Source organism: Polistes fuscatus, unplaced genomic scaffold (genome assembly GCF_010416935.1).
Source record: "Polistes fuscatus isolate 324 unplaced genomic scaffold, CU_Pfus_HIC Scaffold4, whole genome shotgun sequence".
Lineage (NCBI taxonomy): Eukaryota > Metazoa > Arthropoda > Insecta > Hymenoptera > Vespidae > Polistes > Polistes fuscatus.
In genome coordinates, this window is record NW_025113118.1 from 5,448,286 (window position 1) to 5,682,257 (window position 233,972).

Consider the following 233,972-nt stretch of genomic DNA (forward strand, 5'->3'; position numbering starts at 1 on the left):
CGCAAGATCGACTCGAGGGAGATTGTTCTTCGTCGACTCCGACCCGTGTAGGCAAACAATAATAACATCGTCGATGAAGGTAGGGCGGGGTCGCCGGAAGAACGGATGAAAATACACCCCCAGAGGGAACAATTTATTAATATTACTGCCAGTGATTAGATGAGAGTACACAGTGAACGTCGTCGACTTTGCGATAAGCCAGAGGACCGCGGCTTAACCATATAGAGACAAGAGAAATTTCACCGGAAATGAAGTTTCATTCCTCTTCTAAGTGATTGATAGTAATATAAATCAAAAATATTGAATCTGCCATCGAACAAGTAGGACACGATAATACGTTCGATAAAATACAAAACTCGAGTTATTACTTCGACTTTTTTCTTTTTTTTTTCTGCTTGGTATTCTTTGTCGATCAATTTTATTTCACATCGAACGTGTAAATGATTAATTTACGACAAATTTTTCAATGAATTTTTAAATGAAATATTATTTTTGTCTTTCTCAGTTCTTAGTTTATTTATAAATAATACTTAAAATCTTAATAAAACCTCTTTTTTAATTCGTTTCTATTCAATTTAATTTATTCTCCAAACGTGTGTGACGTACACATCTCGTATTAAAACCTTTACCATAATCTCTATTTTTGATAACCAATGTAAACGTTCATTGTTAATTGTTTATAATTTTTTTTTATTTAGAAAAATTGATATCCATTTATTTCACATCCCATAAATTTTGGTTTCTATAGTCAGTAAAAATATTCAAATTTCAGAGAGTTAACGTAGTTACTTATGTACAAGAGTAATAACTTTTAATAGCAAGTTCCCAAACTAATAATGGATACTCGATGACAAGAGAAACATATAATAAAAAAAAAGGAGACATACCGGAAGTATACGATCTCAGAAGGAACCATAATAACGGCAGGGTGAACCACATTTGCGACTAATTGTTTCTTCTTTCCCTATCCCACGAGAAACGTTCCAAGCATCCTCAAACATTAGATATCGTAAAAACTAAGCGAGGAACGTAATGCATGGTTTGCGGTAGACAGTAAAAATTCGTCGTATCGTGTTAAAGATAAAAAGAAAGAGGATGAGGAGGGGCAGAGGAGAAGAAGGAGGAGAAGGAGGAGGAGAAGAAAGATGGGAATCGTATTACGGAAGCTAAGATAATGGCTAATAAACATCAGCTGACTGCTCGTAAGACGTTATGCGCTAATTGCTATAATAAATCTGCACGCCTCGATGTAACGTGTAAAACGCCATTAACGTTGTTCCAAAAAAAAAAAGAAAAAATGCTAGCAAATTTTCTTTTGCATTAATTCAACGAGTAATATCATTATTTTGTTACGTTATGTTTTTTGTCGGTAAAATTAATAAGAATGAAATCAAATTCTTAACGCATAATAAATTTGTAATAATTGATCAAAATATTAACAGATTATAATGTCCCTACAATAATAAAATTATTAAATTAATTATTCTAGAAATATGTGAGGATAAAATTTTATTAAAATATATAATTAATGATAATTGTATTATAATTTAATTGTTTTTTTTGGAAAAAAAATTGATAAGACTACTTTAAACTTATGATTAATCGTAAAAGTTTTCTAAATATAATTGAAAAAGTTTTATAAGATATAAAATATCTGATCACTAAACAAAAAAATTCAGATTTCATATTTCTAGTCGATATTTTTCCTCTTTGCGATGTAGAAGTTTAATATCTACGTGACATCGATACGGAAATGATTTATCGATTGATAATCCATCGATATTACCGCGTATATCATTCGTGTAATAAAATTGTGTGATATCGACATGCGGTCAGTATATTCTTGTCGGTACGCATTACAGTCGGTACAGTACTTTTCCATTTAATATTATCATATGTTTAATATCACAAAATTATTTAAAAGTTCCATTTTATCACTAATAACAATTAATAAAAATATATAATAAATTAATCAAAATGAGAGAGAGAGAGAGAGACAGAGAGACAGACAATTAATCAATTAAATTTATAATGAGAACAGTAAAGTTGGTCTGTTAAAAACAAATGAAATATTTAAAATTAATTTTTTTCCAGACAAATTTAAAATTATTTAATGAGTATACGATATTAAAATTTGTAATATTTAAGAAAAAAAGAATAAGTTAATTTATCATTAGTGAATAAATATATATTATAATACATTATAAGTTTACTGTTTTTGGTTCAGAACTTTTAACCAAAGATGTACAAGAATATCCACGTATACATTTATTAATAATTTTTACTCCAAGTACTCCAGTGAGACTTCATTTTCATATATTAAATAATTAATATTATGAAAAGTAATATTTAATAAATTTAGTATGTTCTTATAACGTCATGCAATAAAATTGTATACTGCTTGAAAGTAACATGCATAATGTTTTTAATAATTCAGATATTTTGCGATGCAAATATGTGCACATTCGTATAAACTAACATTCATATAATAAAATGCAAACTTTGGTCGAATTCGTATGCCGTAGGCTATTGTATTCTATTTTCATACAAAAATTGGTGCATAATTATCATCACGCCCCCCCCCTCTATTGTGAAGCTTTGTATGCATCGATAACGATACCTTGGCGCAACCCTGTAGAATGAAAATAGTGAAGTAAATCACGAACCGCATAATGTTTTTCCTAAAACGAACGTAATCGCGTCAAGGGCTTAAAACCATCGACCCTAGAACCACCTTTCCAACTCCGAAGCGAACTGACGGGCTTCGCCGTTTCGTTCGCTAACGTGATTTCGTGTCGTCGACCTGACATCGTAGACGTCTGTTGGTCTTCCGTCCAACGTCACCGGTTAAACCCTCAAATGACGATCATAATTGAAGGATTTTAATTAATCGGCAAAAGTTTATCTACGAATAGAATTCTTCTACGATAAATTTATGAATATCTTCAAACATATATAATTAATAATAATAATATTGAAATGGAGATAATAATAAACGCATTCGAGATAAGCAACATAATCGTTATCAAATCTTTAATCAAACGTTAAACTTTTTTTAACCATCTTATGTCACGTTTAAAATAATATATTCCCGTTTCAACGTATTACTCAGTAGATTATTTGTATTTTTTATTATTATTTTATTTTAGTATTATACAGGAGAAAATGTTTTCTTGTATAATATTCACAATTCAATCGTAATTTTACTTAAAAATAAATTACAAGTAAATGGTTAACGATAATTAGGTAAAAATAATATTTAACAAATGGCTGTTTGACTGATTTTACGCGATCGGTATTTGAAGTAGGAAAACCGTCGGTAAGTTACTTGTACCAAGTGGCACCTATTGGTAAACGAAGAAACGTCGTCTCGACTTTAATATCGAATCGATGTTGTACAACGATGGTAAACCGGTAACACTGACGCTTTCACTTCAGTTCTATACTCTTATCCGTGCTTAAATTCAATTTTATTTCTTTTCCCCCACGCGATTTATAGAACCGACTTAAAATACAACTTTATTGAAAAATATAACCATCCTACGTACAATGTGAAAAGACTTATCGATCAGCTCCTATTGTATCTCATTTTTTTCTACTCATGGTACGATATATGAGCAAATTTGTATTCCTTCATCATTTATTCTTCATTCCATTTTCATTTCTTCGATCCACGTATTCAAAAATGTTCCCAATTCTATCTCCAATGAATTTTCAATCTAAAATATTCTCGACGAACACATTTCCTCTCATTTATATAATCCGCGTCTACATTTTTAATATTTTCATTTGAAAAAGAAATGATTTTACTTAAACGAATTTTATTTACGAAAAATGCAGACCCACGCACGACGTGCACTCATGGCGAGGTGCACGCGTTGTCACAAATTACAGAATACATTCTGTTTCTTGTAGATCTTTCTTATCCTATTTATCGAGTTCATTCGACATCAACCAACATCCGTGAGCTAAAGATATGGGTGAACGGGAACAAAGTTTTGCACCTTGGCGGTGACTTTCGTTGCGCTCGAAAGTACTCCGTGCGAATTGTTCGGAAGCTGGCAATCTGCCCGGCACCTGTCAGAACCGAGGTAAGAACTATCAACGTTTCGTGATAGACTTTCGTGGTGGTAGCTGTCGACTATGCCAGGCGGTCACGGAATAGGTTCGCCAACTTATTTCGACACCTCGCTTTCGATACATTTTTTGTTGTTGTCTCCCTCGCTCTCTCTTTATCTCTCTCTTTTTTCTGTTTTTTCTTTCTTCTTTTTTTATTTCTTTTTATTCAAACCGCGATCGACAACGATATATCGAAGTAAGCATTTGATTTGTGCAAAAGCAACGTGTAAATTTTTGTCTTCCGTTTCAATTCGCTTTGTTTTTTCTTCCCATCGATGAATAATATACGAGAAAAGCATATTCGATGTAAATTCTTATGAAATGATTATTTTCTGAATCGTTCGTACTGTTTTCTTCATCATCCGTAATAAGTTCCGACCAATATAACGATCAACGAGCTACTGCTCCTTATAATACAATAGCAATTACGAACAGAAAGGTGGAATGGTGATTTCGTAAGTTAACTATAGCCAGTAATTTTCTGTTACGATCGGTTAGGTAACTAACTTTTCTGTCCTTTATTCTTCATCTTTGGAAAATAATTATTCAAGATGTCAAATCGATATCATGCATGCATGCATGCGTTTAGAATATTTTTCAATGTAACTCGATAATTGTATATTATTTGTCAAATATATTCAGAGAAATATTTCGTTAGTTGTAATTTCGCAACGAACAAGCTCATCAAATTAATTTCACAAATGACATTCCATTCAGAGTTTCAATGCGGGTCTCGCTAACAACAATTCTGTGACTTCTTTACTCGTTACTGATATTCCGATAGATATATTTCCACGTTCAACTAGTTATGTGGGTTCGTTATTTGCGATTAGGCCGTTATATGTAATAATAGAATAACGCAAACGTTGAAATTTATCCTAATGAATGCGCCTTCCGTCTAACATTCGTACGAGACGTTGGAGAAAACCTGACCCGACGTTTGTTAAATTATTCTTTTATATTTCTGGTGTTATATTTTTTTTCTTTCTATTGCATTTATACTGCATATTATTACTTATGTAATTTCCTATCGCAATTTTGACTGATTTACATTGGAATTTTTATTGGTAATTTCAATAAAATTTTGACCACGATCTAAATAAGTACGCCAAATATGTGGCAAGTATGCTGCAATATTTCTTTGAATAACACATTAATACATTTTCTTATGAAGTTGCTTTTATCGCAATTACTATTAGATATTAAAATTATATTAATTAGATCAAATAATTTTATTTAACAAAATCAAACTTATCTTATATATAATTGTCAATCTTACACATTTAATTATAATATAATTTTTGATATTTTCTTTTTTTAACACACATTAATAAATCCCTTTTTCTTAAATATTAACAATTAATTAAAGAATATTTAAATATTAAAAAGAAAAATATTTCTACGTTAGCCTCTAAACATTTTACATCACCCATTCACGTACGTGTTACGAATTCAATTATATTTAATTAATTTGAAAATAATATAATAAAATGTTATAAACAAATTGTTTATATAGATAATAAATAAAACAAACAAAATGCGACGCGTAACATAATACTGGAAAGATTTATCTGAAAGAGATATGAGATTAAAAAGGAAGCAGTGGAAGGATAATCAGAGCAGCAAAGTGTAAACTCATTTCTCATTAAAACTCACTTTCCGCGGTATCGCGGAGAGCATTCCGATCCATCGAAGAATGTGCTCGATCGAGCGTGAAGAAAACGTGCCGACGTTGATCGTAAACTCTCGCGACCTCGGCCAATTCCGTGGGTTGCGTGAAAATAGGATTAAAAAGAAAAAAAACAGGAGATAGAAAATAGAAAGAAAAAAATCTAGATATATGCTAATAATATTTTCATATATATATGAAGCTACTAGAAATGTGTATGAAGTATATGACATACACATATATATATATAAAACGTTTATAAAACTAGTGTATAAATTCAGAATAAACTTGTTAACGTTGCTCTCTAATACGAGTTATTCGAACTTGTCTAGTCAACATTTATCGAGATGTTCTCGTGGACAACGTTCCTTGCAGTCATATAACAGAAAGTATTCATAAATATTATTCCAGTCGTCAACTTGGCTCGTAAAACGGTGACCTTAAATGCTTACCAGTAGGTACATTGCAATTTTCTTGAATTACCAATCAGAATGAATTACCAGTTGCGGTACGCCCGTACAATCAAAATTATTAATGTTATTATAATATTTACTCTCGCGTATAAACAGTATGCGATATAATACACCTTGGTTCTCAATTTACGTGTTATCCTTAAATACCTCCCTTTTCAATTTACGTTATTGGAAAATTTATTTCACGCATTAAATCTTACATTAGAAGGTTCGATATGAATATATCATTCTGGAACTACAAACAAACGCGTATTAAATATTAAAAATAGACACGGTAAAAAAACAACATTGATTTGTTCGAATAACAGTATATAAACTGCGACAATGAATACAATTTATTTTTTTGCTTTCGTTTCATTTATATTCTCTCTATTACATTTTTTTCTTTTTCTTTTTTGCGAAAATATGTAAAATAAATATCTTTATATAACTTTTATCGTCCCCTTTTTTCTGCACAATTTTTTTGTGCTCCGTATTATTCGTTCCATCGGATCGCGTTTACGCTGATTGCTTCCGCGTTAAAAAAATAGAAAGAAAAAACAAAATCTTGCGTGAACGATTAATCTGCGTAAATCGAAGGACGTAGTAGTATATTACATGTATTCCAATATTGTTTTTTTCCATCGTTAAAAACCACGAGTGTAAATGTTATATACGTAACATATCGTGATTAGATGGATATAATAGAATATCATTATCCATTATATGTCTGACGGATTATCATCCGTATTAACAATTTACATCCATCGAATGCACTTTTTGCATTTTTTTATTATTAATAAAATTGCGTCTTCGCAAATGTCCTTTACCGAGTAGTCCTTCTTCCATCGCTGCACCTTATTTCAATTGGAATGTTACTATTGACACTAACGTATTCGAAGGTTGCGAATACGTAATCGAACTAAGATCGGAGGGTTTTCAGAGAGAAGGAACGCGGCTTTCGTGCATAAATTTATTCAACTTTACCATCATTTCGATGTTTTTCTTTCTCTCTCTCTCTTTCTCTCATATTTTTGTCTCTTTCTTTCTCCCTTGACCATTTGATTTCTTTTTAAAAGACGAGATCGTGCAAAAGGCTCGACATTTCCCGTGCAAGAACTTCTTAATGAGCTTACGTGTCTCGCATAAATTGCATAGGGTTTTCTATACGCCATAGATCTTATATTCTTCTCTCCCCCGTTGCGTTCTTCTCGGAAAAGGGATATCGAAAAGTAAATGAAAAGATTTCGATCTGAATTATTTGAGAGAGGAAAGGTGTAAAAAGCGAAAACGAAAGCGAGGGTGATTCGATAGGAAAAACTGGCCTGGGGAACCTTCTATTGTGCTTTCTTTCAAAGCCTTTCTTTCTCTTTTTTTCTCTCTCTCTCTCTGTCTATCTTTCTCTCTTTCTTTGTCTATTTCTCGCATGGGATCTTCAATTCGATGTTATCCAGTTACGCTTCGTTTTTTGTTCAAAGAAGCGAGAAAAGTACGATCTATAAACGAAAAAAAGGGAAAATAGTCCAGTCAACGGGAGCCGTTTTTCCGGAAATCTCAGGAAAGAAGGTGAAAACTTGATATAAGGGTAAATAGACGACGCTGAATCGAATGGTGCTAATTTTTTTGATCTGAGTGGTGCCGTTTTTGAGAAAAAGGGTAAAAAAGGATAAAAATTGGTAAAAAATGGCTTTATCTTAGAATCTAGGCATTTAATTGAAAAACGTTTCAAACAAAAGTTGTAGAGAATTAAAATATACATAAAAAATGTTCTATGAGTTATCTTCGTATTTTCAAAAATAAGCGAATAAAATTGGATTGAAGATGGGAAAATAATTGTAAGAGTGGGGAAGCAAGTCCCGCCTCTCAGTCGGCTTTTACACGCGAGCGGGCTAGTGTGCGTGCGAGCGTCCGTGTGCACTAATACACAAACGAAGGATCTTCGGCAATCTTCGGGACTCTCGGTCTTGAATGAAAGTGCGAGTGAGAGAACAAACCAATATTTCTCTCTTTTTATTTATCATGCGATAACGAGTATTATTGTCCTTGGCCATCGATTGTTGAGCGTTCTGATATTTTTCTTTTTATATTTTTTCTTTCGGTAGTAAGAATTTTACGTCTTGGCCATCGAGCGTCGAGCGTTTTCTATACGAGTGCGAGTGAGAAAGAAAACCGATATTTCTCTCTTTCTATTTTTTCATTTGGTAGCCAGAATTTTACGTCTTGGCCATCGAGCGTCGAGCGTTTTGTATATCTATATATATCGGCGTATAAGCGCGGCATTTTTAAATCGAATCTTGATGCTTATGGCACGCCGTTTCTTTATTTATTGTCAAAAATAATGAACCTTGAGTAAAAAAAAAATAATTCATTTTAACAGAAACTATTATTATTTAGTTGAGAGTAAAAATAATGAATTAATTTTGTGTCTCGCCATAAAATTAATTAGAATAATTAATTGATATAAATTCTTTGCCTCACAAAAATTTATTTGTATATCAAATTGAATACGTATTCTCTTTAAGACGAAATTTAAAATTTAAATATTTTTCCTATTAAATTATGTATTTTATAAAATTTTAAATTACTGACTTTTTGTCTCGTAAAAATTTATTAGTTTATCAAATTAAATACATATTTGAAAAAGAAGAATTTTATAACCACACATAAAATTAATTCAAGATATATATGAAAGGATATTCTAAAAACGTGGAATTTATTTTTTGTCTATACATAATTTTAATTCATTTTTATTATGTTATAAGAAAACAGTAATCCATTCTGATTCATCTTCGAAGTCTTAAGAATTCTACGAAAAAAATTGAACAATTACCAAGTGGTGCGTTAGCGTAAGTAGTAACGTCTTCGCTTCTCGCGCTGGGTATTAACGTTCGATTCTTCGTGGGGGAATTATTTTTTTTACAAGTTTTTCTATCCTATATCCTATATCCTTTCATAAGTTTTCTATCTATAAGATAAGGTTTTGTTGTCTTCTGGGATATTATTACTGGAGAGCATGTCTGCTGTATAAAAGGCTCCTAATACTATAATAAAAACCCATTATTATTTAAAATTTGTTAAAATACATTTGAAATTTGTTTTTTTTTTTTGGCACTTTCAAAAGTATCTGTTTTACCTTCAAAACCGTCACAATTGTCTGCAATTATTTTTTTTAATAATAATAATAGTAAAAAATAAAATATCCAGATGACAGTCTTGGTGAAATGCTCTTGAAGTTGGTTTAAATTTTGCAACAACGCTACCTACGTGACGTCATGTAGACCACCGCCGAGCTTAGTTAGTTTCTGCCTAATGTATAGTAGGTATGAGAGATTGACTGAACAAATTTTGGATTTTGGAGAATTACATGCAGTTTTCTGGCCACTGAATCTCGGACTATTACGTTTTTATGTAACAATAATTTTCTAACGAATTTCTATTGAGTCATTATCAGACAAGATAGTGTAATAAAACACGTAACAGAAGTAAATAACAAATCGTGCGAGAAAAAGACGTGCTATCAAAGGAAACTTTGCTTACATATTAATTTAACATTTCAATAAAATAAGGAAAATTATGTATTTTTTTCTCGAATAATTAAAACTAATCGATACTTTTATATAATAAAAATGAAAAATAAAATCATTTCAATCTGATCTATAATCCAAACACTTTTTGCTTCTCATTTAATATATCTTGTTTATCCACTTTATTAGCATAATACAAAATCAAACAGAGGGAAGGGAAAAAAAAGATTTCTTTAAGAAAAAACTATGCTTAGAACATCAATTAACTTTTTCTACTTTTGAAAACTACACAGATGATACATTGCGATTATGTAAAATAGTATTATTACGCACGGAATAAATGAATTGATAATTAAGATTTTTTTGTCTAATTTTCCCCATACGTGTTGACGGTATCCTTGAAACCTTGATAAAGTACTATATTGGTTTTGCTTAAATAGGCTCCTGTTGATGATTCTCTCCTTGTTTCTGTTAAGACACAAAAGATACAAGAAGTCGCTGTGGAGTATCAACTTAATATCTGATCTTAACATACAAGAAAAAATCTAGTAGTATTTTAAAACTATTTTAACTTGTTTTATAGTTTATAATTTAATTAACTAAACATGCTGTATGTTACTAATTTTATTGCTTCAACAATAATAATAATACTATTATTTTATTTAATCAAATATATATCAGATAAATTTCGTCAATATAAAATGGTAAAAAAATTTTCTGGGCCAAAAGCATATCCATTGATTGGAAATCTGAATGAATTACTTGGTGATCAGAATGGTATACTTGTATTTATTATTTATAATATCTATATTTGTGCGACTTCTATTCAATAAATTTGTCTTACAATTAGATGTAACTCAAAAATTATTAAACATTTCTATAAACTATTCTTCGCCGTGGCGACTGTGGATAGGCCCAAGATTATGTATTGGCTTTGATGATCCTGAAAATATTAAGGTAAGATTTATCAAATTTACTGCACTTCTACAGAAACGATTTCCCCGAATGAGAATATCTTTTATTTCGGCTTTTTTTATATGAATTTTTTGTTTCCTTTTTAGATTCTATCAAAAAGTTCTATCGGTTATGAAAAAAGTTCTCAATATATCTTTGTAAAAAATTATTTCGGTAATGGAATATTTACTGCACCAGGTAAAATATATAATTACTTGCTTTCTTCTTAATTAATAAAAAAAAAACTACGTATACCCTATTGTAATACGGTATTTTTAAATAATATGTATTCTAGAGGATTGCTAGTAAAAATAGTATTTTTTTTTTATGATTGCATATAACATCTACACACCCACACATGTATATATAAGTATCTCTCTTTTCCTATTTTTTTATTAATAAATATATAAAAAAACACTATAAATATTTAAATTAAGACATATTCTCTTATTTAAAGCATCAATATGGGACATTCATCGAACAATCTTAAGTCCAGCATTCAAAGAAGTTTCGACTTATATGGATTATATAGTAAAAAATTCAAACAGACTAGTTAATATGTTAGAAACTACAAATGGAAAAAACGTAGATATTATGCATTACGTAACTTTGTGTGCGATGGATATAATATATGGTAAGATTTGGAAATTCTAAAAAATATGTATATACACATTAATATTTTCTAAAAATTGTTTTTTTTTGTGCTGACAGATAGCTTTTTGGAAAGTGATTTAAATTTGCAGAGCAATCCGGATTGCAAACTTGATGAATATATGTCGGAGTAATAATCAGAAGAATATTTTTAAATTTATAATATAATCCAATATTATTGAATATTCGTCTTCTTATTGTAAATTTTATTTTTATTTAGAGTGATGGACATAAATGTAATAAGAGCAATTAAATTCTGGTTACATCCAAATATTATATTTAACAATTCATCTATGGGGAAACGGCTACAAGAAATTCTTTCCCCTTTACATAAAATAACAAACGAGGTAAAAATATCAAGAAACCATTTTTGTTTTAAATTATCAAATATCAAAAAAATATATTAGTTTGAAATAAAATAATAATTTATTCATGTATATAACTTTTATATTCGTTAAGATTATAAGGAAAAAGAAGGATTCAATGAATAAAGATAACTTTACCTGGGAAGGAAAAGATCCATATGCAAGTAAGAATAATCATTTTAAAAAATATGCTTTTAGTAATGAATTTATGGATGAATACCTTTTATAATAACAATAAATAAAATATTATTATTCTCCTTTAAATAAAGAAAAAGATACCAGACCATTTTTAGATGCAATATTTAAATCCTTTTACGAGACTGGAGAATATTCGGAGGCAGCTATTTATGATGAAATAAATACAATTGTTTTTGGAGTAAGATGAAATTATTTAAGATTATATAAAATTTTTTTTCATTCTGTAAAAGTAAAAAACAATTTGTATTAATTTTTAGGGAAGTGATACTGTTGCTACTGCATTAACATTTTTATTTTTAATGTTGGCCACGTTTCCGGACATTCAAGTACGCTCAGATAGCACTTATGCATTATTAGTTACTATCTTTTAAAAATCGATTATATTTTCATACAAAACTTGTATCATGTATTTGGCTTTTTCGATTCCAGAATCAAGTGTACGAAGAGTTGTACGCTATATACGGCTCTAGCGATCCAAAAGATATTCCTATTGCAATGGTCGATACAAAGAAAATGATATATTTGGAACGAGTCATCAAGGAGACCTTACGTCTCTTCCCTCCTGCACCAGTGTTTGGGCGAACTCTATATCACGATACAAAAGGTATTTTTACAGATAATAAAATATATTTTGTTTATTTCTTTTTCCACCGACATTACTGTCCTATGTAGTAATAATATTTATTCCTTTATTTTATTCAGTGAACGACAATGTGACTATACCAAAAAACTGTGACTTATTTTTTATAATATATACACTTCACCGGAAAGATAAATATTGGGCTGATCCTTTACGATTTAACCCGGATCGGTTTTTACCTGGAAATTATAACCATAAATGTTTTCTTCCGTTCAGCTTTGGGAAAAGAGGTTGCTCAGGTAAAAGCACATGTTTATGCATTCTTGAAATAGTATTCTAAACAGCTAAGTACATTTTTATTGAATATTGCTTTTTCAGGTCAAATGTTTGCTATGACCGAAATGAAGACAATAACTGCTACTGTATTGAGACAATTTATTGTTCAAATAGACAAACCTGTACCAGTTGAAAATATTAACTTAAAATTCAATATTACTACGAAACCTGCTGAAACTATATTCTTGAGATTTAAAAAGAGATAATATTTATCATTGTTGTCGTCATTATGTTCCTAATCAAACAATTGTAATATATAAATAACCGTACAAATTAAAAATAAATTCCTAATACTATACGTTTCTAGTTTTTTATTAGGATATCGGTATTCGTATTCCTAACTATAAAAGATGCAATTTCACAAATAAACTAGAAAATAAACACATTGAAATAAAAATTCAGTATATTGCAAAATAACTCGAGTAATACTTAAATTACTTTTATCGGTAAATTGGTTATAATGAGGATATTTGATTTCATTCGTAGAAGTTAAAGTATCCACACACATATGTTTATTTTTAAATGTCATATAAAGTTATTACTTTTGAGTGAGAAGAATGATTCTTTCCTCTGCATCTTAGCGGTACGATTCTCACGGTCCGAACGGTGTTAAGAAAAGTGCTTCTCGATTCATTCCTTTCGTTACGTTTTTACATAACACCTTTCTTATTTCAAATAAACACGTTAACTGCCGTGATGTTACCAATGATCTAACCACGACCGTTAGTAAAAATTCATAATTAGAGTAAATATTGATTCTGATAAATATTTAAACAAGTTTTTCTATACAACTTATAAAAAAAAATAATTCCCCCACAAAGAATCGAACGTTAATACCCAGCGCGAGAAGCGAAGACGTTACTACTTACGCTAACGCACCACTTGGTAATTGTTCAATTTTTTTCGTAGAATTCTTAAGACTTCGAAGATGAATCAGAATGGATTACTGTTTTCTTATAACATAATAAAAATGAATTAAAATTATGTATAGACAAAAAATAAATTCCACGTTTTTAGAATATCCTTTCATATATATCTTGAATTAATTTTATGTGTGGTTATAAAATTCTTCTTTTTCAAATATGTATTTAATTTGATAAACTAATAAATTTTTACGAGACAAAAAGTCAGTAATTTAAAATTTTATAAAATACATAATTTAATAGGAAAAATATTTAAATTTTAAATTTCGTCTTAAAGAGAATACGTATTCAATTTGATATACAAATAAATTTTTGTGAGGCAAAGAATTTATATCAATTAATTATTCTAATTAATTTTATGGCGAGACACAAAATTAATTCATTATTTTTACTCTCAACTAAATAATAATAGTTTCTGTTAAAATGAATTATTTTTTTTTTACTCAAGGTTCATTATTTTTGACAATAAATAAAGAAACGGCGTGCCATAAGCATCAAGATTCGATTTAAAAATGCCGCGCTTATACGCCGATATATATAGATATACAAAACGCTCGACGCTCGATGGCCAAGACGTAAAATTCTGGCTACCAAATGAAAAAATAGAAAGAGAGAAATATCGGTTTTCTTTCTCACTCGCACTCGTATAGAAAACGCTCGACGCTCGATGGCCAAGACGTAAAATTCTTGCTACCGAAAGAAAAAATATAAAAAGAAAAATATCAGAACGCTCAACAATCGATGGCCAAGGACAATAATACTCGTTATCGCATGATAAATAAAAAGAGAGAAATATTGGTTTGTTCTCTCACTCGCACTTTCATTCAAGACCGAGAGTCCCGAAGATTGCCGAAGATCCTTCGTTTGTGTTTAGTGCACACGGACGCTCGCACGCACACTAGCCCGCTCGCGTGTAAAAGCCGACTGAGAGGCGGGACTTGCTTCCCCACTCTTACAATTATTTTCCCATCTTCAATCCAATTTTATTCGCTTATTTTTGAAAATACGAAGATAACTCATAGAACATTTTTTATGTATATTTTAATTCTCTACAACTTTTGTTTGAAACGTTTTTCAATTAAATGCCTAGATTCTAAGATAAAGCCATTTTTTACCAATTTTTATCCTTTTTTACCCTTTTTCTCAAAAACGGCACCACTCAGATCAAAAAAATTAGCACCATTCGATTCAGCGTCGTCTATTTACCCTTATATCAAGTTTTCACCTTCTTTCCTGAGATTTCCGGAAAAACGGCTCCCGTTGACTGGACTAATCAGTCCATACTAAATATAACAGAGATATATCGAATTACTTCACGCGTCAACAGTCATGGCGCGGTTACAGCATTAGTTCTCGTTCGATCATTTAAGTAAAGTGGCGCTGAGTACGATTAGTATTTGGATGGGTGACCCGCTTGAGAAAAAAAGGGGGGAAGAAGAAGAGAAGACAACTTCATGTCGTATACTTGAAATCGCTTTGCCGCGCGTCGTAAATACCGACAAACTTCATGGTGTCGTTTTTCCAGACGCTCGGAACAAAATCACTCCCCATTACATTTTCCCCAACGCGCCAAAAAAAAGTATAACTTCAAAAATGCAAAACGTCGAATAACCTTTGACGAATTCGGTGCAGGTTATAGGAAATAATAGTAGACAGTGGATGAAGGTAAAAGTCCCGATGTAATCAATCGAAGGGTTGTTCGGTAGACTGGAAGCAGCGATATTCTAGAAGAGCGAAGGTCGCGCGAGCAGAAAACATTGATAGGACGCATTTCGTCCTGTCAAATACACGAATCCTGTCCCGGTGTTCTCGAATCGATTCGAAAATTATGTGAATTTACGCTTGAGATAAGCCGCTTTATACTCTCTCGATCGAATATTTCCACTTTCCCTTTGTAAAACTGCGTACACACAGTGTATCTTCGCGTTTCGTTTGCGTAACTTCGTATTATATATTTTCTATTATCCTCGGTCCTTTTTTTTTCTTTCGTTCTATTTTATTTCGACACGGTTTGAAGGAAAGCAAGAAGGAAGGAAAGCAAGAAAGAAAGAAAGAAAGAAAGAAAGAATGAAAAAAATAAAAAACTAAGATAGAAATAATTTATCCTGAGAGAAGAAATTCTCGGATAAAGGTATAGGATGTCGCAAAACCTGTGCGAAAAATTATACCAGGTGTTACGATTTTCCATAGAGATTGTACGTGATAGACGTAAAGAGCGAGATAAGAGGATTACATAGTCTAATAATAAGTTAGAATTATTTCGTTCTCTAATTATTAACTTCTTAGAAAATGGATATTCTGTAACTATCTATCAAAAAGATGTAATATAAATTAACGAGATCAAAATCAATGATGAAAATACTTTTACTTCTTGTTAGAATACATACCTATGTCAAAAATTAATATTAGAAAATGAGAGAAATATTGAATGTATCTAATGTAAAATATGCATTTTTTTTTTTTTTTTTGATATTCAGTTAGAAACTTTCGCTAAAACGGATCAGAGCAAACTCACACGTTCATTGATTTGCGACGTAAAAATTGATCTATACGGAACACAGTCAACGGACCGAGCTATCAGGAGCGCAGCATTCATTTCTTAAATTATACACTTTACGGTTGACTAAGATCAATCATGGTCGTTAACACGTTCTCTCTTCTTTTCACCATTCCTCTTGTGATTTGCATCGTTCTTATATAGTTACGTTCTTTCGTTCTTTAGTTCGTTCGTTCGTTCGTTCGTTCGTCTTTGTAATCGTTTAAACGAATCTCGCGAAGAGGAAATCAAGTCGCTGACTCAGCCAGAGACTTTTTCCGGGCTACATCGGCAAACGGTTTCGTAGCATGCGGACGAATAAAACGCCAGCTGGCTGGCTGACTGGCTGTTCATTTCTGCACGCTTTCGAATCTTGCCGATGGTCGACCGTCAGCGTAATAGTCATGCGACTACTGCAGGTAGTCGCATTGTAACCAACGACGCTTTCCTTACAACGCAATAAACGTCCCTGGAGTACTTTGCAGATCGATATCGATATAAAAATATACAGCGTACTCTTATACTTTATGGAACTTGCAGACGAATTATTTCGTTCTTTTCTTTGTTTTTTGTTTCTTTTTTTTCCTTTTTTTCCTTTTTTCTTTTTTTTTTCAAAAAAAGTGAATTACATCGAAGCAATAAGTTTCTCGATCGAATCTCGCAAAACAATTCTATTGAACCGACTTCCTTACGTCTGGTTCTCAACGATTCGAAAAATACTGTAAATACACGAAACGTCAATCATTCGAACATTGTCGTAAATTTAACAGAAGTTAGTTACGAATGATATCTTTTCTTTTTTCTTTCTTTTTTTTTTTCTTCCAAAATTTTTATTCGTGGTTTTATTCCAAATACGAAGTTTCGAAATATTTTCTCCTCAAATAGTTACCGCCTAAGCAAGTTATCCGAAATGGTGATTATTGAAACGGCCTTGAAAACTTTCTATTAAATAAAAACGAATAAATGCAATTTTAATTATCTCCCTTTTGAAATCAAACGATTACACGTGGAACAATTTTTTCTACAAAAAGAATTATCATATTTTCGAAAGAATAATTTGTAAGAGACTTTGTTTGGAATATCTGGTATAAATATAACTTCGATACGTAACTATTACGATAACATATTTTAGATCCATAACTCGAACCGGTTTATTCCTTCTAAAAAAAATAGATCATTGAACACCGAATGAGCATTCGTTTTTAGTGGCTTACCTTGTTACTCGATACTCCTATTTGCATGGTGGTTTCCGGTACACGCATTATTACTCTCTAAGAAGTTAACCATACATTCTTCCGTGTTGTAGCTGCTTGACAATTTCTGCATCGACTCGATTACGAAAGTTTGATCAAGAATAATGTTACGGATTTGTATTCATTAATCAAGCATAACTCATTAATACTTTTTAAACTGCGGTTTCTTTTTTGTTGACGAATTATGTAATTTGAAACTTATAGAATAAACAGTTGCAAGGTTCCATCAAAATCATACACTATGCAAACAATATTCAACCGTTTGAAAAAATAAATTTTTTTTCATTTTCAGGCCCAAACCTTTTCAATCCGTCATAGTTTTAGTTTACCCATATATAATTTTTTCTATAATATCTTGTTTTTTAATTAAATTGTTAAAATGAATATATTATATAATATGAAACGAACTGGTATATATGAATGCATATGAAACTGTTCCTATGGTTTTTTTGGAAATAATTGATTATTGAGTTTTACCGTTTGCACAATTTATGATTCTGATGGACCACTACAACTGTGTAGAATTTAAACAAAAAATTTCTGTCTTGTCAACTTGGTTCTCTCCTTGTTAGTATAATACAATTGTGATACAATAATTTTAAATATAACTAATTTGTTTTAAAAACATATACATCTTTAAACATGAATTAATAATTAATCTTGTATTAAGAAAATAATTAGATGTTAAATAACATTGAACGAATGAAATGTTAATAACAATCATTTATTTCTAAATTATTATCAATTATTTCGACGTGACTACAAATAAATAGATAAATATTACAGAATAAATCAATGTTTGTATGTATTATTTACAGAATCAAAGTAATCCGTAGTATTAAAAAATACTGCAATATTTGCAATTAGTTAGTCGTGTTTGCGATGCGACGAAAAACAAACTAACAAGTTTCAATTTCAAACATTGCGATCGACAACTACAACATTTTCCCATCGTACACGTCGTCAATTTGGACTCGTCCATAGAAATACGTTTCGTTTGTTTATTGTCGCGTTGATTGATCATTTGAACAAAAAAGAATTTTTTTTTTTTACGAAAAAGAAAAAAAACAAGTAAGAACATGGAGTACAAATCGAGTTTTTATGATCGGAATCAAAGGAATACAAATTAAGGACGTAGAGATTAATATTTTTCAACAATTATTTTCTTTCGCTTTTATTTTTTTTTGTTTTATTATTATTAATAATTTTTATTTTTTTCATTACAATTTATGGTTATTTACAATTTATTATTACACTGCTATCGATCCGATTTCATTGAAAAATGTATCCCATTCACTTTCAAGCCGTTCCCTAAGACTCCTAACGTCAGTTTAAACGATAAATGATCATGACTTGGGTCTTTCTAAGACAAGATTTTCTCAGCAAATGTTAAATGATACATATTTCAACTCTACGTTTCGTCAATAATGAATAATTTAGCCCCGGAAAATCGATCTGAAGAATAAACACCGCGAGAGCACTCTAATATAACTCAAGTCATTCGTTAATGGCTAGTGGACTACAATACAAAAGTTTTTTTCCAAAAATACGATTAATTAACCCTGGAAAGTTTAATTCGGTTTTTTAACAATAACCTATGAACAATAACACTCGTACAATATATTAATTAATATTTATTCTATATACAATAATGGTAACATTTTGAACACGATCAGTTAGGACGGTTAAAATCGTTTGCTTCTGTGCTATTAATTCGCACGATCGAAGCACGATTATTTTTTTTATTAATAATAATAATAATAATAATAATAAATAAATAAAAGTACCCTAGCATGTACTTCATAGATATTAAAAAATTAATTAACAATTACGAGCGAATACAAACTCGTGAATCAACAGCTGTTAAAATCGAAATGCTAAAAGAAGTGTGACTCGTTATCATCGTATTTTTTGTGTTATTTTATACATTAACAGTTACAATATTATTGATCTATTTGACTTTTCGATTGAGACCACTTCGATACCCAGCTATTAATGCATAAAACTTTGGTATGCATTGCTATTAAGACTTCAAATAAAATTGCACTTTAATTAATTACTCCTCGATCTCGTTTAACGTTCTACCTTCGTTTTTCTTTTTCTTCCCGTAATTAGATCGCAACAATTTGAATTTTACATCATTTTCAAATACATATATATATATTAGGTTGTTACACGAGCGTATCGTGACACTCGGAAAGTTCCATATTGCCTCTTCGTCTTCTGTTAGGTAAACGCCAATATTCGATATCCAGTCTCGTTCACCTCGATTTAATAATAGTAATACCTTAGGAAGCCTAAGAAACAAAAGATAAAAAAGCACCGTGTGAATGAGTATAGACAACCAATTCATAAAACGGTATCCGTATACAATTACACACTGTTACGCATACTCAACACACACACACACATGACTATATACATTACATATATACGTATACGTAGAACGACAATAGATATTTATCTCTTTCTAACCTTTAAGCGATATCGTATCATGAGTCACGTGCGAAATAGCATTCTCATTTTCCCTATTATTATACCGTAACAGATAGAGTTGTCAAAGTCGTTTTTATTATCTTCTAGTGTCTTTCAATTATTTCATTGTTATATAATTTAAAAAAGTGAGGAAAAAAAACGAATGATTCCATTCTAGAAAAATCATGATGAAGTTATTAAGAACAGTCCATTCTCATCTATGGAACAAAATAGCAAGGTTGCTTGATCACGTTAGAAAGAACTTTGAGTATTTGATCAAAGACAGACTTAACGGTTCGAATAGTAGTCCATTTTAAACGAGTTAGTGGAAACTGACAGTTAGAGGAACACCAGAAAGAGAAAGACAGACAGACAGACAGAGAGAGAGAGACACAGAGGAATATATATGACCATTGATAATGAGAAGGTAGCCTAAGAGAGCACAGAGAATGGGTTAGAGAGAGCGAGAGAGAGAAAGTAAGGGGTGGGGGTGTGTTTCAGAGCTACTAATTACGAGCACCCTCGTCACCTTCCTTCCCTTGGCATGATTGACCTCATCCCTTTTCGCATGTTCTCCCTTTGATTGATAAGTGCTCGCTTTTCTGCTCCTATGCCTCGCCAATGCACGATCACCCTTCACCGAGTTAGCTACCTCGACCACCACGACGTTCTGACAATATAAAGTCAAATAGGTTTCGAACATTGAAAGGGAAACTAAAGAGAGAGAGAGAGAGAGATAGAAAGTAACTGGAGTTGATTATATTACGTATTTTCGAGATCAATAAGCTTCCCTATCAAACGTGAATGAATATTGTTCGATATTTTTAACTTTGTTTATAAGAGAAATAATTAACGAAGTTAGTAACGTATGATTTCGTACAATAATTGTTAGTTCAACGTAAATGAATTTGTTCCTTTTCTTTTTTTTTCATTTATCGGTGTACCCCTCAGTCACGTAGATCATTTTATCCATATATTTGATAGAATATAAAATGAAAAAAAAAAAAAAAAGAAGGGGGGAAAAAGATATTCTTATTCCATTTTCGCGAAGTTCCAACTTCCGCTTTTGGAATTAACGTCTCGTGAAAAAGTACTTAACAGAGATATCGCTAAATTACGAGTTTTGCTTTGCCGAAAGCGAAGTTCGCTTTTCTCTCAGCCCTCCTTTCAACCCTCGGATAAATTTCCTTCAAGGACGTCCGGAGGGGGCCGAGACCCGTAGCCTTTACGCGTGTCGCGTAATTAAATGCGAGTCAGGGAAGGGTGGGGGAGGGGATTTTTTAAGCGTCTCTCGAAAAAGAGAAGAAGAGATTTTGCTACGCCGTTTTGGCTTGGACGTAGTCATTCGTATTTTTATTTATACATTTTTTTCCACACCGTTTCCCGTTAAAAATCACATCGACGGAAAAAATAATGATCGAGCTATGTGGATTTAAAAAAAAAAAAAGAAATGAATTAATTCCCGATTAAAGTAGAAATTCAACTCGACTCGACTCGACTTGACTTGACTTGACCGGATAAAAATGAGGAAAGGAACGTTGATCTTGTCCGAGAAAAAAAAAAAAGAAAAATACGTAATAAGCGTGGATCGACAAAAAAAGTCGACCTTGTCGTTAACCTAACCGACCTCATAACACCTGTTACGTGCCACGTAATGGCATCGAGAAAGGAAGCGTTACGGGTAAACGAGTTTGACTGACGTTACTTTCACTGATCCACACCAAGCGGGTGTTTGCTAGCGTCGTCTTCCAAGGCTTCCCTTTCAGGATTCTTATTCTCACCTTCGCAGAAACCGGTATTTCGAATTAATCCCATCCCGTGATGAGAGAATTCAGGAAGTAAGCTATATTCATTCTTTCGTACTTATTTACTCTTTTACAGGTATCATTATATCTTTTAATGTCGTTATTATATTATGACATTAACATTAATCATTTCTTCGTTCAATAATTTACCTACCTGCGCGATGTTTATTATTATATAATAATACGAGAGATATTCTTACCGATTTCGATTAATATCATATTTTTCTTTCTTTTTTATTTTTTTATTTTTTTAGTTTTTTAGTTTTTTCTATCGGTTCTCTTTTCTTGTTTTTCTTTATTTTCTTCTATTTCTTTTCTTTCGTTCAATTCGCCAATCGAGTTTATAGATGAAATCGTTAAATCAAACACTCGGACTCGGAGGGAAAGTAAATTGTTAAAGTATCGAAGTAAAGTGGTGCACTAGAAGAAACTTGCTTGCTTGAAGAGTCGCTCGAAGGTTATAGTCTCTTCGAACATCGAAACGATTTTCTTCCGCGTTGTGTCGGCGCGATTATGGTGTCTCGAAGGTAGTAGATGGAATAAAACAAGGAAACGAGCTCACGTCCTCGACAAGAAGAGATGGGTTCACGATCACGAACACGAGATATCCTTGTCTACGAACATGCAACGCTTTTGCGTATCTACACACACACACACACATACAAACGCATACATATATGTACAGATATGCATATATTGACACATATACATAGCATAAAGCAGACTTCTCTCTCGAGTATGAGAGAATACGTGCGCGCGCACACGACACATCAAGGATCGATCCTTTCAGACACGCGTTTTGCATCTGTCGACCTTCGTTTAAAATCCTGGATGAAAGTAAAGTACGAATCTATCAATTTCATTCCGTCCTTAACCGTCGATCGAATAACAATAACAACAACGAAATCCAATTTGAAAATACTCGTTTAGGATGAAAGGTCAATTGTTGGATACGTTTTCAAACACATTTGTTTAATATATTTTTTGATAAGGATTTGTTCGAGGAAATGAATTATCTATTAAATTTGTAATTCAAATTCAGTATTAACATTCCAAACATATAATAACAGTGTCATTAGACAATGCGAGTGATTAGTACTACAAACATATAATTTACAAGTACGACATACAGGGTTTCTTTGTTTTAATCAAAGTAGGATACCCTATACAAGTACATTTGTATGGTATTGTTTTTTTTCTTTCTTTTTACATAGTTATTGATGGGCGGGGGTAAGGAGGAGGGGAAGAAAAAAAGGTTCAAAGTTACTCAACGATTAGGGTTATTTCATGTTATTTTTAGGAAATAATAACTATACAATTGTTTGTTTGTTTTATTTAATAAGTTAAAGTGTGCACAAGGATAGAAACGGAGTGGTGCGAGTGCGTCAAAGAGACGGAGCGGGGAGGGTGGTCGGTGGATGTTTTCTCTCTCCCTGATCATTCCCTCTCTGTGGCCTCTCTCGCTCTCTCAACGTATCATCTTTGGATTTCTTACATATTTACAAGCGAAGAATCGTTTCCTTCCGCGTCGTTAATTTTTTTTGTATTTTTTACATCACAAAAGAAACACCGAAGGATTTTCGAGTGAACTTTTGGCATAATCATTTCCCCGACGATTTACCTGAATTCGGTGGTACAAATCCATAGCCACTCGCACCGACTATCACACCGCTGCTATCGGCGCGGTTCGGTTCCGGGCCAGGTGGGAAAAGTATTGGACCTGAAAAAAAAAAAAGAAGAAGAAATGTTGATGATCAACCTAGTAGTTTGTCGATTAAACGATAATAATGATAATATATAACGATAGATCATAGCTACCGTTGTTAAATCATTTATAATCGTTAAAACGAGACGATTTAATTAGAATATTATCAGATTCATAAATTAGCATGCGAAATGAATTTTCATAGCGAGCTGATTCATTAAACTAGGAAGTTGAATAGATCCGTCTTAACACGTGTCAATGCTATTGTATGTCGAGAATTTCCCTACGAAATCGTATTAACGCGTATACGCGTAACAACGTGTTTTACAATCGTCGTTTATACCGGTTGTCAATGACCTTGATGACCGCGACAAGATATGTAGCACTGAATGTGAGTGAACGCAACGATCGGATATTGTAAACGTGGACAGTAGTCGATGTTACGATTTACGATAAATATCGATTCTTGTCCACTCACGAAATCAAACGAACGCAAAAAAAAAAAGAAAAACTGGTGTGTGTACTTATGTACGCACGTAAGAAGTTATACTTCTTTGCCGTACCAAAACGAACATAACCTCAATAACCTCAAAAATAACTTAACAAAAAAAAATTTATTATTATTATTATTAATTTAAATTTATTATCAATATATTATATATATATTAGAAAGAATAATAAAATATCATAATATAGATATCAGTCCACACTAAATATAATAGAGATATATCGAATTACTTGACGCGTCAACAGACATGGCGCGGTTACAGCATTAGTTCTCGCTTCGATCATTTAAGTAAAGCAGCGCTGCGTACGATTAATATTTGAATGGGTGACCCGCTTGAGAAAAAATGGGGAAGAAGAAGAGAAGACAACTTCATGCCGTATACTTGAAATCGCTTTGCCGCGCGTCGTAAATACTTGACAAACTTCATGGTGTCGTTTTTCCAGAAGCTCGGAACAAAATCACTCCCCATTACATTTTCCCCAACGCGCCAAAAGAAGTATAACTTCAAAAGTATAACTTCAAAAGAAAAAACGAACGAATTGACGAAAGAATCGATCCGGATAAAATATTATTTCAAATAAATAAAATAATCATTTTTTTCGTCCTTTCTTTTTTCTTGTAAATACATTCTCCATATTTCGTTCATCGAGGGAAGAAAAATCCTCTTAGAGAAAAAAAAAGAAGTATTGGACGTACTCAAAGAAAGATACTCGTCCTTCACGGTCGTTGATCGTACCAATAAATCAAACTCCAACATCTTCGTTCGTCCGCTGATCCGTAACTTCTTTCATTCTTTTTTTTACAATCTTTTTTTCTTTTTCTAAGAACGATTGATCGATCCTTTACCAATTTCGTGCTATTGTATCTTTTTTTTATTTTTTTTGTACTCGACACGCGTTAGCCAGTAGATAAATTTGAAATGAACATTTTTCAACTCTTTCGTATGTTTTGCATTATTTCGTTTAGTTCTTTTTTTTTTCTTCCAACGTTTCCTTAATATATATAATAAGTAAAACTTATTCAATGAAAGTTAATATGCCGATCCTTTCTAAAAAGTCTTGGTAACAGGAAATTATTATAGGATACGTGTTATTAATCACGCACGTATTAATTGTACATCATTTATATTTTATAGATTAATATCGGAAGGTATGAATATTGTTCAGATAATCGAATTAATTCAACTATCGCTTTGAATAATTTTTTTCTTTTTTTTTTTCAAGGAAATAAAACGTTATTACAATTAAAAAATTATCATTAATTGATGAAACAAGGAACACTTATTTTTCTTTTCTACGATTCGTGTACCGAATTCTTTGCATAATTTAGTAATAAAATAAAATAGTATTAGAAATAAAAAATGTTCTCATAAATTGAAGCATTAAAACAATGAACACTTTTTTCTTTTTTTTTTTTACAAATTCGTATTCCTATTTCTTTCGTTTCGATCCTTGTTCACTGAAGCATTCGCTAACTTTACATCGAGTTGGATGGACTGGTGAGTGTCAGTAGTAAACGTTAGTCATTTCTTACGTTACCAGATATTATCAACTGTGTCTACAAAAGTAAACGCGTTTGAACTTGGCACGCGAACTGACTCCAACTTGTATTTTATACTTTCAATACCGATCTAAAGAAATCGTAATTCTCTCTTTCTTTTTCTATCTTTTATTTCTATAGTCAATTACGTGTAACATATTGAGTCAATAACGTTGCAATAAAAGTAAAGTCAGATATTCGATTACAAAATACGAATAATAAAGTAGCATTGATTTTGATACAGCGAAGTATCAATAGTTGCAAATGTACGTGAACGAATAACAAAATAAAAAAAAAAGAATAAATAATTATTTTTCATTTTTTTTTTTTTGTAAAATAACTCGCTCAAATGTTGCCGATCAAAACTTGTCAATTTTGCATTTAATCTATTAGTAATTTCGTAATATATTTGTTCGTAACATATTTTTGAAGCGATTTCAACACGTGATGTAAATTAACTTCGTATAATTAACAAAGTATTTCCTTGTAACGATGGAAAAGAATAGATATAGTATAATAACTATAGATAGATAAATCTTTTATGTATTTACAGAGAGAAAGAGAGAGAGAGAGAGAGAGACTTCACGATGAAAAATTAATTGCTTATCTCGATCAAATACTTTCTTGTATTGAGCAACATTAACGATAGATTCGCTGATATAACTTACATAATTTCGATCAGATTGACTTGTAAACTATTGGTTTTCAGATATCAGAAGACAGCAAGATTGAACGATAATTTAATAGGATAATTACACAGATAAAGATATATATTTATCATATCGTGCAATATGATACACTTAATAATGTATGCGTAATATATATATCGTTAACAATATTTGTTAATAAATGAAAAATCAGTCACATGGATAATTATTTGCACTTATTTATATCTATCCTTTCACCGATGGTCACTAACTCCTACAACACGTGCTTCAATCTTGAATTATTATCCCAACTTCGAGAGCGTTAAATCTGTTCCGGTAAAAGTTAGTTCCATGTTCGAAATTGGAAGTAATTTACTTTCAAAGATTAAAATCTTTTATATTAAAAATAATTGAAGAAAAAAAACATTAATATAAAATTATATGTAGGACATCGTAACCGTTAGAATCCGTCGAATGAGATACGATCGTCGTATCGATTCAATACCGTTAGATATAATCATTAACCTTCATAGAAATTCACGGTCGAATGAAAATGATTGAATCGAAATCGCGAAGGATAGATAATTGAAACCAACCTCTGTTAGATCTTGGATCCCTCAATCCTGCGCTCTGTTGAAAGTACGGACCGAAACCAGCGTAGAGTTGTCTGTAATTCTGTGCCGTGGTTGTGGCCACCATAATGGCGATTAGAATTGCTACTAGACCGATCTGAAAAAAACAAACAAAAAAAATAATAATAATTTATTAAAAGCAATATATTTCCAATTAAAAACGTGTCTTTCGTGTAATTGAAACGCTGTAATTAAAAATCAAAATTATATCAATTATGCGAATGACGAATGCTATTGAAAATTTTGTGTTCATTAAATATACGTGAGAACGAGTTCAGATGGTAGTAATAAAAAAAAACCAACCAATGAAGAAAAAAAAAATCAACGATCGCAATACTCAAAACGAAGAATTTTCGTTGGTTCGTTCGTTAAAAAACGTTTATTTCGTAAAGGAATTTAAATAAGAAGAAACTAAACTGTAGAAGATGGAACTGACCGAGAGTGTCGATAATAAATCGGCGAAAGGAAATCGAGTTATCCATGAGAGAAGAAGTCGAGGAATCGTTTTTAATAGGCTATCGAGATTACAGATAAGTCTAACAAAATCTCACGAACTCGCCTTTCTAGTCAATTTATTGGCACCCAGATTATCACCAACAATCGAGTAAATGGCATCATTAAAGGCTCTTATGAGACTACACTAAATAATAAACATTCTCTTTTAAGGTAGACACGAATCTTTATTTCATCAAGAAAATGGAATCTTAGTTAGTTTTAAAAAGAAAAAACAAAAAGAAAAAAGAAAAAATATTTCTCTCACAACGTAACCTCGAACATTTAGGATTCAATATTTAATCATACGTGTGTGTTGTTCGAAATAACTCAATCGAATAATCGGAAGTTAATGCCAAATAAGTTAATAATCATTTACGTTAATTAACAACTTCTCTCGTAGTTGTGAGTATTTATTTTGTTTCTCCCTTTGCCACGTACCTATAACTTGTACATAAAAATCGTCGAGAAAGATCTGACAAGTTATAACTCGCAAATAATCTATACTCTCTTATTTGGATCATAACTCGACGGGATTGAGAGAATATTTTGTTGAAAACGAAGGGTGCGTGACAATTTTTTATGATTCCAAATTCCTGGTAGGAAAGAACGTTAATTTGCGGTTTGTATAATGCTAGAAAAGAAATTTACGAGGCAATATAACGGCTACGACCGAACGAAATTAATCACACAGGTCCAACTTTTTGCACGTGTGACCCCTATAAAAATTTACTTTCCTTTCCTACAATCGTTGTTGACACGTATTACTCCCTTTAATTAAAATCTCTTCTTTTCATTTGTTTTTCTTTTTTTTCAACTAACATAACCTATATATATATACTTATGTTCCAAATAATTGTCATTGTTATATAATTATTAACACAACACCATTCATTGATATATTTTAGAGAAATCGCTTGTGAAATGTTGAAAAATGACCATAATTCTCGCACGCTGGCCGCTTAAATTTGTTACAGGCGAATCCAATAGGAAATCGAATTTCTAATCGCAAATCTCTTGTTGTTGATGGAGTTATATCAACGTTACTTGCCAATAAGAACTACGAAAGATCATCGGAATGAAGATACGCGTTAACTTACGTAAAACTGCTGATGAAATCAATGAAATTCAACGATCTGCTCGGAGGAGGATTGGACGGAAAATCACATCGGTAATTCCGTGAACTGTAATGGCTCGCTCGTCCAATGTTACATGCGAGAAACTGGCTGGGAAAATCGTTCAAAAGGAATCCATCGTATGGATAATCTACCTCTGTTAATGCATATTCCTTTCTTCTCACGGATTCATTTCAACGATCGCAATCAATTTTGTCATGACAAAAATCATTTCGATTGCGAGAATTGAATTTGAAACAATCCGGAGATCGATAAACAAATTGAAAACAAAAATAAGAAGAAAATTCATCGAACGAATTTTGCATCCTACGAAGAATCAAGAAAAAAAATAGAAAACTATTCCTTAAAAATTCGTTTCAATTATCGCAATTTTAAGGCTGAATATGCGAATTAAGTTTTAAGAAAATATTCACGAATAAATAAATCGTAAGAAAATAGTTAAAGTTTCGATTTTAATAAACCATTAATAGTAAGGAAGGAAAGTGACCAATTTGAATTTATTTGTAAAGAAACTAGTTGTTGGAGTCTTCGTGTCTTATTTTCTACGAAGGCACGAGGTCGCCTTCGAAGCGTTGGCACACATGTGCTAGCACCGTGACGCGAGATCATGCCAAAGCGATATCCCAAACACACATGCGAGGAAAAACGCATGCTTGCGTTTATGTGGCAACGATTTCGAGAGAAAAGATCGTCGTATCATTCTTTAATCCGATTGATGTTTCGTTGAATTGAATAATTCATGTAATCATTCATTAATAATTTATTTCTTATTTACAAATGTAATTGTTAATTCATATTTAAATGATCCTCAATCAGTTTTAGAATCATTTTCTCATTCTAGGATTATCGAAAAGGTATAAAACGCAATGGAATTTGACACGTTCAAGCGATTAATGTAACACGGTAACACGGTAGATTGTAATGTGATAAAAAGAAAAAGAAAAATTAGATCAATCGCAAAAAAAAAATTATTTAAAATTATTTTGAGTTCGATTTAATTGTATATTATGGATAAATATCGATGCGTGTTAAACATATCATTAAAATTTGAAAATAAAGATACCGGTTTTTGGAAACCTGATGATTATTAGAAAGAAATCAGTCACACCGGTTACATGGATACAAAAAAGTATAGATAATTATAAAGGAGAAGTCTCTTACAGAAGTGTCTTTCTTCTTCCACACCGTTGAAAAAAAAAAAAAAAAAACAAAAATCGTGTCGGTAAAAGTAAGTCGGTTAAATGAGTTAGTTGTTTGTTTCGGTGATGTCGAGCAGAAACGTGTCTTTTAATTTAGCTTTTGAAACCGTTCGAAAGTCGTTCGTGAAATATTGATGAGAAAAGAGAAAAAAACGAAATGAGGAACAAAAATCCAAACGTTTCAGAACGTTGAAGGAAATTGCTTAGAAACTTGCATGTAATTAATTTCTAATTTCTTTTCTTTTCTTTTTCATTCCTTTCTTTTTTATACTTAACAAAGACTGTATCTTTGAAAAACGAATTGACTGACACTGATAAAACAATCTTGGAAAGTTTATTAAATATGAGTTATTAGATATCAAGCTAACACACAAGTACTTAGTAAAAGTAAAAAAGTAATGCATTAATCGTAGTTGTGTACTTCCGCATTTAATGCCAGATAAAACGAAGCGTGTTTATAAGCTCATTCCTTTATAGGTATGTGTAAGTAAATCTTTCCCATAGGAACCCATAGACCATTAATATTGTAGATCGTGGTAACCGTATTGCATCCGTCTCGAAACCACGTGTCGTCAGCTGTTACGTAATAAGAAGAAACTAGTATAAAATACACACACACACACACACACACAGAAGTCTTACTATTCTATCAAAGACAGTGGCTCGTCATACCTTTTCTATCACGCACGTTACTCGACCACTTTCCATAGGTGTACATGAATATAAATAGAATCTGACATAAGTGCAACATAGTGACATTGTAACGAGTCGATGTACTCGGACCGAGAAAATTGATAATCTTACAGGCGTGATATTTCGATCGGATTCTCTTTTTCCGGATGCTTGAATCGTTTTATTCAAGCTAAAGGTTAAAATATAAACTAAAGAAGAAATGCTAGTAGTTTTAATTTAAAGCTAATGATGCTACCAAAGAAATGGAAAATTTGTATAAGTAATTAATTTTAAATTTTCATTAATTATGATAATAAATTAATACAATAGGTTTAACTTTAATGTATTATAGAAATCGATCAAAAATTATAATCGAACAACGAAACGGCATTTAATTATATTAAAATGTAGGATTTGATAAAAACATACGAGTATCGAATTAGAAGAAATGAAAAGTTAAACCAAAGAATGGTGAAATGTATCAAAAATAAAATCGAAATAGCTGCGTATGCAATCAATTGTAATAATAATAATAATTGACGAAGTATTTAAAAAAAACAACATAGACAAATTCGTATGCCGGAAATAAGTAATGCAGGGGGATCATTTTCGCGACCTCGACGCTCCTCGTTGCGGCAACTTTCATTCACCTTCGTTTAATACATCGTCAAGGAATTTAACGAAGGTCCTAGCCTCTCGACAACCTTGTACATCCGATCGTGTTTTCTTTTTTTTCTTCTCTTCTTTTCTTTCCATTTTTCACTTCTCCCCTCTTGCTCTTTTGATCTCGTCACGATCGTTTAGGTTTCCTTTAATTACACCATTTTATGATGTTTCATAATTGCTTTAGTACATTATCCAATCAATCAATGATAGAACAAGAATAGACACTTAACTTCGTGCTGCTTTTTTTCCCTCCTTTTAAACAACTTCGACGGAGTCATTTAGTTGTAAAAAAAAAACGTTCCAGTTGGTGGCAATAAGCCAAATGTTACGAAAGGACCGAGGACGAATATACGAAGACAAAGAAGATGAGAAAGGAGGGTTGAAGATGTTAAGAAATGGTGGTGGCGTCATTCATTATTAGAAAGTAGGATCAATCTAACAGGTGTAATACGCAATTTGTAAAGATAAATACTAACATATGTAAATACAACACAGACACGTACGTATTTGTCATTAGTTATTACATAATCCGTATCATTGCTAAGTAAAAAACACCATAGGTAAATTATATTGCAAAGCTCGAATGGAAAACGTAGTAAAACGTTGCAACCATTTCTTGATTACACTTTTATCACTTTCCGATGCATGTAACCGAAGTAATTAAAATACGAGATAGACACGAGTATTATATTCATACAATTTTTATGACACGTTAGGTAATAATATTGTACATAGAAGAGAGTTTCTATATTTTCTAAGCCTTATAAAATACTTCTCTTCCGTTGGATGCTTTTGATTAGAAAGAAGCTTCGTAAGAACTTTCTTCGCTTGGGCGCACGTTTTACGAAAACCCTATAGTATATATAAGTGTTTATGTGCGTGTATGTATATATATAACGCATTTTAATTGATTTTTTTTTTCTTTCCCATCAACAACTCCCTTCTACTCTTCCAGTTTGTTACGGTATCCAACTTCACGTGGAAAGTTTACATAAGAATTTATGTACCCACGTACATAACTTGAGTACTTAACAATTCGTTATTTCTTTATGAATCATCTCGCGTATTTATTTTGATTTATTATATTTACGTTAGGATAAATCCCTTTGGAAAAATTTTGTCGCGTTTACGAATATCTGTTTCGTAAAATGTGCTTAACCTTTATTTCGGATGGAGAATTCTTTGCGACACTTAACGCGTACTCTTGCGAACATAACCACGCGCGTTCAAGAAAGAGAAGGTTATTTTCGATGCTGTGCAAATCGTCACGCTCGGTTGGCACAAAAAAACCGGGCAAAAGGTGCCACGCCACATTTCTCTTATAACGGAACCGATAAAAGGGATAGCTTTAAGCGTTCAGATATCGTTGACTTGTTGCACAGATTTTCTCCTTTGTCTTTATGAAAGCGAACTGTACCATAACTATTATCAGGAAGAAATCGTGATATAAACTATTTAATTAAAAATAATAATTCAATGAACATGAAACGTTATGAAGAAAATTCAATGAGATATTTATCGAAACCTTTCTTTTTTTCTTTCTCTGTCTAAATGTCAAAATGCAAAGAAAAATCTCGTTTATATTACAGATATTAAAGTAAGAAAATTAGTATACGTTAATATACCACGAATCTGGAGTATTGTGTTAAAGTATAATTGAGTCTCAAATTGTATCAGAAAATACATCGAACAAATCCTTCGTAATATCCTTGACGAATCCTCTTTCTTTAGATATCATTGATTTCATAAAAAACGTAATCCTTAATTTCCATAATATCTTAGGAAGTATTGTACTTCGAGTTATATCTGTTAGCTTCGAACGAATCTAACCTAAAAATTCTTTTAATAAAATTCTCAATGGATGAAATAATAATAGATCATCAACGACGAAATCATAGAAATCATAAAAAAGCAACGGTAATCGTGATTCAATTAGAATTATTTATAATGACTGGGTACGAAAGTCGATATTAATTAACCGATTTGTTTTAGATCTTTGTTCGTTAATGCAGATACGAGAAAGAGACTTTTAAAGGAACCCTAAAGCGTCGATGAAATCGTGCTTTCAAACAGATGATTAATTATATCCCTCTGGCTATTATAATTTAACTATTGTTCATCTAGAATAATTTACAGTTATCGATGAATTGAATCAACGTAGTATAATATAACACGTGCAATTCTTGTTCACGTAAACGAACGTAAGAAAAAGAAAGAGGAAACAAAAAGGAATAATTTTCTGCATCGATATAGAAATCGTACGTGTGATTTGTTGCTCATTCTAGCGCATAATTTCGACACGTACGTACATCGTCTTTATTACCCTTTTACATAGACGTATTTTATCTTTTTTTTCTTTTTTTTTTGCTAGAGTACAGATAAATTTTGTCATTATTATATTCTTGCGTATAATAATAATCACATCAAAAACACATTATTTTCGATAAGTTTTCTTTTAGGCGAATTAAACGATTAAAATGCGTTACATTGAAAAGATTCCATAGAAATATGAAGAGAAAGATAGAACACGCGTAAAATTCAAAACTAGTTATTGCAGATCATTACTAAGTTTTTGCGATAGTTGCATACTGATACGAGAAAACGTTTCATTAGTACCCGTTATGGCGTTTTTTGTGTTTTTTGTTTTTTTTGTATGCATCATTAGAGAAATCGGAATAACAAAATTCTGTGTATCAAAGTAAAGGAATGTAGGTTAAAGAAAAGTTTATTTTAGGATAAAATAAACGTTCACTCGTTACCGAAGCTGCGTAAAAACATGCCTAATAATGCATTTTTTTTTTTTTATAAAAATTGAACGTTTACATTTATAATATAATTCTATCGATACTTTGCCCCTAATAATTAGCAACATTAGTTAGTTAATTATAATAATAACATATTAACAAGGACAAATATTTTTGTCGTGAAAGTAAAAGTTGCGAAAAAAAAAAAAAAAGAAATATGCATTATAAGATTTATTATAAATAAATAGAAAATTTTCTCGGTCGACTTTGGACTCGTCGTTAAATAGACCATGTGATTTAGTCGAATACTTGGAAAATCGCATTAACGATCGACGCGTATTATACATTTCACGCGTGTAAGAATAAAATACTTTTTATTTCTCTTGGAATGTTTCGTAGGAGTTGTTTTTAAGTAAAAGAAAAAAAAAATCAACGAGAGCTTGTACAGTTTATCAGTCCCTTCGACGCGTTCACGCCTATTTACGTACAATAATAATTTTCCACGTTTAATAATATCATAAGTTGTTATTCATTTTCACTTCGGTAACTGTAAAATTAACTGAAGCATATTATTCGAATGAATACAAAGAAAAGAAAAAGAAGCCGTTTAAATTAAAGTAAATCATTTTCGTAGGAAAAATCGTATTAACGCGTAGAAAAAAAGAAATGAATCGCGTTATTGAGGAAATCGAAGATGAATTATTAATTAACGATAAATTGGATAGACAGATTAACAAAAAATAAGATAAATTCGGATCAACAAAAGTACGATAGGTCAACGAGAATAAATCTCGTCGAAGTTTTTCGTCCCCTGCGGCAAGGACGCTAAACTTGTCTCGCCAACGGCTAAGAATTCCAGTGAATGAACAAGATTTTACGGATTTCCGTATCTCCTATTCTCCTCCTATTTCTCTTCCTTTAATCGTCTAGCCAGTTCTATCAAACTGACACGTCACCGTCATTACCGACGAGGAAACCCAACCACCTGTTTTTCTTGTCACCTTCCAATTGTATCAAACAATTATCTGTGATGTAAGATAATAAATTTTTAACTACAAAGGTATCTAGACTACTCGACAAATCTACTTAAAATGTGTTCGAGGTAATTTAACTAGATCAACTCGACCTTACAAATAAAACCTTCGAATATATTTTATCAAGGAATTCATTTCTTCCAAACGTTTTACTTTATTTCTTTTTCATTTCTTTTTGTGCTCGATTGTATTATTTTTTAAACGATTTTTTTTTTCTTCATCGAGCGATCCGTTATACAAACAATTTTTTTGCTTCACGTATCGAAACGAAATGGGGGGGGATCCATTTATGAAATTAGTAGGTATATATGTTTGTCGAGAAAAACATCCATAGATTCTACGAATGATTTAATTTATCAAGCTATTCATTATTCTGAAACGTTTCTTTTTTGCGTGTGTGTATATGTGTGTGTGTGTGTCTGTGTGTTTATGTAAATCAAAGAAAAAAACGCGACTCGTCGATTTATGCAATAACTTTGTTTCATCCAATCCATTCGTTATCTTAAAAATTTTCTTTTCTTTTTTTTTTATTTTCATCTCTTATTCCAAACGATTAATTTCGGTTTGCGATTTTACTCTGTAAAAGAAAAAAAAATCAAAAATTATAGCAAGTAAAAAATGAAACTCAATCAAAAACGTCGATTTACGTGAAAGTTTCGTTTAATTTCCAATCGATAAATAATCGTCTCGCAAAATTCTTTTACGTGTAATTAAAATATTTTATTATAAAAAAAGAAAAAAAAAGAACGATTAATCCACCGTTCGCGATTTTATTCCAAAAAAAAGAAAAGGGATAACAGAAAATAATAAAGGAAATACAACAACCACGTTTAGTATATCGGACGAGCGAAAGTAAAAGAATTTTTTAACAAAAATAATACTTGAGCTTTCACTAAGAACGTTGAATTAACCAATCATTGTATATACTTAACCGTTACACTCTCGTTATCGTCTACAATCAAGAGAAGGTGAAAGAATGAAAAATAATGACGACTATCATTAGAGTGAAAAAAAAAAAGAAAAAAAATACGATGTGTCAATCTAACGGTGCGATTCTTACTAATGATTAGAATTAATTGAGAGACGATAGATTACATCATTCGAATGATAATTTCAAACGATCGAACGAACTATACTAACACAGTCGACATATTATTCGATGTGAAGAGATAATAATATAAGATAAATGAAAATAATCAAAGGGTTCGAAATGATCGTAGACACGTGGCAGTTCTGTTTTATGATAGGTGCCTTCCGAAATAATCTACGTAGAAAGTCGAAATAGAATATAAACGAAACACGATACACTTTGCTGTATGCTTTTATACACGACCATCAAGATGAATCGGGCTGCTGCACTCGCTTTTCTACACCAATACCGTAATACTTTAGTGCAAGCAAGCAAACTAACAGTGCATTTCGCGAACGTATCTTTCGCTTTTCCGAATAATACTTTCAGCGACGTTAGAACGTGTAACACATCGAACACAGTATTATATTATTGACGATAATTTCAATTAAATTATATAAAGAATCATTTTCCCCGTCAATAAAACAAAATATTTTAATAAATAATAACAATTACCATAATTCGAGATGAAACTCTAAAAAAAAAACAAAAAAAAAAAAACAACAACACTAATCTAGTCTTAATATTCTAAATATGAATAATTTTACAACACTAGTTAGATTCACTTTTGAAAGGAGTAATAACTTATTCGCTTTCAGGAAACATATAAATACTTCCTGAAGTAAGTGTAAGTGGTATGTATATAGACGGTAAGCGGTATAACGTGGAACTGATTTACTTACGATTCTCATGGTGCCTCTCAGTCGACTTCTAACACCGCTTCAAGTAGAGAAGATAGAGAAGGTGATAGAAAGAAAGAGATAGTAAGTGACTGACTGACTAACTGAGTGAGTGAGTGAGTGAGTGAGTGAGTGAGAGAAAGAGACGTTCTCTTCTTAACTTTTCCGTTGTCGATCGAAAGCAACGGTAGGAGAACTACTAAGATCCGAGTCTCGTTAACTATACTCGATATTAACTAACCGGCACACCAGCTGGCTCACCAGGTTAGGCTCACTCGATTGGTGATACTCGTTCGAGAGTTCCAAATGTTTTCGCGTTTATGGTTCACGTTTATTCTCGCGTACTCGGAACAACCAAAAAGGGGTTACGTTTTCTTCGGGGTGTCGATTAAATCGCTACTGTTGTCGGCGGTCGGATATAACCGGCACGGAGAGGAAACAGAAGAAGAAGAAGTAGAAGAAGATGGAAAAGTTTGGCAATGGGGAGGATTGAAATACTCGAACCGATTATAATAAAAAGAAAAAAAGCAAATGTGAAACGCGAAGAGCACGCTTTGCAGGAGAAGAGAACGACGAATGGTAGTTAGCTCTGATCAACGTCAAAGAGTTGCTGCTTGCTAGCTTGTGCTCGCCTCCGTACCGTGTCCGACCGTTTGACGCAAAGTGGGGGCGATCCTGGGACTTATATGTCCGCTCTGGAGGCCAACCGGACCCACCTCCTCCATCCTTCTTCCCTACTAGCGTTGCCTACTGGACACCCGCTAAAGTCCTCTCCCTGATGCAAACTTCTGATGGTCAAGGTGACCTCACTCCTTCGATACGAAGAGGTACGCTGCTCGTCAACTTTTTTTTTGATCGATTTCACAAAAATTCTAAGAGATTGGCAAGGTTGTTCCTTAAGGTCAGACAAGTTTCTTAGTTCTCGTTCGATCTGACAGGTCGATGAACAATTTCCTTATTTTTCTTTTTCTTTCTTTATTTTGATTAAACTTTTCATTTCCTTTAAATTGTTTATGATTATTTCGTTAATCCTTTGGATGATGAATACTTTTAGCTGAAGTGTTTTGTAGGGATGGAATAGTTTATTATTAGTGCGATTGTTTCCGTTGATTGATATTAATAATCAGATCTAATAATAAATTATATTTAATTATATTAAAGTTTTTAACATTACATTTTATTTTACATTCATATTAAAAAACACGTATATGCGTCGATAGTCCACATTGGCAACGTTTACCAAACGCATATATGACGCATAACAGTCAAAGATTTAATATTTATGATCGGATACCGGTATTATCGTTCTATTTCACGAAATTTATCGTCATCCTTTAATTGCGTCAGCACGATCGAAAGATTTTTCCATATAAAACGACATCGAATGACGATTATTATCAGATTTTTTTCTCGTCGTTGTTTTTTCTTTGACAAATTTTTAATGCACATTTTAAATGTCGATTTTATTATTTTTCTTTTTCAGTGGTGGTCGTCTTTAATAATTGCCGATTAGATGATCCTTCCGCGATGGAATCCGGATCTATCGATGAACGCAATGACGTCAGGTTTGTTTAAATTACGATGAACGATCTCTGACAGGATCAGAAACGGAAGCAAACGAAGAAAATATCAATTGTCTTCCCTCATTTTCTGAAAATTGTCGTCTCTGAAACGATAAGACGATTTTCAAGAATAATAATAATAAAACGGGGTAATAAAAATACTTACATAATCATAGGGTAGACAATGATGCGCGTGATAGTTAGACTCGTCATGCTAAGATCAGCAAAAACTTGATAATACGCGTCTGGTGTCCCACGAGACTTGTCTCGCACCGTTCGCATAGTCACGTTCAATACAACTAGGAACACGAGGCGGCAATTATTGTAATAGAGAGTAATCGATCGAATAAATCTGATCGGAGTCTAAGCAAAAAGAGAAACAAGTGTAATAAAATCTCTCTCGGATTTAACGGTGGAATAGAAATTCCACGAGCTAAGGAGGAATTCAATTCCCGTAGATCGGTGTCATCTGTTGTTACGACTATGATTAAGGTAATAGAGTGATTAATTGTCTGGACGCATCGCATAACGTTGCTCCATTAAAGAAAAATCCATTCTTTTTTTCTTTTTCCTTTTTTTTTTTCCTTTCTTTTCTTTGCATAAGTACTTTGCAGTAGTATCCCGAGACATAAGTCACGTACGCACACGTAACTCTGTCTACACGATTACTGTAACGTAAGTAACGGAAAAAAACTTACGTTGTGTTTTTATTGGAGGATTAATTTTATGATTTTATCGTTTCTTTGTATTTCCCCCTTAGTACTTTACCTCCCCCCTTCACTTCCATCCCCAAATCCAACACACCCCTCCGTTTTTCCCGTAAAATAGAAGAACAATATGAACGAAATATGTTATGCGTTTATTTATTGGAAAAATAATATCGTTAGTCAAATTAACGTGGATTCGTGTAACTTAACATCGGTGGTTTCTTGACCTTCGTTAGGAATGGAATTTATAACCTTAACACGTTAATTAGTGTTCTTTCAGCCGCGACATCGTGCAAGGAAAAATAGAACCCATGCTGTTTCCAATATCACTGTCGCCATACCGATTTGGTGGAAGGTTGAATGACGTATACAACTGACGTTCGACATTTATCGCTTCAAAATTATTTCTAATTATCTTCGACGCCAAATCTGAGATATCTAACACCTTTCGATACTTGTCGAGAACAAATTTTCGAAAAAAAAACGCGTAAAATAATTCGCGTATTTGAACATTGCAATATTAGTATACAATAAAAAAATAAATAATAAAAGAGGGGATAATTTCAAGGAGAGAGGAAACAAATGGAATTATTTACTTTTTACGCATCAAGAGACAATAAAAGAAGAAGAAAAAACCGTTGAAGTTTTGTATAGAAAAAGGCAGGATTAAAACGTTAGACGACGAAGAAAAGTCTCTCGTAACTTTAAATTGCAAGATCAAGATTCAAGGTTACGTAAAGAGATTCTAACCAGTGTAGAAAAACTCAATAACACCGGTGTCGCGATCGTTAAAACGTTTTTCTTCGAGCAGTCTCGGGCCATCGATCTCTCGATGAGGCGTTCAAAGAATGGCGAAATTCGATAATAATATTATGAGAAATCGAAAGAGAGATCGACAAGAATATCGAGCGTACGATCGTCGAAATCGATTACGAGGTGTAAAAATAAACAAAAAAAATAATTAAAAAAATCACAACACACGACGATTGTGAATATCGTCGAAGAAAAAATTATTCTTTAAAATAAATTAAATTTAAATTAATTAATTTATTGTTAATAAATTGCAAAAATCGTTAATTAAGTACGAGAGTTTATCGGATAGGAAGACAAGTAAGATCACGTGTTTCGATAATTTTATTAATAATTTAATGGTACATTAATAAAAATATGGATCATTTTTCTCGTCCACGAGCACAATTTTTGACCTTCGATCCATTATCGATATCAATCTAGCATAAGTGATCATTGTCGATCGTTTCCTGCTTATTACTCGAGCCTCGGATTAGTTCGATTCAAAGAAAAAGGGTTAGTTAGTGGTAAAATGAGAATAAGATAGAAAAAAAAAGAAAAAGGATAAACGGAAGGAACGTCGTATAATTCAAGGACATGCCAATTAAAAACGGAGGCGCGTCGTCGTAAAATTGGAGAACAATTAATCGAGCTATGTTGAGTGTTTCTCTCTTATGAAAGTCTAAAGAGAGACCTTTATCGATGTTGTTAAGGATGATGACGAGATCAAAGTTGGTTGCTACTTATGTATGTCGTTAAATTATTATACTGGAATAAGTCAATAAACATGACAACCTATATTTACAATTTTATTTATTATTATAAATATTATATTTTTACTATAATTATATATATATTAATAAATTTTTTATTAATATACATATAAATTAATAAATTAGTAAAAATTTATTGGCCCAATCCACTGCCATAATTACCGACGCATATTGCATATATATATTACATATAAAATAAATTTATAACAATTTTTTGATGCAGTCCATTACCATAATTATCGACGCATGTTGCATATATATATAACATATAAAATAAATTTGTACAAATTTGTTGGTAAAGTACACCGCTGTAATTACCGACGCATATTGCATATATAATATACATTTATACATAATTACCTACCTACGTATATTGCATAAAACGTACGGTAGTATTAATCAACCCTCTTTCTCTCTCTCTCTCTCTCTCTCTCTCTCGTTTATTATTTATCTATCTCTTTCTTAGTATTTAACTTAATCAACCATTTGTTTCCCTAATCCCTATTCTAATTAATTCTGATCATTTTCCATTCCAAATAGGTATTGAGTACGGATAAATGTTGTCTTCTCTCTCTCTCTCTCTCTCTCGTACTATCTCTGTCTTATTCTCTTTACGAGATCGGACTGAATTATTCGAATTGGTCGATCGTTGGACGTACAGAAAATCGATGTAAATTAATTGCTTCGCGTACGAGAGGTTATCGGATAGGAAGACAAGTAAGATCACGTGTTCCGATTCGTTTATTCGCGATTTAGGATTGCGTTCCGCATAATTAGCCATTCGTGACTTAGCTTGTTAGAACGTCACGTGAACGATAGCCCGTGGTGAATTCGCTTGGCGAAACTTTAGTTCGCAAGTTATTGGCGACGAAAAGGCCGAACTTTTTGCTAATGATCAGATGAGAAACGAGGAAAGAGAGAGAGAAATAAGAATAGATAGAGAGAGAGAGAGAGAGGAAACTTAAGTAAAAAAAATAAGAAATATCATTGATAAAGTGCTAATGAAGGCTAACTGGTGCGGTAACGTAATGAAATCGATATTATTCCAGAAGTAATTGATCTTGAATCATTTCCAAGATTAAATGGAAATATATAACGACGATCATACTTCTCGGAAGGATACGAAAACCTTTCGAGACCGGATACGTAAGCCGAACAAACTCCAGGAATCAATATCTTTAGCGTTATGCATACGAATAAATGAATATTTTTATCTGATTTTTTTTCCTTCTTTTCTTTTTTCTTTTCTTTTTCTCAAATAGAAAACTCTAAGGTCGTATTAGTTCATCCGGAAATATCTTTTTATATTATATACAATGATTATTATGTATATATAATTATTATTACAATTATATTATATACAATTATTATTAGAAATATAGAAAAAAAAATGAATCTCTAAATGAGGAGGGGTAAGTTTAACGAATCGTTTTTGAGAAAAGTGAAATTATAAATGTCCCTAGATTCACACATGTTACCAAAGGGAATAGAGAAAAAGATGATATTGAAAAAACGGCTAACGAGCGGACCGAGTTTGAAGGTGACGTCTTAACCTCATAAAAGGTGCATTCATATTGCTAATTACGCCTTCGGAGGATAACTCCGCCTTCCATAATAAAACAGCAATTTACTCTTGATGCGTCACGCGCATCGAACGTCCATGAGCTGAATCTTTCTTTTAACGGAAACATCGAAGTGTCCACTTCCGGTAGATAAGGGAGTAATGTCACTTTTTCGTGGGAGTTTTATTCAGAATACAAAATCCTCTGATCTTAATTGCCATTGCCAATTAATGTCATTTCTCAAGATGTTTCTTTTTTTTCTTTTTTGTTTCATTGTCAGTATAATTCTCTTCTCTGTGATCGATGATAAATTTTCAAAAAAAAAAAAAAGAATCAAAACGAAAAACAATTTTAATTGAGAGAATAAATTTGTGTTACACTTTAGACGAGAAATCATGTACCTTTATCCCAATATAGAAAATATCGATTCCGGTTCGTAGGTGAACGCTCTTATAAATCACGTTACGACGATTCCGGCGTATCAAGGATCATTCGAGTGTACACGTGGTTCAAGGTCGGACGTTCTACAAATTGCTTTGGGCATACTTCATCCGGCTTGTAATGCACGTTTACTTTTCGTTCAAGATTAATTCAGATCGGTCCAGTGTACGTGTAATATCCTTTACCAACGATCAATACATTTTCGTTTCCCTCGTTAGTTCGTTGCAAACGTAATAGATCATAAATAAGACATATTATCATTAATTAGTTCAAGATCGATCATGCGAAAAATTCGAGGATATTAATCCTATATAATAGATTTATTTTTCATTGATTATTCATACGGAACAATTGTTCACAACTCATGTCAACATTTCGTTTCACTGATTACGTGCCACATTACCTTGACAATTCGTAATCGTTTATAATAATTGATCATGTAATTCAGAACTGTATCATAGATAGATGTTTTATTAAATCCAGGTGACGATATGAAATCATTTGCTACTCGAGAGGAAAACATGGCTCCTGGCTGCGGTAAACCTAAACCGATCTGAATTTGCGTAATATTAAATCCCATTAGACGCGTAATCCAACTACGAATATAGATTACGTCATGGTCATCGTAATCGTTGTTATGATCGATTTAAAATATACAAAAATCGATATGTAATATACTATCTCTGTAATTGTAAGTTATAATGAGAGTAAATTAGGCTACTCCAATAAATGAAATGCAAATCTATATATTAATTTTGTTACGTGTTATAAAAAATGAATTACGTTAAATATTATCTATGTTATTTAAGAACTTAAATAATCATATTTTTTTCTTTATAAATTAAACAATTATAAATGTTACAATAAATTGATTGCTAAAAAAAATATTTATAACATCTGATATACTGTTATCATATGTTATATTCTATTACCGACGGTAAATAATGTTTATTTTCTATTTCAAAAATGTTCATGTAACATCAAACGGTAAGGCAGGAAACATACAAAACTCCGTACTTACCATCTAATCATTTTACGATATTTGTCGATAATATAGAAAATATTACCTAGTAATGATAAAATCGTAACTTCTTTGGTATTTCTAATTATTTCTACTAGTAAATATCGTATTACAGTTCTTATGGGATAAATGCAAACCTGACTGTGAAAATTTCTCCAGCACAGAGATAACAGGTAATTTTTATTATATTAATTATAATTACTTAATTACTTAATTACAAAATATTTCAATATTAATTATGAGCAAATAAAATTGTACATTAAATTAAATCGATTTTCATAAACGACAAATAAAATTGAAAACATTATAGAAAAATATAATAATAACCGTACTATAATACGCAACGTATGACTAATAAATATCATGAATCACAAATAACTTTACATATATACGAGTGGATAATAATTGACGAGGCGATTTCCGGTGTTTCGTTTTAAATGACTTGCACGAAAATTAGTTTTTACAATAATTACGGTGTATCTAGTACACAACTTACACTCTTACATTTTAAATTATTAAGTACATACAATTATAAACTCGTTAACATCACAACGATCCCAACTTGTCAGTTCTTTTGTCTCGACAAGTAGAGTTTTTAACAAGTACATTCATAACATCGTCGTTAATTACTTCTACCAAAGAGTAAGTTATTCTCTACCCTGTTACAATTAAGGACAATTCGAGGAAAAAAAAAGAAGTTCTCTTTTATAATAAACTTGTTTTTCAAGACTAGCCTTGACATCTACGACACGTAATTGCCAGACGAAAACAGATTCGATCTTTTTAAAAGTTATTCAACGTGCAAGTACGTGGAACTGATGAAATAAAAAAAAAAAAAAAACAGTTTAGATAGAAAAAGAAAGCAATTCGTTACTTAATAGGTCTGGTGTTTCAAAGTTGGCAGACAACGTAATCTCATTGCTCGTTACATAATCAGAAAGAAAAGTATTACGTTAGATTTAAATTGAAAAACCATGTATCCTAGTAAAGAATTCGATGTATTATTTAAATTTTTTTAATTATATTTATAAGTTTCGCTTACATAACCTAAAAGTTCGATATATTTTCTTATTATTCAAACAATTACGTTCTGTTACATGAATATATGTATCGATGCGTATATTCGTTTACGTTGCTTTTTACTTACCCGTGTATTATGTATATAGAAAGTTTTTAAAATAACAAATGAATTTGTATTTATATACCGTACAAAATATCCATACATAATAAACATACGTCGGCTCGTTTAAAAATCAAGTTTCACTTCTCGTAGCAAACGACAAGAGAGAACAAAAATAAAAGGAAAACGATAATAGGTTACAAATCTCTTTTGCAACTTTCGAAATCATTCTATATGACACTTTACACTATGCTAACGTAATTTGTCATGAATATTTTGTTTGACCCAACTTTATATCTACTAATACATAAATCTGTATACTCAAAAAAAAAAACCTGACAGAACCCTGACGTAATCCTATGCGTATACGTATTGTATCAAAACATTTTCTAGAAAAAAATATGGGAGGATGTAAGCAACAAAAAGATTAGGAGAAAAATGAGAAAGTGACACAAGGGTGGTGGTGGGGGGGGGGGTAAGAGGTAAAAAGAGTCTGGTAAAGAATCTATAAAAACTAAAAGTGCACAATGAAGGTAAGCTTCATCGAATGCAACCCCAGGGGTGAGAGTCTGGACCAACGTCTGCTTCCCCCCCCCCCAACCCGTTTTCCTCTTTTTCCAAATTTTCTGTCTCATTATTTATTTTCCTATTTGAATAAAAATATAGGTACTATAGAAAAAAAATATATAAACTAAAAATTCTCTACAATTCCGAACATTTAACACAATACTTATCTAACTATTAATAATTATTAATCTGAATCAAAATTAATCTAATTGATTAATTATAACACAAATTGATCAAATAATTTGTATAAAGTATTCACGCGTGTATTATAAAATCTAATTGTTTTTTCAACAATTTCTACTTGACCCAATAAATAAGGTAAATCCTTGAAAAAAGGAGAACAATATAATATATTTTTTTTTTTCTAGAATTTTGTTGAAGAATATTATCTCGAAGGACATCTAACAAACAAGCGACGTACTTTATTTCCTGCCGTTGTGATTTTGCCTAAGAGATCGTTGTAATCATTACATATTCATATACATATACATATATGTATATGTTAAGATTCACAACATTGTCAACAACTACCAAATATTTCGATAAAAAACCGAATATTTGGGTTAATTCTTATTAATTAATATTTCGTACATACATCTAACGACCATGCATTAATCTTGACATTATCCAATTTCGGTCTTTCGCGGTAACATAATTAATAAACATACTCCTCCCAGATAGAATTAAAATCAATGCTCGAATTTTCTGCTTTCTTTTCTTAATTAATATTTCTTTTATTAAACGATGATCTTCGGATTAGAATACATGTATTCGCAACCTCGAGAATCGAGAATCGATCTCGTCGATCAATCGATCGTCCTTGTAAATATTCTCGCTCTCACTTCGTATTATTCTTCTTGTTAGATCGCGTAATAATGGTAATATGCGTATATTAAATATTTTCTCACGTTTTCATCGGAATACAAACACGCGACTTACTTAATTGTAAACGCTGTGAATACTTGTGTGCATACAAGTATAAAAAAAAAATGAAGAGGAGAGAGAGAGAGAGAGAAAGAAAACTAACAATATAAACGTTAGATTGAATTCTATCGAACCGAAGTATCGATATATAAAAATGAAAAAATCATTAATTTAAAATTAATAAAATCGGAACGAGGGAACAAAAAATTGTACAATTTTGTCTCGTGTAAAAAAAGGTAACGATAAAAATACAATTTATAATAAAAAAAAAAGTAAAATAAAATATAAGAGAATACAATTAAGTTAAAGTTAAGTTAAAGTTACAAAAGGAAAACAAAATGATTCTCTCTTTTGTTTCTTTGAAATTTTGTCAAATAAATAATTCGTTATTTGATAATATAACAATCCGATAATAAAGTATAATAATAATAATAAAGTGAGAACAATAATTCTGCTTACGCGTTTATCGTAAAAGAAATATTACGAAGACGATTGAAGGAAAAGGATGAAAAAAGAGACGTGGTATTCGTTGGAAATAAAAAAAAATATGTCGGTAATAAACACACCTTGTTGCACGGTGTGTAATCTGTTGTGGTGGTGGTAGTGGTGAAGATTCTAGCGTACTTGAACTCAGAATCGCGGCCGGTACGTGAGACCGGTACCGGTGGGAGCGCGTTATCTTCCAATGAGATTAACTATTGTCGAAGCCTAACCGGCACGAGAACGAGGACTATGCTTTTCAACTGGTAGAAACATTTCGCGTATCCATTACTTTCTTAATCGTTGCCCGTTTTTCACGATTATTTAACATTTACAAATAAAAAGATACGTAAAGATACAAAAAAAAACAAAACATTTATCCTCGAAACGAATAAAACACACGAAAATTACTCGATCTTTTTTTCTCTCTCTGTGTTTCCGTTTCTTGACTGTTTCTTTCAGTAATCTGCTAATTTAATTTCACGGTCATCCTATTTAAAAAGATTACGCGTTACCGAAATAACCAACGTTCCTACGACGTTTAAATTCAATTATTATTCTCAAAAACGTGTACGTATAACAAAATCATTCTCATTGTTTTAAATGAAAATATCAAACGAGATCAAGTATCTTTCGTATTAAATCTTTTTTAACTTTAAAGTGACACAAATGTATACACACACACGCATACGCATGTTAGTTTACATAAAAATATAAATGAAGAAATTGAAATAAATTGAGAGTTTCAAGGTCCTTTTAAACGAGCCTAGACGATTCTTTGAATGAAGTATACAGATAGATAGGCATTCCAAATGATCGTGAGACAATCTTCGCAATGGTTTGCCGATGGGCGCGGTTGTTAATACTTTGCATTTTACGATGAGACGTAGATCAGTCACATAATTTGATTGTTCTCGTTGAGTCGTATTCTCATTCGTCCTGATTTATTATACGAGATATTTGTAAAAGGGAAGAAAAAAAATGTCGAAATAATATAATACGTCGAGATAAACCTTGTCAAATATAATATCGATTATAAAATAACGAATAAAAATTGGACACGAAACACGTTAAACTTAGTAGCACTATTCGTGCTAGATGAATGCGAAAAGATAAAATCACATATAATTAAATGTTGCGATCATGTGAACGGATGAATCATCCGTTAATGCATAAAATTACAGTGAAAGACATTAACGGCGAGATAATTCGCAAGGATTTAACTTTATTGATGTTTCATTCATTTCCCTTTTTTTCTTTATGTTTTTTTCTACTTCTACTTCGGTTTTCTATGATGAGAGTTCGTCAACGAATGAAATAATAGGATGAATCAACGGATAATTAAAAGTGGACATAATATTATTTGAAAAAACTAAACTGAACGTTTCGAGCATGATCGTTTTGAAATAAATAGGAAAACAAGGGAAGTTCGATCATCGATTATTACATACGAGAAGATTTAACCTCGTCGATACTTTCTCGTATAAACTCACCTTGATATCGTATTAGATTGACCGTGCGGAACGATGATTGTCCTGAAAACGTGATCCATACACACCATGCACCTATTTTATAATAAATCATGAATAAAATATCTTATGATATATAGCAAGCTTTCATATTCCAGAGATTTATAAAAGATTTGTTAACAACGCGTATACGAAAATGACTCGATCCAACGAGTTAACCTACAATAATCTCTATCCTCGTCGTAAAAAGTAAAAACATGAAAGAAAAGAAAAAAAGCAAAAAGAGGTCAACCACGACACGTATTATTTATCAATACTTATTTACCAAGAGATCTTCGAATTTCTTATTAACATGATGATGGCTTGGAAAAAAAAGTTGTTCGACAGTAAGGCGCGTGCTATCGTAAACAATGGTAGTCATTCAAAGTGGTGTCAGTCGAGCGGCCGTTGTCAACGTGAGAACTTGAAGCTGTCGCAATAAACTAGCTAGTTCTAGCTAGCTAGCTAGCCCTCTTCTTCTTTTCTTTTCGTCTCATCCTCGATTCTTAGTCATTTCCTTCTTAAAAAAACCCTACTTTTAAAAACCTCCCTCCCTCAATCATTTTCTTCATTCAATGTTCGTAAAACACGCAAACAAGGACGGAGCAGAAGAAAAAACTATGTGGATCTTGTAAGGTATGCGTAATACGCCTTCTCCCCACCTTCCTTACCACGGATGACCTCCTGGTGGTCGTGTTCGAACCTGCCTCTCAGGAATAAATGTACATTTGCCGACAGACACGAAGCTTTTAGTGACGACTTGACGAAACGCGCCTAACGTTCGTTCGTCTTGCACCGTCTTCCGATACGAGAACCCGTCGAGAAGGTGTCAAGAAAATTTCAAGATTCGAGATTCGAATATCGAATGAATCAATATTCACATCTGTGAACGTTCAATTTGGGATATCTTGTATCGATAATGGAACTTTTATCATGGCCAAGGATCAATATTTTTGTAAGTTTTAGTTCGTTATTTATTCACTTGAATTGTATTATTATTTTCTCGATTTTTCTTTCTGATAATTAGTTTCTTATTTGTTTTCTTATTCGAATAATTGTTAATCAATATTAATTTTATTAAATATTTAGTATTTTTGTAATTATGCTGCGATCTGATGATTGAACAATGCATCGATTCAATTTAGTCGATTTTTCTAAAAATAATTTTTTTGTTTATTGTCCGAATTGAATTTCTATTATTTTCTAATGTATATAATGTATTTTTTTAGATTTGATTACGTATATATAATAACACGTTCGTATCATGAATAATTATATTTAATTATTATCCTATACAAGGCCAATAAATTTTGAACCTAATCTCATATGACCTAGTGTACCTATGAACATAAAAAGTTGTCGTGTTTCATGGTGAAAAGGAAATACGTAACGCGAAGACGTAACACGTGACCGTGAAGTCAACAGATGAATTGCACGTAAACGCCTTGTTCGCGACGTAACAAAGTGATTTAAAATAATGCAGCAATTGTAATAATTTAAATTGTCGCGGTCTCCGAGTATATTCTTTCTTAGATTCTTCAAAGATAGAAAACGAGAATACCGGAAGAACATTTCCACTTGTAATCAACCCTTTGTAATCCAAGGCCGAACCGATAAAGATCAATCTAACAATTGTTTTCAATACCCGTAGGTTTGTCACCTTCTACGAAAATATAGAATCGATTCCTCATCATTATTTTTATTATTATTATTATTATTATTATTATTATTATTATTATTATTATCCTTGATTCTATTATCGTTCTATCAGTCAATTTTATGATAGGATTTTTCGTTTAATCGGCAAATAAACAAACAAACAATCAGAACCGAGCTTTTGAACATTGGTTGGTTTCATTTTTTCAGATGCCGTCGAAAGCGTTGCTTCTATTTTTGTTGACTTTCGTAAATGCACAATTGGATCTACCAGGTCTGCGCGAATCAAATGGCAACGGATTTGCAGGACAACTTCCTTCGAACGAATTGGACTACCAAAACATTTTAGCGAGATTGGATTTTCTAGGTGCTGAACGATGCAGTGCAAATGTAGCTGCCCAATGGGGTTACGAGACCAATATCAACGAATATTCGCAATTACAAGCGGTGAGATTCGAATGACACTTGTATTTTTTGACACTTTTTTTTTTCTTTTTTATCTTGTTCGCTTGCATTTCTCACTTGATTGAATTATTATCAACGTAGACATTTTCTACCCCCCAAACACTCTTTGGATTTCATCCAAAACATTCGTGTCTCCATTGTCCTACATACTAGCAGTCACCCGCATGCGTTATAAACTATTCCGAAATAATACGATAACAAATTTCGGGACTGGCACGTGCCACTCATATGTACATTGCAATCACTTTTAACACCTAAGTACTTTTAGTAGAGAATACAAGCGAGAGAAAGAGAGAGAGAGAGAGAGAAATAACATACTGTCATAAATCATAAGCAAGCACAGTGTTTCCCAAATTATACATAACCTAACAAATATTAATTCACAAACAAGAGTACAGTTATATATTTTATATTTAAATAATACAAATTAAAACATAAACATATATATTTGTTTGATCGTCTTAAATCATATCTACTAGCTTAATTCGATTATTATTTATTAACCTTTATTAGAAAATAACCAAAGTATTTGATTATAGAAAAATTGTGAGAACACAACCTTGTGTTAGAATAGTAATTCGTGTTATTTAATTAACCATCTTGAAACAATTAATTGTAAGTGAGGAAGATAGAGAAAAAAAAAGGAAAGAAAAAATTAAATTTCGACGTGTTTCTAAAGCATCGTGGAAAATAAACCATCTGGTCGTATCTTCGTCGAAAAGACCTCGACCTCTTCTTTCTCTCTCTCCCAATCTCTGTCTCTCTTGTTCCTAATCCTTCGAAAAGCTCGGCCGCGTGTCACGTCTTATATACGTACTCCTTAATACTCCATAGTAAATCGTAATTTCGTGTACGATGGATTTTCATGACACGACAACCGGACTAGCATTGTACAAGAAAGGCCGAACGCCTCCGCGGGAAATGTTCTCATGTGTTGCCATTGTAACCGGGTCCCAACGATTGTGCATTGTGCAATCAAGTAATCTTTTTTTCTATTTTTCCTGTCTCTTTCTCTCATACATCAAGAATCGTCCGGTCCTTTTCGACGTGAAATCCGCACCGCGCGAGACTCTGACTTAACTAAAGTGAAGGTTTTCAAAATTGCGATAATTGTTTACCTCTTTTTATATGTTAGGACTTATAATTAGGAAAAGAAAAAAAAAAGAAAAGAAAAGGGAAACAATATTAACGTTTGCCGAAAGAGTGTACATCTCTTAATTTATTTATTTTTATTATATTCTTTTATATTTGTTACCGAATAAAGCTCGAAAACCGTTAACGTGCATATTACCTAGATAATCTGTAGAATAATTGATTTTTATAATTTAACGATAACATATTCACCTCATAATAATCGAATAAGTATTTGGAAGAAGGATCTATGTTGCATATTGCAAATTTTACAAAAGAGACAGATAAAGTTACAAGTGAAATATTACTAATGCAATATACAGTCTCTTCTTCTATCCAATATAAATTTAAAATTAAATTTAAAAATCGTATGAAATTTTCAACTCCCATTGAATTAATATCGAGATAGAAATCAAACAAATACATACGATTATTGAAATCATCTATTAATAATTTGTAATAAAAAAAACAAACAAACGTTTTTGGTATCCCCACCGTATTAGTTGAATTATTTTGTTTGTTTTATACTACCTTAATTTTTTTTTTTTAACAAAAATGATCATGGTCATCCAATTAAATAAACCTAAATAGCTCATTATTGTTTCGTATAAAGTTATATACGATTATTGTTCTTCTTTTTTTCTTTTTTTTTTGTAAAATATATCGAAGTATATACGACATTGATAAAATTTTGTATCGTACAAATTTGACGATACTTTTTTCGTACGAGAAAAATACGAAAAAAAATTTTCTTCGCGTATTCTTGAAAACTTAATTTATCTCAAAAGTGTCTCCTTTTACTTTCGTATTGCTTACAATCTTAGGTTTCCCCTTAACGTTCTGAATTTCCAAAGAGGTGCAACGATAAGACTATTATCTTTCTAACGGTAAACTAGAATTTCTCGACAAGCGACTCGGTTATGCGTGAGTAACGATCTTCGAACGAATTAAAAATACGGAACAGTTTTCTCACGTTAGTTATAATATGACGTATGATAGTACTAGGAAGAAAAAGCAAGATCATTGAATACATTATAAAATTGCAGGACGATTATGTTCAACGGGTGAAATCGAAGTAACAATAATAAATCTCGATTTTTAGCGAATAAATCGTCGAATAATATTTGATATTAACTTCAGGATATTTTATAAACTTAATATTATTCAAGATATTTTATAAAATAAAATAATAGAAAATAAATAGAAATAAATATAAATGAATATAAGAAGATCGATTGCGTAAGAATAGTTTAAATTCAATAAATAAATTAATATAAATAAATTTATATATAAATTATATAAATTTTATTAATAATATTATAAATAAAATTATATAAATAAATTAAACATTTCATTGTTTATTATCGATTGATTTTTCTTTTCTCAGCTCGAAGCCCAACAACTGTACGCTGATTTTCAAAATCAGGCATGGCAATTGATATCGAGAATTGACATTAACAATATAAGAGATCCAGTAATAAGACGTCGTTTAAGGTACCTTTCCGTGGTTGGTCCATCAGCTCTCCCTTTGGATCAATTAGACAGAGTAAGTTTAATGTACTTTCATCTATCTGATAGAAAATATAAATCGTACTTTATTATATTTTCGTTTTCTTTTTTTATTTGTTTTTTTTTTACAGTATAATCGAATAATCAATGATATGCTTGCAATTTACAATGGAGCAAGCATATGCGCTTACAACGATCCCTTTAACTGCGGACTTCGTTTATATCCAGGTAATATTTAAAAATTGTCATTTTAATTTGACCTAATTTATTCCACGTGTCATTTATATTTAACATTATTAATAATAATTGTTACAAAATTAGCGGATATCACAAGGAAGACATTATTTCTCGATGAATTATACTTTCCGTTTGTTTGTTTGTTTATTTTCTTTTCTTTTTATAGCTTCTACAGGTGTGTTAATTAATGGATATACCTTCGGTGTTATCTTCCTATTTTCATCATTTACCTTTACATAATCCATCCAAAAGAACGATATTTTTTCCCAAGATTTTGTACACGCGATTAAAATTATAAACGATTAGACGTGATTAGGATTAAATCAGATTATATAGAAAATGATAAAAATATATCGATAAATAATGATTTTTCGTGGAGCTTGGGTTCGTGATCGTGAAAATAATAAAACAAATGGACTGATCTGTGGTCGTGAAAGCGAAAGATCCGAACGTAATCGCGATTATAAAGTGAAAACACACGACAACGAGAAATTTGCAACAGGAACTGTGTTGCACGTGTACAAAACAATTTTAATTGTTTTATTATATTTGTAATCATTTGTTTCGTAGATATTGCTGGGATAATGGGAAAAAGTAGAAATTGGGACGAATTGCAATACGTTTGGACGGAATGGAGACGACGTAGCGGTGCACCGATGAAAGATCTTTATCAACAACTTGTGACGTTAAACAACGAAGCAGCCAAATTGAATAGTAAACTTTTCTACAAACAAAAATATAATTAAAAAGAAAATATTTTAAAATGATTAACGATAACACGATCGTCTCGTTTAGATTTCTCGGATGCTGCACAGTATTGGATGTTCCCTTACGAATCGTCAAACTTTCAACAAGATATCGAAAACGTATGGGAATCGATTAGGCCACTTTACGAGGAACTTCACGCATACGTTAGGAAAAAGTTGAGAGATTTATACGGACCCGAAAAAATTAGTGGACACGCGCCACTTCCCTCTCACATATTAGGTAATCACACAACAAGAAATATTTGTAAACATTATTTAACACATTTACTGACGATAACGCAATTTTCTTTATTTTTTTCTTTTAATTCAAATCAATTTATATACCATTTTAAAATAATATCTCGATTTAATTGAATTAATAATAAATTTGAAGAAAAAAAATTACGTTGTTCTCTATTAAAAAGAAGCTTTTGTCATCCATGGCAAAATATGTGGAATATTTCCGACCATGGATTACGAATTAAACTAAAAACATTTTCAAATTGATAATTATTGACAATGTTTGTTTAGGAAATATTTGGGCTCAGTCGTGGACTAATATTCAAGATATAACAATTCCATATCCCGGTAAAAATTATTTAGACGTAACGCAAGAAATGCAAGCTCAGGTAAATGGAAAATACACAAATCTATATTTATCTTATAAACAATGAAATTTTGTATTCAACGAACATACGATACAATGTATTATTATAAACACAGGGTTACACGCCGATAGACATGTTCAGAATCGGCGAAGAATTTTACTTATCATTAAACCTGAGCGCTATGCCACCGGAATTTTGGGCTGGCAGCGTAATCGTCGATCCCGGTGATCGTTCTTTAATCTGCCAAGCCTCGGCATGGGATTTTTGCAATCGTCTAGATTATAGGATCAAAATGTGTACCAAAGTCACCATGAAGGATCTCATCACCGTGCATCACGAGATGGCACACATTCAATACTTTTTACGATACAGTGGACTACCTCGTGAATTTCGAGACGGTGCTAATCCAGGTATCGAAATTATTCAATTTTCTTCACCTAGCTCGCAAATAATATTAAAAAGTATATAAAAACCAAAGATAGATCGAATTCGAACGTATCGTAAACCTTTTGAATGCTAAGGTCACTTAACGTTTGCAATCACAGGGAACGAAATGAAGTTTCTCTTAATGTTTAATTATTTTGATTAAATTCGAGCAAAGGAAGATCAAAAAAATTGATAAGCGCATATATGCGGCCACAGCATTCAAAGGATTAAATCTATTGGTCAGATTGTTAAAAAAAAAAAAGAAAGAAAAGCAAATCTAACTCATATAAAATATAAATCTATGTTCAATTACGAAACGAATTTGTATAAAAATATTTGGGTTTTATTTATTATATATCGTAATTGAAATCTAATTTAAATGGAAATAATAAAATAATAACGAAGTTGTATACTGAAATGAATTAAAACGGTCAAATGGTAACTGAACAAGGTACGACGGACGACACGCGATTACGTAACCATCCCGTCCGTTCTATCTTCACTTCCGGAAAGCCCCAGGGCTCTCTCGCTACAAAACTTCTTTTACGAGTAATAACGCGAAAGCGAGAGCCGAACGGATACGCTCGAAGTAGATTCGCGAGTTCTTCGCGAGTAGACTCGTTCTCGTAGTAGTAGAGCCAGTCTACTACCGTCCAAGAGACGTTGGATGTTAAAATATTTTTATTACGGTATAATCACGCTTTCACCCGTCGCTAACGCTCGGTCATTCGCCCTTACCGGAGAATATACTACCTTCCGATAAACGGGAAATCGATTGGAAGAGTATCAACCGAAACTTTGATGATAAACTAATAAATCACATTTATAGAAGAAAAATATTACACAATGATATATAAATCATTTGTGTTTGAAAATTTATTGAATGGAATATCTAAAACCTATTTGAATGGAATATCTGATTAAAAAGATCCCACGTAAACATATGTTTCGTTTTTGTTTTGATCTTTTCTAAAGTTTTGCAAAATATTAAACCGTTCTTTCGTTTATTTTTATTACTACTTGAAATATATAATTACAATAAAAGATTGTAAATAGGGAACACCCAGTATATTTTATATCGGATCTGTTTACTAGGAAATAACGTGCATAGAATTTCATTGAAAGTTAATTTTATTACCCGGAAGAAAGAAAGTAAGGTTAAGGCTAATAATGTTTTACTACTCATCTATATCAGCCAATCTAAACATGAAACTATTGTATCCTTACAAAAAAAAAAAATAGGTTTTCACGAAGCTATAGGCGAAGCTGTGGCCCTGAATGTAGCAACTCCTCGTCATCTTCAAACTTTGGGATTAGCCAATAAATACATAGACGAGTACCCAGCTGATATTAATTATCTGTTTTCTTTGGCTATGGAAAAATTGGTACTCCTTCCGTTCAGTCTCGCAGTTGACAGATGGCGATGGGACGTTTTTCGTGGTTACATTAATCGAGAAGAGTATAATTGTCATTGGCACAGACTGAAGGAACAATACAGCGGCGTTAAACCACCTGTTCTTAGATCAGAAGATGATTTCGATCCTGGTGCGAAGTATCACATTCCAGCTAACATTCCGTATATTCGGTAAGTTTCAAAATAATTTTAATGATTCATATCGTATTTTATACTTATTAGTTTTGTTAATACTTTTATTTGTAATCATTGTTATGTGATTGAAACGGTATGACATTTAAGATAAACCTGTATGCTTCCTAACTAAAGACTATTAACATTTGAAAGCAAATGATTTCACTTTCGATAGATGTATGTTCTCCTTTGTGCTTAGTTTTCACCCATAGCACCGATCAAAAGCGTTACGATAAATACGTACCTTTCTCCTTTAAGTTAATAATTTACATCTGCTGTACATGCAGTTGTAAATTTTGATTGGCTATCATTAGCATCAATTTATGCCAATGAATTTTGTATTAGATCTTTTAACTATATTAAATCGTCTACGTATGTTTTTCTTTTTTTTTTTCTCTCCGTCGTGTTAATTGTCGAACGTTAATTAAGATTATGAATTAATTAAGCAAATGGTAGCTTAAAATTTCGCGTTTAAATTTCTCGTACCTTACGGCAAATAAAATTGTATACTTTTACTCGCGATCGAGCGTGAAGGATATAACGGGGATGGTAATTATGTTTACGTAACGGGTGGTTCATCAAAAGACAAAGTCTCATTTTCTCTTTGGTTTTATTAAAAAGTAGAAAAAAAAAGATAGGTGAAAAAGATAATACAAAAGGCGTCCTTATGAGTAATATAAAAACGTTTCCGCGTAGTGCGTTCATCAAATGTGACTGTGTCAAATAACGTGTTACATTGTACCTTAGTAATTATAGTGACATTTCTTTCGGTTACGTCTACCAATAGGATTAGAGCCGTTCTGTTGAAAATAATACATAAACTTATCAATAGCGTTCTTTTCTCGATACAAAAGAGAAAGAAAAAAGGCGGCACGACGAATAAATATCATCGGGCATCGTTGTTTCTCGAATTGGAAAAGAATTTGGACGTGTTCTCGAGATAAACCTTTTGAAAGATTTATCGCGAGAAGACGATCGTACCTTGGCGATCCGCCATCGTCAGAATAAAAAAAAAAAAAACATACAAAAAAATGCAATTCTATAAAATTGTATACAAATTGTATAAAAATATTATCTATGTGTAAAAATTGGTGCTCTTAAAAGTGATGTCCACCGTAACTGGAGCCGTAATCACCCTCGTAAGAACCATGGGATGATTCATGATGATGTACCGGTACCGGAACTGGTACTTTTACGGGGACCGGTACTGGTTTTTCAACTGGCACGGGGACAGGCTTAGATACGTGAACTGGTACTGGTCGTTCTACGGGTACTTTAACGGGATAAGGCACAGGTTTGTCTACTGGCACCGGTACAGGTTTTTCAACTGGATAGGGCGCAGGTACTGGTACTTTAACGTGTACAGGTACTGGTTTCTCGACCGGATAGGGCACGGGTTTTTCTACGTGAACCTTGACAGGATAAGGCACTGGTTTTTCTACTGGTACCGGTACATGTTTTTCCACGGGCACCGGATACGGTTTTGGTATGTGTACGGGATAGGGCCTATCGACTGGTATCTCAACCGGATACGGAACGGGTTTTTCCACTGGGAAGGGCGCTGCTACGTGGACCGGTACCTTTACCGTATATGGTACAGGCTTTTCAACTGGGTACGGTTGTGGCACTGGTACCTTTACTGGGTACGGTACCTTCTTCTCGACCGGATACGGTTGTGGTACATAAACTTTGTAAGGTACTGGTCTTTCGACTGGTACGTGCACGGGATAGGGCACCTTCTTCTCCACTGGATACGGTTGCGGTATGTGAACGGGCACCTTCACAAGTACCTTTACAGGTACGTGAATCTTCTTTTCGACCGGATACGGCTGCGGTACTGGTACTTTCACTGGATACGGTACTTCTTTTTCGACTGGATAGTGTACCTTCTTCTCTACCGGATAAGGAACCTTAACGTTCTTCACGATAGTTATTTGTTTGACCTTGCCACCATCATCACCTCCTCCATATCCACCTCCATATCCACCCCCGTAACCACCCTCGTATCCACCCTCGTATCCACCTCCGTCTCCACCCGACGAATGGACTTCGCCACCTCCGTAATCACCGCCCCCATAATCGCCACCACCGTAACCTCCATCATGACCATCGTAACTACCCTCTAAATGTCCGAGTCCACGTTTGTCTTGGCGTTTTTCTTTAAGAGCACTGTCAGCCTTATTCTCATTCTCGGCGTCTTTATTATCGATGACGTTCTTCTTATTTTCCTCGCATACTACCAGGGTCAAAAGACCAAGTAAAAATGTGATGTGCTGCGATAAATGAATTGAAAATGAATTTTCTTAATTTGTATAAATAATTATTGAAATATATAGGAAACAATGATAAGATAGTAAATTTCGATCGATTAGAAATAAAACTCTAGAATATCCAAAACTCACCCAAATTCTCATGATTCTCGGTTCTGGCGCGAGCCGGCCAATGTCCAGAGTTTACTGAATACTTCCCCCGAAAGTAGCACCGTCTTTATAGACCGCTTTCCCCCGGCATACAAACGGAGAGCCCCTCTGCACGCTTGCGGAAAAGTGAAACACACCGCGTCTGTTGTATCGCGAACGTTCTGTTGCACTACGTAGACGTTCACGTAGACGCATAAGCAAGCATTTTTCTAAAATCTTAAATCCACGCGACGATGATTCCGTAACGCGCCTTGATGCGTTTCCATTCTCATTTTACTTCCCTTTTCGAGCGATCTATCAAACGTAGCGTAAATGATATCTAGGAAGCCACCGACGAATTATTTTTATAAATAAAACGCAACAACCACCTATCCTAATTGATTATCTAGATTTTTTCTCGCCAGTACATAACCGATTTAACCACCTAATTTAACCATTACCCATACCATAATGTTCAAAATAATAATGTCGTGTTAGGCAACCATGGATGATTTATTCTATTCTAACCGTAACTCAGCTATCACTTAACTTATTTTCTAAATTATAGATTAGCTATAATTGATATAATGATACTGACTCTATTTCTAGAATATTATATTAGAAAACTACGTCCAAATGTTATTACGCATTCTTCCGAGCAGCCTGTAGGACATAAACAAGACATCTCTCTTTTCTACTTTGAATCTTTGATCCATTCCAAGTTTCTCATACATACATGCATACTCTTGGCCAGAAGTTTACCTCTTTTCCTTCCCCCCTCTATCCCCCTTCTCTTTCCCCTTCCCCCTACCTAATTCCTTCTTTCTCGTCTCCCTACTCCAATCATTTATATGTATCTCCCATCTGCCTCGTGACGCGGCACACTCGCAACGGCACGGCTCTTCTCAGCCGAAACGAGGAACTAAACTTTGGTACGAAAGAGAGAGTCCTAGGAAGTAAACGAAAGGATATATCTAAAGAGAAGCGAGTGGCACGGGAATTCGCGGGGATTTGCGGGGGGAAAATGGTGGGCGATGCCAAGCGAGATCGAATACTTACTTTTATGCTGCGATCCAACTCGTGATATGCATGCCTTATTTGTTTCGTATTTGTTCATATATATATATATAATATATATAATATATATATATATAATATATATATATATGGTATATATTTTAAATTAAAGTTTTATTTTCATTTGAACCATTTGATCAGCAATGATGGTAAAATAATTATTACGGATCAATTCTCTTGAATGATTGAAATTTTATTCAAATTATTTCCTTATTTTTTGTAACACGAATTTGTTTTGTTTTGTTTTGTTTTGTTTATTCTTTTTTTTCTCCCATCAAAAAATGAAAACTCGAACAAGAATTCTTTTTATTACTTCCTACAGTCCGGGCTAAATCAAACGTTCATTTTTGCATCATCGAAATCACAAGGCGTAGTCGTTCATTAAGTCGTTAGGAAGAAATTCTAAGCGAGTATATTGCTTACCGGGGAAGGAATATATTGCGCAGGAAAACAAAAACTTATTTGCACTTTTAACGAAACGTTGAACTTTATTAAATGAAAGTATTTTTAAAAAATAGGTGTCGATAAAAATTGTATTAGTGTTGTTTCCAACAAAGTACTTTAGTCTTTTTCTTTTTCAATTTAACTTAAATCTAACCTAAAAGCATGTGTAGCAGAATACAAAAAAAATATATATATATACCTTAAAGCTAAGAAATACAAAATTATTCAATAAATTCTCGCCGGACTACTTAATTATTAAATTAAAAATCACAAACTTCGCGAGGATATATTGGAATTTTTAGAAGCATCATTTGTCCTTCGGCTCATCGTAGAATCGTTTTTGCTCTCGAAAGATTCTACCGAATGGTGCCCAGATTTTTTCCAACCGAGTTTAACAGGCACCGGAACTTGGACCCAATAAGGGAAGGGTTTTCGAATTGGTACAGGTACACGTGCTTCGTCGTAAACTTTGTAAGGTTTGTCCACAGGAACTTTAATTGGTATCGGATATGGTTTAGGTACTTCTACGGGTACAGGCTTCTCCACTGTGTAGGGTTTGGGTTGTGGTACTTTGACTGGGACTGGTACAGGTCTCTCTACTGGTACAGGGTAGGGTGCATCTACTGGGACTTTGATTTTAACGGGATAAGGTTTAGGTACTTCAACGGGGTAAGGTCTCTCGACTTCGATGGGATAGGGTTTCGGTACTGAAACAGGGTAAGGTCGATTTACAGTGACCTTGACTGGCACGGCAACCTTTTTCTCGACCTCGTAAGGTGTCGGTACTTTTACTGGTACCTTTACTTCATACGGCACGGTCTTGTCGACGGTGTACGGCTGAGGCACCGATACCTTCACCTCCACCGGTATTTTCCTCTCAACGGTATATGGCTGTGGTACCCGTACCTCGACCTTGTACGGCACGGGCCTGTCGACCTTCACCTCGTAAGGCACTTTCTTCTCGACTTGATACGGCTCCGGTACCTCTACGGGCGTATTCACGAACACTTTCACGGGGTAGGGTACCTTTTTCTCAACGGTGTAAGGCTGAAGTACTGGAACCTTCACTTCGTAGGGCACGTGTTTGTAAACCGTAAATGGAATTTTCTTTTCTACCGTCACTGGTACCGGAATCTTCTTCTCTACAGTGATCGTCTTAACTTTTCCATGTTGATGATCGCTTATCCAATCGTTTCTCAAACTTCTCCTCGAAGGTTCGCGTCTCCCGATCCATCTGTTTCTGAAAAACCTACTCCAGTCATCGGTGTCACCCTCTGCATCGGATTCCGTGTCCTCGTCGTCTCTTAAATCAGAGTATCGAGTGCCGTACTCGTTATTTGCCCTCTCTCGACTTCCACCTTTCCTAATACTCGAATAGGATTCCCGAATTGTTTTTGATTCCGTAGTCGTGTTCCCACTTTCTAAAGCTTTCTCTACTGCCCTTTCCGCTGCCCTTTCGGCAGCTTTCTCTACCGCTAGTTCGGCTGCCCTCTCGAGATCTTCTTTACGACTGGCCGAGGATGTTAACGCAATTCCAAGGCACAAAAAGCAGATCAAAATTTGTTCCTGTATTTTAGAAATGTTATTTCATTAATTTTCAACAAGTTACAAAATTTGTAGTAGTGAATTCATATGAAAATTGATGTACCAGATGATGTACCATGATGAAATGTATCTAATCGATACTAGAGATCAATGTAAACTGAAACCAAACGGTTTGCTATCCGACTATTATTTATACACCGCGAACCACTTTCCCCGGTTGAACTAGCTGGACCTTTATAGTCCGTACAGGCTTGTGTTCATGACAATTATCTACGCTTAAATGGTCATCATTGTTTTTTCGTGAAGTTCTAATACTCTTAGAAGCTAACTCCCAAGCGACGAAGGATAACGGGTCTTCGAAAGTAATCAAAATTCTCGTCTATCTATTTCCTCGTGCCATTAACTAAAAACTTGAACACTGTAAATAATTAGGGTATGTGCGATAAATTGCTCTTACCGAGCTATTAAATCCTAGCCCGTAATTTCACAGTAAGAATAATAAATTCGAACAAATTCTTATTACGCGTATAATGCGTAAAGAAGAGATAAATTTGTATATACGCCGTTGAAGATTATTTTTGTTTTGTTTTGTTTTAAGCTCGTAGATTTTACGACGTATCTCAAATAGAAATAATAATTCTGGAGATAACGAGGAAAGCGTACGGATTATTATTACTTTCTATAATTTGTCGTAAAATCGATCGTGCATGATAGGAAAGAATATATTCGATTTTAAATATGAATGTTATTTAATTTTCTTTAAAAATTATCTCTCTTTCTCAAAATTTGGTTTATTTCTTTTCGTGTAATTTTTAACTTTTAATCAAAATCATATATTCGCATACAATTTCATCGATATCTTCGTTTAATAACTGTCGTACTGTTTTTGTACGTTTAAATTACAAAATTCGTACTTTTGTGCCTTTTGTATAATATTCACTAAGATATTCTGCAGATTCTCATATATCAAGTGCAGTGAAACCGAAACCGGTGTAAAAGTTTTACACATTGTGCTTTTACAAACTCGTGTTATAACTTTCTCGCTCGACTAATCCGGCAATATCTCTTAATCGTCTCGATCTGTCGCATGACTTCTTAAAGATCTTCTTTTTGCTTTATTAAAAAAAAGAAGGATTAACAAATACGCGTGAAAATGTTGTTCTTTTCTTCATTTGTTTTTATTTTCTTTCCTTTTCTTTTCTTTTCTTTTTTTTATATAATAAACTAACACCAACAATAAGTGCAATATATTTTGTAGTAAACTTCTATAAAACGTTCTTTTATACCACTTCCTAGTTCGTCTACTTTCTTTTCGTTTAAATCTGGTATATCTTGTCAAAGCTAACGAGGTGTATCATAATTAATAGGATAAATGTACTCTTTGTTTCTAATGCTTTTTATTGTAAGAAATGATATTGCAAGTAATCGTAAGTTCTCGAAAATAATAGAAGACGAAATTTCTCGTAATTAACACCGTAAAATACGAAATTAAGGTTACCGTGATTCAAACTAATCAATGAATTATCTTTTGAAGGTAACTAGTTTTTTTTTTTTGATTTATTAAAAAATATAGTGAAAATTGAAGAATTATATAACAAATAATAAATATTATTCGCATATGGGATAGGATTTGTAAAAAAGAGATTATCGAAATTATTTGTAAACATTATTTTATTGAAATAACACAGACAAACTAGCACAGGTTATCTCTTTTCCAACAATCGGTCTTGATTACTGTCTGAGGAAACATTCAAGTTTCACGGGATCCCATAAGGTGGCGCCATTTGCGTCTTTCCATCGCCTAATCCATTTTAATCAAAAATAATTTACATAATAATATTATAAATTTATAATACATCTACAATTAACTAAAATCTATCCTTTTTATTATTTTCTTATATTCTCTAAATAATAACTTTCTAAAATTATTAACGACTAAAATAATTTTATATTTACAATATAGAAGTGATCACAAAGTCATCTTAAAATAAACAAAAAAATATGAACGAGACAAAAATGATATTCAGGTGTCTTTTTGAAACTAATTTTATGAATATTCTTCTTCGTTAGAATTATAATATTCAGACTTGATTATTTGTTGTTCGTTGTCATCGTCGTGAACTGGTACAGGTACAGCAACTTTAACTGGGTATGGGACAAGTTTTTGAACAGGATAAGGCAAGTGTTTAGTTACATGAACAGGGATCGGTCGGTCGACTGGTACTTTGACTGGCACAGCTATTGGCTTTTCTACCGGATAAGGTACCTCTTTCTCAACCGGATAGGGTGCAGGCACCGGTACCTTGACCTTTACTGGCACTGGTTTATCAACCGGTACTGGAATCGGTCTATGCACTTCGACCCTTACTGGAACGGGTACTGGTTTCTCTACCGGATAAGGAACTGGCTTACTAACATGAACAGGGTACGGTTTTGATACTGGTACCGGTATTGGCTTTTCAACTTCAATTTTCACAGGATAACGTACGATTTTTTCAACTGGATAGGGTTGGGGAACATGTATAGGTACCTTTACCGGGACCGGTATTTTCCGTTCGATTGGAAAGGGATCCGGAACTGGGACTTTAACCTCGTAGTGAACCTTCCTTTCTACGGGATAGGGCTCTGGTATATAAACTTTAACAGGAACCGGTCGATCAACCGGTACTTTCACCGGATACGGTACTTCCTTTATCACGGGCACTGGTTTAGGAATTTTCACAGGTACCTTTACGTAAACCTTCACAGGATAAGGAACCTTTTTCTCAACCGCGTATGGTTGTGATACTGGTATTTTGACTGGATATGGTATATTTTTTACCACGGGATATCGTATAATCTTCTCCACGGGATACGGTACAGCGACTTTTTTAATAATTGTGATCGTCTTGTGAACGTTTTCGTGTAAGTCGTGTTCCAGAAAGTGATTCTCGTGTGAGCTATCTTCGGGAACGTGTGACTCAAACGAGTATCCACTCTCTTCGGGCTCCTCGTGATGATCCTCGTATTGTTCGGCTAAACAAAATCAATCATTTTATTTATCGATGGTACAATTATAATTCTAAACTATGGAATATATATGATGGAAATTTACTTACACGGAACGGCGACAGGATCCTCGTAAGCATAATTTTGTTCCGTAGATTCATCGTTCTTGTATTTCGACGATTTGTCTTCCTCCTCATCCAAATAATTTCGTCTATTCTTGCTAACGAATCTCTGTGGTCTTATGTAAAATATTCTTCTCTCGTATGTTTCAATAGGTAAATCTTCGTAAACGTAAATCCTCTTCTGATAATTGGATTGATCAGCCGGAGTGCTCGTAACAGCGGCTACGAAAAACGCCAAGGCCATAGCTGCGTGACACTGTCGAAGAACCAAATTTGATAAACCAATTTCATTTTGATTTCTGTCAAGTTCATAAACACCGAAATTTCACTAATCGTAATTAATAATAAACGTTTTGGTCCCTTAAATCTGCGATAAACAACGCACCGTACAACCCATCGTAACAATTTCTTCAAGGTCTTCTTTGGTCCTTAGGGGTCCTTCTTGTTCTCTTGAATCTTTTCTTTCTTCTTTCTAGATTTTTTCTGTGCTAGCTTTCTTAAGCCACGAGAAACAATAATGTAGATCATTTCTACGATCTTAGTTTATATACTCAAATGGGTTGAACCGTTGCCACTGATCCAGAGGCTGAACATACACCTTCTTCTTGCTCTTGGTCATCTCACAAGAGGGGAGTTAAACAACTTTCGCGTTTTCAAGCCGTTGTACTCTTGATGGAGGCTGTCAAAAGTGAAACTTAGTCTTGAAGATAACAAGCATGATCGTTCTGAAGAAAAGTAACGGATCGTGATACATGAGAAATACCTACACAATACATATCCTGTTTTTATCGACTACTCTGGTTTTGGTAAATTCTCATTTTCTCTAACCACTATTTTCTCGAATCTAAGTTGTCTAGTCTCGATTTTCATTGAATCAAGTTCAAAGAACTTGTCTTTCCCCGTGAATCATTATAATTAAGAATAAGTATTATTCTTAACACTAATTTCAATCCCGTGCCAAGTATTAATTAATTTACCTTGTATATAAATCAGTAAAATAATGCGAGACGAGTTAACAAATAATTATGCATATAAAAATTGATGATAAGAAAAAGCAAGAAACTCTTTTAGAACGAATTAATATATGCAGATGTAGATATTTGTGTTTGACACTTTGAAACGTTTCTGAAACGTAGGTGATAGAATATAAAAAAAAAAAAAAAGGTCATTTACATTTCTCAGATTCATTTCGCACAGTTTCTCGAACGGACAGATTGAAGATCGTATCGGCATCGTACCGCACGTTTCAAATTTCCTTTACATTAGATACGCTGCTCGAATTCTCCTTTCGTGCCGAGCATTTAACGCTCTATGGCGGTGGTGTTATAGACGTAATTAACTGCACGATACATATACACGATCACGATCGTTCAGAGCAATTCGATGGCTTCGAAACGATAGTAGAACACGCCATGGTAAGAACACGAAGTATTATTGACGATTGGATTGACTTAAGTAAGGGAGCTTGTTTTCTCGCCATAAGATTTCATTTTATGAATGGTAAGATTATGCTTAGCCTTGCTTGCACAAATGCCGTTTAACTTTATCTGTACTTTCTTCAAATAGATGATACGTTTCAATCTTATCGTGATCTCTTTTTTTTTCTTCAAACGTATTATTTGATAGAAAACAATTAAAATTAGAACACACATTAAATGTACAATTGTAATTGCTCCTTTTAATAATATCTTCTCCAATATACTTAAATAGTTAACTCTGCAATACTTAGTTATCAGTAATTATTATTATTTATTTAAATGGCGTGTTTCTTTCGTCAGTTAATTAAAAAAATAGAAGAAGAAAAATATAGAAAAGAAAAACTAAGAAAAAGAAAGTTTCATCAAATTAGAATATTATTTTCGCATTAAAAAAGAAGTTTCCTTAAAAAAAAAAAAAAAGAAAAAAGAAATCGTACGTTTATATTTCTCACGAAGAAACTCGGTTCTTCGACCTCGATAAGTAAGCATGACTTCTCTAACGCGTAATTTTCTTTTTAGCGTTTAATATTATCTCTTACAATGTGAGCCAGGATATCAAGATCTATCGTATTATCTTAAACTTCACGCATCGTATTTATCTTGCAGACGATTCTCGAAACTCACTTGCCGGATATTTTGCAACTAACATAAGCTAAAAGATCAAGTAGTATCCTTTTTTTTGTTTTTATTGTCATACAACGCATCAAACATAACTCGTGACACCATTAACACAAATTTTAATTATTTACATTTCTATCACTAATTTAATCGAATTTAAATAATGTCTTCTCTGTTAAGATTTCGTTTTCTCAAATATAAAATTTAGAAATATTTCATTTAAATTAGCTTACAAAAAAGAAAATGGTGGACATTAACAAGCCGAGATTATTATCGTTCGTCGATAAATCAGAATTACTACTTTATCGACGTTAGTCGTACGAAATAATTCTTTTCATCACCGTAACGTATCAATCGATAAAATAGAACTCGCAATAGATATTTAAAATACACTGAAGTAAATAATAACAAAATATTTAATATCTCCATTCTCCGATACATCACATTTTAATAAATTTTCAATATATCGTTAAACGTAAATCAAATATCTTACTTTTATATGAAAAACAAAAAAAAGGAAATAAATTAACTTAGCGCGTAAATGGAAAGTAAAAGTGAATAAAAGATCAGGGAAAGAGAAACGAGATAGGTAAAAAAAAAAAAGAAAAAAAGAAGAAGAAAAAAAAGAAAAGAAAGGAAAAAAAAGGAAAATAAAAAGTAAAATCGTGTAACGTAAATGAGTAAAAGGGCAAGAGGAAGGAATTAGCTTCTAACGGAAGGATCGTTCGTTTCATAGCGAAGGGAAGACTCTTACTTTCAGTCTCGGTGTCGCGTGCGCTAATAGTTAGATTGCATAAGGCCTCTTCTACGAATAGAAGTCATTCGTGAATCGAGTGGCAAAGGCAAACAAATCGTCTCGATTCCTCTCGTACAAAGGAAGTGGAGCGAGGACTGATCCTTCAATCTTCCTACGTTCTATTAAACGCTCAAGATCGGAATAATAATAACGTTTATTTTCTTGCTTAATCTCACATTCAATCGGTGTTTACATATTTATAAAAAAAAGACTTTTTATAATAATATTTGTATTAATATTACAAGACCATGTAATATTTCTCGTTTCTTAAAAACAAATATCTATTAATCGACACATTTGCACAAATAGAGTAATGTTACCATTAGAAGTTAAATGAAATGATTACGCATTTATCGTTTCCATTATACTTATATTCATTTTTGGTATGAAAAAGAAAGAGATTTATTATGCCAGCTCGTAAATTATATAACTCTTTCCCACGTATCATCTCTATTATTATACCGAGCTAAAAGTGGGTCAGAAAGACGCACCGTCTGCAGTCGATAGTCTTGTACATTTCTCCGAGGCTGAATAAGGGAAGAGAAGAAAATTATGAGATGCATGAAAGTGATGGTCTTAGAAAGAAGAGTAAAGAGGTGAGAGGGTAATCGTTTATCGATTTAAAGGGAAACAACTTGGCATAGGTCGTAGAGTGGGTCGCCGATGTGTTATTCAATTTCGTGACACCGATAGGGACCACTTCTCTCTCTCTCTCTCTCTCTCTTAACATACATTTATACATGTATATACTTTAGGAACATATTGATGTGTTAGTCTACTCGAAAGACGAAAGTTTTCATTGGAAAGCTGCACGTACCGTGAAAGAAGGCAACGTCATCGTGGCTCGCTCGCTTCCTTTTCTCTCTACACGCTTTTCAAGTGGCTCTCCTTCATCGTGTGGCAACGTAACAATTTCAAGCATTGATTTTACGTAACGTTACGTTCCAGAAGTAAAAGAAATAGAAAATTTTATCCTTTCCTTCGATATTTTCATTTGCATAAGTTTTTGTAAGATTTCAACAGTCGTTTAAATAAAAATGGATCATTTTATTTGAAATGAAACTAAAGGAGAGAAAAGGAGAGAGAGAAAGAGATAGATAGATACGGAAACGTATTATAATAAGGAAATAAACGAGGAAAATAAACGAACAGTTTTCTCTATCACATTTATATTATTTTATACAAAAAAAAAATATAACATACTTTACTATTTCGGTATAAAAGTAAGATAAGGAATAGAACGCGTTTCACTACAAAGCTCGGGCACCTTAGCTAATTTTTGTTGTTGTCTCCCTCTCTGGCTTGGTGGCTTGGCCCAGGCCGCTGTGCCGGGGGCTCCGGATTGTTCTTTATTCTTTATTATTGCGACCGATTTCGAAGATACGATCGAAATCCGGTACGAGCTCGTACCGGATCTCTCTCAACGAGATATCGGATCCAGGTACAAGTGCATATCGATCGAAGCTTAGCACAACGACGATGACGACGATGACGACGGCAACGACATACCTATAATACGTAATATACTAGGAGGAATGCTGAATACCAGGCCGATTCCTCATCGTTGTCGTCGTCGATCGTCCTCGGCCTAGAAGCCGCTAACGATGAGGGAGCTGCGCGTGTTGATCGATTAATGATGACCATAGTGATATCCGTTGCTGCTTCCGCCGTCGTAACCACCATAACCACCATAACCACCTTCGTAACTACCATGACCACCTTCGTAACCACCATGATGGACTGGTACGGCTACCGGAACCTTTACTGGAACAGGTACTGGTTTTTCAACTGGGTATGGTACTGGTTTCTCGACGTGTACGGGGTACGGTCTGTCGACTGGCACCTTGACCGCATATGGTACAGGCTTCTCCACTGGATACGGTACTGGCTTCTCCACCGGGTAGGGTTGAGGTACAGGTACTTTCACTGGATAGGGTACGTGCTTCTCTACGGGCACTGGGTATGGCCTGTCAACATGTACTTTGACGGGATAGGGCACTGGTTTCTCGACTGGGTAAGGTACAGGCTTTTCGACTTGAACTGGGTAAGGTTTGGGAACTGGGACATGGATTGGACGGTCAACTGGTACCTTTACTGGATAGGGTACGAGTTTTTCGACTGGGTACGGTTGTGGTACATGGACGGGAACCTTGACTGGATAGGGAACTGGTTTTTCAACGGGATAGGGTTGTGGTACTGGGATCTTTACTGGAACGTGCACCTCTTTCTCAACTGGGTAGGGTTGTGGGACAAAGACCTTGACGGGGTAGGGTCTATCTACGGGAACATGTACTGGGTATGGGACCTTCTTCTCGACAGGGTAAGGTTGCGGCACGTGAACCGGAACCTTGACGAGAACCTTCACTGGATAAGGCACGTGTTTTTCTACGGGATAAGGTTGTGGTACTGGAACCTTTACTGGAACCGGTACTTGCTTCTCTACCGGATAAGGGATGTGCTTCTCCACTGGATATGGCACGGCTACGTTCTTGACTACGGTAACGGTCTTAACGTGTTCGTGCCCGTATCCGCCGCCGTATCCGCCCTCGTAACCTCCGCCATACCCTCCGCCATGCCCTCCACCGTATCCACCGCTATATCCGCCGCTATATCCGCCGCTATATCCGCCGCCGTATCCATGTCCTAATTCCACACTCCCGTGTCCTGCGGACCCAATATCGTATCCTCCATCATAGCCATAGCCGTATCCAAGACCCAAAATGCCGCGCTTCTCTTGCTTCTTCGATGTTGCGCTCTTGTCTTCCGCCGCTTTTGCGGTTTCCCCGGCCAATGCGACCGAGGATACGAAAGCGATTACCGCCAGGTATATCTGCAAAATATGGACAATTTCGATTACCCTCGTATCTTCTTGATCGATCTATCGATACTTTCGAAAATATCGAGATTTACGATTATCGTCTGAAGAACTAACTTATTAGGGCCAAATGAATCGTAACAATTAACCGATTAATAATCAACTATAAATATAAACGTTATCTTCGCGAATAATTTTAAATCCACCATGCCTCGAAGCGTCACTTTTCCCGTAATACATTTTCAAAATATTTCTCAATAAACTTTCCGCGAATGTTATTATCACTGGACGCGTTATATATTCGATCTACATGTTTCCCGCGCTTATCGATAAAACCGGGAGCAGAGGGGGGGGGGCCTTTCGGTGGGACTCTCGAATAATTTCGACGTACCAGAATTCTCATTTTGGCTCTCGCGATGTTCCGGGTGCGTCCAGAAGTGAACTGGATGCTGATTGCCGTTGGTTCGGGGCCTTATATACACGGCACACTTTCGCCTTCGCAATACGGACCCCGGGTCCAAGAGCACGCCATATACCCCCCACGTTACACCTCTTTGTTCGCTTCGAACGACGACGGTCCCACCGTTCGGCCAACCACCACTCCCCTTTGGGACAGACTCGAGCGAGGAAACAAGCGAGGAAGTGAGAGCGAAAGAGATAGGGATTGGTCCCCCACACACACACACCCGCTCTCTCTTTCTTTTTTGAATTTCGTTCTCTTCGTCATTATTGTCGTCGTCGTCGTTGTCGTAGTTGTCGATCGTTGTGATCATCGGTAAACTCTCTCTCTGTCTCAAATATTCTTTTTTTTTTTATTTCTATATATTTCGATCTATTTAAAAAAAAAAGAAGAAAAATAAAAGTGATTAAGAAATAAAAGAAAAATAAGAAGAAGAAGAAGAAGAAGAAGAAGGGAGCATTCTTTCGCTTCGATCGCCATTACACCCGTTTTCTCGTCCAACGAGAAACGTTCATCTTGCGCATACGTGTATCTCGCGCCTCTCTCTTTCTATCTCCCGATCTCGATTGAAAAGAATTTTCTTCCCTCTTATGTTAGTATAAATCCTAGAAGCAGTAGTCATCGCACACAAATAGAATCGATACATCTCGTTACTTGAATATGTTAACTATTGAGAAATAACGCAAGCTCTAGTAAAAGACACTTTACAAAAACATAATATACGCGCTTGATACTTATATAATAATAATAATAATAATAATAATAATCAAAATATTACACGCTTTTTGCATAAATCTCTTTAAATATAACCGATTCGGTAATGATACATGTTAGATTCGAAAAAGGATTTACGAGAAAAAGCGAAAGTCCGTGCTCTGGTTGTTGACTTGACCGTTTTCCCCGCTCCCGCCCCTTCTATCCTTCTTTTTCTTCCTTCCTTTATGGCTACGGAAGCATTCGGTTATTCATACCAACTATCATATCTTTAAAACAGACACGATCTTTTCGGGGTACTCGATAAACTTCAATGAAAAAATTTCCTAACAAAATCCTTGAAATTGTTTAAAAACAATAATATTAATGATTCTAATATTATAAACGTTTTCTTTGCTTTCTTTTTTCTAAACGATTATTAAACTCGATTAATATTCTTTTTAAATTAATATTAAATTATTGGTCTTGAAAAAAATTAAAAAAGTATTATTCAAATAAAATATCGATTATCGTTCGTACGAATCGAGTGCAACGATCGACAGAAATCGGCTCCCACGTTATCTCAAACATCCTCTCTCCCTTTCGATTTTATGTTACGGTTCCGTTTTCGTTTCTTCCTTCGTTTAAACCAAGACCGCAAAGTCATGCATAGATATGTTTATCCTATGTATCTATAACTCGTCGGACAGAAGTACGAATCATTTTTACTATCACCACTCTGCTGTGTTTTAACTATAGTTAGAATACGTTACGTATCCCGAGACAAACTCAACTACGATTTATCTCTGTGCGATCTCACCACTGCTGCAAACCATTACTTCCTTTTGCGGGAGACGTGGGATAAACAAGGTTCACTCTCTCTCTCTCTCTCTCTCTCTCTCTCTCTCTGTCGTTGGAAATATACTTTTATTTTCCAACTTATACAAGAAAGGAGAAAACAATTATGAATATAAATCGTTTATCGTTAAAAAAATATCGAAACCTTTTTTTCTTAGTTTACCTTCGTCGGAATTTACCGATACACACTGTAATCGTTTCTTTTGAGAGATTACATTATACAATCACGTAGGAACGATTACTCCGTTTGTAATTACGTGTAAGTACAATAATACCTATTAAATGATCCAAACCTTTCGCCATGGAAAGTTTAACACGATTAACGAAAAAGAAAATATTCGAACGATCATCTTAATTCTTACTATCATATTAAACGTTTCATTTCAATACGTTATAATTTACCTTTCATCAAAGTTCTTCCTTTATCTATTATATATTCAATTTAAAAAAAAAAAAAAGAAGTAAAAAACAACAAACAAAACTTCCGCATTTAGAAAATCTTACAATTGGCAAAATTCTTGATTTTTACGTAACCGACTTTCGCAATGTTTACAAGGCGTAAAAAGCCACAGTGCGTTAAATACATATGAAACACGTGGAAAAAAAAAATCAATAGAACTCGATTATAATTTTTATCGTCTATCCCTTTTATTTTTTTTTATTTTTCTTCTCGAATTTTTACAATCGTCGAACACACGCACGTCGTTTGAAATCGTCGAAATTATTCGAGCGTGCAAAGTAAAAAGAAAATAATAACGCAAAGGTAAGAACGATCACGGACTATCCAAGAATTTTTCTAGTCCATTTCCGATCATGAACCGAGAATGGATCATCGATGTAAATGGATGAATCATGGTTATGCTATTCACGGCTAAGGTCTTGAACTCATTGATGCGTATAAATCCGATCTAACAGCAGCCGCTTCCCCCCCCCCCCCATTGCTTAGACAAACTAGATAACTATATTTTATTTCCCTCGAGGGAATCAAGATCAAATCGGATTCTTCATTTTTACAATAGAACACTCGAGTAGTGCACTCAGTTAGATTCTCTTATTGTTAGATGAAACATAAGCACGTTCGCGAAAGGTCAACCGATAATACTTCGAACGATCCTTGATTCCATAAAACGACATATCTTCGAATCCTCTCGGCTTCTTCTTCTTCTTCTTCTTGCTTTTTTTTTTGGAGTTTTTTAATATCACGTTATCGTGCATAATAATTAAAACATAAACATCACTGTGTGTGTTAGTTTAAATGTTTGCGAAAGAGCATAAATATTATACATCATTTTACCCAAAATAGTGAGAATGAGGTGCATGCATAATATAAAAATAAAATGAAAAATGAAAGAATTTTGTATAAATTAAACATATATATATATTATATAAAAAAAAAAAAATTAAAAAGAAACAAGAAAACTAGACGTTATTTTAATTAGGTATAAATCGCGTAACACACTGTCTCGATGAACTACCACGTTTTCTCTATATATCCTTGTTTCTCAAAACCATCGAGAAAAATTCGGATGCACTCGGGGAGGAAAGAAGATAAAAAAGAATTAACGAAAAGAAAAATTAATAAAATATCTGTTGCAAGTTATTCTAGCAATAAATTGATTACTTTAGCTTAAGTAAAATCATATCGTTGGTTTTTTTTTTTTTTTTTAACTGTGGAAAGTAGAGAAACGATGTTCGCGATTTCGATCCACCGCCATTACGTAAAGGTCGCTGCCGATGAGGAATTTGAGGTGAAACGCTGATGTCTTCGCGTGCTCGTATCCAGGATGACCTGGTCTCCCACACACACACACACACGTTTATACAGACACACACAAAAAGCTCTCTTTCTCTCCTTGTTATCCTACAGTCGATCTATTAAACGAAGATAAGTATCGACGATGGCATCGAATTACACGTCGAATAGACTGAGAATATAACAACCACTTTGATGACCCTGACCTTGGTAATCATTCTTCAAGGTCCTCCCAAATTTGTCTACCAGGATCATCGAATCTTAAAATTCGTGATTTCACTTTGACAGATATTATTTATTTCTAATAAAAATGTCATTTACATGTGTATATATGTGTGTGTGTGTGTGTGTGTGATAGTTTCTTTTTTATTTATTTATTTGTTTATATTTTAAATATGTAAAGCACAATGATGAGTTATATATTTATAGTTATCATAATAATTTTATGAAGTTTGTGTTGAAAATAATACAAATTTTATAAACATTTGTAAATATTTATACTCGAATTATTTAATTTCAATTGCTCATCAATAAATCGTATATGTTTTTCTAGAAACTTCGTTGCCGGAGTCCTTCAGTTCCAAATCTATCGTGCCTTGTGTCGGGCCGCAGGTCAGAGATCTTCAGAGGATTCTCGAAGACCCTTGCATAAATGTGACTTTTATAGGAGTCCCGAAGCTGGAAGAATTCTCGGGTAAGTAATCTTAATATTAATATTATACGAATGATATAAGAATTCTGACGAAATTTGAGATATAGGAATTAATTAGCTAATATTCGCAACAAAAAGTACGTAATAAGAGAAAGATATGCTGACTCGTTTTGTAAAATTTTAAAGTCACGCTTCTACTTTCTATTTTTTCGTTTTTTCGCAATATGTTTAAAAAAAAAAAAAAAAATCCCAAAAAATACAATTTCAAATTTATTCGAGTAAGGAAAAATTTCTATACAACGGATATCATTCTCATTTATTCGACGTTGGAATACGTCGCATCGATTGTTCGTGACATATTCGCGAAACTTTTTACACGTTCGTGATTCTCAGAGACCAGGCATAGCGGTATTATATTTGTGTCTACAAAACCCGACGAATTTACATCGAATATTTTCTTTCGCGATGAGGCAATGCTCCTTGTGTATTATGTGTCTCGATCCCGCGTCGATAAAATTATCTAACGCATTCGTGTAACTTTGAACAAGAGACCAGGGTAAGACTCGTGGGAGTGGGGGTGGGGCGGAGGGGTCGGGGGGAAAAAGAAAGAATATGAATCGTGACGAACGAGACAATGGGCAAACTGAGAGAAGGGAAACCGGAGAAAGAAACGGTTCAATGATACCGTCTCTTCCATCCCCGGCATCCATTGCATGGAAACTTCGAACCTTCACTGGTTCCTTCCAAGATGGTGGAAAATGATAAATCGACGGGACTCCGCCAGTCGGATTGAGCACATTTCAATACGTGGAAAACGAACGTTCTCACATTTACACGCTTCACTGATATACGCGATCGTGCGACTATGAGTAAATAAAAATAATATAAAAAATATTAAACAAGCAGAGAGAGAAAATGAAAAACAGTTGTAGTTAGACTCCATATACCGTTATTTATCATAGAATCGAAAAATTAATAAAATCTTCGAATACACATCAACCCGATACACTTTCTAATTCTAATAAGTTGATTGTATAATCATTATGTTGACGTGTATCATTTATCCTAATTATTTGTATAAATTGGACCGTGAGTTTTGGTGTGTGTGTGTGTGTTAAGAGAGTATTTTATTTGTATTTATTTTTATATAATTTACAGGCATCCTTTCTTCTGACGTTACATTTATCCTAGACCTGAGTAACACGATTATTCCACTTTCAAACAATATTTATCGTTCTCGTTGATTTATTGTCCGACCATAGTCCGATTTTGAAAATATCAACGATCTGTGTACCTCGTTTGTCTTAATTGGTTAAAACCACAAAACTGTTGATCAAATTTAATAGAACCAATCATTTTACGAAGAATCTTGACATTTCGATCTCATTAAAATTCAAGGTTTAAATTCATCGAATAGATCGATTCGGTGTTCTGTTTATGAAGAATTTTCTACTTGGCCTATAAACAAACCCTCCATCCCATTCCCCTCCCTTGATGACATTGCTTTGTCCTTTATTATAAATTACAACCAAATCGAACGACATTCCTTCGGTGTTATATAAATGTGAAAATTTTCGAGACTCATTTTTCGAGACTCTTTTATATATATATAAATATTAATTTGATAATTTAAAAGAAACTAATAAAAACCCCGGCGGCGACTTGTTCCTATAAATAAAAGCAAATTTTTGAGAGCGAATAATTAACGTAGAGCATAAATCGTACGAAATTACGAAATATTTGTGAGAACGATATTTATTTTGGATATTTCTTCTTCTTCTTTTTTTTTTTTTGCTGAATCATTATATTACACGTGTATACATATAAATATATAGGGTACTATAGGGGTAAATGTAGTTCTAGAAACACAATTTGAACAAATAACGGGACATGAATCAGCCAAGGTTAGAGATTGAAAAATACGTAATATAAGTATAATCCAATCTATCGACGAGGCTGACAATAATCACCGTCAGATCGATCATCGATCGGATCGCCTACTTCAGCAGCAATCTCCGGTGTTCGATGTCTATCTGGGTCATCGAGAGGAAAACCTTTATTTCGTGTTGCAATTTCGCTGCGGATAGCCAGCAAAACCCTCGTCCTTCGATTTTTGTCGCTACGACAAACTTATCGAGATTACTATGATCCATTGTGCCTTTTTTTTTTTTTTTCGTAAGATGATCTTGTTACATAATAAATATCTTGTTCACAACAATGGATGGATGGATGGATGGATGAATCAAAGAGAATGATGGGAAGGGAATCGTAATTGTTAATAAAATATGTATATGAAGAAATACGTGAAAGTTTGATCGGCTATTTTCAAATTACAGGTAATCCTCGTAAAATACGGTTTCGCTTTAACACGATAAGAAAATTGCGACAAACCTTTTGTACAACGCTGTACAACTTCTGCAGCACCGGATAACATGATTTTTCCTTAACATATTGAAAAACTAAATTACTTTAAAATAATGACACGAAGGAATAATGAACTCTCGATCTCATATAACACGATTTCACACACACAACATGGCATTTTCTAAGAACCTATCTACCGTGTTATAAGAGGATTACCTGTATACTTTAATCAATCGTATTTCACTAATTGTACGTATCTAAGGAAATATAATTACGGTCGTCGACTTATGTGATCAATTTGCTACGATAAATGAAAATTATATACTCCTAAAAGAATTTGTTCTAATTAGAAATTAAAAAAAAAAGAAAAAGGAAAAAATAGGAAAAACAAAACACATACGTGGCGTGGCGAGTCAAATAAGGATAAATACAAAAATGATATAAATCAATCGGTCGTTGGACTTTGATAAAGAATTTCATTTACGAAGAAAGAAAGCGAAATCCGAAGAAGCAGCAAGAGGGTTAAATATAAAAAAAAAACGAATCGGTTGCGTGCCTTGAGATACACGTTTCAAGGCATCACATCAACTTCCTGTAATCGAAGGACGATTTACAACTCTCGTCTTACGCGGAATTACGAAAGTAACTCTCTACAACTAAACAGAGATACAGTGTGTGTGCGTGAGAGAGAGAGAGAGAGAGAGAGAGAGAAATGTAGAAATAAAAAAGAAAAAAAAAGGAACACAGAAAACACTCTATGTGTCGTCTAACGTGTAAAACGTTGTTGCTCGTTCACGCAAAACTCATGGAAGAAACTCGAGACATTAGAAAAGAGTGATAAAGAGAGTGAGAGAGAGAGAGAGAGAGTAGAATGTAAGTGGTTTGCTATAAGTTATACTTCCGTTTTCACTGCGTAAGTAACAGCACAAAGAACTAACCAATACAATTTTATTTTCAGCTACCTCGGACAGGTAAAATAAACTTCGATGATCGATTGTGCGTAATTGATAAATTTTGTAATTAAACGATTCTATCTTTTAACTTACTAAAAACTTATTAACAGTTGATACTTTGTACAGATTTACCGTATACGGTAATTGGTATTTTTAATTGATATTTTTTACATTTTTTACTTTGTTTTTTAAATGACTCAATAATCACCATACCCCAAACGAAGGGAATCTCTATGTTAAACCATTTCTTTTGTGCTTTCGTTCAAATTTTTTCGTCCACCATATAACGGGATATTGAACGTTTTAATTGGTATTCCGAAGAGATAAAAAAAACAACATCGCGTGAATTGTTGAAAAAAAGTTGAAAAGTTGTCGTCGTTGTTTCGAATCGCACTCAAGTGAAGTTTTTTTTCGAATCGATAAGAGCTATCAAGATGGTAAAGGAAGAAGAAAAAGAAGAAATAATCGGTTCGTATGATCCGTGCTCTATTAAAAAAAGAAAAGAAAAAGAAAAAAGCCGTTGTAACCCAAAGACGCATAACGAGCCTTGTTCTCAGCATCCCGCATTACGAAATCCTTGCGACGCCGACAGGAAAGTGTCTGGATTTCGCTACAACATGCGCGCCCGCGTGCACGAGCGCGAAGCACGAGCGTAATCCTCGATCGAGTACCGGAAATTATGAGATCGACATAAATTAGTTTCACAAAACGGGAGGTATAAACCTTCGAGACACACCGAATTCCTTTTTGCCAATCGAACAGTTTCCCACGAAGAAAGTTTGTCCGTTTGATATTTTTTCATCGTTCGACACAGGAACCGAAAGTTTTACTAAATAATCGAATAACACATAAACCAATAATCGTTTTTGCTAAGAACCTTTTTGTTTTCTTTATATCCAGTCTCGCGATACGTTGTTAAAAAAAAAAAAGAAATAAATGTAAATTGGTAACGAAACCGTACAATAAACTGATTTTGAGCGAGTTAATTAACAGTTGCTCGTAATCATAGATCAATGCGTAGAAAATTTCTAATGAAAATATTTCAAAAATTGACTTCAAACTGAATAGGAAGTATTTATCGCGTTAGTGAAAAAAAACATACACACACATACACGCATAAAAATAGTAAGCATTTTTTCGACATACATGGAAAAGATAAATCTCTGGAACTCGAAGGGTTAATGTCTTCTCTCTCAGACGGTTCCTTATATAATATCGATTTTTTTGATCTTTGAGTTATGTATTACAGTTAGTACCTATATCACGCATTTTCACTTGAAAGAAAAAGAAAAGTAAAGATAGGTTAGAATCGAGGAAATATCGATATCGACACTTTTAATGTTTCTCGTTAAATTCTATCGTTCTTCAGAATAGCAACATCAAAAAACATTGAAATTAGAAATGTTTGTTATTTCGTTGCTCGTTAACTAACGAAATAATACTTTTCGCGGCTTCTTAAAAAGCACGTTTATCGAGCAAAATTGCACCATTATTATTCTCTTGGCAATGCTTACCGTACAACGATTTCAAACGTTTCAAATTACGTTAGAATAACTCTATTCTAACTTATTTCGAACGTAACGAGAAACACTACGGTTAATAGATCAAGAAGGTGTGGAACAAATGACAAAATATCTCTAATCGTTTTGATTTAAACAAAGAAACATTCGTTATTCTTTTTTTTTTCTTTTTCAAATCAAATGTTTAAAGTTCAAAAATGAATGAGGATATCGAATAAAAAGAAAAAAGATTTCGAGGTCGGTGCAGAAATAGAATTTATTAACGAGACGTTTAGGAGAGGGAAATTCCTCGGAAATTCCAAGGAAAGCAAGTTTATATTACACGAGGGCGTGTGCGCGTGGTGATGACGGCAATAGAAATCAGACGTCACTTCGTAACAAAATACAGCACCCTTGTTAGGTCGCTTCTGGTAATATCGTAATTTCCAACTTTTACTTCTCCGAGTAGCCGAACATTATTAAGTAAGTAAACATGTCATGCATTGAACTGAGAAGGATGCATTGTTGACGAACGAACCATAATCGAGTACGAAATTTCTCTTCGTTGCATCCCTTTGCACGGATACGATCAAACTAAGAACAAAATTGTTAATAATATTTTATGAATAAAATTAAATTAAAAAGCAAAGAAGAGACTGGATAAGAAAAATATATAAAAAATATGTATAAATATAGACATAGTATGAAAAATACTCGCATAATTAGTGTCTCATTCGTTTGATATTTTATAAATAATGGTATGATGATTAAAATGAAAATTCATCTGAAGAAATAAATTTAACAACGAACTCGCACGTGTCTAATTAGGTATGCACGATTTGTAACTACTGCAGCACGGTTAGGAACGAGTTATTCGAAACGAAAGGCGTAATGGAAGAAGTTGAAACAACAACAACAACAACGTTGCTCGTTGTTCACTCGTTCTATACGTATATACATATAACACCTGATGATTTTCCTTATAAAAATTACGCATTGTTGCGTCGCACAGTTCTAAGTAAGTAGGTGTAACTCGATTCAATTACTCAAGGGTGAGCCTAATTATGCCGTGCGTGCGTGCGTGCGTGCGAACAACACCTTTCTTACGCGCTTTCGATAAAAACCTAAGCACATGTACATACACATAAGCATATGGGCACTTCTTTATCTTGAGAAACAATATAAATTTTGATTACGATAGATACACGCCATAGAAAATATCTGTGGTGTGTCGTAAGTTTCGATTAATTATAATAGAAATGGAAACCTTAGAAACGTTATTTTATTTATAAGATTTCTATTTTCCAATATCGAGACTAATATAATATGATTGGTAGATCTACGTGGGTGTGTTGAAAAGTTTTCAATATAGCAAAGAAACAATGTTGCTTTTCTGTTCAAATTTGCTTTTATTTAAGAAAACGATGAAAGCTCAAAACTTTTTTAACCCATCTCTGTTGTACTAAAATTCTTTCACGCGAATACTTTTGTTTTCCAATGAATTCATATAACGATAGTTCTACTGTACACTCGCGTATATATTGGGTTTATAGATCAACGTAATTGATCGAAAGTTTCTAACGAAATAAATCCGTTTGTTACAGAAACTTGATGGAAAAGGGTTCGTCGATACCATGGCAAGATACTCTCGAACAAGCGATCGGGGAAGACAGATTGGACGGATCAGCTTTAAGAGAATATTTCAGACCACTTGAAGACTGGCTGAGAACGGAAAATCTCAGGACCGGTGAAGTAGTTGGTTGGTCCTATGGTAAGAAAATTTCAACAAACATCATTCGTATAAACTAAAAACAAATCTTATGTTTATCCTCAATATATTATTTTTTTCTTTTTCTTATCAAGTAAACTTTATTTTGTTAAACTCGTTCGCGAGTTAAAAATCTTATTCTCGTGACGTATCTTGCCGAACCGGTGCCACTACCCGTGACTTGTTACAAATTATGCAATATCCTACCGTAACAGATTGAAGGTTGCGATTCCCACGTACTACTTACCGGCTAGCACTACAAATACTCCTTCATGTGACGACACATACGACTAAATTACGATACGCGACGGTACCGTTGAAATTATTAGGATTAACGGTTATAGTTGTATATACCTTTTTTCATCTTACGCGATCACTCGTACGTCAAATTCAAACTCTTGAGTAACCAAACATCAATCTGATTTTTATTTACAATAAATTTCGAGATTAATCTAATATTTCGTTAATTTCGTAAAAAGATTTGCAACATTTTCTATCCTGTTAAAATGTCCACAGAGAAAAAAAAAAAAAAGAAAATAAGAAAAGAACAAACAAAACGGATAGATTTTATTTCCGCATAAAAATAAATACGCAAGTTCGGTGATAGATCCAGATAACAGATCGTAAAATTCTTGGACCCGTGGGATTGGAAAATTGCGAAATCGAAGTATAGTAGTCACTGGTAGTAAAAGAGTGTGAGAAGGAGGTAGGTAGGAGTGGTAGCGATGGAAATGGAGAAAGAAAACATCAAGAAATAGAATAAGAAGAAAGAAAAGGAAACTAGAAGTCGTGAGACACACGTTCGACGATTCCACTATCGTTTCCACCATCGCAGGTTGCACCTTAAAAGCCTATAACCATCCATGCAATTCAGTTGGTGACGTACCTTGAATGTTCTTGCATACAGTGTATCTCTTTGCGACTGAACAAACGGGCAAGTGAATGGCAAGAAAGAAAGAGAACTCTCGTGTATGCATGCGTTCAAAGGAGCGCACGCGTGTACCTCTTCCGTATTTTCTTACGTGAGCCAACGTCAAAATTGCGTTCACTCTCAATACCAGCAGAGAACTTCCGAGAACTGCTCCTCCTCGACTCGGAATGCCAAGCGTCGATTTTCCTTTCTACTTTTCCCTTTTACGTAGATCTCCGATAATTCATACACGGAACTAGAACCTATTTTATGAATATTATTTTTTAATAATCGAATTGTCAAAAGTATCCTATCGACTATCAAATTCTTTATAAAGACAAAATATTTGTTAAATTGTTTTCGTAGTTAGCAATAAATTCACCCGTGTATACCGTAAATTGAATGATAGCTATTACACGTAATATCTAACGTAGAACATTCTATTTATCGTATCATAAATATTACTTCTACTGTAAGTTAAGTATTTTCTAATGGTAATTCCAATAAGAACTACCACAATTTATATAAATATATATGGGATACGATAAAACTGGACCAAAGATGGAACTTAAGATTTGACTAATAATTAACGCGTTATAGGGTGTTCTCATTCGGTAGTTGCCTGCCCCTTTTGCTAGCTATTGGAATAAATGTATAGCGAGTATTTGCGGTATGTAATATACGAAGTGAATATAAACTCGCTGAAATCGAATGTCGAAAGAAAAATGAAAAGAGCCGTCTCCTCATAAGCGATTCCGATGGAAAGTAGAGATGCGTACGTGACTGGTATCGATCGACTTTACGGAGAACCCTTTTGATTCTTTTACATTATGATTTTAACTTGGAAAGTTTCTTCGAACGAATACGTTGTGTAAATCGGTAACATCGAAGTAGGCCGAGAGAAGCGAGTACCACTCGACTCTATTCAATCGACTCCTATCGTTTCCCTCCCAACCCCACCATGGATTTTTTCTCTTTATCTAGATCGCACGAATTCCAAAGTTTCGTGAAGTTTCCCTTTCGGCCCTCGAGCCCAGAACCTTATCTCATTCGGTTAATCCAACAAAACTTCTATACAGTAATATAATAATATTTTACATTATAAATATTTATTTAATCTTCCAGATTTAAGAAATATCAACGTACATTGCCGATCAAAAGTTTTCAATTTCTACGTAAAAAAACAAGATATTTGAACGATCGAAAAGAAATGACGAATTAGACATTGTTTTGGTTTATCTAGAAATTGTAATCATGCATTTATTTCGAATATCTTCGAAATTTTACTCGTATCTCTTTTCATTTTCAGCCACTCATTTGTGAGAATTGAAATGAATTCCTTTATAGTAACCGAGATATAGATTTGATTGTCAAGAATCTTATGAGTAGTATGTTTTATAGTTTGTATTATTTTTTGTATCAAGGAATGAGTATTTTTCGGCAAACTGTTTGTTTTTTTTTTTTAATGACAACTTAATATATTCTAAGCATCCTGGTAATTTGTAAAGAAATCAGCAATTTATTTCATACTTTTGATCCAAAGTGTATACATCTACTACTGTTACTATAATACTAGAAAAATACCTATGATCTAACAAACAATCGGTGTAATGGACAGTGATAGATCATTTTGATCTTTACTACTGATCAATTTACTCAACTATAAAACTATGGGGAGTTCAGAGACCGGATATTTTTTTGAAACGATCCTGACCCCATAGATTAACGACCGTTTAAATCGATCAAGCGAACAAAAACTTTACAGATTTATGATTTTCATTTATTCTTTCAGATGGCGATTACTGCAAACGTAGTATAGAAACTGCCGGACTACAAGTTTACGGAAGTGGATATTACAACCATGCATTTTCAATGTTCCAAACATCTCGTGTAATGGAAACAACGATTGTTCTTTTTATCGCGATATTTTTCTACTAATGTAAGAGAAATCGGTTGACGAGTTCTACAAACGTGTGAACTAAAAACGTTGCCAAAAATGGTTAAGTATAATATATGCGACAGAACTATAAAGTGAGAGAGAGAGAGAGAGAGAGAGAGAGAAAAGAAGTTAAAACCAAAGGGTTAAATCAAAGAATTCAGTATAAAAGAAATGACTATATTTTGTTGATGGTCAAGATTGTTCTTTCGTTACTGAATCCTCAATACGAGAATAATAAAACAAATAAATAATTTTAACATATCAAATGTGCGTCGAACTTATGTATGTTTGTGTGAGTCACGCGAGCGTATAAATCTCATAGATTACGTACACCACACTCATCTGTGTAATCAGTGTACTTAGCACCATTCATTGTATTAATTTTAAGCGTTGATAAAATATAAATAAAATGATCGATCTTCTCTTAAATATAATATAAATTATTTCATTTTGTTGTTGTTGGATTATAAATATTTGAATGAACATTTATTTTTATCTATTCTTCCAGCTTTCTTTTATTTATACGAATAATTAATACGAAAATGCTAATTTATTTAAATTGTTAATTATACGTAATCAAATGGTAAATTGCATCGATACTCCTGTATCGAGAAAGCAATTACTCGTAACCGGTAGAATTGATAGCAAGAAAATTATACAGAAACCTTTACATTCTCGATCACGTCATTATAAAATTCGTCCGTGTAATTTTTTGTCATTCGCGTACAAATGACTTTTCTTCTTGCAATTATATTCGTTTAAAGATTCCGTACTTTCTCGAAGAGGGATGGAAGAGAATTAAAAAAGAGATAAAAAAAGAAAGAAAAAAGAATGAAAGACATGCACCGTGTATCTACTTTCATGCGGTGAAATGCAATTGCAGCAAGGAAGAGATGACCAGAAAGTTGTTCGCCCAGTTTCGTAATTTAAAAACGTAGAAACGACGGGTATCTCTGGAAAGCCGAAAAAGCAACCGAGGAAAGTTGAACATTTACGTATATTTCCGTAAAGTCGAATTAATACAATGATTTAAAATGACCTCTTGCATATCGTCCATGATCAAGTCAATGTGCTTTCTACGATTACCTGATTTCAAATGAACGAATACGTATCATGATCGATTATATTGGCGAGAAAGTTAGTTTCGTTTAAAAGTATGTCAAATCGATGCGTTAAAATAATACAATTAACTTAGCGTTGTTTCGTCATCTTATTTATAATGACTGAATCAATTCCAAGTACGATCTTGGTCATATACTTACGTAATGCATTAGTGTTCTAAGATCGAACGTGTTGAATGACTGTCCGACTGATTGGACGTTCATGATAAACGAGAATACTGTTCTATTATACTAGTGACTGGCGTCAAACCAGAACATGGCAATTTTCTTTTAATAATCATAGCGGTCTAATGGATTTTCTCTTGTTTGCAGCTTCAATTTCATGGGTATACGTGAGACCCATGTGTTATCGTGTTAAATCACCCACTCGTTTCTCATTAATCTAAGACTCGGAATGAAAAATAAATCTTTAAAAGAGTAGAATGGAATAATCAGAGTATCATTCATTTCAAATTGCTTTACATGATATCTTTGAAATTGTATGCATACCTTAACGTCACAAATTTTTCCTATTACAACAAAATATTTATCTATTATAATAGTTTGAAATATCTTTACGAACAAATAAGAATACATTTGAAAATATTTCATTCGAATTTAATATGGAAAATATTTGTATCGTAGAAGGTTAATATCGAATTATATAAAATTCGATTTTCAAAATAAATAACAGGATATATAAGAGAAGAAATACATGCAAGATGAAAATTATAAAAGGTAAAGTATATTTTAAACGCGATGGGACATCGAAGGGTGACCATCGAATAGAAAGGAAGAGTTTTTCGACCTGGCCCAAAACTGGTTCGTCCACTTGCGTAATCGGAAGACCGGGAAGTCAATCCTTTCCGCGAAACGTCTACAACGCGCACAATGAACCGGCTGGTCAGCCAGCAGCCAACCAGCCAACCACTTTCACCATTCACGAATACACGCGAGGGGAACGTCGATGTTGGTGTGCGTTTTTTTTTTTCTCCTTTTTTCTTAAATCGATCCTCTAACTCTTTTTTGTTCTTCCATATTACTTTTTTCTTTTTTCTTTTTTTTTTTTTTCTATTATCCCATAGAAAATCCATTTTGTACAAAAAAGAGTATTGAGAGCAAAGCAATTTAGTTTATTTCGAAAATGTATAATAATCATTCTCAGATCTTTCAACAGATATCCAGATAGATAAATATACTTTTATACTGATACATACATTCTTACCCATCGACCGCGAAAGTTATTTTCGAGAGAAAAGAAAGTAACGGGAAACCAAGGCGTCTTCGTCAATTGCGCAACAACGAAACGAGATTAAAAAAAAGCGAGAACGTTCTTTCGATTTTAAACTCGATATTGCTGCTAACTTTTAATCATCTTAACCGATACGCTCGATTTTGCAACGAATAATTAAATAATCAATTAAGAAAATTATTCAAATGGCTGTTCGATCTCGCAAATCTATTATATTTTTTTTTCCATTTTTATTTAAACAATTAAATAAGAACTTTAAAGAATTATTTGCGAAATGCGGATCTTAATTGATCATCGGAGCGTGTTCTTTTTAAATTACGCTCTCGTTTTACGAAATGAATTAATCGTTGGTTTAAAGATATCAAAGATATATTCGCTAAATAATATTAGTTATTAGAAACGTAATGAGGCTAATTACGATTTGCTCATTACGATGAAACAATACTGGTCTTGCATAATATCAAACAGCTCACGATGTTGTTCGACCAATGTCACTGTCTTTGATCGAGTCCATGCACGAGAAACTTTCTCGACTTCTGTCTCCGTTTCTTTCTCCTGTGTCTCCTTTAAAAAAAAAAAAAAATATATATATATACATGATTTTTTTAACTAACAATATAATCAAAATGGTTATCCACTTACATTGAAAACATGTCTCTTCCGGTATATCATTAACGTGATAAACCGATATTATTCCACGTCACAGTTTCGAACCAACTATTATTTTCTATCCGAGTTATTTTTTATTTGTTAATTAGTCCGAATAAAAAATCAAATAATATAATTGTTCGAAAATATCTTAGCTATTTCTGTTAACGTTGTATCATTAAACCGGTATATCGTTAACGCGATAATAAATGGCATTATTCAAATTATCGTTTAGAACGAACTATAATATTATTTTAAATACTAACATATTTATGAATTTCTTCGAAAAGAGACGTCGAGCGATATAATTTTTTCCAAAATATTCCGAGTCCTCCTTCTTTTTTTAAACGTCGTTCGAACGATCACTTAAATTCATCTTTTATGGTTTCGCTTAGGACGCTTAAACGTCAAATTGGAATTTCCGTTTAAAAGTCAAGGCCGATGGAAGAATAAAATCTTCGCGTTCCATTCGAAATTGTTTTATACATATATATATCTCTATTTTTTTTTCTTCGTTTTATTTCGAAATCGAATTAATTTCCCGCGGCGATAAAAAAAAAAGAAAAAAAAAAAAACAAAAAATAAAATTTAACTAATAAATTTCTAATTCGTGTAACAGATATGTAAATTTATTCTCGTAAACAAGTTAAATCAATGCCTATTGGCGTTTTTAACAATACGTCTTAACGATCTGACAGTTGTCGTTGTTTGTCTGTTTTGAATCGTCGAATGGCAGGGACGGGGATTAAAAGAGGGCCTGAAAATATTTATTTGCTTACATTTTGTAAACGTTAATACGGTTCTCAAAGCCCGTTCGCTTTCTATATTTATATATTTATTTTCAAATCGCTTATGGATCACGCAATACGTCGAGGCGTTAATTAAACGATCTCGGAATGACTACTATACTTCGAACGATCTCTAATCGACGCAATCGTTATGCAATAGCCAACTATCTTTCGACCATGTAATTTCTATTTTATGTGTTGATTTTTGTCAACAAAAAGTAGTATCATAATATCGATATAAAACATTACGACGACGACAAATTCGAGGTAAAATCTGCGACACACATTCACGCACACGAGAAAATCTCTACGTTAGATCGAATTTCATTTTTCGTACGGCAATTAAGGGAAACTAACAACTTTCTTGTACGTTTTATCTTTTAAATGCCGATTCTATTTGAATATATCTTACAACCCGGAGAAACTCTTTCTCGCAAATGATTTCAGCAAACATAGACAAATCGATAGAATAACTAATTAAAATAAGACGGAACAGTGCGCTAACATGCGAATAAGATTAGAAATAAAATACTTTCACTTTGAGAATTTTGTGTATTTCTAAATGGAAAATAAAATTTCGTCTTTTCTTTTTCTTTACATTTTTTTCTTCTTTCTTTTTTTTCTTTTTTTAACACTACGAATATAACATCAGCGTAGAGATTTATAAAAATCGCATTCTTTATCCGTATTTTAAAATCGCTATTACTTATAATTTATTATTAGATCCAAAATACAATTCAAAGTGGACACTCATTAGTCCGTCGTCATAAATTAGTATGTTTTTTCCATGAAAATGTTACGAAATATATGAACTAATCGAGGAATTAACAAAAACACCGGTCGATGGTAACGAGCTTTTAAATTTTATAATCAAGTCGTTTAAATAATCAAAGGATTCCGTTCTGCATCATTTTTTAAACATAAAGAAACTGGACGAAGGTCGTCGAATGATTATAATAAATAACTAGTTCCTCTTCTCTCCAAAAATATTTCCATGAAATGATATCGATCGAATATCTCTTCTACGAAAAGGAAATTAGAATACACCATAATATAAAATATAAAAAAAAACCTTGTAGAAAATAGAATCGAGATTGTACAAATTTGCATGAATATATTTTTCGAAAGGAATACGTTTTTTTTTTCTTGCGTTTTGATCGAACAATCGATTTAATATTCTCATTTATTAGAAAATTGTTTGTCAATTGAAAATTCGTAGACGAAAAAAATGATTGTAAGAGAAAATTAAGAGGAACTGCAACAACCGAACGAGAGACTAGTATTCAAATCGTAAGGAGAAAAAAAAGAAAGAAAAAGCCGATCGTGTTCTTCCGTGACTACTAATTAGTCTACGTCGTAGGACGAAGGCATTATTCGTGGCTTATAAGATTAAACGACCGATGGGCTCGTTGAACGTTGGTTGCAACGAGAGTCCGGTTCATTGCGTGCCGCGAGAACAAGAGGGAATTGCCCTAACCAATCATCCCATTATACCAGTCTACTTGCTCGTAGTCACAGTGTCCGACAACCGACGAGAAGGCCCGGACTTCACTTTCGCTCGTCTATTCAGATTTTATCTTTGTTCTTTTTTTTTTTCTTCTTTTTCTATCTTTTCTTTCTTTCCTTTTTTTCTGTTTTTTTTTTTTTTTTTTTTTTTCAAACGTAACCACCATGTACTTTCCTAGCAACAAAAACGAGTTAGAAGAGGAGGATTCTAACCGTTCTCCCGTCGAATTATTCGAAAAGTATTATCATTGAGTTTTTACATCGATCATTAAGATCTGACGATATTATAGTCTGTAGAAACTTGTATCATGAACGAGCAAAATATTCGTAGCTACCTCATAGAAATAATTGTCGATACTTCTATAATATTAACGTTTAAAATACTTCAATAAAATTTGTTGCCAACGAAAACGTATCTTGAGTTATTGCGTATTGTATTGAGGAATGGGGATTATTATTTATTTTTTAAATTAAAATATATCAATTTATTTAATTGTCGTAATTTCTACGTTCTAATAACATTGAAGATGGAAAAGTACTAGCAGCAGTACCCAATATTTACAGGAATCTTAATTCGGTATGTAAATGAAAGGAAGATTAAAAGGATAAGATATAAAAGCAAAGGTAGTAAGTAAAGAAATAAACTAAAGGATAATATTTCTCGTATTAAAGTAGTCTCTCTCCACAGGATATCCTTGACTCAAGCTAACGTTTGTTTCGAGTATCGTTTCCCTTTTCATCCCTTTCTGTTAATTGTGTGTCTCCCCCCTCCGAACTAAGCAAATCCCTCTTTTCCCTCTTCGTATCCCGTCTTTATTGTCGTTCTCCTGAACGTTGTTGCGAGAGGGTCGAAGTTCATTGAGCCACAAGTGCATTCCGAGTGTCGACAACGGCAATTGCTCGTTACGTTGTAACTCCTCCTGTCAGTTCTGAATCAACCCGCGAATCTGATGTACGAATTTTGTCTAACAAGATTTCACGATTTGTTCATTCAATTACGAACGGATTATTTGATAATTTTATTCGATAATATAAATAATATCGATTGCAATCAATTTCGAATTTATTATTCGTAATAATTGAAAATCAAACGAAACTAATAAATTCCCATAAAGGATAGTGATTTTATTTATTTGTGGATAATATCATTCGTGTATTTTTTATATCATCGATATAACGTAAGTATGATTAATAAAAAATAAAAAAGGAAGAACGAAAGTAACAGAAATTGTACGAAGTTACCGTTAATGAAAATATTAAATATAATACAATTAAATTAACTAACACGAATTCGTGGGAACTTATAATCCGTAACACGGAAACTACTCGATATACGCGTTAATTAACTTTCCCAAACTCTGTCAAAAAAAAAAAAAAAAAAAAAAAGAAATAGAAGTAAAAGAAAAATAAGAGAACGAGAAAAGAGTTGAATTATGTTCTTGTAGGCGTGAAATATGTGAGGATGTGCTTTAGAATTTCGTTTTTTCTTTTTTTAATACGAACGATATATACGCACGGAATAATAATATAAAATAATAATAATAATAATAATAATACTAACAAAGAAATAATTCTCAAGGAAGCGCACAGATGGTTCGTTCGTTCATCCGTTCGTTCGGTGACTCGAAACACGTTTTTTGTCTTACTTATTAGCTAACACTCGTCGCTCGAGTACGATGATCTCTAAAGTCAAACAAAAACATTTAAATTACAATCTCACGCGGTGGAACATGCACTAAAGAGTGTGTTGTTCAGTTAGATCATAACAAATCCATTCGTAAAAGCTAAGAAGAAGGACGTAGGAACGACACGGCCTTTTTCGAACGAGATCGTGACATTAAAAAGGTTAAGGTTGGGTCGTCGTGTAACAAACACACACACACACACACAATAAAATCGATTTCGAAAGATTCTCGAGACGATAATGCACCTGACTAACCGCGGGAGAAAATGTCGATGTACGTGTGTATTTAATTAAATGCGTTAGTAACGTATGAGAAATATACTCCGATGATATTAATTAACAGTGTTTAATATCCTAACAGGAAAAAGGTGCGGTGAAACGTGCAGACCAATTTTTCTTTTTTTTTTTTTCATTTTTTTTAACCGTTTAATAAGAAAACGATTGAGAATGTTACCCCCTCCCCTGTACATCGTAAGTGTCGTGCTTAACTCTCGAATTATATTTGTCAAGTTCTTACTTCCTGTCAGAGAAGACACCCTTTGAAAAAGATCCCTCAAAGGACGCGACTCCTATTTGCGTTCGTGCTTCAATGTTTCCGGTGCCACGACGATGAACGCTTAGAAAAATTAAATAGCGTCCACTGTTTCAATTCTCACGATAATCTCCATCTGTCCGTTTGTCTGTCTATCTGTCTCTCTCTGCTTCGTGTATGTATGTATGTATGCGTGTATCGAAGCAGATACTGTCTACTTGTCTGATATAGCACGTGTGATAAATCACACGTTGTCCTCGTTGGATCCATGCGAAGGAACAGATATTATATGTTAACTTTAAATGAGTTTATTGCACGTGCGTTCTGCCAGTCGAAATTCTATACCGTACTTTAAATAAGCAAGTTTAATTTACTCCATGTTCTAGTAGTTGAATCTAAAATAGCTTATCGCTACGTTCAATCTTCCTGTACGCAGTACGATTTCGTTTGTCGTCACTTCGTTTAGAATTTTTCACCGGTGTGGGACGAAGCGTGAGAAACGTATTTAGTAATTCGTTATAATTCGTAATTTCGTTAGTTTTTACTAATAGAGATCTAACGTTATTTAACGTAAAATAAATTTGTCATTCTCAATGTATGTGAATGGCATAATAAAAGAAAAAATGGAGTAGAAGTATAGATTTTTAAATAAGTGCGTAACTAAACGTGGTCAATTTTTATTAAGTGATACAACTGAATTCCCATAATGTGTTGCCTACGTGGTAACAGTATATTTTCCACTTGCTTACACAAGTTCTTTTTCTCTTCAGAAGTAAAAAAGGGTACACACACACACACACGAGCGATTGTAAGAATTAAAACAAAAGATTTATTTAAAGTAAAAAATAAACATAGAAAAACATCGTTTACAAAACAAAATTTCAATATATTTATTTGAATGACTGCGTAGTTAAAAATTGTATGAAAAACTCATTAATTATTTAGAATAATCAAGGAACCTTAAAGTTTCTCTTTCTTTATCTCTCAAAATAACAAGCAATAACCGTAACATTGCACCTTCACCACGTTTCGCATTACGGATGGTAACGAGATACTCCATAAGTATTTAGAGACCACTAACAAGACCAATACCATTCCACCCTTTCTCAACTCATTCGAGAAATGAGATATCTCGTATTTTCCTTGCTCACACTAATTTTATGTTTCAGGAAATAACGTCATCGGGAAACAATTTGTTGATCAATTTTTTGTCGGTTTGCCAAAAACAATCATTTTATTCAAAGAAAATTATGAATTTTAAGTAGTATCGTTATCTAATTGGAAATGAACGTCTTCGGAGCATCGTTGTTTCTTTTTTACACCATCGCTACGTCACACGCATTGTCGGCTGAAACAATTTGTACCAGGATCGAAAAGTGAGTAAATTATTTCAAATTTATAATTTCAATAAATATGGTGTGAAATATCGAAAATGACTCAAATAAATAGATTAAAATCAATAATAATAAATCAAAATAATCATTTTCACTGCTAACAAATCTGAAATTAAAATTCATTTAATTTTATATACAAAAATTAAATCAAATCTCACAGCTGCACCTCGCGAATCCATTAGTGCATCTACACCAAAACTATGATCATAGGAAGTTAAAACATATTTATTACGTGATGCTTTTATCTATCATTTATTTCTATTTTTATTTAGAAGAAAAAAAAAACAGTAACCCATCCTAATTCCCAAAATCACTTGTACAATAAATATAAATATATTAAAGAGAATATATTAGTATTTTTCATGAAATTTGTTAGATATATTTAATATTTCTATTATTTAATTAATGTAATTATTCGCTTAATAGCTTTGATAGGATGGAACCTTGATACTGATCTTGGCTGGCTTCGCTAGATATCCTATCCCATGCTAACGTCGTCCCATTCGCATAACATTATACTCATCCCGATAAGGGTATAACCAGGGAGGTTAATCGCTAATTGATTGAATGTTACAGTTACACGGTCACTTCGATGGAAAGATACGAACAGCCAGTAGTCGTGAACACGTTCACATGGTGCTTCCAAGTTCCACCGAGATGTCCTCGAACCCGAACTGTAATGAGACAACGGTATCGGATAAAGGTAAACAATATATATATATATAGCACTACATAAAAATTTTATATATATTTTTAATGAACGAATTGCTTGATTAACGATACAGGGAAAGGAATATTTTATATATATTTTATATAATATTATATAATGAATCATAGGAATATTTTCACGACTACTATCAATTTATGTTCTTAAAAAATAATATTTATAAATTATATATTAATATAATTATATATATATTTATTATTTATTTTATATATATTATTTATTTTATATATTTATTTTATATATTTATTTTATATATATATATATATAAAATTTAAATATTATTTGTTAAGAACATATGTTGGTTTTTAATGCCCTAATGAAATATACTAAAATTCCTCCCCTCTAATTATTTTTTTTTTATTGCTAATGAGTATTTTTATTATAAAAGAAGTAAAATATTCCACAAAATATTCCCAATCTTGTTAAAAGCATTATAAGAAGCAAAAGGGAGTCAATCGAGTACTACTTATAAAAATAATTATCGTATTTTTTATTAAATGTCTTTTAGATGCAAATACTCTTGTAAGATCAATTTTGTTATAATTTAAATAAAATTATATTTCTCTATAAAAATAAAATGCATCTCTGCAATAAAATATATATATATATCAATTTAAAAGTATAATATTCCTAAAAGTAGTTTACACGAATAACAATTTGGAAAGTTTGCATTACAAATAAATATCAATTATTTATGAATAAACAATTTGAAACAAATACGAAGTATTCCGCTATTCGTTATAAACTATATCATTAAATTATAACTTTAATTTGTCCGAAAAATTCTCGTTGATTAATAAATACGCGAGTGGAATGAAAAATATTGAAGTTAACATAGGAAAAATTATTTTACATTGAAACTTATTTAATTACTTAATACCAAAAGATTCCCAAACAAGAACTTCCTCTGATCCAATTTCGAGGTCTTAAGCGTACCAGTATTGTGTGTATGTACTTCTAAGTATTTAATGTCCAACTGAAATAGTTTTCTCTCTCTCTCTTTCTCATTTTCTCCCTTTCCCTGTATCGTTAATCAAGCAATCCGTTCATTATAGAGGCAACGTAATGCAATTCCAACAGTTACTTTCGTATAAAGCGTTGAGCCCGATGTTACTGGAGCAAACATTCCATTTCCTAGAAAGCTTCAATGCTCGGCTCGTTTCGTTATACATGCATATGCACGGTAAACGTATCCTCGAAACGTTATATAACGACAAAATCGATCGGATATTTAAGGAGCCGTCCTCGATGCTCTATCAGATCACAGTCGTTCGATTAAACAAACAATTAACTATGCGAATAAGTTATACTAACAAAATGAATGACGCATGAAAGTGAAGCAAAAAAAAATTTCTACGTAAAGTGAAATCAAGAAATATCAATCTCTAATTGATATCAATTAACCTTTTACAGTCACCTTTACAGTCGCTACGTGATTTATGAAAATCGTTCAAAGATACTTCGACATTTATTTCCGTTTAATTTCATTTTATTTCCCGAAACGTGCCAATCATCTTGTTCTGTAATCAATAATATTCTTTTTAATTTTCATTATAAGTTCAAACGATCCCTTTGAAAATGTTCTATTCGTCGTTAATTTTGTATTTAATGGTTACTTGTGAGTTTTCTATTACGTATATCTTTTTTTTTTATTTTCTTCTTTCCTTTTATGTAACTACACAAAATTAAGGTCACAAAGGGTTAAGGTGAAATTCATTCGCATTCGGCATTATAACAATTTTTTGTTGATTTTTTTTCTCTTTCTTTCTTTCACTCATCAGCGTCATCCCTCTCGTTCGCTCGAGCGTAGTCGAATGCGTTAATTATGGCTTACAGGGAAAGTGGCCGTTTTAAGAGTCTAATTAAACAAATAAAAAGAAGTAAAGGAAGGAAGGAAAGGAACCGTGCAGTTGTAGACATGGAACGAACACTCGTAGGCCGAAGGATGAAAGAGAAATTATGAAATAAACTAATCAAGAATAAATTTAATACAAATTACATGTTTTTTTTTCTACAATAATCACAATTTTTCTACCAAAATTAATCTTATACTTAAATGAGTACCAACAATTAAATTTTTCAAATGACTTTAACGATAAAATGACGATGAACTTTACAAGGAAGTTTACGAATCGAACGAGAATTAATACAGGAAACATACGGTCACTGTATAAAACAGTTTGTCTAAAAGGTACACAACACGGACAACACGATCTATTCGTTTTAATGTTAGAATTAGTAAAAACGAAAAAATATTGAAAAAATATCTTAGTCGTGTCGGATTATGGTACTCACGATTTTATCTAAAGCATTATATCTCGAGGATTAATGGGATAACGATCTAATGCCGTATAAAGCGATCTCTTGTAACGTCGAATAAAACGTAGAGAAAAATATTCTACGTATATAAGTGTAACGACAAAAGAAAGGGGGTTGGGGTGGGGGAGGGGGTAAAGACATAAAAGAAAAAAGGATCTTACATACTCGAAGGTATTTAATTCGTTCGGAAAATGCATATGACGAAATAACGTAGTCATATCGAAGAACCCGATCGATCACGCTCGCGTAATTTTACCGAGCTCTTACAAACCCAATGTACGAACGATACGTCTGTCTTATTTACATAAAAGTATCCGACGGAATCTTGAACAGGTGTTACATGTTAAATATTCGCGAGGAACTAACGTTCGACGACGCGACACGAAAATAAACGAAACGAATCGAATCGAATCGTTAAACGTAAGAAATAGTTGTAATTCTAAATTGTATTACTTACACCGAGTAATACACCGAGCAAGAGATTCTCTGAGAATTCTTGTCTTCGTTATCTGAACCATTCACCGATCGATAATTATCCAGCCATGTAGTTCGTAGAATGGAGGGGTCCTTGTAACACAAAGCACGATCGTAAACGTTTTCCACGCGTAAAAGATCATTGGAGAAAATAACGTGAATAATAATAAAACTGTGTATAAGAAAAAAAAAAAAAAGAAAAAAAATAGATAAAGAGTGGAATCTTTCGAAAAAACGTGACAGAGTGATAATAATCAATAGTCGTAAATAAAATCAGAAAACTGGTAATCTGATTTTCGAAGGTAAGGAAAAATAACGTAATCGAGGTGATATCATTCTCGTCTCGTGTTTTTTTTTTTCTTTTTTTTTTCCCCACGATACAACTAGAATGAGACTGGAATTTTTGTTCTTTCTTTTCTTTTTTCTTTGAAGATTTCTAAATTCGACCATTCGCATCACCTTTTCCATTAATTAAGTTTATTCTCGGCGATACAATCATCGGTCGTTTGACCGTTCTCTTTTACCGTATCAATTAAATATTTTACGAAGAACTGGAATATATATTCTTGTTATATAAATAATATACATCCTGGATCAATTATCGGTAAGATTTAATCATCCGAATCGATAATACTCGAATTAATTACGAACCAATCTAGGCTTTATATCGTAATACAATTATAAATTTATAAATTCTATTATTTTCAAAATAATGCTTAACATTTAAATACATAATTTAAGAAAAATTCAAGCAGGAACAAATCTGATATAATATAATTCGTTAAATTGAAAATATATATGTATGTATGTATTCCGTAATAAAACAGAATCATTATTCCACTTTCACTTTAAAGTCAATAAGAGAGTAAACACAGGTCGCAATTTAATAGACACGATTAAATCATCGAAAAATGATTCTGATCATTCTCTTCAAAAAAATACTTATTTCGTATAAAGATTTTTCAAAAATTAGAACACACAATCTGCCATCCGTTACTTCTGATCTTAAAATCATAAAAAAACGTGCGAGACTAATTTTTCTTTTTTTCCTTTTTTTTATCGTCTTATTTGTTTGTTTCTTTCGTGTCGAATACCAAAAACGTGAAATCAAAAGTCTATAAAATTGTGTAAAAAAAAAACCGAAGATCGTAGTATTAAATTCTTCAATGATTATGCAACGAATGTCAAATATTTTTTTTCTCATTCGAATAATTAAATTTTATCTTAACGTATTACATAATATGCGAGGGCGTAGTTAACAGCAATAAAATGAAATAACTATCAGCCGAAGAAAGAAGACGGACATGGAGTAAAATTAACCTAGTAGCCATCTTTGACGTGTAATTTATGAACATCTACTTTATAAACTTCTCCACTGATATCCACTTAAGACGGATTACGAGAACGAAACCGTTACGTGAATAAACTCTCTCTCTCTCTTTCTCTTCCTTTTTTCCTCTCTCAATTTTTTTCTCATTGTTTTTCTCCTTCTCTCTCTCTCTCTTTCTCTCTCTATTTTACTTTTACTTTTATTCGTATGAAAATATTACACATTATTTATCTCGAAGCATAAAGTATATACTCACGAATCGAAAGAAATAAATCGTTGAAATATTCGAGATGCCGATAAGTATAGTATAGCATTAAGGTAGGAATCGATTTAGAGGATAGAAATGTTAAGACAAGCGCGTTTGAATGAATGAATGGAATTCTTTTCCAGTCGGAAGTCAAGACCAGGAAGGTGAAGGAATGCTGCGAGGGTTACAAACCAATGGAAATTCTCAAAGAGAACGATGGCGATACTAACTGTCTGCCTTTTTGCGATAAATGCCTAGCGGGTGTTTGCGTTTCACCGAACAAATGTCAATGCGATCCAGGCTATCATGGAACGGATTGTTCGAAAGGTGAGTTGACAGATTCAATTTTTTTTTATCATTTATAATCTACAGAATATTCGAAAAGGGTTGGGACCAAATTTATATTAGATATTACTGAGATTAAATAAATGAAGGAAAAAAAGGTTCATATAAAGTTGAGAATATAAATGTGTCGAAAAAATCAAAGATAATGAAACGAATGTCTTTGCAATGTTTTGATAATCTGCAAAATTGCAATGTTTTGATCTAATATATTTTATTTTATATAATATTCGAGGAAAAATCGAGCCAAGTTAATACAGAAAAATTTTCTTATTCCACGTTCCGTCGATTAAATTGAAATAAAAATATTATTATTTATTCAAATATGTATAAAACTAGATTATATTTTTACTTACACGATTGAAATCATATATTTTGATGAATCAAAATTTTGATTTCATCAAATGTATAATTTCTAATTTAATTCATATGTATTTTCGCATAAGTTTCACTTATACGATACGCAATTAGAAAGGGACGGTTAATATTTTAACGTATTTTCTATAAGTTAAATACCGAATAACTTGCTATTCCTGTTAATAAACAAATAAAAAATCCAGTAAAAATATAGTAGAATATAATTTTAATTTTGTACAAAAATTAATAACGTATTGACATTTTTCATAATATAATTATTCGCAAAATAATTGAATATGTCTTAAAAATAATAAGCATCATGTCTCTGTTATATTTTTGTCTTCTCCATCAATTAAAATAGAAATCGCGGTTACGTTTTGTTTCGTTTCGTTTCGTTTCGTTTCATCTCTTTAAAGGCGCCATTCATTCATTTCCCAACAGCAGCCATCATTTCAAACGTGGCTCAAACATTGATCTTCTCTGTCAGCTTTCGTTATTTCTCCTCTTCCGCGCCTTCTAATTACGCAGCTCAGTATTAATAAAAAAAAAACAAGAAAAGTAAAAGAGAGAACAAATGTAAATGACTCCACAATTTTAACGTCGCTTAGCCGAGCAGAAGAGACAAAAAAAGGTGACACAAAAAGATGCGAATACTTTTAGAAAAAAAAAAAAAAGAAAAAGAAAGAAACTTATCAAATAATTATTTCAGTAATCATTACCTGCGGATTTTTCTTACACAACAGTAATAAAATACTTTAATGTTTAAATGAACTATTATTAATCGTAAATTGATATGGATTAAGAATTATGATCACGAATCGGCCAATTGAAAGATTTTATTATTTTTTTTTAATCGATTTATTATTTTATTTAATAAGTTATTTAATAAGTTATTTATTATAATAATATATAATATATATAATAATTAATAATATTAATTAATATTAATAATATAATTAATTAATATTATAATAATATATATATATTATAATAATATTTATTTATAAGTATTTATTTAATAAGTTATTTAAATAATTGCATATGAATGAATTCTCACGTATTTATAATAGCTACGTTACAATATTTAAACGATACATTTCATAAATATCGTAACATAATCGAATAGTTTAATCGGTCCAGCGTGGTAAACGACAAGATTGCAAGAAGCAAATTCATCGACGTTGGGTAATATTAGTAAACACGATATCTCAAGGCAGAACTCGTGAATGTCTACGCGTTTAAATTGAATTCAATACTCTCGAGTTAACCTACTACCAAGCTTCGAATTAACATCGGATAATCGAGGAAATCTGCATAATCCTTCGTGGATATTATAGTCAGATGAAAAATAACGAAGTGGAAAAAAACGCGTTAGTCCGATTGACGATGTGTGCTCGACAATAACGTGGAAAAATTCAACGAACTTGTTAGAGAAAAAATAAATATATGATTTCGCAAATATCGTTAGTTTTAATATTATCATCGATTACTCTAACGTGAACAATTCGACGTTGCACACATATCCGATAAGCAACCGTAAAACTTACAAAGCAACGTCGTCGCGATAGAACGAATATATTTCACGCTCGGTGAAACGAACCGACCTTCCCAAATTACAAAGTATTGCTGAAACAAATTAAAATAGAGAAAATAATGATAGAAGAAGAAAAAAAAATGAATTCGACGTAAATGAGAGTTCTAACGAAAATCAGATTAAATCAAAAGAGTTTTTCCGTTCGGTGAGTCGTCATCGTTGTTAGCATGATTTTCTGATGAGAAAAGCCAATGGCTTTAACGTTCGTGACTATTCGCAATATGTTATATTTCTTGGCCTAACCCTCGTGATATTTGCACGAAGGTATAATATATATATATATATGGCTATGGTTATTATTAAAATTAATAAGAATTCTAATATTAAAATATTCCCAAGTCTAGCGTGAAATTTCTGCTATTCAAAGGAATCGTTGTCGCTCGGGGCATCTTACTTGTGACACATTATTCATAATATTTCATTATTTAATTTGTACGTAAGAATCCTTGCAAAAATAGTCCAAGGATGGACCAGATTTATTTTTGCAAATCCGTTATAATCCACGATAATGCGAAATATTTATGCAAAACCATCCGATCCATTTAACGTACAATTTAGAACGTGTTATAAGTACCCGTAGTAATTTGTTTTCTATATCCAAAAAAAAAAAAAAAAGAAAAAGAGAAAAGCATAGAACCAACGCGGATAACTTTAAACATTAACGTCGCGTTAAATCATGGAATGTGAATAATTAACTCTCGTAAATACGGCACCATAGGTGAGCTATGAATAATGAGAAACTTACTCTCTCTCTCTCTCTCTTTCACGATTGCGTTCCTATTTTCATCTTTATTAGCAGAAAGAAAAAAAAAGCCTTGAACGGCAGGTGAAAGATAATGAGCAAACGATGATATTTTCGAAAGTCAATCGTATTAAAATTGATAGGTTGCACATTTGTCCGTCTACATTTTAATGCTTACTTTTTTCTTGTCTTTTTTATTAATCGTGGTTCTTTCAAATAAGTCGGTTAACGCAACGATCCTTTAAAGTCGATCATTTTTCTAATGTAAGTCGTGAGAGAGGAGTTTCCCACGATGACGGTGCGTAATGAGAGAGGAAAGAAAAACCTGTAGAAAACAGTAATAAGCCAAGAATGGTACGTACACGTCTTTCTTTTCGCATATTACGCATACGACGTTTTGTAATAACATTTGCCTTTGGAAGAAGCAAAAGAATATTCCCCTGTTCAATGTCCGTCATGAATATATATATATATATATATCTGTCGTTATTGCTAAAGAATATTTCAATAGTGCCACGCGTATTGTTAATAAAAGCCGTTCTAGGCACTCGCCATCCGTCTGGATAAATATTACATCAACGATCGGGGAGGACTCTTCGAAAGTTACGGATGCGCGGAAGTTACGAAGTATTATACTCGCTTTCCCGACTGCACAGTCTCAAGAAGCTCCAACGCATCGTAATTCTCAAGACACTAAATTATTCTAACTAAATTGATATTATACAAGCAATCGAAATAACCAATCATTTGATTAACATAAATAAAACGAATTTGAAAGAGGATTTAAATCAGAAATGAACAAAAAAATTCACGGTGAAAGATCGAATATTATATTATGTATAAATATTAATATTTAGCACACACACACCATAATCATAAGAATCTTAACATTATCTAATTTCGATTTATTACACACGGTAATATATATATATATAATAATATTTTATATTATATTATATTATATTTATTTATATTATATTATTATTTTATATTATATTTATATTATATTATATATATTATATTATATTTTATTAATATAAATATAATAAAACGTCATATATAATTCTTTTGAAATTTATTTATTTTATTTGCGTTTATTCAAAATAATATTACATATCGAAACGTCGTGTATTCGAATGAATTATTTGGAAGAAGGGTCTATGTTATCATACTTTTTATCGAAACTCCTTTTTTACTAGAAAGAAAGTCCTATGTGATGTATTCTAGTATTGACCTTGGTGTACCATGAACTTGCATTGTTTTATATTTTAATGTGATAGAAGAAATGACCTATGTTGCATTAATAATGATTTCATTATCATAACTTTCTTTTGTAGTGTTAGCAATACTTCAACTTTTTCCAAACAACCATACAATTATTATGAATGTGCGAAGAGTTAACTGTTCGGCCTATTTTTTAGAATGCCCTCCAGGATCTTGGGGCGTGCAATGCATGCAGAAATGCGAATGCGCCGAAGACGCTATTTGCGATTCTAAAAACGGCGATTGTCGTTGCCCGGCAGGTTCCTGGGGACTAAGGTAATACTCAATCGTAATTATTCAACACAGTTTCGTATAGAATGAGATAAATGATTTGTATTATTACAATTAGATGTGAAAACTCGTGCAATTGTAATGAACCTAATAGCAATTGCCATCCTGAAACTGGACAATGCACTTCCTTCACAGTAACCGACATACGTTCTTCATCCGAAAGCATAAATGAAGTTAGATCATTTAATACACAAATCATGGACTACGAAAAAGAAACGACTGATCTTTCTTGGACTACTGAACATATTATGAAGGAAGGTACATATATATATACGCGTTTAATATTACAGTAATAAAAGCTTTTAACGGATTATCATAACTTGTTGTAAGTTAATGAATAATGTAAAATAAAATTCTTGTGAACTGTCGACACTTTTGACATTGCACAAGAATTTCTTGATATCTTTTTTTTTTTTCTTTCTTCCTTCCCTCATTAAATATCTACAAGAAATATTGACTTTACGGTACCAAATTACATTACTTATCTTGTAAAACTTTTAATTATCATGATTAGATATTGTAAGAGCTTTTATTAGTTCCCAATTAGTTTCCAACAATCGCGTTCATAGGATGGGATAATTATGTCACGCAATCGAGCATGGATAGTAGTTTCGAAAGCACAAACAACGAACAAACTTCTCGTACAACCGGATTTGATGTTAAAACTAAAACGCATAATCAAGAAGACGATATTACTAGCACAAGCACGGTTAGGCCAGTGATCGTCCTTGTCTCTGTTCCGGAACGACAAAAGACTATATTGGCAAAAGATCGAAATAAATTTGCGTTAAAGGATGCCTTCTTGGGGCATTTAAAGGAAAAAGGTGAACTTCGTGATGGACTATCACTGAAAACTGATTACGTCAAAACTATCCATAAAGGTTCGTATATTCGTGAAATATTATATTAATAAAATAAAATTGAAATTATATAATTGAACCCGTAAACAGTTGGAACAATTCTATACGATTTAATCTAATGTATGTTTATTTTTAAAGATAACAAATATAAACTATCTTTAAATTAATATATTAAATAGGTATTTCGATAGATAATCTACTACGAAATATTGTTGAATTAACAACGAATCGGTTTATTCGATTTGTCTTTTATTCGATAGAAAATAATACACCAGCTGCATCGATTCCATTGGATGTCGCATTGATTATCATAGGATCGATTGTATTTCTCAGTTTAATGTCCGTCGCAATCGTTACGATTATCCATACAAGGACGAAACTTTTCGAGACGGTGAGACTTTCGATTTACAACGACGAGAAAGACAAAAATAACGAACGTGAAAGTGAAAAGCAACAACGACCATCCGGAAAGATTTCAACGATCATCGATAGTGCACTACCTCGTAAGTAATATTTCAACGACGTTTTCTCTCTCTTTCACACACACACACACACACTTGGTTGAAACGTAATTCACGCTTCTATTCTCGATGGTACTTGCCAGTGAAATCTGTGGCGTCCTTGACCTCGCTCATCTCTTTCTCCCTCGCACGATTCCTTCACGTAATCCTCGCTCGATGACTAAATTTGCTCGCTTTTGCTAACTAATCCGATTACGATGAGTCCTAACGAAAAAAAAAAAAAAAAAAAAAAATAAACGTAATCCTTCGAAGTTCAACGTTTTATTGACCCACATACTTATGCCAGTCATATTTATAATTGGACCCCGTTATACATATTAACGGATCAGCTGTCTGTCAATTTGTAGTTGTACGAACTAGTTTACGTCTCACTTATTATTATTATTATTATTATTATTATTATTATTGCGATAACGACCAAACGTTAGATATTTTAAATAAATTTTCAACTTATATTAAATAATATCGATATAACGAATTATTTTAAAAAGATACAACCTATTAAATTAATTTAACAAAAATTATTCTGTTTACCAATAAAATTAAGGTCCAATTTTCATTTACATATATATCAATATACTTTTTTATATTATGAAAATATTTAAGAAATAATAAGAATAATAATAATGTTTTTTCTTTATTTTTTCTCGTTTGTTTTTAAGAGACACCGATACGTACGAATCCAGCAGCGTTCTTTTCAAATTTTGAACAAACCGGTACGATCTTACCAACTGGTATAAACATCGAACCAGTAAGTAGTTACGCTAATGGCACCGCAACCATCGGCCTTCGAATTTCCGGCCATCTTCGTGGTGAGTTAAAGAAAACTATTCTTCATTACTATATACGTTACTACTCTCTCGGATAATCAAAATTACTTTCTAAGTCGACTTTCACCGTTTCCACACATTTCAGAGTTGTTACAAGAAGATCATTATGACAGGCCTCCTACGACCTTGCTACGCCTTCACACGGATTTTGAATCGAACGGTGAACACCTCTATGATGAGATTCCTTTGCAATCAACGGGTCTTTGCGAGCGTAAATGCACGTGATTAACTCGAACGTGATTAACTCGCTCTACTTGACTATATTTCTCTCTCTCTCTCTCTCTCTCTCTTTCTTTCTTTTTCTTTCTTTTTTTACTCCTACTTCGTAGAAAGACACACGGATCAAAAAGAATAGTTCATTGATGAAGTAACAAGTGTTGATAAATATACAAATACACATATGTGTGTCAGCAATGCGTTTAAAATAAGAATTTCAAAAAAAATCCAACTTAACTGGTTTTCTAACTTACGCATAGCGATTGAACGTACAAGGCTACGCGCGAATTGTTGATCATTCATTCGAGAAAATAAACAACACCAATGACTATTCCTTAACGGTCCGATTTGTACACATCTCCTTGCGAGTTGTAAATTTATTCAATGAAACGTGCAGGGTTTCGAGAAACCTTATACAATTATTTATCTTATTTGTATTTTTTTATTTTATTTTATTTTTTTTTTTTTTTCATAGACTTACGTCAAAGCGTTCTATCGAATTATCATACGTGCATGAAAATTGAATGTTTTCTTTTTCTTTTTTCTTTTTTTGGAAGGAGAAATAAAAAGTAATATTGTATTTAAAGATTATTAATATTTTTAAGTACTGTTCGATTATATTAATTTATTTGGACAGTCTTAGACAGTGTTAGAATTTTGTGATTAATTCATCCACGTATTTTCTAATGTCTTCATATTTAAAATGAAAAATCGAACTTTGTATTTGTACGATAGAATAGATTACTTAGTTTACTACATATAAATGTTGTATATTTATAATTTGTATTTTATTTTAGCGAGAGAAAAAATTCAGATAATTTTTAAATAACATGTGTATGTATCTAATTTATGTACCTCAGTGGATTTTTTCTTTATCGACTTATGAAAATTAGGGCAATGAAACTATCACTATGCGTTCGAATGTAATCTTCTTATAACCCCATAACCCGTTCTTCTTAAGTAAGTCATCGATAAAAAGAAAAAGAAAAGAAAAACACAAAAAATCGAATAGATACGAATAAATGCAAAAAATTGTGTCGACGCATAATCGAAAAGAAAACGATAATATTTTCAAACGAAATTACTTACACATCTAGATTTATTTCATCTATTTTTTGTTTTTTCATTTTCGATAAAAAAAAATCTTTATAGATCAAATAATTTCAACATATTTCCGAGACGAGGTCGACAAAACAATTCCTCGAATAGCAGAATCGTTCGTATAATATATAAGTTATTTCTAATATGACATATTACAAAATATTTCCTACAATTGTTAATATTTCAAAGCTAAAAAATGTCTCAGGTATTTTAACGTCATTTATAAATAAAATAATTCGTTGTTTATGTTAAATATAACGAATAATAATAACCTAACGCAATGTTTTAAATTAATATAACAGACCGATAAATGGAACGATATTATTTTAGAAACATCTTGTATATAATTTCTCGTAATAAGATGAGAAAAATGTTGACCTTTGTATGTTGTTCTTATCGAATGTGCGTTAAAAGCTCAATCAAAAAGACGAGAAGCGTATGTAAATTTCAGTCTTATTTAGATCGCAGTTCATTCAACATGAAACGATCTCTGATCGTAGCGATTTTAATCGCGTCTCTTGCAATAGTTGGTACTTGGGCATACGAAGGAGTCAAGGGTGGCCATCGTCCTCGTTATCCAACAAGCGCTAATCAGTACGGTGGGCACAACAATAGTAGGCTTTGCTACAAGACCGTACCGTAAGTACAAAATTATTAATTTTTATTCTTTTTTTTTTTTTAATAACAATAATATATTATATCAATGTTAAGCTTTCGACACTTTAAAGGTTTCGTAATCGCAAGAGTTTACAAAATTTCTGTCAAAATAAAAATTGAAATAACGCTTAACAAAACAAATTCATTTAGAATAACTATAGGAGATTACAAATAATGAAAAATAAAAAAGTAAATTATTCGTATGTTCCTGTAGGGTTGACGTATATCAAATGTTTGATAACTTATATTTTTTTTTTTTTATCATATTCTCACAAAAATATGAAATATTTCAATTATCTATGAAATACAACTCGCAAAATAAATATTATGATAATACGTATCTATGTGTGTCTTACAAAGTGATTAAAAAATGTAAGAATATCGTAAACAATATTGAAATACGAAACTTTATAAGATAACGTGTAAATCAAATCTAATTGTAAAATGAAATATAACGAAATACAATTTTTGCCAATGAATTACGTCTGATATGAGATAGATATGAATCGAGATCAAGGTTTCACGATGCGTAATCTTTCGCGTATGTTACATTTACTTATCGAGAGAACGTCAAATGACCTCTGACTATTAAAGTATCTATGTATATTATACGTGCTCAAAAAACACTGTTTATGTTTAGATACGATCATGCATTAGCTCATAACACGAGCAGCGGAGTACCTTACAATACGATTCCCTTGCCTCAAGATAATTATGTGAGTACCTTCGCTTTCACTTATTCTAATACATTCTAATACTAGGCAAAACTTAAACTGAAGGAAGAATTTCTTTGTTCTTTTTTATAAAATCAGGATGGTAATCACGGATTCATAACGATCTTAGATTGTTGCGAGGGTTATAAGCGTAACATTACCACTGGTATCTGTGATTTTCACTGCGAGCAAGGCTGTTATGGTGGCGAATGTACTGGACCAAATCAGTGTTCCTGCAAGCCCGGTTGGTATCCGGAAAACGGACTCTGTATGCCCATGTGCCAGCAACAATGTCAAAAGGATGCTTACTGTTTCTCCCCGAACGTTTGCGCATGTAAATTGGGCTACGACGAGGTGAATGGCGAATGCAAGCCAATCTGTCCCGATGGCTGCAAAAATGGCGACTGTGTCGCACCACGCGTTTGCAGATGCCGGTCTGGTTACGCATTGAATTATCGTCAAGAATGTGGCCCTGTTTGCGAGGGTGGCTGCCCTCATGGGGAATGTACCTCGCCCGGTATTTGTACTTGCTACGAAGGGTGAGCTTTCCCTTGTGGTTTTTTTCTTTTCTTATTAATTTTTATCTGGATTCTCAATATTATCCCGTTAAATTAATTTCGGTCTTTTCAGATATACCAATCCACCGAATGAACGAGAATCTTGCGTCCCTCAGTGCCAAAATAACTGCAACGGTGGTCAATGTATCTCACCTGGTGTCTGCAACTGTATACAAGGTTACGAACGTAATCCGAACGGTGGATGTTCACCGGATCCCGCTTCGAATCAATGTAGATACGGTTGCGGTGAGCACGGCGTTTGCATTGGTGTCAATCGTTGTCGGTGCGAAGCAGGATACAAATCAGAACCAGACACGGGTCGATGTATACTAGATAAACGATCAGATCAACCACCCTATGGACAACCTACAAGCCAACCACCTTATGGACGACCAGTCGATCAACCACCTTATGGACAACATACAAGTCCACCACCTTATGGACAACAAGTCAATCAACCATCCTACGGACAACCAGCTAACCAACCACCTTATGGACGACCAGTAGACCAACCACCTTATGGACGACCAGTAGACCAACCACCTTATGGACGACCAGTAGACCAACCACCTTATGGACGACCAGTAGACCAACCACCTTATGGGCGACCAGTAGACCAACCACCTTATGGACAACAAGTCAATCAACCATCCTACGGACAACCAGGAAACCAACCACCCTATGGACAACCAGGAAACCAACCACCCTATGGACAACCAGGAAACCAACCACCCTATGGACAACCAGGAAACCAACCACCTTATGGACAACCAGGAAACCAACCACCCTATGGACAACCGGTCGATCAACCAACTTACCGTCGACCAGGCGATCTACAGACTGGTAACAAATACGAATCTGTCTGCGAATTACCCTGCCTGAATGGCGATTGCACCGGTCTCAATCAGTGCACCTGCAAACACGGCTACACATTCGACCAGAATGATCAAACAAGAACAAGATGTGTGCCCATTTGCGCTGGTGGTTGTTCCAACGGAGTCTGCACGGCCCCAAATCGTTGCATCTGCAACCCAGGCTACAAAAAAGATCTCGGTGTCAAAGGCAGACAAAGATGCATACCGAGTTATTAGACTATTCTATCTAAAGAAAAGAGAAATAAACAAACGGAGAACTATGTATAATACAGAGTTAAATTAATTAAATAAATTAACAATATCTCTCTTTTCCTTTATTATTTCTTAAAGTCAAAAATATTACTCACAAATTGATCTCCAAACAAATCTATCGAGTTTTTCTCACACACACGCGAACGTACCTTGCACCGTTCCAAGATCCTCGGGAAACCTTGACCTAGCAGCCGGTAGATAACCGAAACGCTATTAATTCGAGATTAAGCTTGGCTTACGAAACTACGGCTTTGCTATTACCCAGACAATTTACCAGACAGTATCGCGTCAGCTCAGAGAAATTAATGACAAAGAATTAAAATCCTATCTTAAAAATCTTTCACTTTTTTGTCAAGATACGAAATATTTTACCGATCGCTATTCAATTTCCGTTCTTATAATTTTAATATACTGAGTGTCCTGTAATTAATAATACATACGAACTGGAGATAATTCTACGCGAAAAATTAAGTCGAAAATATGATATCAAATTTGAGAAAATAATATTTGATAATATGTTGAGTGCGCGTGAACTTGATTTACAATGAACTTGCAACAATAAAATCTAAAAGTCTTGTTCGATAAGATAAAAGTAGAACTGTAGACGTATTAAAAAGTACAAAAATCCTCTCCGAAATATAGTAAGATAATGAAATCCATCTAAAATTGAATCAAGTGCACTCGTACTCGACAAATTTTCAAAATTATTTTTAAACAAATTTTACTCAACGTTACCGACTTATTTTTTTCATGTAGAATCACTCTCTGTTCGTTTGTATTACCAAACAGAAAACACCCAGTATATATAATATATGATACATGTAATATTCCAACGTATATAACCGATCGTAATCTATTATATTATATAATTTCAGATAGCCATTATATATTCAGAGAAAAAAGATTAAAAATCATGTACTAATAGTTTTTTCCAACAATTTAAAATCACTATGATAACAAGAAACTTGCTCAATGCATCCTGCCTGTTACCGATAATAGAAGATCCTCAGCATTACAAATATAGCAGAAGTCATGGGGTATTAAATCATCCTGTCAGTCTCTGACAATCTTTTGTACGATACACACTAAAGTCGCGAAAATACATATACTAATAAATCTACATTATATTAAATAAGAACTAAATCGACGGAAGAGCCATGAAATCGTTATTTTTCTTTTTTCTTTATATATTCATCGTGGAAATAAAATATTCTTTAGCAGAATCTGACCTGGAACCAGGATATTGCAGTAAATTAGTCAGGTAAAAAATAACTCTTGTTATCTATTTCCGTCGAAGATAATGATATCGCATCGATCACATTTCCATCACAGTTACAGAAAACCACGACGAATTTCATACCTTGAAAGTTATAGAGAAAAAACATGGGGACTTTTTTATAAAACAAAGTATCGATATAACTATAGAACCGAGGTAAGAGAACGCTTTGTATTCCGTTTTCTAGATTTAAACGATAGAATATGATCATTAAACAAAAGACACCTTCTCTCATTGTCAGTATTACACGGATTTTAATACAGTGGTAACATGCTGTTATCACTACGAAAAGGTGTACGGGGAATGTGTACCCACATGCGTTATTCCTTGTGGCAAAGGTGAATGTATAAAACCTAATATATGCGATTGTGATGATGGATACCTACCATTATTTTTAAACGATAGAGTTTGCTCACCTGTTTGCAAACATTCCTGCGTGCATGGTTATTGTTCGGAACCCAACACTTGCACTTGCGATTCCGGTTATCAAATGACGTCAGACGGATTTACCTGTGAACCAGTTTGCAATCCAAAATGTGATTCGACAACTACTTTCTGTTCGAAACCAAATACCTGCACTTGCAAAGAAGGATACAAACAAATCAACTACTGTTTGCCTAGATGCAAAGCCAAGACCTGTGTGCCTATATGCAATGTACCATGTAAAAATGGTAAATGCACGGCACCTGACACTTGCACCTGCAATAAGGGATACTCTTTCGACCTTACGAATAAGTTCACATGCAAACCGGTATGCGACAAATGTGTAGATGGAATTTGCACTGCACCGGGTATTTGTACCTGCCGTAAAGGCTATTCTTTAACTAAGGAAGGTTATTGCAAGCCAGTTTGTAACAAACCTTGTCATATGGGTACTTGTATCGCACCTGAAACTTGTATGTGCCACGATGGTTATGGCTTTCTTCAAAATTCGACGAACATATGCGAACCGATTTGTCCAAAAGCGTGTATTAATGGCTTCTGCACACATCCTAACGTTTGCAAGTGTCACGAAGGTTTTTATGTAACAGGCGACGAGACAAGTTTGCACGTTTGTGTGCCTCGTTGCGAACACCCGTGCGAACCAAACGGAAAGTGCACCGCCCCTAATGTTTGTACCTGTAATGCGGGATACTCGCTCGGCAATGAAGTAAGACAAAGTACTATATCAATAAACGTTTCTAATGTACAAACATTTTTATCTAATATCTTTTTCTCTTTTTTTCAGGAAGCTGTTCACTTTGAGGGTGAATCGGTTTGCAAACCTATCTGCGAAAAGACATGCATTAACGGATTTTGTGCTGAGCCAAATTTCTGCAGCTGTTCGTTAGGATACGAACATTCCGATGTAAATAACGTTTGTATACCATTTTGCGAACCTTCTTGTCGGCCTCATAGCAGTTGCACAGCACCAAATAAATGCACCTGCGATGAAGGATACGAATTAACGACGAAAGAAGTTAATAAAACTCACACCCAAAGTTGTGAACCGATTTGTGAAGAAGAATGCATTAACGGATTTTGCAGCGCACCTGATGAATGTAGCTGTCATAAAGGCTACGGAAAACTGAACAAAATGGTACCCGACGTATGCAGTCCAATCTGCGAACCTTCTTGTTGGTCGCATAGCAGTTGCACAGCACCAAATGAATGCACCTGCGATGAAGGATACGAATTAACGACGAAAGAAGTTAATGAAACTCACACCCAAAGTTGTGAACCGATTTGTGAAGAAGAATGCATTAACGGATTTTGCAGCGCACCTGATGAATGTAGCTGTCATAAAGGCTACGGAAAACTGAACAAAATGGTACCCGACGTATGCAGTCCAATCTGCGAACCTTCTTGTTGGTCGCATAGCAGTTGTACAGCACCAAATGAATGCACCTGCGATGAAGGATACGAATTAACGACGAAAGAAGTTAATAAAACTCACACCCAAAGTTGTGAACCGATTTGTGAAGAAGAATGCATTAACGGATTTTGCAGCGCACCTGATGAATGTAGCTGTCATAAAGGCTACGGAAAACTGAACAAAATGGTACCAAACGTATGCAGTCCAATCTGTGAGCCTTCTTGTTGGTCGCATAGCAGTTGCACAGCACCAAATGAATGCACCTGCGATGAAGGATACGAATTAACGACGAAAGAAGTTAATGAAACTCACACCCAAAGTTGTGAACCAATTTGTGAAGAAGAATGCATTAACGGATTTTGCAGCGCACCTGATGAATGTAGCTGTCATAAAGGCTACGGAAAACTGAACAAAATGGTACCCAACGAATGCAGTCCAATCTGCGAACCTTCTTGTTGGTCGCATAGCAGCTGCACGGCACCAAACGAATGCACTTGCGATGAAGGTTTTACGTCGTACAGCGACAATGATTTTATAAATTGTGAACCGATCTGCACATTCGATTGTCAAAATGGTAACTGCTCTGCGCCGGATACCTGTAGCTGCGAGCCGGGTTACATTAACAACGAAAACGGCACATGCGTTGCTTATTGCTCGGTCAGCTGCGGTAATGGAACTTGCACAGATCCAGAAGTTTGCACTTGCGATGAAGGCTACGTATCTACGTACAAAAATCAAACTTGCGAACCATATTGTACAAACGGTTGCAATAATGGTGAATGCGTAGCACCAGACGACTGTCAATGTAACGAAGGTTTTATAAAGAACGGCAACGGTACCGACTCGATTTGCGTTAACGCTTGCAAGGATGCTTGCAACGACAAAGGTGTTTGTCTCGACGACCAAGGTAATTGCAATTGCTTTTTCGGATGGGAGGGAATCGCCTGCGAAAAAGCAACCTTTTGTGTCGTTACCGTATCAGAGGAATTTCATATATACGAAACGTGAGTATCGTGTCTTTGTTTCTTACTTTTATTTTAAAAAGAGGATTACTCATAACTCGAATAAAATAAAATGTCTAACATAATCATCGAACATTTATCTTCAATCCTTTTATAACGAGCGACTCATATACGAATCGTCCATGCTAAGACCCCGTATAAACATATAGGATCGTATACCATGAGAGATACCATACCTCAATGAAAGGGTTAAACGTTTTTTCCAATGATAACGACAAGATTTGTTAAATCATATCGTTTGTTTTTCATTTACAGATTATCAATCATTAAAAAACCAAATGATTCGATCATATTTTTGAATAAAACTAATCCAACGTGCCAGCAATGTTTGAACGAATTAAATAATGAAACAATTTGTTTCGAATTTCCTAACAATTTCTACGGGGAACAAAATTATTCATCAATATGTCTCGTCGACTCAGGTATATATAATAAAATTAAATTAAATCTATTTAAAGGGGGACCGAAATGAATCTTTTAATTTCATACATTCATTTTTATTTTTAAGGCTCCATGTGTTACACAAGTTACAGTACCAGGAAAGAAGTTACAACAGTTATCACCACCAGTGGAGGAATAATTGTTTTAATTATAATCATTGCGTTCGCCATTGCTTGTTATAAGTTTAAAAAGCAAAATAATTCAAAGTATTACCCTGGAAATACCCAAGATACATGAGAAATAATTTATACACAATAATTTGTACAATGTACTTACGTTAAATAATACTTATTTGAAATAATTTCTTACCACAATTATTTTAATCGTCCTAGATTAAAAGTATCTTAAAAGAAATTCATAAAAATAAAATTAAAAAAAAAAGAATATAAATTAATATATATAAATATTATAGATTAATATTATAAAATATTAAAATAAATTTAAAGATAAATATTATAGATTAAACACACATAATTGCGCCATTTTTGTTAATAAAAATAATGAAATTATTATAATAAATAAATAAATCATATTAAATGATGAGACAGATCGTTAATTATGTAATAGATGCACTTTTGTTACGCATATATACGAAATTAGAGTAAACATCTGACGAGATAAGAAAAATTCGAATATTTTGTTTAAATACAGAAAAAGAAAAATAATGTGTAAAAAGAAATCCAAAGATAGTATGTTTCCGGTGAACTATTTTAAATCATTTCGCGTAATGAATTCCTCAGTAACGATAATGATTAACATCCTGTCAAAGTCAGATAACACTAAATAACCTTACCATGAAAGGAAACAAGATTAAACGCGTGATACTCAAAACATACAATTAAAAAATATTACTTTGTCAGACAAAGATTACTTCCGTAGAGCAAGCATCTCTTTCGTTAAAATGAGATTTAAAAAGGTCTCATTATATGTCGTCGTGGTCTTAATTCTCAACTTGCCCAAAACATTAAGCCTCATTCCTTGGAAAAATATGGAATACCAGTCAATTTGCAAGAAGGTTGTACAGTAAGTAAAACGTGCGATAGATCTGCTTTTCTTTGTCAGCATTAAATAGTTGCACCGATAAATGACCAGTGCTCGATGAGTGTTCGTTTCGAAAAAAAATATAATTGATCTATTTGATCATCTTTAGCTCGATCAAACAAATATATATAAGTATATATATTTAAATCAAATTCGATCGTTGTCAATGACAGGAAAAAGGAACATCAAAACCAGAAGTATAACGAGACATACTGGCAGCCTTTAGAGGAAGTCTACAAAATGCAAAAACGTCGTATTAATTACAAAATTAAAGTGAGTATCTCGTTTTGTGTTAGTATAAATCAATACTATAAAATAATACACCGATCAATCGATCAAACTGGTGGTTGATTTGTCATTTTTAGGATTACCCAACGTACCATATAGAAGAAGAATGCTGCGAAGGATTTAAAGAGGTAGACAACAAATGCGTCCCGGATTGTTCTCCACGCTGCGAGAATGGATCATGCGTAGCTCCGAACATATGCGAGTGCTTTCCAGGATATGCCATAACGATGGAAAAAAGACACGTTTGCAAACCGATTTGTACGAATGGGTGTTTGAACGGTGAATGCGTTCAACCCGAAGTTTGTATCTGTTCTCCGCATTACTTTTTAGATCCTGACGGCTACACTTGCCATCCCACTTGCTACGATAAGTGCGACCTTGATAACGGTTATTGCTCTGGACCGAATACTTGTTCTTGTCATATTGGATATAAGAAATCTAATAAATCGAATATCTGCGAACCGATTTGCGAGCGCGAATGTATCAACGGCAAATGTGTCGAACCAGATCTCTGCAGTTGCAATGATGATTACGAACTCGATATCAACGATTCGTTCAATTGCATTCCAAAATGCGAACAAACTTGCCTATTCGGTAGGTGTACAGCTCCTAACGTGTGCACGTGCAACGAAGGATACGAAGCAATCAACGGAACTCACTGTAAGCCAATTTGCACTAAACCCTGTAAAATCGGCATTTGTGTAGCACCTGATATATGCATTGATCACAAAGGATATAGTTTAATTGAGGAAAATGATACGTCGAATAACATCAATGTGATAGAAAATCTTCCATTAGTGAATTGCAACACAACTGAGAATAACAAAAGGAATGCACAAGGTGGCTACATTTGTCAACTTATTTGCGACATAAACTGTTTGCATGGTTCGTGCAAGGCTCCAAATGTTTGCACCTGCAACGAGGGTTACCGAAAGAACGAAAAGGGTCGATGCGTACTCAAGGATATTTGCACAAGTATGGTATAGTTAAAACTTAACAATTTTTATTACTCTGTAATGTAAAAATACAAAAATAACCAGACTTTCCAATGTTTCAAGATATTCAGTGCCAATTACATGGATTAGATGACATTTTGAATAAAGAGCGTTATAAACAATCTAAGAAGATCGATGGAAAATTAATTGGTAAAGTGCTTGCAATAATCATAGGAAAAATCCTATTAATAAAAGGATTTTGTATCGTTCGCAAATGTCGAAAGAAGACTACGGTTTCAAGTAATTTGATTTATTTTAATATTTATAAAATTATTCAATACCCAACATTTTTTAACGTAAATTTGATCTTTTTTTAGCGACAAGCGAGCAAGCTATTTTGGTGTCCAACGTTTGATAGAAAAGGATTATCTTATCGAACAATAAATATTTTTAATTATCCAATATCAACGAGAGTGAAAGCATTATGATAATTTTATCGATTGTTTATTGTATATATAATACGTTCATATATACGCATACATATCTACATTTATGCATTATATTAACTTATAAATATAATATACACGTGTTACTTTTTATTTCGCAGAGGTTAATGTAACATAATGATAAAAAATATTTTTTTGAAGTGAAACTTCTTTTCGGAGAAAATTACAAAATTTTTGTTTCAATGTAACGAATTTGTTCTACTTCAATAATGTGACATACACATACACCAAAAACAGTGAGTGTGCAGTGTCTATTGAACAGATAACTTTTGCTCATAAAAATCGTAACTCGTTCAATAGAATTTACATTTCGTATGATCTTATAATAAGTAATAATAGTTGGTAGAAATCTTGACTCATTAAAATCCGCTATCACCTAGTGAAAAAGAGAAGGACGTCATTTAGGTTAATGGAGAAAACTTTCAGTTAACGACGTTTTCATCCGATTAGAGCTATAAAAAGGTATTCGAAGAGCACGCTAAGTGGGTGAAGGTAGAAAAAACGATTCAGTAACATGTCCTACATGAATTTTTATCAGATCTTAGAACACTACGAATTTAAGTATACCCGGTGTGTTTAATATTTTCAGATATGACCAAATAATTATCTCCAATAATATTTTGTATAAACAAAAGTTCAAATAATTATTTGTTGTTACCTTTTGAGAAACATATGTAATATTATATTAATTCACGCATACGATTTTAAAATTTACAAATATTTTTCTATAATATTTTTATAGTAATCTCTTATTACCGACTGTTCGATATTTTAAACGTAGGATTAGAATGTGCATTCGCGATAAGTGTAATGTTTTCGAACATTTGTTAAATTAATATTCAACTATACGAAAAAAGAAATGATTACAAAATTAGAAATTTATGAAACAAAAAAGTAAGAGAAAAGAGAAATCATTCGTTCATTCATTACAGGAAAATAAATCGAATTATTTCGATTACATAGTTACATTTAAAAGCACCATAACTCGATAAATACATGACAGACTTTCTGTAATATAATATTAGCGTTCTTAACAAGTTTTGTTGAGCTTGAAATATCGATTCCAATAGAAAAAAATGTTTTTATAATTTTAATATCGTGGTAACATCGGCTCGCTTTTACGAAACAACCTGATAAAACTATTAACTGTTTATCAAACAAATAAGATCACCTGTAATATGCAAATTGAAAAATAAAAAAATAGAAAAAAATGATAAAATAAAGAAAAAATGCGATAATAAATCTAATAAATATAAATGTGTAATAGTGTGACATAAATAAGGTAAAATCAACACAGGTATATTTCTTTGACGAGGTTTTCTGATCGATCATTTATCGTCTACCGTCTCCGCCCTTCGACGAAGAAGCGTACCGAGTAGCAGGAGCAAAGGAACGAATGAACAAGCATCCCTGATCGCGATACGAAGCAACAGAGAGCATTGAGCAGATCGCGCAGCTGCAGGCAACGGTCGGTCGGTGGACGGGAAAGCGCGTTTAGGTAAGGGAGGTAAGGGCCGTGTCGGTGGGGTTGCGATGTGGGAGGAGACGAGACTACCAGTTTCGAGCAGTTTCTCTTCGGTCAGAGTATACTCGCTGCTCCAGCAGCGTGGTAACGCCTGCTGCGTCCAAGAACCGCGTTTCATTTCAAAACTGCATCTACATCTAACGTAAGATAATTATTTTTCGAAAACGTAACCGCGAAACGTAACAAAACTTAACGGATAATAGTGGAAAAAAACATTGGAAGAAGAAGAAGAAGAAGAAGAAGAGGAGGGGTAGGGGTGGAGGAGGAGGAGGAGGAAGAGGAGGAGGTAGGAAAAAAGGATAACAGTGGAAAAATATTAAAGATAAAGGTCGAGTTAATAAAGAAGAAAAAATAAAAAAAAGGGAAGGAAGGAAGGAAGAAAGGAAGGAAGGAAAGAAGGAAGAGCAGGGAAAAAGTGAGCGAGCGCGCCCGCGCGCTCCCTCAGCCGACGACATAAGGTGCCGGTCTCGGGGTAGAGGGCGAGGGTGGCTCGTAGCAGAAGCAAGAAGCAGAGGAAGAGGAAGAGGAAGAAGTGGGGGAGGGGACGGGCGAAGGGAAAGGATGTCGATGCGCCAGCGGTGCTCGGTTTCGGGGGTTGACTCGCGCCGCGGGGGCGATGAGCGCACTTCCCTCCGCCCTGAGACTTCCAATCCGCTTCTCCTGCCGTTCCTGGCTCCTGCTGCTCGGCTGCAGCATCGTCTTCCTGATATCAAACCTGATTACCGTTACCACCGCCGATCATTTCCAATCGAGGAATTTCCATCCTCGAATCTATCGACGGCAGGTGCAAGGTGATGACGTGCACCGATCATCGAGCTACCTCGAAAACAACGTCGCCGTCTACGAGGACGGCGAGATACTCGACGACCTGGACGACGATTATTTTGAGACGAACATTACAGCAGGTGAGCGACCATCCATCCAATCCGCATCCCTAAATGACTATTTGAATTCTATTCGTTCTCCGATTTATTACCAACTTTTTTTTACATTTACTTTGTACCAAAGTGAGAGCCATTTTTCCTGTTCGTTCGTTTCTTTTTTTCATTCGCTTATTTCCTACTTTCTCGCCCCAAGCTAGAATCGATTATGTGCCAGGTAAGCTCGTCTTATCAGCAAAGGTCATTCCTTTGCTCTACCTCCAATCTTCTTCGGTCTTTTTTCCTTCTATCATTACTTTCAATACGCCCATCAGTAGGTGTAGCAAAGTAGCACACTCGACCGCCATCGGCAATGACCTCGACAAGTTCGTCTAGAAAAAGAATAACTTTCCGTGGGCGTTTTTTTTGGAGGGGGCCGGAGGTGGGGGCCAAGTCTAGGAAAAATTCAACGCAAACGGAAATAGACTGTGATTTCTCTTTCGCTTTGTTGACTCTTTTTATGTTTAATCATATTCGATAATAACATGTTGGAAGATTGAAAAATTGAAGAAAAGAAAATCCTCTTTTCTTCGACGACGATTTCTTTTCCTTCCTCCCCTATTTGAACAATTACAAATTTCTAACTTATAAATGAGGTCTTACCATGATTCCTTTTCATAATTACAAAATAAACGAGTAAAACGTAGAACGCATCGGATAATCGATAGGATCTTTGATATTAGATTTTTGATTTTATTTTACAGACGATTAATTCTCAAGCTAACGACCAAAGCCACGTTATGTCATATTTTCCTTCTTCGATGAAACCTAACATCGATCGTTTTTTTACCTTGAAATTTTAATTAAAAATACGACAGACCGAAACGATAGAAGGCTATCGGTATCCTTGCGATCGATAAAAGCCCATCCTATCTCTCGGACTTTATTCTATTTCCACGAGAACAAGAAAGATAGAACAAATGGTATATCTTAAGGTTCTCCCATACCCCCTTTGCGCCTGCTCTAGAAAAAGCGTGCTACTTCTTCGGGAAAAAAGTAATCCGGTCTGCTTTAACCAATTTGCAAGAGGTTTTGCGAAATTCAAAGTAATTATAAGCTACTTCAAATAAGCCTCTCGATTCGCAACACAAAAACTGCGCTTCCCTTTTCATAAACATTGAATCCATTTCTTTAGATAAATTTGATCAATCAAAATCACGCGATCGAGCAACCTTTCACCCTATCAAAATAAAAAAACAAAACTTAGTTTTAACGGTTCGATAAAGCTATTAACATTTGTTTACTAAAAATGTATCGTAAGTGTGTCGCAAATTGCGTTCAATAAATTTTCTACTCGAAATCGTAATATAAACGAATGCAATATTAAATATATTTTAATACCCCGGTAGGAAAATTGAAGTAGTGTCAAAGAAAAAAAAAAAAAAAAAAGAAACGACGTTGCAGTGCGCAGTTTGCACGTGTATTTGCGCTTGCGCTAGTTTCAGCACCAAGAAAGGAACGCGTCCTTCTTGATTTTCGCGCCAAGCACACCACTGGTATTGATTTTAATGGATGCTGCAAGCGCTCGAGTTCCGCGTGTGGAAGCGTGTAGAAGGATAGCAATTGCCTTTGATTCGACGCGTTCACCCTTCTAGATATTTCCTCTTTTTTTTTTCTAAACAATAGACTAACAACGATATGAAAAACAACTGCGTCACGTACTATTTTATTTCGACAGTTCTTTTTAAATTGATCACATTGAAAATGAAATAACGTCAAGATTAAAAAAAGAAGAGCAGGCAAACTACATTAACGTATATATCGAATGATCTATTAAATAGACAAAAATATGAATTTACAATTTAAATTATTATAATTCTCGTTAATTTACCGAGCGTCCTCGTTAAAGCACTTACCGAATTAGTGACAATAAATTAATTAAAGCTAATTTGTGAAATATTAATGATCTGCTGGGTCACGTAAATGCGGGTTTGATCGAGAACCTTTAATTAGAAAGGGGTGCGTCCTATTAGCATAATATTACTCAATGGAAACTTGCCAACAGAGTTACCCGTTGTTGCACGAACAACAACGACTAATGTACGTAATAACGACGTATAGTTGTTAGAGATATGGCAAAACGATTGTAAGCGAGTTGGCTTGGTGCCCGCTTGAAAATATCCCTGAGAAGATCATGCGGTCTGCCTTAATAACTCTCCGATTTATGTCCAATTACGATCGGGGAAAGTACCACGAAATTCCTCGACAAATTCCTTAGACAGTCTCGAATTAGGGTATATTGTTATTGAGAAGCCAGATGAGTCCAAGAACGGAAACTTACTTGGATCGAAAACTTTGAATAGCCACTGGACAAGTTCCACATTGGTCGGTTTATACACGGACATATTCTACTAGCCGTTTAATCGTTTTAGAATGTGTGCAGACCAGCTCACGGTCCTTGGCAAATGGCAAAGTTCAGCGAAGGCTCTGCAAGATACACGTACATATGCGCATACGTACATAGACGAGCTGACACCAAAACCGAAATGCAGGAATATCTCGGTTCACCACCGAAGGAAATTGTTCCGCCGTAGAATTTATTATCAAAAGCTCCAATTACTGTTCTATTAATTTACAATTTTTAAATAATTCGGTACTTCTTTTTCTTGCGATTATTTTTCCTAATAATTTTCTAATTAAATTCCAAATCGACTAGTTCTCCTAGAGTGCTATGATCAATATCTATCATCTTTGTTTCTTTTACAGAGAAAGGTCAGTACCTGGGCTCGCCGTGCGAACTTACGTGCAATCCGGACCTCCAGCATGTGTTCTGCGATTCCATCACTGGCCTGTGCGAGTGTGAAAAATTTTACCCCGTTCGTCTTGGGCCTAGCAAAGGATGTGCCAAACGTAAGTAATTATTTTCGAAATTTTATCTTCTCGATATACCTTACTTCTTCAAATATATAACTTTGTATTAATTAAATATAATTTACTCGTATACAAAATGTTAATAATATAAATTAACCATTCTTTAGCTAAAAGAATTGGAGAACAGTGCTTCTACCGTGCGACTTGCACTTTTGCCGATCAACACGCGACTTGCACACAGGTGCAGCACAATGCGGTGTGCGACTGTGAAGAAGGCTATCACAGGGTCACCTTGTCCAGACCAACAAAGAAGATCTTCTGCGCCGAAGGTAAGCAGTGCCAGCTTGCTGTCTAATTCTTCAAACGAAAAACGCAAAGTTTCCTCGTGTCAATTGGAAAATAATCATGTCTACGATCGAATCTCTCCAATTTTATTTATTTTCGATAGACACGACGTTTATTATTAAAAAAAAAAAAATAAAAGAAAAGAAAAAGAAACCACCTATGATTCGTCATAAATATTTATTCACTCGACAGATCTCATGCTGATAACTACAGACATACCAACACTACTCTGCATAGCATCTGGCATAGCTGTATTCACGGGTATGATATGCTTCGTCCTGAAACTGTTCAGCCGTGCAAGATACTCAAGGCCACGACACTATGCTAACGCGAATCATCCACCACCCATGCTATTCTCTAGCGATACAGGTAAGTTAATTCAAATAAATTGCGAATTATAAGATCTCAATATGCCATCGCTTGCCTGAAAATAGCATGCCATTTCATACCGCTATATATCGTACATGCACCATTGTCACTATTATCATTATCATCATCATCATTATCATCGTCATCGTCATCATCGTAATCATCATTGTCGTTGTCATTGTTGTCCAATAAGAAATGTCTTCAAGACCGATCCAAAATTCCGAATAATGGGTTTCATTTATAATGAATCATTAACCGAACATCATTTACGTAGCACAACTAGGTTCTTATGACGAGTATACTTACATATTCCATTAAAGCATCCCCCTTAGCGAATAAGAAATCAATAAAAGCAAAACCTATTCGTATCACCGGACAGATAATCGTTGTTTTTTTTCAACGAACAGAGAGCTATCTTCATTTGCTATCAGCAATTATTTCCTAATAATGCACACTCATGATTTCGATTTTTTGATCCATATATATAGTCAGAATTTTTTGGTTAACAAATAAAAAACTCGGACACATCGTGCCTTCCTTGCGGCAATCACCGACAATACAATCACGCCATCGTCTGCACGCAGAGAGAGCAATTCGTATCTGAACGTTCCGCAGCAAAAGGGTTACAAAAAAAAATAAAAACCAAAAGAAAAAAAAAAAGGAAAGGAAGAAGATTGCAGGGGAACGAAAAAAAAAGTAAAGGAAAATCCTATCAGAGAGTTTCTCTTTCTATTTCTCGACGGTCCTCAGGTATACCTCTGACGCTGCACGGTGGCCGGCCATCTTCGCGTTCGAGCCAAAGAAGCGGAGGCGGCGGATCTCTGAGCTGCGCGTTCACCAGGAGGCCTAGCAGCGGTGGTAGCCGCGGTCCTCTGGTACCGGCATCAAGAGCAGGTGCGGCACGAGCCGCCGCCATCTTGCTTATATCGTGTCACCTGCAGGCAACCAAGGGCGGGAACAAGCACCGACGTACCCTTAGTGACGTAGCTGAGGGATCGTCCGACGGCCTCGGTAGACGATCACGCTCTCTCTCTCTCTCTCTCTCTCTCTCTCATTCTCTCTCTCACCCTTTCTGTCTAACTCTATCTCTGTTTCCAAACGTTTCCAACCCGTTTATCCATCCTCTCACGTACTTCAACGAAAATATATTCCGAAACACCTGACGAAACTCGTTCAAAACCTTTATAAACTAAATCGATCAATTCATTTGAAACAAAATGAAACGCCTTGTTTTTTGTGATCTTTTTTTTTCTTTTTGTTTATTGTTATTAATTTATCAAATTTTATAATTCTGAGCCAAAGTTAATTTATAGAAAGAAAAAAAAAATGACAATTTTGCTCTAAGGTAATCGAAATGTATAAGCATACGCGAATCGTTCATTTCATCAGATGTTTCCATAGGAAAAAAAATATTCTTCCATTTTTAATATTCTAATTGCATTTACATTTCTTCCGTTGTCTATTCGTGAAATCGATTGTTATCATTTTATTTTTCTTGACCCTCCCTTATCCTACCGTTTATCTCTCTCTCTCTCTCTCCCTCTCTCTCTCTCTCTCTCTGTCTATCTATCTATCTATCTCTATCTCTCTTTCTCTATTTCTCTTTGTCTTTAAACATGACTTGCTTCTCGAAACCGACGACGAAGATCCGACGCCGTTTTCGTAATGGCGTTGACAAAAATCTTCGCATCTCAACGAGTTTTTTCGCTCTGTATTGTCTCTTTATGTGTGCGTGTGTGTCGTAGAAAAATCGCTGTCGTTTATCTACACCGTTGCATTTCCAACTCTTTCCTCAAGTTCAGGTCAGCCAAAAGTCAATCTCACGATTCTTAGATTTCTCAATTTTGTGAATTAGCAGCAATTGTTCACGTATATACGTTTCTTGATTGTTCTTTGTTATCTTTTTTATTTATCTTCCAAGTAAGCTTTAGGAAAATCACGACGAACGATACTTATACTTTTTTTTCAATTCAAAACATAAGAAAACAATTTTGACTCATTTAATTTTGTTATAAGTCTAAAAAGCGACCGATTTAATGGTGTGTTTGTAATAATAGCCCGTTAATGAACAAAACAAATTTCCACTTTTCTATTCGTTATTTCTACGATGGACCATCGGTCGCAACGTTCTTCTAACTTTAACAAAAAAAAGAAAAAAACAAAAAAAAATAAGAACAATAAGAAAAAAGATTACAAAAAAAGAATATACATATATATATGAAATAGAAACAGGAAACGAACATAATTGATATTTTTTTCCACACAAATAACACATAATGATTGTTTATTACGAAAACTATGATAGGGCTGGAAGTTTAGTGGATTATTGTTACGAGAAGACGAAAATGGATCACTCTAAAGCGTGTTTTACACGACAGCAATATACAAACATAAACCCACAACCACGATAGATAAATATAAATAAATATAAATAATAATAATAATTTTAAATGAGATATAAATATATAACACTAAAACCTAACTTATACACACACGATAAGAAAAGTGTGCGTCACAATGTGTGCTTCGCGAGTGTGTTACGAGATAGCAAGATGGCAGCGGCCGATTTCGTTGCTCGTTAACGAACAAAAGTTTTCTGGTAAGACTTGTAGAAAGACGCGAAATCTTTACGCACTAGCTAGCTCGCTGCACACACACAACGCATTTGAATATTATATGTAATTACAAATCGCATGGAAAATCGTTTCGTGGCCGGTTTCTCGGTATGATTTAGAAAAAAAAAGAAAAAAGAAAAAATCCAAACTATCTGCCTGCCACAAATTCTGCAAACGACCATAAGTTTTATAATTTCTTCAATTTAAACTCAAAGTTATTTAAGATGAACACGATCGTTTTATCCATTCGTTTTTACGAGTCAATAAAAATATTCCAAAATATAAACAAATCTAAATACAAACGATTGAAAAAAATTAAAACCAAAAGAGCAACGATATTGCAACGGCTTGCACTGAGAAACCGGTTATCGAAGAAGAAACAGTCGTATGCGACTTTATCTTTTTAGTGTAGTCGGCTTTTACTTAGCTTTTAACGCATCTTTTGCGTCTCGAACTAGCGAGATTATTATACGAATACAACCTCTTCGTAGTCGAAACACGAATCTCTCACTAAACTTTGCTTAAAAGTGTACAACATTTTTCTCATGCTTGTATTTCATTTCTTTTGCATTGCATCGCGCAATGAAGGTTAGACGAATTTTTCCTTTCTACCTCTTTTATACCTTTTTACTTTTTTATACATTTTCCTATCCTTAATCTCTCACATTTTTAAACGATCTAACAACAAATATTTAATTTTAACATTACATCAAAATTATAAGTTACCTTACAATAGTCAAAATACTTTTCTACTTTCTCAATTCATATTATAGTTTAATTTTAGTCGTCTCTTAATAAATAACCCCAACACAACAAATTTACATTATTTTCTTTTTTTTTTATATTATTTAAAAAAAACATTTATCAAGTAACATCACGTAGAACAATATTTCGAGGGGAAAAAGAAAGATACCTTATTCAATAATATTTCTAATTATCGATTATTATTTATTCAAACAATTCTCGATGATCCCCGTTAGAAATCTGCTTTTTCCTATATTTCGATGGACGAAGTTTGACGTTCGAAAATCGGAAACGTCGATGAAACTTTGTCGATCGAACATTGCTACCGCTTCGTTTTCGTTTCCTATACATAATGTGGAACGAAGTGTTTGACTCTAAAGAGCTCTGTTTCTCTGTCTATTTGTTTTTCTGTCTCTCTGTTCCTCTCTCTCTCTCTCTCTTTCTCTCTCCCTCCCATTCTTTCCTTCGTTCTCTCGTTCTTTCTCTTTCTCTTTCTCTCTCTGTCTGTCTGTCTTTCTCTCTCTCTCTCTCTCTCTTTCTGTCTGTCTCTCTCTCTCTATCTCTTGTATTATTTTCTGCTATGTCTATCAGTTAATAATTTCTATATGCGCTTTACAAGGACAACGATGATCGAACGACGTATGTGCGTTTCCAACTTTCGTTTCTCACAGACGTTGTTGCGTTCTGCTTTTCAAACAAAGTTTCCGCGCTGAGTATGAAACTCAAGATGCTGTCAAGATGCTTTTCTTCATACGCGAATGACGAAAGAAAAATATTTGTCTATTTGTTCTCTCTCGTATTTTTTAAACGAGAATGATGATGTGCGTTGTGTAAAGAAAAATATCGTATTGGATTTGAAACATTGGCGAATTAATTAATTACTCTCGAAAGTATTATTTTTCTATAATCTTATACAAACGTTGAGAGATTCTCATTTTTTATTTAAAATTATTTAAGCAAATCATTAATTTAAAAATAAGGTATAATAATAATAATAATAATAATAGAAAACGAGTTAGAAATAATTGAGATCGTTAAGATTACTTGGATAAAATTTCGTGAAACTTAAAACTTGAACGTTTAATGGTTATATATGAAATCAATATTCTCCGCATAGCACTCGAATATGAAATATAAACGATGTGTGCTTCCGCTTTGGCCTTTTGCCTGTTTGCTCGGCAAATGAAAAAAAAACATTTCATATTCCCCACCACTTGTGTTCAACTTTTCATTTACACGATATCTACACCAACATATTTCTAAGAACCTATTCCGTCTATCCGAGTTACCACGCGAAACGATGGTCCGACCGGGTCCATACACATACCGAAAGAAATAAATATGCAATAATAATTCTCAGCACTCCTTGCAATCGTATAATAAGCTTGACTGTACGACAATGATGGCTTACGGGCGACATTTACTTTCGCTTTATCTCTTACAGAAATATCTTAGAATCACGCATCATCTATAGAAATATATATATACGGAATATTCTGTAACTGATGATAGAAACGAGCAAGGAATGATTTTACGTGAAAAACTAAGTCGAAAACAACTAAACGGAATATAATTTGTTCGTATAAGGCTTTGTTATGAAGATAAATAAGTTTGAAAATTTGTCGAGTACGAGTACACTTGGTTCAATTTCAGTTCGACTCATTTTTTACCATTTTACTTTCGAATATTTCGGAGATCATTTTTGTGCTTCCTAATACGTTTGCAAACATTGTCAGTATAATGTTATCTCTTGTATCGGTTCTACTCTGTTTTAGTTTACAGGGTTGTTAGTTTCAGTCAAGTGCACGCGTACTCGACATATTTTCAAGCATATTTATCACCCCCTCTCCCTCCCCCAAAAACAAAATCTTGTATGAACAAATTTGATTCAATATATTTTTGACTTGTTGTTAGTTTCATTCGCGTAAAATTACTCCCTGCTCGTTTGTATTACTAATTACGGGATATTCTGTATATAAATACATATCAAAATCGTACCATTAGATAAAAAATCGGATACGCTAGAATCCACATGTTTTTCTTCCTTTTTCGGCTGCTAGGAGTCATAGAAGAAATTTCTTAGATAAAACTCTGACACGGCTTAAATGTTTACGATTCCCGAACTGACGCTATGTCCTCTTTTTGGCAGGTTCTCGTCGACCTAGTTTAGCATCAGTTCACAGTTCAACATCCTCGGCCCGTAGTTACAGCGCACGTAGATTGGAGAAAGAACGTAATGAAAAGGAACAAAGACAGGCTCTCCAAGAGCTAAGGTTACAAAAACAACGGGAACAGCAGCAACAACAACAACAACAACAACAGCAACAGCAACATCAACAACAACAACAACAGCAACAAGTAGCCCCAACACCCAGTCCTAGGACTCCGCATTCTACTGACGAACTTTTGCCATCTGTCGAAGAGGGTAAAGAAGTATTTTACAACGAGGTACGTAAATATCTCAGAAAATAACTTTCATTAATCGTAACACACATTTGTTACCGACTTTATTACCAACGAGTGCATAAAATAACTTGAAGTATAAAATATAATTTAAGAATGAGAGAAAATATTTAATATACTTAAAATTGAATAATAAAATAATAATAATAATAATGGAAATAAATATATATTTAACAATCAAATGAAATTAATCAAACAAATGAACCAATGAAAAATTTAATATTTAGTTCTATGAAATGTGTTGATATTTCATAGTATCAAAAAAAAACGAAAATAAATATATAAAAAATGAACAAAATTATTAATAAATTAAATCGCAGCAGGTACCGACAACGTCGGAGTCACCGGAAACGATGAACACGGCGTTATCGACGACTACCGCAGTGGTCAACAGCAGAAAAATCGACGTCCCATCTGCCACAACCCCGACAACATCTATCTTTGACGCGAATGTGGCACCACGCGCCTCCGTAGACATTTTTCAAGTTTAGATCGTGATTTTGTGAGTCCTCGTCATCGTGATTCTCTTCGTATGATCAAACGATACCCATTTCTCCGATCTAATTAGAAAATTTCATTATGAAACAAAAATTGCGATTTAATTTCAAGGAAAAAGAAACAAACAAAAAGAAAAAAAGAAAAAAAAAGAAATAATAATAATAATAATAATAATAATAATAATAATAATATAAATAATAATAAAAAGAACAATGTTCGTCGAGCTATGTCTACGAGCGCGCTCGGCTTATTAAAAAATAATGCTTAAACAATAACGTGAAACGGCCGTCTCCATAAAATGGGATTTTGTGGTAAAAGAAGCATACCGATAAGGCAAGTTCAAGTAGCTAGCGTTCTATTCCGAATTAATAAAAAAAAAAAGGAAAAGAAAATGATGATGATAATGATGATGATGATGATGACGATGATGATGATGATGATGATGATGTTGATGATGTTTTTATCAAAATTAAGGTCTTTTAAAAGGAACGCGATTGATACGATTTGTCGTTTTTGCATCGGTATTAAAATCTGTCTTTTCTTTCCATATTGTTTTTATTCGATATTAACGATATATGATAATTATCATTATCCAAGGGAAACAGTGTTTCGAAGAAAACATTTAACTGATCAGATTACATATCCATAAAGTCTATGAACGACGTACTACGCTTTCTTTGTGAAAAAGGAAAAAAAGAAAAGTCATGATTTTTATGGAATCTTTGCATGATTGATTATCGAACGACCTCACGAGTTCTTTGGTAACATACACGAAACAAGAGATATACATATAGATATACATATATATCTTTTATATGCTACATATACATGTTTCGTATATTACATGTATATATTGCATATATCACATATATATATATATATATACATTTATTTATATTGTATTGGTAACATATTTACAAATATTCGCAAATAGTATATCTATATACGATATATCAACTTGTTCCGTATGGATAAATCGTGATAACATTTGCCATTTTAAAGAACTTTAAATCGTATCAGTTTAACGCTTGAGCTTCTCGTCGATAATTTAAACGACATATCAAATGAAAAATAACATTTGATGAACGAATGGTAAGCGATGGTGAATATCTACAAGTTTAATATCATTTTACGTAATCTTATAAAATCTTTCATCGACGAAAAAAATAAGAATATTGACAAGGTATTTGTTTATTCTTTTTGTCAAGAAAAAAAAAAGGATCGATATCAAACTCGTAACCAAAAACCGCACTCCCATAGATATTTCCATTATTTGAAAATGATTAGATAATGATTCGTCATCCACATTAGGATAATCAGTGCAATATGATTAATTAATTAATAAGAATAATTATATAATGAGAAAATGGAAAGTTTGATCCATTGGTTAAATCTTCCGATATTATTCACCTTGCATTGAAACGATTATAAGTACTATAATAGTCGATAACGAAAATATTTGATAACTTTTGTTTCACTTTCGTAAATTTATTTTGACATATTTATTATTCGTCGAGAATAATTCGAGAGAAAGAAAGAGAGAGAGAGAGAAACGTTAACGCACATTTAGGAAATCGATTCGATAAAAAAGAAAATTGAAATAAAGGTCTCGTTTTTCATTAGTTTATATGTCAGCCGATGATACACAAGGAAAATCTTGTAATTATCAAAAGTCACGCAAATTATACTCGCAATCGTGTACGATCGTTCTACCAATTTGTCATATTTCTCTATCTCTCTTTCTATCTATCTATCTATCTATCTATCTCTTCCTTTCTACGTTTTTTTTCTTTCTTCCTTTTCTTATTTTATCGACCGCATTGCTAATTATTTATTTAAACAAAATATATCCTTCCACACCGCGTCATTTTTCCAATCGTGATTGTCTTTCGTCTCCTCCTCACCAACCAACAACAACAACTACCGTCGTCGTTTCGAATAAATCAGTCTGAACACCGTCGGCAATGTAAAACGCGATTCTATTCATTCTTTGAGATCGTTTTATTTAAAATAACCAAAAAAAAAGGAAGAGAAGTAATACTAATACTACTACTATTACTACTACTATTACTACTACTACTACTACTACTACTACTACGCGTAGAACCGAATAAAATTATATTTCGCGAAAAAATCAACCAACTCGGGGTCGTCGCAAAGTGTTAATCGACGCGTTCCGTGTTCGAATAATTTCACGCTGCCTTTTCCCTATAAGAGTAAACAAACTAACAAAAAAAAAATTTACGACAAAAAAAAACAGAGAAGAGCGATATATATTATACATAAAAAAAAAAAATATATATATATATACACACACAATCGGAGAGGAAAACCTTCGCGAAAAATTCTTAGATCGCGATTCGAAAACTTCGATCGTTAAGCCAGTCGAATCTTCATCTATAATCCATCTTTAAAAAAAAAGAAAAAGCAGGCCAAAAAAAAAATAAGAAAAATAAACAAGCAAGAAAAAAAAGAAGCAACAGGCACGCAAAAGTTTACGCATTATATCTACGCGTGTTTTGGCAACGATCGCATTTAAAAAAGCAAAGAATAATTAATAGGGGGGGGAGAGAAAAAAGGGCCGGGGGGGTGGGGGGTGGGGTAAAGAAAAAGAAAGGGAGAAAAGAAATAATACCAAAATATTATCCGACAGATCTACGCCGATTTATCGTGAGCGCTACTAATTATTTATTAATGGGAAAAAAAAAAGAAAAAAAAAACATACTTAAGCGAGAAAAAAAGAAATAAGAAAATATACTTCAGCCCGCATATCTCCAGAAGTACTTTAACTCGACTTGCCGCATGATTTGTAAAGGTCGATGTACAACCAACACGTTATCGTTTTATCTCATTTTAAATGTTTACTATATAATAAAAATTGTAATATAGTCGTTGGGCAAATAAAGCTCGTTTTTTCCAATATACATATATATATATATATATATATTATGTAGATATGTATAAAAAATGAACGATGCGTGTGTCTTCTTTCGTGCGTGGAAACACCACCACGCAGGAATCAGATTTTTAATTTCCTTAAAAGGACACCATGAAATTTTAACTACTAACTTTATCGCTGTCTTGTAAATTTGACACGAAATTATTAACTCGTGACTTTTATGTTCTCGATTTTGAGAAAACGTTCCTACAATTTCAGTCTCAAAAGTGTTCCAACATTCTTGAAATAATGAACGTACCATTCGACTGATCTCGTTCTGTCTCGAATATTCGACACAAAATGGAAGACGAAACGAGGGTTCAAATAGAACAAAGATCAACATTGACGACCGAAAAAACTTTACGCGTTATAACTTACGTCTCTTGGTTTTTGGGAGTTGGTGTAGCCCATCCGAAAAAATTACCAAAGTTCGTAACAATAATCGTTCGCGTTCTCAACTTTGGAGTTTGCACAGTGATCGTCGCTTACGGAGCCATTGACTTTTTTACATTTGGTACTATTTTCAAAAGCGATATTTTTAAGATTATGTATTACATGAACAAGGTCGTGTGTTACATTTCATCATATTATTACGTTTTTCACGGTATCAAACATTACGAAAAGTGGCCTCTACTGATGGACAAGATAGAACAATTAAATAAAAAGATCACACGAGAGGTGTCGATAAATGAACGATCGATTAAAACCGTTCAAATTCTGGCCGTCATGTTGACATTTATTTTAGGACCAGTGTCACTATTGATGCATGTTCTTTATTATTATTTTACTTCACCAGAAGACATATTCGCCTCGGATCTTCTTTTATATTATACAATAGCTCAATCCATAATCAACAGTTTCGTTTTCGACACGGTAGTCTACGTGATTTGTAATAGATTCAGAAAGATCAATAAAATGATCGAGCGACTAGACAACAAATTGGTTGCCTCTTTGATCGCGTTCAAGATTCGACGTATAAGAGAATTGCACAGTGGTAAATAAAATTGTAGAAAAATTAGAGCACCCATTGTTAATATTTTAATTTTAGAATTTCAATTTCATAGATGTTTGCAAATTGGTGGTTCTCGTTAATGATACACATGGTGTCCAACTTCTTCTTTGCTCAGCCAATTCGTTCATTATGGTCCTTGCTACGCTCTTCCGAATTTACATGGGTGTTGTCGAGCATAATTATGCGTTCATGCTGATCAACAACATCATTTGGATAATTTACGCGGGACAATTCGGGTTAATGTGCTGGGTCTGCACACTGACCAATCGAGAATTCAAGAAGACTGGTATATTGATACATTCTGTTATTCCTAATCATGAAAAGACGGATCGTGATAAACCGTTGTCCATTCTGGCTATTTGCAACGAGCACGATTATTCCTTACAATTGCACCAACAAAATCAACAACACCACGACGATCGCCGACGAATTTCGCTCGACATTAGTAGATTCGGTTTGAACTACTTCAGCATGGAAAATTTATTACGGGCAAATATCGAGCGTGATTGTATCAGAAACGAGATAAATGATTTCTCGAATCAACTTCAACAACAACCGATTGCCTTTACTGCCTGTGATTTTTTCGAAATGAACAACGCTCTCTTGACTGGTGTAAGTCCACTAGATTTGATCGTTCTAAATAAATTATTCAAATATTTCATTACTACATTCTTCGACCAAGAAGTAGAATTTAATCCACATTTTCAGTTCGTAGGTGTTATTACGACATACTTGATAATCGTCGTTCAATTCTACCGACCTGAAAACGTCTAAATAAGTTCAAGTGAGATGCAACGGTAAGAACTAATGCGACGATAAGTAACGTTTGAACAACACCGATCCTAATGCATTAGAAATAAGTACAAGTAAGGTAAATCTTAATTATAAATCTAATTATTCAAAATAAATATTTATTAATGATCCAAATATATTCCCAAGCATTATCCGAATAAGAACATATATTCAACAAATAAGAAGGTACATCTATAAGACAGAACAACATATTGTATATTCACACAAATAATGTATGCACGATCTATTATCAAATTTAGTTCATCTCAAAAACAATCAAGGAGGAATAAATAAGTTATAAAAGACATAGTAAAAAGAATTCTCGATGAAGATGATTTTTAATCAACTTCTTCAATGGTGGGCCCACCAGCACCGCCAGCGCCAGCCCCACCACCAGGTTTGTTAGGATAACCACCAGCAGCGCCACCACCAGCACCCTGATACAATTTAGTAACTATGGGATTGCAAACGGACTCCAACTCCTTTTGCTTGTCCGAAAATTCCTCTTTCTCTGCTAACTGGTTGCTGTCCAACCAAGAAATAACTTCATTGCATTTGTTGAGAACCTTCTGCTTATCTGAATCATCTATCTTATCCTTAATATTCTCATCCTCCATCGTACTCTTCATATTGAAGCAATAAGATTCCAGAGCATTCTTAGCGCTAATTCTATCTCGTTGTTGTTCATCTTCGTTTCGATATCTTTCAGCCTCGTTCACCATCCTCTCGATATCTTCCTTTGATAAACGACCCTTATCGTTCGTTATCGTGATCTTATTTTCCTTTCCGGTTGACTTTTCGATCGCAGAGACGTTCAAAATACCTAACAAATTAAATTTAAATCATATATTAACATATGTAATAGAGAACGTGTAAGATATGATAAAGATTTTTATTAACTGTCTACTTGATTTTTATAACCATTTAAAAAAATTTACCATTGGCATCAATGTCGAAGGTAACTTCGATTTGCGGGACACCTCTCGGTGCAGGGGGAATTCCCGTGAGTTCGAATTTTCCTAAAATATTATTGTCTTTCGTCATAGCTCTCTCTCCTTCGTAAACTTGGATAAGTACACCCGGTTGATTGTCCGAATAAGTGGTGAACGTTTGAGTTTGTTTGGTAGGAATCGTAGTGTTTCTCTTAATCAAAGTCGTCATAACACCACCAGCAGTTTCGATACCAAGGGACAACGGTGTAACATCAAGTAGCAACAAATCTTGAACCTCCTCTGACTTATCACCATGCAAAATAGCAGCTTGTACAGCGGCGCCATATGCCACAGCCTCGTCAGGATTAATAGACTTGTTCAATTCCTTGCCATTAAAGAAATCTTGCAAAAGTTTTTGAATCTTTGGTATTCTGGTAGATCCGCCAACCAAAACGATACTATGCACCTGCGACTTATCCATTTTCGCGTCCCTTAAAGCCTTTTCCACCGGTTCGAGGGTGCTCCTGAAGAGATCGGCGCATAATTCCTCGAACCTAGCTCGAGTAATAGACGTGTAGAAATCAATACCCTCAAACAATGAATCGATTTCAATGCTAGCCTGTGTAGATGAGCTAAGCGTTCTCTTTGCTCTCTCACAAGCCGTTCTCAAACGTCTAACAGCTCTCTTATTGGTACTCAAATCCTTCTTGTATTTTCGTTTAAATTCTTGAACAAAGTGATTGACCATACGATTGTCAAAGTCCTCCCCACCGAGATGAGTATCACCAGCCGTCGATTTCACCTCAAAGATACCGTCCTCGATCGTCAAAATGGAAACATCGAAAGTACCACCGCCAAGATCGAAGATCAATACGTTCTTCTCTCCTGATGTCTTCTTGTCAAGACCATAAGCTATTGCTGCGGCAGTTGGCTCATTAATTATACGTAAAACGTTTAAGCCAGCTATTGCACCAGCATCCTTCGTTGCCTGCCGCTGAGAATCGTTGAAGTATGCAGGAACTGTGATGACTGCATTAGTAACAGTCTGTCCAAGATAGGCCTCTGCAGTTTCCTTCATCTTCGTCAAAACCATCGAGGACACTTCTTCTGGGAAGAAAGTTTTCACTTCGCCCTTGTATGAAACCTGGATCTTTGGTTTTCCTCCGTCACTCACCACAGTGAATGGCCAATGTTTCATGTCACTCTGTACCGTTGCATCGTCGAAACGGCGACCGATTAACCGTTTCGCATCTTAACAAATAATAATTAAAAATAATTCAATGTTATTCCAAATAAATATATAATGTTCCGAATAAGGTAAATTTATTGTTTTCGATGACACATATTTCTCGATCGTGCATGCAAGAAATTTTACTTAAAATTTACGCTTTATGTAAATATGTTGATAAATATACACGTTAATCACCGAGCTGATAATTGCGAGTTTCTCTACGAGTCATAATATATGTTACTATATCGTGTGTCGTGAAAAGAATGAATGTCATGTTAACCTTGGGTCAACACACACGCGTAACAAAAAACATAGTATATTGCATTTACGCTATTGCACGAGGTCATTAACGCAAGTGTAGGATAAATAAAGAAAATCTATACGGTTACGTGATCATCGTAATTAAGTTGATTCAATTTACATTTACATTGTAGTAAACACGATGAAAACTTTTAATCAATATATAAAATCACATGGAATTTTTTAAACGTGAGAAAAGTAATGTTTGTTCATCGTAGTCGAAAAATTTATAACAAATTCAAGATTATAAAAATACAATTATTAAAAATTATACAAATACGTACCGAAAATGGTGTTACTTGGATTCATGGCAACCTGATTTTTCGCCGCATCTCCAATCAATCGTTCGGTATCGGTGAAGGCCACATAGCTTGGTGTTGTTCGATTTCCTTGATCATTGGCAATAATTTCAACTTTTCCATGTTGAAAAACGCCTACGCAGGAATACGTAGTGCCCAAGTCGATTCCAATTGCCGGAACTTTTGTCATGATTCACACCTTGTCTCTGTTGAAAAACATGAAAATATATTACATCGTATCGTTCTCATATATTCTCGCAAACAGTTTAAGAATAACCTACTCTTCCTCAGCTAAACTCTTTTACTGATTTACTTAGACTATGTTGCAAGCACAACTTGACTCGAAGTTTCTCGAATCTTGTTCCACTTTACGAGAACCGAAAATAACATGCACTTTCGATTTAGATATGATTGTATAATGTTTCATCTTTTTTTTTAGTTGTTATCTGGTGTTTTTTCTTTCTTTTCTTTTTTTTTTTCAATAAGACCAACGATCGAATCAAATTTTATCTTATATCTTGTCTTTTTTTCTTTCCAAGATATGTCCTGCGATATCGCATAGAATAAAATTTGAAAAGTAATTTAAAAAAATTCAAATAGATTTTACCGATCTCCGTAAAGGCTATTTTTCGTTATAAGACTCGTATTGAATGTTAGTGGAAGAACATATTAGATTTCATTTTATTTATAACGCGAAGGTTTATGATAAAAAATCGATCCAATAAAAATGTCAAGACTTTTTTGGAACTTAAAACAATTGAAAAAGAAAAGAAATGAAAAAACAGGACATAAATAAAACGTAAACTTACATTTCGTACTCCTTATTTGGTAACAGAAATAATAATTCGCAATCGGTCGCGAATGTACGCAGAGGACGTTTGTCACTTGTGACTACAACACACTTCTGCAACTTTCCCGTAGGAAGGAGTTTTAATAGACCGAATCGCCCGCTTCGAGAAGTTTCTTCGTCCGACCAATCACAATGCCTATTTCAAGCGTCGCAACTCGTCATTGGTAGGCAAGGTTTCTTACAGTCATAGAGGGGACAACCTAGAGACATTTATATATACAAGTGTGTATAGGTCATAATTGCATTTGCATTTGAAGACGAGAGAAGAGACGAAAGAATATACTGGAACGTATTAGATCTTAAATCGTTCGTAGCTATAATTAGCACTACGAAAAATGTTTCTCTTTGCTGCGCCAAATATTTCTTCTGATCTAAATATCGACTTTCTTCTAATAATCTGACGTCATCTCTTACTCAGTTAATATTAAAATTAACTACGAGAGTGGATTAAAAAGTTTGGAACTTCGACAAAAAAAAAAGCTTTTATTTTCTAAAATAAAAATGAATTTTATAAAAAAAAAACTATTTCTATATTAGACTCAAAACTTTTCAACCTAATTTATAAGTTTTAATTTATTTGACTAATAAATTCTTCTTTTATAATTTGTTTACTATTAAATTTATTTTAATTGTTTATATACGTTATAAGGAAACTAGAGATTCTCAAGTAGAAATCATATCCACGTTACAAGGTTGTTGCAGTATATGTTGTTTCTAGTATATACGATACAAAAATAAACTTCTACGTATAGTCTGAGATTATATTAGAAAATTTTAATCTGATAAAATGGATATTTATAATATATATAATTTTTCACGATAAAAATAGAGATATATATATATATATATATGTATATAATATGTATATTATTATATATTATATTCAATATAATATATAATTTTATACAATATTAAATTTCATAAGCACAAATTATCATATATGCATCCAATAATCAAATTATTTAAAATACTGAAAAATATAATTAATCGTATATATTAAATATTTCATATTTTGTACATTTATAAATGTACAAACACAAAAAATGTATACACGAAACAACGTCACAAATAAGCATTGAGCTCACTACCGTTAGATAAATAGAGTGTGCATCAGTGCTGTGCTCTATGTTAGTTAAATTCAAATCTAGCGGGAAGTTCAGATCTGGTTAAGTCTATCCACCGTATAACCTTCATAAATTTCTTTATATAGTTTTATTTATTCTTACAAATGAAACATGAATTTACCCGCGAAAATAAAGAAATTAGATGAAGTTGTAGTAAATAGAATTGCAGCTGGTGAGATCATTCAGAGACCAGCAAATGCATTAAAAGAATTAATAGAAAATAGGTATTATTTGAATACAATAAAATCTTTAAATTTCTATTATTATTATTATATGTATTTTTATATTTTAGCCTGGATGCTAAAGCTACAAATATTCAGATAATAGTGAAAGAAGGAGGACTGAAATTATTACAGGTATTTATTATTAATTTGTATTAAACATGTTATTAAAATGATATCAACAAAATATTTGCATTGTAGATTCAAGATAATGGCACAGGTATTAAGAAAGATGATATGGATATTGTATGCGAAAGATTTACTACAAGCAAGTTACAAAATTTTGAAGATCTCAAAACGATATCAACATTTGGATTCCGTGGAGAAGCTTTAGCAAGTATTAGTCACGTTGCACTTTTAACTATAACGACTAAAACGTCTGATGAGAAATGTGCATATAGGTATTATATTTAACTTATAACAATAAACCGATAGAAATGATAGTTATCGTTGCATTTGAATAATTATATTTTAGAGCGATGTATATCAATAGCAAATTGAAAGAACAACCAAAACCATGCGCTGGTAATCAAGGTACAACGATCACCATTGAAAATTTATTTTACAATGTAGCAACTCGACGGAAAGCATTGTCCAACTTGTCAGAAGAATTTGGTAAAATTACGGACGTAGTTATGAAATATGCTATACATAATTCTACAGTTGGATTTACATTAAAAAAACATGGAGAGACAACGCCACAAGTAAAATAATCATTTAAAGTTATTTCATAACTTAAAAGTATTTAAAATAGTGTGTATATATTTATATATTTTAATTATTTATATTTATATTTAAATTGAATTATATATTATTGTAAGGTTCGAACGACACATAATTCTACTAAAATGAATAATATAAGAATATTGTATGGAAATCCAGTGGCAAGAGAGTTGTTAGAAATTGAATTTCAAGATGATAGTTATCAATTTAAAATGCATGCGCTAATAACAAATCCAAACTACACCAGTAAACGAATGATATTTTTATTATTTATTAATAATCGTCTTGTAGAATCTACTCGTAAGTATATTATAAATATAATTTTTTATAATTATAAAAAGTTGCTACCTTATTAATATAAATGTTTTTTGGTATAGCAATTAAAAAAATGTTAGAGGAGATGTATGCGATACATCTGCCGAAAAAGACTCATCCATTTGTTTATTTATCCTTGGAAATTAATCCTAATAATGTTGATGTTAATGTACATCCAACAAAACATGAAGTTAGATTTCTCCATGAAGACATTATAATAGAAAAAGTTAAATTGGCTTTGGATGAAAAATTAACCGGTGACAGTGCATCAAGAACATTTTATATGCAAGCACGTTTGCCAAAAGTTGATGTCACTGAAAAAACTTTGAAAGAAGTCTTACCTGAATTCGACAAAAATTCAGGAAAACAGAAAAAAATATACGATAAAGAATTAATTAGAACTGATTCTGCTGATCAAAAACTTGATAAATTCAATTTTACCATTCATACTGCTATGAAAATAGGTAGAGATAATAATTTAGAACAAACAGAAGAATCTAATCTTCAAACTGAAAACATATTGAAATTAAATATATCAAATGATACTACAAATAATGCTGTTGCAAATGATATTTCTGTAAATGAAAAAGAAGTAGATATATCAAATAAAAATGCATTACACGAAAAACATTTACAAAATAATGAATCTGTACATTTAAGTGCCATCATGGACCAATCAACGCCATCAATCTTATCTGAGCCAATTGCATCTACATCTAATAATAGTGGTGTATCTAATAATAATATTAATCCGAATTCTTCTAAGAAAGAACAAATTTTACTAATGTCAGAATCTGAATCAGATGATTCAGGTAATGAAGAACAATATGGAGTAAATAAATTTAATGAATCGATTGCAAAAAATGCACGTAAAAGAGTATGTCAATATTTCGGTAATAAAAATATTGAAGATTTGGAAAGAGAACAGCCACCGAAAAATCCAATTACTAATATAAAAAAAGAAAATAATGATAACAAAATAGAACAATGTACAAAAGATAAAGTTGATTGCGTATCTCAATTAAACGTTGCTACCAAAGAAGATGATAAATCGGTACGAGAATTCAAATCTTATTCTGTAAACAATTTTAGAAGAGAAGTAAAATTAACTAGTGTGTTAAAATTAAGGAAAGAAGTAGAAGATAATTGTCACCAAGGATTGAGAGAAATTTTATCTAATTTAATATTCGTTGGATGTATCGATGAAATATCCTCGTTGGTACAAAGTGGAGTAAATTTATATATATGCAATACAAAAAAATTAGCGTGAGTTTTATCTTCCGATATATTTTTGATATGTAATTAAAACTGAAAAAAAAAGAAACTTAATTTTGTTTTCTATACATTTAGCGAGGAACTTTTCTACGAAATTATGCTGTATGACTTTGCTAATTATGGCGTTATGAAGTTCTCAGTAAGTTGCACGTAAAAAAAGAATATTTTAAATAATATCTTAGTAATTTGTGTTAAAAGAATCCATGTATTATTTTATTTACTTTTAGGATCCAATATCTTTATATGACTTAGCTATGTTAGGATTAGAAACCGAAGAAGCAGGATGGACAGAAGAAGATGGTCCAAAAGAAGAGCTAGCTATAAGTGTAAAAGAATTATTATTAGAAAAGGCAGATATGATGAAAGAATATTTTTCTATAGTCATAGATAAAAAAGGAAATTTAAAATCATTACCAATATTATTAGGTAACAATGAGACGTTGTTAATTATTGTTCTATGATATTATATAAAAATGATATATTTATTTTCTAGATAAGTATTTTCCATTTGAAGGAGATTTACCAATATATATTTTACGCTTATCGACAGAGGTTGACTGGACTACTGAACAAGCATGTTTCCAAAATATTTGCAGAGAAACAGCAAGATACTACAGTGAAATGAATCCTATTCATAATATGCATGACTGGAAATATGTTACAGAACATATTTTATATCCAGCAATTAGAGAAAGTTTGTTACCTCCAAAACCTTTTGCCCATGACTCAACTATACTGCAAATAGCCAGTTTACCTAATTTATATAAAGTATTTGAAAGATGTTAAGAAATAAATTCTTTCATACCATATTTTTTGTTACCTGTGATATTAGCCGTTACATATATATTGTAATATCTGGAGGCCGTATTTTCGTTACTTACACATAATTTATAATATTTTTATAATCATTGATACTTTTTTTATAATTAAATTGAATAAAGTTTACATAAAAAATGCTACAAGATATGGAAATGCATTTTGTGTGCAATCTTCAATCAAGTATATAAAATATTTAAATATTTTTTGTTTGTATGAATTAATATGTAAAAATTCATTTCGGATTAAAAAAATATCAGCAGATTTGTAAAGATACTAAAAATTATTTTGCAATGAATTGAAACAAACAAGATTGAAATTAATCTATAGAGAAATTTTACATATGTAATATTATAACAATCTATTAACACATTTACTACCACACGTTGCATATATGCGACATATAGTCAATAAAACAAATAAATATATACTATATAATAATATATAGTAATATACTTTATATGTACATAAATAAATATTTGTAACATATTATCTTAAATAACTGTAAGAGGCCATGGTCTATGGTATTGGCTTTTTTTTAAGTAGACTGTGGTAGTGAATATGTTAACAAATAAGAAATATAGTTTATCAATTGTCATAAACTCGACGTATTTTTAATAACATTCTTAAGTTGTGTAAATCTATTAAATATCTTCTATCTTAAATTACTGAAGTATTATGTCATTTCATTTTACATCACTTAACAAATTGTTAGTTTTATATAATCTATCAATATGGAATTTAAGTATAGAAAATTTATCCTTTTGCTACGCCAACCAATGCAGGTCTGACTATCCGTTCATGTAATTTGTACCCAACCTTCGATACAACTACGATTGTCCCTGGCTCCTTCCCTTCCACTTCCTGAAAAAAGTCAACAGATTGTTTTTTTTCTTTATCAGAAATTTATTACAAGTTTCTGCTTTAAATATCTTACTTGTTGAAATAATGCTTCGTGTTGGTTTGGATCAAATTTTTCATTTATAGGATTCAAAGATACCAAACCATGCTTCTTGAAAACCTGTTATCAAAATATATTACTGTCGCTACTAATATTTACACTATTTAATTTAATATTACAATAGATTAACTAATTATGTTACCTTGTGTAGTTGCGCTTCAGTCATTATTAAACCTTCATAGAGTGTTTTCAAATGTGGATTTTTATCCGTTAGTTCACTCTTAGGCACACTTTCAGTAGCTTTTCCCAACACATCCGCTACATCTAAAAGATCTTTACAGAAACCTTGAATACCAAAAAGTTTGGCATCCTCAATTTGCTTGGTCAACCGAACTCTAAGATTCTCTCCATCAGCTAATGCTCTTTTATATTTATCGTCCAATGTACTTTTGATTTCCTTAAGTTCTACTATCTCTTTATTAAGAAGTTCAATTTCTTCTTTCCACTTTTTTTCAGCTACTGTTGGTTCCTGCAACGGTGCATCTCCATCGTTCTTTTTTTCTTCTGTTACCGTACTATATCTTGGCTTTTGCCAGGGAAAAGTATATGATGTTCGAGATAACCTAGAATTAAGATTAAACTCTTTTATAAAATAAAATGATCCAAATATAAAAAAACACTTGCTAAATGTTCCCACATTTTACTAAAATTTTTATAAATTACAAATAATACTTTTTACATAATGATCAAAATTTAAAGATAATACATTTATACAGATTTATACATTAATTAAACTATTCAATTCTCTAGTATAAAAAATAAATAAAATATAATTATTAAAATAGGATGATAAACAATAATCAACTAATAAATATATGTTATCTAATACTTAACCTTACTCGCACACAAGTATCATTAAAAAACAAAATAGATCGAACTTAATTAATTATATCCATAATATATTATTTTTAATACTCACCTAAGTAATGAATTTTTATTAATTTGATACATGGTATCCGTTGTGAAACGAACTAATTTCATTGCTACCGGTATTGTAATCGAAGCCATGATTTAAAGAAGATTTCAACGAAAGTGTATACCGAATGATGAAATACTACAAATCTCGTGCTTACACAGTGGTTCTCATCTTTTAAATATACCATTCATTTAAAAATAATATATATGTATACATATTCTCTTATTATGTACTTAAAAATATTACACAATTAATTTTATTAATTAATTTCCATATTTGTTTCGATATTGATATACTAATGTTAATATTTTCTTTTTTTACAGTAAGCATTTAAAAAACGATTAACAAAAATTTATTTAAACAAAAGCCAAATGTATAATTGTGTTATTTTATTGGAATGAAGTGGTACAATATAATGAAATAGCATCTGTGATAATAAAGGCGGTTGCTGTAATATCTCATTAAAACTTGCAATATTATTATTGTTTAATTTTTTAAATTAAGTCATTATATTCCAGTGTAGAAGGACAAATATTACTAACAGTGAGACCTTCATTTTATAATCTAAATCAATATTCACAATACAAATTTAAACACTTTATATGTATATACATATATATTTATACACAGTACCGTATTTTTGTTTATATCCGCATAATATAAATCTGATGAATAAATCTCGTATTTTTCATCATTTAACTATGCCAGAGTAAACAAGTAAATGCATGTAAAATTCTTTAATTTCACTGATAAAACTAGACGAACTAATAAAATATAATATTGAAATTTTTTGAATCTAAATTATATTATAAAAGCATTTATCAATTCTTTTTTTTCTAATAATCTATGATATGAAATAAAGTATTTTTATTCACTCGATCAAATTATCATAGTAACGATAATTAGAAAAAAACTTGAATTATAAATTTCCATAACGTGTATCATACAATTTCTATTTATACTTAGTCTGTTGAGATTAATCCAAAGTATTGATAATATTTAGATATATTTTTTATTGATTATAATAATCATTAAAATATTTATCATGTATGTGGAAAAAAGCTAAATTATATAATTTATGAGTCTTTATATTGAAAATTATCTTTTTACAAAATAACAGCAACTTGTAATTTTCATTATCTTAATATTTATAAATTAGAACAATTTGATTTTTTTTTGTTTCTTTAATTAGACCTAACTTTTATATTAAGTTACGAAGTTATTTCCTCTTGTTTATTTTTTTTTATTTTTTTTGGTAATTTGTAATTATAAGTTGGGTCCCCCTTTTAATAGTGTATCTATCACATTTATTTGTAGTTCCTCTATATATGTCTCACTGCTTTTAGAGTAACGTTGTCCGTCACCCTGTAACATATTTCATAACTACTAAACCAGAGCAGCGTAGCCGTGCACGAAGAGACTGACAAGCACTTGTGTATGATACCAGCAACCGTACATTTTAACATAGAAAAAATTAAATAAATACGTCGTATATGAGAAAACGGGAAAAGGGACTGATACGTTTACAATGAATGAATTAATTAATATCCAAATCCCTACATATATTGTAGGATAAAAAGTGAGACAAAGACAAGACAGAAACCCTGACGCAACCCTGGCTACACAGGCTACAAAAATGGTAGTTTCTTTTTTTTTTAATTTCTCTTTAATTACGTAATACGTTTACGTATCATGTGTTTGGTGTATTCCTTTAACATTTAATACAAAAATTAATCTATTTTTTTTCCTAGCGTGACATTCGAAATGTGTAAATGTCTTCCAACAAATTCTACTGGTAAAATCACTTAACCACTAGATTTTATTAAATGTACATAAATAATTATTTATCATTCAATTGTGTCTTAATTGCGATCCATTTTTCAATAGATTTTAAATTATTTTCCTTTCTCTTTCCTATTTTATTTCAAGCTGCGGATATTTTGTTTTATGTTATAGCGTCCTCCAAACTTCTCTTCATATTTTGATAAGTCGCAATTTCCTTGAATTCTATTTTAGCATCACATTTTATAAAGATGAAATTGAAGAGCAAGAAACGTTACTCTCAAGTCACATTTTCTAATCTGTTATGTGACATATTTAGATTTTGATATTCCAATCAATTATATGTCTTTCTCAGTGTCATTAATTATTTGATCGACAATTTTCAGCCATGTTATATGATATTTCAATATATCTAACATGTATAGAGGTTAGAATCCTTCTTGATACTGTTTCGAATCTAGTTTTGCTTGAATAACTTCTAATTGCCTCTTAGCTTCACATTGAGGAAAGTTTTGTAAATCATAATATTGCGGTGCTATCTTCAGTAACCAGTCGGCTAAAAATAAAAATTTTATTTGTTGTAAATATTTGTCAAAAAATAAATTATACTTTGTATATTTCATATGGCTGTATATATCTGTTCTTACGTTTAATATCAGTTACTGTTCTAATATAATTTTTGGTTGTGAGTACAAATTCATTATAAATCACCCATTCTGGTTTATGATCCAAACAAGTGCTTGGATGTAGCTGGACAATTTGATTATCTTTAATTGTTAAATAATGACCTGTTCTTTCTAAATGAGCCACCTAGTTTGAAAATATTGATAAAGATTATTATGATAACTATGATAAGTATTTACAATTATGTAATGGTAGTACTTTAATTAATACCTGCATGAAGAAACCATTAACAAGGGCTTTCCTGATATTTATATAATAATCTTTCGATGTAAAATCAGTAGAAGTGCGTTGCAAAGCAAACCTATCCATTATTCTACTTAATTGCTGTCTGACATTATCTCCACTTTTCAATGATCGGTAATTAACAAAATTATCATAACACCATTGTGGATCTTCCAAATCTAATATTTTAAGGAATAAAATATTTCATTAAAAAAAATATAACAATCTATTGCTTAAGAAATAAAAGACGAAAGCTCACTTACTTTGTTTAAATGCATGGTAGACGTTGAGTAATGTTAAATGATCACCATCGATGTGCGCAAATCTCATTTTGGCATCATCAGCTGCCTTCTTTGATTCATTCGGCCTCACAAAACACTGTGGGACTAATACAACGTCATTCATCAATACACTACCATGCTAACTTACCACGACTTTGACTCTAATTCTTTTTATAACTACTTAACTACGTCTAAAATAATTTCTTAATACTTACTTGCAATAAACAATCATATAAATAGCAAATAGTATACATATTTAGTTTACTTTTTAACCATTAACTAATGACATTGATATGTTAATAATTGTTAAAAAACTTTACCTGAAAGCATAGCAGTAATGCTAAGTATTTCATTGCTACAATTGTGATTGCAAGAAGCAATTAACATTTTGGCTAGTTGAGGATCCAATGGAAATTCTGCCATTACTGCTCCAAGATCTGTTAAATTTCCATCATCATCGAGAGCTGCCAAATAGTTAAGAAGCTCTAATGCTCTCATTAAAGTTTCAGGTGCTGGTGGATCCATAAAATCAAAATGTACCTATGATGATAAATATACAAGAATATATTAAACAATTATTATTCTATACTTTTGTAAAAATATTTTTATATCATAATAAGAAGTACCAAATCATCTATGCCCAACTTTTTCAGTTGCAGTACAACGCTACCAAGATTAGATCGCAAAATTTCTGGATAAGTGTTATCCTGCATTTCATTTTTATATGCCTTTTCTGTGTATAGCCTAAAGCATTTCCCTGGACGTGTGCGGCCGGCACGACCAGCACGCTGCTGCGCAGAAGCTTTACTAATTGGAGATACAAGAAGTGACTCTACACGAATCCTGGGGTTATAGACCTACCAAGAGATATATTCACTAATTAATCCATGTACCTTGGTAAATATTGAAAGAAAATTACTGGTAACTAAAATTTACCTTCTGTTTGGCAAAACCAGGATCAATTACAAAGACAACACCGTCTATTGTTAACGATGTTTCTGCTATATTAGTTGATACTACAACTTTTCGACCTATAGCACCATTAGGTTTGTTTGGAGGAGCAGGTTCAAAAATCCTTTGTTGAAGATTTGGAGGTAATGTTGAATATAGTGGAATACATTTAAGTTCACCAACTTCTGGACCTAAATTGTCCATTTCTCTTTTGATTCTTTTGCAGGCTTCTTCGATCTCCTCTTGGCCAGTTAAAAATAAAAGTAAGTCCCCACTCACTTCTTCGCACACATGTATTTGGATAACTGTTCTAATAGCAGCTTCTAAATAATCTCTTTCTGGTTCTGGCGTATAAAAAATTTCAACTGGATGCGTCCTACCAGGTACATTCATAAGTGGCGCATTATCAAAATACTGTTGGAACTTTCCAGCATCTAAAGTTGCACTCATAATAACAAGCTTTAAATCTGGTCTTTGCTTAATCACTTCTTTTAAAACACCCATAAGTAAATCAGTAGCTAAAGTTCTTTCATGAGCTTCATCAAGTAAAATTACTTGATATGCTTCGAGCATAGGATCAGACATGCCTTCACGTAGAAGCATACCATCTGTCATATATTTCAACATGGTCTTCGGAGAACTACAATCTTCAAAACGGATACTATATCCAACTTCCTGACCTGTTTAAGATAAATATCATTAAATATCAGATATAAAAATTTACATTACGTATAAATGAAGAATAATTGAATAAAAATTTACCTAAGCATACATCCATTTCTTCTGAAACTCTTTGAGCAACAGACATTGCTGCTACTCTTCTTGGTGAAGTACATGCTACGCCCTTGGCTCCTATACATCTTGAATACTCTACACACCACTGTGGTATCTGTGTTGTTTTTCCTGAGCCTGTTTCTCCTACAAGCACTATACATTGATGATTTGCTAAAAGCCTCATGAAATCAACACGATATTCGAACACAGGTAGTGTTATCCTCTTTTTATAAAATTCATGATACCGTGGAGTATAAGGTAGTCCATTGTATGGATTAATTTGAACTTGATTTTTTGGGTCAGTTGGAGTTGCAGGCACATTATTGGATGTTGATCCAGCTCTAAAAAGCAATAATAACTTTTTTATAATTCCATAAGCATAAATAATTGAAAATTATTATACACGTAGATTGAATGCATAATATTAGTGCAATAAGACACATTACTAACAATCTATTATAATTGTTTTATTTTCTTCTTGCATTTTATAACTAGCATTTATTGACACCGTTGCACGCGGTAATCGTACAAAATAAACTTGATTGAGAACCACTACGAATGAGTAGAGCAAACAATCGACGACATAGAAAAGTTTTTCTTTTACATTAGAAAATATTAGCAGTTAAATTAATTCTCCTCTCTCACTTTTCATTACAAATGATAATTTTTAACACAGGCGAATAATACAATCTAAAAGTCTTAAAACACATATGTAACAACAGCACTATGATATCCAAAAAATGAGTAACAATGCACATGGCAGATCCACCATTGAACGTTTTTTTTCTACATAAATTCAAATCAACATTTCTGTATTACTTACGTTCTTCTTTTGACATAAGGGTCAACAACATCAATCCTACGTTTCGACATAATTCTTGTGTCCTCGCAGGCAAGCAACAGCAAAGACTGTTTACCTGAAATCCTTTCCGAGGCGTCACAAAATGGCAAGCCACAGGCCTAAAGCCAAACCTGCAACCGTGACTATAGACCTACGCCGTGAATCAGACAGAAGGAAATATGACGCATGCGCAGTTAGATTTAAATTTTAATTTATAGAATTTTTCACGCAGACACATATTTCAATATCATATATTAATATATTTAAATGTGCTAATATTTTATTAATTATTCTTATCAAATTAATTAATAAATTTGATCTTCTTTAAGATAAAAATGAAAAAATAAGCATACAAAAAGGATATATCTTGTAAAATATATACTTACGTATATACGTATAGAAGTATATATATATATATATATACTTATTATTATTGTATTATATATATATATGTATAGAGAAAGTGGGAAATGCAAGTATTGTGGATAATGCCTATATATGCATAACTTCAAACAGAATTTTCGAGGTACAAGAGTTGATTAAAATGGCAAAAGTCCAACATTTCCTCTTTAGCAATAATAATTATATGCAATATAATAATATATAATATGCAATAATAATTAATTCACTAGGGAAGAATATTATTAGAATATTTTTATATTTTTAACGTATCAAAAGGATTTTACAAAATATATATTTCAAACTTAACAAAATGTAATAAAGAGAAAACGGAAGTAAGTCTAGGGTTCAGTCTTTGAACGCTGCTAGTTAAAACATGTGTGTCTCGCTCGGTGGTTGTAACGGAAGAGAGCGAATAGTAGCGGCTGTTCATATACTTGGTGCTTTTTTAATTCTTTGGTTTCGTCACTAGCGGCGTGACGGTAAGAGTGCCGGTGGCGCCAAGCTTTGGCGTGACGGCCACAGAAATGAAAACTATGCAGTATACAGTAACTCTATGTCCATCTTCTCTCTTTAACCTAAGTGCCTGAGTCGGTTTAGATGATATTGGGATAATTATAAAATTTGTTAGTTGTCAAGTTTGCTCACATTGTATAAATTATAAATATATATTTTATACAAATAATTCCAAGTTGTATTAAATAATGATAACTTAAGTGGTCATATAACATAAGATTTCTGTAATAAATGGATTTATCGTTCTTTTGAATCTCTTTATTTTTGAATTTTGCCTATTAATTCGTTGTAACAGTTCGTTAAATCAATTTAACCATTTTGAATTTAATAAGAATTTAGCAGTTCTTGGTTATGAATTTAAAATTCGAGCAATTGCATAATCAACTTCAATTTTTCTATTTACCGGCTCATAAATATCAGAACTGCTGGTTATTGAGAAAAAGAAGTAATACGATATTTAAACATTATATAGATAGTATTACATATGAATAACAATCAAAATGGCAACACCAACCAATGGTAATGGTAACCTTGTTGATGAATTTGAAGAAGCATTTCAGGTAAATTATTTAACTTTATACTAAAAGTAATTTATTTTCTAATACATTTGGTTTTTTTATTTATATTAGTGAAAGTATAAATAATTCTTTATTAAAATATTTTTTTTCCAATTATTTAAAGTAAGATTTGTAATAAAATTTTTAACTTATAGCAATGTTTAAGTATATTAACAAAGGACGAAGGTTCAAGCAACAGTGGAATGGGTGTAAGCAGTGGCTTAACGATAGATAAAGAAGAAGCTCGTTGCGAAGTAGATCAAGTCACTTTAAGATTTACAGATTTGGCTAGACAAATGGAAGCTTTTTTTCTACAAAAAAGATTTTTACTATCAGCGTTAAAACCAGAATTGGTAGTAAAAGAGGACATATCTGATTTAAGGCTGGAATTAGCACGCAAAGAAGATTTGATTAAAAGACATTATGATAAGATTGCAGTATGGCAAAATTTATTATCAGATTTACAAGGATGGGCTAAATCTCCTGCACAAGGACCTGCACCTAATGGTAAATAATATGCTTTTATATTATATTTAAATTTATATAACTTTTAATTTATATTCGTAGGACTACCAAATGGATCTCAAGGTGGTCAAACACAACAAGCCGGTAATGGCAGTGGTGGATCCACTATGCAGCAACAACAGCAGTTATTACAACATCAACAACAATTACAACAGCAACAACAACAACAGCAATTACATCTACAGCAACATCAAATGCAACAACAGCAACTTCACCAACAACAGGTACTTAAGTAATACCGTTAAACCTAAAGTTATAAATCCTGTCTTATAGCAGGTAGTCAAAATCATATAGGCATTGATAAATTATTCCATGACATTATTTAGCAGAAAATTTACATTTTATGATCATCCCAAAAATTATACTATTCTGCTAATTATTTGGATTAATAATGGGAAGGGGATTACTGAAATATAATATATTCATACAACTGAGAATTCATTTATCTAGAAAGTTCTTAAGGTTGCATCTTAAAATCTTATTTCCATTATAAGAGATTGTACTCAATGTAGTATTTTTATTTTTATTCTAACCAAATATTTATTATCTCTTCAATCAAGTTTTTATATTATTTAGTATATGTTCAAATCATGCATGTATACGTATGTATAAAGAGTATATATGTTTAAAAACAAAAAGGAAAGAAAAAGAGAAAAAAAAATAGTTGTTAAGTAAATTATTTTGATTGGAATACTCATGAAGATATTAGAATCTATTTTGTTTATTTTAATGTACAGGATGCATAAGACAATGTATAGGAATGGTCCTGATGTAGAAAGAAAAAATTTATATTATTATTGTTGTATGTAATCAGTGCCTTATACAATTCCTATTTATAGAAATGTAATATATAATGCAAAGATTTAAAGTGCTTTTATAATTAACTGCGATATAGGAATACAAAAATATGAACTCTATATAAAGAAAGTATCACTGTTGTAAAATGGTGCCAAACAACTAATATAAAAATATGTACAAATGTTTAGCCAAAACTAACATAATAAAACTGATAAAGGCAATAATACAATATAAGATTATGCATATAGGGTATGGCTGCTTACATTAACAGACTTAATAAGCTCTCAATTATATGCCCTTTAAAAATGATTGTATATATAAATATCATTTGTAGATTCGAAAAAGAAAACTCGTGCCACTCCACATATTTTGGTATAGATGAAAATATATAAAAACAAACTCATATTTTTTTACACTTTTTATCTCATAAATAATACATTTTCTTTGTCATTGTCGTTGTATTTATACATATACACAATCACAGGAACACCTGCGTACGTATACACATGTGTTCGTGCGCGCGTGTATATGATTTGAAATATTTTGTATATATATAAGATTTTTCTATTTGTAAAACAAATGATTTCTTGCATGTAAACATGTATGCATTATGCATTTGCAAAATCTAGGATTATTAAAGAAAATTTCAATAGTTATTAAAGATAAGTTAAAAGTCTATTAAATGGGGTAGCATAAAGTTACATGTAAAGTTCCTGCTGCAAATGCTTTAAAATACATTATGTATGAATATACACAATTTTATACTTAGATAGTAGATGTAGTATGAAGTTGAAAAGAAAAGTTTGAATCTACTTATTAAATCATTATAATTGCAAACTGATATATATGTATATATATGTATGTATATCAGTGTGTATATATATATATATATATCTTATTTATGTTGTCTTTACATGCAAGTAGAAGTTTGCAGAATAAATCTCTGTTCATGCAAAACATTGTGCTTTCTTTCATTTTCCTTGCCTAAATATTGTCATTCCTGTATAATCCTATCAGTTTGGAACTACGATAAAAACCTATTTCGATGTTTATCTACATACTTATTTGTCTGTGCATATGCATGCATGTAGAGCAATCCAAAGTAGAACATTTAAATTAGGAATACATTGAGTATGAGAAAAATCATTTCTTGAATGATAAGAATATTGACGTGGGAAGAAAATAATATATTGTATCAAACTTGTATTATTTGCGATTAAAACCTTCAAATAAGTTTAATACAAGTTATTCGGTCATAGTTTATAAATATAAAATCAATGAAACTTGTTTTCATGTATCATTTGATGTGGATTTTCAGGTGCAACAAGGTACAGGTCCTCCACCAACATCGGGTCTTCAAGGAGTCAGTGTCTCAGTTGGACAACAAGGCATGTTCATGGCTCAGGGTGGAGTAGGAGTAACCGGTGGTAGACCTACTGGTTTTCCAGTTGGTGGTGTTGGAAGTAGTGCGCTTCAAGGCCCATTGGCTTTCCTAGAAAAGACAACGAGCAACATAGGGATGCCTGAAAGGCGGAGTTGACGCGGAAGGGGGAGGGGCCGGGGTCGGAGTCGAGGAAGAGGTCGAGGAAGAGGACGAGGTGGAGGAGGAAGCTTACCACCACCGCCGTCTCTTCTCGATCCATCGGACCCCTCATCTTATGCTGCTGCTGCCGTAGTCGCAGCTGTTACGGCAGCGCCCCTTCCCTCACAACAGCAGCAACCTCCGCCGTCATGTACATGAGGATATTTCTAGCAATTAATTTTCATCTAAAAGTTGCATTACATCTTCCTCTTCATATCTTGTATTATTTAGAATTTCATAATGATTAAAGCGATTTTTATATTAATATAAAAATCCTTTAACAATTGCAGCTTGTGGTACGGGTCTAGAGTATTGTGTGTTGAAGTTACTTATGTACAGATTTATAGAATTAATAATTTATAAATATCAGGGTATCAGCGAAGAAACAACATATTTTAACAGTGCTAGTTTTATTGCTTTATTATGAATTAAAATTATCAACATACAAAGATTATTACATAGAATTCTATGTATTTGTTTTGTATTAATTATAAAGTTTACAATGATTTATTAATCATATCAGTTTATATTGATCTTTTTAAAGGATAACAAATTAAAGAAAATTCAACATGATGTTATTGTAAAACAGAATAAATCGCGAAGAGTTTCTAATTGCGTATAAAATTGACAAGTATTGTACATAACAAAAGTTATACCATAGAAATGCGATGATATATATGAGTTAATATCAGTTCATTTTCTTTAATTTATAATTACTATTAGCTAATAAAAGAATCTTTAGATATTGAGAATGTGAGAAGTTGTATGTATGTATGTATGTATGTAAGTATGTATGTATGTATGTACGTATGTATGTACGTAACAGAAATAGTAAGCACATTTATTTGTAATCACTATATATTGTACGTATAATTCTACTGGTTATGTTATTATGAACAAATAGCTATTGTTTTATTATGCACACGACTATATTACATTGCCTTATTGATTTCTTACAAATTCCATTATTTGGTTAAAGGATGTACTAAAAATAATATATGATATTTATTATAGAATTTGTTTGTTATGATTTTTACAAAATAATGCTATTTCAAATAAAAGACAGATTAAACACGCAATTATGTCGACAATTTATAATTGTACTGTAAATGCATTCATCTTGTAAAATGATATAAATACAACTTTCATAGGTATTTAATCATTAACAATAAGATATAAAATTGTGATTGTCAATTTTATACATGTTAATAGACCTTACTTCTTGGTTTCATTTAATGTACATATATTATATTGGATTATTTTTATATTATATCTTTTATGTATGTATATGCACGCGTATACAATATATAGAAAAGATAATCTTGCAATTCCAATTTAAATTAGGAAGTGGAAGAAATCAATTGTAAAAATTGAATAAGGGTACGAGTTGGACGCCCTGTCATTCCTGCCGGTATATATGGTAACTCATCATTTCCAGGACCCATTACTCCTGCAATATCTAAATGCATCCACGGAACATCATTTCCTGCAAATTCACGTAAGAAAGCTGCGGCAGTACAGGATCCGCCACCTTTACATTTTGCTACATTGTTAACGTCTGCTGCTTTAACTTTTTCTGGAAATTATTATAATTATATAAAGTATTCAGTTTTTCTGATAGATGCCAACGGAATTTGTTGATATTAGATTTCTTACTTGTTACTTCATCTGTATAACATTGCCATAGCGGAAATCTCCAGACTCTGTCGCCAGAAACCATACCAGCTTGTCTTAAAGTTTCAAAAAGTTCAATATTATTACTAAATACACCTGTAGCTGCACCAGCTAACGTAATTCTCATAGCTCCTGTTAATGTTGCAATATCCAGAATGAATCTATAATAAATTTGATTATTAATAATTAACAAATGCAATAATACAAATGAAAGTTAAGCTAAGTACTAGAATTACTTCGGCTTGAATTCATGAGCATAACAAAGAGCATCCGCAAGTATAAGTCTCCCTTCTGCGTCCGTATTGTCTACTATAATACTTTTTCCGTTCATTGCAACAACTAGATCGCCAGGCTTTGTTGCAGACCCAGATGGTAAATTTTCCGTAAGAGGAACTAAACCAATAATATTTACTTTCAATTTAAGCTCTGCAGCTGCTTTAATAGATGCTGCTACGCATGCTGCTCCGCTCATATCCGCGCGCATTTCATCCATATCAGAAGAAGGCTGAAGAATACCATGTTTTAATATTGGTTATAAATTTGGTAACACGTTTCAATAATCTTACCTTTATGCTAATTCCACCAGCATCAAATGTAACACCTTTGCCAACAAACGCAATCGGAGCTTCATTATTATCAGCACCTTTGTAACTAATTTCAAGAAATTTAGGTTGCTCTAAACTGCCACGTGATACACTCAAGAAAGAACCCATCTTCTTTTGTTCTGCCCATTCTTTGTCATGAATTTTCACACTGATCTTTAATGTACTCAGAGTCGATGAAACTTCATTTGCAAATATTGTAGGTGTCATTAAATTAGCTGGTGTATCAGCAAGTTTGCGTGCCCAGTTTTGTGCTGAAGCCTTAACAATTCCTTTCTGCCACTCATTTCTAAATATGTATAAATGTTATCAATTTATATTATTATTATTATTATTATTATTATTATTATTATTATTATTATTATTATTATTATAAATATTATCATTATTATAACTATATAACTTTTAAATTCATTTGATTAAGATGATTCACTCACTGGCCTTCTTCACCATAAAGAGAAACTTGCGGTAAGGTTTCTCGTTTCTGTTTATTTTTTAATCCTTGGTAATACCACGTAGAAAGACCAGCACCTTCTGCTGCTGCTTCTGCATCTCCTAATGGTTCTAGTTTTATATCTTTTATTTCAAAAGCATTCAATGCACGACAGCCAGCTAGAGAAAATAATAACTTTTATATATATGATATAATCTCTTTAGAAGAATTTTTATAATATTTAATAACACAATAATTATTACTTAATTTAGAGAGAAAATAGGTGGGTTTTATTTATTTATTAAAATCATACCTGCTGCAGCCGCACGTACGCTTTCTTTTCCTTCATGAATTTCTTCTAATACATTGATACCAAGATTTGATTTTCCCAAGCCAACTACTGCAACTCCGGTATAATCAGTTTCGTCCAAACCCCAAAATACTCTAGCATGACCTTTTGGAATCTTTGGACCTGCTCTATAGTAGTATAAGCAATTATTTACTATGAATATTTATACATATTCTAATAATGGAATAGTAGATAAGGAATGATATATATACATACTAAATAAATTATATTAAAGATAAATTGAGACACAAATTTATATCTTTATTAATTACAATAAAATCTAGGCATCTGTGACACGAGTCATATGCTATATTATTTGCAATTTTAAAATACAATCTAAAAATATACTATTTTTTACATTATGTATCTTATAATATAAGTTTTTTTTAATAATTATTCTACACGTAACCACATTTATAATTATGCTTTCAAGATTCAACTATATCTATTTGTATTGATTTACAACAATGTAGTTCCGTCTACAAAGAATTATTAGAATTTGCATTATAATAAAAACATTGAAACTAGACATCACAATTGGTTGCATATTCTTTTTGTATACCACCTTCATTTTAGACCTATTTAAGAATCTGCTTTTAATGATACACAATATGATTTAATGAAGGATTACATTTCTCAGTAAATAGTTCATATTGTTTATATACACTTAGTAATGCATATAATGACTTTGTCAAGAGACTTCATTCGTAATATTTTAAAAGTGAATCCATGGAAAGATGCTAACAATTGTCCTAATACATGATATTTTACAAAATAAATGATTTACTTAAAACAAAATATTTAGTAATCTAGATTTAAGTATTAACTAAATATAGCTTAATTATTTTTATTAAAGTATACTCAAAATTTTCTTTGTTAAATATAAAATGTACTTGAAGGAATTTGTGCAAATCATTTTCTCTTTTGTGTTATGATAAAATTTGGCACAAATTATACTTGTATCTTTTCATATCTGTTTGCTCATAAAAATTCATATATACTAGTTATTTAGTTTAATAATTAAATTAGGCTACTTCAGTATATAAGATAATGAATATTAATAGTATATATATTTATGCACTATGCATATTGTATATTGACATCAAATGCATCAATTATTTTTTTTTTATGAACTGCACATTAAGATTTTAAATAGAATTATTTGATAAACTTAATTTTCTAGGTACTCACTCTGTATACATGGCAACATGGTTTTCACATGGGCATTATAAGTAATATTTGTAATTACGTAAGTTATATTTGTAATCATCATTCTCGGTCACAGAAAATTTATAATACTTTAGTTAGAGGTACAAAAATACTTAAATCAATGTTGATTGTATATAACTATTGCCAAGAAAGAAAGTTTCTTTTAAATTCAATGTGTAAGAAATATGTGTTAATTGCATTACCAATTTAACGTGACATTATAAGAAAGATATTTAAAAGTTATAACTTAATATATATACTAAAAAAATTATTACCACATTCCTAGCAACCGTTTATGATTAACATTCAGTCTATATTTTCAATTATATCTAAGGATATTATATTCAGATGTAAATATTGTAAGTAACGTTACCTATATATATATATATATTTAAATTTTCAATCCGATCATAAAATAGAAAAAAATATTTGTGCTGTCAATATTCAAGACATACCTATCTGAACTAGGTAGCCTTCATTAATGAAAATCTTTATAATAGGAAGCTTTTTTATTTCAGCCTGAAGTATATTTAGAATATTTAGAATAATTTTTCTGCCTCGTTGTTTAAATGTGAGCATAAATTAGGTCATATCGAAAAATACATCAGCACAAATCCTAAATATTTTTATTTAATCTTACTGCATAACTTCTGCATTGCTCTACTAATTAAAATCAAACAAATTCTAATATTTTGATAATTCCTTGAGAATTTGCAGCTACTATAACATTGGACATTTGTCTCCAACACACTGCTGAGACAAATTCGTTTAAATCTTCCTCTTTTCGATCTTGAATTTCTAATATACTTCGCACAGCATCAAACTTATATGAGAATAATTGTTTTGTTAGTCCTTTGTAATACACATAAAGTGCATTGTTTTCTGAACCACAGGCTACATAATCACCATCTGTGGCCAGCCCTACAAAATTTTTTTCATTAACATGTCCAATAAAAGATCTTAGGCAATGAGGATTATTAATATTCCACATCTTCAGTTGTGAATCAGTACTTGCCGATACAATCTCTTCCTTATTAATAAATTTAACATAAGATACAGCTTTACGATGTCCTTTGAAAATACGCAAGGCTTCTTTCATATTACGTAAATCATAATAATGAACACAGTGATCAGCAGATCCAAATGCCAAGTGACACGAACTACATGGATTAAATTTTACACAACAAACATTAGCTTTTGCTTCTAAAGATGCAACAGAATGATCTGTATTCAAGGACCATAATTTAACTCTTGCATCATCCGATCCAGATGCTATAAGTCTAGTGTCAACATCATTAAAATCTACAGACCAACATCTCTTTTCATGCTCTTGGAAGGTTTTAGTTCTATTACCTGTTGCAGCATCCCACACTGTTACAGTTCCTTCATAATCTGACGAGGCTAACATTCCTTTGTGGAAAGAATTCCATGAAACACACGATATTTTAGAACTGGAGACCATTTCTATAGAAGGATAATGAATATCAACTGTATCATGTATTACAGCACCATAATCGAATACTTTAATACGTTTGGTGACACCAGCTATTGCAAAGAATTCATTATCCTTATCAAATTCTATGCTCGAAACAATTGTAGAATTATTAAAGATATCAGAAGAATAATTTAATGTAGCTAATGGTCGTAACGTATTATATCTGGAAAATTTAACCAGATTTTCTCGAAAGATATCAAGGCCAGAACTTGTACTATGACTTGCATCTGTTTGACTTTGAGGTTTATATCCAAGTAATAGTTCCTTAGCACGTAAATGAAAGTAACATTGCACAAAATCATCAAAATGACCATGCATTCTTTTTCTACGAATAGCCAAAGTTGAACTACTTCCATATTCAATTTGTTTTTGACTACCAGACGGGTTTGTAAATGATTCATTTCCTATCGCTCTATCGTTAGGTTTTACCATATTAGAATCAATTATATCTATAAGACCGATCATTTCTCGTCTGATAGCAGATACTTGTGCTGTATCATTTTCACTTGATTTTTTCAAATCTTCTACACGTGGACATTTATTTTGAACGTCTTTTAGAATATTTTCAACTTCTTCCATATCACGTTTAATTAAAGCCATCTCCTTTTGTAACTGATTTTTTTGCTCTTCTTTTTGTTGTAACAAATGTTTTAAAAATTCGTGTAAAAGTTTATTTTGTATAGCGCATGTTTCAGCTTCAAGTAAGTGCTTTCTTTGTGTCAACACTTCTAACATTACATTAACATCAGGCAGAGTTAGATGAGCGCTTTCTACGGCAACTATATCTCTTAAACCATCACGAGAAAGTACAGATAATTCTGTTCCTACTCTATTTTTACTATCTCCTACGTTTGAAGAGCCTAATTTAGAAAGGCCCTTGATTCTCGTTTTATATTTTGTTACTAATTCATTTAACAAAAAATTAGGAAATATATCCTGCTGGCTTAAAGCAAGACTACATTTTGGACATCTACTATTAGCTTCTAAAGACTTCACGATGCAATGATAACAAAAAGTGTGACCACAACGAGTGATATGTGCTTCATCGATTAATTCAAAACAGATCGGGCATTGATAATCATTATTTCTGTCTTCAAGCGAACTGCCAATTCCAAGTAAAATATTGCTGGAATGAAGGTGACGCTTCACATTTCTACTAGATTCCCCTATACCTCTACTGCTTCCTGCCCCACTATCACTTCCTAAATTACCATCCCCATTAGACGACATTACTCTTGCATCATCGCTCAGTCTAGTCTTTCCTGAAACAATCAAAATAATGCTATTGAGCTCTAAAAATAAAAAATAATCTACTCTATACTGAAAGTTGTATTATAAAAAAATAAAAAATATAAGAAGAAGAACTTTTGATAACAATTTTTCATACAAAAGAAGAAAAGAATTTGAATATCTTAAGAACATAGCTCGAGCAGCATTATAACAATTGTTTCAGGCTGGAAATGTGAAGAATATATGTAAATGTATTGATACTAACTATACCAAACATATGTAAGTGAAAGATTAGATGCAATATTATATAATCTATAGAAAATGCTTTATCTTTATTGTGTTCTCATAGCAGAATACTCGATATACCTCATTAAACGACAAAATGTTTGCATTTATAAACATAAAAAGGAAAAAAAAAGCTGTGAGAAACAAATTAATAAAGCATTATGATGTTAAAAGTATGCATATATGGCTGAATCAAATAACCATATGTAAGCAAAAAAGGTAGATAAATTAAGAGATCTAATAAAAGGAAAACAATCAGAACCGATAAAGTGAATAAATAAAAGCAATGATAACATTATAAATAATTAACATATAATATGCTATTTAAGGTTACAAGACATGATAGGAATATTTGAAACTTACAAGCAAATATGTTTTAGTAGTTTCCCTTGAACTCGTTCATTGTACTTAGCTGCTGCAGGAGTTAATGTAAAGCTTTCATCATCTGCCTCATATACCCCAAGCACCAAACCTTTCTGTTGAAGAATTAAAAACAATAAAATTATATAAATTCATTAAATCCTTTATGCAATTTGGTTTTACATCTGAATCAACATATTTATTTGGATATTGATAAAGATCAGAATTTTAGATACTACTTAAATATATCTTATCTAAGAGACTAATATTATGCTATTAGTTTTTAAAAATTAATTTTACAATTGCGTTAACAAATAAAAACGTGCAGATAAAATAAGCATGTTCTGCTTTAACAATCTATGTTTCAATCAATCAACATGCTAAAAAAAAGTACTAACTAGACGATTTTATTTAGATATATATATTCTCGGGATTAAACAGAAATTATAAATTACCTTCATTGTTGAATAAGTTTTAAAAAACAGTAACTGCGTCTTTATGTATCGTAGACCCTTACTCCTGATAAGAGACAACGCCATAATTTGTTCGAGAGAACATTATGAATACGCATTATATATATATATATATGTCTATATATATCTATACGTTATATATATATAAATGTATGTATGTATGTTTGTATGTATATATCTATAGAATGATTCTTCAAAAATAAGTTTATCTTGATTACATTCGGTGCTCGGTTAATTTAAATTAGAGTGAGATAGCACTTCTATTTATGATGCTTTATAGTTCTTTTTCAATATTTGATTAACTTTTTACAAAGAAATTTTATTTAGTAATTTTATTCTGAACCTATAGAAAGTAACGAAAGATGGAAGAACTCCTTCTACTCGGTCGATAATTTCGATAGATAAAATAGATTCGTTGAACAATTAACTATTCATATTTCAGTCTTTTCTTAATCATCACATTTTTATAATTATTTTAATTATTTATAGACGGCTTAATTAATGTTAGTTTGATAGATTTGTAATTAATTATATGATATTACATTTTTTTATATGAACAAATTTCATTTTAGAAAAAATATATATTTTTATATATTTTTATGGATACAATTTATTTGAAAGATCACACATTTATACTTAAAAATATTTACAATATTTTCAATATTTACATTTAAATATTGTATAATACAGAAAGAGAGAGAGAAAGAAGTAATTACGTAATAATTCGCATTAATTTAATATACATTGTGAAATATATGTTTACGTCATATTTACTTTATACTAAACAAGATAGCATATCAAATAAAAGATTTAATTTAATGTAGTTATTATTTTTAAAATTAAGCTAATTATATTAAATTTTTAAATTTTCGTTATTAATTCATTGCATCTTTCCATATCTGGAATATTCTTGATAATGTTCTGTCTGAGCTAATAATAAGGAAGGTGGCGGTGCTTGAAGATGTTCTTCGCCACCATACCGTTTAATAATACTTTCTCGTGCCTTATCTTTTAGTTCATCCCTCTTTTTATCATATTCTTGTTTCAATAATTCTAATTTTGTTGGTTCCGCGAGTAAATGTACATCGACTCCTTTCTCGTGTGCTTCCCAAGCAAATAATTGAGCATTTGCGTGTTGCTGTGTATCTCCTGAGAAACGTACGAAATTTCCTCCTTTGTAATCCACTCTGTAAGAAGAAATAATAATATTTATTATGGATAAATAAATATATTATAATATATATGAAAAGGAAGAAAATTAAAAAAAAAATAATTTATATATATAAAATAGAATATAGAATAAAAATATAAAACATACTCTCTATCCGTTCCTACGTAAGGATTATCACGCATAGATCTAGTTTTAGGATCATAATACGCGGATTGAAGATCCAAATTACGAAGATATTTAGCCGTATCTTCTCGAATTCTTAGATTTCTAACAGTAATACGTTGTTTAGAATCGACTTTAGTTCCAGGCATATCAACTTCATCAACGTATTTGTCCTCATCTTTGTCTGAATCTTGTTCATCATTTTCTTCAGCATTAAGTTTCTCTGCGCGCATTTGCCTTTTAGCTTCTTCAATTTTTTGATATTCTTCTACAATGGCTTTGTGTTCGGACAAATCATAACCAGCCCATCTATATAAAAAATTAGATTGTTTAAATTATGTAAATTCTAAATTTGTAAAAAAATAAATCCACACAAGTGGACGGGAATATTTACCAGTCAACGGGTAACAACGGGAAATGTTTAACCCGTTTGTTATGATAGAATTGGTTATTAATTTATTACTAATATTTGAGAAGTTGAATCATAAGTGTATATTTTACAATAGAATGTAACATTTGATATTTTATTATATTATGTGAATTTATTCAATTAACATAAAACAAAAACAAGCGTTCAACGTTAACACGTTGAGCGCCACGCGTTTTTCTAAAGCAATCCCGTTCAGGCCACGCGCGCCGCCATCGATGGTTGACGCGGCATGAACGGAAAGTCCAACGGAAAATCCGTGGCGCTCAACGTGTTAAATGATGATTCATCATTAACGAAAAAAAAGAGTTAACCATAAGATATAATAGTACATACCTATCTCTTTTACCATCATAATCAACGCACAGATCAGGCTGTGCGAATTCATCTGGTGCAATATCTCTGTTTGTAAACTTAGCTCCTATCTTACGAGGCCTTTCCATACATTCCTTCTTTTTATGTGTCATAGCACCACAATTCTCACATGCACCTTTACGGTATTTTGTTGCAACTTTAGATGTATCTACACCACGTTTATACCATTCATCTATTCCACTAAAGTACTTTCGTTTCTCAGGTTGAGGTCTTTGATGTTTTAATGTAGGACCCTAAAAAGTATTATTGTATAAATTATATATATATGATATGAAACAATGAGCAATGATTTAACAACACAATATAATTATCAAATATTTTATACCTGTGCACCAAAATACCATGGTGTTGCACTAATATATTGTGGAATATGTGGATTTATATCTTTGCCTTCTTCATCAACAGCAGCAGGCGCTGTACCTGCTTTTCTTGCCTCTTCTAATTCTTTTGCTTTCCTCCAATCTTCTCGACTCTTTTTTCTTGGCTCATCTTCACAAGCAGTCTTATCTTTTAAGATTTTCGACACGGGTACATTAGCAACTGCATTGGCCATTTTTTAATAATAATTATTATAGTCACTTATGATTAATATGTTTATCCACGAGTAAAGTCTGATAGATTCTACCCACGTTAATCAAAACTATATAAGTCATGACTCGAAGGAAAAATTTAAGAAAATGTTGCTGACAAGTGACATCTATCGCTAAAAATTCGAAAACAATCTGTCAAAACATTTCTAATTGGTTTATATTTATCTTTAACTATGCAATTAATTTTAATAATACTATTTGTTACGTTAAAAAATATGATAGTTTAATATTAAATTAGAAATAAATATTTTGAAAGATTTTATACATGTATGTAGAATTACATACAATTACTGACCGTTGTTACTTTCTTTGTGACATATTTTTGTCCTCATGTAATGTAAAATATTGGACAACTATAAAATCCTATGATAATTATCTTTTAAACATATACCGACGAAAGATATTGTAGAAAAATGGAAGTCATTGTTCTAAAATAATTCAAAATATAAAGGTAAAGCAAAGTCGTCATAACAACTTATCTTTATTCTTTCAATACATTTATCAGAAAATTGTTCAATTTTTATTGGTTATGATTTCATCAAATTTCAACATATAAAAACAAACGTCATTGCTGTTGCACAAAAATGGCGACTGTACACTGATATGTGATTCGAGGCTATGTCTCACATTGTACATCTGTTAAATATAGTGTGGTATATATATATATGCATACATACATATTATATATACATATGCAACATATATATATACACAATATTACGTATTTTACGATAATGTGATTAAACTTAAAACGTATATTTTTAAATTTTTATTTAAAAAAGTATTTAAATAATTAACATAAAATAATACATTGAAAATTTCTTAATTTATTCGTACAAAATATGTAATATATTTTATTACAAAAATAAAATTAAACGGGAAAGTCTCATAAATCATTTGAATATGGTTGCAACCAACCAATTATACAGCAATAAAAAAATTATCCATTCGAGTTTATTTATCTATATGAAATATTCTTAAGCAAACCAAATATTTCTTATTTTTGACTAGATTAAATAGTTTTTAAAAAATATTAATAAAATATTATCCAATGTTTAATAATTCAACTAAGAAATGTGAAATCAATGTAGACACTCGCCATTGTGATATGGTTACTGTTCGGCAAAATCGTTAACCTTACACCATATTTGTTTATTCGCGATCGTATTTGATATGAAATATATTTATCAGGATGTTTAGATTTACAATAAATAAAAAATTAATTAATTAATTTATAGAAGAAAATAAAAAATAAATTTAAAGAAAACGCAGGTGAAAAGTTGATTTTGCAATGGATTGCAATTTTTTGGCGGGAATCTGTTAACACGACATGTTAGAGGGGGAAAGCTTCATATACGTATAGCGAATCGGAGCGCGATGCATCGCGTCGGTAAGATCAGTCGCATCTCGCTATTCGTGCAGGCACTTGTGTTGTACGAGTCGATTTCTGTAATACGTATACAAAGCATAACCCGAAGTATAAAACGATGCGCTATTATCAAAAAATGAAAAACTGAAAAAGAAGAGTGAAAGAAAAAAGGGTAGGAAGGGTGAAAGAAAGGGAAGAGCAACGAGGGAATAAGAGGAAGGGAGAAAAAAGAGAGGAGCATAAAGAGTCAATGCTTCTCGCCGACTTAATGTGAAAGACCGTATATCTTCAGTGCATAGCGTAGAAACGCACGGTGTCTCTCGTAACCGGCACATCACGACGCGCGCACCGGCAATCGCCTTTGTCTCTCTGCCACACTACGCAAATTCCGAGGTGAGTCTGTTTCTCATTCTTATGAGGTGATCGTTAACGGATTATTAGCGTCGCCAGAGATACTTATTTTTGTATTATATATCTCGATTGAATTGTTCATTTATTTCTTTTCTTTTTCCTCTAGTTTTTTTTTAGTTCCTTCACAATTTTTCCCTTCGTAATTGTTCGAGGATGTTAAATTAATTAATTTTTTTTTGTTGCGATGCGGTGCGAAAAAGGACGGGGGTGGGAGTGAGAGAATAAACGAGGGAGACGAAGAGAGACAGTAGATGGATGCGAGCTTCTCGACTCTTGCGTGATGCCATGATTTGTCAGCCATGGCGTCTCCGGTAGTAAGGCGAGGCTTTAGTAGAATCTACTTTGATAGCTTCTCTATCAAAAATCCGTAATCATTAATATTTTCTCTACATTTTTTTATCGCCCAATGTTAGACATTTTTTCTATTTATCATTTATTTCAGACCAAATATTATTTCATATAAATAGCATACATTTATTCAAAGATTTTGAAAATGGCGGGCGCGGAACTTTCAGAGAAGATTTTCGTACAAAAGGGATCTATAAAAATTTCGAAAAATAATATTATCTTATGATGTTATTTCTATTTAAAATATATTTTTTTAAATTAAATATCATATTTTTTTCATTTGTTTGTCATATCAATTCACTTTATAATCAAATTGAAATGTTTACTATAAAATGCTTTAATAAATGGTTCATTAATATTCTGTCTTCTATAGCCGAACTCACCAATTTCGTTTGGAAGTTTGCAAGAATAATATTTCGTTCACGAAGAAAAATTATTATTTATTTATTTATTTTAAGAATCTATATTTATAACGTTATACGATACTGCTAATTTACTAATATTGTCAGAGTTTTGAAAATCAATAAGTTTGCTTTCTAAATTTTTATATAATTTCTAATTTTTCATTAAATAAGAAAAAAATAATTGCTGAATTACAACAGGTTTTTTATCAATACTGCGTTAAAAAAAATATATAGAATCAAACATATAGACAGTAATATTTTATTATAATTAATTTGTATTTTTACAGAAAAAAATAACACTCAATATGTCAGACGACAATTCACCTGTTGTTGAGGAACAGAAAAAAAAACGAGGACGACCAGCGAAAACAGATAAGAATGCTGTTAAAGAACCCAAAAAGAGAGGAAGACCAACTTCAGATAAATACAATGCAGTACGTGCATCAAAATCTGATAATGAAGATGATGCCCCACCAGGACCTGTCAAAAAAGGTAGAGGTAGACCTAAAGGATCACATAAGAAAAAAGTATGTAAATATGTAATCTTTTATTTTTGATAAACTTTATATCGAGCAATTATTTGTTAAAATAAAGATTTTTAATTTACAGCAAGGTACACCAAAAGGTATAGCTCCTTCAGGTCGAGGACGTGGTAGACCAAAAAAAGTAGAAGAAAAACCTGAAAGTACTGGAGAAGAAGAGGACGAACAAGAAGAGGAAGAAGAAGAAGAAGAGAATTGAATAATATGGAATCATCTGTTTTATCTAAAGCATTTTGCTAATTATTCAATCTTTGTGTTATAATTATTTTGTATATTACACAATTATCAAATTTGAATTTAGTGAAAATGACGACTAATTTCGTAAAAGAAATTATAAATATTAACATTTATTTGGGATATAATAATATATTTGCATATTTCACATTTGGAGAAGTGATCATAACAAATGTTTATAAAGTAATATAATTTTTAAAATAATAAATTTTGTATCATGTATTTGTAACATTATGAGAAAAATGAAAATTATAAACTTCAAACTTTCATGAAGATATTTATGTTTCATAAATGAATTAACTAAATTCCTAGATGCATTTAAACATTTTGTATTTTATAAAATACATTGTATGGTCTTTCTGGCATCACTTTTCCACTACCTCCTGTACTTCTATATCGTATGCTATAATTCTATAACACAAGATGATGTATCATTATAAGAGATAGAACACAAACAAGGGAATATTAGCATTTTTGAAACAAACATATGTGTGAATGTCAAATTTGTATTAAAGTAAATAAATTCATGAAATACTCTTATTATTTTTATCTTTAAGTCATTTTTACTTAAGAGATTTATTAATGATATTACTAATTTTTATTTTTAATTCAATATTGATAAAATAATTCGAATAAAATATATTTTGTATGCAAAATAATATTCACAAATACTTATTATCATATTTTATTTTATAACATTCTTCTTGTTTTTTAAATTTGTAGATCAAACTTTTATTTTATACTATCTAATAAAATATGCGTTTTTTATTTCACAAAAGGTCCTATTACTTACATTAAAAATATTTCATATAGTTCTATGAATTGTTCTGCATATATACTATTAAATTTTGAAAATTATAAATTGAACGATGCAAAGAATAAATATTTTAATTGTAAGCTTGTGACAGAAAATTTTAGTAATGATTTGCATGCTATTGTTAAAATTCTTGATTTATGGAAATTCGTTATATGCATATGTATAATCTGTTATCAAACAAACAGATACAAATGTAATTTGATTAATATAAATTAGTTATGTTACAGAAACTATATTTATGTAATTGTTACATCATAGAAAAAATAGAAGAGCGAATTATATATATATATATATATAAGATTACAACGTTACAATGTTAATTGCAATGATTATTCATGATCACGCTACTTTGTTGATGAGAGTAATCGATAATAACTTAAAAATAATATAAAGCTTTTTTCAGACAACAAAAGGCACTAAAGTCAGACATTTTAACGTTTGATTTAGACTATGATTATTAAATAGGTAAAAGTTTAAAATACTATCTTTGTACTTTAATACATTGTTTTCTATAAAAGCTGCAGTTAGAAGATATGAGAAAAAATGTAGTTAGTTAAAAAACCTATTAATTCTATCGGATATTATACAATATTTTTGTATATATCTGGAATTCATTTTTTTTTACATTATAATTTAATACTGTTATATTAAGCATATTTTAATGATCATCTATATTAATAATGCAGAGAAGGTAAAAGATAATCGATAAAAAAATAATTGATATTCTGTCAATGATCACCAAAAAGTTCAGCATTATCTTCTGCATCCATGGATTGGTATCCTTGCTGTAAAATTAATCTTTTTAATATTTAATGTACTTTCATATTCGCTCATTGTTATATATATACACACTCGTCTTTGATGATTACTATTATAAGATTCATCCAATAGTTCAGTTTCCCAGTCATCTTCCTCTTCTTCACCAGGATCGAAATTGTACATTGGCATTAGTCTATGCCTTAATCGTTCCAATTTTCGTTTTCTCGATATAAAAAATACCTTCAAAAAGATTTTATTTTCCAAATATATATTTAATACTGTTTATGATATATTAATATATCATCATTGCTACGTGAAAAGATTTTATAATGATATATAATTAATGATAAAAATATGGTACATTTTGCAATATGATTTTTTTCTCTCTATTCCATCTATTCATTCTAAAATCATACATGCTATGTAAATATATATACACATATCATTTTATACATAAAAAGAATTATCTATTAAATATACAATAATAATATGCTACTATTATATTAATATTCAGATATATATAACAAAAGTGTTAATAATCTCTCTATTTTGTACTATATTAAATTTAGAAGATTAATCTTTAGCTATATAATATACATTTTTTTTACAATAGAAATATAATGAATGGGGATAAGTTCCAAAAAATAAATACCATGATAAGTATGAAACATCATTTAATTCTAACATTACAAAGAGGCAAAAAAATAGGTATGAATGAAATACATATTATTTACACCTATTATTTAAAGTATATGTATGTTCAAAAGATAAGAGAAAGAAATATATTTAAAAGTAAATTAATTTATAAATGTATCAGTAATTATGGTAATTGCTTAATTGTAAGTAAAAAAATTAGACAAATTTATTTTACGATTTATTTTATAATATAAATAATTTTAATATAAAATAAAAATAATCAAATTCATTTTTCCAATTTTTGGACTTACAATTAGTCCACTGTTATAATTACTGGCACATATATCTATAGATAGACAGATAGATAAATAGACAGATAGAATGTATGATATTTAAATATAAAATACATGCTTATTTATATAACAAAATTAATATCTTATAAGATATTTATCTCTACTTTTAAATATGTTTACAAAATGCAGTAAAGATCAAACTATGTTCAAATGCAAATAAAATAAAGAGATAGCATATGTGATAATAAAAAGAATATGTTAATAATTTAATGACATTATGGTCCATACCACAGCAGATAATACAATGACGAAGACCATAACACCAAGTGGTACAAAAATATATTCTATCCCTTCTGGTGGTCCAAATTCATCAACAGACTCTAAAGTTGTTGTGGCAACATGTACAGTACTCCTTGATGTGTTAAATAGTAAGGATGTATCTTCCAATGAAGTCACGGTTGTTTTAGGTAAATTCCATAATTGTTGCACACTATTACTTTGCTCTGGAATTTCTGTTTCTGTTTCAGACGTACTGTTTAATGTAAAGTTCGTTGCAATACTTGGCAAATCAGTTAATGATATTAATTTAAAAACCGAACTTGTATTTTCTATATTCTCCATAATTACTATGAATTCATTTACGATACACATTACTATTTAATTATAATTCAAATCATAATTTACAATAAATTGATATCTTTCTTTTTGTTTATATTATTTTTTTTATATCTATCCAATTAAATTTTTTTTTTTTAAATTAACTACTATCTTTATTTATAATTCGTAAATACTTCTAGTTTGAGAATAATACTTCGTCGACATTATTAGATATCAATAAATAGATATTAAGAATATAATGTTAAAATTACTTTAATTCATTGTTATGATATTTCTATATTATCACTGAAATATCGTTAAAAATACAACGATACTTATGTGTAAATAACACGAATTTTAATAAGAAATTATTTCTCATGGCACGCACGTTGAATTTTAAAAACTTCATAACACTTAATAAGATCTACATTTTAAAATTAATTAATACTCGATGAAAAAGCATAATAGCACCGTTCATCTAATTTAATTAAATTTTTAAAAGAAAGACTAATATAAATAAAAATGAACAAAACACACTAATGTTGCATCATTATAATCAATGCATGGTGACCTTCAACGTTTTAAAAGTTAACACTCACAAAAGACGGTTTTATTTAATTTAATAGTAGATTTTAGTGATATTTTAATGTGTGTTTATTAAATATATAATTTTTAATTTATATTCAAATATTATCGTTATATATATACACGTTTGTCTAAATATCAAATAAATGAATAATTGTTCCAAACTGCTTTGCATTTATATATACGAGACAAACTCTACTGGCAATTTTATAAATTTCCCTAAATAGTCTATGAAATGTAATTATATTGGTTGCATAGATCGGGTACCACTAATGTAAGAAATATGATTGGTTAATCTTAAAAAAAAACTATAAATAATAGTTACTAATTTCAGAAATAGATTCGCACTAAATTTTAGTTATATTTTATTAGTGATATTTTTGTTTTAACTTTTACGTCTTGTAATATTTTACTATTGGACACCCTGTCTTCATCTCATATACACATTGTGTGTAATGCAATTGCTAGCGGTTTAGTACTGCTGTTCTTCATTATGTGTACCTATTAGTTGGTATTCAGTGCTTATCTTATTGTCATTTTAAATATTTCTTTTTAAATTACTGACATATTTATACAAAGGCAATATGTATGCTCTCGAAGATGGTAAATAAACAAATTAAATATAATTTCAATTTTTTCTTATTTATTTCTCGTTATTGTTGAAAATCAAGAATTCTAACCTTATACAATAAATTTAACAATTTTTTAACAGATCAGTACGACGATGAAGATGCCGAAGAAATTTCTTCGAAATTATGGCAAGAAGCTTGTTGGATTGTTATCAACGCTTATTTCGATGAAAAAGGTCTTGTTCGTCAACAACTTGATAGTTTTGATGAATTCATTGAAATGTCCGTTCAACGGATCGTTGAAGATTCTCCACAAATAGATTTACAAGCAGAAGCTCAGCATACTTCTGGTGAAATAGAGAATCCTGTTAGACATTTATTGAAATTTGAACAAATTTATTTATCTAAACCGACGCATTGGGAAAAAGATGGTGCGCCATCGCCTATGATGCCGAATGAAGCTAGACTTAGAAATTTAACTTATTCAGCACCTTTATATGTTGATATAACTAAAACTATTGAAAAGGATGGTGAAGATCCTATCGGTTCGTTATTATATCTATTATCAACAATAACTCGACTCAGCAATAATATCTTTATATTAAATTTATAGCAGATAGTTTAGTGTAAATAGTTGAAAATTATATTTGCAGAAACACAACATCAGAAAACATTCATAGGAAAAATTCCAATAATGTTACGTTCCAAGTATTGTCTCCTGGCTGGATTGTCTGATCGTGATTTAACTGAATTAAATGAATGTCCTCTTGATCCTGGTGGTTATTTCATCATTAATGGATCTGAAAAAGTATTTATGAATATATTTTTGAACATCTTTTTTATACTCTAGTTTATTTATTGTATTAACATGTTTATTTATTTGTTATTAAGGTACTCATAGCACAAGAGAAAATGGCGACAAATACAGTTTATGTTTTTAGCATGAAGGATGGTAAATATGCATACAAAGCTGAAATTAGATCTTGTTTGGAACATAGTTCACGTCCCACTTCTACATTATGGATTAACATGATGGCAAAAAGTGGTGCTGTATGTATTGCAATAATATAAAATGATATTTCAGATGTTATTAGTCTACTTTGAAATAATAACTGTTATTAATTATTTTAGAGTATTAAAAAATCAGCAATTGGACAACGCATCATAGCTATTATACCTTATATCAAGCAAGAAATACCTATTATGATAGTTTTTCGTGCACTTGGTTTTGTAGCTGACCGTGATATTCTTGAACATATTATTTATGACTTCGATGATCCCGAAATGATGGAAATGGTAAAACCATCGTTAGATGAAGCCTTTGTTATACAAGAACAAAACGTAGCATTAAATTTTATTGGTACTCGAGGTGCTAGACCTGGTGTAACAAAAGAAAAACGTATCAAGTATGCTAGAGAAATCTTACAAAAGGAAATGTTACCTCATGTTGGTATAAGTGATTTTTGTGAAACAAAAAAGGCCTATTTCCTTGGTTATATGGTACATAGATTATTATCAGCATCCTTAGGACGAAGAGAATTGGATGACCGTGATCATTACGGTAATAAAAGATTAGATTTGGCTGGACCTTTGTTAGCATTTTTATTCAGAGGTTTATTCAAAAATCTTATGAAAGAAGTACGCTTGTATGCACAGAAATTTATAGATCGAGGTAAAGATTTTAATCTTGAACTTGCTATTAAAACTAAAATAATTACTGATGGTCTGAGGTATTCCCTGGCTACTGGAAATTGGGGAGATCAAAAGAAAGCTCATCAAGCAAGAGCTGGAGTTTCACAAGTGTTGAATAGATTAACTTTTGCATCTACTTTATCACATTTAAGAAGAGTTAACTCTCCAATTGGAAGAGATGGAAAACTTGCCAAACCACGTCAGTTACATAACACTTTATGGGGTATGCTGTGTCCTGCAGAAACTCCAGAAGGTGCAGCTGTTGGCTTAGTTAAAAATTTGGCATTGATGGCATACATTAGCGTTGGATCTCAGCCATCCCCGATATTAGAGTTTTTAGAAGAATGGTCTATGGAAAATTTGGAAGAAATAGCACCTAGTGCAATTGCTGATGCTACCAAAATATTTGTCAATGGTTGCTGGGTTGGAATTCACAGAGATCCAGATCAATTAATGGCTACTTTGCGTAAATTAAGAAGACAAATGGACATTATTGTGTCTGAAGTATCAATGATCCGAGATATTAGAGATCGTGAAATAAGAATATATACAGATGCTGGAAGAATCAGTAGGCCTCTGTTAATTGTAGAAGGACAAAATTTATTGTTAAAAAAGAGACACATTGACATGTTAAAGGAAAGAGATTACAATAATGATGGGTATGTTTAAAAATATATCTTTCTCTTTCTTTCTTTTATATTTTTTGATAAATTTTATGCGTTGTAATCATTTATTGTAGATGGCAAGAATTAGTAGGTAGTGGAGTAGTAGAATATATAGATACACTTGAAGAAGAGACTGTCATGATTGCTATGTCACCTGAAGATCTTAGGCAAGAAAAGGAATATGCCTATTGTACAACTTATACACATTGTGAAATCCATCCGGCAATGATACTAGGAGTTTGCGCTTCTATTATTCCATTCCCGGATCATAATCAAAGTCCTAGGAATACTTATCAGGTAAATTTGATTATCTTATACAATATTCAGATTATATTTTAGATGTAAAATATTTTTATCTTTTTTTTTCTATGTTAAAGAGTGCTATGGGTAAACAAGCTATGGGAGTTTATATAACAAACTATCATGTTCGAATGGACACCTTAGCTCACGTACTTTATTATCCTCATAAGCCATTAGTTACGACTAGATCTATGGAATATCTTAGATTTAGAGAGCTTCCAGCAGGAATTAACAGTATTGTTGCTATTTTATGCTACACTGGATACAATCAAGAAGATAGTGTTATTCTTAATGCCAGCGCAGTTGAAAGAGGTTTCTTCAGATCTGTCTTTTACCGATCTTATAAGGATTCTGAATCTAAAAGAATTGGTGATCAAGAAGAACAATTTGAAAAACCTACAAGACAAACTTGCCAAGGAATGCGCAATGCTATATACGATAAATTAGACGATGATGGAATTATCGCTCCTGGCATTCGTGTATCAGGTGATGATGTTGTAATAGGCAAAACTATTACTCTTCCAGAAACAGATGATGAGGTAAATATTAAGAATTATATAATATAATATAATATATATTATATTATATTTGCATTTCATAACATATTATAAATATTTACAGTTGGACAGTACAACCAAACGTTTTATAAAAAGGGATGCATCTACTTTCTTACGTAATAGTGAAACTGGAATTGTAGATCAAGTTATGTTAACACTGAATAGCGAAGGATACAAATTTTGTAAGATCAGAGTTCGTAGTGTACGCATACCGCAAATTGGTGATAAATTTGCTTCACGTCACGGACAAAAAGGTACTTGTGGTATTCAATATAGACAAGAAGATATGCCATTTTCATGCGAAGGACTTACACCTGATATAATTATTAATCCTCATGCTATCCCATCTCGTATGACCATTGGTCACTTGATCGAGTGTATTCAAGGAAAAGTTTCAGCAAATAAAGGTATGCATTATAATATGCATTATATAAAAATAAAATATTTTTTTTTTTATAGAAACACACTATTTTATATAATTTATACTTTTTATTGAAATTATATAGGTGAAATTGGTGATGCTACTCCGTTTAACGATGCCGTAAACGTACAAAAAATTTCGACGCTTTTACAAGAATATGGATATCAGTTAAGAGGCAACGAAGTTATGTATAATGGACATACAGGTCGTAAAATTAATGCTCAAGTTTTCTTAGGACCAACTTATTATCAACGTTTAAAGCATATGGTAGATGATAAAATTCATAGTAGAGCAAGAGGACCTGTACAGATTTTAGTTCGACAACCAATGGAAGGTAGAGCAAGGTTAGTAAATTTAATTACAAATTTATTTTGTGATATTATTATATAAGAAAAAATGTTTATTACTTTTTAGTAGAAAAGTATATAAGTTGTTTTTTTAACATTGTTTTTTTATTTATTTAACAGAGATGGTGGGTTACGTTTTGGTGAAATGGAACGCGATTGCCAAATTTCACATGGTGCCGCTCAATTTTTAAGAGAACGTTTATTCGAAGTTTCTGATCCATATAGAATTCATATATGCAATTTCTGTGGATTAATTGCTATAGCTGTCTTGCGTAATAATACGTTCGAATGTAGAGGTTGCAAAAACAAAACGCAGATCTCACAAGTTAGATTACCGTATGCGGCTAAATTACTTTTCCAAGAATTAATGTCTATGAACATTGCGCCAAGATTAATGGTAACATAAATATATTTAATGTAATTACTCTCTTAAGTATTTAAGTATTATTTGTTAACATTTAGTTAGATCTATTTTGTAATTGAATTTAAATAAAATAATTGTATTATTATTATTATTATATATTATATAAAAACAAAACAAACACATCACATAATAATTGATTTTCATTCGAAACATTAGTTTTTACAGGACATTTAAATATAATTAATTCTATTGATCCTTTTATCTACAATATCGCGTTAGAGTAGTGATACAAGGATTCTGGTTATATATAAAAACTATGGTTGAGAACCATGGTACATTTATTGAGCTAAATGTAAAAAACACGAGTCAGGTTCCTGTATCAATCGTCGTCGATACCTTTCCATTTTAATTGCACATTAGTGTTATGTTTGTAAAATTCGTATCTTTAAATATATTTTCTAAAAGTATTAGAAATAAATCCTTATATAATCATATAAAGTCACGTTACATGGACCATGTTTTGAAAAATTTTGTATGATTGAAGATTATTCATTTCTGTCAGCTTTTTCAAAACTTTTTAATAATTTAAAATAGGCACTTATTCAAACATTTAAGATAAAATGCTACTGATTCGTTTATTTATTTCCTGATAAATTAGTTTTGTTCATTGATTAATCGTTCAAAATTGTTTCCCAGAGATTTTGTAGTATCAAATAAATTGTGCACCATACATGTATGTAGATGTTATAAGATTTATGAGATTAACTCAACTTGGAGCATGCAACTAAACAATTAAATGTTTTTCGTTGTTTATTATGGCACGTGCTGTCAGGACTTAAATTGTAGCATAAGAGTTTTATTCCGATTTTTCTTAGTCCAAACTCCAAAATCGCATGTATACCCACATATCTCAATTATTTACTTTTTTAATTAAGAAATGTATCTTTATCACATATATTATTATAAAATTATAAATTTTAAAATATATCTGTTCATGAAAGAATATAGAATTGTTCTAATATATTTATACGATTATAATTTATGTGTCAATACTTCGTACAGGACATACATCCAAGATACAAAATTTTGCCCTGCACACAGGACAAGTACATTTGGAAGACAACCATATTTCTGGTGTATTCTCATTTTGCTTGGACGCAAACCTATGTTCAACAAAAATGTTTAGAAGTTAAAACTTAATTTGGTTATAATAAAAAAAAGTCATTACTTTAAAAAATAACTCGAAAAAACAAACCATTTTGCCATACATTCAATACACCACATTGGCCGACAATGACAAGTTGTACATTCATCATTACTTGGTCCATCAGTAATATTTCCGCAATATTTATTTAGCTTAACATTAGATTTTACTTGCATACAACCCATACAATGCTCTAATTCCTATTTAATAAAATATAGTAATAAATAGGATGCATCATTAAATATTGAAATATTTATTACCATTGTAGTTTCATAAATAGGGTTTTCTGATGCTTGTTCTTTAAAGACATCAATAAATCTATCCAATAACGTTCTATGAAAAGGAACATCTTGTAAAATGACAATTTGCTGTTGTACTTTGTCTTGAAAATCTTTAAAGGCAAATGTACTTATTCTTATATCAAAATATTCTGCTCTCTCCCTGGTAGGTTTTACCTAGATTATCATTTTTCATTTTATTCGATAAACAATAATATATATATATATATATATATATATATAAATGAATAAACAATAATATATATATATATATATATATATATTATTGTTTATCGAATATATATATAAATGAATAAATAAATGATACCTCGATATTAATAAACTGGATTTCGCCCCTAAATGAAGGAGACAGGGCATGAGAATCACTTCTGCTTACTATTAAAGCAGTATCGTTGTGTTGTGCAATATACAGTTTATAAGAAGTTATTTTAATTATCCAATTATCAGTTACAACAACTCTAGTGATGCTATTTGTATCAATTATGATTTTATCTATTCTAAAATAAGTTCATTTATTATTGTCAACGTAATCAATTAAATTTATATGAATTTATACGAATTATTGTATCAAATTATGAACCTTCTGTATTCTATATCAATTTCAGATGCCACAGTCTTCCAGTTAGCATTATTATCAGCATAAATTAAAAGATTTTGTACTATCGGATGCATTTTCCAATCATTCTTAGACCATTTAAAAATTCTATACAAAACATATGCCGGTGCTGCTATAGTAACAATGACAAAAGTTAACCATAGAGGACTTTGATAGAACAATTGTATTTTGTTTGCATCAATATGATCGAATAATATCAAACCTAAAATATATCCTAAAAACAAAATTAATATGGTACTATAGATTTTAATCTGAGATTTATTTAATATATTTGTATTATCTAAAAATTAATTAATTTTACCAAATGGCAATAAGGAATGTATGAATAACGTAAAAACACTTCTCTTAATATGATAATTTATAAAAGATTCAGTTTCGCTACCCAACCAACTTGCAAATAATGATTTTATTGTTAGACCAGCAGAAACAAATTCCACTGGTGGATAAATAATGCAACCGGATATTAAACAATAAATTAACGTATAAAATAAGTAAGCGGACATTTTTTACTAAAAAGTTTATAATATTAGTTTAGACAACACTTAAGTCACAAAATGTAAAATGTTAATATAACTTCACTTAATTTAGATTCTTTTATTTTTTCGAACAAAATAATCATAACAATAATAATAATTATTCTAATAATAATGAATATCACCTTGTCACAAACATTCAAAATTATAGTTCCCTGCAAAATAGTAAAAAAGTTCATTTTAAATTTAACCAATCAGCTATGAGGATGTTATAAGATCAAGAAACAATAGTGTTATTTGGAAAGCATCCAATGACTTTAGAGTTTAAGAATTTGAGGTTCAGTTGAGTAGAGTAGTTTGGTGTATGACATTTGTGTACGAAAGATTAATTACAATTATTGAAATACTGTTTACTCATTTTAATTGTATGTATTTTTAATAATAATTACAAAGATTGTTTTTCAAAATGAAGGAAGAAAGAAATGTGGACACAATGTAAAAAGCACGATTGAATTGTTGGCCTAAGTGCCGTAAGTGCTCTTAATGCCGTAAGTGATACCGTTTTTTTCTATTATCTTATTTATTTATTTCATTATTATTTTATTACTTTTTAATGTTTCGTCGAACCATAGCGTTCTGTAAATGTATACAAATAAATTATAAATACAATAAACATATTTCTTTTTATTTTATATCGTATGTATACATTTGTATATTGTTTTATTTTCTTCTTTATTGTTATTAAATACTAATAAATATTATAAATGAAGATAATGAGAGGAGTATATATTTTTATGTATATTTTCTTTGTATAATTCTTATTTTTAAGTGTTAATTAATCTGAAATTTTGTTATACAGAAAAAGGCTAACTTTTGACAAACATGAAAGGCGTCTTTTCTCTTTTAATTTTGGTCCAAATAAGTGGGATTATAAGTCATCCCTGTCCAGAACAATGCATGTGCAAACTTATTGGTGCACAAGCAGAAGGGTTACGTGTTAAGTGTGAAGGACATATACAAGAGATTAAAGAAATCAATATCGATGAAGTCAGTGTAGAATTAGTACAATTGTAAATATCACTTCAAATATTAAATAGCTAAATAAAATGTTTAAATGTATTTAAACACAATTTATTTATAAAACACTTTCTTACAGGGATCTATGTAAAAATGAAATTCTTAGTATAGAGGCTAATATTTTTAAGAATTTAACAAATCTGAAACGTTTGGATTTATCTGAGAATAAAATTTCTTCCATAAATGAGGATTGTTTTAACGGCTTGGAAAATTTAGAAAAATTGTAAGAGAATGTTATTAGATTATCATATGTATGTAGTATCAACTTGAAGAAAAATTTTATATTTATTTATCTTTTTTTAGGGATTTGAGTAAAAATCAAATTTCTACGATAGATACCTATGCCTTTAAACAATTGTCTAATCTAAGAAGACTGTAAGTTAAGTATACGTGAAAAGATATCCTCATGAGCGCTTCCTTTGTCTTATATTTTATTTACTTATTTTTTTCTTTTCTTTTTTACCAGCGATTTATCGGGAAATCAAATAAATACGGTGATGCCATCTTTATTTAATAATTTGCTGAATTTAGATCGCTTGTAAGTGGAATTTTGCATTGTTTTTCTCATATATCATCACTTTGCTTATGCTGCTTCTGCTAAGCACTCTATTATATAAATTATATTTTATAATTCTATTTAGTATGCAATCATATCTATGAATACATAAGTGCATGCGTGTACTACTGTAAGTACGTTGCTAGACAATATAATGTTTCAGAAAATTAAGTGGAAATAGTCTAACGACTTTGAAAGAAGGCACATTTCATAGATTAAAGTTACTGAAACAATTGTAAGTAAAAGAAAATTTTTGTGTATTAATCATTTAAAAGTTTAGTTTCCTAATTTCATAGAATTGTTTTTCAATTACAGAGACCTATCCAATAATCCATGGAAATGTGATTGTGAACTTTATTGGTTTCGTTATTGGCTTCACAATACCTCTATCAGATTAAGGTAAAGTTTCATATAAAATTAAATATATTACAATATGTGTCTCATATTATTTTTGCCATCTTTATTAATATAAATTTGAATTTACTGTTTCAGTCCACCTGCTAAATGTGCATCACCGGTAAATATCAAAGGGCAGCTTATTAAAAAATTTAGATTATTAGAAAATTTTCATTGCCAATGGGCGTCACCGTCTGTTGAATTACGACCAATTCAAAACCAAGTAGTATTTGCTGGAGATTCGATAACTTTAAAGTGTAGAGCACCCAGCATTATAGATGATAAAAATGCAAGATTAAATTGGTTATGGTATCCTAATACAACTACTGATATTTTTGATCTTGATGTATACAAAGACCCACAAAGTAGTTTGCCTAATATTAAGATTGAAAATAGATATCTTTCTGACAGTGGTATTGTTGACAGGTAATGTCATTTATCAAATTTTATTCTTATGCACACACACAATTTGTATTGTTTCCGAATTATTATATAATTCTTACTTTTTTTTTATTTAGTACTCTTAGTATTATTCCAATAAAGGATGAACACAATGGACAATGGAATTGTTTTTTAACTTCTATGAATGGAAATAGATCTAAAGAAATTAGCGTAATAGTTATATCTGAACATACTCGTTATTGTCCTTTAGCAGGTATTAAATATATATTTTGTTTTCTTCATTTATATCACATGTAAAATATTAATAGTAAATCTTTATTTCAGTTACTAGAAATAATAAAGGAATGTATACATGGCCTAGAACAGTAGTAGGGTGGAAAGCAGAATTGCCTTGCGAAGGTAATCTCTTATCAAATTTAATGCAAGTATCTTTGAGAGCAACATATCATTGCAATACAACTGGATTTTGGGAAAACTTAAACACAGACATGTGTCCATTTGTATCACACACTACCAAAGTTTTGGAACAATTTTCTAAAGTAAACCTATCTCTTACATTAGGCAACTTATTAGAGACAGCTAAACGTTTTAAAAATTACACCAGCGAAGGTGTTAAATTGACTGATCCTATAGAAATTAATTTTATTACATTAACAATAGAAAATTATTTAAGTTTTTTGAATGATGAGAAAGAACTGGGTAATATGCTTATTAATGTTGTTGAAGCATTATTAAATTTACCGAAAGAGATGTTAAAAACTGCCGAAATTAATTATAAATCATGCTCAAGATTAATTAAAGCTACAGAGACGATCACGGAATTTACTCCAACAATACAAATGCATAAAAAGAATATGGCGTTAGAAGAATTTAGAGTTAAACGGGATAGTTTCACTGGATTAATGTGTACTTGGTATACTAATCTTAATCCAACTAATGATTTAGATAAACGATCATTACATTGTACAACAAATAACAGAACAATTCCTGTCAATACAAAAGACAAAATAATTGAAGCTTCAATTCAATTACCAGCAACATTATTACAAAATGTGCAAGATGCCATAGTATCTCATAAACTTATGATTTCAATGTACAATGATAATAGATTGTTTCCTAAAATTGTAAATATTGACAATATGGACATTTCGACGTCTGTAATCGGCAGTAAATTGAGTAAGCAAATAGAACATTTACTTGAAATACAATTATTCTTAATATTTCAATTATATATTTTTTTGATCAATAATTGATATCTCTATTATTATTTTCAGTCGGATTATCATTAAAGAATTTATCTGATCCAATTTATATTATGTTAAGAGCTCCTTTACATCATTATGTTGGTAAAAAACCAAAACCTGTAATTTGGGACGAGACATTGAATGAATCTGGTGGATGGATTAGTGATGGATGTCAATTATCAAATTTATTCAATAATTTAATAGTATTCCAATGTAATAGATTAGGTTATTATGGACTTTTACAAGATGTTTCGTATCTTAGTCAGGATGGTTTTAGGTATTTATTAACTTTATTATATTTTTTACTGATATATATATATAGAATTTTAACAACAGATTTTTTCAGTATAAATGGACCCAAATTTAAATACTCGAATCCTGCTATATATATTGGGACTTTTATTACAATAATATGTTTGCTAGTTACTTCAGTGACATATATTGTATGCTACTCTTCTATTAATATGCCAAAGAAAGTAAAACATTGCGTTATTAACACTTGGTTTGCTATGGCATTATTATCATCTCTATATAGTATTGGTATTCAACAAACTGAAAATATTCAAATTTGTCAAAGCATTGGTCTTATTTTACACTATCTATCACTGAGTTGTCTGTTATGGATGGCAACATCTGCTAGGTGAGTATATTTGATTCAAACATTTTTTAATTGGCTATTTACATTTTAAAGAATAAAAATTAATTATGGTTCATCCACAGTAATATGTATAAAAAATTGTCAAAATCTGACATTGACATTATATCGGATGATGAACCACCAGATCAACCTATACCTAAACCACTATTAGGTCTTTATTTGGTTGGCTGGGGTATAGCTTTAATAATCTGTGGTATATCTGGTGCAATTAATCTACGGGAATATGCTGGATATTCGTATTGCTTTCTTACAAATGGAGCTGCGCTTGCTGCATTATTTATACCAGCTGGAATTTTAATTGTCTATATAATCATTTTACACTTGTTAATTAGATGTGCTATTCGAAATGTAGATACAAATGCTCAATTATCTGAGAGTACTCAGGCTACAGAAAATATGGATTTAGAGTTACTTGAGCCAAATATAAGTCCAGTCGATAGAAATAGCGCACATAGTACGCAAACAGTTTCCTCGGATATCGAAGATTCGGAACATTCACAAATTGCACAACTAAATGGCCTGACATTAACTTTAATACTATATTTAATATCTTGGTTTAGTGCTGCTGCAGTAACTAGAAAACCTTTCAACTCTTATATTCCTTTTGTAGAAATTATATTTGCTATTGTTTATGCAATTTCCACTAGTTCACTTGGTATATTTATATTTTTATTTTACGGAATTGCACGTAACGATGTACGATCACAATGGTTGAAAATGAGTTGTTGGCTTCAAAGGAAAAAAAATCGTTGTTGTAGAACACGAAGTGTATCGGATGCAAATCCTGTTATTCCAACTCAGCAACCATTAGTACAGAATATCGTAGCGCCTCTTTCTAATTCCCAAGCTACACAAGTGACTTCTGATACAAACTCTGTGAGTTCTTCAAGACAGACTGCAAACAGATCTCATACATGTAATACTTCAAAAATTACAGACCTTGTAAGTAATCAAGATCCTGCAACTATTGCAGCAAAGAAGGTACCCAATATGAATTTATTGGTATTACATCGTCAACAATATCGATCAAACAACTCTGTAACTACCTATACAGAACAGGGAGCAACATGTGTTGAAATGTTTTACAATCCACATCAAAGTGGAGTGGCAAGGAAATTTTTTAAAAAACAACGGCGACATACAAAACACAATAATCTTGGTCCTAGAAAGCAAGGCGATGGCGGTGGCACAAGCGATGGTGGTAGTTGCATTTCTATACCACGACCTGCTGTGAAAGTGGAAAGTAATATTGATCGAAGTATTTTAAGTAGTAGTGCTAAAGTAAATAATACAAATATACATGTAGAATTGAAAACAATTAGTGATACAAAAAACGTGAATATTCTCTCTGATAGTGGTGGTAGTATCTCTGAAGAAAGAAATGTTCCAATGCGTTTTGTCATTGGACAAGATAATCTTGTACGAAATGTAAAAAAGATAAACAATGATTGTACAATGCAAGAAGAATTTACAAGAAATAATGCATTACCGGATTCTCCAAGAAGAAATTCGTGTCAAAGATTATATTCTAAATCTGTAACTGTTCATGAATCTGATCCAGAGATGAAAACTGACGAAGAGAGATACTTAAAGAGTGTTTCACAACAATGTAGTTTAGAGTATAGTTCTGAAATAGATTCTACCACACAAATGACAAGCGAAAGAAGCGATCAGAATTTACCAGATATCTGTGAAACAGCAGAAATGCTAGACACAGGAAGATGTTCTAAAATGAATGATAGTGCTTTAGAAGTAAAAAATAAGCCAAGTACGAGGTGGTTATTTCAGTCTATGAGTATGCATAATCTTCCATTAAATCATACCAAACTATTTAAAAAGAATCATCGCAGTTCATTAAATGATATTACAACTAAAAATTGTGAATATTCTAAATCATCTTTCACAAATTTAACAAATACAAGTAGTTGTAATCTCTTCGATATAGTTCCTGAATCAAAAAAATTAAATAGTAAATCAGAACAATCTTTGACTGAAGTAAATAGTTTTATCGGTGATAATGCATTTGCGTTAGTAAATGTAGAACCATCAGTTTCTAATGATGTAGTTAATATGGTTGATACTTCCAATTGTAGTGATGAATGTGACTTCCATTTATTTCAAGAATTGCATCTATCAAATTTAGAACAAAATAATAGTACATACGATTTAACAAAAAATATTGAATCCAATTTTTATTGTCTAACAGATATTGCTTCTTCTGAAAATTTATGTACGATGACTCCTAATTTTAAATCTGTAAGTGAAACAGAAAATATACCATCTAACACGATTTTTGAAAATGTACAAGAACATATAGCAACTGATTTATATGTAGATGCTTCAGTAAATCATTTATCTATAGTAAAAAAAGAAACAAGTGTATAATGTTATAAGAATTTTTATGTGTATATTGTGAACAGCATATTTATTATTATCTTTTCATTTTTAATTATATAAAAAGAAATTGCCGAATATTTTGGTTTTTATATTTTTTACATAATTTAAGATAAAAGATAACAGCTTATCATATTAACACTTCATTCTTGATTACCATTACTATATAAATGTGCCAAAGCTGTTGCATTATTTGTATACACATTATTTTATGTAAAATGTATTTATTTCATGAACGTGTGTACATAATTAAGAAGACTGTCTTCACAATTATAATATTATTACTATTATATAACTCTTTTTTGTATATGTTTTAATATATAATTTTTTGTTTTTAACGAAGACAGAGTTTTTATTTTTTATTTCATGTGTTTATTGAGTAATAATCTTAATAAAGAAAATAGAATTATATGTATTACAAAACTATCTTTTATATTAATTTTTTATTTATAACATTTGTTATATTTTATATATTTACAAATATAAAATACTTTAGAAATATTACCAGCTATATTTTACAAGATAGAAATTATTAACAAAATAATTATTACATAATATTATACACATATAGATGTATGTATATGATATTAAAAATATATATATTATTTATATTATTAAAATTTTCTATCAAATTAATTTATATAATTAACTTTTGACAATAAACAATTTTATGTTGAATTTAACCAATCTCTTGGATTTTTAAGTACTTCCGTAAGTTTCGCTTCTTTTGAATTTGGATTAGGTTCATGCATGTATTCCCATTTAGCACTCAAAGGTAAAGACATTAAAATGCTTTCATATCGAGCACCAGGAGTATACAATCCAAATTTGGTACCACGATCATATACCAAATTAAATTCTACATATCTTCCTCTACGTAACAATTGCCATTGTCTTTCGGCATATCCATAGCCATCATTTTTATGCTTTTTAATCAGTGGGATATAAGATGGTATAACTGCTTCCGCACATGATTTTACAAAAAGAAATACTTCATTCTGACTCGGTGTGTCCAAATCATCAAAAAATATTCCTCCTATACCACGACGTTCTCCTCTGTGAGTAATATAAAAATAATCATCGCACCATTTTTTGAAGTATGCATAATATGATGGATTATGCTTGTCACAAGCATTTTTTAAAGTTCCATGAAAATGTTTAGCATCGTTCTCATTCAAATAATAAGGTGTAAGATCTGTTCCACCTCCAAACCACCACTGAATAGAACCATCTTTATTTTTAACTTCAAAATATCGATAATTAAAATGTATAGTAGGAACCATGGGATTACGTGGGTGAATAACAGCGCTTACGCCAGCTGCATAAAAAGGTAAAACTCCTTCATCTATTTGTTTTCCTCTTGCTCTCATTTGTTGTACTGCTTCTGACGGTAATAAACCAGACACTACTGAAATATTAACGCCAGCCTTCTCAAATACAGTTCCATCTTGCAAAACGCAAGTGATACCACCACCTCCTTCTGCTCTAATCCAACGATCTACTTTGAAATGGGAATCGTTTTCTTCTAAAGATTCTAATTGTTTGCAAAAATCAGCTTGTATTTTTAAAATTAAAAGTTCCATCTTTGTTTTCATGTCATCTGGATTTTTTTCTAGTTCATCAATGGAAGTAATAGGTTGTGCCATAAAATTTTGTATATTTAATGTTGTTTGTGCTGCGATAACTTTACTATTAGATACATTGTATAATACAATTCCAGTCGTAACACCTGCTCCAAGAAATGTTAAAGTAATTCCATTACGGTGTGATCCAATTAAACGATGAGAGAAAATTTCACAAAATTTGTTCCAATTTTTCAATATTGTTCTAGCAGCCATGATTTTATTTTAATGAAACAAAACTGTAAAAAAAAAAGTTATACAAAAGTGTTTATTATATATAATACAAAACATGTAATGTTTATACATATAAAAATGAAATGTTTTTAATAAATTAACAATTTATGTTATAAAGTGTAGATTTATAAATAATAAAATATTAATATTTTTATAAAATGTTACAATTGGAAAACCAAAATTATTAAAAAAGTATTGTTCTCGTTTATATTTTCGAAATATTGACAATAATTTTGATAAAATAAACCATTCGATATTTACTAATATTGGTTAGATCGTTAATTTTATAAAAAAAAGTTAAAATTATAAAAAGAAACTCTTACATTTTATAATATACTCAGTTTTGAAATATAACAATATTTCATTAGATATTTTTTATAAGATTATATTGTATAATTCTAACAGAAATTATTTAAAATGTATTTTCGCACATGATGTATTTTTTTTACCCATAGATAAGTACAATGTCATACTGAGTGTAATCTGGACGTTATCTTAACTGAAAGTTTAAAATTTGAATTATAAAGATTAAAATTTGAATATTATTTATATTAATTTTATGGTATTATATTTGAGAATGAAATTTAATAATTATAAATAAATATTTTAAATGAATTATATTGTTTATTAATTATTAATTAATATATTATTAGAAATTTTTAGATATGATATAAATTGATGCAAGAGAAATTATTTAATACTTTTATTCATATTACGAGAATTCTATTAATATATAATTAATATAAATATTCGATTGATAATATAATTATAAGTACAAGATCCATCTAAAATATAAAATTATTATATAGGTTATCTATCCACCGTGTTTATGAATGCATAGTATTTTAATATTATTTTGAATTATTTAAAGAACAAGATGAATTTTAAAAAAAGTTTACGTCAATTTATTGAAATTAGAAGATTTTGTACGCAGGTGTGTATTTTATAATTCTTTTAATTTTACATAATTTAAAACAAATTGTAAGTAATTTTGTATCATTTGTTGTATTGTAGTATTTAATATCGTTAAATACAATTGTTATATAGGTATTTGTATTATTATATAGGGTAATATATACATTTCATTTTGAAATTATTTTTTTGTATTTTAAAAAATTCATATCTTTTAAAAGACGAATGATTTTCTTACAGTATCAAAAGTTAACAAAAAAGAATTTTGAACTTACCAAATTAGATATGCCAGAACCAGAATATAATATAAAATTCTTATGCGATCCTTTAAATCGTGATTATATTGCTAATAATGTAAACAAACGAAAGGGAGTTGGTGACATAGACAAGGTCCTTGAACTATTTAAGCAAATAGATAAACGTGACATGTTTTTAAATGAATTAAGTAAAATACCAAATGATACATATTCATCTGTATTTGAATATGGAGATAAACCACATGTATTGAAAGTATGCGGATCTAAGCATGAATTTAATGTCGAGCCTAAAGAATTTTCTTACTTAGCTAAAAAGTTAAAACTTATGAGATCACAAGGATTAGGACCTATAATGGGAAGTCGATGTTATATATTTCAAGGTGAATTGGCTGAATTGGAAAATGCTCTTATACGGTATACACTAAGAAAATTAATTAAACATGGATTTCAACTTGTATCTGTACCGGACATCATACCAACTGAAATTATAAAAAGATGTGGCTTATTAGCGGATGGTCCAAGAACGCTTGTATATAATTTGAGTAAGAATTATGGAGATAATTATAGCTTGTCAGGAACAGCTGAAATGTCATTAGCTGCCAAGTTGATCAATTCGAAATTTTCTTATAAAGATTTACCATTAAAAATGACAGCTATTAGTAGATGTTACAGAGCTGAAATATCAAGCACGTCGAATGAAAAAGGAATATACAGGTAAAACACAACATATACTTTTGCAATCAATTAAGGACCAATTATGAATTTCTACTTTCTTCGTTTATTCAGGGTTCATCAATTTACTAAAGTTGAAATGTTTGTTTGCTCCGAACAAAACAAATCTTCAGAAGTATTTCAATATTTACTAGATATACAGGAAGATTTATTCTCTTCTCTAGGATTACATTTTAAAATACTTGATATGCCGGCTCATGAATTAGGAGCTCCCGCTTATAGGTAGTTTAAATTCTTATTTAGAAATGAACAAAATTCAGTTTTCTTTTATAATTGTATAAAATTGATAAATTCAATAAAACTTTGTATGTTTTTTAAATAGAAAAGTAGATATGGATGCTTGGATGCCTGGAAGGAAATTATTTGGTGAATTATCAAGCTGCAGTAATTGTACAGATTATCAGTCGCGTAGATTGAATATAAAATATCAATCACATAATGGTGAAATTCTTCATGTTCATACATTAAATGGTACAGCTTGTGCAATACCTCGTATGATGATTGCATTATGTGAAACTCATCAAACCGAACATGGACGTATTAAAATTCCGGAACCATTGGTACCGTTTATGGATGGTAAAACATTAATACGAAAGCAACCAATTGCATTGACGAGCATTTACAATTAAAATTTGTAAAAAGATATAATGTTATAATTTAAATTATAATTATGAAATATAAGAATCTATGAAAATTATAAAGTCGAAAAATACAACAAAATTGATATTTTATAATTATTTGTTTATTTGTATATAAAATAATAAAATTAAATGTTATAAATAATTTTATCATGTCACTAATCTGTCAACTCTACATTTTGTAGGAAAATAGGATTCACTAAAACTTCAAGTCTTAAACACATCACCTGATAGTATATTTTCTATAAACTAATACAATATTATCATACAAAGAGAGAAAGATAGGATTCCGAAAATTGTACGTACACAGGGATAAAGATTTTTTTTTTCATAATTTCTTTGTTATTCCGTATATATTTTGTGGTGGAGTTATAAAAATGTAACACAAAATATTTTTTCTTAAAGTAATACAATTCAGAGACAATGTAAATTTACAATTGCCATCTTCCACGCTAATTGGTAGTCAATATTATTATTATTATTGTTATTTTCTTTTTTTCCTTATTTTTTTTAACAATTTAAACATCTTTTTGCATCTGCCTAATCTGTAGTGAGTCTGATTTCCCTTATTGTTGTTCGTCCTTTCAATACTTTATGCAGTATTAATAATTTCATCATTTATTTAAAATGTCTCAAGTATTTTGGACAGAATGCAATTTACTTATTGGCAATGATGTTTATATTTTTTTTCTGAAATCAAATAGATCAATTAAATATGAGAAATCTTCGATTATTCCTGAAATCATTAGAAATAATTGATTATATTTACATCTGTAATTTAATCCTCTTCTCCTGATTCTGATTCTTCTTCGGCATTTTGTAACCACTCTACAAATTTTTTCATTTGGTCCAAAAAGAGCATTTTTCCTTTAACAGAGTGTCCCTCCTTGTACCACTTCAGAATAACTTCTTCTGATATTACGTCAGCTAAAATATAAATAAAAAAAATTTTTTAATAGAGATAGATTGTAAATATGTTTAAGATATCATCAAAAGAAATAATATTATTCTCGTATATAAATATACTTTTGTAAAAGAGTAAAACGATCTTCTGGAAGACTTTCATAAAGCACATGTTCTCGTAACAGAACTCTTGAACTTTAAGAAGAAGAGCAAGCTCAGATTTGGCAGTGCACGTAAAAGCATCAAACAATGGAGTATAAATTTTCAAATGTTTCACTGCTTGTTCAGCTACCAGTTCTTCCTTTTTATTCCATTCTGCCTGAGTCATTACAACGCTCCAAATCTGAAAAAATTTAAATATAATAAAAAATATCTATATATACAAGATAAAGAAGACATAAAACAAAATTAAAATATCAAATGTCACAATTACCAATCCAATAACTTCATGCTCAGGAATACCACTTTTTTGTGCCATTTCTTTGACATCTAATATTATATCCTTCATAGGTCTTTTGTTACCTAAATCATCTATAAGTGATTGTTGCAAATCCCTTTTTGCTTCTTGACTTGCCTGAGCTTTATGGAGTTTTACTATGTCAGCTAAACCAACAGCTTCAAAAACAGATCTAAAGTATTCTTCTGTTCGCTTATTTGGTGGCACGAATTCCATTAACCTATTTATTGAAATATAATATTTAATATTTTAATCATGTTAAAGAGTCAAGTTAGAGAGATCAAGTATATCGTTTAGTTTATAATTATTACATTTTCTTTTCATTTAAAAGTACATTAAAGTAAGCATAATGAATATTTTTGATAGAAATGATAGTTAATCAAGTTTTATTATACCTTCCTTCAATTCCACCTTTCTTGAGCGCAGTCATTAAACTAGATAGACCCTTTTCTTGTTTCCAAGTCACAAAGACTTCTAGTAAAAAGTCTAATGCTAAATTGTCCTTAACCAAGTGTTCATTAATAAGAACGGAAAGAACAATGGGTGGTACAGATCCATTAGAGATCCATAATGCTGTCATTCTTGCTAACTTGATTCTGTTTTTAGGTGAAAATCCTTTCATAAAAACTAGTACTTTTTTCATTTCTTCCTCAAACATTTTTTCCAAGTACTTGTAACGCCGCATGAGCTTGATAAAGACCTATTAACATGACAACGAAAATGTACGATATTTTTTCTCTATATTATACACAGAAAATAGTGTAACACACTATATGTTATTACCTGTTCAAAATTTCGCATAGATTCCATATCCTCTGCTTGTTCGAAAACACAGGCAGTTGTTTTAACCGGCTTGTCGCCATCTAGAGCAATAGAACCCCCTGGTACGAGGAGGCCACCAGCTATTAGGATGTCAAATAAGGCCTCTCCGTATCGACGATAGTCTAACTTGGAGCCAGCTGAATCTAAATACTTGGAAATAGCTTCTAAATCGTTACCAGTTTTCTCCAGGCCAAGTAAAATTGCATCCCGAAAACCCGTTGGATCATACTTTTCTCTTTCATCTGTTCAATGTAAACAAATGTTTTAAATGATACAACAATGATATAGTGTTATTTTACTTTGATAAGTATCCAGCAATCAAATAAAAATTTTATCAAATAATATTTGCTTTCAATTATATTATTTAATAATATTTTCTTTCTTTTTTTTTTTTTATAGAAAAATTATTCAATGACAAATATTGTTTGTTTCAAATGAAAAATATATTATTTTATTTTACCTCTTTTTCTGGTCTTTATGCGCTGACCAGATAGTATCGGTTTTTCTATTTTTTGACTCATACAATACCCTTCTGAAATAATAAACAACAATAACAATAATATTAATCGAAGATATAGATTTCTTTTAGAAGAAAATATTTAAATTATATCAAAACTTAAATTTAATTTACGAAATATTTTTTTAATCGATGCATCTTATTTTAATTCTATTTACTTTAATAAAGAGAAAAAGAATTATAGAAAAATTGTTCTTCTATATATATATGTATATATACGGATAATATATATATATACATATATATATAATATATATGGATATTTCATATATATATAAATACAATTTAACGTGTTTATCTTACTATAATTGAGTATTATTTTTTTTTTTTACAAGAAATTAAATGATACTAGAAACAAGTAAAGACATTGTTACACGAGTTGTTAGAAGTCAGAAACGACGCTCTAATGATTGGTATAACTGTAATATGTAACTTTCAAGTTATTATTATTAGTAGGTTTCAAGAAACTTGCATATATTAACGATTTTAATTCTTCCTTACTTAATTTATGAAAAAATTGAGTATGACGATAACATTTACTAATAATGGAAATATAACATAGCACGTATTATAATAAGTTTTAGATTATTGCAAGTCTGAGGTTAAGGTTGCGCAGCAGATCACGATGGCCGAAATCTCTGAAAATCTTTTAACCTTTTTTCTTACATACGTGTCGTACCACGAAGAATACGTGATAAACCTTAAATAAAAATAATTTATACATTTTACTTACGTTAATGCACGTACAACTGTAGAACCACTCTTTTACAGGCGTTAAAGTGATACGAGATGCTTCAAGGAGGACTCTGGACACTCGAGGTCAGCGAAACCAAAGAGAATTAGTCAGAGAAGAAGCTATAGATGGCAAATTACAGATGAGCAAACAATATTTACAAATTTACCATCACCCATCTTCTACGCCATCTATAGTCTTTAAAAGAAGAAATACGATCAGAAATGGGGTGTAAGTCTTTCCAAGAAAACGATACTGATTGGTGAGATTTAAAAGTTCATAGAAAATCGATATTCAAACGATATTCAATACTTCTATGCGACGATTAATCGATTATTATTCATATTGCCTAGTATTGTAAAAATGTGTCATTGACGTATGATATGAATTTGTGATCAGTTTAACCTCGATAAATCTATTATAAGTTTTATTTAAAATCTAATGAAAGTAGAAGAAATTTGCAATTAATTCATTTATTTCAAACTTTTAGAAAAAAAAAAAACATTTATTTCAAGGTTTAACATCATTTAAATCATTAAAAAAAGAAAAAAACGGATTGTTTTAGAAAACATTTGTAGAAATTTTATGTACGTTGGTTGGATTTTGAAAAGTTTTGAGCTTAATGTTGAAACAATTATTTTGTCAGCCAAACTGACAAAAAAAAATTAAAAGTTTATTTTTTGTATGTACTAGGGCTAAAAACTTTTCAATCCACTCTACGTATTAAGCAATGAAACATAACAAATAAAAAATACAAGTATTACTTCCATTTAAAAGAATAGCATTGATCTGAAATGTTAAGTATTTATGTAGATATGTTACCGTGAAAGACCGAAATTAGAGAATCTCAAGATTCACATGGTCGCTTGTCAACACATATCAAATACATCGGTGAAAGACCAAATATTTGGGTTTATTCTTATACATTAACATTTTGGACATACACCAAGCGACCATGTAAATTTTGACATTTTCCAATTTCGGTCTTTCACAGTAACATATATATATATATAATTAGAATTAAACTATGTGTTACACAACATTTTTATAATTTAGAAGAGCAATTACCCTTGTTAGGTAAATCAATACAAGGTTTAAATCGTGGGTATAAATGTTGGGTATTTTTAAATGTTACAATATCATCAATTTTTGTTACTTGGGTAGTAGGCAAATCATTTAAAGATTCAATTTCATTCTCTTCGCTATTTTGTGTTTCTAATCCAGCACCTCCATTTGCCATAGAAATTACATGAACGCTAAACTTGCTTCGTTTTTCATTGAAAACAAGATCCTGCGAGCATAGATTATGGAATCGTTAATATATATATAATAGATGATTTTTTTTTTTTTAAATAATTATAAATACCTTGAAAAAAGTTAATAATTGTTCTTTCGTTATAGTCCTTAAATATGGAATTTCAATATCTAAGCGAGCAAAATTATACTGTTGCGATGATATTTCCATCCAAAACTGTTGACTCAAAGAATTCAACCTTTTAGGCTTTTCTAAACGATGATCTGCTAACGATTCCTTATGTGCATTGAATTCTTCATCTGACATGTTTGTTATAGCATTCTATATTCCAGTAAAAATAAACAAGTTTAAAAATATTATTGAAGAATTAGATGAAATAATTGAGAGAAATAATAGATGGAAAATAGTATCATCATCTTAGCTTACCAACATGGTTTTCATGAATTCGTCGATTCTTGTTTCTACAAATTTGGGATGTTTTGTACTTTGAACGATAACTCTCATTCCCTGTACACCATTTGATCTTCTTACACCAGCAAATACAATATATCCTAGCTGTTCTTTAGTTCTTAAAATATTGAAACATGGTTCTTGAATGATTTGTCCCAAAAGTTCAATCAACATGTTCGACTCTGTTGTTTGCATACCACTCTGGTAATATATTTCAGTACAAGAACTTTTGTGGTATTTATTTTCTACTTCAAATAAGAAGTGACACCCTACAAATAAAATATAAAGCATGATGAAATTAATATTGTCATTTAATTAGAAATGATGTATTGCATATTACCATCTTCTAATTTAACTTCACGTTTGACTAACAATTGCCTAGGTGAAAGTATTACCATATATGGCAAATTATTTCCAAAGTTTGATTCAACTATGCGAACCAAATCAATGGCTTCTGACCTCGTAAGATTACCATTTACAAGACACTCTACGTGTATATTATTTAAAAAATATTGTAAGAACGTGCTTAATTGTTTAATTGTTATATCTGAGGAAAAAAAAAATATATATATAATAGACAATAAATTAAGATACATCAAAAAATAGAATTAATGGCAAATTTATAATAAAATAATTGATAAATATACACTTACGAGAACTTGCTTCTAATAATTCATCTTTCATCCATGTTTGCTCAATTAATAAAGCAGCAAGATAATACACTGCATGTTGATACGGCTGCTCAGTATTAAAATTTTTTAATTCTCGAATATACTAAAATTAAAATATTATATTAAACATATTGCGATTAATGTTGTTAGAATATTTACTATTATACATACATTTTCTTTCAAAATTTCAAATCGTTCTGGTGCAAATTTGAAGTTGACCATACTATGTATGATCTTGGTTAACAGGACACTTAGTTTGTGGTCATAGCCTTCAATTGAGAGCTGAGGACATAGTAATGACTCTGATTAAGAATATATTATTAGTTTATTAGTTTTATTATACTGTCGTAAGAAAACAAATTCCTATGTGATGATATGTAACTAATAATATACTAATAAGAAATTAGACTGTTATATGTGAGTATAAGTATTTTTAAATAATATATTTTTAATAAAATTGAAATAATAAATAAATTAGCTTACTTCAACTCCGTATTTACTGTTGTTTATTTCCCATGTTAGACCAGTTAATTGTGCGTCGTATGCATACTCAGCCAAAGAATCACGAAGTAAACGAACGTACATTAAACACGAGTTGTAATTAACTGGATCTAAGTATACGATTGGACTGTGATCAAACATAAAAAGTTATATAAAAACGTCAGTATGAATTTGTATAAGATAATATTATTTTGAGAAAATGTATATTATACCTTACAAAATTAAGTATAATATTAGCTTTTGGTACTAAATATTCGTCATCCTGTTTAAACCACACTCTTAATAATGGTGTATCTTCTATAATTACAGGATATTTGTTTGACTAAAAGTAAACACGAATTATTATATATAATAGAGTATATATAATTATATTTACTTATGTGAAAAAAAAGAAAAAATCAACATTATTTACATACATCGGCTGGTAATTCTTTTAGATCAAATATGCTTGGTATAAACTCATTTTCAGCTGGTAATGCTAGATCTGAGTTGGGCAGACATTTTTGCCATCGTTCAATTAATCCTAATGATATTTTTTCTTTTTTGAATTTGGTTCCATACCATTTTTCTGATTGATTAGCCAACTTTAAAAAGTGTTTTCCAACTACATGTACTCGAATATTTGTTGGTTTTAGATATTCCATTACATCAGTAATTAACTGAGGATCCCATTCTAAGAAAAGATGTTCTGCGGTTAAAACATCTTCCATATTATATAGATGTAATCCCTGTGCTATCGAACTCACATATGATTGTGGTGAAGATTGCTCTTTAAATCGAAAATTCATATTACCAATACTTTTATATTCCTACAAATAAAGATATATCATATAGTCAAGTTAGAAATGATATATATAAAATATAATATAAATAAACACTATACCTCATAAATCCATTGAATTGGTTGTTTTTCCTTAAGCATATTAATATATTGAAATGTTAGCATGATAATATCATCAATGTGATCAATACCTTCTACAGTTAAATCAGCAGAAATTTGAAAAAAGCTAAAACCTTTAGGAGATGGTGATCTACCTGCTATTAAAGAATTGCACCAATTATATGCTTTAAGAGATGAAAGTAATGAACCTGCTCCTTCATGTCCCAATAAATGTGATATATAATGTGTTGGCTGAAAAATAAAAATAGATTAGAAAAATATGATCATAGGAATACGAACGTATTCAAGTAAGTATTTTGATTACCGAAGCATTATAACGACTTCGCAAATCAGGAATAGGAAATATCATATTTAAACTTCGTGTATCTTTTATCGGTACAATGTACCATATATTTGCAAGATCTTCTTCGGCAAAAGGTTGTTCAGGCCACACTGGTATTTCTATTTCTTTGTTTTTTACTTCAGAAAACAGATTCACAACTATCCTTTCAAGTTCTTCTAAGCTCTCTAATTAATAAATTTAAAATTATATTCATATTAAAAAATATGTAACTTAACATTTTTATTATGGCAGAGCTAGGTTTGTAGTTGTATCACTGTATAGATAACTTGTTTTATAATTAAATGTATATTAAGTATAGCAGTACTGCGGAGTGTATATGAAGTGTATTAGTGTAGCAATCGATATTTTGATGCTTTAACTATATATTTAGTCATATTTATGTATTTATGAAATAACAAATAAGTTATATTATTTTTATATAGCCGCTATAATGGTTTTCCACACTTAGTGGGAAACCATTATAATGGCATGTATTATCTATAGTATTAATAATTAAATAGTCTAATTCTAAGAAAAATAATATTATATCATATTCACATACCTTTTCCAAGAATACATAAAGACATAATATTGGCAGAATAATACTTGTTATGAAATTCAAGTAATTTTTCTCTAACATTTATACCTTTCATTTTTGGTATAGTATCTAATGTTTCTTTATTACCAGTACCAAATTTAGAGTACGGATGATTAGGTTTAGCCGATGATTTTTCTACTTGACGAATGCGCCATATATCATTATTTATATTTTTTTCGTGTTCAGAATTGATTGCATTAATTTCTAATTCTGTCATCGATTCAGTAAATAATGGTTTCGAAAAGAATTGAGCGAAACGATCTAATGCATCTTTTAATTTATCTGGAGTAACACTAAAATAATAAATAGTATGATCCATACAAGTAACAGCGTTACTTGTACCACCATTTTGAGATAGGAACATATTATATTCATTTTCTTGAGGATATTTTTCCGTTCCCAAAAATAACATATGCTCACAAAAATGAGCTAGGCCTGGTAAATCGTCAGGATCGCTCATGTAACCTTCAAATAAAAACAAAAATATATTATACATACAAATAATGAATTCATACAAATAATGAATTCATACAAATTATGATCATTACCAATATGAACATCCATAGCTGCAGCACTTCTATCAGTCGTTGGATCACTTACTAATACTACTTTCATATGATTAGACAATAATAAACCTCTATATGATTTTTTATCGTTTGGTGATTTGGTAATTTCATATCGTTTTTCAATATAATCATCAATTAACATATTTGACATACTTGATAATGATGGAGCTTTATTTTCTGGTAAATTAGCTCTAAAAATATTATAAAATATAGTTTAAAATTTTAAATAAATACAGCAAAAAAGAATATAATATTATACCACTATACTTATGCATATTATATTGATATAATAGAATTAATAAATAATTTCATTATATATGAAATTTTTTTCTTACTCAGAAACACTAATTTCCATTGGCAAAGCCTCTTCATTCTCAGTTAAATCCTCGTGGGATAACATTATTACAATTATTATTTAGAAGTAGAATATTAAAAGCAAACAGTTGTTTAAGAATTATATTAATTATTTAAAATGATCAAAAATAAGGAATGTATAAATAAACGACCGTGCAAAGTAATCGTTTTTTTTATTTAAATAGTTTTATTTGAATAACAACAAATATTTGAATAATTGACAATATGAATTAAAACGGTTGATAATTTTTATTTAATACTATTTATATAATCAATTAATTAAAAAATTCTTCTTAAACATGCTTTTAAGATTCACTCAAAAATATTAACATGAATAATAATAATAAAGAGAACACGAAAGCATTTATGAAATATTAAATAACTTAATGATCACTCATATGGGTTATATGTGAATGACGTAGTGATATAGAGAGAAAATTCATGTGATCCATGTATGTGTATGTATATATGTATGTGTGCATGTACGTGTGGTATCGTACCTGAAGAATAAAGATTGAGAAGGTACATGAAGTGCACGACATTTAATTAAACGTGTCAAAAACATTATATAAATTTTATTTCAAATTTTATAAAGAAAAATCTAAATGTGTTTTGATATATATGTGATATATATATCTCATGATAGTAAATACGTGAAGTAAGTCGCGATAATCACTCTTGATTTCTAATCTATTGAATATTTGTTTTCAGGTTTAATTCATTTTATATAAATTTTTAAATTTATTGTTCTTCTCTCTTTTATAGAATTTAAATAATTATTATCATTTCATCTTTTTTGATGATTATTTATTTATAAGGATTTATTATAATATAAAATATTATATTAGTTTATCTAATAAGTCTATGTAGTTCAGCTGTTTATTTATTTGGAACAAACAGCATGAATTTTTGGATAGTCTAATATTGTACTATTATATAGAAATTTGATTTTCATGGTATTTTTATCGTACATTAAAAATGACAACTTTATATAGTACGTTTAGTATAATACGGTGCATTTTCATTGGTTTATTAGGAATAGTATAATCCAATCAGAATAGACCTTTGAACGGTAATCTGGTTTATCTAATCTTACCCTACTTCACCGTCTGGTTATATTGACTACATTTGTAATTGAATGTCCATTGTGTTTTATTGACATAACATAACCAAAAATAATCTGTTTTAATGTTAATTATTTTTCAAATATACAATGTCTATTGAAATAGAATCTGCCGAGTAAGTAATATATTGATAATGTCGATATTATTTATTATCACATGAATAAATATATTATATTATGTTTGTTTTCAGTGTTATTCGTTTGATACAACAATATTTGAAGGAATCAAATCTAGTAAAAACATTACAAACCCTACAGGTACGGTATTTGACTTAATATATTTATTTATTTGAATTTTAATTATTTTATTTATATATTTATATACAAATGTGTGTGTATAATAAAACAGGAGGAAACAGGAGTATCGCTCAATACAGTGGACAGTGTAGATGGATTTGTAGCTGACATAAATAATGGTCACTGGGACACAGTGCTTAAAGCTATACAATCTTTGAAGCTACCCGATAAAAAGCTCATAGATTTGTATGAGCAGGTAAGTCATTTCTGTTAATATATCTAATAAATAAGTAATCTCACTTTTGTTTGTATGAAAGGTTGTTTTAGAATTAATTGAATTGAGAGAATTGGGAGCAGCACGTTCATTGTTAAGACAAACGGATCCTATGATTATGATGAAACAGCAAGAACCTGAAAGATACATACATCTAGGTAAAGCTATAATATATGAATTTATGCATATATTTTTTTCTTCTCTAACGCATAAGTTCTTTGAGTAACATTTTTTGTTCATTATATAGAGAATCTGCTTGCTCGTTCATATTTTGATCCACGTGAGGCTTATCCAGATGGGAGCACAAAAGAGAAAAGAAGAGCATATATAGCAACTGCCCTTGCAGGAGAAGTTTCTGTAGTACCTTCCAGCAGATTGCTCGCTCTCTTGGGTCAAGCGTTAAAATGGCAACAGCATCAAGGTTTATTACCACCAGGTACAACGATAGATTTGTTTAGAGGAAAAGCAGCAGTGAGAGATCAAGAGGATGAAAAATATCCTACACAGTTGTCAAAGCAAATCAAATTTGGACAAAAATCACATGTAGAATGTGCACGTTTTTCACCGGATGGTCAATATTTGGTCACTGGTTCCGTAGATGGTTTTATAGAAGTTTGGAACTTCACGACGGGGAAAATAAGAAAAGATTTGAAATATCAAGCTCAAGATAATTTTATGATGATGGAGCAAGCTGTTTTATCAATGTCTTTTAGTCGTGACAGTGAAATGCTAGCAGGAGGTGGACAAGATGGAAAGATTAAAGTATGGAGAGTACAAAGCGGTCAATGTTTAAGGAGATTTGAAAAAGCACATTCAAAAGGGGTTACTTGTTTACAATTTAGCAGAGATAATAGTCAGATTTTGTCAGCTTCATTCGACACTACCATAAGGTAAATGAAAGCTAGTTTGTATTAAACATTTATATTAGAATTTATTATATATTAAATGTACTATTACTTTATTTTCTTTATTTTTAGAATACATGGATTGAAATCTGGTAAAACTCTTAAAGAATTTCGAGGACATACTTCATTTGTCAATGAGGTTGTGTTTGCGCCTGATGGTCATAATATTATTAGGTATTAATAATTGCTAATATAATTCTTTTGATATTTATTACATGTATATATTAATTAATACTTTTGATTTCCTAGTGCTTCCTCAGATGGTACAGTAAAGGTTTGGAGTTTAAAGACAACGGAGTGCATAGGAACTTACAAGTCTTTAGGTGCTGCCGATTTAACAGTTAACAGCGTACATCCTCTTCCAAGAAATCCAGAACATTTTGTTGTTTGCAATCGATCAAATACTGTGGTTATTATGAATATGCAAGGACAAATTGTAAGATCATTTTCCAGCGGTAAACGAGAAGGTGGAGATTTCGTATGCACGGTTGTAAGTCCACGTGGTGAATTTATTTACTGCGTTGGTGAAGATCTCGTACTTTATTGTTTTTCCACATCATCTGGCAAGTTGGAGAGAACTCTTAATGTGAGTAATTTATAATAAAATAAAAATACTCGTAAACAAACGCGTTTTTTTCTAACGTTCTTATTGATTTTTTACGATTGTAGGTACACGATAAAGACGTGATCGGTTTAGCGCATCATCCTCATCAGAACTTGCTATGTTCATATAGCGAAGATGGCTTATTAAAGCTATGGAAGCCATGAATGGACTAAATGTAAGGACGTTTGATTTTCTCTGAATTAAATCAATTTTTATGAAGTGAGATCGTAATGCGTTACAAAGTTTAAGAAATTCAAGTTCATTTATTTTAAAGGATCATCTTACAATGCATTACTGTGAATTGCTTTACTAACTTTTATATTATGAATACAATTGATGACCAGTGAATAATAAGTGACGTATATGATTCTATGAGCTGTGAAAGAGAAGATACGAACCGTTTTATGAAACATCTACATTATGGTTCGTTTAATAAAAAAAAGAATTTTTAAAAGAAGTAAAAAAAAGTAATTCTGCTTGTACGATTGGATTTCTTTCCTCTGGTTAAACTAGTAATTCGCAAAAGAAAGAAAGCAAGCGTGAGCACGTTCCGCCGTCAAGGAAACGTCGAATATCGCTGAAACATTCAAACTAACGCGTCGTTATTTTGACGTCGAACGCAATAATAGACATTACGTGCCGATCCGGCTGTATCTGATTGTTCGAACCTAATCGTTACGGCAAGTCGTCGGTGAGGGCGGGAGTAAACGGACAGGTAGGTAGGTGGATGAAAAATAAGAGAAGAAAAGAAGGAAGGAACCGAGAAAGGAAAGGAAAGAAGAAAGGATGGAAAGAAGGAATATATAGATGGAAGTTGTAAAAGTGGGTGGTGGTTAAATCGAGCGAGTATCGGATAGGTATATAGGGTGATTTCGATGACTGCATAGAAATTAATGAAAAATAATATAAATCTGCAATAAATTTTGAATATTTCATCGAATATTCATTTTTTGACAATTTTACTTTATACAATATATTAATATATGAATTAATGAAAAGAATCAATTGATGTTAGAAAAAAAAATATAATAGTATTTAAAAAGCAGAGTATTTAAATCTCACAGGTATATTGATTCATATGAGAAACAAATGGTTGTACACTGAAAATTAAATTTCATAAAATTGTGCAATATTTATTTTAGTCTTCGTTTAAGATAAAACATTAAAGCTAGTTTGTCCCAGTTCAATTAGAATCACCCTGTATAGTTGAAAGAAACACGTAAAGGTACTAGGTACCGCGTAGAGAATCCATGGGCGTGCGCGGGCCACGCGGTAATTGGGCTCGAACAAATAAGCAATTACTATATTTCGGCTCGGCAAATATTATAATAACGGGCTGGTAGGGTTAACCGGGTTATCAGGCGCACGATCGCTGAATTCAGGCGTTTTAGAGAGCGCCAAAACCGGCACCGATTCGTTACTCCTTTTTTTTGCACATTTTATGGCGAGACCGAACAAGGTTTCGTTAATATCTTCATATATGAAGCGATCCTACCCGATTTTTTTATATTTTTTTTTTATATCTTTAGTTGTATACATCGACGGCGCGATTGATCCTTCAAACGAGAACGCATTATCCTTTTTTTTTTCTCTATCAAAATAGATATCATTGAAATCATTTTAATTGAAATCTTCAATCCTCGCGTCTAATGCATCCCAACCATAAAGTTGAATCCATAGTGAAAGTCACTGTCAAATTAGTATGAATACTTTTTCCTTGACTTATTTGTAATCATATTTTAGTGTATAATTTACCGCATTTGTAAATTACTACGAATCTTCGAAAGTGATTGTCTATAATTGAAAAGCGCAAAATTGGGAGAAAAGTCTAGCTTTCCCGTGTGATCTCCGTGTCGTATAGTGTAACTGTACGTAACTAATGGACCGGAAGACCGTTCTTTTTCCTCTTTGACATTAGTTAATGCGACTTTAATGCACGACGAGGAATCCTCGAGTTAGCTTTCCTTTCCTGTCGGCATTCTTGTGTTTATACTTAGAAAGACAAATTAATATTGATCTCCTTTTGTTCACTGATCTATTGTAAAATGAAAAAGGAACGCGTTGCAAAATGATTATGACACTAGCGAAGCCCATCATATGAGAGGAACTGCGTTCAATCGAGTTTGAAAACCTAAATTGAAAGGACATTCGCTCGACTGATTTTCTTCTAACTTCCTCTTTTTAAATATATCGTACGAGTTCTTTTAAATACTACGCATTATAAATTCCCGAATAAAACGATAAATGTTAGAACGATGCGTTTTAATACTTTGAGTACCACGTTTACCAGCAAATGAAGACTAGCAACTTTTCCAAAAATAAGAGACTGTCTCGTTTATTCAAATGGGAATGAATTTTTATTCTTTTCTGATGTGTACATTATAACGATATTAAAAATTATTTTGTTACTTGTGAAATACACTTGGCGCTGGAAGTGTTAAAATCGTGCGCGCGCGCGCGCGCGGGGGCAAGATGAAAGTGTAAATTTCGTTAGTTTCGAAAAATCACGTAATTTGATTGTTTTCTCGAAATATCGGTCGCGTGTTATCGTTTCACTCGAGGTTACAGCTCACGCTAACAAATATCCCGCTCGTGCTTTTCTTTTATTCTTTTATTCGTTCCTTGCACCGACAGTGCAAGTTTTCGACACGATCGGGATACTTTGAGCTCGTTCCCGTATTTCCGGAAGATGTCCAATTTCGCGATCATAATTTGTTAATAATTGGACATTGGTTGTGCCTAGAGTGGAAAGGGAGTCTCGTCTCTCCTCTCGCTAGCCAACTGGCCCCAGGTGTGTGCACGGGGAGCGTGGCCGACGCGTGCTTCTCCCCTCTTTTTAGCCTTCGTCTGGGCGACCAACCGAATCAACTCTACTCGATTTTCTCTCTCTCTTTCTCTTTCTTTCTCTTTCCCTCTTTCTCATTTTCTCTCATTCTTTCTTTTTTCAAATTATTTTCATCAAATATTTTTGATGAACTTACAATTATGAGTATCAACGAATGTAACAACTATCCATGATCGTCTATAACGTTAAACGTTGTTCATAGAAATCATAGTCATATTTAGGCTCGACCAAAGTTACCTCGGAAGTTTGGTAAAAAATATTTCAGGATCAGTGTCTTCGTTCCGGAAGAACGATTCGTGACTCGACACCAAAACCTTACAGCCACGTGTCCGTTAAAAAAGAGAATTTAGTGGGCTTCAAGTACACAATGAAGAAGCGTTATATTTGACTTTTCGTTAGTTCGTATAACATTTATACTTTTAATATTATTAATATATTGTTATTATTATTATTATTATTATTATTATTATTATTCACACATATATATTTAAAAGCTAAATTATTTATTAGATCATTAGATCATTTGAACAATCCAATTTTACTATGAATTCATTTAACTTCGATGAAATTTTTCAAATTGGAAAGTAAAACAGAAGTAAAAAAAAGTCTTCTTTTCATAGTTCTTAGTTGCGAAGTGGAAGCTCGTCGGTACCTTTCTCGTGGGAGGATGATATGGAAAGTTTCGATCGTACCTAAATTCGGTATTGCGGCGAGATCTCAAGGGATTTGCATTCGTGGATAGGTGGTAATTACTCGCAACGGAATATCGCAATTATCGAATTAACCCTCGCACCCCCACATAATTGCTCGCGACTTCACGATTTAAGTGGATAATCACTGGGGATCACAGAGGTATGTTCTTGGCTCGCTGAAATTTGGCAAGCGTCAGAATGTGGGGCGCCTCTTCGAGGATGCACCGTGTAATTTTACCTTAACGCTAAAAGTACGCGCTTTTTTAACGCGAAATTTACCGGTTCTTTCAATCGACGACTGCGTTTCGATTTCATGAATTTCCTTTATCTCGATAGTTCGAAAAATTCTTGGGAAATAAATAATTATATATATATATATATACCAGTTTTCTCACAGATTCTTCGTTTCAATTATGTTTCATTATGAAAGAATCAAGCGGCACGGAATTGGTTCAACGTTAAGAAAATGGGATCTTATTGCTGATCGAAAGGATCCTGTTGGTCACACAGGAGGGTGCCGTATTGTTACTTTGTAACCACCACTATCTCTCTCTCTCTCTCTTTCTTTTTCTTTCTCTCTTGGTTCGTTGTTTCATAGGGTACTCCTCCCCAGTGCTCACCACTAAAAACTCCATTGTATCCCCAATTTCAATACACGAATTGTTTTTGAAAAGAGCTCACGATTGTTTCCCTTCCATTCTTTTTGGTGTCGGACGAATTGCCGGCGGCCTCTGAGCGTTGCCACAATCGCAACAGATCCTTTTTTATTTTCTTTTTTTTTTTTTTACGCCTACGAGGTAAAATTAATATAAAAATCTGACCGCGAGAGAATTTGCTTCGGTCGAAAGCATTTGTTTGGCAGCGAATTAATCCTTAAAAATGGAAAATGTGCTACGTTATTTTTCTTTTTAAGCGAGCCAAAGATAAATATAAAATTTATTAAAAATGTAACAATTAAATATTACATCGACTACGCGTGTATAAATATAAATAATTAGATGCATTTTATAAAATCATACGAACCCATTCGATATCCTTTGATCAAGCGTGTGAAAGTTACAATATCTCAAGAAAGAACTTCGGACGTGGAAAATTTGTTACAACCCCGAATCATGGGTACCACCCCCTCGTTTGAAAGGGCGCTTCGTAGGTCCTAATAACTAGGCTACCGTCGTTCCACAGTCTAATATTAATTTTCGAAAGCAAGATGCCCCCCCTCATCTTCCTAAGGAAAATCATCCCTGCCTTCTGCCGCGTAACTACGATGAGCGGAGTTTGATTTTTAACGAATGTATGTCATGACCCCGACATTTCCGGTCGGTTTTTTAGTCTTGAAGATTCACCTATCCGTAATTACCCCTAAGCGTCAATTATCTACATCGTTATATATAAAAGAATATTTGTATTGTTAAATAAATTAAATTTGTCTATTGAATTTTTTGTATAGAAATTAATTAATTGATTTTGTAGCATAGTTCACAAATAATACGACAATTTATCTATCCGAAAGTCATTTTCCATTCCTTTGTTAAAATTTTTCACGAGATCCTCTCGCCGTGGGAGTTCTCAATCATCAAAAGACAAAATCAAATTGAAGATACTTAAAACTAAGGAGGAAAAATCTGGACCATCGAAAACAATTCCCGGTAGCCATTCTACGAACCGTAGAGCGTCCTGGAAATCAATTTTTTTTTGGTTCACTTTGGCATCAATTAACTCGAGCTCCTACTTTTTTTTCTTCGACGTAGGTCGAACTCGAATGCTGTGTAGATTTGAGCCATTTTCAGCCGTTAATCGCTCCTTCCACTTACTTTCTTCTTTCTCTTTCGACCCAACTAATACAAATTTCAAATTCAGGTCGTGGTCCTTTTTAGGATGTTCAAGTCCCATGACTCCTTTTCGTTAATCCCTTCGAAAGGGAGGTGACTCGACTTATTTCCCTTCGATCAACTGGACTTTGCGGTATCATTCAAATTGGAATGTGATGACGAACGATATACGTCACAATGGCAAAGTATTTTTATTTCATTTTATTCGTAGATGATAGAAAAACAATTTGCCTTGAAATTAATAACATTTGTAAAATTATATATTATATAAGTAATTTGTTTGTTTTTTTTTCTTTCTTTTTTGGGTAATACGATTCACAACGATCGCACATTTATTCTAACGGCAACAACAGGATCCAAAAGCGTCAGAAGAATCGAACGAGATCCATCGAACGGGTGCACGTTTACGAGCTCGTCGAAGCGACATTTTGTCGAAGGAGGTTTCCATTTCCATCTCCCCTCTCCTCCCGTTTCTTCTTTCTCTACGCTTCTCAACGATAATCGGCTTATGCGTATTTGGTTGACCCGATCCAGGACATCCACCAAGTAGTCAATTCTGGTTGGCCCGTATTCTCGTCTCTTTTTTTTTCTATATTTTATTATTATTTTTATTATTATTATTATTATTATTATTATTATTATTATTATTATATTTTTTTTTAAATAGTGTTAGTCGGCGCTTTAGACATATATCAAAACGAAAATCAACGATGTATCACAATAAGAGAGTCCGGGAGTCGTTTTCAACTCCAAACAGGCGCCGAGTTTATTTCGATTCTCCTAATCTCGTGAGATATACGGCTGAATAATGAGCAGGGTTGTTGCGAAAAAGAGATCGGATTAAGCCATATTACGATCGTGTCCGGTGATTTTAAATATTCGCTAAATGGAGCTAATAATAATCCTGTTCGTTGTGAAACGAAACAGCGTTTTTTTTTTCCGTGGGTCCAGCCAGAGAATATTTTATTATGTTGCACCTTTCGAGGGATTCGAATATCAGAACACATCGTTTAGTCGAATATCTTCTGTCCCACGAGATGTCACAGTTTATAAAGTGTTATCTTTCTTATCGATTGAACATTATAATCTTGTTAGCGTATCTTAACAGAAGGTCTTGTTATCTAACAATTGAACTGATCCAATTTTTCTAAACTCCGTCGCGCGATTGACTTAAGTATTTCATTGTTTTTTCCTTCTTCTGAAAATGAACACAACTTTTGAACCGATGTGACGTACTTACGGAGTACCCATACAAAATATATACATTAATTTGATTTATTTTACAAGTACCTATGTATTTATTACAAATGCATATAATATGCTCGTATATTTAAGGATTTGCATATAATATAGGCACTCATTCGGTATGGATGTCTCGAGTTAGAAATCGTGGGAATTGCAGATTGCGGTGAGATCGAGGACAGGCCGGGCGCAGGTAAAGAAAGAGAATAAGAATGAGAGAAAGAAAGAAAGAAAGAAAGAAAGGAAGGAAGGAAGGAAGGAAGGAAGGGACGGTGAGAGGGCAAATGGTCGGCAAGGGTGAGGGACGGTTGAACGATGGGCTAAACTCTTCTCCTTCTGGTCCATCGCATGCAGCAGAAATTTAAGAGGGATAACGACCCTCTTTCTACTCTCCTCGCCTTCAAAAGCCCTTCCAATCTCTCTCTCCCTTTCTCTCTCTCTCTCTCTTGTTCCTTCTCACCCTTTAATGTAGATAGCAGTTTGTTTACAATGCGGTTCAACCAGCGTACTATTGTTTTTAATCTGATCGATAGTGTCGCGCGAATTCGAATGAACGAGTCACCCTATTCACGACAAAGAGAAAAATAGGGTAACGGGGGGAGAGGGGGATGTAGAAGAAGAGTACTTTAATGAACAATGAAAAGGAAAAGACAAACGTAGATATTATATAAGACAAAAATTGGACCACAACCTTAAACGATGAATTATTATCGATTTGAATTGTCAGAACAATTAACACCGTTAATGGTCGACAAAAGTGCGGATTATAAAAGGAAAAGAAAAAGTAATGTGAAAAAGAAGAAAAAAAATATAGAAGAAGTTTGAAAGAATGACGGCAAGAATAGGTCTCGGGTGGCACTCTTCTATGTATGACGCGATACCGGTGTGCTCATCGACGCCGTGCGATAATTGGAGCCTCCAAAGAGAAAAGTATTCCTCGAACGATCGTCGTTTCTCGACGCTATAGTAATTTAGCAGGTAGCAAAGGAACAGAAAGAAGAAAGAAAGAGATGGGGAGAAAAAAAAAGAAAGAAATAGAGAGAGAGGGATAGATTGACGTAGCCATTGCATCCGATCGACCTTTCCCTTGGCTCACCACCTCTTCCTCCTCTTCCTCTTCCTCTTCTCCTCTTTCTCTACGCTCCTGAAGCAGCGTCCGCGCGTATTTAAAAGCGTTTAAGGGTGCTCTCTGAGTCTCGAGTGCTCTCTCTCTCTCTCTCTCTTTCTTTCTTTCTTTCTTTATTTCTTTCTTTCTTACACACACTTACTCGGCTCGGATTCACAATGGTCCTTGCGTATTATTTGTTGGTGAAATAACATGCTGTCAGTTATAGGGGATATGCTAAATATATAGGTGGTCGTACGTTTCTTTCTAGTTCGAAGGAGAATCGATCGATCTCTCGTCGCGACTCGAGTGTTGTGCTTCGAGTCACGGCCCCCGTGGTCCTGCTCATTCTCTCTCTTTCTCTCTTTCTTTCTTTCTTTCACTCTTACTCTTTCACGTTAACACGCCAACGACGACGAGAGCATTTTTATAGGGCCTCCTTTCACGAGACAATTCGTACGGACGTCTCACGAAGGAAAAGCACCGCGAGAAAGGGTCCCGGGCTCTCTGTTAATGCCCTTTTTCAATGGAGGATCGATCCTGACGAAGGGATCCTGATCAGCGTCTTGAGGTAGCACGGCTAAACTTTCGCGCTCTATTACGAACGTTTATTTTTTACTCCACCCATTCCAACGATATTCCACGATCGTTCTTTCGATATATGTATTTACGTATATATGTTCGATTCTTTTCAGACGAATAGAATTCCATCGCGTTGGTCATTCTTGATTTAATGATTTTCACTTTTTTTCTCTCGTTGTTTATACAATTAATGAACTTATTGATATAATTTAATGTTTTCATATTTCAATGGGGGAATCTTTTCCGAGTTTTATAATAATAAGAATAATGAAATAAATTGTGGAACACTTTTTGTACGAATTTTAACACGGTTGATGACGTATTACCTTCCTTTTTTTTTTCTTCTTTTTTTTCTTTTCCGTTATGCTCTCTCATCCCTTTATCTTCGATAGCCTAATCTAATAAAGCGGCTATTAACCAATAATAACTTAATATATTAACTCTCTCTTTTTTTCTCTTTCCGAAAAGAGTCTACCTTAATTATATCTCCTTTAATTATATGGAACCAATAGTTAGATCGAATCGGCGTTATTTGATTATCGAATTGGCCACGTCTTATGGCCTGTCGAAGGGGGTGGAGCTGTTTGTTTTAAGACGCTGATGAGGTTCGTAGAGGAAGAAATTTACGGCCTCGATCGAGTTTCGTGATCGAATTTATTCCAAAAAACTTTTAGCCCCGTTCTCTCTTCCTCTCGATCTTCCGTCCGGAGAAATTACATAAGCCCATATAACACAACCGATAAGAAGGTGGTACGTTCTTCAATGTTTTTACCAAAAACGAACACATTTCGCAGTTTTTATTTCTTAGTAATTAGAAACAAGTTTTTTTCTTTTCTCAGCTATAAGCATTGTGAAAGAAGATATATACAAAAGGATCGTTTCCGTGGTGAATCCTCGCAGCTGTGTTACCACATACACGTGTTGCGGCTCGTGTGTGCTCTCAATATACGCGCGTTATTTTCTAACCTAGCGGTAGGAGACACGTGGCGAGACTTAATTGCAAATTAATCGATCAAAAAAAACGATCAGTTACTAAGCGTTTCTTATTTCATTTTGTTCTTAACGGTATAATTATCGTTAAAGCTGAACATATTTATTTATTCATAAAATTTCATTTCATAATGTATCATCAACATTAGTTCATCATCATCATCTCTAGCTTAATCTCATTTATGTTACACATTTATGTTATAATACGTAATATCATTCGATTAAAATTGATTATTTTCCCTTAACGAGATATATTCTTTATTTAAAAGTTATATATTTTTGAGGTTATATTCGTTTTGATACGCTAAAGAAGTATAAATTCTTACGTACGTACATAAGTACACACATCAGTTTTTTTTATTTTCTTTTTCTTAATTTTGAAGGAGTTACAATTAGTAATAATCCAACGATGATAATACAGGTTTTATTGGTAATATCGACGCTTTTTGAGATTATACGCTTCGAGATAATAATCGCGCTGGTCATGATACTTGCTACCACAAACATTTTACTTTCTCTCCTTTTCTGGCTTTTTTTTTCGAACGATCGACTATATGTGGAAGAAGAAGAAGAAGGGGATAAAGAAAATGTTCAGAGTTTTTTTCGAATTGACCGAGACCGGTCCAGTTAACATTATGACAATCCCCTGCCGGTCGGCAATTACCGGATTACAATGTAACCATACCGAAAGGTGTTAAAACAGGATCACGGGGTCAACGGAGTCGTGGACGCACACCTTTGAGCTTATAACAAGTTGCGAGCGTGGGCGGACGTTGCTCTGCTATTTTCGTCTTAATATCTTGACGGGATAATTTTCTTCCTTTCTCGAATCTTCCCTCGGTCGCTTGTCAGACATGATTCGTAATACGACGTTTGCGTTATATCAAATGGTGGTTAGTTAGGCATACACATAATATACAGGCATGTATTATATAGTAATATCTTATAATATTATACAGAGAGACATACTACCGATCAAAATTTTGGATAAACATCAATTAACCCTTTGACTGTTATGGACGCATATATGTGTTTGGTAATAGTTGCCAGGGTCGTCTATCAAAGCATATACGTGTTCGTCAATATGAATGTAAAATAAAGTAATGTTGGTTTGCGTATTGATTATTGTTTTGAGTCTTTTGTCACATGAAAATTATATATAAGAAATCAAAACTTTAATTGTTAAATATTGTTTATTATTAGATCTGGTTAATAATATCAATCAACGGAAACAGTCGTACTAATAGAAAACTATTTCGTCGCTACAAAACACTTCAGTTAAAAATATTCAGTATTTAAACGGTTAAAATTGATAATTTTTTATCATAATATTATATATATCTAACCGTACGAGAGTTAAACAATCTACTGAGACATCACCACCTTAGTTCGTAAAAGATCTAATTCTTGTAAAAAAAGAAAAACAAAGCTTAACGCCTAAAGTATTGTAGCTATCAATAGCTTATTACTAACTGTACACTGTATAAAAACACATGCAAGAATAAAAATAGAACTAATAGCTTGTACGTAAGTGTGTGATGTAAATGCAGTGTAGGTGTATCTAAACTTTCGGCCAGTAATGACCGAAAAATCTAATAACCGATTATCTAAAGACAAGAAATATATAATTTTCTGTTTCCCACAAAAATGAATATGAAAAAATAAATAATATTTATCGCTGATAAATGCGGCGTGTGCATTCACCTCGTGCGTTCTGTTTGGGGCCATGTGTTCGGGCTGTCGGTCAAGGTAAAGTATTATTTGATTTGTAACTGAGAAAGAGTGAAGACCATTCGTCTGTAATAACTGTTCTGCCTCTTCCTCAATATATCTGTTTTGATGGCTCAATGCGCACGTGATCTTACCCGTGAAAGTATGACGCTAAACGATCTACAAAACGAATGGTTTCGTACGTGCAGCACGTGAAGAAGCCCATCGGTTCGACAACTTAAATGCAACCGGTAAAAACCTTTGGATATTTTCTACGTCGAGTAAAGGCACCCGTTTCGTGCCTTTTAACGTCAATATTTTTACATCCAATGATGCGAGTAGATCTTTCGTCGTATAACTCGTACGACTTTTAGATCAAACATTTTCTACTTTTCATTCGTTCTATTTTCATTTCGTTTCTATTCGATCCTAGTTACTGACGTAGATATTTTTCTTTTTTTCTTTTTTTTTTTTTTAAAAGATAACTTACGAGCTTCATATTTTCTTTTTCTTTTCTATAAATATAAGTAACAGTTTAGAAAAATCTTAGATCATTAGGGATCAGATAAGTTAGTGTGTCGGGGTACGTTTAGTGGTGAGAATGATGTTTATTGCCACCGATGTCTAGCACCATTAAGGTCTTTTACAGGTGTCAACATTCCTGATGAGACATCGGACACCGTTTTCATTGTGGTTCCTCTCATCAGGGTAACAGGGTGGTCCGTCCAGGGCCGCCGCGTGCGGGTGTGCAGGTTGTGCCCCGCTTTATCGAAGGGGTGCCATGTCGGCACGATAATTTTTATATTTTATATATATTATTGCTAAGGTATCATGAAACATTAAATATAATAAAAATTAATAAATAAAAACAAATATCAAATTTATCAATTGAAAAGCAATAAATTTATTCTTTAAATCATATCGTATTATTTTTATTTAAGAGAAATGTGTATATTTTATATTAATTTGTTTGAATTTCATTCTCTCTATTCAGTTATTGAAATTAATTATTTTGTTGTAATTTACAAATCTTGTATCACGCACACATTATTTTGCACACATTCCTACCCACGTGGCGGCCCTCTCTCTTTTCATCGACGTATTTTTAACCAATCTATGTTTCGTTTGCACATACTTGTGCAACGAAATGTGCAAGTAGAATAGCATAAGAGAAATCTCACAAAAATATTAAATTATTAATAAATTTAATGATATATAAATTTTGTTAATCTAGGTAAAAAATAGATAGATTTTATGAAATTATTTTCCAACTAATTTATTATGAATCTTTATCAAACGAGATAATAAAAGACGTCATATGATTACACAAAGAACCAAACAAAGAAAAAATTTGCGATAAAAAGGATATTTTTTTAGCATATTAATTTATCATTTTAATAAGACAAGAAAAACTTTGTATTTTTTGTGAAGAATTTGCAAATGATTGACGCAGTTATGCAGAAATACAAAATGAGGTCATTTTATTCTGATATATATTCATCGATAAAACTCTTTCTACTCATTTAATTTTTTTCCTTTATCTCATAATTATTTATTAGCTTAGTACATGGTCAAGTAAAATGAAAGGAAAGAAACAAGATTTATTTGAGGACAAATTTTTTTAATAACATTGTATTGATTTATCTTCTGTTATTATAAAAAATACGTAAATTATATACTCCATACATGCAAATGAATATTCATACGCACAGAATAAATGAATTATTATAATTCAGTTTTTTATATCTCATTTTGTCCGCACCTGTTGATGGTTTCCTTGAAATCTTGAGAAAGATCTTGATTCTTAATCTTGTTTAAATAGGCTTCATGTTTGTTCATTTTTCATCAGTTTCTGTTAAGATACAAAGGATATAATAATTCTCTGTGCAGTGTTAATATAATATCTGTTTTTCAAGCTTACAACGGGAGAATAAGTATTATTTTTAAACTAATTAAACTACTTTTATTATTTTTCATTTATTTAATTCATCATGAAGTATATTGCTACACTTATTGCTTCAACAGTAATAGTAATTATATCATTCAACGTAATTAAATATTTAATAAATAAATTTCGTGAATATGTGAAGCTAATCCTTTAATTAGAAACCTGAATAGGTTTCTTAATAAATACCCAACAAGATCATATTCTAGTAGTTCAAATAAACGAGGTTACAAGCAGTATAGAAATTTTCCAATTCTCATTCGATCATTTCCAAAGAGTTCTTAAGGTAACGTCATTGCACCCTTTCGTGCTAATTTATTAGTAGATTCAGCTGAGTATGTAAAACATAATGATGATATAAGCGACAAGCGAGAAAAAAAAATGCACATTTATTTCTTCAATAATTCAACAACAATATAACAATATAAATATATAATAAAAAAGAAAATATAGAACAATATAAACAAAATTTTTTCCAATCGAAATGAATTTGAATTTGTAAAGAATTTTTCAAAAAATGATTTTCTTTCTACGATGTGTTTGATAAATTGAAATCGTAAATTTGCAGATCAGGTGGAGTCAACGATGTTGTACTTTGCATGAAAGACAACGATACGTTCAACGAATTAGAAGTAAATTTTATAAATTAATAGTTGTTCTTTTATACTATTTTTGTGACAATAGTATTAAAATAATCTTAAATACAAATAATGATTTAAAATTGATTTTATTTAAAAATAATTTAACGATTAGACTTTGGGAGATTAAAAAAAATCATTTTTGGAATTTTTTAATAAATTATTTTTTGTTTTAATTAAGAAATCTCATATCATGGGATAAAGGGTGTTAAATTTATTTTGCGAACAGGTGATTTTTACCCACGCGGCGGCCCTGGATGTTCCAGCAGCCTATCTTTACACGATCTTTCTTTTTCTCTTTCGAGATGATCACAACCTCCGAAAAACCAAGGAAAAAAGTTCTCTGTACCACTTTTCATTAGAGAAAGGGCAAATGACTGCTGTGAAATCGTCCGCATGTAACTCAAGAGAACCGAACGAATTACACGCATTGTGCTTCCCCTTGGGTGACTCCTGAAAAATAAGATGCTCCTTCGACGAGACTAATCTTCGACGTGGATGCATCTCCGAATATACGCCTGTGCATACCACCTTTTTCTTCTTTTTTTCTTCTTCTTCTTCTTCTTCGAAAAACTTTTGATCCCACCACCCGTTTCGCACGGGGGAAAAAAAATTCGTGACCGTTTTTTTATAATTTTTTTTTTTCTTTTATTTTATTTTAAATCAAACGAGCTCCCGTGCGAACTTTTTTAAGTATCCTAAGATCGAATATTCAAACCCAACGATAGATCCTCAGCCTATCTGTCGACAGAAATCTGCGTTCTCAGACTGCGAGAATTCTATCGTAGATTTCGTTCTTTCGATAATGCGAAAATTAATGTTCGATCTAAAAATACTCGGTAATATCTTCTTTTCCTAGATCGATCCCGAGATCGATGGGCATTCATTTTGTTTCCCCCCCCCCTTCCTTTTTTTTCACCTATAAAAGAAATATTTAAATAAAAATTTGTATCGAATATCTTTTTCATTGTGAGAATAAAATTTGTAACACATTTAAGATACGATAGTTTCTATTAATATCGCATTAGATGATTCGACGATTAAAACTGTGGGTGGTCAAGAAATATAAAAACGTAAACGGAGAACTCGAGAAAATTTTCGTCCTAATGAGGGAAGACCTATAACGCGTGCTACAGTTCGGGTCTTATTTCTTTTTTTTTTCTTTTTCTTTTCTGTTGATTTCTTTTTTGGTTCTTCTCCGTTCATTAGCATTAATTAAGCGAGACAAGGTAAGGACGGATAACTTGAACAATCTTAATCTATCTTGTATTTTAACGTAATCAGCGTATCTCTTAGCTACTAGATACATCTATTAAAAATATAAACCATGGATCATGGGTAATAAAAAAAAAAAAAAAATACTTAATGATAGAAGTTTAACGACCATCTCTTATATCTTCATTCTAACGATCTATCCGCGGATTTGTGTGTGGGGTATTATATTTTTTTTTTAAATTAATATAGTTAGAATCGTTTATTTGACGGACGGCTATGAAATGAAGAAGAAGAAGAAGAAGTATTATATTATATATACATAGGTATTGTCTTCCGTGGAAGATTCGAAAGCAAATTTAAAATACGGGGTGGTCTTGACCATCGGCAATAAGACAAAGCTTCTCGAAAGAGTGATAAAACCATGTTGCCCGCCCACGGTTCTCAAACGCCCACTAATATTAGTTAGAGCAAACGAGCAGTTCTCCTCGAAAATTTACTCTATTAGCATATCAACGATTGTACTAATCGTTTAAACGCAATATCACCTATTATTTTCTATCCATGCATTTATATGATTTACATATAGGGCAAGGGTTGCTCAAATCGTACCCTGTAAGAAAATATACGTAAGATAATCTGTGATTTTATACAGTTTTATACAGTACAATAAATCTTCATATTTTTTATAACTTTTTTTTTAACATCGGTTTCATTTATTTTAAATCATATTCGAAATATAACATGAAAATTATTTACTATTAAATACCACTAAGAATACCATTGATATGATATTAAATTAAACATTTCAAAATTACGATTTAAATAGCGATATTAGATAATGGATGAATGAAATAATAAACTGATCATTTGAAATGATTTCAAATGACGTTATCGAGAAATCAAATCATGTTGTAATTAATAATCGAAGTTTGAATTATACAGAGACGACGAAGAAAAGTTATCGAGCAAAGTTATGTGAAAGGATAACGGAGTAAAAGATTCCAATGAATCAAATAACAAGTTTAATATTTCAATCCATTACCCTTGACACGACTACTTCGTGTTTTACTTCTTGATAATCATCAGTTAATCCCTTAAACCTTTACAACAACAAAAAAGAAAAGGAAAAACGATCCCTTGTTTCTGTCTTTTTTTCTTTTTTTTGTCCACCGAATGGAAAGTTATTAATGAGGAACAAGTTAACACGAACAAGCATATGTAGTTCTAGTCGTTTACTTCATCCTCTCATTGACTATGTATGACATTTCAAGGGGTGACGAAAAAGGAAGAGAAAAAAAAAAGAAACAAGAAAAAAGAAGAAAAAAGAAAAAAAGGAACGAAGGAAGGAAGGATCCGCGGATCCTTAAAGGTGCCGGTAGAATCGATGGTTTTTTAAAAAGGAAAATAGGATCTGTAAATTTTTCTTTCCTCTTTAAGTCTCCCTTTAGTTTATAATCTGATTGTACTCCTGTCCACAGATGAAGAGAGTCAGGTAAATCTTTGGCGTAGGAGCAAAAGAAAGATAGTGAAAAGGGGAGAAAAGGGGGGAAAAAAGGGCAAGAAAGCAAAAAGAGAAGATGATCTTGGGTGTCGCCTTTTCGAAAGACCTTCTTCGCACCTATTTCAACGTGTAAAGGCGTTCCTATCGTTGGATCGGATCGGATCGGATAGGTCTGCGTTGATCCTAAATGGTAGAAATTTTACGGTAAGATTTCACTCTTTTGTTTTCTCTCTTTCCCTTCGTCCTTTTACCATGTCGTCGTCTTCGTATCTGGATTTCGAGGACGATAAGACATCGATCTTCGTTTCCTCGAGAGCAAGATATATTTTCATGTTTTCTCTCCACGGGATTTTCTTTTCTCCTATTTTGTTTTTTTCTTCCTTTTTTTTTTGGTTTATCTTAAAAAAAAAAATAAAAAATAAAAAAGCAGTAAAATATTCACGCGGAAGTCAATTCCTCGTTTTTTTCTTTTTTTCTAACTTGCTTGAATGTAAATCGAGGCTTTCTCTCTCTCTCTCTCTCTCTCTTTCTCTCACGATCGATGATATGGTACCGGAAAGGGGAAACTCGTTTTCCGTTTAGTTTCCTGATATTAAACTTTGGAAAGTCCTTAAAGAAAGGATGTCATATGTTTTACGTGAGATATAAAACTGTTGGGTGGATTTTAATGGAGAACGATATTGCTTTTAGATTTTAAGTATCGTTTTAGTTTAGTTCGGTCCAAATGGTTTCTCTGAAACATCTGTGAACGAAACGCGTTACAGGTATATTCGTATTTATCAATTTTATTCTCTTTTTGATTATTTATTAATATTCCTATAAAAAAGAACTAAAAGAAAAAAAAAACTGGTGTGTGTACTTATATACGCACAAAAGTAGTTATACTTCTTTGCCGTACCAAAACGAATATAACCTCAATAACCTCAAAAATAACTTAAAAAAAATAATAATAATTATATATATATAAGAAAGAATAAAAAAAAGAAAAAGAAAATATTAGTTCCCGCTCGATCATTTAAGTAAAGCAACGCTGAGTACGATTAATACTTGGATGGATGACCCGCTTGAGAAAAAAAAAGAGGAAGAAGAAGAGAAGACAACTTCATGCCGTAAATTTGAAATCGCTTTGCCGCGCATCGTAAATACCGCGACAAACTTCGTGGTGTCGTTCGGAAAAAAATCACTCCCATTACATTTTCCCAAACGCGCCAAAAGAAGTATAACTTTCAAAAGGAAAAAAGAAAAACGAAAATCATAAACAAAGCGAAATTTCAATCGATCTGACGAAATGAACTCGTACTCTTTCATATGGAAATCGATAAAGGATCGAAAATAGGACCGTTAAGTTGATTCCTCTTTCCCATACAAAAGAGAGTATGGCTGCGTTTAACCGAAATTGGCCGACGGCTTGTCGAATTTATGGCTGCCGCCCAATTTACGACAGAATGCCAGATCGAGCAGGATAAATGCGTAGTTAGCCGTACGAGTAAACCAACAAACGCTTTGTGCCATGATACCGTAGGTGTTCGATGTAATGCCGTTGCAGCCTCCGGAAGTGGGCGGCCCCGATATATTCGCTTCTCTCGTTATCTCCGAATTTCTCTCTTTCTCTCTCCGCCTTCTTCGCACGGCGTCTTCAGCCCCCGCTTTTATCGCATAATTTTCGTGAGAACTTAACAAATTTGTCTTCTTACGTATACGTTAATATCAAACAAACGAACAAACACGAATAAATGGAAATATAATGGAGACACAAGGATCGTATAAAATGAATAATTATTTCTAATCGCGTTTCTGTCAAATAATATTCTCGTTGAGAAATGTTTCGAACAAATTAGCTTAGAAATAAAATAACTATACAATCTGTTGTTTATTATTTTGTTAATGAACGATTCGTTCGATTCTATCTGACCTATTTGAAAATACGAAGGTTAATTATTTTCCTAGAAAGATCAATGACGTTTCGATCTTAGCGACTTCTTTACGGAGGAACGATCGAAGGGGTGTCACAAAAGGATTCAAAGGTAGTCTAATAAGCGAGAGGGTGAATGGAAGGCACTCGCGAGCTCGAGCTGCACGGGTTGCTTTTTTGAGGGAGGACCGGGCCATATGGAGAGCATACGGCTAGCAGCAGGCTGCACCCGCTCTCCCTCGAGGGTTTAATCTACCGACCGGGCAAACTACCGTCCAAGGAAATCAGGTATCTACCGAACTTCTTCGCCGCGACTTCCTTTCCGCCATTAACGTCTTTATGTTACGTACGTAATACGTTTCTCTTCTTTCAAGTCAATACTAAGTTTGAAGTCAGTCAGAAGAGAAAACAACAAAAAGAAAGAAAGAAAGAAAGAAAGAAAGAAAGAAAAGAGTTTCACGATCAAACGCACGTGCGTGTAAATACGATAATCTGAGGATAGTTTTGGAAAGGTACGTTCTGTTAATACGATTAAAGAAAGAATCTTTATCTTTGGCACCGTTTTCTTTAACGGATAATTTTGTGGATTCGTACGCGTTTTTCCCTTCTCTCTTCTTACATCTCTTTCTCATTATTTCTTCGTCATTTCTCTTGTAAGAACCGAAGGAAAAGAAGACACGGTCTAGTAGACGATTCGGACTCTTGTCTCTCGCCTGCCAACTGTCCCAGGTGTACGCGTTCGCGAGGAAGAACGAAGAACGGAGGGTACAGCAGGAGGAACAGCAGCAGGAGGGGGAGGAGGAGGACGACGACGAAGAGAGGACGACGAAGAAGAAGAAGAAGGGCGGCTCAACCGGCCGGAGGACTCGAGGCGTGTGGCTGGCGCGTGCTGCCAGTCCTCGATTCCGATTCCCCGCCCTTAACTTGCTTCCGATCGTTGCTTCTCCTTCGACCGAACCGTCGGACTCTTCCTTCTTCTTCCTCTTTGGTCACGCTTTGAGAACACGCGAGCTACGGCACACACCTCTGCCCCACTCCCACCTTCTTTCCTTTTATTTTCTCTCTCTCTCTCTCTCTTTTTCTTTTATCCCCTTCTACTTCACACTCATGTTCTGCCTGTCATCTTCTGTGTCTTCGAATCGTTTTATTTTTCTTCGACGTAAGAAATTTTGATCGTTGCGTAGTAGATTCGTGCTGAGAAACCACGTTATAAAGTCAAATTTTATTTCTTTAAGCTTCATATTTCACTTTGGGGGATGAAATTAATTTCGAGAAAATGAAATATTATAAATGCGTTTAGTAATAATAGTTTGTTAATTTTTGGTTTTGTTCTGTCGTGACTTTGATAACTTTTCGGTTATTTCGAGGATAATTTAACGTGTTTATGTAAGGCGTAAATCGTTTGGCTTGCTCCTAATCTGTCTGTTCGGCAATTATGGTAATGCGAGGAGATTTTTTGAAGAGTCTCTACCTTCGGGGGATATTTTAAAGACGATGATCTTTCGGTGAACAAACTGAATGTCTACAGTCAATTTATGGGAATAATATAGGTGGGATTACTTGCCTGATTAAACGATTAAGTAAACGTAGTAATGATTATTTTTTTCCTTATGTTTTTTCTTATTATAAGAGAAATGCGCGACATGGGAGCTGGATTATTATGAACTGTCGTTTTTTGTGATTTACGTGCAGACGTTCGTTATTCGCCGGCTACTAGGTTATCGATAATCGATTTTCACCGTGTTCGTGTCGACCCCAGGGTATACTTTAATTCGTAACAATCGAACCACCTGTTATTATAACCTGGCAGCGAACGGTGGTACGAACACTTGACGTTTTCAAAGATTATGCTAATGTATGTTGCGGTTTGCGCGCGAACTGTAGACGCCCATAAACCACAGGTGATAATTGACAAATTACGTAGGTATATACGTTCTTTATTCAAGAGTAATGAGCTTCCGATTAGCAATATGATATATTCGGTTTCTATTGTTGAAGTTAGTCACGTACACGTTCGTACGTTATTGATTATTACATTATTTAAAGGAATTTTATATTACAATAACAATAACATAACAACATAAAAATATCTACGTAATAAGATAAATAAATAATTTTCACGGGAGATTTCTCAATCGCGAATTCTAACATTTGATCAACATAAAATAATAAAATCCGGTGTAATCTCGTTTACGTTAGAACGGTATAACTCGTGTATCAGCTTTTAACACACAATTTGTTTCTAGACTCCTCATCGATTCTCCGAATTTCTTCGGGGGAAAATAAGGGAGAAGATGAAAGAAAGAAAGAAAGAAAAGAAGGAAGGAAACAAACGAGTGGTACGGTAAAAACGTTATAATACTAATTTGATACTTTCTCATGCCGCGGATCAACAAGCGGCTTCGGCACGCGAGCTCCAGCTATAGAACGTTTCTTCCATTCGGACGGATCGATCATTGGCTGAAAAGCGGTTTCTTTGATAGTTTCTAAGGTGCGTTAGCATTTCTATGGCCAGTCCGAATTGCTGATTACTCGGCGCTTTTGCCAATGAGAAATTGGAGAAATATTTTTTCGTTCCATTCGTGCGAGATAGTTGTTATTGCATTGTGTCGTGCGAGAACCGTTTAGAACGTTTAGTTCCGTTTATCCTGTCTTTCTTGCTGATCTGAGTCATTTTCTACTGAGAGGATGGATCGAGACTCGACCAATACGATCTGTCACGCTGAACAGAAGTGATCCTTCTATAAGTTCTTCTTCTTCCATCCTAACACACACACACACTTTCTAAAAGTATACTTTAATTACTTAACATTTGGTAAATATAATAACAAAACAAAAACTCCTTTTAAGATCGAAACAAAAGAAAACTAAACTTGTAGGTATCCTTTTAATTATCCCTCTCTTGATTTCTCCGAAAAAAAAAAAAAATAAAACAAAATAAGAAAATTCTACGTGACGTTAAAGCGGCGTTAATCAGAAAACGATGGGCGTTTTTATGGGTTTCGGCGAAAGTTACCATCATTCTGGGATACAGCCTGGGATCCTGAGATACGACCTTTTGCGTTTCCTCGTCGATTGGAAACCCTTTTTCCGGTATAACTTTCTCTCATCTTGTGCAGGACCGATTGACCGGTCGAAATTTCAACAAATTATTTTCATTTTTCGATCTTTTCTAACCTTATTTCATTTCCTCTGTCACGTACACGCACGATATATTAGTTCTAACACATTTCTCAATGGGCGGGGAAACGATACGAGTTGATCTTTTTCTCACAGTATATGAAATTTTGTTGTTTTTCAATGACGCACAGCGAATTTTTGAAATAGGAAGAACATTTTCCTTCTCTTTTTCTAAATTTTTCTTTTTTTTTTTTCTTTTTTAACTTTTTCGTGCTACTCGTTTTACGATCGAATTGTTCTTTCACAAGATTAAGGTTCAAACGAACGAACGAAGTTCTTTGTATAATATATTATACCAGACCACACAAGTGGCTTGCACGCGCATTAAATTTTGCATGCAGAATTCGTGAACAATCAACCGGTAACGTTATATTCAATTTTTGCGTTATATATTGAATATTAAGCAGTCCTCGTATCCTGTTGCCCGCTATTTCGTGATCGATAACATTCGCAGAGTATAACGATTTTATGGTTAACGTTTTAATGTGCCTTATTGATTACGCTACTCGTCAGAAAATAAACTATTTTTTGGTCATCGAATTTAACTCCATTCTCAGAACTTCAGAATCCATAGAATCATACGATCATTTTATTTTTAACATCGAATTATACAATTATGCGTTTAGTTAAAAATTCTGCTATAATTGTATCATTTACGTTTTTACTATTCATTATTTCATATCAATCATTTCAACTTATTATAATAGGTTGAATTATGTTCTAATTAGAATAAACAAAATTACATTCAATTAGATCATTGTAATGGTATAATAATGATTAAAACTCGATAAGATATTAACCGTATAAATCATGCTACGTCCACGCTATCGAAGTATATATTCAACTGTTCAGGTATACGTAGTCGTGTCGGAGACTTTAACGCCGGTTGGAACATGTTGGAAAACTCATTTGACTCGAACACTATCATAATAACGAGCGACGTGTATCAGAGCGGTAACCCCTTCATTTCTAAACTATGATAAACTACTGCTTCTTCCATCGCCCGGAATTTGACTCCATGATTTATGCTAATACAATGGACCTACCCCAAACTAACCCACGCTAAACGCTCTATTAGGGTTAAGTTAATTACGACTACCTTCTGCGGCTCTAACCAACAACGATCGTTACTATATTAGAATACATATATTATGTCCGTAATGATGCTGAAGATTTTTATTTTCTTTTCGTCTTACAATTAGATTTTTTTTTCTAATCTTAAATCATCATGCCTTGTGTGGCCACGCGTCGCGGTGCGTAAATTGGTCATACCGCTTTGCTTTAAAGTGGCTTTTTATAATAATCGAATTCTCTTTTGTATCTTCCTAATGAAATATCTCCGCGTAACTTTTTTTCTTTTTCTAATTATACAAAAGTATTTCTGCGAACTAAAATGTAGATGTAAAATAGGAAGTTAGGTAGTTCTTTAGAAAAATTAAAAAAAAAAAAACAAAAGTAAAAAAGACAAGTTTAGGGTAGCTGTTAAAAAGGTAGACGTATATTATCAAAAATTGAGGTCTATCGGTGTCTCCAAACGCAAGCACGTCCGGTGGTGACCACCAAAGTGAATATCCCCGTCGGCGCCTCTTTTCCGGCTAGGACGACCGATTATGGACAATAACTTTATTTCATGGTGAAATTATTTTCTTTTCCCCATCGTCCATAGTTGTTCACCATTTGCCCCGTCTGATCGCATCACGTTGCCGCCTAGTTATTTGAGCACATACCGATACGCCATTTTCAGGTTGGGTGTAATCGCTAATAGTCCGAAGCTTTCAGGGAAAAATAGAACACCAGCTCAGAAACGAACTATCCTACTTTAAAAGAGGTTACGACTTTTCTGTCCCGAATCGACCACCCCTATCAACCGACAAACGATTTGTTGTTTCTTAACTTTGTTGGTTTTTATGATTTCAAAGAACGCGTGTGCCTCTATTTCTAAACCACAAGATTGACTTTTTATGATCAACATTGAGACATGGCTGGTAACATGATCGTGTGTCAATAACACGTTGAACTATCATTTCATAGCTATACAAGCTAGACCAATTTGTTCGAGAATCGTTTATTAACGAAAACAACGAAAATGGTCGAAAATCAATGATCTTCCATCTAAAAGTACCATAGGAAACAAAAATGACCGTTCATGTAATAAAATATCGAAGGGAAGAAATGATATATGCGCATATATTTAATCATGTCAATTGGCAAATTACCTAATGTACCTGGTGACGTGTTCAATTCACTAAATTTGTATCTCGTTAGATAGGTAACGAAAAAATATATCTAACTAATTATCCAAAAAATAATCCGCTTGAAAGGATCGCTTCGAAGATCCTTTTTTTCGCAAGATAGTCGCGAAATATATCTCCACCTGTCGAAAGTGTTCATTATTATCCTAGTTAGGCTAACTATGGTTCTCTGGAGAACACGCAGGAAGGATACATATGTAGCGGCTCGAAACGACACGTCGAAATCGCGACTGTTATATTGTTCTGAAAACGAACCTAGACACCTTTTGGATGTATCTCGTGCCGAAAATAAGATTCCCTTTTCGCTTCTCTGTTATTTATCAATCTCGATTGGGGTTGTACGAGTCTCCCGTTTATTGTTTACTATCCGTCCCGTTATTAGTAGGTTCACATCACCGACAAGACACGGAGAGAAGAAACTTGGAAGACGCAAACTGACCCTACGATTCTTCTTATTCTTCTTCTTATTCTTCTTCTTCTTCTTCTTCGTTTCTTCCTTCATCTTCTTCTACTTCTTCTTCCCATTTTCGATGAAAGATAATTCGAAAACATCGCATAGTAGCACGCTTGTTGATCTTTAACAACGTATAACGATGGCTCCCGCGACGGCGAGCCGCACCTCGAAGGACAAAATGAGGAATTTCAAAGCGGAACCGGATAATGCGATAATTGTATTCCGAGAATCAGCGCGGCACGCATTCTCCTTAACAGGCTCTCTCCTTTGGAAACTTTCTTTCCATCCTCTTCTTCATCGTCCGTCTGACACGACAGTAGACACGGCAAGGATGAAATTATAACTGCACCAATGAGACGAGAATTCGTTTGTTCTCGTGTCAAACAACACACCTCGTCTATTTTCCTATCTTAGATAACACGAAATTCATTTCTCGGAATGTAGGCATGACTCATTGATTTTAATAAAGTGTTAACAATTCAATCTCATGCATAAATATTCAAAAAATATTTATTGATCGACGAATCTTATTATATTGACGTATACTGATTCTTGAAAACTTTTCATTGTCGATTGAAAGAAGGATTGAGAACCCTTATTCGATTAAGAACTATTGATCTTATTCCCCTTGATCTCTCTGGTCGGACGTGTTCGTGTGTTTTTAAAATCACGTATTTCAGGGCCATATCGGCATGTTCGTCTCGATGAATTATTGATGAGATGGGTAAATTCGTCAAGCGATGGAAGATCAAGCGAAGGAAAATAAGGAGGAGTTGAGAGAAGGACTAAACAAAAGTTGAAATAAATGTTAATTCTTCGAAATTCCATAGAGGTAATCCGTTCTGATTTAGAATTTTTACACGATGCCCATTACATCTCTATTGACCACCAATGCATATTCATGGACACATAATGTAGATCTTTTGTAAAGGTATAAATGGCAAAGATTGACTTCGTGGAGGGCCGAAAGGTAGTGCGTCATACGGCGCACTCATAAATTAGCTCTACTTGGCGGGTAACATGTTATTTGCCACCGAGCTCCACAAATGAGTTCACTTTGTATTTAATTACTGGACTCACGCCCAGGGCGTATCACCATGCCCAGACCCACCTCGGTTCGAACCGTTTCCAACAGTTCACCTTCTCATCATTTTCTCTTCCACCATCTTTTATCTCTCTCTCATCTTGCATGGTTTCTTTTTTCTTCTTCCTTTCTCGTTGTATATTTCTCATCGCAATTTAGACCCGAAATTCAAGAGACTTCAAATTTTCATACGAACATGTTATTCTTCTTGTAATATTTGAAAAGATAACAAATTTGACAATATTTGTAGATTAAATATGAGATTTAGTTGAGATAATATCTAATAGATATATTATATATTATAAACTTTCTAACGTACTGTCTTACAATTGTTAATCATTTGTAGTTTTCAAAAAGTATTATTTTAAAGTACAAGTCTATTTGTTATTATTCTTATTGTTAGATTAGAGATGGTGGATGTTGAAAATGTCGGATCTTTTGGATGAATTCGAGCGAGCTAAATCGATGGTATGTCAGAACGGAGCGGGTTGAGCGAATGTGTTAGGTCTGGAAGCAGTCAGGTAGATGAGAAAGGTGGGTGAAGTTATAGCTATACGGGGCAAGGGCAAGCAAGCGGTGGGACTTACGTCTTGTGGTCCTAATTATTGGTTCCGGCACGATTCCATTCCAAAAACGAGATGATATTAAATGAAACCGATCGATTTTCGTATCACGCCTGTCCAAGCAGAAAGATAGATCTCGCGAAAGGTTTACGACTAAAGAATCGATCGAGAAAATAAACTCCAAAGAAAAATCGACCAACTCATTTTGTTCACTTAAGAAGCTCGTTTCTTACCACCACCACCACCAGCACCACCCTTAAGGTATCGGTTTACTTATATCCAAGTCGACAAGGTACAAGGAAGAGTTGCAAGTTCGCGAAGAAAGGTAGAAAAAGAAGTAAAGAAATAAAAGAAGAAAATAAAAAAATATAAAGGAATAAAAAGGGAGAACAGTTATCGTGGACAAATCGCCATGGGCTTTTCGTAGGACCCTTGCTTGCTTGCGCACGTTGAGTCGCTCTCGTTGAAGGTGTACGAAGAAGGAGTACGAAAGGTTTTTAAGTAGAGGATTATCGTTTCACTACTTAGGAAGAATTTTAGGACGGCGTTCGGACGATCTCGAAATCCAAGACGGCCGTGTCCCCCGAAGGGGAATGACAGAGAGATCGGGTTGCCTCGAGACCACCTTCGTGCTCGCCGCAAACTTTATCCTACCTGTTTTCGCTAATTGAGCGAGTAAAGATGTAACTGGACCTTACGCCCCTAAGGTATTTGCACCCTTTTTGCAAGATACGATCCTCGTTTCTCCACTGAGCTCGGTGAACGCGAGAGATGGACCTATGCCCTGTGGCTTGGTCCCAGACTGTGAGCACCGAATTCTTCGGAGGCAGATTTCAACCGATTTACGAGCACCCACCATTCTTATCTTACGCTACCAGAAATCGTTAAATAATTATGGATACCTTTTCGATCCCTTTTATTATTTCAAATATCCAATTTTTAAGTTACTCTCTCTCTTTTTAACGAAACTTATGCCGACAAAATTGACGTAGTAAACTTATTCGACGAGCTTTGTAAAAATGGTAATGACAATTTAACAATCTATCATTAGCATTTATTATTTATCATTTAAATAATATTATTAATAAGAAATTTTTATAATTATATCTTTTTCATGTAAATAAATAATTCGATTGGTCTTTATCGAAGTGAGAAAGCGATCGGTAGACCGTGAGAATTTCACGCGAAGAATTTCATCGAGAGTCACACGATCTATGCAACGAGTAACGAAGAAGATTCCGAAGGAGATGGCTCCCTAACACAGAAAAAGTGGGAGGGGGAGAGAGGGAGGGAGAGAGAGGTAGATAAACTTTCCCAGAGAACGAAGGCAAAGGCTACACTACCGATCGTTCTTTCTTTCTCATCCCTTCTTGTGTAGCCGTTGTAGGCGCCGGGCAACCTGTTGCGGTACCCGGACGCGCACCGGGCCTGGTCCCCGCTTAAGAGCTCACTAAAAACGTGGTGGTAATGTTGGACGCTCTCCGATTGGTTCCGCGGCACGTGCTCCTCGAGGGTGCCTGCTCCTCGAACGCATAAAGTCTCTGGCGCGCTTCCACCAGACTTCAGAATCACTCCGAGAGCCGACTCGGCGTGTACGCGTTTAAAACTACCGGAAAGCCTTCTGATTTCTCGTGTATGATATCATCTTTTCTAATAGTGTAATAATAAAACAAAAAAATAAGAAGAGATTTGAATTTTTCATCTTACAATTAGATTGATTAATTATTTATCAATAGAAGAGACCTATAGAGATAGTGCAAATCATTAAGATCAAAACAGAAGGAGAGCTTTAATTCAGTGTAACAACATACTGATTCTCGTGCGATGGAGCTTCAAGAGATGTTTCGTTACGGCTACATGTATCCACCTCGAGAGAACAAAGTTGGATCGTGTACTTACTTGGAATTACCGAGTTACACGAGCTACACGGGCAAAACAAAGTCAGGTTTGCCTCCAGTGAGCACTTTGGCAGTACCTCGTTGCGTAATATACGAAAGTTACAGAAACGACGATTGGCATACTCCGAGCCCTACGACAAGTTTACGATCTGTTAGTCCTGCTACGACACTTTCTTCGGAATCAGAGACTAATGTAATCGGTGCACCCTCCTATCATCTTTTGTCTGGAGCAACGGAAGACCAAAAATATACGAATAAGAGAATAACTAACGGTACGGATTGTATCGTAGTTGGGAAAACGCGATCATCGCGTTTGGATACTGTTGAACTTGGAGAAGAATTAGATGTGGATGCTGATGGGGACACCGAACAAGATAAGGCTCAATCCTGTCATGGAAGTGTCGTCAGCAACTCGAGTAGTCTCTCGGACCGAACAATGGACGCCGATAGCGAAGACGACGAAGAAATGAGCGACGGTCCTGATTCGGCTGGTAATCCTACTTCTTCTGGACGTGACGCAAGAAGACGAGGCAAATACGTTAGTTCTACAACGGTTAGGAAACGAAGACTAGCTGCTAACGCCAGAGAGAGAAGACGAATGCAAAATCTTAACAAAGCTTTTGACAGGCTTAGAGCTTATTTACCTTCCCTTGGAAATGATAGGCAATTATCTAAATACGAGACTCTTCAGATGGCACAATCTTACATCACCGCACTTTACGATCTTTTACAATAACGATCGTTTGACAGGAGTTGCTTTATCTTAAGCCTCTTTTCGAATCCTTAACAGATTTGATGTTTATAAGATCAATCGAATAAATCGATTCACTTATAGTGACGAACAAAAATATCAGTATTATTTTGAACAATAGGGTATCTAACGATAACGCATTATTTTTAGAAATGAGACCACGTAAGAAAAAATCACGTGAGACCTTTCTGGAAATATCAATCATATATCCTCTCTGTACATATAATAATCCACCGATAATTTGTATATTTTGTAAGATAGTTTAATTAATTAAGCGATAAATAATACTAATTAAACGTTGTATCATATAGCGTTACATATAATTTATTGTAATTTAGATAAGTGACAAAGAAGAACAAAGTGATATTTTTTCGAATAAAACATTTTGCAGATAAATCTAATTTCATACCGTTTCCAGAACTTCCCCCCTCCTACTCTTTTATTATTATCCGAATAAGTTTTACAGAGTACCAGTCGAAGAAAATCAATTGGAAACGAATTTGCGGATACAATTTAATGAGTTTTGGTAGAATTTAAGGATGTTATTATTGGTCAAAAGAAGGAACATCATCGTCATCGGTGGTCCGGCCGTCATATGAAACCAGCGCGACACTTTGGTGCCCGGTTTCCTCGCAATTTGAGAACCTGCAGCCTTCTCTTCCTACAACGATGACGATGACTCCTTTTTCACTCGCTTTCTCTCTCTCTCTCTCTTTTACTCTTTCTATATCCTTTCGTAAAAAAAAAAAATTATCACTCTTTCTCAAGATATTCAAATTTTCGAAGTATCATTAGTATCTATCGCTTAATCGAATCTACGAAACTCTAAGGTCTTCTTCTAACAAAGCTTCAGACTGATCTCGTAACACGATCTTACGTGATTCCGACAAATTATATCGAGCCGATATTCTTCGATCCCTATCTAACAAGATTTAAGATACCTAGTATCAAAGTTAATTTGTAATTTTTATTTAAAACTTGATTTTTAACTAAACTTGTTAACATCTCATTGTATGATTTAATAATATTTTAAATATTTAATACAATTATTTAATAATCATTACCTTTTACTATTAGAGATGGTTCGGTAAACGATAATAACGGTATCGATAAAATTTACTGCACTAGGAAGTCAATGAGTAATTTCACACACACATACACATATACACATACACACACGACAGAAGATATAAATTAAACGAAATGATAGTCCCGTAATTTTGAAAAGCATTGAAAATTACCATCCAAATGAGTTACTACGCTGGAAGTCGTTCATATTCTCCTTTTACATGAAACTATTGCTGTACTTATCTTATCTCTCTCTTTCTCTCTCTCTCTGTTTCTCTTGAAGAAATTTTTGAAGCAAAGTGTAAAATTTGTTATAACTCCGATAGAAGAATATAATTATCTTTGAGTATTCCGTAGCCTTACTATAAATCATTAATGAATATTTATGATACATCTGGGTATTCGTAAGAAATGATAACTAATTTTAGGAAGATCTATGCACATATACTTTTACTATATTTAACATTTTACAACTGATTGTAAGAAAATCTTTCGTAGTACGTTTCTACACTCGACTTCAAAGGTTGAAACTTGGTTGTTCCGATAAATCGGGCTGTTATTCGATGTGACCGTCAAACGTTCGAGCAAGAATATCGGACCACCCTGCCTAGCGACGATCCCACAGCCGTGAGCTTCAAATTGAACGATCGATCTTACCGAGAATGAAAAAAAAAAAAGAAAAACAAAACAAAAGAAATTAAAAATAACAAAATAAAAAAATAAACTGAATGACAGAGAGAGGGAGAAAGATATTCTGCGACTTCTGCGCGAGTTTGTCGCGCGAGAGAATAGCGGCTTGTTGTACGTCCTCGTCGGAAGTCGACTGATTTATATGTGCACCGAAAATCGGTCGCTTTGTAATACTCGGCCGAGCGTATAAACGGACGTGCACCGTTTTCGTTCATCCCCTTCTTTACATTTTGTATTTTTATTTAATTTCTTTGTTTTTTGTTTTTTTCAATTCTTTCCCTTATAGATTTGTCCGTTCTCCGTTTATCGCGAAACGAGACTCTCAGCATGACAGTTGGAATCCAATAGAAGAACTATTCCCGAAAACTAAACGATCGAAAAAAATGTTACTCGACGTATCCATAAGACAATTATTCGTTTATTTTTGAGGTTATACTTCTTTTGGCGCGTTAGGGATAAAAATGAACGTAGTCGAATTTTCACGATGCGCGCGCACAGCGACATGAAATTAACAGCATGAAGTTAGTCGATAAATCTCCATTAAATTTAGTTGTGTGGACTGATATCTATATATATTCAAGATATTTATTTATATATTAAAAACTCACTTATTGGGATTTCCTTGATAAACATCGTGTTTCGTGAACTTCGAAAATACTTGTTTCATTGACGAAAAAAAAAGAAAGAAAGAAAAATAAAGGAATTCTATAGCGAAGTGAGATAGAAATTTTCGATCGACTTCACTCGATAAGATCAGATACATCCGACATTCCTAAAGAGGTGAATAAGAAAGAAGGAGAAAAGAGAGAGAAGACGTATACATAGAAAGACAAACAAACAAACAAACAAACAAACAAACGAACGAACGAACGAACACACAGGTGCGGTGATGGGGGTAGAGATTCTGGTGAATACGCGCCACCGACAAATTTCAACGGACCGATTATATTTATCGCTTGATCCCGAGCAGGAGATTACATTATTCCGATGCTTAATGCGTTACGCCTTAATGCCGGTCCTCCTCCTCCTCCTCCTTCTTCCGAGACGAGACGACGTTAGGTATTCGTTGAAAGTTTCGAGCTACTCGTGCAGGCGTGCTTAACTTAAACCGCTTCTCAAATAAAGCAATCTCCACGATCAGACAACGATGCGGCGTC

The 233,972-nt window shown here is 32.3% G+C and overlaps 30 protein-coding genes and 3 long non-coding RNA genes across 50 annotated transcripts; 16 read left to right on the forward strand and 17 right to left on the reverse strand.

Annotated features, from left to right (window-relative positions):
* The first annotated feature begins 10,192 nt into the window (after window positions 1-10,192).
* Window positions 10,193-13,144, forward strand: LOC122521032 (cytochrome P450 4C1-like). The gene is made up of 12 exons (XM_043641411.1): window positions 10,193-10,541; window positions 10,615-10,721; window positions 10,826-10,916; window positions 11,176-11,352; window positions 11,430-11,499; window positions 11,590-11,716; window positions 11,829-11,898; window positions 12,004-12,110; window positions 12,190-12,258; window positions 12,362-12,536; window positions 12,635-12,811; window positions 12,891-13,144. The coding sequence occupies exons 1-12, from the start codon at window positions 10,370-10,372 to the stop codon at window positions 13,052-13,054; spliced, it is 1,506 nt and encodes a 501-aa protein (XP_043497346.1). The 5' UTR covers window positions 10,193-10,369; the 3' UTR covers window positions 13,055-13,144.
* A 6,039-nt stretch (window positions 13,145-19,183) lies between these two features.
* Window positions 19,184-36,876, reverse strand: LOC122520948. Its single transcript, XM_043641279.1, has 4 exons — window positions 36,627-36,876; window positions 26,836-26,968; window positions 23,462-23,560; window positions 19,184-19,857 (listed from the first exon to the last, which is right to left on the reverse strand). Exons 1-4 carry the CDS (start codon window positions 36,633-36,635, stop codon window positions 19,832-19,834), a joined length of 267 nt encoding a protein of 88 aa, XP_043497214.1. The 5' UTR covers window positions 36,636-36,876; the 3' UTR covers window positions 19,184-19,831.
* Window positions 36,877-37,778: 902 nt separating this feature from the next.
* On the reverse strand, window positions 37,779-39,227 carry LOC122520949. The gene is made up of 2 exons (XR_006304626.1): window positions 38,352-39,227; window positions 37,779-38,289 (listed from the first exon to the last, which is right to left on the reverse strand). It is a non-coding gene; the product is annotated as an uncharacterized LOC122520949 (long non-coding RNA).
* A 9,224-nt stretch (window positions 39,228-48,451) lies between these two features.
* LOC122521062 (angiotensin-converting enzyme) lies at window positions 48,452-85,003 on the forward strand. Its single transcript, XM_043641481.1, has 13 exons — window positions 48,452-48,713; window positions 48,816-49,032; window positions 49,944-50,180; window positions 52,717-52,875; window positions 52,970-53,066; window positions 53,646-53,789; window positions 53,871-54,062; window positions 54,353-54,450; window positions 54,545-54,839; window positions 56,098-56,440; window positions 75,043-75,183; window positions 81,562-81,728; window positions 84,428-85,003. Exons 2-13 carry the CDS (start codon window positions 48,997-48,999, stop codon window positions 84,571-84,573), a joined length of 2,055 nt encoding a protein of 684 aa, XP_043497416.1. The 5' UTR covers window positions 48,452-48,713; window positions 48,816-48,996; the 3' UTR covers window positions 84,574-85,003.
* On the reverse strand, window positions 57,541-58,857 carry LOC122521375 (proline-rich protein 4-like). The gene is made up of 2 exons (XM_043642047.1): window positions 58,846-58,857; window positions 57,541-58,716 (listed from the first exon to the last, which is right to left on the reverse strand). The coding sequence occupies exons 1-2, from the start codon at window positions 58,855-58,857 to the stop codon at window positions 57,541-57,543; spliced, it is 1,188 nt and encodes a 395-aa protein (XP_043497982.1).
* LOC122520804 (proline-rich protein 4-like) lies at window positions 60,631-62,026 on the reverse strand. The gene is made up of 2 exons (XM_043641079.1): window positions 62,012-62,026; window positions 60,631-61,929 (listed from the first exon to the last, which is right to left on the reverse strand). The coding sequence occupies exons 1-2, from the start codon at window positions 62,024-62,026 to the stop codon at window positions 60,631-60,633; spliced, it is 1,314 nt and encodes a 437-aa protein (XP_043497014.1).
* On the reverse strand, window positions 63,956-68,427 carry LOC122520805 (proline-rich protein 4-like). Its single transcript, XM_043641080.1, has 3 exons — window positions 68,402-68,427; window positions 65,007-65,317; window positions 63,956-64,923 (listed from the first exon to the last, which is right to left on the reverse strand). Exons 1-3 carry the CDS (start codon window positions 68,425-68,427, stop codon window positions 63,956-63,958), a joined length of 1,305 nt encoding a protein of 434 aa, XP_043497015.1.
* Window positions 69,098-71,128, reverse strand: LOC122520806 (repetitive proline-rich cell wall protein 2-like). The gene is made up of 2 exons (XM_043641081.1): window positions 71,117-71,128; window positions 69,098-70,740 (listed from the first exon to the last, which is right to left on the reverse strand). Exons 1-2 carry the CDS (start codon window positions 71,126-71,128, stop codon window positions 69,541-69,543), a joined length of 1,212 nt encoding a protein of 403 aa, XP_043497016.1. The 3' UTR covers window positions 69,098-69,540.
* Window positions 85,004-90,351: 5,348 nt separating the features above from the next.
* LOC122521013 lies at window positions 90,352-106,588 on the forward strand. 3 transcript variants are annotated; one of them, XM_043641392.1, is made up of 10 exons: window positions 90,352-90,445; window positions 93,254-93,460; window positions 94,055-94,181; window positions 98,719-98,902; window positions 103,032-103,149; window positions 103,223-103,422; window positions 103,734-104,045; window positions 104,285-104,527; window positions 105,208-105,357; window positions 105,461-106,588. In XM_043641392.1, the coding sequence occupies exons 2-10, from the start codon at window positions 93,369-93,371 to the stop codon at window positions 105,598-105,600; spliced, it is 1,566 nt and encodes a 521-aa protein (XP_043497327.1). In that variant the 5' UTR covers window positions 90,352-90,445; window positions 93,254-93,368; the 3' UTR covers window positions 105,601-106,588. The 3 variants fall into 3 exon arrangements, with proteins under 3 accessions (XP_043497327.1, XP_043497324.1, XP_043497326.1); XM_043641389.1 differs by lacking the exon at window positions 90,352-90,445 and adding an exon at window positions 90,707-91,046; XM_043641391.1 differs by lacking the exon at window positions 90,352-90,445 and adding an exon at window positions 92,141-92,585.
* A 456-nt stretch (window positions 106,589-107,044) lies between these two features.
* Window positions 107,045-114,641, forward strand: LOC122520887 (neurogenic locus notch homolog protein 1-like). Its single transcript, XM_043641205.1, has 10 exons — window positions 107,045-107,331; window positions 107,990-108,065; window positions 108,162-108,601; window positions 108,693-109,702; window positions 110,887-111,007; window positions 111,079-111,178; window positions 111,264-112,172; window positions 112,251-113,881; window positions 114,155-114,321; window positions 114,408-114,641. The coding sequence occupies exons 1-10, from the start codon at window positions 107,054-107,056 to the stop codon at window positions 114,575-114,577; spliced, it is 4,902 nt and encodes a 1,633-aa protein (XP_043497140.1). The 5' UTR covers window positions 107,045-107,053; the 3' UTR covers window positions 114,578-114,641.
* Window positions 114,642-115,216: 575 nt separating this feature from the next.
* LOC122521016 lies at window positions 115,217-115,622 on the forward strand. Its single transcript, XR_006304639.1, has 2 exons — window positions 115,217-115,363; window positions 115,555-115,622. It is a non-coding gene; the product is annotated as an uncharacterized LOC122521016 (long non-coding RNA).
* LOC122520888 (von Willebrand factor D and EGF domain-containing protein-like) lies at window positions 115,622-117,744 on the forward strand. The gene is made up of 4 exons (XM_043641206.1): window positions 115,622-115,654; window positions 115,747-116,644; window positions 116,728-116,814; window positions 116,982-117,744. Exons 1-4 carry the CDS (start codon window positions 115,622-115,624, stop codon window positions 117,017-117,019), a joined length of 1,056 nt encoding a protein of 351 aa, XP_043497141.1. The 3' UTR covers window positions 117,020-117,744.
* Window positions 117,745-118,969: 1,225 nt separating this feature from the next.
* Window positions 118,970-129,493, forward strand: LOC122521014. Of its 4 annotated transcripts, none has more exons than XM_043641393.1 (7): window positions 118,970-119,540; window positions 122,262-122,405; window positions 122,534-122,695; window positions 122,904-123,080; window positions 123,831-124,091; window positions 128,589-128,887; window positions 129,223-129,493. In XM_043641393.1, exons 1-7 carry the CDS (start codon window positions 119,252-119,254, stop codon window positions 129,391-129,393), a joined length of 1,503 nt encoding a protein of 500 aa, XP_043497328.1. In that variant the 5' UTR covers window positions 118,970-119,251; the 3' UTR covers window positions 129,394-129,493. The 4 variants fall into 4 exon arrangements, with proteins under 4 accessions (XP_043497328.1, XP_043497329.1, XP_043497330.1 ...); XM_043641394.1 differs by having other exon boundaries at window positions 129,226-129,493; XM_043641395.1 differs by having other exon boundaries at window positions 123,831-123,974.
* On the reverse strand, window positions 119,587-122,254 carry LOC122521015. Its single transcript, XR_006304638.1, has 2 exons — window positions 121,837-122,254; window positions 119,587-119,887 (listed from the first exon to the last, which is right to left on the reverse strand). It is a non-coding gene; the product is annotated as an uncharacterized LOC122521015 (long non-coding RNA).
* Window positions 129,494-130,272: 779 nt separating the features above from the next.
* LOC122521022 lies at window positions 130,273-134,458 on the forward strand. Its single transcript, XM_043641401.1, has 3 exons — window positions 130,273-133,332; window positions 133,403-133,962; window positions 134,059-134,458. Exons 1-3 carry the CDS (start codon window positions 132,639-132,641, stop codon window positions 134,122-134,124), a joined length of 1,320 nt encoding a protein of 439 aa, XP_043497336.1. The 5' UTR covers window positions 130,273-132,638; the 3' UTR covers window positions 134,125-134,458.
* LOC122521020 (heat shock 70 kDa protein cognate 4-like) lies at window positions 134,245-138,006 on the reverse strand. Its single transcript, XM_043641398.1, has 4 exons — window positions 137,714-138,006; window positions 136,890-137,110; window positions 135,081-136,325; window positions 134,245-134,965 (listed from the first exon to the last, which is right to left on the reverse strand). The coding sequence occupies exons 2-4, from the start codon at window positions 137,092-137,094 to the stop codon at window positions 134,481-134,483; spliced, it is 1,935 nt and encodes a 644-aa protein (XP_043497333.1). The 5' UTR covers window positions 137,095-137,110; window positions 137,714-138,006; the 3' UTR covers window positions 134,245-134,480.
* Window positions 138,007-138,784: 778 nt separating this feature from the next.
* LOC122521017 (DNA mismatch repair protein Mlh1) lies at window positions 138,785-142,893 on the forward strand. Its single transcript, XM_043641397.1, has 9 exons — window positions 138,785-139,102; window positions 139,171-139,234; window positions 139,301-139,500; window positions 139,575-139,803; window positions 139,921-140,122; window positions 140,200-141,403; window positions 141,488-141,551; window positions 141,640-141,838; window positions 141,906-142,893. The coding sequence occupies exons 1-9, from the start codon at window positions 138,990-138,992 to the stop codon at window positions 142,196-142,198; spliced, it is 2,568 nt and encodes an 855-aa protein (XP_043497332.1). The 5' UTR covers window positions 138,785-138,989; the 3' UTR covers window positions 142,199-142,893.
* Window positions 142,810-144,288, reverse strand: LOC122521021 (grpE protein homolog 1, mitochondrial). Of its 2 annotated transcripts, none has more exons than XM_043641399.1 (4): window positions 144,109-144,286; window positions 143,332-143,752; window positions 143,166-143,249; window positions 142,810-143,092 (listed from the first exon to the last, which is right to left on the reverse strand). In XM_043641399.1, exons 1-4 carry the CDS (start codon window positions 144,195-144,197, stop codon window positions 142,985-142,987), a joined length of 702 nt encoding a protein of 233 aa, XP_043497334.1. In that variant the 5' UTR covers window positions 144,198-144,286; the 3' UTR covers window positions 142,810-142,984. The 2 variants fall into 2 exon arrangements, with proteins under 2 accessions (XP_043497334.1, XP_043497335.1); XM_043641400.1 differs by having other exon boundaries at window positions 142,991-143,121; window positions 144,109-144,288.
* Window positions 144,289-145,752: 1,464 nt separating this feature from the next.
* Window positions 145,753-149,791, reverse strand: LOC122521023 (putative pre-mRNA-splicing factor ATP-dependent RNA helicase PRP1). The gene is made up of 9 exons (XM_043641403.1): window positions 149,623-149,791; window positions 148,788-149,140; window positions 148,011-148,705; window positions 147,701-147,931; window positions 147,395-147,614; window positions 147,057-147,179; window positions 146,782-146,972; window positions 146,535-146,697; window positions 145,753-146,443 (listed from the first exon to the last, which is right to left on the reverse strand). The coding sequence occupies exons 1-9, from the start codon at window positions 149,670-149,672 to the stop codon at window positions 146,316-146,318; spliced, it is 2,154 nt and encodes a 717-aa protein (XP_043497338.1). The 5' UTR covers window positions 149,673-149,791; the 3' UTR covers window positions 145,753-146,315.
* Window positions 149,792-150,576: 785 nt separating this feature from the next.
* LOC122521026 (mediator of RNA polymerase II transcription subunit 28-like) lies at window positions 150,577-154,947 on the forward strand. Its single transcript, XM_043641407.1, has 4 exons — window positions 150,577-151,115; window positions 151,268-151,619; window positions 151,680-151,861; window positions 153,754-154,947. The coding sequence occupies exons 1-4, from the start codon at window positions 151,056-151,058 to the stop codon at window positions 153,973-153,975; spliced, it is 816 nt and encodes a 271-aa protein (XP_043497342.1). The 5' UTR covers window positions 150,577-151,055; the 3' UTR covers window positions 153,976-154,947.
* On the reverse strand, window positions 154,411-162,246 carry LOC122521024 (E3 ubiquitin-protein ligase COP1-like). 2 transcript variants are annotated; one of them, XM_043641405.1, is made up of 8 exons: window positions 162,110-162,246; window positions 161,658-161,770; window positions 157,040-157,203; window positions 156,731-156,905; window positions 156,258-156,582; window positions 155,928-156,196; window positions 155,674-155,852; window positions 154,411-155,593 (listed from the first exon to the last, which is right to left on the reverse strand). In XM_043641405.1, the coding sequence occupies exons 1-8, from the start codon at window positions 162,191-162,193 to the stop codon at window positions 155,358-155,360; spliced, it is 1,545 nt and encodes a 514-aa protein (XP_043497340.1). In that variant the 5' UTR covers window positions 162,194-162,246; the 3' UTR covers window positions 154,411-155,357. The 2 variants fall into 2 exon arrangements, with proteins under 2 accessions (XP_043497340.1, XP_043497339.1); XM_043641404.1 differs by lacking the exons at window positions 154,411-155,593; window positions 155,674-155,852; window positions 155,928-156,196; ... (2 more) ...; window positions 157,040-157,203; window positions 162,110-162,246 and adding an exon at window positions 157,316-161,041 and having other exon boundaries at window positions 161,658-161,741.
* A 593-nt stretch (window positions 162,247-162,839) lies between these two features.
* Window positions 162,840-164,923, reverse strand: LOC122521025 (pre-mRNA-splicing factor Slu7). Its single transcript, XM_043641406.1, has 4 exons — window positions 164,588-164,923; window positions 164,224-164,495; window positions 163,446-163,769; window positions 162,840-163,314 (listed from the first exon to the last, which is right to left on the reverse strand). The coding sequence occupies exons 1-4, from the start codon at window positions 164,813-164,815 to the stop codon at window positions 163,008-163,010; spliced, it is 1,131 nt and encodes a 376-aa protein (XP_043497341.1). The 5' UTR covers window positions 164,816-164,923; the 3' UTR covers window positions 162,840-163,007.
* Window positions 164,924-166,215: 1,292 nt separating this feature from the next.
* Window positions 166,216-168,700, forward strand: LOC122521360 (HMG-Y-related protein A). Of its 4 annotated transcripts, none has more exons than XM_043642022.1 (4): window positions 166,216-166,614; window positions 166,833-166,946; window positions 167,672-167,911; window positions 167,994-168,700. In XM_043642022.1, exons 2-4 carry the CDS (start codon window positions 166,932-166,934, stop codon window positions 168,123-168,125), a joined length of 387 nt encoding a protein of 128 aa, XP_043497957.1. In that variant the 5' UTR covers window positions 166,216-166,614; window positions 166,833-166,931; the 3' UTR covers window positions 168,126-168,700. The 4 variants fall into 4 exon arrangements, with proteins under 4 accessions (XP_043497957.1, XP_043497958.1, XP_043497959.1 ...); XM_043642023.1 differs by having other exon boundaries at window positions 166,833-166,943; XM_043642024.1 differs by lacking the exon at window positions 166,833-166,946 and having other exon boundaries at window positions 166,218-166,614.
* A 706-nt stretch (window positions 168,701-169,406) lies between these two features.
* On the reverse strand, window positions 169,407-171,941 carry LOC122521361 (uncharacterized protein C3orf18-like). 2 transcript variants are annotated; one of them, XM_043642027.1, is made up of 3 exons: window positions 170,954-171,941; window positions 169,830-169,976; window positions 169,407-169,775 (listed from the first exon to the last, which is right to left on the reverse strand). In XM_043642027.1, the coding sequence occupies exons 1-3, from the start codon at window positions 171,314-171,316 to the stop codon at window positions 169,731-169,733; spliced, it is 555 nt and encodes a 184-aa protein (XP_043497962.1). In that variant the 5' UTR covers window positions 171,317-171,941; the 3' UTR covers window positions 169,407-169,730. The 2 variants fall into 2 exon arrangements, with proteins under 2 accessions (XP_043497962.1, XP_043497961.1); XM_043642026.1 differs by having other exon boundaries at window positions 169,407-169,762; window positions 170,954-171,938.
* A 328-nt stretch (window positions 171,942-172,269) lies between these two features.
* On the forward strand, window positions 172,270-176,917 carry LOC122521363 (DNA-directed RNA polymerase II subunit RPB2). The gene is made up of 10 exons (XM_043642028.1): window positions 172,270-172,450; window positions 172,560-172,961; window positions 173,070-173,224; window positions 173,308-173,466; window positions 173,548-174,767; window positions 174,848-175,070; window positions 175,151-175,612; window positions 175,695-176,037; window positions 176,137-176,395; window positions 176,519-176,917. Exons 1-10 carry the CDS (start codon window positions 172,432-172,434, stop codon window positions 176,802-176,804), a joined length of 3,528 nt encoding a protein of 1,175 aa, XP_043497963.1. The 5' UTR covers window positions 172,270-172,431; the 3' UTR covers window positions 176,805-176,917.
* Window positions 176,918-177,082: 165 nt separating this feature from the next.
* Window positions 177,083-179,415, reverse strand: LOC122521364 (E3 ubiquitin-protein ligase TM129). 2 transcript variants are annotated; one of them, XM_043642029.1, is made up of 6 exons: window positions 179,183-179,415; window positions 178,846-179,095; window positions 178,573-178,762; window positions 178,227-178,421; window positions 178,018-178,166; window positions 177,083-177,925 (listed from the first exon to the last, which is right to left on the reverse strand). In XM_043642029.1, the coding sequence occupies exons 1-6, from the start codon at window positions 179,382-179,384 to the stop codon at window positions 177,802-177,804; spliced, it is 1,110 nt and encodes a 369-aa protein (XP_043497964.1). In that variant the 5' UTR covers window positions 179,385-179,415; the 3' UTR covers window positions 177,083-177,801. The 2 variants fall into 2 exon arrangements, with proteins under 2 accessions (XP_043497964.1, XP_043497965.1); XM_043642030.1 differs by lacking the exon at window positions 178,227-178,421.
* Window positions 179,416-179,554: 139 nt separating this feature from the next.
* LOC122521365 (adhesion G protein-coupled receptor A3) lies at window positions 179,555-186,104 on the forward strand. Of its 3 annotated transcripts, XM_043642034.1 has the most exons (14): window positions 179,555-179,902; window positions 180,214-180,424; window positions 180,511-180,654; window positions 180,735-180,806; window positions 180,898-180,969; window positions 181,151-181,222; window positions 181,303-181,386; window positions 181,480-181,809; window positions 181,902-182,038; window positions 182,110-182,184; window positions 182,347-182,961; window positions 183,060-183,306; window positions 183,376-183,669; window positions 183,750-186,104. In XM_043642034.1, the coding sequence occupies exons 2-14, from the start codon at window positions 180,237-180,239 to the stop codon at window positions 186,070-186,072; spliced, it is 4,653 nt and encodes a 1,550-aa protein (XP_043497969.1). In that variant the 5' UTR covers window positions 179,555-179,902; window positions 180,214-180,236; the 3' UTR covers window positions 186,073-186,104. The 3 variants fall into 3 exon arrangements, with proteins under 3 accessions (XP_043497969.1, XP_043497967.1, XP_043497968.1); XM_043642032.1 differs by having other exon boundaries at window positions 182,110-182,961; XM_043642033.1 differs by lacking the exon at window positions 180,898-180,969 and having other exon boundaries at window positions 182,110-182,961.
* A 594-nt stretch (window positions 186,105-186,698) lies between these two features.
* LOC122521367 (oxygen-dependent coproporphyrinogen-III oxidase) lies at window positions 186,699-188,291 on the reverse strand. Its single transcript, XM_043642036.1, has 2 exons — window positions 188,261-188,291; window positions 186,699-187,942 (listed from the first exon to the last, which is right to left on the reverse strand). The coding sequence occupies exon 2, from the start codon at window positions 187,917-187,919 to the stop codon at window positions 186,750-186,752; it is 1,170 nt and encodes a 389-aa protein (XP_043497971.1). The 5' UTR covers window positions 187,920-187,942; window positions 188,261-188,291; the 3' UTR covers window positions 186,699-186,749.
* Window positions 188,292-188,409: 118 nt separating this feature from the next.
* LOC122521366 (serine--tRNA ligase, mitochondrial) lies at window positions 188,410-190,528 on the forward strand. Its single transcript, XM_043642035.1, has 5 exons — window positions 188,410-188,499; window positions 188,747-188,871; window positions 189,090-189,820; window positions 189,893-190,060; window positions 190,161-190,528. The coding sequence occupies exons 2-5, from the start codon at window positions 188,815-188,817 to the stop codon at window positions 190,465-190,467; spliced, it is 1,263 nt and encodes a 420-aa protein (XP_043497970.1). The 5' UTR covers window positions 188,410-188,499; window positions 188,747-188,814; the 3' UTR covers window positions 190,468-190,528.
* A 717-nt stretch (window positions 190,529-191,245) lies between these two features.
* On the reverse strand, window positions 191,246-194,034 carry LOC122521371 (protein krasavietz). Its single transcript, XM_043642042.1, has 7 exons — window positions 193,909-194,034; window positions 193,119-193,190; window positions 192,620-192,900; window positions 192,232-192,536; window positions 191,813-192,056; window positions 191,503-191,722; window positions 191,246-191,403 (listed from the first exon to the last, which is right to left on the reverse strand). The coding sequence occupies exons 2-7, from the start codon at window positions 193,177-193,179 to the stop codon at window positions 191,255-191,257; spliced, it is 1,260 nt and encodes a 419-aa protein (XP_043497977.1). The 5' UTR covers window positions 193,180-193,190; window positions 193,909-194,034; the 3' UTR covers window positions 191,246-191,254.
* A 638-nt stretch (window positions 194,035-194,672) lies between these two features.
* LOC122521368 (insulin-degrading enzyme) lies at window positions 194,673-200,141 on the reverse strand. Of its 2 annotated transcripts, none has more exons than XM_043642038.1 (14): window positions 200,027-200,141; window positions 199,155-199,363; window positions 198,571-199,071; window positions 197,991-198,193; window positions 197,669-197,917; window positions 197,202-197,594; window positions 196,998-197,107; window positions 196,768-196,912; window positions 196,456-196,566; window positions 196,267-196,387; window positions 195,954-196,160; window positions 195,590-195,882; window positions 195,275-195,484; window positions 194,673-195,199 (listed from the first exon to the last, which is right to left on the reverse strand). In XM_043642038.1, the coding sequence occupies exons 1-14, from the start codon at window positions 200,089-200,091 to the stop codon at window positions 194,954-194,956; spliced, it is 3,063 nt and encodes a 1,020-aa protein (XP_043497973.1). In that variant the 5' UTR covers window positions 200,092-200,141; the 3' UTR covers window positions 194,673-194,953. The 2 variants fall into 2 exon arrangements, with proteins under 2 accessions (XP_043497973.1, XP_043497972.1); XM_043642037.1 differs by lacking the exon at window positions 200,027-200,141 and adding an exon at window positions 199,508-199,694.
* Window positions 200,142-200,607: 466 nt separating this feature from the next.
* On the forward strand, window positions 200,608-203,436 carry LOC122521369 (WD40 repeat-containing protein SMU1). Of its 3 annotated transcripts, XM_043642040.1 has the most exons (9): window positions 200,608-200,765; window positions 200,841-200,907; window positions 200,999-201,142; window positions 201,204-201,318; window positions 201,408-202,050; window positions 202,138-202,239; window positions 202,315-202,651; window positions 202,735-202,844; window positions 202,944-203,436. In XM_043642040.1, the coding sequence occupies exons 1-8, from the start codon at window positions 200,740-200,742 to the stop codon at window positions 202,831-202,833; spliced, it is 1,533 nt and encodes a 510-aa protein (XP_043497975.1). In that variant the 5' UTR covers window positions 200,608-200,739; the 3' UTR covers window positions 202,834-202,844; window positions 202,944-203,436. The 3 variants fall into 3 exon arrangements, with proteins under 3 accessions (XP_043497975.1, XP_043497974.1, XP_043497976.1); XM_043642039.1 differs by having other exon boundaries at window positions 200,609-200,765; window positions 202,735-203,436; XM_043642041.1 differs by lacking the exons at window positions 200,608-200,765; window positions 200,841-200,907 and having other exon boundaries at window positions 201,051-201,142; window positions 201,214-201,318; window positions 202,735-203,436.
* Window positions 203,437-230,232: 26,796 nt separating this feature from the next.
* Window positions 230,233-231,042, forward strand: LOC122521240. Its single transcript, XM_043641794.1, has one exon. It carries the CDS (start codon window positions 230,233-230,235, stop codon window positions 231,040-231,042), a length of 810 nt encoding a protein of 269 aa, XP_043497729.1.
* The last annotated feature ends 2,930 nt before the right edge of the window (window positions 231,043-233,972 follow it).

Bases quoted from the DNA above. Each gene is read 5' to 3' on its own strand.
- LOC122521371 (XM_043642042.1), bottom strand. From the start codon at position 193,179: ATGAGTCAAAAAATAGAAAAACCGATACTATCTGGTCAGCGCATAAAG. The intron at 192,901-193,118 runs GTAAAATAAAAT...TACATTGAACAG, and splicing joins CATAAAGACCAGAAAAAGAG to ATGAAAGAGAAAAGTATGAT. The intron at 191,723-191,812 runs GTAATTGTGACA...AAATTTTTTCAG, and splicing joins AGCATGAAGTTATTGGATTG to ATTTGGAGCGTTGTAATGAC.
- LOC122521014 (XM_043641393.1), top strand. From the start codon at position 119,252: ATGAGCGCACTTCCCTCCGCCCTGAGACTTCCAATCCGCTTCTCCTGC. The intron at 119,541-122,261 runs GTGAGCGACCAT...TTTCTTTTACAG, and splicing joins TGAGACGAACATTACAGCAG to AGAAAGGTCAGTACCTGGGC. The intron at 122,696-122,903 runs GTAAGCAGTGCC...TTCACTCGACAG, and splicing joins GAAGATCTTCTGCGCCGAAG to ATCTCATGCTGATAACTACA.
- LOC122521363 (XM_043642028.1), top strand. The intron at 172,962-173,069 runs GTTCGTTATTAT...TTATATTTGCAG, and splicing joins GGATGGTGAAGATCCTATCG to AAACACAACATCAGAAAACA. The intron at 176,038-176,136 runs GTATGCATTATA...GAAATTATATAG, and splicing joins AAAAGTTTCAGCAAATAAAG to GTGAAATTGGTGATGCTACT.
- LOC122521013 (XM_043641392.1), top strand. From the start codon at position 93,369: ATGAACGTCTTCGGAGCATCGTTGTTTCTTTTTTACACCATCGCTACG. The intron at 93,461-94,054 runs GTGAGTAAATTA...TGAATGTTACAG, and splicing joins ATTTGTACCAGGATCGAAAA to TTACACGGTCACTTCGATGG. The intron at 94,182-98,718 runs GTAAACAATATA...ATTCTTTTCCAG, and splicing joins GACAACGGTATCGGATAAAG to TCGGAAGTCAAGACCAGGAA.
- LOC122520888 (XM_043641206.1), top strand. From the start codon at position 115,622: ATGCAAAAACGTCGTATTAATTACAAAATTAAA. The intron at 116,645-116,727 runs GTATGGTATAGT...CAATGTTTCAAG, and splicing joins ACTCAAGGATATTTGCACAA to ATATTCAGTGCCAATTACAT. The intron at 116,815-116,981 runs GTAAAGTGCTTG...ATCTTTTTTTAG, and splicing joins GATCGATGGAAAATTAATTG to CGACAAGCGAGCAAGCTATT.
- LOC122521023 (XM_043641403.1), bottom strand. From the start codon at position 149,672: ATGTCGAAACGTAGGATTGATGTTGTTGACCCTTATGTCAAAAGAAGA. The intron at 149,141-149,622 runs GTAAGTAATACA...ATTGCTTTTTAG, and splicing joins CCTTATGTCAAAAGAAGAAC to AGCTGGATCAACATCCAATA. The intron at 146,698-146,781 runs GTATTAATTAAA...TTTTCAAACTAG, and splicing joins TTAATGGTTTCTTCATGCAG to GTGGCTCATTTAGAAAGAAC.
- LOC122521360 (XM_043642022.1), top strand. The intron at 167,912-167,993 runs GTATGTAAATAT...TTTAATTTACAG, and splicing joins AAGGATCACATAAGAAAAAA to CAAGGTACACCAAAAGGTAT.
- LOC122521369 (XM_043642040.1), top strand. From the start codon at position 200,740: ATGTCTATTGAAATAGAATCTGCCGA. The intron at 200,908-200,998 runs GTACGGTATTTG...ATAATAAAACAG, and splicing joins AAACATTACAAACCCTACAG to GAGGAAACAGGAGTATCGCT. The intron at 202,240-202,314 runs GTATTAATAATT...TTGATTTCCTAG, and splicing joins GATGGTCATAATATTATTAG to TGCTTCCTCAGATGGTACAG.
- LOC122521366 (XM_043642035.1), top strand. From the start codon at position 188,815: ATGAATTTTAAAAAAAGTTTACGTCAATTTATTGAAATTAGAAGATTT. The intron at 188,872-189,089 runs GTGTGTATTTTA...ATTTTCTTACAG, and splicing joins TTAGAAGATTTTGTACGCAG to TATCAAAAGTTAACAAAAAA. The intron at 190,061-190,160 runs GTAGTTTAAATT...TTTTTTAAATAG, and splicing joins TTAGGAGCTCCCGCTTATAG to AAAAGTAGATATGGATGCTT.
- LOC122521021 (XM_043641399.1), bottom strand. From the start codon at position 144,197: ATGGCTTCGATTACAATACCGGTAGCAATGAAATTAGTTCGTTTCACA. The intron at 143,250-143,331 runs GTAACATAATTA...TTTTGATAACAG, and splicing joins CTGAAGCGCAACTACACAAG to GTTTTCAAGAAGCATGGTTT. The intron at 143,093-143,165 runs GTAAGATATTTA...GACTTTTTTCAG, and splicing joins ACGAAGCATTATTTCAACAA to GAAGTGGAAGGGAAGGAGCC.
- LOC122521020 (XM_043641398.1), bottom strand. From the start codon at position 137,094: ATGACAAAAGTTCCGGCAATTGGAATCGACTTGGGCACTACGTATTCC. The intron at 136,326-136,889 runs GTACGTATTTGT...TTATTTGTTAAG, and splicing joins TCCAAGTAACACCATTTTCG to ATGCGAAACGGTTAATCGGT. The intron at 134,966-135,080 runs GTAAATTTTTTT...TTAATTTGTTAG, and splicing joins CTTCGACATTGATGCCAATG to GTATTTTGAACGTCTCTGCG.
- LOC122521017 (XM_043641397.1), top strand. From the start codon at position 138,990: ATGAATTTACCCGCGAAAATAAAGAAATTAGATGAAGTTGTAGTAAAT. The intron at 139,501-139,574 runs GTATTATATTTA...ATTATATTTTAG, and splicing joins GATGAGAAATGTGCATATAG to AGCGATGTATATCAATAGCA. The intron at 141,404-141,487 runs GTGAGTTTTATC...CTATACATTTAG, and splicing joins TGCAATACAAAAAAATTAGC to CGAGGAACTTTTCTACGAAA.
- LOC122521032 (XM_043641411.1), top strand. From the start codon at position 10,370: ATGCTGTATGTTACTAATTTTATTGCTTCAACAATAATAATAATACTA. The intron at 10,722-10,825 runs GTAAGATTTATC...TTTCCTTTTTAG, and splicing joins ATGATCCTGAAAATATTAAG to ATTCTATCAAAAAGTTCTAT. The intron at 12,259-12,361 runs GTACGCTCAGAT...TTTCGATTCCAG, and splicing joins CCACGTTTCCGGACATTCAA to AATCAAGTGTACGAAGAGTT.
- LOC122521364 (XM_043642029.1), bottom strand. From the start codon at position 179,384: ATGTCCGCTTACTTATTTTATACGTTAATTTATTGTTTAATATCCGGT. The intron at 178,763-178,845 runs GTTCATAATTTG...AACTTATTTTAG, and splicing joins ATTGATATAGAATACAGAAG to AATAGATAAAATCATAATTG. The intron at 178,422-178,572 runs GTATCATTTATT...ATGATAATCTAG, and splicing joins TCCAGTTTATTAATATCGAG to GTAAAACCTACCAGGGAGAG.
- LOC122521365 (XM_043642032.1), top strand. From the start codon at position 180,237: ATGAAAGGCGTCTTTTCTCTTTTAATTTTGGTCCAAATAAGTGGGATT. The intron at 180,425-180,510 runs GTAAATATCACT...ACTTTCTTACAG, and splicing joins AGTGTAGAATTAGTACAATT to GGATCTATGTAAAAATGAAA. The intron at 180,655-180,734 runs GTAAGAGAATGT...ATCTTTTTTTAG, and splicing joins TTGGAAAATTTAGAAAAATT to GGATTTGAGTAAAAATCAAA.
- LOC122521024 (XM_043641404.1), bottom strand. From the start codon at position 161,009: ATGTCGTCTAATGGGGATGGTAATTTAGGAAGTGATAGTGGGGCAGGA.
- LOC122521361 (XM_043642026.1), bottom strand. From the start codon at position 171,316: ATGTGTATCGTAAATGAATTCATAGTAATTATGGAGAATATAGAAAAT. The intron at 169,977-170,953 runs GTATGGACCATA...ATCTTTTTGAAG, and splicing joins TCATTGTATTATCTGCTGTG to GTATTTTTTATATCGAGAAA. The intron at 169,763-169,829 runs GTGTGTATATAT...TTAATTTTACAG, and splicing joins ATAGTAATCATCAAAGACGA to CAAGGATACCAATCCATGGA.
- LOC122521025 (XM_043641406.1), bottom strand. From the start codon at position 164,815: ATGGCCAATGCAGTTGCTAATGTACCCGTGTCGAAAATCTTAAAAGAT. The intron at 163,770-164,223 runs GTATGTACTATT...TTTTTTATATAG, and splicing joins TATGATGGTAAAAGAGATAG to ATGGGCTGGTTATGATTTGT. The intron at 163,315-163,445 runs GTATGTTTTATA...TTCTTCTTACAG, and splicing joins TACGTAGGAACGGATAGAGA to AGTGGATTACAAAGGAGGAA.
- LOC122520805 (XM_043641080.1), bottom strand. From the start codon at position 68,427: ATGTACAAGACTATCGACTGCAGACG. The intron at 65,318-68,401 runs GTGCGTCTTTCT...TGAACTTGACAG, and splicing joins AAGACTATCGACTGCAGACG to AAATCAAAATGAAATTGGTT. The intron at 64,924-65,006 runs GTAAGTAAATTT...GATTTTGTTTAG, and splicing joins GGATCCTGTCGCCGTTCCGT to CCGAACAATACGAGGATCAT.
- LOC122521368 (XM_043642038.1), bottom strand. From the start codon at position 200,091: ATGTTTTTGACACGTTTAATTAAATGTCGTGCACTTCATGTACCTTCT. The intron at 196,913-196,997 runs GTATAATATACA...GTTTGATCACAG, and splicing joins ATTATACTTAATTTTGTAAG to TCCAATCGTATACTTAGATC. The intron at 196,161-196,266 runs GTAAGTGTATAT...TTTTTTCCTCAG, and splicing joins ATTATTAGAAGCAAGTTCTC to ATATAACAATTAAACAATTA.
- LOC122521022 (XM_043641401.1), top strand. From the start codon at position 132,639: ATGGAAGACGAAACGAGGGTTCAAATAGAACAAAGATCAACATTGACG. The intron at 133,333-133,402 runs GTAAATAAAATT...TCAATTTCATAG, and splicing joins TATAAGAGAATTGCACAGTG to ATGTTTGCAAATTGGTGGTT. The intron at 133,963-134,058 runs GTAAGTCCACTA...CCACATTTTCAG, and splicing joins ACAACGCTCTCTTGACTGGT to TTCGTAGGTGTTATTACGAC.
- LOC122521026 (XM_043641407.1), top strand. From the start codon at position 151,056: ATGGCAACACCAACCAATGGTAATGGTAACCTTGTTGATGAATTTGAA. The intron at 151,116-151,267 runs GTAAATTATTTA...TTTAACTTATAG, and splicing joins AATTTGAAGAAGCATTTCAG to CAATGTTTAAGTATATTAAC. The intron at 151,620-151,679 runs GTAAATAATATG...TTATATTCGTAG, and splicing joins ACAAGGACCTGCACCTAATG to GACTACCAAATGGATCTCAA.
- LOC122521240 (XM_043641794.1), top strand. From the start codon at position 230,233: ATGGAGCTTCAAGAGATGTTTCGTTACGGCTACATGTATCCACCTCGA.
- LOC122520948 (XM_043641279.1), bottom strand. The intron at 23,561-26,835 runs GTTGGTTTCAAT...TTTTTTTTTCAG, and splicing joins GGATCCAAGATCTAACAGAG to GTCCAATACTTTTCCCACCT. The intron at 19,858-23,461 runs GTAAATCGTCGG...TTTGTTTCTTAG, and splicing joins ATTTGTACCACCGAATTCAG to GCTTCCTAAGGTATTACTAT.
- LOC122521062 (XM_043641481.1), top strand. From the start codon at position 48,997: ATGGAACTTTTATCATGGCCAAGGATCAATATTTTT. The intron at 49,033-49,943 runs GTAAGTTTTAGT...TCATTTTTTCAG, and splicing joins GGCCAAGGATCAATATTTTT to ATGCCGTCGAAAGCGTTGCT. The intron at 54,840-56,097 runs GTATCGAAATTA...AAAAAAAAATAG, and splicing joins TCGAGACGGTGCTAATCCAG to GTTTTCACGAAGCTATAGGC.
- LOC122521367 (XM_043642036.1), bottom strand. From the start codon at position 187,919: ATGGCTGCTAGAACAATATTGAAAAATTGGAACAAATTTTGTGAAATT.
- LOC122520887 (XM_043641205.1), top strand. From the start codon at position 107,054: ATGAGAAAAATGTTGACCTTTGTATGTTGTTCTTATCGAATGTGCGTT. The intron at 108,066-108,161 runs GTGAGTACCTTC...TTATAAAATCAG, and splicing joins CCTTGCCTCAAGATAATTAT to GATGGTAATCACGGATTCAT. The intron at 113,882-114,154 runs GTGAGTATCGTG...TTTCATTTACAG, and splicing joins GAATTTCATATATACGAAAC to ATTATCAATCATTAAAAAAC.